Below are 243,793 nucleotides of genomic sequence, written 5' to 3'. Positions count from 1 at the left end.
GCACCACATTCCTTTGCAAATCACTTGTGATTTTGTGCGTTATGATTTGGGGTGTCTTTAACTTTTAATTGACACCCGCAGCAGATCAAATGAACTCAGTGCAATTGCTATGTGGTGAGATTCCTGTGCGTTTCCCGCATTGCATCAGTGTGAACCGAGCCGAAATGTGCTGATGCTATCTCACAGTGCTCTGGCAGTCTATTAAAAGATTATGTATGCGTTAGCAAAAAAACAGATATAAAGCAAAAAATTTAACAAATACAATTCAATGAAAGCTATTGTGGTTTTCTTTTTAAGAGATTATTCTTCACGAGGCCAGTGTGGGGTGTTGTGGGGTTCTTATGTAGTGTGTTTTTTTCTTATCATTTCATACATTTGAAGGGGTATCACCCATGTAAAACCATCTCATGATTATTTCTTCACCTGATATAAACATTCATTATGCAAAGTATGCAGAATTGGCATCCCCTAATATTTGACCAGCACTTTCACAGTTATCTCTGCATTACAGCAAAGAACAATGGATACAATGTTACTATACCCATACACTTTATACATTACATCAGATGAGACCTTTTCTTTTTTTTTTAAAACAGCTTTAGTTCTACTTTAGTCTGCCCAGATTTTTTCATATTTACATATCATGCCTTAATTACACTTTAATATGCATTTGAAGGCTGCAGTTCTGGATTGCTTGACCCTGTCTTAATGGAATGGACTGAGAAGTTTTAATACACTAAGTAGATTAGCGGCGTAAGGTCTGTCAGTCTCTGGCTATTTACAGATAGCACAATTCGGCTTTGTTCTACGATCAATCTTCCACGCTGTAAGTATTTTTCTCTTAAATTTCTCATCGGCAAACATGGTACTTTCTTATACAGTATAGCATTATATTTTAATTCTGATCATCTAGGTAATTAGTTCCCGGGAAAACTGAAAATGATACAAGACAGATTATAATAAAAACAGATGACTAAGCATAAGGTGACATTTTGTCTTCACTGCAGTAATTATTTATTTTATTACATTTACTTATATAGTGCTGTCAGTTTACGCAGTGCTTCACATATATATTGTATTGTACACTCACATAATTATTTATATTAAAGAAATAAAATAACTATCCACAAATTCTAAAGATTTAATAATTTATTGCTTATGTTAAATCCAAAATGGTGTGATTTATATTTCAAATGCAGATTCCCTATTATAAAATATAACAGTTAGTGAGATCTGTTTTATTTCAGTAATGCCCAAGTGGTGGTTGCAAATGGCTTGCTCCCATCTCCCATGCAGCTCTCAAGTACATATTTTTTGTACTTTAATTATTCTAAGGGGAAAAAGCTGAGAACATTGCTGTTTGGCTGTGGATACTTTACCCCTGCTACCATTCTACTCTTAGACATACTGTAGTTTTCAAGGTTTGCTAAACGCCCAACATTAATATTATGTTTACTGTTGTTTATATGCCTGAACCTAATTTTGGGCAAACTTTGTACTGACTCCTTTCGACCAAACAGGGCAAGTGCCTGCCTTCATTTAGGCTGCTGGGAAGGAGAGGTGGTTTATTGCTCTCAAGTGTACCTCAGTCACGTCCTCCTATGGCTTAGGTACATAGATGATGTTCTGGTACCCTGGGAAGGCACCCCAGCACCCTTCAAATAATTAATTGACCAACTCAATTCCAACCCCAGGAACTTTCAACTATGACCACCATCAGATTTTGTTTCTGGACCTTCTGATCTCGGTAGACAATGGGGGGCTTGTCACAAAGACATACAGAAAAGAAACGGCTGCAAATACCCTCTTAGAAGCTGACTGTCATCACCCTAAATCACCTATAAGAGGGATCCCCACCAGACAATTTCTCAAGATACGTAAAAACTGCACACTTGGCCTCCAACTATAAGACAGAGCTTGTACAGCTCTATCAAAGATTCAGAGATAGGAAAAATTTTCACACAAAAGCATCCCAAAGACCTAGATCTGACCTATTAAAAATGCAAGAGAACAGAGATTACTCACAAGCAGGGATGAGCTTTATGTTCGAGTCAAACTCATATTCGACTCGAACATTGGCTGTTCGCCGAACAGCGAACAAATTTACTGCAAATTTGAAAGCCGCGGAACACCCTTTAAAAGTCTATGGGAGAAATGAAAAGTGCTAATTGTAAAAGCTTATATGCATGGCATTGTCATAAAAAGGGTTTGAGGACCTGGGTCCTGCCCCAGGGGACATGTATCAATGCAAAAAAAAGTTTTAAAAGCGTCAGTTTTTTTGGGAGCAGTAATTTTAATAATGATTAAAGTGAAACAGTAAAAGTGTAATATTCCTTTAAATTTCGTACCTGGGGGGTGTCTATAGTATGCCTGTAAAGGGGTGCATGTTTCCCATGTTTAGAACAGTCTGCCAGCAAAATGTCATTTCTAAAGGGAAAAAAAGTAATTTAAAACTACTTGCGGCTATAATGAATTGTCGAATAATTGTTGTGGGCTGCTGGCGCTACCTCAGGCTGATGTTAAATCCGAACCTGCCTTGACCATTTATTATCCCTAAAGACTATATATATATTGAAACCGTGTTTAATATTGTATCCCAATTATTGTGATTATACCAAAAGGGTTTTTTCTTATATCCTTAATCCAACCAAATGTGACTATACAACACTTATGTTAATTACCATAGATAAGCTCACTGGGTTCATCACTTATTTCAACAAAGAGCTAGAACCAAAAAACCATAAACAGAAAACAAACAATCAAAAAACAACACGTAATATTCAAACTATTCTGTGATAATGAAAAAAATCCCCATATATGGGAAGTGTAACACCTATACCTCCACTACACGTGCACAATCCTTGTGCTAATTGTTATTTATACTGTAGAAACCCCCAAAACTTAATAGATAAATTTGTGTGTAACACCAAAATAAATCGCAAAAAATGCAACCTTATTCAAAAAGGGAAAAAATTATAAACAAAAATACAAAAAATGTGTAAAAATAAATGTGAATAGAAACATATAAATTCACATTTATTTTTACACATTTTTTGTTTATAATTTTTTCCCTTTTTGAATAAGGTTGCATTTTTTGCGATTTATTTTGGTGTTACACACAAATTTATCTATTAAGTTTTGGGGGTTTCTACAGTATAAATAACAATTAGCACAAGGATTGTGCACGTGTAGTGGAGGTATAGGTGTTACACTTCCCATATATGGGGATTTTTTTCATTATCACAGAATAGTTTGAATATTACGTGTTTTTTTTTGAATGTTTGTTTTCTGTTTATGGTTTTTTGGTTCTAGCTCTTTGTTGAAATAAGTGATGAACCCAGTGAGTTTATCTATGGTAATTAACATAAGTGTTGTATAGTCACATTTGGTTGGATTAAGGATATAAGAAAAAACCCTTTTGGTATAATCACAATAATTGGGATACAATATTAAACACGGTTTCAATATATATATAGTCTTTAGGGATAATAAATGGTCAAGGCAGGTTCGGATTTAACATCAGCCTGAGGTAGCGCCAGCAGCCCACAACAATTATTCAATTTTCAAACCCAGGTTGTTTAATGCAGCCTGTGTTTTTCAGGGAGGCAGCAACCTCATAAAAATAATTAAATTCCTATATTTTGCGAAATTAATAACAAACTATTAAGAGAAAAAGGGTCTGGGGGTACATAAATATTCATATATCACTGTTCGACTGTGGCCTATTCCATAAGCGCGGCCTTTTTTGTATAATTGTTCTATAATGAATTGTCGGTCCGCAATACACATAAAAGTTCATTGATAAAAGTGGCATGGGAGTTTCCCCACAGAGGAACCCCGAACCAAAAAAAAAAAAAAAAAAATGCGTGGGGGTCCCCCTAAATTCCATACCAGGCCCTTCAGATCTGATATGGATATTAAGGGGAACCCTGCGCCAAAATGTAAAAAAAAATGGCATGGGGTCCCCCTCAAAATCCATGCCAGACCCTTCAGGTCTGGTATGGATTTTAAGGGGAACCCCGCACTATTTTTTTTTTTTTAAATGGTGTGGGTCCCCCCAAAAATCCATACCAGACCCTTATCCGAGCACGCCCCCCCTCCTGAACCATACCAGGCCACATGCCCTTAACATTGGGAGGATGCTTTGAGGTAGCCCCTTAAAGCACCTTGTCCCCATGTTGATGGGGACAAGGGCCTCATCCCCACAACCCTTGCCCCATGGTTGTGGGGGTCTGCGGCCGGGGGGCTTATCAGAATCTGGAAGCCCCCTTTAATGAGGGGACCCCAGATCCCAGCCTCCCTCCGTGTGAATTGGTAATGGGGTACAAATGTATCCCTACCATTTCACAAAAAAAGTGACAAAAAGGTTAAAAAAGACAGTTTTTGACAAGTCCTTTATTAAATTCTTCTTTGCGCTTCTTCTTTCATCTTCTTTATTTTGGTCTTCCTTCAGTGTTGTTGTTCTTCTCCATCTTCTTCTTCTCCATCTTCTTCTTCATCATCTTCTTCTTCCTCCTCTCTTCTCCTCCTGCATCTTGCTCCGGCTTCTTCTCTGCGCTGTCCGCTCGATCCACTTCTGCGGGAGTCTGCAGCAGTGTGACGCTCCGCTTCTTCTGACAGTTCTTAAATAACGGAGGGCAGGGCCACCCTACTCTGACGCACGGGGACTTCTCTGTGGTGTTCCTTGTGATATCAGAGGGGGACGGGGTCACCTGTTTACGTAAATTCACACGGGGGATCGGGGGCTTCCCTTGTTAAAGGGGGCTTCCAGATTCCGATAAGCTCCCCACCCGCAGACCCCCACAACCACCAGGAAAGGGTTGTGGGGATGAGACCCTTCTCCCCATCAACATGGGGACAAGGTGCTTTGAGGGGCTACCTCAAAGCACCCTCCCAATGTTGGGGGCATGTGGCCTGATACGGTTCAGGAGGGGGGGCGCTCTCTTGTTCCCCCCTGCCAGGTTGTGTGCTCGGATAAGGGTCTGGTATTGCTTTTTGGGGGACCCCATGACAGTTTTTTTTTTGTTTTTTTAGCATGGGGTTCCCCTTAATATCCATACCAGACTTGAAGGGCCTGGTATGGAATTTAGGGGGACCCCCACGCATTTTTAAAAAAAAATTTGGTTTGGGGTTCCCCTGTGGGGAAATCCCCATGCCATTTTTATCAATGAACTTTTATGAGTATTGCGGACCGACAATTCATTGTAGCCACGAGTAGTTTTAAATGACTTTTTTTTTCCTTTAGAAATGTCATTTTGCTGTCAGATTGTTATAAACACAGGAAACATGCGTCCCCTTTACAGGCATACTATAGACACCCCCAGGTACAAAATTTAAAGGAATATTACACTTTTGTTTCACTTTAAGCATTATTAAAATCACTGCTCCCGAAAAAACGTCAGTTTTTAAAACTTTTTTTTTGCATTGATACATGTCCCCAGGGGCAGGACCCAGGTCCCCAAACACTTTTTATGACAATACCATGCATATAAGCCTTTAAAATGATCACTTTTGATTATTCATGTTAGTTTCCCATAGACTTTAACGGTGTGTGAGTGTTCGAACAAATTTTTTGCCTGTTTGCATGTGCTGGTGTAAACCGAACGGGGGGTGTTCGGCTCATCCCTTCTCCCAAGGGTCCCCAGATCGCCCCATACGGCACACAATGGGAAGATGTTAGCAATATACTAGCCAGGCATTGGCATTTGCTAACACGGATACCCCAGCTGACAAATATAGTGGGCCCTAGACCCCATCTGGTCACCAAAAGGCCTAAAAACCTTGCTGATGAACTTGTGAGATCAGATTTAATCAAAATTAGCCCACTGAACTGGCTAACTGATCTTCCCAAACTAAAAGGAATGTTTCCATGTGGAAAATGCCACATCTGCAAATTTTTGGACAAAACTGATATGTTCACAATTGCGGATGGATGGGAGACCTACCATATAAAGGACTTTATGAACTGTAAGCCCTTGTACACACGGTCGGAGAATCCGTCGGAATGTGTCCTAATCCGACTGTGTGTGGTATGCATCGGACTGATTCCGTCGGAATATCCGTCGGACCCAATTTTCCAACTTGTTGGAAATATTTCCCGACCAACTGGGCCGATCGGACATACTCCGATCATGTGTAGAGAATTTTGATCGGACCAAGTGCTACGCATGATCAGATCAAATTCCTACATCAAAGCTATTGGCTACTAGCCTGAATGTAGTCCCATCGTTACGAAATTACGTCATCACGTTCTGAAAGATCGTTCGACAACTTTGTCTGACCGTGTGTATGCAACAGTTTCGGACAAGATCCGACGGACAAAATCCGACAGATTTGGTTGTCGAAATCTCCAACCGTGTGTACAGGGGCTAACACCACTCGGGTCCTCTACATTGGTCATCATCAACCCTGTCCTCAGGGCCCACTAACAGGCCAGGTTTTCAAGATAACTGAAATACATCACAGGTGATATCATTTGCTGCTCAGTGATTGCAGTATTCTAGTCTGCATCTCCCCAAGGTAATACATAACACCTGGCCTGTTAGTGGGCTCTGAGGACAGGGTTGATGACCACTGCTCTACATCACTGAATGCCTGTGCCACAAATACTACATAGGCAAAACAAAACGCCCTTTAAAAATCCATATCGGGGAGCATCTATCAAGCTTTAGAGGTACTGATGAAGAAAAGACTCCCATTGCACAGCATTTTGCTAAATTTCATAAAGGCCAACCTAACGACCTTAAAGTGAAGGACTTCTTTGCCCTCAAATTATCGGACAGGAGGGGAGATTTCAACACCATCCTGCAACCGCAGAAAAGGAATGGATTCTCTGCCTAAAAACGATGGAGCCTAAAGGACTTAATAATTTATTGAATCTCCAAGTATTCCTAACAACATAGGAATACAATTACTCGTAACCATCAATCCTCCTAAACCAATTTCACTAATATGTATAAACATGCAACCGGCTGAACTAATGAAAAAATAATAAATATGTAAATATGCAATATGAAGTAAAATACTGTATACCCAATAATCATTTAAAGCATCAACCCTGGCCACTTTATCAAGTCAATTGCATATTAGGCACAAGATGGCGCCATATTGAACTGGATTACTACACACCCAAACTGACCCTGAGAAGGTTAGTTCTCATTAGGGAACAAACCAAAACCTTTAAAAGGCAGAGGACGTTTGGATAGAACGCCACCTTGAAGAAGTCCTCGCCACCTAGTGGACAAAACTAGTCAGTGCATTTGCTTCAGCACACCCCGGTTTACACCAGAACCTAGTGATCACCTGCAGCAGACCGCTTTTGATGGCACAAGCAATTCATCACCCATGAAAGCAAAGAGACTACAGTGGCCACCAGGATCTTTCCTGCATAGCAGTATCACCCCTGGATCCCAGCACTCTACCACCATCCTGATTTCCTAGCAGGCTCCCAACAGTGTGTTCATGGCTCACGGACTACCATTACTTCTCTGTGAGTCCTCCACCCCGTCTACTGGGAGGAACATTTGCTGACCACTCCAGAGGCTCAGTGTTGTCAGCAGCCCCACAATAGAAGAATCAACGGATAAGCCACAGCCACCTGGCATTCAGCATCATTTCTTAACTGTGAGTAACATTGTCAATTATATTTCCTGATCGGGACCGGAGCTGACTAGAAACACGACAAATGAGTGTGATCTACCTCACAGCTCCTTTTGCTTCCACCCACTATCTCCCAACATTTGGAGGCTCACAGTCACCCCCAGTGAACCGCTAGATCTCTCTTACTGTACTTACCCTGCTGTACATAGTTAACAACAAACTATCCACACGTTGCACTTTCTGTGCGATCCTCCTACAAGGGAACACATACTCCTTGGAACAATATGATAGCGCTGACTATTTAAAAGTTTCACCTTTTGGACATTACTCCCTTATCTGAAAGTGAGAAAATGACAGTGTAAATGAATGTTTGTTTCTGTATCTGCCTGTAGTCTATGCCATTAAGACTCCCTGGGGATCGCAGACTTATCAGTGAGGACAGATGTCCATAGTGTGTATGTACTAGCCAGAATCTAGGCTAACAACACTAAAGCCGCGTACACACGGGCGGACTGTCTGGCCAACTAAGTCCGTCAGACAATCCGACAGACAGTCCGTCCTACTTTTGAATGAACGGACTTGACCACACACGATGAACAGACAGTCCGATGAAAGCTTGCGCGATGACGTGTACAGCACGTACGACGGGACTAGAAATACGACGTCCAATACACTGCAATGCAACCTTCGGCCGTGTAAATCCTTTCTGAGCATGCGCCATACTTAGTCCGTCCAACTTGCCTACACACGAGCGGACTGTCCGCTGAAACCAAAGTTGGACGGACAATATTACGGAAATTCCGAAAGACTTAGTCCGCCAGACTGTCCGCTGAAAAAGTCCGCTGAAGCCCACACACGAGCGGACTGTCCGCTGAAATGTGTTTCAGCAGACTAAGTTGGACAGACAGTCCGCCCGTGTGTACGCGGCCTTAGGTTTCCTGTTGTCCCATTGCAACCTGGACCCCAACACTGACCAATGCTGCATGATAAGTATATTTGAGGGGTGGATATAAGATATCTATGTGAGAGCAGACATCCACAGTGTATCTGTACAGCCATATATACGCTACTAACACTGAGATTTCATGCTATCTCACTAGAACTGAACCCCCACACACTTATCTATATCTATTTACAGTATTGCCTGCACTTTACTATAATTCACGATTCATGATTGTGGTCTGCATGTGAACCCAGGTGTGTGCTTTTTACGGCAACGTTTTATTATATTTTAACCTGTATTGCGCAGTCCGCATTACTGTATCTGTCCAATTGTTGATATATAATAAAGTTCACAATTAAAGGTAAGACCGCTGTTCGCCTTATTCCCCTCCTCCCTTTTGAACTCCTCGGGTATCTTCCCCACTTTGTGTTTTCTTGCTTGGAGTTCAACTTTAAGACAGAAGACAGACAGATTGCAAATTAGGTATTTGCTTTCTAGTGGCTAATGTACCCAAATCTCTATATTTTATGCAATACAAAAATATGGAAGAACAAAGAGGTATAAAATATGAAAAGTTCATTAGAATTAATTTGAAGCAAACACGGAAATGACTCCTTTGGTTGATGAAGATAATTTGTACATTAAGCCTTTCCTTATTAAATATTAAGACTGATATGATGAATCTTTAATATTGAAATCAATTGGTCAACTTTTGCAGAGATGATGTTTTTAAGAATTCATATTCTTTCCACATGCCAGCCTATGTCCGTTACCCTGTATCTTTGCTGGTTTGTCAAGAGGTAATGAAGTGGAACAGGAAAGACGGGGTGCAGTTTTTGGGAGTGCCTTTGCCAGGATTAAGACATGGCAGCCATAAATCATGTTACTGTCTCTGGAGTACGGGCGGGTAGCAGACATAGATTGCAGGAATGTGAATTGCGTCAAACCCGTCATTGCATTCTAGAAATTGGCGACTTCACAGTTCCCTGGGGTAAGCAAAGTGAATGTTTGAGATGTCTGTCTGTATCAGTCTGGTCAAAGGCAACAACATTATTACAGTCAACAATTTTGGGAAAAACAGAGTTTTTATGGCCTTTGTTAAACTAGGTATGACTGAAATCTTGGTAAGTTTACATTTTTATAGTTGTGTTCTACCGAAATCTATAAAGATGCACATTAAAAAAGGATCTGAGGAAGACTGTTTTCTGTAATAGCGCTGTTTTGCATGCATCCCTGAGAAGAATATTCTCTTTATATCTCTGAATATCTTAAACTCACCATATACATAGTAATATGACTTTACAATTTCATTTAGATTTCTTTAAACTATGTAATATGATAACCTGTTTAAAACTCAATCATATTTTCCCCTAAATGATACAAGTTTAGTTAGGGAGGATCAAAAAGCAAAATTGTAAATAGTCTCACTGTTCTTCATACCACTGAACTCAGGCTTCTATTCTCAAACAGGGAGCAGCGCCCCCTAACTGCTTGGCCCAGGGATTTTCTTCTGGGGCTGGGGGAGCATTAAAGAAGAACTCTGACTGTACATGTAGTATTTTGTCCCATACTCCTACCTACTCTGTAATCTCTAAACCTCCCTCCCCTGCAGTAAAAGCAGGCTGACAACATAGCTAACAAGGAGATGGCTGTTTGAAGGCTCCAAGCACTTGGCCCCCTGAATCACCTGAAATACCTTGCTGATCCTGCCAGTTTCTACCTTCCCCTCTGTAAACTGACCACAGTATATCAGGGTTGCTGACACCGTGGTAAGTTTACGTGCCTCCCTCAGATGCCGCTATCTGCAGCCCTTGTTTGTCTCCCTCTGTCCTTCTCCTCCCTCCCCTCCCTGCCTGTCTGCTCCTGTGTCATTGCTCGCCCCCTCCCCTCCTGCTGTTTAAATAACTATTTAAGTGTTTGTGAACCCAAAAGTATAAATCACTGCCAGCCCCTCTATTATAGTTAGGCATACCACACTGTATAAGTCTTCTATCAAAACGAGGCATGTAAATATCATTTTAGAGCGATCTTTAGGCCGGTCACATTACTTGCGGGCGCTGTATACCTCTGATACATGGCTACTGCAGGTAGGGGCTGAGATCTCCCACTGACATCAACCGCTCAGCTCCTCCCGCAGTAGCCCTGTAGACCAGCCGAGAGTCACATGGCCAGCCTAAAGATCGCTCTAAAAAGGTATTTACATGCCTCATTTTAATAAAAGACAGTATTGTATGCCTAACTATAATAGAGGGGCTGGAAGTGACCATTTGTAAAATTTTTCTAATAATAGCACAGGGGGGCGGGGGGTGTGAGCTAACAGGCAGGGAGGAGGGGGTGAGGGGGAAGAGAGGAGAGCTGCGGATGAGGGAGGGATGTACGCTGACCAAGGTGGTTAGCAGCAGCCCTGATTATTGTGGTCAGCACAGAGATGGGGGTACAGAAAGTGACAGAATCAGCCAGGTTTTTTACAATTTAGAGAGGGGCAGATTACACAGCACAAGCACTGTGCGGTTTAATCTGCTTTAAGGGAACAGGATCTCTATTTTTTTTAGGTTAACAAACACTTTAATGTTTCATATAATCTTATTTGTTTTATATAAAACACAGACACATGAGCAAATATCATTAGCAAACAAAGAGAATTATAAAAACGTAATAGTGTGGATTAACAACCAATTTAAGACTACCCTAAGGGTTAAAGGGACAACATCAATATTAGGAAGCACTTCCTATCACATGCAGAGATATTTAATTATTATAAAACTTCTGAGCAATCCGGATGATGCTTTCCTGTTCTTTGTGAAAGTGGTAAGGGAGGTATCACTTTAGTACAATTAGGCAAATCCCAAATCATGAAACAGCAGCTGGTCCTAGCACTACAGATGATAGGCTGGTGTCTTTCCACCAGTCATTCTCATGGAGACATCTGCCTCTTTAATGGTAGCCAAGGGACACAAGATAGATCAAGTCAGGTTACACACAGGATTTCCTGCAAGCTGTGTTGATGAGCGCATCAATAATGATATCTCCCCCAGGGCAGCAAAAATTAGGTCAGGCCTCACCTGAACACCTGAATTGGTGTCATACCAGAGGCAGGGTCAGGTTGTTTATGGTCACTTTAAATGTTCCACAAACTTTTCAGGGCTTGAGATAAGTAACATAAGCATGTTATTTCACGGAGACGTTCCTATTTTATACTTTCCTTGAAATGCGGGTATGTTATTGAAGGACATTTTAAGCAGATACTGGTCAACCTATCTTCTCTTATTAAGGGCTGATAACAAGGTGTCGTTTGTCTACACCTGCCCATTATATCCAATATATATATATATATATATATATATATATATATATATATATAAAATATATATATATATACATATATATATATATATATATATATACACACACACACACACACACATTTCTAAATGGTAATTTTATATCTAAAGATAATCCCTATTTTAGCTACATGTGTTTTAATTTTCTGGTTCTAGAGAATTATAGAACAGATAGTATATCGTTAGCGTATAGAATGATATAACAGTAAATATTATCCAATGACATTTTTTTTTTTTAAATAAAAAATGAAACTGGAATGGTCATGTGGCACCTTATAAAGAGATTTTTCTTTTTTTTTGTGTTTTGTTTTTTACAGTCTACTCATATTGTTTACCATCAAAAATGTATAACAAAATCTAGTACTCTATATGCAGCTATAGGATTAGCCTACAGGGATTATGAACAAGCAGCTTATCTGGCCTGGAGCTTCTCCATTGTCTCCAAGCCATTAGCTGCTATGGAAATAAAAGGAGGAGGTGGGATCTTATTTTGTCTGTTTCTCTTCCAGATCTACTGAGGCCTGAGCAATGTGTGACCAGACCTTCCTTACTGTTCTCTTCGGCCCCTGTGCCAAATGCACCCGGGAAAGACCATTACGGACCATTTACATCAAAGCTGAACCCGTGACTGTCTGTTCACTATGTGTGGAATTGGTACGACAAATAAGTATAAGTCAAATAACATGCCAACCATTTATTGAACAACAGTAATGATGGCCATACATGTAATTATACACCTGTTTAGTATAATAATTATTCTTATGAAGAAATAACACCTTACATAAATCTCATCATTTTGATCAAACTATCGTTTCCATTTTAAAAGTTTCTTTCTATAGACAATTATAAGGAGTGAAGTATTTTCTTTATGTATTGAAGATATTTTTAAATGGTGTAATTTATGATTGATTATTATTACGTCACATGTGTAACTAGAGTAAAAGAGTGGAAACCTATAATGATATTTTAATAATAAAAAGTACAGTTGGGATGCTTTTTAAATTCCTAAAAATTGCAGTTGTAATGTACCACCAGTTGTGAACAAGTGTAATATGAAAAATAAAATAAGGACATAAACCATGGAAGCTCTGGCCAAAAAAGGCAAGCTGGGGACTAAAGACTAGTTGTCTGTTGGCTCCCTGTAGCTGATCTTTTCCCTATTATCAATTTAACATGCAGTGTTTTGTATCATATCTCTGTGCGGAGGCAGCCACCAAAGAAACATGGCTTTGCTTCCTCATTTGAGAACTGTTCCCTGATGACTTGTGGTCTAATGAATGTTGAAGGAATAATCAAAAAGCAGCAGGAGAGGTAGGTGAAGCACAGAATGAATAAGGTAGGGAGATCTTTGCAGCGCAAGTCCTCAGGCAGAGCCTCCTCTGCAGCAAGTAGAACGGTGAACAGCCTAGAATTGATATCGCCAAATCTCACTCCAAATCTCTCAAGATTAGCAGTAAAAAAGAACAGTGCCTTAAAGCGGAAGTAAACCCTGATGGGTTTTACTTCCTCTTTTGCTCGCTGCAAAGCCTGCAAATGAAAAGCATAATGGGCTAGTATGCATCGCATACTAGCCCATTATGTGCCACTTACCTGCAAAAGAATCCAGCGATGTCCCCTGTGTAGGCTGTGTCCATCTTCTGGCCCCTCTTCCTACTGGGCCACGGACTCTGGCTCTGATTTGCCGGAGCCGCGTGACGTCACTCCCGTGCATGCACACAGGAGCCGCGATTAAGGGCACAGACTAGGGAAGAAACAGCACTTAGTTTAGTTTTTTTCCCCGAGCATGCTCCATTGTAATTTTTGGCAGACTACAAAAACTACTACGGCGCACGTTTAGGAGATATTTGCACTACCTATAGGTAAGCCTTATTCTAGGCTTACCTATAGGTAGAAGTCCAAAAAGTGGGTTTACAACCACTTTAACAGATATATAGCAATCAGGCTGTAGACATAGGAGTGCCTAGTCACGGTTACATGCCAGGAAGTGTGAAATGGTGTTACTGGCGCAAAAAAAAAAAAAAAAATATATATATATATATATATATATAGATAGATACAAATAAATATTTAAATATTTTCAAAATAGATTTGCTGCAGCCAAATTACCCTATAACATGTATAGGAAGGAATAGATTCAAATGTGACTGCGCTAATTCTTATACGTGTTTATACGTGTTTATATATTATTACCACTAATATGGTGTTTTAACTTTTGTATGGCAACCTTATAACCTTATTATTTTTAAAATGCAACGTGACATAAATAAATGAAAAATAAAGTAAAATGCCAAACTTATGGAAAAAATAAAAGAAGGAATCACAGTTATAAACCATATAAGTATATCATAAGTCCCCAATGTTCATGCTATTTGATATATGTATTCAAAGTGCTCTTATTAGTGACCGGAAGTGACATTCGTAATTACCCAGAAGCCTCTATGTGTTTCGCATACACACATGCATCATCAGGAAGCTTTTACAAACATACTGTGCAATGATAAACATTTAATCCCTATGAGATATCAACATTGGGCATGGAGGATTAAGAAACACCTAGTGGCTAATTAACTGGAGGAACGCCAAGACAGTGGAGTGGTTATCCCTATATGAACCAAAGGCAATACTTTTTCTAGGCTCTGGTGAGTGACCATTTCAGAAGGTGGTGGTAGCAAAAGAAGTGGCGAAAAGTTGTGGTTATGCAGCACGGATGAAATTTGAAGCCCAAGAGCACTTTGAATACATATATCAAATAGGTTGAACATTGGGGACTTAAGATATACTTATATGTTTCATAACTGTGATTCCTTCTTTGATTTTATTTCATAAGTTTGGAATTTTACTTTATTTTTCATTTATTTATGTCACGTTGCACTTTAAACAAAATAAGGTTGCCATACAAACGTTAAAACACCGTATTAGTGGTAATAATATATAAGCACGTATATGGATTAGCACAGTCACACCATTTGAATACATGCCAGGAAGTGCACTGCAACCTTTCAGGACAAATCCAAAACAAAGGGGATTTTTTTTTTTTAGGTACTGCTTAAAGGGTTAGTTCACCCTATCAGAAAAAATATAAAGGTAGACTAACATCCTCTCCACCCTACCCTCTCCACAGTCCCCTCTGCAGTTACCTCTATGTGTTATGAGCTATCAGTGCCCATGCAGCTGGTACAGTGGTCCAGGGTTGTAATATGCCTGCTCTTCTCCCTCTTTTTTCTGCAGGGCTTCCGGGATGGATCATAGCAATGCTCTGTGCCAGCGCTGATCAATCAGAATCACTCTGATCCATCCCAGAAGACCTGCAGAAAGAAGATGGAGAACAGCATGGATTTCAAATCCCTGGACTGCAGCACCAGCTGAATGGGCACTGACAGCTCATCACCCACGGAAGTAACTACAAAGGGGACCTGGAGAAGGTGACGTGGGGAGGATGTATGGTGTTAGTTTAACTTTTCATTGACTTCAAATCCCTGGACTGCTGCACCAGCTACGTGGGCACTGACGGCTCTTCACCCATGGAGGTAAGTACAGCAGGGACCATGGGGTAGGGAGGGTTTGTTTATTGAGTCCAGATCCACTTAAGTGTAATGCACAATTTGATGCAATCCTTTAAAACAACAGAACGTTCCATCACGATAATCTTGTTCTTCAAGATAACTTGGCTGTAATGCTCTACTACATTATTTATATAAAAAGCACGGTGCGCTCCAGTTGTCAGCATTAATTTAATATCTGTGTAAGAAGAGTTAAGTCATTAGCACTGACCTAAATAATATTGGTGATGAAGCTCTATTTGTTCAGTAGCTATGCAAAATCTGCTGCTGCCTCACTTGCTGCTAAAATGTATTTTCTATTTTGGCTTTAAGGTACCTTATGTCAACCTAGGTGCTATGTACAGACTAAAATACAGGTAACATCCCTACATTTCACTGGGGTAACAGTTTGGAGCCCAGTCCATCAATATATAAACTCACTGATGTTATTAAATACCTAGGTAAATTGTTACAGCTAAAGTTTAGTTCAGGCACAGGGACAGCCACATACCTGAATTTGGCAGCCCTGCTGGGGCACAGTTAACAAAGCAAGAGTAGAGTAGAAAAAAAAAGTAAAAGCAGAGAATGTAAGTCCTGCTACAAACATCTGAATAAAAAATTACTTTAAAGTTACTTTTATAAAAAAAACTTAAACCACTTTCAGATTTAGCCTTTACATTATTAAACCTTTCTGTTATAGCAGTTCACTAAAAAAGTTAAAGATTTATTGCAATATTAAAAAAAATCAATGTACCAGATAGACTCTTCATGCTGGACCAGCATTTAGCCCACATTCACACTGAGGGCCATTTTGAAATCGTGCAAGTTCAGCTGAACTCACACGATTTCAAACCGAAGTTGATGGCAAAAAGATCTGATTTGGCATGCAATTTGACATGTCAGATCACATGCCATATCGGCCCAATGTGAACGTACCAATAAATGCACACAAAAGAAAAAACTAGCAGATGCGCTGATCTTCAGTTTAGTATAGCCCTTCAGCTGGCTATTGGTGGTAATTAGACAAGTCAAAGGGTGCTGCTGCTCTCTAGGGATCCTGTCAGGAACTTACCAGCAATAGACAGGTACAGCTGCGTGCACACAGGCGTCGGCGTGTGTCTTCTGCGCGTTCGCGTACGCGTTCGCGTGCGCGTTCGTTTACGCGTTAGTGTGCACGTTCGCGAGTGGCGTTCGTACGCGCGCTCGTCCACGTGGTCGTGCGTGGCGTGCGTGCGCTCCTTCCCGCCACTGAGCGTTTAAAGGACTCTCAAGTGCGCCGGTGCGGCGCTGTTTCGTCTCAGCTTCCGTGTGTCTGAATATCTGATCCTGAACCCGGTTACCTTGAATACCTGATCCTGAACCTGATTACCTGCTACCGTTATCGACCCGGCTTGCTTGACTTCTCTGCCTTCTCCAATCCCGACCCGGCCTGCCTGACCTCGAAACCTCTTCTGCTTGTGATTCCGTTGCCGACCTCTGCCTGCTTACCGACACCTCTTCTGCCTTCCGTTACCATCAGTCTGCTTACCTTCTGACCCGGACCGTCTGACTCTTCTCCAGCCTGCTGCCAGTTCCAACCTTCGGCCTCTGAAGCTACTGCCTGCATTTCTCAGCTCCAGCAACCCGCAGTCCACTCAGCCTTCAGAGGGATCTCCGCTCTTCTACCAGCTCCAGCGGCTCTATCCAGCAGGCCCTCCTACCCACTGTGCTCTCGAGACCGCTGTTCCCATTCCAGCGGCTCCTGAACCAGCGCTGTAAGAGAGGTCTCCTCCTACAAGTCGGGCTCCACATCTGGACTCTAACAGTACGAAACAGCCATGACTGAGCCCGCAGGAGAGACCTCTCCCATGAAGGAGATATGCACGCACCTGTCGGCCCTTACCCAAGCGGTAAAATCGCTTCAAGATAGCTACGCCAGGCTTGAAGGACAGGTCCAGGACCTTACAGATACTGGTCACATGGCCTCTGCTCCTGCCTCCTTATCGGCACAGCCCGTCGCCTCACCATCCGTTGTCATGCTTCCACCTGAACCAAGGGTACCCATTCCGGAAAGGTTTTCTGGGGATCGAACCAAATTTCGGGCTTTTCGGAGCGCTTGTCAACTCTATTTTGCCCTACAACCACGGACCTTCTCCCTGGAAGCCACGAAGGTAGGATTTGTAATCTCCCTCCTACAAGGAGAACCGCAGACCTGGGCCCACCGTTTACTTGAAGGAGATTCACTCGCAACCTTCTCTCTGCAATCCTTCTTTGAGGCCATGGCTCAGCTTTACGAGGACCCCCAAAAGACTGCCACGGCTGAATCTGCTCTGGTTGCGCTCCAGCAGGGCCGCAGACCGGCTGAGGATTATGTCTCGGACTTTCGACGCTGGAGCGCAGACACGGAATGGAATGATGCGGCTTTAAGGCATCAATTTCGCATGGGGTTATCCGAAGGACTTAAGGACGAACTGGCTCGAGTCGGTATACCAGAAACCCTGGAGGCCCTGATCTCCTTGGCAATCCAGATTGATCGCCGTCTCAGGGAGCGAAGATCAGAGCGCTCCGCTCAGCAAGTCCGTCCAGTCTGGATGACAGCGAGAGCCCCAATGCCTGCTTCTCGCTATGTATCTCCGTCCAGCTCTATTCCGCCCTGCACGGCTCCTGACACCTCCGAGCCCATGCAATTAGGACTACTGCGCCCCGCTTTGCTTCCAGAAGAGCGTGCACGTCGCCGGCAGCAGAATCTCTGCCTCTACTGCGGTGGTTCGGGTCACTATGTCTCTAATTGCCCTGTCAAGACAAGTAAGTGTCTACCTTCTGCTTCTACCAGTCTCTCTGCATTGACTGCCAATTCAACCCACCTTGCTGTTCCTCTCTCACTACAGCTCCAAGGAAGGACGGTGACAGTCAACGCTATCATTGACTCCGGGGCATGCCGCTGCTTCATAGACTCCACCTTTGCGGGCCGACAGGGCATCCCGTTACGAGGCAAGGCTCATGAACTCTCAGTTTTTCTGGCCGATGGGTCTAGCATCAGTTCTGGAAAGGTAACTCAAGAGACTCTCCCTCTACCTGTCATTATCTCCTCTCAACACAAGGAATTCCTGACGTTCGATGTCATCTCCTCTCCAATGTTCCCAATCATTCTGGGCATACCCTGGCTCCAGGCCCACAACCCCTACATCAATTGGGTTACCAGAGAAGTCACATTCCCATCTTCCTATTGCTTGAAACACTGCCTAACAGATTCCACCAAGCCTTCCGCCACCCTTTTATGTGTAGACTCTGATCAAGACCTACTGCAGACTGTGCCCAAGCACTACCATGACTTTATTGATGTGTTCAGTAAAAAGGGAGCAGACACTCTGCCTCCTCATCGTCCCTATGATTGTCCGATCGAACTACTCCCTGGGGCCGAGATTCCTTTCGGACGCATATTCCCTTTATCAGAAAAGGAGCAGGGGGCACTGAAGACCTACTTGGACGAGAACCTAGAGAAGGGGTTCATCCGTCCTTCAACTTCCCCAGCAGGAGCTGGAATCTTTTTTGTCACTAAAAAAGATCAGTCCCTCCGTCCATGTGTGGACTATAGAGACTTAAACAAGATTACGGTTAAGAACCGCTACCCCTTACCCTTGATACCCGAACTCTTTCAGAGACTGAGATCCGCCAAAATATTCACCAAGTTGGATCTAAGGGGGGCGTATAACCTAGTTCGCATCCAGGCCGGGCACGAATGGAAAACAGCCTTCCGGACCCGATTCGGTCATTATGAATATTTAGTGATGCCCTTTGGGCTCTGCAACGCCCCGGCCACATTTCAACACCTAATCAATGACGTGTTTAAGGATTTCCTCGACGTGTTCGTGATTGTCTACCTGGACGACATTTTAATATTTTCCAACTCTCTTGATCAGCATCGAGAACACGTCCGTAAAGTCCTAGACCGCCTTCGCCAGCACCGACTCTACGCAAAGGCTGAGAAATGCGAATTTGAGTTACAGAGCATCCGATTCCTGGGACTAGTGATCTCTCCAACGGGCATCAGGATGGATCCTCAAAAGGTGTCTGCTGTACTAGATTGGCCAGCGCCTCTGGATAAGAAGGGTGTACAACGCTTCATCGGTTTTGCGAACTTTTATAGAAAGTTCATAAGAGACTTTTCAGCTATAATTGCGCCCATCACGCAACTGACCAGACAAAACTTCCGCTTCTGCTGGACTCAGGAGGCCCAGAGTGCTTTCGAAAGACTTAAGAAACTCTTCACGTCCGCCCCAATTCTCAGCCATCCGGACCCGTCTCTACCCTTCATCCTCGAGGTAGACGCCTCTGAAGTGGCCGTAGGAGCGGTCATCTCCCAACGTCAAGGCAACAAGGACCTAATGCATCCCGTGGGGTTCTTCTCCAGGAAACTCTCTTCCGCGGAGAAGAATTACGACGTAGGCGACCGAGAGTTGCTCGCCATTAAGGCCGCCTTGGAGGAGTGGAGATACCTATTGGAGGGCGCTGCTCACCCGGTACAAATATACACAGACCACAAGAACCTAGAATATCTACGGTCTGCCAAGCGACTGAGACCCCGACAAGCCCGCTGGGCCCTGTTCTTTTCACGTTTCTCCTTTCACATCACGTACCGGCCCGGATCGAAGAACGTGAAACCGGATGCGCTGTCACGGATGTATGACAATCCTAAGGACTCATCTGTTCCTGACACCATTTTACCTGCCGGGAATTTTTTACTTTTACAGCCTGACCTCCTCTCTCTGATCAGAGAAGCATCCTCTGACTCCTCAAGACCCCCCGGAATCACCTTAATGTCCAGAGATGGCTTGTTCTGGAGGGGAAGTCAAATTTTTGTCCCCAAGAATGTCCGAGTTAAGGTGCTGTCCCTTCTTCATGACCACCCACTGGCAGGCCACTTTGGGGTCCGTAAGACCCTTGATCTGGTACAACGCACGTTCTGGTGGCCCAATTTGAAGGACTTTTGCGAAAAGTACATCAGCTCTTGCCCCGTCTGTATCCAGAACAAGACACCCAGGAACCGGGCTTGGGGACTGCTGAAACCCCTACCTGTACCCGACAGACCCTGGAGAATGATTAGTATGGACTTTATTGTCGAGCTTCCATGTTCTGAGGGATGTTCAACTATTTTTGTGGTTGTAGACCGGCTATCCAAAATGGCCCACTTCTCACCCTTAAAAGGCACCCCATCTGCCGTGGAGACTGCCCACGTGTTCATTAAGGAGATTGTGAGGCTACACGGGATTCCAGCGAATATAGTCTCCGACAGAGGAGTGCAGTTCACCTCACGCTTCTGGAGAGCCCTGTGCGAGATCCTGAAAATTGAGCTGGCACTGTCCTCGGCCTATCATCCCCAAACTAATGGACAGACAGAAAGGACCAACCAGACTCTTGAGCAGTACATTAGGTGCTTCACATCATTCGTACAGAATGATTGGGTGTCCCTGCTGCCTTTGGCAGAATTTGCCTACAATAATGCTTGTCATTCGGCCACCGGTCAGTCCCCTTTTTTCGCCAATTATGGCTTTCATTTAACCTTTTTGCCTGATTTTCTTCCAGAAACCTCAGTTCCAGCGGTCCAGAAGACAGTGGATTTCCTCAGCCACAATAACCGGGTGTTGCAGGAAGCAGTGGCCAAGGCCCAGGCAGACAGTAAGAGAGCCTTTGACCGGAGAAGAAGAGGGGAACTGATCCTACAACCTGGCGACCAGGTATGGCTTTCTACCAATAACATTAAAATGGCTTGTCCCTCCAGGAAACTTGCACCTAAATTTATGGGACCATTTCCGGTTAAGAGGAAAATTAATGAAGTTTCCTACGAGCTAACCCTGCCTGAGTCACTTAGGATTCATCCTGTGTTCCATGTGTCACTGCTGAGACCTGCCACCCCTGATCCCTTTCCTGATAGAGGAACTAGACCTCCAGAACCCATCTTAGTGGATGGAAACGAGAAGTACGAGGTGGAGGCCATCCTCGATTGCAGAAGAAGACAGGGACGCATCCAATTTCTGATCAAATGGAAGGGATTTGGGCCAGAGAACAATTCCTGGGAACCAAACAGCAATATCCATGCCAGGCGGTTAATTCACGCATACTTGTCTGCCCATCCAGAAAAGAGGAACCTGTTGGGCATCCGGAGGCTGCCCCTTGGGAGGGGGCAATGTCAGGAACTTACCAGCAATAGACAGGTACAGCTGCGTGCACACAGGCGTCGGCGTGTGTCTTCTGCGCGTTCGCGTACGCGTTCGCGTGCGCGTTCGTTTACGCGTTAGTGTGCACGTTCGCGAGTGGCGTTCGTACGCGCGCTCGTCCACGTGGTCGTGCGTGGCGTGCGTGCGCTCCTTCCCGCCACTGAGCGTTTAAAGGACTCTCAAGTGCGCCGGTGCGGCGCTGTTTCGTCTCAGCTTCCGTGTGTCTGAATATCTGATCCTGAACCCGGTTACCTTGAATACCTGATCCTGAACCTGATTACCTGCTACCGTTATCGACCCGGCTTGCTTGACTTCTCTGCCTTCTCCAATCCCGACCCGGCCTGCCTGACCTCGAAACCTCTTCTGCTTGTGATTCCGTTGCCGACCTCTGCCTGCTTACCGACACCTCTTCTGCCTTCCGTTACCATCAGTCTGCTTACCTTCTGACCCGGACCGTCTGACTCTTCTCCAGCCTGCTGCCAGTTCCAACCTTCGGCCTCTGAAGCTACTGCCTGCATTTCTCAGCTCCAGCAACCCGCAGTCCACTCAGCCTTCAGAGGGATCTCCGCTCTTCTACCAGCTCCAGCGGCTCTATCCAGCAGGCCCTCCTACCCACTGTGCTCTCGAGACCGCTGTTCCCATTCCAGCGGCTCCTGAACCAGCGCTGTAAGAGAGGTCTCCTCCTACAAGTCGGGCTCCACATCTGGACTCTAACAGATCCTCTGGGTGGGAGAAACACTTCTAGACAAAACGCAAAAGAAGAGAGCACAAAGCCGCCCTAGTGTAACTCGGTTTTAATATGGTAAAGTTAAAAACACTACAATGGTCAAACTCACATTGTGTGACGATAGATACAGCATAAGGATTCCACTGTGACCGAACTCCTAAAACCACCTCAAGATCCCGACAGGGGAAGGGGGAACTGTGGACGTTCAACCTAGCTACCCCAATCCTGGCTATCCAGCACCATGCTTGATGTGCAGATCCTAATGCGCATGCGCCCGGTCCAGCCGGCACAGTTCTCCGAGGACACACAAACCCACACGGGCAGGATACGGGGGGAACAGAGTGAAGACATCACACAGTTGCTATGACAGTATGCCTCCAAAATGCAATGTCATGGCAACTGTGTGATGTCCTCACTCTCTTCCCCCCCCCCCGTATCATGCTCGTGTGGGCTTGCGCGTCCTTGGAGAGCAGTGCCGGCTGGATCGGGGGCATGCGCAATAGGATCTGATCATCGAGTGTGGTGGTGGATAGCCTCGGATGTGCTGCCAGGATCCGGACAGCTAGGTTGAACATCCACGGCTCCCCCCACTCCTGTCGGCATCTTTAGGTCGTTTTAGGAGTGCAGCCACAGTGGAATACTTATGCTGTATCCAGGGGCGTTCCTAGGTGGTGGCTATTGGGGCTATAGCCCCAAATCTGGGGCCCATAGCCCCGAGTCCTTTGCTGCAGGGTCCCTGCCTAACCAGTGGGTTGCGGCTGTTGTGGCGGATGGACGGGCTGGCTGCATGAGAGAGGCGGAGGAGAGGAGAGAACCGAGTGGCCGGACGAGCAGAGAGGACATCTCTTTGCCTGCTCCACATCTGCGCTCTTCACAGCCGGGCCTCTCCAATTTGGGAGCGAGGTGCGGTGAGCCGCAGAGACATTATCTCTCACTGCCTGCCACACATCAGTGCTCTTTTACTCTCACAGCACGGTGGAATGGAGGTCACGTGCTTTCTGTCATCGTGGAGCTCCACTTTGCAGCCAGAGGTGCGGCGGGGAACAGTGAGATGACACCAACTCTCACTGCCAGCCCTGCATCACCACTCTCCTGCTCTCACAAAGTGGACCAGTGCTTTCAGCCTGCCACCAATGCAGCGTCAATGCACATTTGGTGGCACTGGCTGGCATGGCAAGTGACAATCTGCAAATGGTGGCAGGAGATATGGCAATCTGCAAATTGAGCCAGGATACGTGGCAAGTGACAATCTGCAAATGGTGGCAGGTGACGTGGCAAGTGACAATCTGCAAATGATGGCAAGAGATGGGGCAAGTGACAATCTGCAAATGACGGCAGGAGACGTGGCAATCTGCAAATGGTGGCAGATGACGTGGCAAGTGACAATCTGCAAATGGTGGCAGGTGACGTGGCAAGTGACAATCTGCAAATGATGGCAAGAGATGTGGCAAGTGACAATCTGCAAATGACGGCAGGAGACGTGGCAATCTGCAAATGGTGGCAGATGACGTGGCAAGTGACTATCTGCAAATGGTCGCATGCGACAGTGGCAAGTAACACGCTGCATCAGGTGACAGGAGATGTGGCAAGTGACACACCCAAGGCTCCTACTGATTCTACAGTATGGTGAGTTGAACCACTTCATTATATATTACAATGTAACAATAGAAATAATGCACTTCAATCACGCTGACACCATATCAACCATGGTGCCATGATGATTGAAGCGCCCATGAAAAATTGCTTACCACCAGTCTCCCCCACCCTCTCCCCCTCCTGCGGGCATGCAAAAATGTTGGTGACTGGTGACGGCTCTAGTCTAGCCCCAGATCTTTTGCAGACCTAGCAACGCCCCTGGCTGTATCTATCTTCACACAATGCGAGTTTGACCATTGTAGTGTTTTTAAGTCTACAATGTGAACGTGGGGCTGTTTCACAAATGATGTCAGTGCCTGGGGCTGCCATTCATTTTAAAATACTAAGGCAATTCACCTGTGCCACAATGCGCTTCATTGTGTTCCCAGTACTTACATGGGATACACTGATCATACAGTGTGTAAATAAGTGTGTAAATAGAATTGCTCATGAGTGCCCAGTCTAACACCACTATCTCAGACAAGGTCATTTAGTGATGAATTTCTTATCAAAATAATGTTATATTTTCTTCTTTTAGTAATATTCCAATGTTATTGTATTAATGAATGTTCATTGTCATTTGCACTGCGCTAACCCTTCCTGCTGAACTGCCTTCTATTTAGAGGAATACAAAAAGTGTAAATGGCTTTGTCCTAGTTGGTTAATATCCTGCTATGGGTCAAGGTTTATCACTGAAACTGAACGGGACTTCCAGTTAAGGGTAACTGACCTCTTCCTTTCAATTTTTGTATCAAAAGGAGAAACATGAAAAATAAATGATTCTCCTCATTCTACATTTGTGGCAGAGGTCAGTTGTTTTAACGCTGCATTGCAGGAAAGCATGTGACTGACATATGTGGACAATAGAGAAGTCAAGGACCCTCTACCTCAGGTCAGACAACATTTTTTAAAGTTCAGCAACACAGTTGAGTAGTGTCTGAGCTACTTTTTTCATTTGCACTAACAGTTATGGAGGAACACTTGTCTCTGTTCTAAAATGTAAAAAAAAATTGGTACTAGACCAGCCTGTAAGGTGGTAGGCAGGTAGGTCGTCACATTTTCCATTTATTTCCTTCTCGTTGGGTGCCAAGCAAGTGTCACTTGAGCGGCCTACCCCGGTTTTTCTGGGCTATGCTAAACACCAGTGGGGCTGGTGCTCAATATTTTGGGGGGAGGGCAAACAAACCTGGCCCCTTCACTCGCACTGCCTTACAACAGAGGGGAGGGGGTGAACGTGCTGTTCCTTAATCCATGTGGAGCAGACCAGCTGTCACAGGGTTAGGCAGGTAGATGTCAGGGGGATGATTGCCCTTACATTGTCTATGGTGCCCAGGAGAAGCCTCTCCAGCAGCCTGCACAGCACCACTCCATCCTTCAGGGATGCCTGCAGGAAGCCCTCTGGGTCTAAGATCGTCTTCATGGAGGACTCTAGCACTGCGAATTTAATGAGCCTTGCCATGATCTGTTCAGCTGAATTAATGGCTGATCAGAGCGAGGGGGACAGGGGCCCCCAAATCTAGCCCCTTCGCCCCTCTACCTATAAACAGGTGTAGCGCTGCCTGGGCTCTCTCTGTGGTTACATTGAGCTCTGGCTCTGCTGCTTGCCGCTGCCACTCCCTCTTTTCTCAGGTAGATGCTGTAGGAAGGAGGCAGAGTCGTTGCTTCTCCTCCTGGCTGAACAGGAAGGGGGTCCTCCTGAGACCCAATTGGCCGGGAGTCCTAAGTCTCCCTGGCCAATCGGGTCTCAGGACCCCCTTCCTGATTGCCTCTGAGGAGAAGCAGGAAGACATTAGCGAATATTAACCACTTAATAACCGGCCTATAGCCAAATGACGGCTACAGGGCGGTTTCTTAACTCTGGGAGGCCGTCATATGACGTCCTCCCAGAATTCCGTTCTCGCGCGCCCCCTGGGGCGCGCACTCGAGAGCATCCGTGACCGCCGGGTCCACAGGACCCGGCACATCACGGATCACGGTAAACGGCCGTTAATAGCAGCCGTTTACCACGTGATCGCTCCGTCAAATGACGGAGTGATCACTTGTAAACAAACCTGTTAATACATGTTATGACGCCGGTTCCTCCCTCCCCCTCTCTGTACCGATCGGAACAGCGGAGGGGGAAGAGATCAGTGTCAGCAGCGATGTGGGCTGCATCTGCAGTGCCCACATCGCTGCTCACCGAAAATTAACCCCTCGATTCCCTGCAAATACTCTGCAATACCCTGCAATACTCTGCAATACTCTGCAATACTCTGCATTACTCTGCATTACTCTGCATTACTCTGCAATACCCTGCATTACTCTGCAATACCCTGCAATACTCTGCATTACTCTGCAATACCCTGCATTACTCTGCAATACTCTGCATTACTCTGCAATACTCTGCATTACCCTGCATTACCCTGCAATACCCTGCATTACCCTGAAATACTCTGCATTACTCTGCATTACTCTGCAATACTCTGCAATACTCTGCATTACTCTGCAATACTTTGCAATACTCTGCAATACCCTGCATTACTCTGCATTACTCTGCAATACTTTGCAACACTCTGCAACACTCTGCAATACCCTGCAACGCTCTGCAACACCCGCCAATACCCTGCAACACTCTGCAATGCTCTGCAACACCCACCAATACCCTGCAACACTCTGCAATGCTCTGCAACACCCGCCAATACCGTGCAACACTCTGCAATGCTCTGCAACACCCTCCAATATCCTGCAATGCTCTGCAACGCAATACTCTGCAACGCCATACTCTGAGATACCCAGCCATAGTCGGTGATACCCTGCAATACCCAGCCATAGACACGGCCCCCCTCCCGCCTCCCTCCGGTGCTTCTACCGACTCGCCAATACGATCAAATCCAGAATCTTTTTTTTTTTTTTCAGGCTTCCCAGCTTATAGGTGAGATGCGGGGTCTTATTAACCCCATATCTCACTGTAAAGAGGACCTGTCATGCCATATTCCTATTACAAGGGATGTTTACATTCCTTGTAATAGGAATAAAAGTGATCAAAAAATTTATTTTTGGGGAAAAAAATGTCAAACTAAAATAAATAAAGTAAAATGAACAATAAAATATATATTTTTTTAAAGCGCCCCTGTCCCCATGTGCTCGCATGCAGAAGCAAACGCATACGTAAGTCCCGCCCACATATGAAAACGGTGTTCAAACCACACATGTGAGGTATCGCTGCGAACGTTGGAGCGAGAGCAATAATTCTAGCCCTAGACCTCCTCTGTAACTCAAAACATATAACCAGTAAAAAAAAAATGTAATCGTCGCCTATGGGGATTTTTAAGTAGCGACGTTTGGCGCCATTCCACGAGCCTGTGCAATTTTGAAGAGTGACATGTTGGGTATCGATTTACTCGGTGTAACTTCATCTTTCACATTATGCAAAAATTGGGCTAACTTTACTGTGTTTTTTTTTTTTTAAGCACAAAACTGTTTTTTTCCCAAAAAAAAGCATTCGAAAAATTGCTGCGCAAATACTGTGCGAGATAAAAAGTTGCAACGACCACCATTGTATTCTCCAGGGTGTTTGCTAAAAAAACATATATATAATGTTTTGGGGATTCTATGTCATTTTCTAGCAAATAAATGATGATTTTTACATGTAGGAGAGAAATGTCAGAATTGTCCTGGGTGCTCCAGAACACCTGATGGCACTCCATGCATGTTGGGCCTCTGTATGTGGCCACACTGTGTAAAAGTCTCACACATGTGGTATCACCGTACTCGGGAGTAATAGCAGAATGTGTTTTGGGGTGTAATTTGTGGTATGCATATGCTGTGTGAGAAATAAACTGATAATATGACAATTTTTTGAAAAATAAAAATAAAAAGTAAAAAAAATCTTGATTTTGCAAAGAATTGTGGGAAAAAATGACAACTTCAAAAAACTCATCATGCCTCTTACTAAATACCTTGGAATGTCTTCTTTCCAAAAAGGGGTCATTTGGGGGGTATTTGTACTTTTCTGGCATGTTAGGGTCTCAAGAATTTAAATAGGCCGTCAGTACTTCAGGTGTGATCAATTTTCAGATATTGGCACCATAGCTTGTGGACTCTATAACTTTCACAAAGACCAAATAATATCCACCAATTTGTACTTATTTTTACCAAAGATATGTAGTGGTATAAATTTTGGACAAAATTTATGAAGAAAAAATTACTAATCTGCTACATTTTATAACAGAAACGTAGAAAAATTCATTTTTTTACAGAATTTTCTGTATTTTTTCTTTTATAGCACAAAAAATAAAAAACCCAGCGGTGATTAAATACCACCAAAAGAAAGCTCCATTTGTGTGAAAAAAAGGACAAAAATTTCATATAGGTCCAGTGTTGCATGACTGAGTAATTGTCATTCAAAATGTGAGAGCACCGAAAGCTGAAAATTGGTCTGGTTATTAAGGGTGTTTAAGTGCCCAGTGGTCAAGTGGTTAATTTGCTAATGTTCACACTGGGTCCCATCCTGTTTTGACCCTTTTTTGAGGCCCCACTCTTTTTTGACCCTTTGTTGAAGCTAATTAGAGCCTCAGTCTCTAATCATGTGCTTCAAAAAAACGAAAACAATTGGAATCCATGCATCTGGTGCCCTGCATGTAGCTTAGGAGCTGGACAAATGGATTAGGGGGGTGGTGCCCCTGTGCCCTGAAAGGTGCTGCTGCCACTGCTAGACACAGGGTTATTTGCCTTGCACATGGGATACCTTGACCTTTGTGCTGTGTACTTTGTACATTTGACTGTAGTTTCGTTAACTCTTCTGTCCCATGTTGATGGACACAGTCACTGTTGCATTTAGAGGGACATGCAGAGCCAATGCCCTCTCCACCTGTGCAGCATATCACCTCCACCTCATTCCCAGTAACAGTATGGGGTCCCATACCGCAAGCAGTGATCTGGAGCTTTCCATTAGCCACCAGTAACTTTGATGGGAGTGTGTAGGGCACGTGCTCTCTGCACAGCTGGTTTTGCAATGTAGCATCAAGACCCACCTGCTAAGGGGTCACATATTTGTGAGCTGTTGGCACCAAGAGGTTAATTGAGATTCAGTGTATGCACAGACATGGCGTTTCTCTACTAGGTCTATGGGACCTGACAATGTTACCTGTGGCATGTGTGCACGTACCAGATCCCCCATGCATGCACAACCACACTGCTGGTCTCTGGTAGTTCCCTGAAAGAGACCCCATGGCAACACGCAAATGGCTCCAGGCTACATCACGCTTCCCAGGAGGCAATTTTCCAGATATCATGTATGCACACACACACTTGTAGGGTCCCTCCCAGAGAGATACAGCATATCTGTGCATGTAGGGGGCCATTTAAAAAAATAGGTTTTATTTTTCAATGTTTTTTTGTTAATGTGCAATGGGGTAGGTACGCTTTACATTTTTAAGACAAGCTTCCAGGGTATACAGTACACCCTTCTTCTAAAGTCCAAGCAGAATAGATACATGAGGCATTCAAATAATGTTTTACATTTTTCTAATGCGTTGTGTATCAGTACTGCTTGGGGGTTTATTCGTGGCACTAAAGTGACACTAAATTATACCCTTATTCTCTAAATATAATCCATACACACCCCCTACCTAATGCCCTGTAATCTATTTTTCATGACAATTGTTTTTTCCTGTGTTTTTCTGCCTCCTTGTAACGTTCTCCATCAGCTCCCAAACCTCTCCCTTTCCCACTCACAGTGGGACCATGGAGAACAAAAGTAGCCACCCTCTACAGGAAATCAGATCACAACAGCAGAAACAAATTCAAGATTTTTGAGATTCGGAGGAAGCTGAGAGCAATAGAAGGGGTTTTTCTGCATTAAGATTACATAATTATTATTATACAGGATTTATATAGCGCCAAAAATTTGCACAGTGCTTTACAACATGGAGGCAGACAGTACACTTACAGTATAAATCAATACAGGAGGGATCAGAAGGCCCTGCTCCTTAAGCCGCGTACACACGGGCGGACTGTATGGCCAACTTAGTCCGTCAGACAATCCGATGGACAGTCCGTCATACTTTCCACTGAACGGACTTGACCACACACGGATAGCCAAACAGTCCGCCGAAAGCTTGCGCGATGACGTGTACAGCACGTACGAAGGGACTAGAAATAGGAAGTCCAATACACAGCAATGCAACCTTCCGCTGTGTAAATCCTTTCTGAGCATGCGCCATTCTTAGTCCGTCGAACTAGCCTACTCACGAGCGGATTGTCTGCTGAAACCAAAGTCTGACGGACAATATTACGGAAATTCCGAAATACTTAGTCCGCCAGACTGCACACTGAAAAAGTCCGCTGAAGCCCACACACGAGCGGACTGTCCGCTGAAATGTGTTTCGACGGACTAAGTTGGCCAGACAGTCCGCCCGTGTGTACGCGGCTTTAGAGCTTACAATCATTTGAATACATCTTTCTTAAACCAGAGTTTAGTGTCACTTTAACCACTTGCCGACTGGCTCACACCGATATACGTCGGCAGAATGGCTCTCCTGCGCAAACTGACATGCCTGTGGACTCGATGTCTGCTGGTGACCCGCGATCATGGCAAGGAGAGGCAGAATGGGGAACTGCCTATGTAAACAAGGCATTTCCCCATTCTGCCTAGTGACATCACAGAGATCTACTGCTCCCAGTGATCAGGAACAGTGACCTCTGTCATGTTTCATTAAGCCCATCCCCCTATAGTTAGAACACACTGAGGGAACACACTTAACCCCTTGATTGCCCCCTAGTGTTAACCCCTTCCCTGCCAGTGTCATTTTTACATTGATCAGTGCATTTTTATAGCACTGATCAATGTAATAATGTCACTGGTCCCCAAAAAGTGTAATTTGGGGTCAGATTTGTTCCACCGAAATGTCGCAGTCCCGCTAAAAATCGCAGATTGCCAGTAAAATTGATAAAAAAAAATGGATCTTGTAGTTTGTAAACGCAATAACTTTTGTGCAAACCAATCTATATAAGCCTATTGCAATTTTTTTTACCAAAAATATGTAGAAGAATATATATTGGTCTAAACTGATGAATAACTTCGTTTTTTTATATATTTTTTTTGGATATGTATTATAGCAGAAAGTAGAAAAAATGTTCGCTCTTTTTTTGTATAGCGCAAAAAAATAAAACCGCTGAGGTGATCAAATACCAGAAAAGAAAGCTGTATTTGTGTGAAAAAAAGGATGGTGATTTTGTATGGGTACAGCATCGCATGACTGCGCAATTGTCAGTTAAAGCGGCGCAGTGCCATATCGCAAAAAATGCTCTGGTCATTAAGGGGGTGAAACCTTCCGGGGCGGAAGTGGTTAAAATTGTCCTGAGAATGTAAATGTTAGTTCAAATAAAAAAAATATCAGACTAAACTCAACTGTGTTATTGCAAGTGCATGAATCAACTAAGCAAGCATTAAAGTTCAGGTAATAGCAACAGAAGCAAGTTCAGCAGGAAGAGTCAGTATAGTGCAAATGACAGTGAAATATAAAGCGGTATAAGGGCCTGTTCACACCCATGCAGTCCATTGCATTTTTTTCTGCATCAAAATCTCATGGTCATTAGGTTACATGGGTTTCAATGGCAGTGCAATTCCAGTGCAGTCAACAAAAGTAGAACATGCAGCATTTTTCTGCAAGGAACTGCACGGAAACATGGCAGAGTGCATCAATATGCACTAGAAAGCATAAAAATGCACCAAATTGCATTACAGCAAAAAACAAAAAAAAAACAGGAAACTTTGGGGAAAAATGCAAGGGGGAAAATGCACTGGAGAGCCTTTAAAAACGTATAAAAATATGCATTAAAATAGCGTCAGAACACATAAAAACACGCACACATAAACGCATCCGGACTGTGTTTCTGTGGTGTGAACTTCAGATGGGTGCTGAGACACAACCTCCATGATGAGCCTGATTTTTCTGTGTCTGCATCCACCTTGGGGCTATGTTCAGGCAGCCCATAGATGTGAATCCATGTGCTGCGGCTGCAGAAGCAGGTGCACGGATCTGAATGCAGACACTGTGGGGTTGATTTACTAAAGGCAAATAGAATGTGCACTTTGCAAAGGGCAGTTGCTCCAGGGCTTTATAAATGAGCAGAAGCTCTGCTGACATCCATCATCCAATCAAGTGCAAGCAAAAATGCTATTTTTTTTATTTTTCTTGTACCTAATTGGGTATTCTTTGCAGAGTGAAGCTTTACCTTATTTACTAAGCTGTGGTGCAACTGCACTTGCAGAGTGCACAGTCTGTTTGCCTTTAGTAAATCAACTTCTGTGTGTTCAGATCCGTGCACCCATTTCTGTCAGCATGTCATATTTCGACACAGAACTGTGTCTGTGCTGCTGCATCCACTTGGGTTGCCTGGATGCAGCTCTGAGATGAAGGCAGACGCAGCAAAAAGGGGCTCAGCCTGAATCTGAATGAGCCCTACAACCCAAAAACAAAAATGTAATAAATCGCAGATTGCTGCACCTTAAAGCGGAGCTCCATTCAAAAGAGCAAACTCTGCTTGTCTGCCTCCCCCCCCCCCCCCCCCCCCATGCTGCCACATTTGGCACCTTGTGGGGGGCAGCAGGTATCTGGTTTTGACAGGTACCCGCTCCCACTTCCTCCAGAAGTTTGGCCCTTACTGCAGCCAGCTTATTGAGAAAGGACAGCTCGATTCGCAAGGCTTCACTGTGGGTTTCCCTTACCCAAGATAGCAGCGCCAGCACCCGCAAGCCAATTCAAGAATCGGCTCAGGTGAGGACACTGCTGTATTGGTGGACAGGTAAGTGCCCTTAGCTGCTGACCTAATTTTTGGGTTGGGGGGGGGGGGGGGGGGGGTTTGGAGCTTTGCTTTAAATGCATAAAAAAAAATTGATAAAATGACATCACACAAAAAACACATATTTCTGAAAAAAATATCAAACATAGAGATTTTCTTTGACCCCTTTCGCACTTTTCAGGCACTTTTGTGCTAAAAATAAGTGCCTGAAAAGCTTACGAAAACATAATTACATTAATATCAATGAATGCTTTTACACTGGGATGGTGCGCTGGCGGCCGGTGAAAAAAGTCATGCAAGCAGCATCTTTGGCGCATGTTTGGAGTACTTCAAAAAGCACCTCAAAAACACCCCTGTCCACTGAAATGACTAGGAAGCGCTTCAAAAGCACGCAAAAATCGCCACAACAGGGTTATTTTGAGTCACATGACCGTAAAGAAAGTGCCCCACTAACAGCGCAAAAGCGCTGCAAAAACGCCCGATGTTTTATGGGCAGTTTTCGAGCGCCTCAGTGTATAAGGGGTGTTTACCTCACATTTTTCCCTAGAATAGCATCAAAAAACAAAAACATCATAAAGAGAAACAAATTACTAAGAAAAAAGCACTAAGATACATTTTTACATTTAAAAATCAAAGTGAAAGAAGCGAAAAGTAACAATTATAAACATGCAGTGCTCTTTTGTTTCGAACCAAATAAAGCTATTCATATTGAAAAAAAAAAAAAAAACCCTGAGCCTCCAGCCAAGCAGAGCATCCTTGATAGTGCAGCCATCCCCATCACACACTGCTACCCCCTCCACCTCCCTCCTCTCCTGCAACCCTCTCTCTCTTATTTATCCCAAGATGGCAACCGAAGGCTTGCAGGAGAATGAAACCCTGGCCTCCCTGAAGAATGAAGCCGAGGGTCTGAAGGGGAAGCTGGAGGAAGAGAGAGCCAAGCTGCATGATGTTGAATGTACGTATGCTAATCTGTATTGAGTGTGACATCTGGAGTGTGACACAGCTGGGGAGTGATCAGAGCTGGGTGGTGTAAACAGACTCCTCCGCTCTGTGTGACACCATCTTCCCATCCCATGACACACTGGTGTCACACATCACATTGCAGGTCATCGCTGGTCACTGTTGTGTTAGCCAATTCCTGATCTATCACATATATATATATATATATATATATATATATCATAAAGTCACTTACTATCACGTTGTACTCCCATATCTGTTTGCCTGTCCCATGAATGCAACATTTCATTCAACCCCCCCCCCCCCCCCCCCTCCTTTATTATCTCCCTATCCCTTTTTATCTTGTACACATACAATGAGATTCATTTGCTAAAGCCAAATCGGCTGTGCACTTTGCAAAGTGCATTTGCTCCGGAGCTTAGTAAATGAGGGGAAGCTCTGCTGACTTTCATCTTCCGATCACGTGGAAGCAAAAATGCAGTTTTTCTTGTTTTCCTTGAATGTGATTGGGTATTCTTTGCAAAGTGAAGCTTTACCTCATTTACTAGTGAAGGTAAATTGGGTATCTGGCGCTCCAGGAGGCAATGCCCTTAGTTTGTAATAATCTACATTTGAGTAGTCAGTCTTTAGGTAAAACAAATTTGAACCAGGGTAAGGGGGTGATGTAAAAAGAGGCAGCCATCCTCCGAGTGTGTCCAGCAACTCTGCAAAACATATAAAAGAAACGGGGGGCGCCTCTAAGTGTAGTATTGAAACAATATTATTTATTGCACAAGATTAAAAACACTCACAAGATACAGGCATGCCCCACATTTAAGTACACAATGGGGTTTATTTACTAAAGCTGGACAGTGCAAAATCAGGCTCACTTCTGCATAGAAACCAATGAGCTTCTAACCCCAGCTTGTTCAATTAAGCTTTGGTAATAAACCCTGGAAGCTCATTGGTTTCTATGCAGAAGTGAGCCTGACTTTGCACTTTCCAGCGTTAGTAAATAAACCCCATTGTGTACATAAAAGTGGGGTATGCCTGTATAAGTGGGAGTCATGCTCATCATAAGTATGTAGCCCTGGCAGTTCTACTGCATCTCACAGGCTCCTTGTATGATCCGGGTAGCTGGGAGAGGTCGTGAGAGGAGCCTGAGGGACGCAGTAGAACTGCCAGGACTACATACTTATGATGAGCATGACTCCCACTTATATCTTGTGAGTGTTTTTAATATTGTGCAATAAGGCCCCTTTCACACTGGGGCGGTGCGGGCGTCAGCGGTAAAGCGCCGCTATTTTTAGCGGCGCTTTACCGTCGTTTTAGCGGCAGTCTGCGGGCGCTAGCGGGGTGGTTTTAACCTCCGCTAGCGGCCGAAAAAGGGTTAAAACCGCTTGCATAGCGCCGCTGCAGCGGCGCTATGCCGGCGGTATTGCCGCGCTGTCCCATTGATTTCAATGGGTAGGAGCGGTTTAGGAGCGGTGAATACACCGCTCCTTCACCGCTCCAAAGATGCGGCTAGCAGGACTTTTTTCACTGTCCTGCCAGCGCACCGCTCCAGTGTGAAAGCCCTCCGGCTTTCACACTGGAGTGAAAGGGGCCTGTTTTTTTCAGGCGCTACACAGGCGCTATTTTTAGCGCTGTAACGCCTGAATACCGCCCCAGTGTGAAAGCAGCCTAAATAATATTGTTTTAATACTACACTTAGAGGCGCCCCCCTCCCTTATTTCTTTTACCTCATTTACTAAGCTCTGGAGCAACTGCACTTGCAGAGGGAAACTGCACTTTGCCAAGCGCACAGTCTGTTTGCCTTTAGTGAATCAACCCAAATATTTCACGTTTACCTGGTAAATCAGCAACATGCCTTATGCACATGGGGCAATCTAGCTGCAGTGCGTTCCTCCCAGAGTCTCAGTGCGCCCAGGAGGGACAGGTGCAGCATCCAGCCCCGCTGCAGGCAGCCTGTCAATGTCTATGGCAGACTGGTGCTGGATGGGGCTGAACACTGAACCTGCGTTTAGGTCCCGGTGCAATGAGGGATGAATGCACGGAACTCAGTCAAGTGTATGGGAAAGCAAAGATTCCAAGACTCCTGATTCTTATTAGCTCATGCACTACCTAATAGGCCTCATGCATGCTGCTTGTATGGGCGTTTACATTTTTCTTTCTCTGACTTTAAATGCCCCTCCGTGTTAGTCTACAGATTTTATTTACTAAAGGCAAACCGACTCTGCAAGTGCAATTGCTCCACAGCTTAGTAAATGAGGTAAAGCTTCACTTTGTAAAGAGTACCCAATCACGTGCAAGGAAATTAAAAAAAAAATGCATTTTTGCTTGCACATGATTGAATGATGAAAAGTCAGCAGAGCTTCACCTCATTTACTAAGCTTTGGCGCAACTGCATTTTGCCTTTTGGAAATCAACCCCTATAGGTGTTTATAGGAGTTACAGAGGAACTGCAGTCTGCTCACATAATTTGTAATAAAAACTTCTTTGCCATTCTGAAGCTTCCCTCCAACCACTTTGCGTAATATTTTATATATACTGTGATTCTCTACTTGCCAAATATGCTGCAGAAATCTCCCTCCACTGAGTCTAGCTGCAGCCATGTTAACTGTGGGCAGCTGAAGCTGCTGCCTGTTTACTTCCTGGATTTACACAGACACGCAGAGGCTCAGCCTCCAGCTTTGCAGCTCTCATTGGTCCTCCTATGACTCATCTCCCCTCCCTTCCTGAAAAGCTCTCAGAAGAGTGAGAGAGAGATCTGTGCATGATGTCATAAGCCTAGGCATTTTACCAGATAAGAAGCAGGAAGTGGGCTGTATAAGGTATTTACTGGCAGAAAAAAAATGTTTTACTATCCAAAGTTAAAACAACAAGGGCAGAAGATTTCATAGATTGAACGTTGAAAAAATGACTGAAGTTCTGCTTTAAGAGGCAGACCCCCCCCACCAAAGTCACATTCAGGAGAGGATATTTTGAGTATAAAAAATGCCTGATGCACCTAAACGCATCTGAATGCGCCTAAGCACTAGGTGTGTTTAGTACTTGAGCGTTTTTTTTTTTATTTCAGTGGGCAGAATAAATTAGTATTCTAAATTAAATATCCAATTTAAAAAAAAAAATGTCCAAACACTTGACCTGCGTTTGCAAAGATGGAGCTTAGGAGTGTTGTTAAAGCTGCTTTCCAGCCACATGCACACAGGCAGAAAAAAATGCTGCTTTTAAAAGCGTCTGAGATTTTTTTTTTTAAATGTTATGCCCCTGAAAGCAGCTCTAGGTTATCTCAGCCTTTTTCAACCAGGGTGCCTTAAGGATTCTTCAGGGGGGTCTTGGCAAAATGCCTAAAAATGTATCAAAAACTCTTTGGTCACCAAATTTTCCATTGCTCGATTCTGGAAGCGCCCCTCAGTTCACATTACTATATTTAGGCGCAAAGTTTCTGGATACTGCTTAACCACTTCCGGACCGGCACGCGACGATATACATCACCACTTTGAAGACGGATATCGTTGTTATGGCAGCAACTAGCTACCATAACCCCGGTATCCTCTTCTTCAGTGAGCGCTCCGGTTTCAGATAAAAGTGGTCTCAGTGGCTGATTTGCCGCAAGATCACTTTATCAGGCAGAGGGAGAGGGAAGCCCCTCTCCTGCCGCTCTCCGGTGCCCTCCGTCGCTTACAGGAGCCTCCGGGAGCAGGCGAGACGGATCCTTCTCCCTGTTATGTATGGAGATGAGTGAGGGGAAGATGGCCCCTACCTGTCTCCATATCATTTCAGGGCAAAAGCAACGTCAAAACATCACTTCCACCCATAGCTCTTAAAGGGACTTTTTTTTTTTCATTGCATTTTACACCCCTTTCACACCAGGGCGTTTTGCAGTCGCTATAGCGCTAGAAATAGCGCCTGCAATCCGCCCAAAAAAAGCTGCACCATTGTGTGTAGTGCGAAAGTCCGAGGTGCGCTGGCAGGACCAGCAGCTTCTTTGGAGCGGTGTGTTTACCGATCCTCCACCGCTGCTCCCCATTGAAATCAATGGGGCAGTGCGTTAACAGCCGGTGGTTTTAACCCTTTCTTGGCTGCTAGCGGGGGTAAAAGCGTCCACTAGTGGCCGAAATGCGCCGCAAATCGGACGGTAAAAAGCCGCTAAAAATAGCGGCGTTTTACCGCCCACGCTATGGGCGGTGTGGTGTGAAAGGGGTCTTAGTGTAAATATGAACTCTGAGGTCTTTTTGACCCCAGATCTCATATTTAGGAGGTCCTGTCATGCTTTTTGTAATTATAAATAATAGGAATAAAAGTGACACTTTTTGTTTTAAAAGAACAGTGTAAAAATTAAAAGTAACATAAATAATAAAATATATATATATATTTTTAACGTGCCCCGTCCCGTCAAGCTTGCATGCAGAAGTGAACACATACGTGAGCAGCGCCCGCAAATAAAAACGGTGTTCAAACCACACATGTGAGGTTCCTGGATCCTTCGATGCAATCCAGAGTGTGACTCGGGGTTACCGCTTTTGGTACTGAGAATCCACCCCGAGCCGCACTCGGGAATACCATCAGGGAGGTTAATGACCAGGCCATTTTTTGCGATTCGGCACAGCGTCGCTTTAACTGACAGTTGCACAATCGTGCGACATTGTACACAAACAAAATTGTTGTCCTTTTTTTCCCCACAAATAGAGCTTTCTTTTGGTGGTATTTGATCACCTTTGCAGATATTGTTTTTTTGCGATTTTTAAAAAAAATCGCCAATTTAAAAAAAAAACGTGTTTTACTTTTTTCTATAATAAATATCCGGAAAAAAATGAATTTCTTCCTCAGTTTAGGCAAATATGTATTCTGCTGCATATTTTTGGTGATAAAAAATTGCAATAAGTGTATATTGATTGGTTTGCGCAAACGTTATAGTTTATCTACACACTATGGGATAGATTTATTGTATTTTTTTTTCTACTAGTAATGGCGGTGATCAGTGATATTTCGCAAGACTGCGACATTGCAGCGGACAGATAGGACACTTTTGACACTTTTTTGGGACCATTGTCATTTTTACAGAGATCTGAGCTAAAAAATAGCCACTAATTTACTGTATAAATGTCACTGGCAGGAAAGGGATAACACTGGTGCATGCGCAGTGGGTGCCCTGCTGTGGAATGCCCACAGTTAGAATGCCGGCGCCGCGGAGCGGAGGGAGGAATGAGCGGGGCTTTGTTCCCCCGCATCTCTGGACCCTGGGACAAGTAAGTGCCCGATTATTAAAAGTCAGCAGCTGCAGTATTTGTAGCTGCTGACTTTTAATTTTTTTTTTTAGGGGAACTCCTCTTTAACTGTGTTCCCTGGGAGGTGTTGCTAACTGTATGGGGGCTGGGCTGACTGGAGGAGGAGAGAGATTACTGTTCCTAATCACTAGGAACAGACTATCTCTCTCTCCTCCCCCGACAGAACAGGGAACTGTTTGTTTATACTAACACAGGGCTTGACAAATTTGCTTGGAATCTAGGAGCCAGCTAAAAAAAGTTAGGAGCCAGGTCCGTAACGGCGATCCGGACCTGTCCCTGGCCTGACATGGAGACGAGTGAGGGGAAGATAGCAGCGCCCCCCCCCCCCCCCCCGCCTGTCTCCAAGTCATTGCCCATAGCTCTTAGCCCTTGTACACACGGTTGGAGAGTCCGACAACCAAATCCGTCGGAGTAATTCCGACGGATTAATTCCGGAAGAGGTCCGGAAGTGATGTTGCATACACACGGTTGGACTAAGGTGTCGGAAAATCCAATTGTACATAACGTGATGACGTTATTTCGTTACGACGGGACTATGTTCAGGCTAGTAGCCAATAGCTTTGGTCTAGGAATTTTATCTGTGCATGCGTGGCACTTTGTCCGTCGGAGTAGGCTACACATGATCGGAGTATGTCCGATAGGAGCATTTTGTCGGAAAATTTTACTGGCAAGTTGGAAAACTTGGTCCGTCGGATATTCTGACGGAAACAGTCCGATGCAGACCACACACAGTCGGAATATCCGACAAAATGGTCCGATAGGACACATTCCGTCAGAATCTCCGACCGTGTGTACAAGGGCTTAGAGGGACATTTTATTTATTTAATTATTTCTTTTCAAATGACAATTTTTTTTTTAAATTGCATTTTAATGTAAATATGAGATGTGAGGTCTCTCTGACCCCAGATCTCATATTTAAGAGGACCTGTCATGCTTTTTTTCTATTACAAGGGATTTTTACATTCCTTGTAATAGGAATAAAAGTGACACAATTTTTTTTAAAAGAACAGTGAAAAAAATTAAAATAAAAGTTAAAATAAGAAAAAAAAAAATGTAAACGAGCCCTGTCCTGCCCGCATATGAAAGCAGTGTTCAAACCACACATGTGAGGTATTGCCGTGATCGGTAGAGCAAGAGCAATAATTCTAGCCCTAGAACTCCTCTGTAACTCAAACCGTGCAAGCTGTATAATTTTTTAAACTTCGCCTATGGAGATTTTAAAGGGTAAATGTCTGTCGCCATTCCATGAGCAGGCGCGATTTTGAAGCATGGCATGTTGGGTATCAATTTACTCGGCGTAACATTATCTTTCACAATATAAAAATTGGGCTAACTTTACTGTTGTCTTCTTTTTTATTAAATAAATTATTTTTCCCAAAAAAAGTGCGCTTGTAAGTCCACTGCGCAAATATGGTGTGACAGACCATATTGCAACGACCACCATTTTATTCTTTCGGGTGTTAGAATAAAAAATATATATAATGTTTAGGGGTTCTAAATAAAGGGAAGGAGAAAGGCAGGCAATGAAAAGAGGCAGGGGAAGCTCCATTAGCATTGCTGGTTGTCATACCAACGGCCACCACAAGAGGGCGCCAGATTCCAGAAGGAATCATAGGACCGCAGAAGGCCTCAAAGCCGTGGCCTCAATTACGGGCCACCGGCGGAACGGCCCAACGCGATCACGCCGGGGGGGGTCCACAGAGACAGGATACCCCCAGCTGTGCTGCCCCAAGCGCCAGGTCACTAATTCTAGTCGCAAATGCGACCTGGCACCAGGGTTTTGTTGAGCCCTGTACTAACAGATCCCCGTTCTGCTTGTTTCTGGAGCGATCATGGGTGGTCGGCGGACATCGAGTCTGCCGGGATCCCCCGCTTGCGAATGGGCACCCGACGTACAATTTAAGCTCCTGATGTACAATGATGGTGATTTGTGCAGGAAGGGCGATCCGTAACTATTAAAATGTGTGCACACCGTGCTCTAGTTTCTGTTTCACTCTGAAATAGAAATTGGAGCAGTTGGTGTAAATAGACCTAAAACAGGTCTGTTAAGGTGACACATGCCACTCCTGACAGTTTCCTGCACCCCTATAAAGGAAGTTTAGTTAAATCCCCAGAATGTATGTGAGATGACATCATGTGAAAAGAACAGCAGTCATGCATGGCCCCATACCTTCACAGCCCCAAGTCATGATAGGGTTCAGGCCTACAGAGGGCTTACTCAACACACTCCAAACACTGGTAGCAGATGCTGCAGATGGGTTGTGTGTCTTTGTTTGCCGTCTCTTGTGTTTGGGCATGTCTAATAATGTGTAAACCTGTACAGGATTAGAGAACCTCCTATAATTCCCATTGCTAACATTTCATAGTTATGTAACAGAGGGGTGAGCCAAGTGTTTCAAAAGCTGGGTGTGAAAGAGATAATTCTGGTATGTAGAAGGGTGAACTCATGAATCATAGTATGTCACATAGCTGTCCTCATACTGTATATACACATATATATATATATATACACACACACATATATTCTCTCTTTGCTTCCCTATGCCCACAAGCCTGCTCTTTCTGTTTAGATCTTATTGTATGTCTATGGGTCCTCCTGTCCATGACTCCAGTCTACCTCCTCTTGGGAGTAGTATTAAATTAGATGGTTTATGAAAACCTCTTCATTCCTATGTTCCTGTCCTGTGATGAGAAGTCAGTACTCATTTATTTCTCCTGCCTATTAAACACAAATGTTTGGCTAAAGCCTAGTACACACGGGCGGAATGTCAGCCGCCATCGGCCGGATCAATAGAAACTGTCCGGCATTTGGCTCGTGTGTACAGCAGCCGGTTTGACAGAAGCCGGTCTTTTTCAAAAGACTGCTGCGCAAATACGGTGTGACAGAAAGTATTGCAACGAGCGGCATTTTATTCTCTTGGGTGTTAGAAAAAAATGTATAATGTTTCGGGGAAAAAGTAATTTTCTAGCAAAGAGAAATGTTTTTAACTTGTAAACAACAAATCTCAAAAAGAGTCTTGGTCCTTAAGTGGTTAATATCATGAATTTAAATAAATATGAATTTATTGTCAGGCATTTTTGGCACTTTTAGCGCAAGAAAAGCTAAAAAAAAAATGAATCCCTTTAAATTCTATGCACATCTTCACACTGGTCTATTGTGCTTCCATTAAATATCCTGCTTGCTGCATTATTGGTCAGTTAACCTCCCTGGCGGTACGATTATTTCCGATTTTAGGTGCTAAAAGCGGTACAATTATTTTGCATGAAAATTTGGCGTTTTATATTGTAGTCCTGTAATTCTTAGGAATAACTCACGTAAATCTGTCCAAACCAGAGTCTAGCAGACATCCCGGGTATGATAAAGTTTGAAAAATGAATCATAAATTATAATATAATAAATAATTATAAATAATTGTACCAAATAATAATATAACAATAATAAAAATTATTCAATAATGTAATCAAATCAAAAACACTGAAATTTGCTCAGTTGCAGAATTGTCACTGTCATTACTGTTCAGTATTTGATGACGGATCTCCCCACAAATCGCTGTCGCTCAATTCTGCGAGTGATTACAATTTATTATCGCTGTTTTCTAGCTGGTCTAAAATCATTTTTGATGTAAAGTGACAGTTTTGGTTGATATGGACAATCTCCAGTTTCCAGGCATAAAGAACAGTTTTTATTATATAAAACTGCATGCAGGACACTGGGCAGACCACTAGGGACAAAGGGGATGTGAAATAATTTCATACAGCAATGTAATCTGTAAGATTACATTATACTGTATGTATAGTGTGTGTTTTACTTTTTGAATTTGGCGCCGATCTCCATCCCTGTGCGTCGCAATGCTCCCAAGGAACGGAGATCGGCTCCATGATAGATCGAGCGAGACGCGGCTCGCTCGTACAGCGGGGGGACATCGCTGGATCCAATGGAGAAGGTAAGTAAACATCCTCCTGGATCCAGTGATGCGGTCCTGAGTCTGGCTCGGGGTTACCGCTTTTGGTATAAAAATTCCACCCCGAGCCAGACTCGGGAATACCGTCAGGGGGGGTTAAATAAACCTCACCAAAAACTCACCTCCCTGTTGTAATGCAATGAAAACGCAGCAAGAACGCATCAATAACACACCTGTGTTACTTTTTTGATGTGGTTTTTGAGTCACCTGACCTATGAAAAACACACCATAAGTACAGTAAAATCATGGCAAAATCGCATGTGTAGAGTGTGGAGTTTATTTACTAAAGCTGGAAAGTGCAAAATCAAGCTCACTTCTGCATAGAGACCAATGAGCTTCTAACCCCAACTTGTTCAATTAAGCTTTAGTAATAAAACCTGGAAGCTGATTGGTTTCTATGTAGAAGTGAGCCTGATTTTGCACTTCCCAGCTTTAGTAAATAAACCTCATTGTGTACTTAAAAGTGGGGTATGCCTGTATAATGTGTTTGTTGATGGTATTGCCATATTTTTTGTGTTTATATATGGGTGAAGTCATTTTGGGAAATTTGGCATTCCTTGGTAACTTCACTGTGGCACACATGAACCCTAAGAAACTGATAGGTGACAGGTACACTTTAATTTTTGCTCATTTGTAAGCACCATTAGGTAAGCTGGAATTTGTGATATCATATGATTTACAGAACTTATGACGCTTTCCAAGAAGATGTAACATCCATCAGTAATTGTTGGAACATTGGCTATTTTTTTTTTGTCAAATAACTTTTTATTAGTATAAAGTGAAACATTACACGTCAGACACTTCAATACAGCATTGGGGGAGCGAAAGAAAGAGAAAAGAAAAATTACAGGGGATCATTGGCTATTTTTAATCCTAGTGCTGCTCGCATTAATAAATAGATAGAAAGGTATATTATATTTACATGTTTTAAACTTTATTTTTTCACATTTCTTCAGTGAATTCCTGGTTTCCAGGCCTAGGCAAATGATGTCATACATCCCAGGAGTCTTTGGAAGGGGAGGAGGGGTATTTTCTCAGCTAAGCAGACTCTCCTGCCTGCATGTCTGAGCTAAGTGCAGATAGATTCCAGGGAGTAAATACTACATGAATCATCTGCCCTAACTCAAGATGGCCGCGGCCAGAAATACTAGGGGGGTGTTTTTCAAAGTGATTGCTCAGCAAAATAAAGCATGAAGACATGGATGGATGGGAAAGTTTGGTTTGAATATTAAAAGTGAATAAAATAACGCTTTTGTTTTGTGGTGCTCAGATGAAGTGTAGCGTCACTTTAATGTAAATTTTCCCCAGAGCTTAGTAAATGAAGTGAACCTCTGCTGACTTCCATCATCCAATCACGTTTAAGCAAAAATGCAGTTTTTCCTTATTTACCTTGTACATGATTAGGTATTCTTTGCAAAGTGAAACTTCACCACATTCACTAAACTCTGGGCAAATTCCCTTGCACAGTGCAATGTTCTTTGCAACACAAACAGCCTAGTTGCCTTTAGTAAAGTAACCCGTATTTGCTTAAATATACAGGTGATACTCGAAAAATTCGAATATCGTGCAAAAGTTCATTTATTTCACTAATGCAACTTAAAAGGTGAAACCGATATAGGAGATAAATTCTTTACATGCAGAACAAGTTCAAGCCGTGATTTGTCATAATTGTGATGGCTGAAAATCCCAAATCCACAATCTCAGAAAATTAGAATGTTACATGCAATCAATAAAACAAAGATTGCACATAGAACAATGTCGAGCCTCTGAAAAGTATAAGCATGCATATGTACTCGGTACTTGGTTTGGGCCCCTTTTGCAGGAATTACTTCCTCAATGCGGCGTGGCATGGAAGCTATCAGCCTGTGGCACTGATGAGGTGTTATGGAAGACCAGGATGCTTCCGTAGTGGCCTTCAGCTCTTCTGCATTGTTCGGTCTCTTGTTGCTGGCCAATCAAGCACAGTAATCCCACGGTCATTAAACCAGGTTTTTGGTGCTTTTGGCAGTGTGGGCAGGTGCCAAGTCCTGCTGGACAAGTAGCCTCCCTGGCGGTATGATTCAGTCCGGTTTTAGGTGCTGAAAGCGGTACAATTATTTTGCATGGAAATTTGGCGTTTTATTTTGTAGTCCTGTAATTCTTAGGAATAACTCTCTTAAATCTCTTCAAACCAGAGTCTAGTAGACATCCCGGGTATGATAAAGTTTATAATATAATAAAGAATAATAAAAATTATTCAATAATGTAATCAAATCCTAAAACACTGAAAAAGGGACACTTTTTGGTTGCTATGGACAATCTCCAAATTCCAGGCAGAAAAAACAGTATTTATAATATAAAAGTGCATGCAGGGCACTGCACAGACCACTAGGGACAAAGGGGGTGTGTAATTTTTAATACAGCACTGTAATCTGTAAGATTACAGTGCTGTGTGTGTTTTGTGTCTTTTTACTTTTTTGAATTTGACACCGTTCTCCGCTTCCGTGCGCTGTAACGCCGCAGGGAACGGAGTTCGGCGGCATTCGGCACTGTGAATCGAGCGGAGGACGGCTCGATCACACAGCGCGGAGGACATCGCTGGATCCAGGGAACAAGGTAAGTAACTCCCTGTGTCCTCCCTGTATCCAGCGATGCGATCCCGAGTCTGGCTCTGGGTTACCGCTCCTATCAGCAAATTCCTAACTCGAGCCAGACTCAGGATTACCGCTAGGGAGGTTAAGTCAGCATCTACATAGAGCTCGTCAGCAGAAGGAAGCATGAAGTGCTCCAAAATCTCCTGATAGATGGCTGCATTGACCCTGGACTTAATGAAGCACAGTGGACCAACACCAGCAGATGACATGGCTCCCCAAATCAACACAGGCTGTGGAAACTTCACACTGGACTTCAAGCGTCTTGCAGTGTGTGCCTCTCCATTCTTCCTCCATACTCTGGGTCCTTGGTTTCCAAATGAGATGCAAAATTTGCTGTCATCAGAAGAGAGGACTTTGGACCACTGAGAAACAGACCAGGTCTGTTTTTCTTCAGCCCAGGTAAGACGCTTCTGACGTTTGTTGTTCAGGAGTGGCTTGACAAGAGGAATACGACATTTGAAGTCCATGTCCAGGATCTGTCTGTGTGGTGGCTCTTGATGCACCAACTCCAGCCTCAGTCCAGTCCTTGTGAAAGTCCCCAACACTTTTGAATGGCCTTTTCCTGACAATCCTCTCTAGTCATCCCTGCTGCTTGTGTGCCCTTTTCTTCCACACTTTTTCCCTTCCACATAACGTTCTATTAATGTGCTTTGATACAGAACTTTGGGAACATCCAACTTTTTTTGGTATTACCTTTTGAGGCTTTCCTTCCTTATGGAGGGTGTCAATGATGGTTTTCTGCACAACTGTCAGGTCAGCAGTTTTTCCCATGATTGTGATTCCTGCTGAACCAAACTGAGAGATAATTTAAAGTGTCAGGAACCCTTTGCAGGTGTTATGGCTTAATTAGCTGATTAGAGTGGGACACTTTGAGCCTAGAATATTGCACCTTTTCACAATATTCTAATTTTCTGAGATGGTGAATTTGGGCTTTTCATGACCTATAAGCCATAATCATCACAAGTATGACAACTTTAACTATCTTGTTTTGAATGTAATGAGTCTATCTCATATATTAGTTTCACCTTTTAAGTTAAGCATTATTGAAATAAATGAACTTTTGCACAATATGCTAATTTTTCGAGTATCTCCTGTAGGTTTTTTTTACTTTTTTTTCCCCTTGCACATAGTTGAATATTCTTTACAAAATGTAATTTCACCATATTCACTAAGCTCTAGGGGGGAATTCCCATGCTTAATTCAACTTCACTTTTAAAGGGAACAGCTAGTGCCGGATTACCAAATAGACAGAGCAAGCACCAGCCTATGGAACCCATGCCGTTTAACCTCTTCCTGATTGTGCTATAGCCGAATTAAGTCTATAGCGCGGTCACATATTGCCGGGAGGGACTCATATGATGTCCTCCCATGTTCGCGCTTCTCGCCCGCCCCTTGCGGCATGCATCCGCACTCATCTGTGATTGCTGTGTGCTTGGGATATGGTTGAACACAGATTGTGGTAAAGAGCCAATCACTGTGGCTCTTTACCACATGATGAACTGTTTCCAATCACAGCTGATCACAGTCTATACAGGATTTGCAGTTTATCGGCATTCCTCTCTTCATGCTGACTGCGCATGAGGAAAGGAGAACTGATAGCCGGAAAATCCACACAGGGGACATCTACACTGATCATCAGTGCCCTGATGATCAGTGCAGCCCCAACAGTGCCCACCAGTGCTGTCAGTCAGTGCTGCCAGTCAATGTCCATCAGTGCTGCCTGTCAGTGCCTATCAGTGATGCCTATCATTGTCGCCTTTAATTGCCGCCTATCAGTGCCCATCAGTGCCACATATCAGTGCCGCCTATCAGTATCCACTAGTGCCACCTATTAGTGCAGTCTCATCAGTGATGCCCATCAGTGCTGCCTGTCTGTGCCTATCAGTGATGCCTATCATTGTTGCCTATAACTTTTTATGCAGCCTATCTCTAATAAAGTATTGATATATTTTAATCGATGACGTGCGCTAAACCCATTTTTCAATGAAGCATGTCACCTGCTTCACTATAACAATACAAAGGTTGATCAGTAGTTGTGGGGATTGTAATGCTATGTGTGCTGCTGTTTGTTTTTATACTTCAGCATAAAACATAGCTTGCCTCAAAGTAATAAATTAGAGTTTCACAAGATTAATGTTCTTGTCTTGTTCTGTGCTTGGGTTCAGCTAGTTTGCCAGGCAGTAGTGACCGCTATTACCCCACCATCACAATAAACATATGACCTGCTATTTCACGTCTTGTGCAATGAATACATTCTTCCAGGAAGTCATGACCCGCTACCTTGTGGGCATTCTTCCCATTCAGGGTGACATAATTGTTTTGCACAAACTTAAATCCAATCAACTGACAATGGAAACATTTAACTTTTTTCTTTTTTTTTTTTTTTACTCCAAATGCAGTTCCAAGTAGCAACTGGCTCCACATTGGTGGAAGGGCCACAGATACAGTCTTATGCTGCGTACACACGAGCAGACTGTATGGCGTACTTAGTTCGTCATACAATCCGACGGACAGTCCGTCGTACTTTCCACTGAACGGACTTGACCACACACGGATACCCAAACAGTCCGTCGAAAGCTTGCGCGATGACGTGTACAGCACGTACGACGGGACTAGAAATAGGAAGTCCAATGCACAGCAAAGCACCCTTCCGCCGTGTAAATCCTTTCTGGGCATGCGCCATTCTTAGTCCGTCGAACTAGCCTACTGACGAGCGGATTGTCTGCTGAAACCAAAGTACGACGGACAGAATTTCGAAAAATCCGAAATTCTTAGTACGCCGGACTGCACGCTGAAAAAGTCAGCTGAAGCCCACACACGAGCGGACTGTCCGCTGAAATGTGTTTCGACGGACTAAGTACGCCATACAGTCCGCCCGTGTGTACGCGCCATTAGATACACTGAGAAAATCAATAGACCAAATCTTTGTTTGGTTGGTATCTATCCAAGTTTGCATTTATCAAAGCTTGAACTAAAAATCCCTCAGAACAATGTAATATAAAGACTGGTATTCAAAACACTTTTCATCACTACATTCAAGTAAAAAAGCTCCTCCAAGTAAAACTACATTAGCTGAGAAAATTGGGAGAATACTTTGCAAAGGTTTGGAAAACTTTTTTCCAGGTAATTCATGTTTGTCTCCTTATGCTTTCAATCTGTCCTCTGAGTGGGAGACCCAGCCTTCATTACAATCACCTGAGTAATCTTTAAGTTGTAATGAGAAAAACTGCATCCTCTGCGTCCCTTTTGGTGAGGATGAGCCTAAGGGTCCTTTCACACGGGGCGGATCAGTTCTGATCCGCCCCGTGGATGTCCGTTTGCTCAGCGGGGATCACTCCGCCGATCCCCGCTGAGCAGGGAGATGACAGGTCTGTCTCTGCACACTGCGCAGGGACGGACCTGTCCTAGCGCCGCTCTCCCCTATGGGAGATCGGATGACGACGGACCGCAGTGCCCGTCGTCATCCGATCCGATCCGCAGACGGATGGAAAAATAGCTTTTTCCTCCGTCACACTTTTTCGGATCGGAGCGGGTCGGATGTCAGCGGACATGTCACCGCTGACATCCGACGCTCCATAGAGCTCTATGGAGCACCCGTTCAGGTCCGCCTGAAAAACTGACAGGCGGGCCTGAACGGCACGTTGGTGTGAAAGAGGCCTTAGGCCCCTTTCACATGAAGGGTCTGATCAGGTTGATTGTCAGTTTTTCAGGCAGACCTGATCGGACCCTCCATTCACCCCTTTGGAACAGCGAGTGTACGCAAACTTACCTACCTCCAATCTGATCCGGTCAGCTACAAAAAAAAAGGTCTAGGCAGATCGGGTCAGAGGGCAGTTAGGTGTAAATGGACAGCAGAGTCCATTTACACTTGCTGGTCTGAAGAACAAAGTGGGCCAGCTTATGCAGAGAGCACACGGACCTCTCATCCATTCCCCTGCTGATCTAATCGGAGTCTGCCCCATGTGAAAGGGACCTAAAACTGGCCATATACCTGTAGAATATTGTTTGAATTAGAAAACTAAAATTCGACATTCAAGGTTCCTTGAAAAAGGGACAGGATTGTAAATAACGCTTGTCTAGGACATGGATGCAGGGGTCAGATATCAACAAGTTTACCATTGTAAGATAAAGGTCATGAGTCCGATTCCCCTGTGGTCTAAGTGCAATTTGGGGGTTTATGCTCATAAAAAAATCCCTAAATTCCTCAGTGCGTGTATATGCTGACCAGTGGCACCACATTTTACAAATTTTCTCCTCCATACCCCTTAATCCACCTGTCATGCTCTCCATTTCCTTAACCTCCCTGGCGGTACGATTATTTCGGATTTTAGGTGCTAAAAGCAGTACAATTATTTTGCATGAAAATTTGGTGTTTTATATTGTAGTCCTGTAATTCTTAAGCCGCGTACACACGGGCGGATTGTATGGCCTACTTAGTCCGTCATACAATCTGACGGACAGTCCGTCATACTTTCGAATGAACGGACTTGACCACACACGGATGCACAAACAGTCCGTCGAAAGCTTGCGCGATGACGTGTACAGCACGTACGACGGGACTAGAAATAGGAAGTCCAATACACAGCAATGCAACCTTCCGCCGTGTAAATCCTTTCTGAGCATGCGCCATTCTTAGTCCGTCAAACTAGCCTACTCACGAGCGGATTGTCCGCTGAAACCAAAGTATGACGGACAGTATTACGGAAATTCCAAAATACTTAGTACGCCAGACTGCACGCTGAAAAAGTCCGCTGAAGCCCACACACGAGCGGACTGTCCGCTGAAATGTGTTTAGACAGACTAAGTAGGCCATACAGTCCGCCCGTGTGTACGCGGCTTTAGGAATAACTCACTTAAATCTGTCCAAACCAGAGTCTAGCAGACATCCCGGGTATGATAAAGTTTGAAAAATTAAATCATAAATTATAATATAATAATAATAATATATAATAATAAATATAATAATAATATAATAAATAATTGTACCAAATAATAATATAACAATAATAAAAATTATTCAATAATGTAATCAAATCAAAAACACTGAAATTTGCTCAGTTGCAGAATTGTCACTGTCATTACTTTTCAATATTTGATGACGGATCTCCCCACAAATCGCTATCGATCAATTCTGCGAGTGATTCTAATTTATTATCGCTGTTTTCTAGCTGGTCTAAAATAATTTTTGATGTAAAGGGACAGTTTTGGTTGCTATGGACAATCTCCAGTTTCCAGGCATAAAGAACAGTTTTTATTATATAAAACTGCATGCAGGACACTGGGCAGACCACTAGGGACAAAGGGGATGTGAAATATTTACATACAGCAATGTAATCTGTAAGATTACATTATACTGTATGTATAGTGAGTGTTTCACTTTTTGAATTTGGCGCCGATCTCCATCCTCGTGCGTCGCAACGCTCGCAGGGAACGGAGATCAGCTCCGTGATAGATCTAGCGAGACATGGCTCGCTCGTACAGCGGGGGGACATCGCTGGATCCGAGGGAGAAGGTAAGTAAGCGTCCTCCTGGATCCAGCGATGCAGTCCCGAGTCTGGCTCGGGGTTACCGCTTTTGGTATAAAAATTCCACCCCGAGCCAGACTCGGGAATACCATCAGGGGGGTTAATGTCCTCGATTTTGCGAATCCAGAGTGATAGGGAGGGTTACGTAGAGGATTCAGGAACATGGGGCATGATTGGGGATACAGGAACATGGGGCATTAATCAGGTGTCTAATAATGGATTGTTTGTACAGAATTCTGCAGCCAGAATCCTGACTAGGCCCTATACAAGTGATCATATTACCCCTATTCTGGAGTCCTTGCACACTGGCTACCTGTCAGGTTTCGCATAGACTTTAAAATCCTCTTTCTCAACAATAAGGTTCTTCATGGCTTGGCACCCCATTATACTTTTATCAATTTACCCCCCCCCCCCCCCCTCGTAACCTCCGCTCCTCAAATTCTGGTCTTCTGTGTGTCCACTCTACTCACCTACACTCAATGGGAGACAGAGCCTTCTCCTGCTTTGCTCCAAAACTCTGCAATTCACTTCCAAAGAACATCAGAGTCGTCTTCTCTAAACTCTTTGAAATCAAACCTAAATACTTTTTTTCTTTAGATAGCCTTTCACTTAATTATTCCTTTTTACTTTTTTTTATCCTGTGTATTTTATCTGTTTTCTTTATAAAGCACTTTGAGAAGCTACCTTTAAAGGCACTAGATAAAATAAAGTTTATTATTATTATTGTTAGGGTGATAGTAGTGTGGTGTAAAAGAAAGAATCCCGTGGTGAAGGGGACGACTCGGTCGGTAAACTTCTGTATTATAGAATGAGCCTCGGTCCAGAATGGTTAGAGCCCTGGGCAAGACCAGAAAAAGTTTAACATGTCACCTTTACCTGCACTGTAGCGCCAACAAGTGTCGGGCACGGAAAGGTATATTTAATGAAGTAGAGCTGGGGTAAGATACCAACCGCTAACTATTTTATAGCATTTTCTTGATATTTAAGGCAAATAGAGGATTTGTAGGAGAGTGTGGGAATTTTTGAACGCTCTTCCAGCGTCAGTTTGAGTTGGAGGTCTTGTTCCCAATGAGTCAAAAATCTATTGGACACGAGAGAGGGTTCCATGAGCAAAAGTTTATAAGCGTGAGACAAAGCATGACTTGTGGGGCCCTCTTCACAGCATTTAAAATCAGACATTTTAATATGTATGTTCTAGGCACAAAAGAAATCTGTTTAACACATCTAAGGGTCCTTTCACACGGGGCGGATCAGAAGGATATCCGTTTGCTCAGCGGGGATCACTCCGTCGATCCCCGCTGAGCAGGGAGATGACAGGTGCACAGGGACAGACCTGTCACAGCGCCGCTCTCCCCTATGGGAGATCGGATGACGACAGACCGCAGTGCCCGTCGTCACCCGATCCAATCCGCAGACGGATGGAAAAATAGCTTTTTCCTCCATTACACTTTTTCGGATCGGAGCGGGTCGGATGTCAGCGGACATGTCACCGCTGATATCCGACTCTCCATAGAGCTCTATGGAGCATCCGTTCAGGTCCGCCTGAAAAACTGACAGGCGAGCCTGAACGGAACGTCAGTGTGAAAGGGGCCTAAGTTTCCAGGTTTGGACAACGTTTTAAGGGCTTTTAAACAAAATTAGCTGACTCATTGATGGCAAGATCGAGTGGCCTGATGTGGTCTTATATGAACATTGAAACCAAACTTTAACCTCCCTGGCGGCAATCCCGAGTGTGGCTCGGGGTTAATTTTCTGTACCAATAGCGGTAACCCTCAGCCACACCAGGGGCGGATCCAGGGGGGGGGGCAACGGGTCAATTGCCCCCTCCGAGAATACCGGCAAAGCCGGTTCCGCGGGTCCAATCGCGGCCGGTTCCGCGGGTCCAATCGCGGCCGGTTCCGCGGGTACCAGCGGGCCGGTTCCGCGGGTCCAATCGCGGCCGGTTCCGCGGGTACCAGCGGGCCGGTTCCGCGGGTCCAATCGCGGCCGGTTCCGCGGGTACCCGCGCTGAGTGGATGGGTGAGGGGGGGGGGGCAGCTGGGCAGCTTAGGAGGGCTGCTGGCCAATCAGGAAGCCAGCAGGCAGGGGAGCAGGGAGATGACATCATCTCTCACTGCCCTGCATCCCTCCAGTCCTGCCCTCACTGTGTAGGAAGCTGTGTGCAGCAGAGAGATTGCATCATCTCTCTGCTGCCTATCTTCACTCTGGGACCCAACAAAAGACCACCTTAGCAGAAAAGTGACACAGTAGGTGACAATCCGCAATGTGTGGCAGGCTTCGTGGCAAGTGGCAATCCGCAATGTGTGGCAGGCTTCGTGGCAAGTGGCAATCCGCAATGTGTGGCAGACTACGTGGCAAGTGGCAATCCACAATGTGTGGCAGACTACGTGGCAAGTGGCAATCCGCAATGTGTGGCAGGCAACGTGGCAAGTGGCAATGTGTGGCAGACTACGTGGCAAGTGGCAATCCACAATGTGTGGCAGACTACGTGGCAAGTGGCAATCCGCAATGTGTGGCAGACTACGTGGCAAGTGGCAATCCACAATGTGTGGCAGACTACGTGGCAAGTGGCAATCCACAATGTGTGGCAGACTACGTGGCAAGTGGCAATTCGCAATGTGTGGCAGGTGACGTGGCAAGTGACAATCCGCAATGTGTGGCAGGTGACGTGGCAAGTGACAATCCGCAATGTGTGGCAGGTGACATGGCAAGTGGCAATCCGCAATGTGTGGCAGGTGACGTGGCAAGTGACAATCCGCAATGTGTGGCAGGCTACGTGGCAAGTATCAATCCGCAATGTGTGGCAGGTGACGTGGCAAGTGACAATCCGCAAAGTGTGGCAGGTGACGTGGCAAGTGACAATCCGCAATGTGTGGCAGGCTACGTGGCAAGTGGCAATCTGCAATGTGTGGCAGGTGACGTGGCAAGTGGCAATCCGCAATGTGTGGCAGGCAACGTGGCAAGTGACAATCCGCAATGTGTGGCAGGTGACGTGGCAAGTGACAATCCCCAATGTGTGGCAGGTGACGTGGCAAGTGGCAATCCACAATGTGTGGCAGGCAATGTGGCAAGTGACAATCCGCAATGTGTGGCAGGTGACGTGGCAAGTGGCAATCCGCAATGTGTGGCAGGCTACGTGGCAATCCGCATCTGGTGGCAGGCGACGTGGCAAGTGAGAAACCGCAATGTGTGGCAGGTGACGTGGCAAGTGACAATCCGCAATGTGTGGCAGGCTACGTTGCAAGTGGCAATCCGCAATGTGTGGCAGGCTACGTGGCAAGTGACAATCCACAATGTGTGGCAGGTGACGTGGCAAGTGACAATCCACATTTGGTGGCAGGCGACATGGCAAGTGACATCCTCAGGGCTCCCACTGATTCTGCATTATGGTGAGATGAACCATTTAATTTTATATTACAATGTATTAATAGAAATAATGCGCTTCAATCATCCTAACACCATAACAACCATGGTGCCGTAATGATTGAAGCGCAAATACCAGCCATTTCCCATATAAATTGCCCCCAAAAAAACATATTTTATAGCAGTGCCCCTCCCGAGACTAGACTCTGGATCCGCCCCTGAGCCACACTCGGGATTGCATCACAGAATCCAGGTACAGTTGCTTACCTTGTCCCTAGGATTCTATGATGTCCTCCAGCTGTATCCTCCGCCGGATCCTCTGCCCAATGTATCACTGTTTCAGGCTCTGTTCCCTGTTAGCGTCGCAATGCATGGGGGCGGAGCCTGGCGGCAAATTCAAAAAAGTACCAAAAACTAAAACACACACAATACATTGTAATCTGTAGATTGCATTACTGTATCAAATCATTTTACCTCAGTTTTGCCCCTAGTGCTTTGTCCAGTGCCCTCCCTGAACTTTTATATTATATATACCATTCTTTCTGCCTGAAAACTTGAGAACATCCATGGCATCCAAAAAGCGTCCTTCTATGTCAAAAGTGGTTTTAGACCAGCTAGAAAACAGCGATAGTGAATTAGAATCACTCACAGAATTAAGCGATAGTGATTAGTGGGGAAATTCATCATCAGACTCTGAAAGTGACGACAGCGATAATTCTGAGACTGAGCTAACTGATGTGCGAACTTGGTGCTCTATTGACTGTGGTACGGATCACGCAGCACTGAGCTCAGTCGTAGAATTGTTGCTGTCGTCATTTTCAGTGTCTGATGAGGAATTTCCCCACAAATCGCTATGGCTCAATTCTGCAAGTGATTCTAATTCACTATCGCTCTTTTATAGCTGGTCTAAATCCGCTTTTGATGTAGAGGGACGCTTTCCATTGTCCTGATTGTGACATGGTTCAAAAATGTTCATACCCGGGATGTTTCCTAAACCAATATGCAGTGTCTAGTATTACAGTGTCTAGTAATATTGCACCCTTGTTTGGACAAATTTCAGTGTTTTTGATTTAATTACATTATTGATTAAAATGTATTATTATTTTTTATAATTATTTATAGTTATTTATTTATTATAATTTATGATTTTGTGTTTCAAATTTATCATACCTGGGATGTCTACTAGACTTTTGTTTGGACATATTTAACCAGTTGCCGACCAGCGCACTCCGATGTACGTTGGCAGAATGGCACGGGCAGGCATATTGGCATACAGGTACGTCCAATCTTTAATGCTGCCCTGCCATCGCGAGCGAGCTGCCGGCGGCATGCTCGCGTGCTGGTCGGGATCCTCATGAGTCCGGTCGTGGGGCATACCCGCAATCGTCTCACGGGGCGGCTGAACGGGGAGATGTCGTTGTAAACAGTATCTCCCTTTTCTGCCTAGCAACAAGTGACGCTGATCTCTGCTGCATGTGATTGGAGCAGAGATCAGTGTTCACTAAATGAAAGCCCAGCCCCCAACAGTTAGTAACACACCCCTAGGAACACTTAACCCCTACACTGCCACCCACTGGTTAACCCCTTCACTGCCAGTGTCATTTACACAGGAATCACTGCATTTGTATAGCAGTGATTGCTGTATAAATGACAATGGTCCCAAAAATGTGTCAAAAATGTCCGATGTGTCCGCCATAATGTCGCAGTCACAATAAAAATCGCTGTTCGCCGCCATTACTAGTAAAAAAAAAAATTATTAATAAAAATGCCATAAAACTATCCCCTATTTTGTAAACGCTATAACTTTTGCGCAAACCAATCAATAATTGCTTATTGCGTTTTTTTTTTTACCAAAAATATGTAGAAGAATACGTATCGGCCTAAACTGAGGGAAAAAAATGTTTTTTTTATATATTTTTGGGGGATATTTATTATAACAAAAAGTAGAAAATAATGTGTTTTTTTTCAAAATTGTCGCTCTATTTTTGTTTATAGCGCAAAAAAAAAAAACGCAGGGGTGATCAAATACCACCAAAAGAAAGCTCTATTTGTGGGAAAAAAAGGGCATCAATTTTGTTTGGGAAACACGTCGCACGACCGCACAATTGTCAGTTAAAACGACGCAGTGCCGAATCGCAAAAAGTGGTTTGATCTTTGGCCAGCAAAATGGTCCGGGGCTGAAGTGGTTAAAGCGGTTGTATACCCTCAAAAAAAAAAAAAACCCTGTAAGGCAGTGGTCATCAACCCTGTCCTCAGGGACCACTAACAGGCCAGGTTTTATGTATTACCTTGAGGAGATGCAGATTAGAATACTGCAATCACTGAGCAGAAAATTATGTCACCTGGGATGTATTTCTTGCAAACCTGGCCTGTTAGTGGGCCCTGAGGATAGGTTTGATGACCACTGCTGTAAGGCAAAGACATAATGAGTTAGTATGCACCACATACTAGCTCATTATGAAATACTTACCTTAGAACACCTGTATCGCAGGGCGGTCCACGCCAAGGGATCTGGCATTTTACCCTTGTCACGTCTTAAAGGTTTCCCGGCTTCAGCGCTGTGAGTGGCCAGGATGACGTGTGCGCGGGAGTCTTCTTCCCGGCAAGGTCCAGCAGCGTCTGCCGGACCTTCATGACGTCAGCCGGACTTTCATGACATCAGCAGCTGCATGCAAAGTGAATTTTTCCTAAAACGTACAGATTTAGGAGATATTCATTTTACCTACAGGTAAATGTTATTATAGGCTTCTTTGTAGGTAAAAATTTAAAAAGTGGGTATACAACCACTTTAAGGCCTCTTTCACACGAACGATCCGTTCAGGTCCACCTGTCAGTTTTTTAGGCGGACCTGAATGAATGCTCCATAGTGTCTATGGAGCGTCGGATGTCAGCATGACATGTCCGCTGATATCTGACCCACTCCGATCCGAAAAAGTGTGACGGAGGAAAAACCTACTTTTCCATCCGTCATCGGATCGGGTGACGATGGACTCTGCGGTCCGTCGTCATCCGATCTCCCATAGGGGAGAGCAGCGCTCTGACAGGTCTGTCCCTGTGCAGTGTGCAGAGACAGACCTGTCATCTGCTGGCTCAGCGGGGATCGATGGAACGTGTGAAAGAGCCCTAAGTGTGTGTTTTCCCAAGAATTACATGCCTGCAATATAAAAGGCCAAATTTCCATGCAAAACATGAATGTACCACTTTGACGTCTAAAAATCAAACATAATCATATCACCAGGGAGGTTAAGGGTGTATGTCCAACTGTAAAGTGTATGTGTTCAGAAACTCAACGACATTCAACTGGGCATGCGTGTAATTAGAATTGCAGCTCAGTGTAAACTCCGGGGAAAACAATTAGCAAATCACAAGAAGGAAATAAAAGCAGCGTACAGAATGTACGTAGGATTCCATGTTGCAAGAAAGCTTTAATCTTTTGACAGTTTTATAAAATCACGCCTACTACAGACTGAAATGGAAAAGTACTATTTATTAACAATATATAACAAAGTGGCTTGAAATTTATATGTTATATATAAAAAAATCAGTTTTTGGAATTTCCTTTCCAGACCCGCTCTTAAATGCAGTTTTTAAACCTCCCTATTCTGATTAGTTTTCTGTATTTCATTTGAACAGATGACATACACCAGCTGGTATTTGAACTATGCCTACAAACAAATCCCACAAAGCATCAGATTGATTATCTATCCATAATTACACAATTGTTTTCTATCATTATTAATAATACAATTTTGTTTTTAGTACATCAAGTTGCAGAACGTGTGGAGTCCCTGGGCCAGTTTGTCATGAAAACAAGGAGGACATTGAAGGGTCATGGCAATAAAGTTCTCTGCATGGATTGGTGTAAAGACAAGCGGAGGATTGTGAGCTCATCCCAGGTAAAGATACTTCAGCCTTATGTAATTAGGGTGTGACCAAAAACTTCAATGCTAACACTGTCAAAATGTGGTTTTTACCCACAGAGTAACATGATTCATGTATCATTTTTAGCAAATAGTAATGTGACGCAGATGTGGGATTGGCGGCATTCATAGATGTGGGTGTTTTAAGTATGTTTAGTTGCTGTGCAACAAAAGGCTTAAAAGCAGTATCTTTTATTGCTACAAAATATTATATTAATAACTAAGTTTAGTTAAAAAAAATCAGCACAAGGGACATTGCTTACCATCAGTGTGATGTGTTCCCTATGCTGCTGTCTCCTGGTTTAAGTGAAATATTCTTCCTCTGATTCCCGCCGCCGGCATAATCTTGTGGTGCATTGGGGATTAATAGACTTGAGGGAGCAGTGACAGTTACGGGAGCAGTGACAGGCCGTAGACTGTTGAAATCTTGGCCCGTTCAGCAGGAACCTGCTGAAATTTGAACCATTAATGGGGAGGCTGAATGTATCAGGTTTATTGGTCGATCAACTTGGGTAGCAGCTGCTATAGCCGCTAGAAATAATCACTGTCTTCTCCTGGCGGAGAGAAGACAGTTGCTTGGCAGGAGGGATTCCCCTGTCAACAATGTCTGTGTTAATGGGGGAATCGTACATATTTATTTTCTGGTTTCAGGAAAGAAATTTGCACCACTTATGGCCTGCCTTACTCATCAAGAAGAGTTCTCAACTATGCCCACCCTTTCCGTCCAGCCACTCCTCTTATTAAAGTTGTACTATCGCTACTATGATTGAAACACAATCTATGAATGAAGGGGGTGAACTCCATCCTCCATTCACAGATCACGTTTGATTCATAGATGCTGGGCGGAAAGGCATTGACTGTTGATAAGTGACTGTCCCTGCTCCATTAGTGCTATAAACCCTTTGCTGCACCAGAAGAATATAGTGACGGGTGTGGGGGCATCAGAGGAGGAGGATTCTACCTAATCCATGAGACAGCAGCACTAGGTATACATCATACTAATGGTTAATAATGCCTCTTGTGCTGATTTTTTTAAACTAATCTTTGGCTTTAAAGCATATCCAAACCCAAACAATAAAAATCGAATGTATTGCAGCTTACCAACCCTTAGATGCGGTGACTAAATAAACTTTTTGTTTTTAGTTTTATTTCTTTTTTCTTCATTCTTACCTGGTGAAATAGCCAGTAACACACTTCTTGTCTTAGGGGCCTTTCACACTGATGAGCTTTTGAAGCGCTCCCATCTTACAATAAAAGGTGGCTTTTTGGTGCGCTTTTGAGAAACTGCACCAAAGATGCAGTGCAGCATGCAGGACTTTTCAAAGCATGGCACACCAGCAGTGTGACAGTTACATGGGATTTAATGGGGAATAGCTTTCATGCCCTTTCGTTGCCCTGGAAAGTGCACCAGTGTGAAAGAGGCCTTAAACCAACCATATATGGATTGAAATTCATCCAGTTCAGCAGGAACGGCCAAACTTAGATTCATGTATGGTTGTTCTGGTTGATGAGAAGTCAGTCTATTGATTGATGTTTTATGAACTGGCTTGTTGGTATGTTTTCGCAAGATCAGCGCATGCAGCCAATCGTCTGCAGTGTTGATCGGTGTATTCTGAGGGCGGGGGGTCCCGCTGTGAGGATACAATGACACAGCAGGGAAGATTTCCCATCCACCTCAAATGTGTGGATGGGAAAATCAGTTAAATTTTTTTCATTCAGCCAGCTGGCTGAAGATAAAAACTGAGCTATGTATGGCAGGCTTTAAGCCTGGTACACTCTATTTGTTTTTTCCCTGGGTTGAACAAAAAAAACTGTCAGCTCCAGAGCCGCTGTACTAACGATCCGACCTTAGTACAGCAACCTCCCCCCACTGAGCTGTTGTGTTCTGGCAGGGGGGTGGCCCCCCACAGAACACTCCGATCAGCGTTCTTCTCCATTGGCTGTGAGCGCTAATTGGGAGCCGATTGACTGATGGTTTTCCAACATGCTCGTCCAACAGAAGCCAGCCAAATGGGCGGCTTCTGTCAGGCAGGGTGCCATACACACAGGCCAAATGTCGGCCATTTCTTTTTTAACCTGCCAATGTCAGCCAGCATTTGGCCCATGTGTATGGGGCTTACGGGTGTCTCCTCTATCAGTAGAGGAACAGCAAAGTCACCCATGGACAGCAGCGTTGTTTGCAGGTGGTTGTGTTAGATTAGATTAGTAGATTTAGATGTTTAGAAAACTGACAAAAAAAGCATTTTAAGAAATGACAAAAACATTTTTTTTTCTATTGAGGAAAAGGATTTAACCAAGTGAACAAAAGCTGACCATTGCATGCACCCCATCTGTGATAAACCACTCTTTTATCTGTGGGTAATATTTTAATTTGTGGGATGGCAAGTTAAAATTAAAGTAGACTGCTATTGTTAGGCCGCGTACACACGGGCGGACTGTTCGCCCAACTTAGTCCGCTGAACAGTGTTTCAGCGGACAATCCGCTCATGTGTGGGCTTCAGCGGACTGTTTCAGCGGACAGTCTGACGAACAAAGTCTTACGGAATTTCCGTAAGACAGTCCGTCCAAACTTGGTTTCAGCGGACAGTCCGCTCGTGTGTAGGCTAGTTCGACAGACTAAGTTTGGCGCATGCTCAGAAAGGATTTACACGGCGAAGGTTGCATTGCAGTGTATTGGACGTCGAATTTCTCGTCCCGTCGTACGTGCCGTTCACGTCATCGCGCACGCTTTCAGCGGACTGTCTGCTCATCGTGTGTAGTCAAGTCCGTTCATGCAAATTTTGAACGGACTGTTTGTCGGATTGTCTGACGAACTTAGTTGGGCGAACAGTCCGCCCGTGTGTACGCGGCCTTAAGGTTGCAATTCACTTGCCTTGTTCCCTTGGGCAGACCCCTAGTCAAAGAGAGTGACTAATGTGGTGGGCAACTCTGGGGTAACACACAGGCACAAGATAGATGGACATCAACTGCTTTTCAGATTTGATATATTTGTAAAAAGCAAAATACTTCCCTTGTATCATACGTGCTTAATCCGTCCGTATCCATGCAATATCCTCAAATACGGAAGAACTAGCTGGTCTACCTAATTCACAGCACTGGGATTCCTATAATCAGTGTCAGACAATCTAGGAATGCAGCAAAATAGTTAAAAATGACCCATTGCCATGATTATATATGACATGTCTGGTGCATAAAAAAGCTGAAGAAAATTATTGAAATGAGAATCATTCCAACTCAGACTTGAACCCCCAAAAAAAACAATTGATGCCCCATCTTTGTGATACAATAAACTAACTATCTTATGTTGTCTACACACAAACAAGTTTAAAGGTATTTTTCAGCTTTCAAACACAAAAGGAACTGATTGAATCAAGGTGACCTGCTGTCCAACACTTTATATATCTTCATGTTATCCTGGTCATAGACGTGGCAACTTTCAGACAATTTCAATGAACAGGAAATCAAACATACAATCTAAAGTGGTTGGCTGAAACCAAGCCATTTTCCCCCAATGAGTTTGATTAACCACATTAATTAAATCAATGGAGTTGGGCAATACATTGACAGTTTCCGGGCAGAAAATGTAATTAATAGCAATCAGCTTTTTCTAAACAAGGCAAATTCAATATTATATTGTTTCCTTGATCGAAGCCACTATTTCATGTCGTCTACTGCAGTGGTCATCAACCCTGTCCTCAGGGCCCACTAACAGGCCAGGTTTTATGTATTAGGCCCTTTTCACACATGCGGACCGTATGTCCGTATTTCATCCATCGGTTTGCGGATGAAATACGGACATACATGCATTCCTATGGGATAGTGGCCGCAGACACCCGATATAGTCTGTCTCCACAATGGTCCGATTCTGCAGACGGTCCATGTTCACCCGATCCCCCATAGAGGAGAGCAGAGATCTGACAGGGCAGGGACCGCCCTGTCATCCGCTGGCTCAGCGGGGATAAACGGAGCGATCCCCGCTGAGCAAGCGGATCATCACTGGGCGGATCATTACGAATCTGTCCCGTGTGAAAGGGGCCTTACCTTGGGGAGATGAAGACTAGAATACTGCAATCACTGAGCAGCAAATGATATCACCTGTGATGTATTTCAGTTATCTTGCAAACCTGGCCTGTTAGTGGGCCCTGAGGACAGGGTTGATGACCACTGGTCTACTGCTTTGCGATTTTGACGGAAAAAACATATTAAAAGTGCAATGGCTTGATCTAATTTCTACGTATTTGGCCAGCTTTAGTGTTGGGTTGCTTTTCTATGGTTGACAATTTTTTTTGCAAACAAATGCTGTATGAAAAATGTCTGACAGTTGCAATGTGTGTGGCCAACATAACAGAACATGCCCTGTCACTTTTTAAAACGTTCATGCCCACAATTCTATACAGTGGCTTTACAATAAAAAAATAAGCCATTTAATTACTAAGGATCTATGCACATTTCATCGGGCCACCGATTAGACCAAATCAACAGTGTAAATATAAAGATTTTTGTTTGTGTTTCTTTATTATACAGGATGGAAAAGTGATTGTCTGGGACGCTTTTACAACAAACAAGGTCAGTAGTCTGCTACCACTGCATGAAGACCTGTTACAACTGATATAAAATAACAGCATCATATAGCACCAAGGTTATGAAATGTATTTTATTCTGATGGCTGTATACTGGTATTACATGTAAAAGCAGCATTCCATATATATATAATCCCCCTTTACTTACAGTATTTGCATTTTTTCTCCACATGACAGGGTTGTGACAACCTTCGGTGCTCCTTATCCTCATGATCCTTACACACATCAACCTCTTCTTGCCTGGAGTACTCACACATAGGCCTATGTATGTCTTACACATAGTCCTGACAGAAGCTCCAGAAGTCAAGCCAGCCACCCGAGGGTCATGAGACACAGGAGTCCAGGCCACTTGACACACGATAAATGAGAGTATTATCTCTCACTGCCAGGCAGGGGACTTCTTTACTTCCATCACCACCCACTCCAGTGCAAATCAGACTTGCATGAGTAAAGTATACAACTTCATTCCCAAGCATTGGCTGCACTTAACCTTTACTCTTGATAGAACATTACACAGAGGCCTTCTTATTGCAAAGTAACTTCTTTACTCAATAGAAAGACAATAAACAGTCCATTTTAATAGAGATAACTTTCCAGATATTGGTTAGGTAGAAAACACCAGCCTCTTATATTTTTGTATCTTCATAAACAGTGGAAGAGCAATGTGGTACTCATAAGCTGATAACGGTCTATAACCTGATTCCCAAAAACTATGGGCAAAGTCCTGTACTGTCTCTTCCCTGTAGGGTAGGGATATGCAATTAGCGGACCTCCAGCTGTTGCAAAACTACAAGTCCCATCATGACTCTGCCTCTGTGTGTCATGCTTGTGGCTGTCAGGGTCTTGCTATGCCTTATGGGAATTGTAGTTCTGCAACAGCTGGAGGTCCGCTAATTGCATATCCCTGCTGTAGGGGATACAAACTAGGACTCCTCAGCTCTCATAAACTTAGTGGCACCTTAGTGGAACGCATTCATGTACCCAATATTGCCATCACATGCTTTAGTGGCATACAGTTATCGGACAATTTTTATAGAGAGTATGAATATTATTCTTTTTTTTTTTTTTTCGCTGTGTCTATATACTTATGCAAAGTTCTGCAATGGAGACTGCTGATAGAAGTTGTCACCCATGCTCTGCTAGATTATGATGTTGATTTACTAAAAGTAAATAGGCTGTTAAATGTACTTTGCCTAAGAGCAAAAGTGCAAGGAAAATAAAAAATAGTGCAAGAAAAATGGTAAAGAAAAGGAAAAAAAAGGCATTTTTGCTTGCACATGATTGGACAATGGAAAGCAGAACTTCATCTCATTTACTATGTTCCAGGAAAAGTCTCTTGCAAAGTGCAACTTCCCATGCAAAGTGAACAGCCTATTTGTCTTTAGTAAATCAACCCCAGTGCCATACAACTGACAGAACAGGTAGCTGGTTCCCAGGGATATTTAGTAGCAACCTTTCTATTTATCAGTGATAAGAACTACGGAACGAAGCAACATAATCAGACTATCATATAACATTGACAGCCAACAATGACTTTCCCACAGCACAAACTATATGTCACTTGTACACACCTATACAAACACTGGACAATCTGTCTGTATTTATCATATTAACCACATCAAAATCTCCAAAAAAACATCTAGAGCATGTAACACGAATAACATTCCCAATGACGTATTACAGATTTTAACAACACATTCAGCTAAAATATAAAAGATCAATACAGCAGGTTTTTATTTCATCTGTCACTGCTTCTCAAGTGGCCCTTTTCATCGTAATATTGTTGGTTTAATTATCTTTGTGAGTACAGAGCAAACAGGCAAAGCAGTACAACCCATCAATTCTGCTAACATTAGTATTTTATTATTATGTTTATACCGATTATTAGGGATGAGCTTCGTGTTCGAGTCGAACGTACGTTCGACTCGAACATTGGCTGTTCGTCCATTCGGCGAAATCCGAACTCTTGGTCCGTTCGCGTCAAAATTCGTATGGCGCGCACGGCCCACAATGCACTGCGATGGCGCAGTGCATTGCTGGCTCATGATTGGCCAAGCATGCACTGTGACCCCGCATGCTTGGCCAATCGCAGCGCCAGCAGCGAGGAGAGCCATGATTGGCCACAGGCATCCTGCCTGTGGCCAATCATAGCTCAGGCTGTGTAGTGCACGCCCCACACTATATAAGGCCGCCTTTGAGGCGGCCTCGTGTAGTGTGTTGGCATCTGAAGCAGTGGGTGTTCTGTGTACCTTCAACACAGTTACACACCAATCGTTTTTGGCTGATTTCCTATCTTGCTCTTGTGTAGTGGTTATTGTCTGTGCCCTGACCGCAGTATACACCACTACACTATATTCACCTCACCTATATAGCTAGCTAGTGATCTATCTTTAACCACTTAACAACCGCCCATTGCCGATTAACGGCTTCAGGGCGGTTGTTTAACTCTGATGAATCCCAGAATTCTGCTCTCGTGCGCCCCCTGGGGCGCGCACTCGAGAGCATCCGTGACCGCCTGTGGGGGTAATGGCAGGGTAATGGCAGGGTACTGCAGAGTAATGGGGGGTACTGCAGAGTAATGGCAGGGTACTCGAGAGCATCCGTGACCGCCTGTGGGGGTAATGGCAGAGTAATGGCAGGGTACTGCAGAGTAATGGGGGGTACTGCAGAGTAATGGCAGGGTACTGCAGAGTATGCACTGGTATTGCAGAGTATTGGCAGGGAATTGAGGGGTTAAATTCGGTGAGCAGCGATGTGGGCACTGCAGATGCAGCCCACATCGCTGCTGACACCGATCTCTTTCCCCTCCGCTGTACCGATCGGTACAGAGAGGGGAGGGAGGAACCGGCGTCATAACATCGTCGCGGCCGTTTACCACGTGATCGCTCCGTCAAATGACGGAGTGATCACTTGTAAACAAACCGGCGTCATGTTATGACGCCGGTTCCTCCCTCCCCTCTCTGTACCGATCGGTACAGCGGAGGGGAAAGAGATCGGTGTCAGCAGCGATGTGGGCTGCATCTGCAGTGCCCACATTGCTGCTCACCGAATTTAACCCCTCAATTCCCTGCCAATACTCTGCAATACCAGTGCATACTCTGCAGTACCCTGCCATTACTCTGCAGTACCCCCATTACTCTGCAGTACCCTGCCATTACTCTGCAGTACCCTGCCATTACTCTGCAGTACCCCCCATTACTCTGCAGTAACCCCGATTACTCTGCAGTACCCTGCCATTACTCTGCAGTACCCCCCAATACTCTGCAGTACCCCCCAATACTCTGCAGTACCCGCCATTACTCTGCAGTACCCCGCCATTACTCTGCAGTGCAGTACCCTGCCATTACTCTGCAGTACCCCGCCATTACTCTGCAGTGCAGTACCCTGCCATTACTCTGCAGTACCCTGCCATTACTCTGCAGTACCCTGCCTTTACTCTGCAGTACCCCCATTACTCTGCAGTAACCCCCATTACTCTGCAGTACCCTGCCATTACTCTGTAGTACTCCCCAATACTCTGCAGTACCCTGCTATTACTCTGTAGTACCCCGCCAATACTCTGCAATACCCTGCCATAAATTGCCATACCCAGCCATACTCGGAGATACCCAGCCATACTCGGTGATACCCTGAAATACCCAGCCATAGACGCCCCCCACCCCTCACTGCCCTCCGGTGCTTCTACCAACTCGCCAGTACGATCAAAGCCAGAATCTTTTTTTTATTTTTTATTTCAGGCTTCCCAGCCTAGAGGTGAGATGTGGGGTCATATTGACCCCCAGATTTCACTGTAAAGAGGACCTGTCACCCCATATTCCTATTACAAGGGATGTTTACATTCCTTGTAATAGGAATAAAAGTGATCAAAAATATATTTTTGGGGAAAAAAATGTCAAACTAAAATAAAAAAAGTAAAATGAACAATAAAAAAAAAAAAAAAAAATTTAAAGCGCCCATGTCCCCATGTGCTCGCATGCAGAAGCGAACGCATGCGTAAGCCCCGCCCACATATGAAAACGGTGTTCAAACCACACATGTGAGGTATCGCCGAGAACGTTAGAGCGAGAGCAATAATTCTAGTCCTAGACCTCCTCTGCAACTCAAAACATGTAACCAGTAAAAAAAAATTTATGAAGAAAAAATTACTAATCTGCTAAATTTTATAACAGAAACAAAGAAAATTCATTTTTTCGCTGAATTTCCGGTCTTTTTTCTTTTATAGCACAAAAAATTAAAAACTGAGAGGTGATTAAATACCACCAAAAGAAAGCTCTATTTGTGTGAAAAAAAGGACAAACATTTCATATAGGTCCAGTGTTGCATGACTGAGTAATTGTCATTCAAAATGTGAGAGCACCAAAAGCTGAAAATTGGTCTGGTTATTAAGTGTGTTTAAGTGCCCAGTGGTCAAGTGGTTAAAAATAGAGCTTGCAGTCAGTAGTGTTAGGAGATAGTGCGTGCTGTCTGCGTGCTCTGTACCCAGTACTTACCGCTATAATATAGGGCAGGCCCCTACTTTCAAACATCCAACTTACAAACATCTCCTACTTGCAAACGGAAGGAGACAGCAGCAAGTGAGATGAAAAAAGACGGACGACAAAACAAATTATACAGGGGTGATAACCCTTCCCTATGTTTTCCAAAAAGCTTAAAAATAGTTTTTTTGACTGGAGCTACACTTTAAAAATGTACCAGTTGAAAATTACAAACAGATTCAACTTAACACAACAAACCTACACAGTCCCTGTCTTGTTTGCACCGCCTGTATACTGCTGTTCTGAGTATATAGGGCCTGGGGGCCACACGCATTTCCTTTTTTTAATATGGGTACAGGGTTCCCCTTAATATGCGTACAAGACCCAAATAGGCTGGTAATGGGCAGGGAGGGCTACCCATGCCATTTTTCTCAATGATTTTCAACCATATTGCAGGAACCAGATATAACATTAAAACCGCAAGCAGTTTTAAATGGTGTTATTTCCGTTTAATGTCATTTGGTGCAGGGACTGTTCTAAACACGGGAAACACGTGGCACTTCACAGGCATACTACAGACACCCCCCAGGCACCATATTTAAAGGAATATTTCACTTTTTTTTTTTCACTTTAATCGTCATTAAAATCAGTGCTCCCGCCAAAACGTCCGTTTTTAAAACTTTTTTTTTGCATTGACCCATGTCCCCTGAGGCAGGAGGCAGGTCCCCAAACCCTTTTTAGGACAGTATCTTGCATATTAGCCGTTAAAATTAGCACTTTCCATTTCGAACGTTCGAGTCCCATAGACTTCAATGGGGTTCTAACGTTCGTAACGAACGTGGGGGGCGTTCGCAAGTTCTGGTGCGAACCGAACCGGGGGGTGTTCGGCTCATCCCTACCGATTATTAAAAGTGAAAGAAACATGCAACTGATTAACCTATAATCTGTTATTGAACACATAAGGGAGATTTACTAAAACTGGAGCACTCAGAATCTGGTTCAGCTGTGTATGGTAGCCAATTGGCTTCTAATTTCAGCTTGTTCATGTAAGCTTTGAAAATGAAACCTGGAAGCTGATTGGTTACTATGAAGAGCTGCACCAGATTCCGTACTCTCCTGTTTTAGTACATCTCTCCCTTACTGGCCAGAACCAGTTTACCTTAGGGCCCCCTCACACTGGTGCATTGCATTAATGCACAAATGTTGATGTGAGTTAGTTCTGTGCGTAAACTTGTGATAAGGCATCCCATTAATTTGAATGAGCTGGCAATGCACCAGAACACATAGAAAATCAAGCCTGTAGCATTTTTCTGATGCAGCGTACCACAATGTGCGATAATGCATTATGCCTTGTGGTGTGATGCAATGCAGATGCATTGGCAAGGTGCTTTGGGGTGACATTAAGAATGAATGGCACCACAGCGCACCAATGTGCATTGCTGTAATATTGTGATTCCAGCCTTAGCCCTGGATAGGAACATTTGTCTTAGCCCCTGTACACATGGTCGGACATTCTGCCAACCAAATCCATCGGATTTTGTCCGTCGGATTTTGCCTGTCGGATCTTGTCTGAAACTGTTGCATACATACGGTCGGACTAGGTTGTCGAAAAATCCGATCATTCAGAACGTGATGACGTAATTTCGTTACGATGGGACTAGTAACCAATAGCTTTGATGTAGGAATTTGAGCTGAGCATGCGTGGCACTTGGTCCGATCAAAATTCTCTACACATGATCGGAGTATGTCCGATCGAACCAGTTGGTCGGAAAATATTTCCAACATGTTGGAAAATTGGGTCCGACGGATATTCCGACAGAATCAGTCCGATGCATACCACACATAGTCGGATTATCCGACAACACGGTCCGATAGGACACATTCCGACGGATTCTCCGACCGTGTGTACAAGGGCTTAGTGGTAGGTGACTAGAGCTTCAAGGTCAGCAGATCAGACTTTGGTTTTTTTATTTTGGCATATAACCCGTACTTTCTGTGGACAGTGAGATCAGACACTTACATTTCTTAATAAATATAGTTATATTTATGAGACTATATAATGGAGAAAAGCTGGATGCACTAAGCACTGCACAGGCAGGTTCGGAGAAGGAATTGCAAAAGAGTACTAGCCGTAAATCCTCAACCCTAGCTAACATGGTATCAACTTACCTAGTAGCTGTTTCTGTTATCTTTTTACTCTAGTGAGATGGTATCTAAAAGAACTTCTCTAATCGTGTTACCTGTTTCTTGTACAGTATGATCATTTACTTTGGTAATGGACACTTTCTACCTTTGGATACCTTCAAACATGACACCCTCACTGATAATATATATACTTCTGTAAAATACAGAGATTAGGGAGGATGTAAGTTTTTTTTCATATTTCCTTTCCCGGCATTGATCTCTACATGTTCTCGGTTTCATATTGTCATCTATAGCATATCCCCAGCCAAAAATGTAGCATGTCCACATTATCTGACCCACATTTCCTCTATTAGATCTGCAGTTTCTGACGGTTCTTTCAAGCATTACATATATTAAACATTATGTGCAGTCCTTTGGTGAAGTCAAGGACTGCATTTGAGACCCCCTTTAGCTCATAAGTTGACAACCATTGCCCTAGATATAACCTTTTCATTTTAAAAAGGGAACTGAATTTTCTTCATCATAAATAAAAAAAATAGAACCAGACTTTTCCTGTTTCTAAGATAGTGCTGTAATAATGTGGTTTTTGGTTCCCTCTAGGAGCATGCAGTTACCATGCCCTGCACCTGGGTAATGGCCTGTGCCTATGCGCCATCTGGGTGTGCCATTGCATGTGGGTAAGTCTGTCATAACTGGTGATATTCTAAATAACATGTTTACATATTTTATTTCTTTGATGAAATGTGATGCTACAAATTATAGTATCAGCCTGACACATGGCTTTTTGAGGTTCAGGACATCTTGAAACCACCATGAAGACCTTGAGTTAGTATGATACTTTTAGGCTGGTTTCACACTATAGGAGGTCTTGGGGCACAGCATGGGATCTGAATTTTTGGCTGAATTCAGACCTAAAACTGAGCCAAATACAGTGGTGTGAAAAAGTGTTTGCCCCCTTCCTCATTTCCTGTTCCTTTGCATGTTTGCCACACTTAAGTGTTTCGGAACATCAAACCAATTTAAACAATAGTCAAGGACAACACAAGTAAACACAAAATGCAATTTGTAAATGAAGGTGTTTATTATTAAAGGTGAAAAAAAATCCAAACCATCATGGCCCTGTGTGAAAAAGTGATTGCCCCCTAAACCTAATAACTGGTTGGGCCACCCTTAGCAGCAACAACTGCAACCAAGCGTTTGCGATAACGTGCAATGAGGCTTTTACAGCGTCCTGGAGGAATTTTGGCCCACTCATCTTTGCAGAATTGTCCTAATTCAGTTACATTAGAGGGTTTTCGAGCATGAACTGCCTTTTTAAGGTCATACCACAACATCTCAATAGGATTCAGGTCAGGACTTTGGCTAGGCCACTCCAAAGTCTTCATTTTGTTTTTCTTCAGCCATTTGGTGGTGGACTTGCTGGTGTGTTTAGGATCATTGTCCTGCTGCAGAACCCAAGTTCGTTTCAGCTTGAGTACACGAACAGATGGTCGGACATTCTCCTTCAGGATCTCTTGGTAGACAGCAGAATTCATAGTTCCTTTTATCACGGCAAGTCTTCCAGGTCCTGAAGCAGCAAAACAGCCCCAGACCATCACACTACCACCGCCATATTTTACTGTTGGTATAATGTTCTTTTTATGAAATGCAGTGTTCCTTCTACGCCAGATATACTTGGACACACACCTTCCAAAGAGTTCCACTTTTGTCTCATCGGTCCACAGAATGTTGTCCCAAAAGTCTTGGGGTTCATCAAGATGTGTGGTGGAGAAATTGAGACGAGCTTTGATGTTCTTTTTGCTCAGCAGTGGTTTTCTCCTTGGAACTCTGCCATGCAGGCCATTTTTGCCCAGTCTTTTCCTGATGGTGGAGGCATGAACGCTGACCTTAACTGAGGCAAGTGAGGCCTGCAGTTCCTTGGACGTTGTTGTGGGGTCTTTTGTGACCTCTTGGATGAGTCGTCGCTGCGCTCTTGGGGTAATTTTGGGCGGCCGGCCACTCCTGGGAAGGTTCACCACTGTTCCATGTCTTCGCCATTTGTGGATAATGGCTCTCACTGTGGTTCGCTGGATTCCCAAAGCTTTGGAAATGGCTTTATAACCCTTTCCAGACTGATAGATCTCAATTACTTTCTTTCTCAATTGTTCCTGAATTTCTTTGGGTCTCGGCATGATGTGTAGCTTTTAAGGATCTTCTGGTGGACCTTACTGTGTCAAGCAGCTCCTATTTAAGTGATGCCTTGATTGTGAACAGGTGTGGCAATAATCAGGCCTGGGTGTGGCTATAGAAATTGAACTCAGGTGTGGACAACCACAGTTATAGTATGTTTTAACAAGGGGGGCAATCACTTTTTCACACAGGGCCATGATGGTTTGGATTTTTTTTCACCTTTAATAATAAACACCTTCATTTACAAATTGCATTTTGTGTTTACTTGTGTTGTCCTTGACTATTGTTTAAATTGGTTTGATGTTCCGAAACACTTAAGTGTGACAAACATGCAAAGGAACAGGAAATGAGGAAGGGGGCAAACACTTTTTCACACCACTGTACGCACAGGACTGCTGTGCACTCCGTGGCCGCCCTGGAGATGTGTGAACCGGCTCCATTGAGAGCTGGTCACAATCTCCTGTCATGTGAATTGGATGCCGCGAAACCTACAACCAATTGGCAATAGTGTGAACCCAGCCTTAACGTCTTCCCTCGATTTGCGTTCTTACCCAAAAAAGAACCACATTGAAATGCATAAAATTATTTGGATGTCTGGATCAACTTAGTGTAATTTTTATATTGACTTTTAGTCACCTTTTTATTTTTGTAATGATGCTGAAGACGTACCCTTGTAGTAAAACTTGCACTGTTCTATCATCCCTAGCCCTGCAGATGCAACTCTTCTCTCTATTTACATCCTTCATATAGAAATTTTCTTCAGCACTGACCATGCCTACGCAGTACACCTTCATAGACTTGCATAAGGTCATACTGTCTCTAATCTTGGAGTATAGCCCCATACTCTCTTTGATAAATGATCAATTTATTTTCTGATCGATCTCTTCTAATAGGAAAAATTGATCTATAGTCAACAATCCATCCAGCTGGAAGTGGATTTTGTTCGATAATTAAGATATGACCATAAATTATTGTGTTGATTGAATCCAACTGACTGTATTGATGTGGGAATTTAGCAATTTTCTTTCCTTCCACCCATGGTAGGAGGAAATAAAATTGCATAATTTATGGCTTGCTTTATACAGGTTATCTTTGAATTTGTTGTGTGGTCTCTCACTCTCTGTGCTTCTTCCTTATAGGGGTCTGGACAATAAGTGCTCTGTGTACCCTCTGACATTTGATAAGAATGAAAACATGGCTGCCAAAAAGAAGTCAGTGGCTATGCATACCAACTACCTGTCTGCTTGCAGCTTTACTAACTCGGATATGCAGGTAAATACAATGGTCAGCAAGTGAAGGATGAAATGTGATTGGTTATCAGTTCTCTTCCACCATCTTAGCAGCTTAAAGTGAGCATATCTCAACTAGATTTTTAGTGGGAAATGGTTAGCATGTCAGGTTTTTAATGCTGTCCGCACCCAACCAGAGAATCACCCTCTCAATGTCTTGGTGACCACCGTCACCAAAACAGAAATTGATGGGAAATACAATCCATTCTCTTCTATTGACTTCCCCTGACTTTGTATCCTTGTGATCACACAGAAAGTGAAAATAAATCTTTCTAAAAGAAACAAATGGCAAATTAAAATCTTAAAATGTTTCCAACCCTTTTCCCTCTCTGCCCAAAACAGAAAAAAATGAAATGAGTTTGGGGTTAGGAACAGGAAGATACAGATTGCAAAAAAAAATCCCCACTCAACTAAGAAAAACTCCATGCTAAAAAAAAATGGAAATATTTACCCAGTTTCTTGTTCTGGTGATGGGGGCCATGGAACAGAATTAATGAGAACTTTCTTCGGTGGTGACCTAGACAGCAATAAAAAATCTTACAGAAGTTCAAACCATCCCTTTATTCAAAATAAAAAGAAAATGTTCGGACTATAATTTGGTTTGAATAAGTATGATCTACTCTGATTTCAAGTGGATGGGTACAAATGTTTTTGTTGTTGTAAGGGCTCAATGTTTTTGGGGCATGTATAGCTAGGCAGTTAAGCACACCATAGAGATTCAGCTTGTATATGTACTTAGAATCCTGTCAATATTGTCATGCATAAGGCAGTGTTTCCCAACTCCAAGCCTGAAGGCGCCTTACAGGTCATGTTTTCAGGCTTTCCACTATTTTGCACAGGTGATTTGATGAGTTTCACTGCCTTAGTAATTACCACAGCCATTTCATCTGAGAGAAGTCCTGAAAACATGACCTTGAGGACTGGAGTTGAGAAACACTGGCATAAGGTACCACTTTCTAAACCAGGGGTCTCAAACTCGTGGCCCTCCAGCTGTTGTGAAACTACAAATCTCCCTTGATGCATTGCAAGGCTGACAGTTACAAGCATGACTTCCACAGGCAGAGGCATGATGGGACTTGTAGTTTTGCAACAGCTGGATGGTTTGAGACCCCTATTCTGGACTGTCAATTGTTGGAGCCCACTAGACTTTCTGGGCTTAGGACCTGCATCATATGTCAATATTGTTGTATTATCCCGGAAGTGTCTTTTTGTGAATCTATGTGAACATTGGCTAACAAGCCACTGATCACATGCAACGTGTGTAAATTCATTGGCTGCTGCTTCTTGAAGCACCTAGATCTGCAGATGTGACCTGGCTGCCAGATGGTGAAAATCACATCCACAAGGCTGCAGCCAGTGTCCCCCTCTAACCGCTTCCTGTGCTCACCATTCCCTTCCCCCGAGCAGTAAACTGTTGGCACCAGTGCCAGATTACCAAATAGACAGAGAAGACACAGGCCTAGGGACCCCACACGGTTTAGGGCCCCATGATAATGGATCAAAATTATATTGATTTGATGTTAAAAGAAAATTACAATGTAGCTTTTGTGACAGACCTATCCAGGACAGAGGCTTTTGCAGAGGACTGAATGCAAGCTTATGGGCCCTGGATTTTAAGGGAACAATGCTCTGCGAGGTGAATGAGAACTACAGTCTGATCTGTACTAATTGGACTCAATCTTGTATATATGTATATATTGTATATTGTCTAATTTTGTTGTGGACTCTTTGTTGTGATCATTTGGGGTGTGGCTGTATTCCAATGTTCTATTGTGTCTGTCTGCTCTGGATATTATGGGATGTTTATCTCTATGGAGGGAGGGGGGATTCCTCCAGCAGTCCCCCTGCTGATAAGACTGTTTACTGATGAGAAGTTGAACACACCTGACCTGTGTGTCTATTGTCATTGGACAGTTTAACCCGCCCTCTTTTCCAAGGGTGGGGGGAAAGAGTCTCTGAGATATTTTATCTGTTGTATCCATGTATGATAATAAATCAGTTTTGTTGTTTGCCACTCCAAGACTGGTGTTGTCTGGTGACTGGGTGGGCTAAAGGGTCTTGGATAGTGCTGGTTCTGGACAGAGGAAGCATTGACGACGGACAGAGACCTGTTTGAGGACAGGGGTCCATCACAGCTTTCTTTAATTGTTTACAAAAGAAATGAATCAACTCAAAGAAATGAAAACTTTACAATAAAGTCTCTATAGAGAAAATACTGTATTATTCTTCATGTTCACGGGACGTTGATCAACCTTTCCTGAACGATTCAACTTGACAGCTAGAAACCGTGTCTAAAAACGGCTGTTTAGCCACATTTACATGCCGGGTTTGGTCTCGTTTAGCCGCGCTTAGCCGCGTTTGCGTCTAGAAGCGTTTGAAAAAAAAAAACGTTTATTTATTTTAAATAGCCAAAAATAAAAAAGAAATGAGTTACCGCATTTAGCCATGTTTATCATTCCATATGCCTCTAAACACAGCTTCTGAACGCATTTATTTGGGTTCCAAAAAAAGCCTCTAAACGCAACTGCCTAGAAACCCTTATAAACGACCCTCTGTACATGTACTGATAAGATAACATAGAGGAACATTGACAAAAGTGCCCAACTGCTCCTAAACGTCCGTTTACCAGCAGCAGTGTACATGAGGCCGTAATGTAACGTACTCAATAACAATACGTATATAACATAGCATACTCAATAACAAAGAGAAGTACAGCCAAAGCTTTGCTGTGCGTCTCCTGTGGATCGCAGGAGTGCAGTTTGTTCTGCACTGCTGAGACCTGTTTTCAGCCTTCAGTGAGCCGAAACCTGCTGTTGGCTGACATCACAGAGCTGGTCCAGGCTGGGGAAAGATTATGACCGCATGGTTGGGATCCGCCCAGCAGGCTGGACCAGCATCCAGATCAGCCTTTCAGAGACCTGCTGAGAGCCTGAGCCAGCCGATCCCTCCCCTCCACAGCCCAGCAATCTAGTGAGCGCAGGGGGAGACAGATCAGAGAGAGCCTGATAGTCACCAGCTCTCTGCTCATGGAGCACTGAGAAACAGGTGATTGAGGTTTTGATCGCTTGGTTCTCAGTTTTATAGCCTGGTGGAGGACAGATGCAGCATTCACCTAGGAAAGTATGATTCTTAAAAAAGAAAAAAAATCCCAATCTTTTCTTTTAAACCCTTGCCCACCGCCCCACATACATATACTGCAGGGCAGTGGCTCCTGTGTGCAGAATCACGTACAGGTACGCGCCAAGGGCAACTCACTCCCGCTGTGATTGGACACAGTGGGAGCCAATCAGTGGGTCAGGCGGACCTGATGTCCGCCAGGACCTGCCGGTCATTCCCAACAGAGGCAGAATGACGGTCTGCCAATGTAAGCAAGGCAGATTGCCATTCTGTTAGTAGAGAAGACAGAGATCCTGTGTTTCTGCTAAGCAGGAACACAGACCTCTGTCTTCCCACAGTTAAAGCACCCCCCACAGTTAGAAATCACTCCCTAGGGACACATTGAACCCTTTGATGGCCTCTGATGTTAATCTCCTCCCTGTCAGTGTGATTAGTACAGTGATAGTGCATTTTTTTTAGCACTGATCGCTGTATTGGTGTCACTGGTCCCCATAAAATGTCACTTAGTATCAGATTTATCTCACTGTCGCAGTCCCGCTAAAAATCGCTGATCACCACCATCACAAGTAAAAATAAATATACATATATATATATATATATATATATATATATATATATATATATATATATATATATATATATATATACTCCATAAATCTATCCTATAGTTTGTAGATGCTATAACTTTTGCGCAAACGAATCAATGTACACTTATTGAGATTTTTTTTTACCAAAGACATGTAGCAGATTACATATTGGCCTAAAGTGATGACTACATTTTTTTTTTTTAAATGTTTTTATTGGATATGTTTTATAGCAGAAAGTAAAAAATATAGTTTATTTTCAAAATTGTCGGTCATTTTTTGTTTATAGTGCAAACAAATAAAAACGCAGAGTTGATCAAGGACCACCAAAAGAAAGCTCTATTTGTGGGAAAAAAAAAGGACATTGATTTTATTTGTGTACAGCATCGCATGAGTGTGCGCAACTGTCAGTTTAAAGTGGAAGTAAACTCCCCTATCGTTTTCAGCCAAGGAAGCTGCCATCTTTGCCTCTGTTTAATCTTAAACTGCTATGGTGCTGCACATGTGATTCATTATGACACCAGCCATTGGATGGTTTGATAGTTTGGCTGAGAGCACAGCCAATGTGCAGTTAGCATTCCCGGCATGCCTTTTTTTTTAACTGTTTAAATCAATGGGTTTACTTCCACTTTAACCCCCCTGGCGGTATTCCAGAGTCTGGCTTGGGGTGAAAATTTTGTACCATTAGCAGTAACCCCGAGCCAGACTCGGGACCGCAACGCTGGATCCAGGAGGACGCTTACTTACCTTGTCCCTCGGATCCAGCGATGTCCTCTCCGCTGTACGAGCGAGACGTCCTCCGCTCCATCTATCACGGAGCCGAGCTCTGTTCCCTGCGAGCGTTGCGACGCACGGGGACGGAGAACGTCGCCAAATTCAAAAAGTGAAACACACACATTACATACAGTATAATGTAATCTTACGGATTACATTGCTGTATGTAATAATTTCACATCCCCTTTGTCCCTAGTGGTCTGCCCAGTGTCCTGCATGCAGTTTTATATTATAAAAACTGTTCTTTATGCCTGGAAACTGGAGATTGTCCATAGCAACCAAAACTGTCCCTTTACATCAAAAATGATTTGAGACCAGCTAGAAAACAGCGATAATAAATTAGAATCACTCGCAGAATTGAGCGATAGCGATTTGTGGGGAGATCCGTCATCAAATACTGAACAGTAATGACAGTGACAATTCTGCAACTGAGCAAATTTCAGTGTTTTTGATTTGATTACATTATTGAATATTTTTTATTATTGTTATTTTATTATTTGGTATAACTATTTATAGTTATTTATTATATTATAATTTATGATTTCATTTTTCAAACTTTATCATATCAGGGATGTCTGCTAGACTCTGGTTTGGACAGATTTAAGTGAGTTATTCCTAAGAATTACAGAACTACAATATAAAACGCCATATTTTCATGCAAATTAATTGTACCGCTTTCAGCACCTAAAATCCTAAATAATCGTACCACCAGGGAGGTTAAGTAACACATTGCTCTATCACAAAAAATGGCCTAGTCATGATGGGGTAAACCTTCCGGAGCGAAAGTGGTTAAAGTACATAAACCTTACACATCAGGTTCACATTACAGCTTGCATCTTAAATGTTTATCTTTTTTCAGCTGTCACTTTGTATAAAAAATTTTGAAGCAACCTTCTTTTATGTAACGTACAGTAGTGAGGGTCATCTCTTTCTAGTGGCCGACATGCACACTACTTAGTTCAGTGTTATCCCACTAGAGCACACATGAGAAACCTCCACAAATCTGGCAGGGGGGCCCCCCAAGGTTGCAATTGTCTAGGGCAGGGGTCTTCAAACTATGGCCCTCCAGTTGTTCAGGAACTACAATTCCCATCAAGCCTAGTCATGTCTGTGAATGTCAGAGTTTTACAATGCCTCATGGGACATGTAGTTCCGCAACAGCTGGAGGGCCGTTGTTTGGAGATCCCTGGTCTAGGGCCTCCACAGAGTTTGTTCTGGCACTAGGTGGCACCTGTGCACATTCGATCCCAGTGGTACAAGCACTGGCTGCTATTGCTGTCTCTTTCAAGCTCAATAATTGCTGGAGTGATTAGTATGATTGCAGCATAATTATACTCAGCTTAGTGGATGTAATCTGGCAGCCAAAGGGCAGTCAAGTGAAGTGGCTGAGGAGGCACACAACTGTATTGTCTACATTTGCCTTTAATAAATCAACCTCAAGTAGGAAGTGGATTTACTAAAGGCAAATAGACTGTGCACTTTGCAAGTGTATTTGCTCTGGAGTAAATGAGGTGAAGCTTTACTTTGCAAAGAATACCCAATCACATGCAAGGAAAATAAAAAGAAACAGCATTTTTGCTTGCACATGATTGGATGATGGAAGTCAGCAGAGCTTCCCCTCATTCACTAAGCTCTTGCTCAGTTGTACTTGCAAAGTTCACAGTTTATTTGCCTTTAGCAAACCAACCCCAGTGTGTCTTGTGGATTTGCAGATCATTTGTTCATTGTTTTGAGTGAAGTAGTGGAGATCTGATTGCAGCAATGTTTTTATTTTTTTAAATCTCCATAAACCCGAGACAAGATCTCACATGGTACGGTTGTGCTGACCTGAACTTGACTTTTCCATTTCTACCGAGCATCAGAGATATCTGTACAATGACATGTTTGATCTCTAAAAACCATACCTAAAAATCAGCTACAGGACAGTATTTTAAACATTACAGGTCACTTAGGAAACACATACAACTTAATTCCTGAAAATGTGAGTCATAGAAACATGTTGAGTCTAGTTTTTAGAACTACTTATCAATGCATACTACTGTATCTGTGTTCACAAATTGTGCTCTGAATTCACAGTGACAGTGCATAGCTGTATAGAATTCTTCTCTAATGCCGCGTACACACGACCGGACTTTTCGATGGATTTGGTCCAGCGGACAATCTGACGTACTTTGCAGCTGAGGTCCGCCGGACTTTCAAACGAACGGACTTGGCCACACACAATCACTCCAAAAGTCAGACGGATTCGAACGTGATGACGTAGAATAAGGAAGTTCATAGCCATTAGCCAATAGCTGCCCGAGCGTCGGATTTAGTCCATCGGACTAGCACACAGGCGAACTGATTTTTTGACCGCTCTCGAGTCCGTCGGAAAGATTTGAAGCATGTTTTATTTCTAGGTCCGCCAGACTTTTGGGAAGAAAAAGTCCACACGCGATCGAATTGTTAGACGGATTCCAGTCTGCCAGACCAAGTCCGTTGAAAAGTCCGGTCGTGTGTACGCAGCATAAGGCTTATCACATCATAATATATTTTTTCATCATTTTCTTTACTTATCCAAAGATTATTGGGAAAATGGATATATTAATTTATGAATAGGATAGAAAACAGGAGCATGATGAGAGTCTACAACATTCCACAATGGGGCTTATTACTGCATAGAAGCAATGAGATAAAATTTAGGGCAGCCATTATCAGAATTGTTTAGAGTCCATTCACTGCTATAGCGTTGCAGTGACATGTGTTATGTGCTTAGTGCACTGTGGTGCCACTTATTGTGAAAGGCACCACCATAGCGCAGCACAATGCATGGTGCCCTGTGTGTTGCATTGTGCTGTGAAAAAAGATGCAAGCTGCAATTGTTTTTTGTGTGTGTTGAGGTGCACTACAACTCATTGATTTTGAGTTGGCTACCTAACGAAGCAAAGAGCAACGCGCCTCAACGCATGGAAATGCGTGCATTTCAATGCACTGTGTTCTGGTGTGAATGAGTCCTTAGTAAAGCAGGAAAACATTTACTGATGCAAACTGCATTATAATGAAATAACATAGCAGACAGAACCCACAGATGCCAATATGAATTTACTCTGTCAGTGAGATAAATTCTGATTGGTTGTTGGACTTCTTAATTACAACCAAAATCAAAAACTGAAAAATCAGCACAATCAGTGACATAAAAATTACAATCAGAAGCATGCGCCCCATGTGTTGATTTCTCTGCTGTTAGAAGTACTGTATTTATTGGCGTAAAACACACAGTTTTTCACCCTAAAAATTGGGTGCAAATATCATGTGCGTGTTATACGCCAATACTTCAATTTTAGCTGCCTCAGGGGGGACAGGGAGGGGGGCCGGACGAGCGCTGTCAGATTAAATACAGTGGGAATATCCTGTTTACTTGGCGGCCTCTGTAATAGGATGTCCCGTCTCCTGGGAAGCCATTGGACCACTGCTCTGTCTATCAAAGGAGATTCTCACTGTATGTAATCTGTCGGCACTCGTCCCGCCCCTTCCTGTCCCCTCTAGGCTGCAGATGGTCATCAATCAGGCTGCACTAATGGTGAGGCTGCTGCATTGATGGCAATGGTGAGGCTGCTGCATTGATGGCACTTGTGGGGCTGCATTGATGTAGACTGATGAGGCTGTATTGATGGCACTTGTGAGGCTACAGATGCACATTGATCAGGCTGCATTGATGGCACTGGTGAGGCTGCATTGATGGCTCTGGCGGGGCTGCAGATGGGCACCGACCCTTATTTTGCTTCAAAGTTCCTTATTTAAATTGTAATTTTTTTTCCCTGAAACTTCCCTCTTAAAATTAATTTCCGTGCTATATGCCTGTGCGTGTTATACGCCAATAAATAGGGTAATTGCTCTCTGTAATGGCCCCCCACCCACTGCTACTGTTAATACAACTAAAGGGCTGTCACAGGTAACAGGTTCTCCTCGAGAACCTTTCTGCCCAGCTTCACCATTCATATAAGCTGTATTACAATGTATATGAATGGCACATAATCCATAAATCATCCATCTATCCTTCATTCTTCTTTATTCTTAGATTGCTTTCCATTCACAGAAGCTGTAGTATGGCCTCTATGAAGGGAGGAGCTAGGCAGAAGGCACGGGCATAGTCAGGCTCTCAAAAGAGTCTGTAACAGCCTGTTTGTTGTATTCAACAGAAGTACAGCCAAAACTTGTTTGTCTGTACTTCTCCTGTGGATAACAGCAGTGCAGTCCATTCTGCACTCTTGTGACCCATTTTCAGCAGCCCGATGTTGGCTGACATCACAGAGCTGGTCCAATCTCTGGAAAGATCGCGACTATATGGTCGGGCTCTGCCCACATGCCTGGTCCGGCACCCGGCTTAGCCTCTCAGTGAGCCGCTGAGAGCCTGAGCTGGCTGCTCCAGCTCCCTCCACAGCCCAGTGCACCAGTGAGAACTGGGGGGGGGGGAGAAGACAGCAGTGATTGGTAGTCACCAGCTCTCTGCTCATGAAGCTCTGAGAACTGAGCGATCGTCGGTGTTTGATTGCTTGCTTCTCAGTGTTAGACAGCCAGATGCTGCATCCACCTAGGTGAGTATGATTCTAAAATAAACACAAATCTCATACTTCACTTTTAACCCCCACCGAAGATTACGGTGGCAGGAGTTAAGGGCAGGAAAATTTTCACTAACAAAAGAGGAATCAGCACCAGGGACATATCCTACTGACTGTAATTTATATCCCTTGTGCTGATGTTTCTGTATTTGAATTTGGCTGTACTTAGGTTTTAAAAATAAGATTTTTTTATTGAATAATGTATGATGTTCAAAGTAAAGTTTCATCTAGCAACTAATCCATCTGACCATTTGAGATCATTTGTAATTTGTGATTATAGATGACTGCACCAATATGAATTCAGTCTTTGAAGTCAGATGAATGCACATGAATTCAGATTCTGGTTGCTGCACTTATAAATAAGAATTCTTTTTTGAATAAGACCCGATGTTCAATGCAAAGTAACCTCTAGCAACAAATCCAGATGTCAGGTTACTGCCATCACATCATCTGAGATCATTTGTAGTTGGTTGCTATAAATCACTGCACTACCTTATTAAGTAGGCCTATTGTGTGTCCATCCTTTTCCATCACAGATAGAAACCTAGTATCTATCTGCTTTGTATGCACATCTGGGCATGTTTCTCTTTGCTACATTTCCTTTTTTTTGTTTCTTATAAACGAGTCCCTTTAATGTTATTAATTATTTGTCTTCTATCCTCCACTGTGAAGTTATAGGAGAATGCCGCCTTTAGTTAGAAATTTAATTTCAGAGCCGTAATGGGGATTTTGTGGCGTAATTCCATGTATTCATCACATCAGAAAAAAATGTAAACAGCCGAGTTCTTGATAGCTGTAATCTTGGAAATAATGATGCCCTTAATTATTTTTGGCTCTCCTTGTATTCTAGACATTAAAATAGAAATATCTGTACATTTTTATTTTTTACCATATACTAGGTCTAAGCCCTTGTACACATGGTCGGACATTCTGCCAACCAAATCCGTTGGATTTTGTCCGATGGATTGTGTCTGAAACTGTTGCATACACACGGTCGGACCAAGTTGTCGGAAAATCCGATCGTTCAGAGCGTGATGACGTTATTTCGTAAGGACGGGACTACGTTCACGCTAGTAGCCAATAGCTTTGGTGTAGGAATTTGATCTGAGCATGCGTGGCACTTTGTCCGATCGGAATTCTCTAAACATGATCGGAGTATGTCCGATCGGACCAGTTTGTCGGAAAATATTTCCAACATGTTGGAAAATTGGATCCGACGGATATTCTGACGGAAACAGTCCGATGCATGCCACACACAGTCGGATTATCCGACAAAACGGTCCGATAGGACACATTCCGACAGAATCTCAGACCGTGTGTACAAGGGCTAAGAGTCATTGGTATGTGATCTGTAATGAGGGAAAAGATGAAAGATTTATGCACAGAAAAGAAAGTACCAAATAACCATTACAGGGTTTGTCGCAATAAATTCGTATGTAGCTTGATGGAAGGAAAACCTTGGTAGTTAATAAGTGTTTGCTGCTTTGTGGACAAAATCAAAGTACTTCGCTTTTTTTTTTATTCTGTTTACTTTCTTGGCATACGCTGTTACAATGACATCAGTATTATTACATTTCCTATATGTCCTGTAGCTTTGGACACACTGACAAGACTGTCATGTGACCGCATCTGACTGTGTGGTTGTTCCACCACGGCACGGACACTGTCACTTAAGGTTAAGCAACATTGCCCTAAACAAAACAAATTACTAGGTCTTTCTGGTTTGGCTGCATAACTGAAATGAATGGAATAAATCCATTGATATAATTATACAGTAGTAGAGCATGTAAGATCTAATGGTGGCGATCCACATTTCAATTTTTCGATTGTATTAAAATATTGCATAGCCAACATAAGATTTCACTTATCTTTATTAGATATGGGGGAAATTTACCATTTACTGTAAACTATACAGATATTAGCATTCTCAGGTGTTCCATGCTGAAAAAAATGCACAAAGCTTTTCGTCATTTATATTTATAAGAGCACTGGGGAAACCCTGAGGTATGGGGAAATGTTCCTATTACTGTAAGTTATACAGATGTCAGGATTCTTGTAGGTGTCCCACAGCCAATGAAATGCATAAGACCTTGGGCCATGTACATTTTTAAGAGGAGGAACCCAGAGGTGAACCCAAAAGTAGTTGACTTCCGTATAACAAAAAACCCTAGTGTCCTTGGTAGAAACATGAACGTGAACCCATGATGAGACAAGTACAGGAACTACCATTGCTGAAGTGTTTTTATACTGTAGGTATAGGTTAGTGGCTGTCATCCTGACTTTGGCTTCTCTACCCAGCCAGTAAGTCACCTAATGAGCAGTGGCAGCTCCCATATTTGTCCCCTCATATGCCCCTTTATGGGCAGTAACTGTTGTGAATCACCTATGTACTTCATTAAGTGCTGTAGAATTGAATATGGATGAACTAAACTGTTTTAGTATCTTTAAAGAGGAATGTTATGAATAGTCTGTTTTTCTGGTTTTAAGGGAGTAAGGTGTAAAACTGTATATCAGACTGAGCTCCGTGACTGCAATGACTGAAACAGTGGGTGACTTATAGCTTTGTATGTTAGATGTTTTTTTCATACTGTACATCAGTGGTCTCCAAACTGCTTGCCTTTATCCAGCCCTTGGGGCACAATTCCTTCCACTGATACGAGACACTATTCTGCCTACTGATACCAACAATAAGGCACCGGTTCTAACATTGACACCAACAATGGGGCACTATTCCTTCCAATGATAGCAACCACCGGGCATTATTCCTCCCCCTAATACCAAATGTGGTGTTGTATAGTTGCACTAATGCTGGGAAAATTTCCCCTCCTACTGGCTACAGTCCAGCTCTCCAAAAGTCTAAAGGGCAATAAACTGGCCCTTTGTTTATAAAGTGTGATGACCCTGATTCTTTGCTATCCCCTCAGTCCCCCCTCAGCTCTGTTGGACATGGGGTCCTCTGTGGCTCCATGGACTCTTCCACATCGTCCTGTTTTTCTGCCTCAAGGGCCAATTTCCTACCCTGCTTCACACAGGTGTTGGATTAATGGCTTAGCTTATAAAGACCAGATCCCGAGGGACAGAGGTATCTTTGATTCCCACTATACTCAAAGCCTGGACTCTACTTCTGCAAGGTCTGCCATCACACATGGAAGGTATGCTTCGCTTGGTGCTAGGCTAGGGGCTTTCAACCCAGGAAATTCTGTGTGTGAGAAATCCTGGCTTTTTTACAAACAGACCTGCATCTGGCACTTAGCACTATCAAGAGGCAGGTCTTTGCATGTGTGCTCTTGCTACAGAAACTGCTAGCCTCCCACCCTTTGAGACTTTTTGTGGAGGATGTCTTTCATGCAGCTGCCCCTGTTTATTTCCCCCATTACTATGTGGTATATGAATTTAGTTCTTTTGGCTCTTCACAAAAATTACCTTTTCAACATTTAGGGTTATTCCACTCTCTCTCAGATTGTGTATTTGTTGTCATCAATGCCGGTCTCAGTCTATATCTATGGGCTCTATTTGTTTTAATTGTCAGGCTGCTTGCGTATTCCTACCTACCCTGAGCTCCCTAGAGAAGACCTCAGGTATCCCAGGGCCATTTATTCCGTTTGGAAGGGGCTCTTGCGTGTCTATTGGTTGGGAAGCAAGCAGCGTACTTGTTGCTGCCTGATATAAGTCATTTAGCTTTTTTTGCCACCCCTTGGTGGACAGGACACTGCTTTGGAATGTCCCAACCATCAAGATCTAAAGATCTAATGCTGTGCTTGTCAATGAATGTAAAAGCAAATAGTATTTTTGTACTAAACACAAAATCATTTTCTCTGTGTTCATTGAATGACACAGCACCAGCCCCTCCGCATTCTATGCATTAAGGCAAAAAACCTTCTGTGTGCAGCTCCTCCCCCAGCCCCACCTTTACCTGAGCTCAATCTCGATCCAGTGATGTGCATGAGAGCATCAGCTGTCCTGTGTCTCTTTTCCCTCAACTCACAAAGCAATGTGAGCCATTGGCTTCTGCTGCTGTCAGTCACAGCCTGTGAGCCAATGAGGGGAGATCAGGGGCACATTGCACAGTGTAGGTAAGTATAACATGTTTTTTATTTAAAAAACAAAACTTTAGAATCATTTTAACTTGTTCCTAACTGCACTGTGGCCGGAAAACGACTACAGCGCGGTCGTCCAGCGAGCGTCCATGGATGTCCTCCCAGAACCCTGTCTCCTGGGGTGAGCATCAGCATGCTTTTGACCACTGTGTCCTTTGGACACAGCTGATCACAGATCGTGGTAAAAGGCCAATCACAGCTGCCTTTTACCGTAGGCTTTTTTTTCTCACACACTGTCTGTGTGCGGAACGAACAGCTGATACCCGGCAAGGCTGTCAGTACTTTGTTTATTATGATAATCCCCATCAGTACTTATCAGTGCAGCTTATCAGTGTCCATCAGTGCCGCCTCATCGGTGCCTATCAGTGCAGCTCCCTCAGTGCCCATCAGTGCAGCCCCATCAGCGCACATTAGTGAAGAAGAAAAATTGCTTATTTACTGAATTTTATAACAGAAACTAAGTAAAATATTTGTTTTGGTCTTTTTTTCGTTTTGTTTAGTAAACAATAAAAAAAAATAGTGGTGATTAAATGCCAGCAAAAGAAAGCTCTATCTGTCTCAAAAAAATGATAAAAATGTCATATGGGTACACTTTGTCATTCAAAGTGCAAGAGCACTGAAAGCTGAAAATTGGCCTGGGCAGGAAGAGGGTTAAAGTGCCCAGTATTGAAGTGGTTAGGCTTCCACTGGCATATGGACGTTTTGGGCACAGGCAGGGTCCGCACCTAGGCTGTGTTTTTCCTTTTGTGCCTAGTGTCCTACTCAGGAAGGTGGTGCTATAACCCAGTGGTCGGGATCTAAAGATCTCCGCTGTGTCCTTCAGTGAATCTAGAGAAAGGGATTTTTGATGAATACAAAAATCCTATTTATTGGAAAAACTTTTACCAGAAAGTATGAATAGTTTTGTTTGGGTTGTATCTAATATCTAATTTGGCTGAGTGACCAACACATTGATTATAGTGTTTAGACCATTTAGCCAATCCAAACCTCAGAATGTACTGTTTATACATATATATTTAGTTTACAGGAAGAGATGCTGTTTTATATGATTAAAACTGACTATATGCCAATAACAATCCATCTACTTGGCCCAGCTGTTGGGTAGCTGATTTTTGACAGATTTGGCCAGGCATATTTTTAACAGTGTTTTAAAGATCTTACCATTTTGAGTAAGAACAGAAGTGGTTATAACTATATATAGATATATATTTATACAGTATAATGATAATGATGAAAAGCTGTTTTTGCTAGTATGGTACTGATTTCCAGTCATAGCCTTATCTCATTTTAAAAGAAAGCACAAGATCTAAATTGTCATAGTCAGTAATAGCATAGCTTATACATGATCCATCACATGAAACATTACAGTACCACACCATCCCATTTTTTTTTATCTTTGAAATAAAAGCAGTGATGATATGCAAATTCCAGTAATCCTTAGCAACCAATCTGTTTTCACCTATGTAGATTTATCTTAATGTGGGCTCTAAAAATAGTTGGTAACGTATCCTTTAATTATAGATGCATTTACACCAAAACAAAAAAAACGGAATGACTTTGAAGGATCACAACATACATTCATATAGAAATACAAAACTTTATTAATAACAAAATGTTGCTAAAAAATACAGTCATTGAACTCCATCACACAGCTATCCCTGTCCAGCCTTTGAGAACACTTTGTATATTATTCATATCTAGTCAGTGTGTCACCTTCAATATATCATATATACATTATTGTGACTACTGGTATGGAGGACAAAGGGGATTCTTCTTCCTCCACATGTTTCACGGATATATGCTTCCTAAGGAGTAGGAGAAAGACTGTTTTCAATAACTGCCATTTCCAATGACAATGGCAGCCACCATAGAGGTCCCTTGAGCAAGGGCAATCAAGAAGCCCCTTTGGGGTCATGGAGGCACCAGGAGGCCATGAATGAACCAAATCTAATGATAGCTTGTATTTTTACTTTCCCAAGATGTGTCCATAACCGTTAGGTATAACTATAGGGGATGATAGTATCACTGCCGTCCTATCATGAATCCACTGGGGGATCACAGTGTTAAAATAGTTTCTAATATCTCAGTAAGCATTGCACAATATTTCTCAAGAAGAACAGCAATGGATCCTAAAGCAAAGTGGGAGAGAAGGGGGAGAGAGAAACTATGTTTCCCCCCATCTTGGAGTAGAATGTGGCCTTTATGAATACAAGGTGTTCTCTGATTGGAAGAAGTAGAGAAGATGGTTTGAATGACGTCAATTCTCTACCTCAACCAATCACGGAACACCTTATATTCATTGAAAAAAAAGAAAAATGTTCTCTGAATGGCAGTAGGGCAGACTGAACAATCCCCTTTTTCAGAGCTCAGAGAGGAAGCCGCTGGCACAACACCCAGAGGAACTTAGCTTTTACTGTATGTATCAGACACTATTATAGTGATTTTCAGCAGCCCTCCAGATATCAGATATGGATGGTTATCAAGCCAAGCTGGACCAATGTAGGTTTGCAAAACAAAATCTATCCTTCATTTCTACTATAAAGAGACTCTGTCATTTAAAGCCACCAATAGCTGCTCACATGTATGGAACTATTACTATCAGTCAGCCCAATCAATAAGGCAAAGCACCCATTCTACTGAATAGTTTTGGAGCCTCTTTGGTTCCTCCTGCTCACCCCCAATTTATGTGTGCCTATTTGCTGCCTTCACGGCCAATAGGAATGTGCAGGAGGCACTTAGGTTTCAGAGCTTTCAGAAAGGGTTAGAGGTCTGCCTGGTGAAAAAAACTGGAAATTCAAGAAAGACTGAAAGCTACTGTAGGTATTTGTAGGTATCTCCGGGTACTTCAGCATCCTTATGCCGCGTACACACGGTCGGAGAATCCGTCGGAATGCGTCTTATCGGACCGCGTCGTCAGATAATCCGACTGTGTGTGGTATGCATCGGACTGATTCCATCTGAATCTCCGTCGTACCCAATTTTCCAACATGTTGGAAATATTTCCCGACCAACTGGGCCGGTCGGACCTAATCCGATCATGTGTAGCGAATATTGATCGGACCAAGTGCCACGCATGCTCAGATCAAATTCCTACATCAAAGCTATTGGCTACTAGCCTGAATGTACTCCCATCGTAACGAAATTACGTCACCGCGTTCTTGGCAACCGCTAAATCAGACAACTTGGCCCGACCGTGTGTATGCAACAGTTTCGGACACAATCCGTCGGACTAAATCCGACGGACAAAATCTGACTGATTTGGTTGGCAAAATCTCCGACCGTGTGTACGTGGGCTTTGAATCCCATTTAGCGTTATTTTGTGACTTAGTTATAAGGTAGGAGGGTTGGTCAAAGTTTCTAAGGGGCAAAGCAGACATACTGTAGTAAAGAAAACATAACATTCTACATTTCTTAACATATTGTGCTTGTCTGTATTCCAGATCCTGACAGCCAGTGGAGACGGTACATGTGCTCTCTGGGACGTGGAAAGTGGACAGCTGCTGCAGAGCTTTCATGGACATGGTGCTGATGTTTTGTGTCTGGATCTGGCACCTTCTGAAACAGGAAATACCTTTGTGTCTGGAGTAAGTGCTGGAAACCTTTCCAATCCCTAACATTTTACAGAAACAAATCACAAAATTCTGTGTAACCATTTCATTGTCAGAGCGCAGTGAAAGCAATGGTATGCGTTTAGCTGCGACTGCCTTTCTGACTGCATTTGAAACTTGGTAAAGGGCACAGAGAAAATTAAATGCCTTTAAGGCCATTCCTGATTGGCTCCCAAATCTTGCGTCAGTAGCCTTACGCTCATGCGTTCCCATGCAGCTCTCACTGGTTCCATCATGTCCTCTATGCCACTACTGTGCCCTTTCCTGTGGAGGTCAGCAGGAGGAACCAATGAGAGTTTTGGGGGATACAGGACATCAACGCTGTTGGTTTCCCAGCAGATTTCAGGGAATCATTTGCTTATCTAAATTCAAATTCTGAATGTTGGAAAATGTTCATTTGATCAGCGGCTGCCGCACTGATCAGTATATTCTGTGGAGGAGTCCCATTAGAATACAATAGCTCAGTTGGGAGGAATCCTTTATCCGCCTGGCTTGTGTGGATGGGGGAATCCGTTTTTATTTGGGGTTTTTTTGATCAGCCCCCCCGGCTGATAAAAGAAAAAACAATATGGGATTGAATCGCTCATGTAGCCCTGGGCTTAGGTAGAGCTGTGGTTTCAGGCTTTTCTGATGGATGTTTCATCAAAGAGTGTAACACAATGTTCTGATTGTGTGCCCAACTAACCACTTAGTGATTCGCACCATTGGTATCCACACATATGGATTCCGGGTAGACCTGCTTTTTGAACAAAATGTCATAAAACAAAATTTAATTAAAGCGGGAGTCCGCCGGGACTCCGCGTTTTTTTTTTTTTTTTAAAGCCAGCAGCTACAAATACTGCAGCTGCTGACTTTTAAAATAAGGACACTTACCTGTCCAGCGCGCCCGCGATGTCGGCACCCGAAGCCGATCTCTAGATCGCCTCTCGGGTCCTGCCGCCGCCATCTTGGGTATGGGAATCAGGAAATGGAGACTTTCGGCTTCATTTCCCGGTTCCCTACTGCGCATGCGCGAGTCGCGCTGCGCAATAAGGACGGTCCCCGCTGCCTCTGGGATCTGTGTGTTTCCCAGCAGGCAGCGAGGCACTTGCGGAAAGGGGCGTAATCTACGCCCCTTTCCGCAGAGAGCTATCCCGGAAGTGGGTGCAGATACCTGTACTGTACAGGTATCTGCACCCCCCTCCCCCCTGAAAGGGGCCAATTGTGGCGCCGGAGGGGGGGAGGATTCCGATGAGCGGAAGGTCCACTTTAGGGTGGACCTCCGCTTTAAGTTAAAATCTGTATTATATAACGCTACTTTTTAATTTTTAATTGTCAAATTTTAAAATAATTAAGTGAAACTGTGATCTATATTAACTTTTCAGAGTGAAAGCCTTGCTTAACTACTTCAGCCCCCCGGAAAGGTTTTACCCCCTTCTTGACCAGGCTATTTTTTTGTGATACGGCACTGCGTTGCTTTAACTGACAATTGCGAGGTTGTGCAACACTGTACCCAAATAAAATTGATGTCCTTTTTTTCCCCCCAAATAGAGCTTTCTTTTGGTGGTATTTGATCACCCCTGCGGTTTTTGTTTTTTGTGCTATAAAAAAAGCAACATTTATTATTTTTTGCTATAATAAATATCCCCAAAAATATATAAAAAAGGACATTTTTTCTTCAGTTTAGGTCGATATGTATTCTTCTACATATTTTTGGTAAAAAAAAAATCCAAAAGTTATAGCGTCTACAAAATAGGAGATAGTTAGTTTTATGGCATTTTTATTATTATTATTTTTTTTTAATTAGTAATTAGTAACATTATAGTGGACACATCGGACATACAGCGATCAGAGCTATAAAAATGCACTGATTACTGTGTACATGACACTGTCAGGGAAGGGGTTATATACTAGTGGCCAATCAAGGGGTTAAGTGTGTCCTAGGGAGTGATTCTAACTGTGGGGGGATGGGCTACTACTGACATGACAGCAGGGGCGGACTGACCATTCGGGCACTAGGGCACTGCCTGAGAGCCCCATGTCACTAAGGGGCCCCATCAGGGTTGACAGCCTCAATAAAACCAGGGACAGTATGTAAAAATCTGTGTTTTTTTTTTAAATCCCAAGATTATAGCTACCCCGCCTCTCCAGCGCCTTTTCATTGTGTGTGTATTCTGTGTGTATACTGTGTGTGTATATTGTATGTGTGTGTGTGTGTATACTATGTGGCCCCATAATCTCATATTGCCTGGGGGCCCCATAATCTCCTATTGCCCAGGGTCCCCATGAGTTGTCAGTCCGCCCCTGCATGACAGCGATCACTGCACTCGATGACAGGGAGCAGTGATCTCTGTCATGTCACTGGTCAGAACAGGGAAATTCCTTCTTTACATAGGCATCTCTCCGTTCTGCGTCTCCATGACACGATCGCCGGGACACCAGCAGACATCGAACCAGCGGTTTTTATTTTTTGCTCTATAAACAAAAAAAGACCAACAATTTTGTAAAAAAAAAAACAATATTTTTTTTTACTTTCTGCTATAAAGCATTCCCAATAAAAAAAAAATACAAAATAAAAATTCTTCATCACTTTAGGCCAATATGTATTCTGCTGCATATTTTTGGTGTATTGATTGGTGTGCTCAAAAGTTATAGCATCTACAAACTATGGGATAGATTTATGGACTTTTTTAAAAAAAATATATAATTTTTCACTAGTATGGCGGTGATCAGCGATTTTTAGTGGAACTGCGACATTGCGGCAGACAAATATGACACTAAGTGTAAAGTGTAAATGACACTGGCAGGAAAGGGGTTTACACCAGGGGCAATTAAGGGGTTACATGTGCTCCTGGGGAATGCTTTCTAACTGTGATGGGAGTGGAAGCACTGGAGGAAAAGAGAGATCTGTGTTTCAGCTTGGCTAAAACACAGGATCTCTCTTTTACTCCCTGACAGAACAGTGGTCTGCCTTGTTTACATAGGCAGACCGCCGTTCTGCCTCTCCTCCGAACGATCAGTGAGTACCGCTGGACCCGGTGATTGGCTCCAGCTGTGTTGACGGGGCGAACACACCTCAAACACCCTGCAAATTTGGGTGTTCGGTGAATGTTTAAGGTTCGGCGAAGGTTTAAAGACTATACATTTTCTTTAGGTTCAAGATATATCTCAATCTTCCTTATAAAGCCAGCCATACATGGTTTGAAATTCATATGGTTCAGCAGTGACTAGCCGAATTTCAATTCATATATGGGCACTGTGGTTGTACCGGAGTCAATCTACTGATCAACTTCTGTACAATTACCCTGTCAGATTTACCCCACTCAATCAGAGCCGCAGGCTCTAACTTGCAATGCTAATCTGAGTATTCTGATGGCGGGGAAGTCTCCTCACCTTCAATACAAAGACACAGCGGGGAGGATTCCCCCATCCACCTCAAATGTATGGATGGAGGAATCGGTCAGTTTTTTTCCCTTCTACGTGCTGGTTGAAGGAAAGAAAATGAAGTCATGTGTTGCCTAAGTCTACCCCTTCCTGTTCTTTTAGCATGTTATCAAGGCACTGCTAGCAACAAAATGTCACAAAGCTAATTTATCTAACAACTCTCTTAAGAAATGTTAATAAGATAAGAATCTACAAAGAGAGAACTGAAGGGTGAGACAACCCAGAGTCCTGGTGACAGGTCTGACATCACTTTCTATGTCTGGCTCTCCACAGTATTCTTGGTCTGGCTCCCACTAGAGCGATTTGAGATGTAATTTCAGTCACACAGAATCGCATGACATTGGATTCAATGGTGCCCGTTCACATCAAGCGACTCCATGCGGTGAGATTTTGGAAAGGTTCCTGCACTACTTTGGTGTGATAAAGGCCTCATGCACACTAAGCCTTATAAACACTGATTTTAGGGGTCTGACGTTTTTTTTCTGCCTCTAAACGCCCCTACAGGTTAACTTATGTATTCAGGCACACATAGGCGTTCAGAAGCAGAAAAAAAACACTGCCTGCATGTCCAAGAACAGTAGTGTTTGGCAGAAAAAAACGCTTGACACATGTAAACACATCTAAATGCACATTAACATTAGGCGTGTCAAGCGCTTGAGCATTAAAAGGGTGTTCCAGCGGGGATTTTTTTTTAAAGTCAGCAGCTAAAAAAAAGTAGCTGCTGACTTTTAATAAGGACACTTACCTTTCCAGGGCGCCCGCGATGTCGTCAGCCCGAGGCCGACCCGTCACTCGGCTCTTGGTTTCCGGCACCGCCATCCTCACTAAGGGAAACAGGCAGTGGAGCCTTGCGGCTTCACTGCCCGTTTCCTACTGCGCATACACGAGTCGCTTTGTGAATGGGACGCACTGTGTTAGGAAACACACAGTTCCCAGAACACAGCGCACCCCAATACCCAGAAAACAACGCGAGGAGGAGAGAAGACCGAAGATCATTGCAGAGTAGGAAAAGGCAGATTAGGAAGACAGGGGTCTCTGGTAAGGTAAAAATCTTTTTTTTTTCAAATGTTTTATTTTTTCTTTTTTTACGAATATTAATGCTGTTTATTTTTCAGGGTGGCCCTCCACTTTAATCTATTTCAATGGGCAGAATTATTATTATTATTCTGGCTAATGAGATGAATTAAGGCCCAAGTGCTTGATGTGGCTTAACACACCTAAATACGTTTAGACGTCACACATCACATGTCAAGGCACCTAGGAGGAAAGGTGTTTAGTAGAGCTGGGCAAATACCCTGTGTGCATGGGGTCTTAGCCCTTGTACACACGGTCGGACATTCCGACAACCAAATCCATCGGATTTTGTCCAACGGATTTTGTCCGAAACTGGTGTTGCATACACACGGTCGGACAAAGTTGTCGGAAAATCGTTCAGAACGTGATGATGTTATTTCGTTACAACGGGACTACGTTCAGGCTAGTAGCCAATAGCTTTGGTCTAGAAATTTGATCTGAGCATGCGTGGCACTTTGTCCGATCGGAATTCTTTACATACAATCGGACAAAGTCCGATCGGATCATGTTGTTGGAAAATCTTACAGCCCAGCTCTAAAACTTTGTCGGTCGGATATTCCGATGGAAACAGTCCGATGGAGCCCACACATGGTCAGATTATCCGACAACATGGTCCAATCGGACATTGTCTGATGTATGTACAAGGGCTTACTGTGAGATTTGGTTCACATCCATGTGGTTGCAGTTGATGCTGTTTTCTGTCTTGTTTTTTCGGGAATTTTGCATTTTAGAACACACAATTTTGATGCATTTTGCATGCAGTTTTCATGCGTTTTTTTTCTTAACCAACTGGTTGTTAAAGTGGTTGTAAACCCTTACAGACCACTATTTGCTACAGGTAAGCCTATAACAAGGCTTACCTGTAGCTAAGCAGGATATCTCCTAAACCTGTACGGTTTTGGAGATATCACCTGTATTTGCATGTGCCGATGTCATTGGCACATGTGCACTGAAGTAATGGCAGTACGTCCTGTTGCTTCAGTTAGATTGTGCCGTTACCGGCGGCTCCCCTGCTCGGGACGTAATCGCGGCTCCAGCCAATCACAGCGATACCTAGAAGTAACTCCAGGAGTGCCGGCGCTGGCTGGAGTGGTGAACAAGGACCGCTACGGGGGCTTTGATCTAAGGTAAGTAATACAGAATGAGCTAGTATGCTATGCATACTAGCTCATTATGCCTTTGTCTTGCAGGTTTTAGTTTTTTTCTAAGTGAGTTTACAACCACTTTAAGGAGCAGGTGCCTGCTGTGTCCTTAACAACCAATGAGTCATCAGCTGTTAGCGGGGGTCCCTGCTGACAGCTGAATATAAAAATAAGAATTGGCAGCAAAACACATGTAAAAATGCCATTGAAGTCTATTACATACAAACACAATTTGCTGCAAGAAAAATGTCCCTGACCCTTTCTAAGAATGCAGCAGCTGAAAAATGCATACAGTGGGTATATGTGAATGTGTAATGTAGTAAATGATGTTAAATGAAAAAAAAACATATTTTTCTACCTTCCTGTCTACCTTTAAACAATGATGTTGACCACAATATGTCGGGTCCTTTTTTTAAAGTATTATATGTGATTACCTTGTTAGAGAACTGTTAACATGCTTCTGTTTTTATTCATTTTATTTACCTTTTTAGGGATGTGACAAGAAGGCTATGGTATGGGACATGAGGACTGGCCAGTGCATTCAGTCATTTGAAACTCATGAATCTGATATCAACAGCGTCAGGTCAGTAGCGCAGTGTTGTAATACAGTGGTGGATCAACACACCACATACAGTATTTGGCCACACAGTTACTTCCTCCCGCTACGAAAAACTGTCCTACACGTAATAATAGGGGAATACACCATAATCAAAGGCAAAACTTTTTTTAATTTTGGAAAGAGTAAAGAAGGGTTATAACCACTGTCCTCTTTTGTCATCTGTGTCCCATTGTTGAGATTTTCCTTCACTTCCTGTTCTATAGTCAAAACAGGAAGTGAAAGGAAACCTCTTCAAAGTGAGGAAATCCATGGTTGTCACCAGAACTAGTCTCCATTTGAAGTCTTCCCTTCTATTTCAGTTCTGGTTATAACCCATACTTAGTTTTTTTAATTGGCGTTCACTCTCAATGATAAGTAATGAGTGGTAAACAGGACAAGTATGGAAGTTAAATGTCCCTAATGAGGGCACAGACAGCAATACAGTGTTCTAATCCCTATCCAAAAAAACAACGTTTTGCCTTTAGTTATTATTTATCTATCTACACTATGTTATCAAAAAGTATTGGGACACCTGCCTTTACACACACATGAACTTTAATGGCATACCAGACTTAGTCCGTAGGGTTCAATATTGAGTTGGCCCACCCTTTGCAGCTATCAGCTATATCAGCTTCAATCTTCTGGAAAGCTGTCCACAAGGTTTATGAGTGTGTCTATGGGAGTGTTTGACCATTCTTCCAGAAGAGCATTAAATTGTCCAAAATGTCTTGGTATGCTGAAGCCTTAAGAGTTCCCTTCACTGGAACTAAGGGGCCAAACCCAACCCCTTAAAAAAAAACCCCACACCATAACCCCCCCTCCACCAAATGATTTGGACCAGTGCACAAAGCAAGGTCCATAAAGACATGGATGAGTGAGTTTCCACGTCAGTGCCTGACCTCACAAATGCACTTCTGGAAGAATGGTCAAACATTCCCATAGATACACTCCTAAACCTTGTGGACAGCCTTCCCAGAAGAATTGAAGCTGTTATAGCTGCAAAGGGAGGGGGCAACTCAATATTGAACCCTACAGAATAAGAGTTAAATGTCATTAAAGTTCATGTGTGTATAAAGGCAGGCATCCCAATACTTTTAGTAATATAATCTATCTATCTATCTACAATTGTGTGAAAAAATAATTGCCCCCTAAACCTAATAACTGGTTGTGCCACTCTTGACGGCAACAACTTCAATTAAGCATTTGCAATAACTGACAATGAGTCTTTCACATTGCTGTGGAGCAATTTTGGCCCACTCTTATTTGCAGAATTGTTTTAATTCAGCCACATTGGAGGGTCTTCCAGCATGAATGGCCTGTGTAAGGTCATGATACAACATCTCAATTGGATTTAAGCCTGGGCTTTGACTAGGCCACGCCAAAACCTAAATGTTGCTTTGTTTGAACCATTTGGAGGTGGACTTGCTGTTATGTTTCGGATCATTGGCCTGCTGCATAACCCAAGTGCACTCAAGCTTATGGTCAATAACTGATGGCCGATCATTCTCCTTTAGGATTTTCTGGTAGAGCTCAGAATTGATGGTTCCATTATGACTGTTGGTATAATGTTCTTGTTATGAAATTCTGTAGTCGTTTTATGTCAAATGTAACGGGACGCACACCTTCCAAAAAGTAAAATTTTTGTCTCGTCAGTCCACAGAATATTTGCCTAAAAATCTTGGAGATAATCAAGATGTTTTTTAGTAAATGTGAGATGAGCCTTTGTGTTCTTTTTGGTCAGCAGTGGCTTTGGCCTTGGAACTCTCCCATGGATGTCATTTTTTTCCCAGTCTCTTTCTTATTATTGAATCATGAACACTGATCTTACCCGAGGCAAGTAAGGCCTGCAGTTCTTTAGATGTTGTTCTGGGTTCTTTTGTGACCTCCTGAATCAGTCGTCATCATTCTCTTGGAGTAATTTTTGTAGGCCGGCCACTTCTGGGAGGGTTCACCACTGTTCTAAGTTATCTCCATTTATGGCTCTCCCCATGGTTTACTTGAGTTCCAAAACCTTAGAAATGGCTTTGAAACCCTTCCTAGACCGATACATGTTCCATATTTTGTTTCTAATCTGTTCTTGAATTTTTTTAGATTGTGGCATGACGTGTGGCTTTTTGTAATTTGGTAACGTGCTTCACTTTGTCAGAAAGCTTTTATTTATGTGATTTCTTGATTCAACAAGTCTGGCAGTAATCAGGCCTGGGTGTGGCAAGTGAAATTTAACTCAGAAAATTGTGGTTAATCACAGTTCATTCATGATTCAGCATGGGAGGAGGCAATAACTTTTTCACACAATTCTATCTCTGTAGTCAGGATTTACCAATTTAATATGATTTCTTTTAAAAGTGGAACTCCAGACATTATTTAGTTTTGGATGAGTGGAGAGGGATTAGAAACTTTGTTGGATATTTATTTCTATCCTTGCCCCAGTGAAGAGATTTCCCCTTACTTACTGTCATGAAACCACACAGGAAGGAAGGTGACACTTCTCCACCCTATACAAAGACAGAAATAAAACGTGGAAAGACTTTACCACATGTTGTCCATCATCTCATTTGGAGCACACTAAAATGAATGAGACCCTTATCAAGCAATTGTTGACAACTGGTTAAGCCCAAACCCAGGCAAAAGTTTTTGGAAAAGAGAATATTTGTCAAGTTTTTACTACTGTTTGTCCTCATGTTAAGGAGTTTTAACCTTACTTCCTGTCTTGGTGACACATTCACTGTCAAGTTTGTATTGCTCACTGTGGTTTTCCTGTCCTGGTGACACCTACACCCTGTTGTTTCTTGTCCTAGTGTCTCCAGGACCGGAAACAAATGGAAATTTTTCTAATGAGAACCTAGATATCAATAAAACTGGCTATATGTCCCAAAGATCACAAGAAATACTGGAGTCCACAAAACAGACCATCTATGACCGGCTTTATTGGTTGTCCTCTTTACTAGCTTACCCTCCCCTCTCCCTCTCTCTGCAGGTATTACCCCAGTGGAGATGCCTTTGCCTCGGGCTCTGACGATGCCACGGTAATTTGCTCTCTTCTCTATGAAGTTGTGTGTGGATGGACAGTAGTGCCAGGACATGCTTTTCTTTTCTCACATTACTCATATATTTGCAGATTTCTCCTGCAATTGCCACCAGTTCTTAACCTCAGACAAATATTTATGGAAGATTATATGTGCATGTTTGTATATCTGCTGAGACTTTCCAGCTCTTTATAAATCATGACATTTCCATTTCCTGCACCGAGTGTACTCATACTTGACACAACACAAATGCTGCACACAGCTGCATGTCACTTTGTACATTCTCACCAAAATGATTTATCAACCAAATTCATAATCAAAAAAGCAAGAGCGCTAATACAGAGCTGTAAAAGTTATAAACTTATCTCTACAAAAAGTGTTCCCACAATCAGTGGTGTCTGGGGGTAACATCCGTCTCTACTAAGTGCCCAAGGAGTTCAAAACCTAGGATGCTCTATTAGGCCTCATTCACATGGTCATACTTAAAGAGGAGCTCCAGAACCCCCCCCCCCCCCCCAAAAAAAATACAAATACTAGCTGCTGACTTTTAGGGCTAGTTCACACCACATGCAGTCCAGTACATTTTTTTCTGCATCAAAAATGCATGGAAAGTAGGTTATATGGTTTTAAATGGCATAGTTCACACCGGTGCTTGCTGTTCCAGTGTGTTCCAGTTCCAGAAAAAAAAGTAGAACATACTGCATTTTTCCTGCAATGGAATGTTGTAAAACGCTTAAAAAAGGCATTGGAATGCACCGGAACGCACCAAAAATGCACTGGAACACACATGTCCTTATTTAAGGTTAAGAAAAAAGAAGGAAAAAATGCACTGTACTGCATCAAAAACGCACCAAAAAAAGCATCAAAAACACACAGAAAACACACAGAATCAAAAATGTGTCGAAAACATGCATGCAGAAAAGCATCTGGAACGCATCACAACTACATGGCATACCCCACTTTTAAGTACACAATGGGGTTTATTTAATAAAGCTGGAAAGTGCAAAATCAGGCTCACTTCTGCATAGAAACCAATGAGCTTCTAACCTAAGCTTGTTCAATTAAGCTTTGGTAATAAAACCTGGGAGCTCATTGGTTTCTATGCCGAAGTGAGCCTGATTTTGTACTTTCCAGCTTTAGTAAATAAACCCCATTGTGTACTTAAAAGCGGGATATGCCTGTACAATTCTATGGTGTGAACTGGCCCTTAATATTAGGGCACTTGCTTGTCTAGGAATCCAGCGGTGTCATCCAAGCCGATTTTTCAATCTGCTATCATGTGCCTGCGCTGCCATTTTTATTGAGGGAAACCAGAAGTAAAGCCTTGTGGATTCACAAAATGTTTCCTACTATGCATGCACAAAGCATGCTGCACTTTGTAAATGAGCCAGCTGCAGGGGAAGGAAGGGGTGGCCAAACTTCTAGCTCAGTTCACCACAACGAACTGAGCCAGAAGTGATCATGGGTACCTGTCAAAACCAGGTACCCGCTACCCAAAAAGGTGCCAAATGTGGTAGCGGAAAAGGGGAGTAGGCAGAAAAGTGGACATTCACCTTTTGGGTGGAGCTCTGTTTTAAAAGTACACCTGTGCAAGGGGCATGCTTGCCCGCAGGGGGTTACACAAGTGTTCTGTGCATCCCCGCACAGACAGTCCAATTTATGTCATTTGGGGCACAGCGGCTGCACGGACACAGCCTCTTCTTCCAATATGACAGCTGTGCAGGTGCAACAGCCCCTCTGTGTTCGGGGATGCACCTGCATGGCTATCGAGTGACATGAATGAGAATGCCTGCATGGGGATGAATGGAACACCTGTACATCCTGGTGAGGGCAAACAGGGCCTTCGCACAGGCGTATGCTTAAGTAAGCCCATGTAAACAAGGCGTTAGGCCTCATACACACTGGATATTTTTAACGCAGCTGTAAGGCTGGATTCACACCTATGCATTTTTAGTGCTTTTTGCATTTTGCAGATTTGCACTACAGAACATGTTCCATAGGAAACCATGTTAAAGTGCAAATCTGCAAAATGCAAAAAGTACTAAAATTGCATAGGTGTGAATCCAACGTTAGGGTTATTTGGTGTTTTTTCTGCCTATAAATGCCCTTACATGTTAACCTATGGGGTTGATTTACTAAAGCTAAATAGACTGTAGACTTTGCAAAGTGCAGTCGCGCCAGAGCTTAGTAAATGAGGTGAAGCTTTACTCATTTAATCACATGTAAGGAAAATAAAAAAAACTGCATTTTTGCTTGCACGTGATTGGGTGATGGACGTCAGCAGAGCTTCTACTTATTTACTGAGCTTTGGAGCAACTGCACTTTGCAAAGTTCACAGTCTATTTGCCTTTAGTAAATTAACCCCTGTGTCAATGCACTCCATGCACACAGAAGCAAAAAAAAAGTGTTTAGAAGCAAAAAGAACCATTGCCAGCACGTCCAGGAGCAGCTGGTTATGGCAGAAAAAACAATTGACTTGCGTAAACGCGTGTCAGTACTAGGTGCATCAAGCAATTCAGCGATAATTCATTTCAATGACCAGAATAAATGAAGATTCTGGCCATTGAAATTAATTAACGCCCAAGTGCTTGAAGCGCCTAAGTGTGTCTAGACACATTTACAAACATTAAGTGTTTTTTCTGCCAAAATGCTGTTGCCAGATGGAAAGACGTCTAGACGAGGTGGGCAAATGGCCAGCATGGATAAGGCCTAAGGCTCCTTGACAGTACTGATGTATTACCTCCAGATCTTGCTGGCAAAAAGTTCCTGAGCAAAAAAGGAGGCATGGTCTATACTAAGGAAGAGCTCAGGCGTGTTGGCAACCCGCACATGCAGAGACAGCCAGGAGGTCGGCACTGCACAGCGCTAATCGCAGGCAGTGAGACATTTCCCGATCCGCGGCTGTAGAGATGGAGAAATGTCTCACTGCCTGTGATTAGCGCCGTGCCGACTTCCTGGCGGGCTCTACACGTGCGGGTTGCCAACACGCCTGAGTTCATCCTTAGTCTATACAATATAGTGCTTGCATTTACACACATATCCATATATGGGAATAGAAAATCCAGATTGCAACTTCTAGTTCCAAAAATTTAAGGTGTAATTTACACATGCATACAGATAAAATATTGACTAGTACGGGTAAATGCACACGGATGTAGGAATGTTACTGATCATATATGCTTGGTTTTTAACAAATTTGAATGTGAAGATGTGTGTTTACAAGCATTATTACGTGTGTGTATTCAGTCCCAGAATGCACTTTTTGCATCTATGTATATATCAGTTAAAAGAATGTTGTCAGGTGAAGATTTTTGATTACAGACCTGAATGCAGAGCATGTTTACTCACTGTGTACATATCCTCCTTGAAAACAATATACCTGCAAAATACTTTGAATTGCAATTTTTTTATGGTCATATTCAATGTATCCTAAAGCCTAACACTAAGCACCAGTTTACTGACATTTACGCAGCTGTGTGCACAGGCTCATAGAAAACAACAGGCTGCACTAAGATCAGTAAAGAGGAAAAGTCTGAATGCCTTATGCCGCGTACACACGGGCGGACTGTATGGCGTACTTAGTCCATCGTACAATCCAACGGACAGTCCGTCATATTTTCGACTGAACGGACTTGACCACACACGGATACCCAAACAGTCCGTCGAAAGCTTGCGCGGTGACGTACAGCACGTACGACGGGACTAGAAATAGGAAGTCCAATACACAGCAAAGCACCCTTCCGCCGTGTAAATCCTTTCTGGGCATGCGCCATTCTTAGTCCGTCGAACTAGCCTACTGACGAGCGGATTGTCCGCTGAAACCAAAGTACGACGGACAGAATTTAGAAAAATCCGAAATACTTAGTACGCCAGACTGCACGCTGAAAAAGTCGGCTGAAGCCCACACACGAGCGGACTGTCCGCTGAAATGTGTTCCGACAGACTAAGTACGCCATACAGTCCGCCCGTGTGTACGCGGCATTAGGCCTTCTACACAAGTGCATACTACAACATATACATGTGTGAGGGCTGTGTTTACCTGGATGGGGATGACCGGGTATTCAATGCATTCCTGTACAGGCAGTCCCACTCTTGTCAGTTTGGATGCATTCATGCCAATTGTGACAGTGGCTGCGTGGCCACAGACACTGCTCCAAATCTTACAGCCATGCGGGTTCATGATCCCGAATGCAGACACTGTGGAGTTAATTTACTAAAGGCAAATAGACTGTGCACTTTGCAAAGTGCAGTTGCATTTGCTCTAGAACTTAGTAAATGAGCAGAAGCTCTGCTGACTTTCATCATTCAAACATGTGCAAGCAAGAATGCTGTTTTTTTTTTTTTTCCTTGCATGAGATTGGATATTCTTTGCAAAGTGAAGCTTTACCTCATTTACTAAGCCCTGGCGCAACTGCACATTGCAAAGTACACAGTCTATTTGCCTTTAGTGAATCAACCACTGTGTATTAGGGGCCTTTCTCATGCACCTGCACTGTTCTCAAATTAAGAGCAGCTGCTGTGTCTGTGGGACTGCCTGCAGGGGACATGGCATGTGGGTAAACATGGCATTCACATGGGTGTAAACAAGGCCTTAGATGCTGCGTTCTGAGCACCCATGTACAAAAACCCTTATGTTTGTGTCTAGTGAATGCACCATCTCATACCCCACGCTCCCACCTGGCAGTTATAAATGTTACTGAATTGTGGATTTTTTTTTTTTGAGGTTGAGAATTGAAAATGTTTAATACAATTTTAAGTGCACTTTAATATTCTAAAGGTAGGGGTCTCCAAACTTTCTGAACAAAGGGCCAGGTTATCGTTCTCCAGGCTTTAGGGGTGCTAGTGGGATTAGAAAATACCCTTCCATTAATGAGAGTAAGCAATACCCCATCATTGGTTTTAATAGGAGGAATACTGCCCCATTGTTGGTATCAGTGACAGGAATAGTGCCATATTGTGGGTGTCATTGGGAGGAATGGTCCCCCATCATAGGCATCAGTGAGAGTAATAGTGTCCAAAGGACTGGATAAAGGCAAGCAAATGGCCACATCTGTCCCAGAGCCACAGTGTGGAGACCACTGTTCTAAGGAAAACGCTTATTTTTTGGCTTTAAGAAGAATATAAATCTTTTTAATTAAGCATAATTACATAGTTAGTCAGGTTGAAAAAAGACACAAGTCCATTTAGTTCAACCAAGAAAAAAACAAACATTCAGTTCCATATACACAATCCCATACCCACAGATGATCCAAGAGGAAGGCAAAAAACCCCAGGAAAGCATGATCCAATTTGCTACAGCAGGGGCAAAAATTCCTTCCCGATCCCCCGACAGGCATTCGAATTTTCCCTGGATCAACTTTACCTATAAATGTTAGTACCCAGTTATATTATGTACATTCAGGAAAAAAATCAGGACTTTTTAAAAGTAATCTACAGAGCTGGCCAGGACCAGCTCTTGGGAAAATCTATTCCAAATTTTCACAGCTCTTACTGTGAAGAAACTTTTCCGTATTTGGAGATGAAATCTTTTTTCCTCTAAACGTAAAAAAAATGCCCCCTTGTCCTCTGTAATGACCTTAAAGTGAATAACTCCACACCAAGTTCACTATATGGACCCCTTATATATTTGTACATGTTGATCATATCCCCCCTTGATCTCCTCTGCTTAAGAGTGAATAAATTCAGTTCCTCTAATCTTTCCTCATAGCGGAGTTCCCCCATGCCTCTTATCAGCACTTTCTCCAGTTCCCCAAAATGCTTTTTGAGAACTGGTGCCTAAAACTGAACTGCATATTTCAGATGAGGTCTTACTAATGATTTGTACAGGTGCAAAATTATATCTCTCTCTCTGGAGTCCATACCACTCTTAACCTCCCTGACGGTAATCCCGAGTCTGGCTCTGGTTGGGATCTTACTAACAGGAGCGGTAACCCTGAGCCAGACTCGGGATCGCATCGCTGGATGCAGGGGAGGACACAGGGAGAGTTACTTACCTTGTCCCCTGGATCCAGTGATGTCCTCCACGCTGTGTGATCGAGCTGTCCTGCGCTCGATTCACAGTGTCGAATGCCGCCGAGCTCCGTTCCCTGTGACGTTTCGACGCACAGGAGCGGAGAACGGCGGCAAATTCAAAAAAGTAAAAAGACACAAAACACACACAGCATTGTAATCTTACAGATTACAGTGCTGTATTAAAAAATACACACCCCCTTTGTCCCTAGTGGTCTGTGCAGTGCCCTGCATGCACTTTTATATTATAAATACTGTTTTTTCTGCCTGAAATTTGGAGATTGTCCATAGCAACCAAAAAGTTTTCAGTGTTTTAGGATTTGATTACATTATTGAATAATTTTTATTATTATTTATTATATTATAAACTTTATCATACCCAGGATGCCTACTAGACTCTGGTTTGAACAGATTTAAGAGAGTTATTCCTAAGAATTACAGGACTACAATATAAAACGCCAAATTTCCATGCAAAATAATTGTACCACTTTCAGCACCTAAATCCAGACTGAATCATACCGCCAGGGAGGTTAATAAAGGACTTTGCTCATTTTGGAAACCACAGCTTGGCATTGCATTCTGTTATTAAGTACCCAGTTGTACTCCCCCTAGTATATATGAAGCATGCATATTCTTAGCTCCCAAGTGCATAACTTTACATTTATCTACATTAAACCTCATTTGCCACATAGTTGCCCAATTAACCACTTACAGACCGGACCATTTGATCACCTCTGCGGTTTTTCTTTTTTGCGCTATAAACAAAAATAGAGCGACAATTTTGAAAAAAACACATTTTTTTAAACTTTTTGTTATAATAAATATCCCCAAAAGTATATAAAAAAAAAATGTTTCCCTCAGTTTAGGCCGATACGTATTCTTCTACATATTTTTGGTAAAAAAAAATCGCAATAAGCGATTATTGATTGCTTTGCGCAAAGGTTATAGCGTTTACAAAATAGGGATAGTTTTATGGCATTTTTATTAATCATTTTTTATTACTTTTTTTTTTACTAGTAATGGCGGCAATCAGCGATTTTTATTGTGACTGCGACATTGTGGCGGACACATCGGACATTTTTGACACATTTTTGGGACCATTGTCATTTATACAGTAATCACTGCTATATAAATGCAGTGATTCCTGTGTAAATGACACTGGCAGTGAAAGGGTTAACCAGTGGGTGGCAGTGTAGGGGTTAAGTGTTCCTAGGGGTGTGTTACTAACTGTGGGGGGGTTGGGCTTTAATTCAGTGAACACTGATCTCTGCTCCAATCACATGGAGCAGAGATCAGCGTCACTAGTTGCTAGGCAGAATGGAGAAATGCTGTTTACAACGGCATTTCTTCATTCGGCCGCTCCGTGAGACGATCGTGGGTATGCCCGCGGTGATCGAGTCCGCGGGTCCCGCGACTGGACTCACGGGGGTCCCGACCAGCGCGGGAGCGCGCCGCCGGCGGCGCGATCCCGATGGCAGGGCGGCAAATTTAAAGGGACGTACAGTTACGCCCATTTGCCTGCCCGCGCCATTCTGCCGACGTACATCGGCGTGCGCTGGTTGGCAAGTGGTTAAACAATGCATTGAGGTCGCCTTCCACTGCATCGCTTGGTGTCATCTGCAAACACTGAAATGGTACTTTTAATCTCAAACCCTATTTTATTGATAAAGATAATAAACAGTAAGGGTCCCAGCACTGAACCTCGGGGTACACCACTGATAACCTTAGACCATTCAGAGTAAGAGTCATTAACCACTACTGTCTATCCATTCCTGTCTATCCATTTACAAGCCTGAAGACTTTACCTTACACATTAGCCATGGGTGGGGAACGCTTTGCAAAATCCAAGTATACCAAGCCCACAGCCACCCCTCTGTCCAAGGTTTTACTTACCTCCTCATAAAAGAAAATCAGTTTTGTTTGACCACTTCTGTCTTTCATGAATCCATGCTGTCTGTTGCTTAAAATATTTTTTTCCAGCAAGAGCTCATTTATGTGGTCTTTTATTAAACTCTCCAGTATCTTCCCCAACTATAGAAGTTAAACGAATAGGACTATAGTTACTTGGTAAAAGACTTTGATCCTGTTTTAAATATAGGCACCACATTGGCCCTTCACCAATCCAGTGGTACTATTTCAGTCATTAACGAGTCCCTGGCCATACGTCCATAGTCCAAGGGCGGATCCAGAGTCAAGTCTCGGGAGGGGCACTGCCAGAAACGAAGGTGTTGCTTACAGAACTCGAACGTATCGTACAGTCCTAAACTTGTTTAAAACAGTGATACTTTTATCATTCCAGATTAGATTATTACATTACAAACAGACAAGATAGGTTTAACCACATATAACTTAAATTCTTGCTCTTTTTCTGTTTATATCGCAAAAAATAAAAAAAAACGCAGAGATGATCAAATGCCAGCAAAGAAAGCTCTATTTGTGGGAAAAAAAGGATATCAATTTAATTTCGGTACAGCATTGATTGCACTGCACAACCGCGCAATTATCAGCCAAAGTAACGCAGCGCAGGATCACAAGAAATAATCATACATAATGGCACACATGTATTTTGCGATTTGCCACATAACATTCATTTATACTCACGTTTAGGCAATTCTTTTGGTAGTCTGGTGAGGGGATGGGTACCGTTCCCATGCAGGAGCAATGGAGTGGAGATGGATGGGATGGATGGATCCAGCAGTAATCTTCTCAATATCCTCTGTAGAATTCACTCTGTACTGCACTGCACAAACCGGTGGAGAAGATGGAGGAGGTGGGTGGAGCTAAAACTAACTCAGGGGTGGCAGAGCGGAGGCCTGTAGCGTGGACAAGATGGAGGGGGAGCTGGGGGGGTGGGACCACAACGTCAGGGGCGGACTCCAGAACTAAGATTGCTGCAACTTGCAAGTGCCACTCTGCAGAAAGGAAGACTTTGTTTTTTAGCTTAGTTTAGTTAAACAGCTCAAATGCAGTGACTGTGATTGATTATCACAGTCACTGGCATAACATTGCCTCAGTCAGTCTGCTCTTGCTCTGAGGCTGAGCTCTCCCTGGCTGCGCTGCTGCGGATGCCTGATCTGTTCTCCAGGCTCCAGCAGGCAGCTCTGCTCCGCTGTGTTTGTCTCCCTCCCCCAGGTGACCGGCGTGACCGTGACGTCACTCGTTGCTAGACGCCAAGCGGCCCAGGCGTTAGCAACGAGTGCAGGAGAGAGGCTCCACCCACCGCTGTTCCTCCTCCTCCTATCTGAATCTGTTACTGGCGCTGGCCAATGAGGATGCGAGGCTGCAGTGCTGGCTGGGTGTAACTAGTACAAGTCTCTCTCTCTCTGCGCCGCTGCCCGCTGATGATCTGATCGGGTTATGTGACAGAGAGAGACACAGGCAGCGGCACACAAACGAACAGAGCTGCAACGACTCAATCTCACTGCTACTATCTCGGGGGGGGGGGGGGGGCAATTGACCTGTTGCCCCCCCCCTGGATCCGCCCCTGGTCCATACTGTCAACTTGGGATGGTTCACACTTTTTTTCTTTTTTATAATTTTTTGGAAACATCACAGTGTTACATTTGATAAATTTCTATGTGCTACAGCTTGTGTACAGTGCGTAGAAGAGCAGGGATAAACAGAGATGCAGGATGCAAAAAAACATACATTTTTCAGGGTTCCCAACCTAGAGCACCTGAAGGCTGCGTTCAAGTGTGAACAGGGCACATAGAAAACAATTGTGTCACAAAGGTGTCTTTTGTGGAGACCTGTATTTTTCTAGTGGCAAAAAACACAGGTCTCCACACAAGTGTGAACAAGCTCTTAATGTAATCCATAATGCACTTAATCAAATACTATTACAATGTAATCTGTTTTTCTTTAAAGCCTAATATCTCTGCATAATATATTTTATATGTTTATGGGGACAGGGGTGTTTACTCATGGCATGCCGGTGCTTCTTGCTTACTAGTATTGCAGAGTGATGGTGCTTTACTGTTCCCTGATTTCAGCTCAAGCCTATCAGATTATTCTGATTGAAAACAGTCCATTCCTTATTATGCTGTAATGGATTTTATCTGATCAGTAGAGATATTGATCTGATAAGTAGTCTGCAGAACTGTCACCCCAGAAGTGATAAATTGTGGCACAGAGACTGATATTCAGGTAGAAATAAAAGAGAGAATCTAAAAATCTCTGTATGAAGCAGAGTCATGTAAATATAGAACAAGGAGCATCTAAAAATAGGGAGCCCTCAAAAACTGGAACATTTTCCTGCTGTTCAAGCAAAATAACCCTGGGAGAGAAGGGCCGTCATGTTGATGAATCCACGGGTCATAATTAGGTTCCTTTTTATTTGATGAACTTGTTCCAAAATGAACTTACTGCAGGCATACCAATTCCATATTTTATTTTTTTTATAATTTTATTAGGTTGAATTTCATATCCAATTAAGTATAGCACGTTATATGCATTCCCTTGTGAGCCAAGGAAGTAAGTGATTAGATCTTGTGAAAATAGGAACAGTCAGAAAGAAAACTGTCACTTTGTTATCTTCACATCCAGTGTCCTTATGTGCCCTTACTAATTCCCACCTAACATGAACACTGGCGGCCTGTATACTCCATTCTGTACGGTTATTGCAGAGTACAGAACAGGAAGGTGTCATTCTACTAAGGAGCTGTCATAGACGCCATAGATTATATCACATCATACGTCACATGGGTTGGTCTGCTGAAGAGCATTGTTTAGCAATAGAGTACTTTTAGATGTTGTAAATAAGAGCGTTCTAAAAATGTTTAGTAAGTGAAAAATAGTATTAACTATGACACAAGAGTGATTCTGCTGCTAGAAACAAATCGCCAGCAGCAGGATTGCTAAAGAGGCAGATTGTGTGTGCCTCAGGAATGTGTGGTTAGGTACTGGCTAGTATCAGAGCCAGATACACACAGGTTACATATGTTGCGATTGTTAGATCGAGAGCAATAATTCTAGCACTAGACCTACTTTGTAACCCTAAACATGTAACCTGTAAAATATTTGGAGATTTTTAAGTACTGACATTTGACACCATTCCACGAGGGTGCACAATTTTAAAGTGTGACATATTAGGTATCTATTTACTTGGCGTAACATCATCTTTCACATTATAGAAAAAAAAATCTGGCTAATTTTAGTGTTTTTTTTTATATTCATGAAACAGGTTTTTTCCACACAAAAAAACACATTTGAAAAATTTCTGCGCAAATACCGTGTAACATAAAAAGTTGCAATGGCCACCATTTTATTCCCTAGGGTGTCTTTAAAAAATATATATAATATATATATATATATATATATATATATATATATATATATATATATATAATGTTTGGGGGTTCTGAGTCATTTTCTAGCAAAAAAAAAAGATGATTTCTACATGTAGGAGAGAAGTGTCAGAATTGGCCTGGGTGGCAAGTGGTTAATTACCATAAGTAAGTAATATACAAATAATTATTATATATTATTTTTAAGGTAATTTACTAAATTTTCAAAAACTGTACTCAAGCAGATGGCTTAATGGACAAATTACTGAAGTTTGAAGTTATAACTTCAAACCAGTAATTTCACAGTAAATAGATAAATAATACATTATTATCTTTTAACATATAGCATAATAATATATGATTTAGCTTCATTAATCACTTAACAACCACCCCATAGCCGAATGGTGGCTACAGGACGGTTGCTTTACTCTGAGAGGCCGTCATATGACGTCCTCCCAGAATTCCGCTCTTGCGCACCCCCTGGGGCGCGCACTCGAGAGCATCCATGACCACCGCAGGACCCGGCGCATCACGGATCACGGTAATCGGCCGCTCATCGTAGCCGTTTACCACGTGATCGCTCCGTCAAATGATGGAGCGATCACTTGTAAACAAACTGGCGTCATGTTATGACGCCGGTTCCTCTCTCCCCTCTCTGTAGCGATCAGTACAGCAGAGGGGGGAGAGATTGGTGTCAGCAGCGCTGTGGGCTGCATCTGAAAATTAACCCCTCAATTCCCTGCCAATACTCTGCAATACTCACCAATATTCTGCAATACCCTGCCAATACTCTGCAATACTCTGCAATAGCCTGCAATACCCTGCCAATACTCTGCCATAAATTGCCATACCCAGCCATACTCAGTGATACCCTGCAGAATCCAGCCATACTCGGAGATACCCTGCAATACTCGGTGATGCCCTGCAATACCCAGCCATACTCGGTGATACCCTGCAATACCCAGCCATAGTCGGTGATACCCTGCACTACCCAGCCAGCCATCATATGATGTCCTTAACTTTGTGCGGGGATATCTGAATGATGGGTGTAACTACAGGCATCATTCAGATATCAGCTTTTTCAGCCAGCGATTCCCTATACCATAAGAACAATCATAGCGGCTGTTCCACTGCTTGATCATTCTTACAGGAGGCGAGAGGGGACCCCCCCTCCCGCCGGTGCTTCTACCGACTCGCCAATACGATCAAAGCCAGAATCTTTTTTTTTTTATTTCAGGCTTCCCAGCCTAGAGGTGAGATGTGGGGTCTTATTGACCCCATATCTCACTGTAAAGAGGACCTTTCATGCCATATTCCTATGACAAGGGATGTTTACATTCCTTGTAATAGGAATAAAAGTGATCAAAAAATGTATTTTTGGGGAAAAAAAATGTCAAACTAAAATAAATAAAGTAAAATGAACAATAAAAAAAAATTTAAATCGCCCCTGTCCCCATGTGCTCGCACACAGGAGCGAATGCATACGTAAGTCCCGCCCACATATGAAAATGGTGTTCAAACCACACATGTGAGGTATCGCTGCGAACCTTAGAGCGAGAGCAATAATTCTAGCCCTAGACCTCCTCTGTAACTCAAAACATGTAACCAGTAAAAAAATTTAAAGCGTCGCCTATGGGGATTTTTAAGTAGCGCCGTTTGGCGCCATTCCACGAGCATGTGCAATTTGGAAGAGTGACATGTTAGGTATCTATTTACTCAGCGTAACTTCATCTTTCACATTATGCAAAAACATTGGGCTAACTTTACTGTTTTGGGTTTTTAAAAATGTGTTCGAAAAATTGCTGTGCAAATACCGTGTGAGATAAAAAGTTGCAACGATGACCATTGTATTCTCTAGGGTCTTTGCTAAAGAAAAACATATATAATGTTTTGGGGTTCTATGTATTTTTCTAGCAAATAAATTATGATTTTTACATGTAGGAGAGAAATGTCAGAATTGTCCTGGGTGCTCCAGAACGCCTGATGGCGCTCCCTGCATGTTGGGCCTCTGTATGTGGCCACGCTGTGTAAAAGTCTCACACATGTGGTATCACCGTACTCGGGAGTAATAGCAGAATGTGTTTTGGGGTGTAATTTGTGGTATGCATATGCTGTGTGTGAGAAATAACCTGATAATATGACAATTTTGTGAAAAAAAGGAAAAAATTCTGGATTTTGCAAAGAATTGTGGGAAAAAATGACAACTTCAAAAAACTCATCATGCCTCTTACTAAATACCTTGGAATGTCTTCTTTCCAAAAAGGGGTCATTTGGGGGGTATTTGTACTTTTATAGCATGTTAGGGTCTCAAGAATTGAAATAGGCCGTCAGTCCTTCAGGTGTGATCAATTTTTAGATATTGGCACCATAGCTTGTGGACTCTATAACTTTCACAAAGACCAAATAATATCCACCAATTTGTACTTATTTTTACCAAAGATATGCAGTAGTTTACATTTTGGCCAAAATTTATGAAGAAAAATTACTAATCTGCTAAATTTTATAACAAAAACAAAGAAAAAATATTTTTTTTACTGAATTTTCGGTCTTTTTTCTTTTATAGCACAAAAAATAAAAAACCCAGCGGTGATTAAATACCACCAAAAGAAAGCTCTATTTGTGTGAAAAAAGGGACAAAAATTTCATATGGGTACAGTGTTGCATGACTGAGTAATTCAAAATGTGAGAGCACTGAAAGCTGAAAATAGGTCTGGTTATTAAGGGTTTTTAAGTGCCCAGTGGTCAAGTGGTTAAAATAGTACCTTTTGGCAGCAGCAGATTCTCACTCTCCCTCCTAACTGTGTGAGAAAAACAGTTAAGAGGGCTGGGCTGGAAGGGAGCATTTGTCTTTTAGACACATACCTCCTTCTATGACACTGCAGTGAGAGTACAGCCTCCACTACAGCATTTGTATTGGACAGCTTGTTCCAATGGTGCTTTACCATTGGTCAAGGCTCAAAGCTGTCCATTGAGCTCAGTGCCTCTGACAAGAAGTGAGAGACACTGTGAGTTTGACCCCTCAGTCTGCTACAAACAGAGTGGGCTCTGCCTCAACTGCCTCCCCTTACTGCATGTCCCTGGTGTGCCTATAGAATCCCTCCTTCTGTAGCTAGATGCAGCGAGATGTTGCGTTGTCAATGGATTGAATGTTGCTGAATCTCGACTGTTAGCTATGGGAGCACCATCTAACTGTGTCTCGATCGTTAGCTATGGGAGATTTGCTAAAACTAGAGCATGCAAAATCTGTTGCAGCTCTGCACAGAAACCAATCAACTTCCAGGTTTTATTGTCAAAGCTTAACCCCTTAAGGACCGCCGCATGGCAATGTACGTCGGCGCGGTGGCACCGACAGGCACAAGCACTCCTCGGGGCGGTCTTTTTGACCGGACTGCGAGGAGAAGAGAAAAAGTAAGTGCACCAACACTACACTGACATGTAGGTACACATAGGCACACCAACCCCCCCCGATCACCCCCCCAAACCCCACCCCCACCCCCCCCTCCCAGTCACAGTGTCACTGATTGCAGTTATCATTTATTTTCTGATCACTGCATTTAGTGTCAGATGTGACAGTAAAAACTGTCAGGGCAGTTATTGTTAAGTCCAGGGTAGCCCCCTATCCCCCCCCAATAAAGGTTTAACCCCCTGATTGCCCCTAGAGTTAACCCTTTCACACCCTTTTGCCAGTGTCACTAAGCAATCGTTTTTCTGATCGCTGCATTAGTGTCACTAGTGCCGCTAAGTAGCTAATTATTTTTTTATGTTCACCGCCAGGTTTTTATAGCGCTAGGTACCCCGATATACTACCCAATAATGGTTTTAACCCCCTGATTGCCCCTAGTTAACCCTTTCACCCCCTTTTGCCAGTGTCACTAAGCGATCATTTTTCTACACTATGGCATGTGTGAGCAATATATCATTTAGTGACAACTTTTTGTAAACTTTTTTTTTTTTTTTGTGTCATAATTCAATCACTTGGGACAAAAAAAAAATATTCAATGGACTCAACATGCCCCTCAGCAATTTCCTTGGGGTGTCTACTTTACAAAATTGGGTCATTTGGGGGGGGGGGGGTTTGTACTGCCCTGCCATTTTAGCACCTCAAGAAATGAGATAGGCAGTCATAAATTAAAAGCTGTGTAAATTCCAGAAAAAGTAGTTTGTAGACGCTATAACTTTTGCGCAAACCAATAAATATACGCTTATTGACATTTTTTTTACTAAAGACATGTGGCTGAATAAATTTTGCCCTAAATGTATGACTAAAATTGAGTTTATTTATCGAGTTTATTCGATTTTTCTTATAACAAAAAGTAGAAAATATATTTTTTTCTCAAAATTTTTGGTCTTTTCCCATTTATATCGCAAAAAGTAAAAATCGCAGAGGCAATCAAATACCATCAAAAGAAAGCTCTATTTGTGGGAAGAAAAGGACACAAATTTCGTTTGGATACAACATTGCATGACCGCGCAATTACCAGTTAAAGCAGTGCAGTGCGAAATTGTAAAAAGACCTCTGGTCCTTAGGCTGACAATTGGTCCGGGGCTGAAGTGGTTAATTGAACAAGCTGAAGTTAGAAGCTGATTGGCCACCATGCACAACTGCACCAGATTCTGAGTGCTCAAGTTTTAGTAACTCTTAACTCTCCCCCACTGCATCAACTACAAATGGAGGGATTTCCTTGGAACAAACAGGCAGCCTCTTAACCATCTTGTCACTGCTACTTTTGACAGATTGTCAGCCTGAGTTCACATTATTGCAAACACAGACATTGCATGTGATTCGCACCGCATTGCTGTGCAAATCACATGCGATGTCTGTGCAATGAAAATTTGCATTGGATTCACACGAAAAAGGTGCAGGAACCTTTTTTTCCCCCGCACTGGAATCGGAATGCATGAGTGTTCACATCCATGTGATCCGATTCTTGTCCAAATTCCCAGGTCACTGATCTGGGGGTGTCATTAATTTTGTACAGCCATACCCTGCTTTTAAGTACACAATGGGGTTTATTTACTAAAGCTAGAAAGTGCGAAATCAGGCTCACTTCTGAATAGAAACCAATGAGCTTCCAGGTTTTATTACCAAAGCTTAATTGAACAAGCTTGGGTTAGAAGCTCATTGGTTTCTATACAGAAGTGAGCCTGATTTTTCACTTGCCAGCTTTAGTAAATAAACCCCATTGTGTACTTAAATGTGGGGTATGCCTGTATTGCTCGTGCAGAGTGCAATTGCAGTTGTTCCACAGCTTAGTAAATTATGTAAAGATTCCCTTTGCAAAGAATACCCAATCATGTACAAGGAAATTAAAAAAAAATGCATTTTTGCTTGCACATGATTGAATGATGGAAGTCAGCAGAGCTTCTGCTAATTTACTAAGCTCTGGAGCAACTGCACTTTAGTGCACAGTTTATTTGCCTTTAATAAATCAACCCCGTTATCTTCTTCATGATATAACCGCCCTAAGGCCCCTTTCACACAAAGAATCCGGTCTGCCTGTCAGTTTTTCAGGCAAACCCAAGGCCCGGTTCACACATATGCATTTTTTAGTGCGTTTTCGTTTTGCAGAAACACACTACAGTTCATTTAACATGGTTTCCTATGGATGTAGTTCACATCTGCGCATTTTATGTAAAGGGCCAGGGACTTTTTTTCTGGTTTTAGACTTCAGTGGATCAAAAGCGTGTATTGAAAAACGCAAAATGAACCTGGAATATGCAAACTACAACCTGCATAAGTGCGAATCAGGCCTAAATTGACGGTCCATTCACCCCTATGGACCGGCAGGTGTAAAAATTGACTTGCGCCTGTTTACACCTGCCTACCTCTGGTCCGATCCACAAAAAAAAAAAAACTAGGGCTGTGGAAAAGAAAGATTAATTCCTCGATTAAAGTGGGATTCCGCTCTTTTTTTATTTTTTTCTTACCTGTCTCACTGGTGGGTGAGTGCTAGCTTCGATTGGCATCCACGTCCGGCGTTTATTTGACCCCCGGCGCGACGAATCTTTTCTTCAGGATGACTTATAAAAACCTACTCTGGCATTTTCCATTTTAACTATGGGCGTCTGAAGCCCACAGGCATTTACTTCCTGGTATATGATGACGTCTGGCTCCCAGCATGCTCCGCTCCATCTTGCACATGCTCAATGAGAGCAGTGACAAGGAAAGAAAAACTCCAGGAAGTTCCCGCCCCGTTGTCAAGGCAACGAAAACCACACAGCACAGAGAACAAAGAATGAATGAAAACTAACCCACAGAAGCAATCACTTGTTTGCTTGCTACCTCGTGTGTAATGGCAGATACAGCTGCCTGCCCACTTTAAAAATGGCAAATTCGTACACGCCCTCGTCACGTGACCGGCGTCCGAACGAAATCTCGCGAGATTTCGCAATTTCAATGTCCCCCATGGATTCTTGGGAAATTTCCCAGGGACCATTGCGAGGACGATAGCCACCCCTACTCCCACGGGAGGAGAACCTGGAAGTCAGCTGAAACATCAGAAATAAAAGGTAAGTAAATAATATTTTTTTTTTTCAGGGTTCATTTAGGTAAGTATGCTAACTGTTGATTTTAATAACATGAACTTTCATTTTTAGGTACCAAACCACTTTAATTGTAAATTTTTTTGATCGATCACATTTTTTTGATCGATCAAAATACTCACCTCTCCGCCAGCTTCCGGGTCTTCAAGGAGTTCCGTCAGACATCCAGTGATGTCACGGACATTGACTTCACCGGACTCCTCCCCCCTTCCCCAAGTGCCTTTCTGCTAATGAAGGGAAGGGGGGAGGAGTCCAGTGACGTTGAAGTTCTGATTGAATGAAACGCGTACAGGGGAGGAGCTACGCATGACGTCACCCACTGCTGCTCTACGGAACTAATATTGGCGTCCTTGCTGAGATCTAAGGAGATGTGAGAGAAGTTTATGGTCCGTGTTAATATCTTTTGATACCTGCTTGCATGACCACCTGTTTGCACAGGGGTCAATCTCATAAGGTGAGAGTGATTAGTTAGACCGAAGGTGGAGGGATTGTCACACTACTGTGTAAAAAAAAAAAATTACTTACATCAGTGCTACAGTTTGAATTTAAAACGTATTTATGTGAACTGTGAAGTTAAGTCATGGATTGTGGAAACGAACTAGTGTCGGGTGATTGTATATAGTATATACCACATTTACCACTGATTAATGCAGAGTTGCAATGCAAGGAGATCAGCTAAAAGTAGTTGGATCTGTGTGTGCGTTATAATGAATCAAAATTCGTCGATTAATCTATTTAAAAAAAAACGATTAATCGAACACGAAAATTTTAATCAGTAACAGCCCTAAAAAAAACATAAGGGGATCTGTCCTCCTCTATCTAGGCCAATAGGGCAGTCGGTTGTAATTGGACAGTGGATATGTCCTTCGCCAACTTTGCTCCAATCAGCAGAGGATCCGTGGAGATATCCCCTGCTGATCGGAGTCCGCCCCATGTGGAAGGGGCCTAAGGGTCAGCTCTTGTTAAACGGATTTTTCACTTTCAGTAACTTTTCATAAGGCCGCGTACACACGGGCGGACTGTATGGCCTACTTAGTCCGTCATACAATCCGACGGACAGTCCGTCAAACTTTCGAATGAACGGACTTGACCACACACGGATGCACAAACAGTCCGTCGAAAGCTTGCGCGATGACGTGTACAGCACGTACGACGGGACTAGAAATAGGAAGTCCAATACACAGCAATGCAACCTTCCGCCGTGTAAATCCTTTCTGAGCATGCGCCATTCTTAGTCCGTCCGACTAGCCTACTGACGAGCGGATTGTCCGCTGAAACCAAAGTATGACGGACAGAATTTCGAAAAATCCGAAATACTTAGTACGCCAGACTGCACGCTGAAAAAGTCCGCTGAAGCCCACACACGAGCGGACTGTCCGCTGAAATGTGTTTCGACGGACTAAGTAGGCCATACAGTCCGCCCTTGTGTACGCGGCCTTAGAAATACATTTTTTACCAAAGTTACTGAAAGTCTCATATCTGTGTCACCCACCTTCACTTGTCTTACAATAGGACAACAGGCATGGCTTTATTTGTAGGGAATTGAGTGAAACAGTGTAGAGAGTGTGTGCAGTCCAGAGTTGGGTCTCTAGAAGGACGGTGGGGGGGGGGGGGGGGGGGATGGCAGGCTAAAATTGATACTTCAACAAAAACTGATACTTTCCACAGTGGCAGTGTACAGTCCACAGAATACATTTTGCAGTGTACAATGAAGGGGAGGTCTATAACCAGCTATGGGCAGGCTGGGTAATGTGACTACAGCATAAGAATGATGGGAGTCTGTGACCATGACAGCATGGCGGATGGGATGTGCAAAATGGTCACAACATTCACTTACACTTCAAGAAATGTGTCATTACCATAATAAAAAAAACAGAACATTTATAATATGGTTTTGTATTTCCCAGTAAATCTTCTTCTTTTATGTATTTTGATTGCAGTGTCGTATGTATGATCTTCGGGCAGATAGAGAAGTAGCCATCTATTCTAAAGAAAGCATCATATTTGGAGCATCGAGTGTCGATTTCTCCTTGAGTGGTGAGAATGCAATTTCAATATTTGAATACATGGGGGTAAAAAACACTGGTAGAGCTAATTATCCTGTAAAAGTACATTTATATTTGTTCTGTGCAAATAGGGACAATATTGAATGTAATCAGGCCATCTCTTCTAGTCAAATATTCAATATTCTTATTAAAAAAAAAAGAAAACCCCACATTATGGCCACTGGGTCTGATGATCATAGGAAATAATTATTCCCTATGATCATGAACTTCCTCTAGTGGCCATAGCGCATTATTTTCCTGATTTACTCTACTCTGTATGAATAAATAGCATTCACCCTGGAAGGAAATACCCTAGTAACAATATAAATTTTGCCCTCATTTACACAATTTACACAATTACATTTTTTTCCTAAAAATATGTGTTTGATAAGCGTCTGTGCAAGTATGGTCTGAGCAAAAATTGCAGCAACTTGAGCCTTTTTTTAAGTCACGAGTTGCATAGGTGTGAATGAGCCCCATAGTCAATAATGGGATGGCTCTTGTGTATTGTTGCACAAAATACGAAATGTATAAAATCGCATACAGTGGATATAAAAAGTCTACACACCGCTGTTAAAATGTCAGGTTTCTGTGATCTAAAAAAATGAGACAAAGATCAATCATTTCAGAACTTTTTCTACCTTTGATGTGACCTATAAACTGTACAACTCAGTTGAAAAACAAACTGAAATCTTTTAGTGGGGGAAGTAAAAATAAAAAATAAAAAAATAATGCGGTTGCATAAGTGTGCACACCTTCGTATAACTGGGGATGTAGCTATGTTCAGAATTAGCAATCACATTCAAACTCGTGTTAAATAGGAGTCAGTACACACCTGCTATCATTTAAAGTGCCTCTGATTAACCCCCCAAAAAGTTCAGCTGTTCTAGTAGGTCTTTCCTGACATGTTCTTAGTCACATCCTACAGCAAAAGCCATGGTCCTCAGAGAGCTTCCAAAGCATCAGAGGGATCTCATTGTTAAAAGGTATCAGTCAGGAGAAGGGTACAAAATAATTTTCCAATTTTCCAATATACCATGGAACACAGGGAAGATAGTCATCGTCAAGTGGAGAAAATATGGCACAGCAGTGATATTACCAAGAACTGGACGTCCCTCCAAAATTGATAAAAATATGAGAAGAAAACTAATCAGGGAGGCTGCCAGGAGGCCTACAGCAACAATAAAGGAGCTGCAGGAATATCTGGCATGTATTGGCTGTGTGGTACTTGTGACAACAATATCCCATATTCCTAATATGTCTGACTATGGGGTAGAGTGGCAAAATGGAAGCCTTTTCTTACCAAGAAAAGCATCCAAGCCCGGTTAAATTTTGCAAAAACTCATCTGAAGTCTCCCAAAAGCATATGGGAAAATGTGTTTGGCCTGATAAAACCAAGATTGAACTTTTTGGCCATAATTCCAAAAGTTATGTTTGGTGCAAAAACAACACTGCACATCACCAAAAGAACACCATACCCACCGTGAAGCATGGTGGTGGCAGCATCGTGCTTTGGGGCTGTTTTTCTTCAGCTGGAACAGGAGCCTTAGTCAAGGTAGAGGGAATTATGAACAGTTCCAAATACCAGTCAATATTGGCACAAAACCTTCAGGCTTCTGCTAAAAAGCTGAACATGAACAGGAACTTCATCTTTCAGCATGACAACGACCCAAAGCATACATCCAAATCAACAAAGGAATGGCTTCACCAGAAGAAGATTAAAGTTTTGGAATGGTCCAGCCAGAGCCCAGACCTGAATCCCACTGACAATCTGTGGGGTGATCTGAAGAGGGCGGTGCACAGGAGATGCCTTTGCAGTCTGACGTATTTGGAGTGTGTTTGAAAAGAAGAGTGGGCAAATATTACCAAGTCAAGATGTGCCATGCTGATAGACTCCTACCCCAAAAGACTGAATGCTGAAATAAAGGAAAAGGTGCTTCAGCAAAGTATTAGTTTAAGAGTGTGCAAACTCATGCAGCCATGTTTTATTTTTACTTTCCTTCACCTAAAAAGATTTCAGTTTGTTTTTCAACTGAGTTGTACAGCTTATAGGTCACAAAGGTGGAAAAAAGTTCTGAAATTATTTATATTTGTCTCATTTTTTTACATTACAGAAACCTGACATTTTAACAGGAGTGTGTAGACTTTTTATATCCACTTAAGGGCCGGTTCACACAGCGAGGCGCGGCGAGGCGTCTCCGACTTGCCTCGCCGCGACCTGCGGGGACCTCAGCGGCGACTTGCAGAGGACTTCTGTATAGAAGTCAATGCAAGTCGCCCCCGAAGTCGCCCCGAAGTAGTACAGGAACCTTTTTTCTGAGTCGGAGCGACTCGAGTCGCTCCTCTCAGAACGGTTCCATTGTACAGAACGGGGGCGACTTGCGGGAGCGAGGCGAGGCGAGCCGTGTTGCCTCGCATCGCCTCGCTGTGTGAACCGGCCCTTAGGGATGAACAGGAAATAAGCTCCTCTTACTTGACTGTTTTGATGCACCAAAACTCTTGCACTTTGCTGCATAAAAATGCATGTCAAGTGAAATTCCTATTTCCTGTGTGGCTGGTTTATACCTATGCACTGCAGTTTAGTGACTCTAATAAGCCCCCCACCCAAAAAAGCGATTAACAAATATGATTATTGAAAATAATGAAATGTATTCTGGTTTTCTTTGTTACATGGAACAAAATAAGGTTTATGGGAAACAGGAGATTTTGCTGGAAGCTGACAACGGCAGTGAACCCGATTTTGTGAAGTCAGCTGTGCTGCTACGTGGTATATGGAGGTTCTCGCTTGGCTTTGTGCTGTGAGCTCATTGCTCAGAAAACTATCTTTAGCAATTGCATGCAGTCAGCATTCTGTTCCAGTCATGAAATCATCTGTCAACAGTTTCATCAAAACAGGGAACAGGCAGCTGAGGATCCAATGAATTGTATAGAAAACGAAGCTAAAATCCTTCACAATGATGTTAACACTGTGGGGTTGATATACTAAAGTCAAATAGACTGTGCACTTTGCAAAGTGTAGTTGCTCCAGAGCTTAGTAAATGAGCTGAAGCTCTGCTGACATCCATCATCCAATCATGTGCAAGTAAAATGTTTTTTCTTGCATGTAGTCTTTGCAAAGTGAATATTTACCTAATTTACTAAGCTCTGGAGCAACTGCACTTGCAGAGCGCAACTACACTTTGCAAAGTTCATAGTCTTTTTGACTTTAGTAAGTCAACCCCTGAGCCTGAGTCTAAGTGATGTGTGCTAGTACTGCATCACCATCCACTGAAATCTGTCTGAGCCAGTACACCTTTTTCCTGTTTGATTGCAATCAAGAAATTTTAAAGGAAATGGCAAGTTTTTCCATAACCATGTATCATGCAGTCCAAAGTCAATGAACCTGTGCTTTGCTATGCTTTGGGGGTTTATTTATATTAAAAAAAAAACACTGTGCAAACATGTCATGCATTTGCACAGCCTGCATTAACAATCACTGGAGTTTGCCATAAACGGTTATTTCCTTTGATCATCACCTCCATCTAGTGGCCATATGGTGGTATTTTCCTGGAGCTGACGATCATAGGAAATAACTGTTTGAGGCAAATAATTGTGACCATTCATGGAGGCTGTGTAAATGCTTGACTCATAGGAAATAAATATATTAGGCATACTACAGTGATTTTTTGTGACATTTCTTTTTCATAACTGGACTCCTTATAGTGAATTTCCACTTTTGTAGTCATATTCAAACTGGGAATTTAGCTAAAAATAAAATGGGTGAACAGGAGGGATTTTTGATGCAGAAGAGACATGCTTTGTCTCATCTGATGAAGCTGACTGCAGTCCTGTGACTGCACAGGTGTGACATCACTCACCTTTGGCCGGTGTTTGAGACTCAGCAGCCGGCTGCCTGGTGATGTGAGTGGCCGACAGGGAGCTGTGGGACGCCACATCGCTGGATCCAAGCTGAATATAACTCTGCTTTAAGAAAACCCCACTATATGTTGGTTATGTGTTCCCATTTACACAGCATAAAAAGATTTCTTACCTTTTAGATGTTTCAGTCAGTAAGTTCAAATAGAAAAGCTTAGGACAGGCTAAGTCTCCTCCCATTACCATGAGAAACTATGCAAGAAGCCAAGCTTCTAAATCTGTGAAGTGGTATTAAACATGTTGCTCCTTCATCCAGAGTGGGGGCACGCTAATCCATGCTGGGACAAGGTCACACAGCGCCCAGGGCAAACATGCCAAACTGACCCCCCCTCCCCTTCCCTTAGGGTTTGGGTTAGAAGTGATATTGCTGTCACTACTCTTGTTAGCCTTGTAACACAAGCAACTGGCAGAGGGCGCCCCCATCCCTGTAAATAACTGTTGTGCCCAGGGCAGCTTCCCCTCCTGCCCAGCCCTTGTCTCAGACCTGACTCTAATACAGGAGGTGTATTACTGGTCAGATCACCAGGGAAAAAAACAAAGAGGTCGGATCTGAGGATTAATAAACTGCAATTTATTCTATTTTTGGTTTAGAGTTTAATGTCCACCCCATTCTCAAAAAGTGAGGGATGTGGGTGGCACAGAGAGACCTGAAGCAGTTCAAGTGTTTGTAGCTGGATCCCGGCTAGTTTAGGGGGGTGCATCCCTCCTCTGTAGGTCATTTGTCAATGGGGGTTATTTACTAAAGGAAAATCCACTTTGCACTGCAAGGGCACTTGGAAGTGCACTAAATGTGCACTTGGAAGTAAAGTTGCTGTAGATCCAAGGGGGACATGCAAGGAAAATAAAAAACATAATTTTAGCTTGCACATGATTGGATGATAATATCAGCAGAGCTTCCACTTATTTCAGATCTACCCCTCAGATTTACAGCGATTGCACTTTCAAGTGCACTTTCAGTGCAAGGTGGATTTGCCTTTCATAAATAACCCCCATTATCTGTAGTCTGATCTCACTGCTATACAGGTGCAGCTGATATTAATCCTAAATTGTCAACATGTATAATATTTTACTTTTGGCCAGTTAAAAAGAAAAAAGAAAGCATTTGCGATTGTTGCTAAATTCATCACATTTTATTTCTAAGGTCGCTTACTGTTTGCTGGATACAACGACTACACAATCAATGTTTGGGATGTTCTGAAAGGCAGTAGGGTGTCCATCTTGTTTGGTCATGAGAACAGAGTCAGCACTCTCCGTGTGTCTCCTGATGGGACTGCATTCAGCTCAGGGTCATGGGATCACACTCTAAGGGTGAGTTTTATGTCCTGTAAGTCCTACAAAGAACTAAACCTGACCATATGTTGTGATGTTCAGCTGGTTCCTGATGAATCGGCTGAAATATGCTCAGTGGTAGCCCTGTCAGCTGCCTCCTGTCCGACATCCCTTGATTGTAAAATGAAGGAACCAGGCAGAACAGAGTCTCTGTCCATTCCAATGCAGGTACTGCTTAGGTGTTTTGATGACTGGTGGGGTCAGCTGTCAAAATACAGTCACTACAGCAAAGATTAGTACATCAGCACTGCGTAGTGTGGCTGGAGGAATCTGCAAAGCCCTATACACCCTATCAGATTTTCTGCTGATTTTTTCCTTCAGATTTACCAAAACCATATAATATGAGGTCAAACCGTAAGAGTTTCAATGTGTATGCAATCAGGCAGGACCTTGCACTACATGGTTTTGGTAAATCTGAAGACAAAAATCAGCAGAAAATCTGATAGTGTGTATGGGGCTTTAGACTTTAGGATGAATAGAAACAATCTATATATGTGTATGGCCATCTTTAGTTCTAGCTTATGCTAGGCATCAGGAAATAGTTTTTAGTTGATCAACATTTTGATTCCTCAGATGAATCATGGACCTAAATTTAAAATTTTAAGTTTGGCTAACATTGATAATGTAGCACACTTTAATGTGACTGTAATTCCCGATTGGAAAAAGCAGAACACTACCATCCATTTGGCAGTGCTTAGGTACTCTTTTCCTTTAGTCCAGCCTTTCTCAACCTTTTTACCCCAGGGGAACCCTCAAATTTTATTTTCAGATCTAGGGGAATCCCCAAAAGAACTAGTCTATCTGGGATCATTGGGAAAAACATCCCATATATTGGTTGTCAATGGAAAGAATGCCCCCTTTACAACGGACAGAATGCCACCCTTCTAGACATTTAAAAGATTACTGGAGTCATTCTGTTGGCTCTTTCAAGTGATATTGGCCTAGAGTATATTTAGGAACCATCACATAAAAGGTAAATAAGCCACAGCTCAAGGAACCCCTAGCAATATTTGGAGAAACCTAGGCTTTCACAGAGCCCTGCTTGAGAATAGTTGCTCTATTCACACAGAAGCCTATCAAGCATTTGGTGGGTATACTGATCCCACTCCTCTGATTACTGTACTACATTGATCAGAGAACTGAGTATAGAAAGAAGAATAAAAAGGAGCCATGCACAATGAATAAATAGTGGACATGGGCCTATAGGTAGTATAAGAATACTTATCAAAAGCACTATATCATTCACAAAAGACTTGTCTGATGCTGTTTAATGGGAGTCTATGTTTGCTTTAAACCAGGGGTCTCCAGACTTTTCAGAGAAAGGCCTGTTTACTGTCCTTTAGACTTTGGTGGGACAGACTGTGGCTAGTGGGAGTAGGAAATGCCAGAGCATCAGTGGAAGTAAATAGTGCCCCAGACTTGATGGTAATTGAGAGTAAAACAATTACATAATGCGTGTGGTTAGTAGGAGGAGGAATAGTGCCCCATCATTGGTATTAATGGGAGGAATAGTGCCCCATCCTTGTCGTGTCAATAGAAGAGTGGAGGTAATGGTTCCTCATCATTGGTGTGTTACACTTGCCCCTAACGCAAGTGGCACTATAGCTAGCATCTGTGTTCTTCACCTATAGCAACCCCCTTTCCCATAAAGAAAGCAAGCATACTGGTATTAAGTTGCCCATAGGACTTGTACACAATGCTACCATGCCGGAGCAGATGTGAACTGAGCACAGCAAACAGGTACTTGCGGTTGGTAGACAGGCAAAGTGGTTCAACGACTGGTCCAAGGCAGACAAGGTTCAGATTAGTGGGGGTCAAACCTGTAGTCAAAAGTCATGCAGAGTTCCGAGTATATTCGATATCTGATCTGTGGTCATTCACAAGAGAATCCAAACTAGCAGGCACAGGAATAGGGCAGACATGAGACTGCAGGCTTGGCTGGCTTAAATCAGGTTTAGACTTCACCTAGAGATTGGCTACATCAATCACCTTGCAGGTAGACAGACAGGGAGAATATATCATAGCCAAAACCAGGATGCTGGAATGAGATCAGCAGTTGTGATGGAGCAGGGGCGCTAAGCAATTCTGACATGGTGCCAGTGGGAGGAATAGTGCCCCATTGCTGGTGTCACTGGGGGGAATTTTGTGCCAGTGTTGGTATTAATGGGGGAAATTTTGCCCCAGTGTGTGTGTCAGTGGTAGGAATAGTGCCTCATTGTTGGTGTCAGTGGAAGGAATAGTGCCTCATATTAGTGTGAAGAATAGTCCAGCAAGGGCTGGATAAAAGCAAGCAAAGAGCCCATAGCCCACAGTATGGAGACCACTGCTTTAAACTCTACAATTTAAATAATGATTAAATAATGATTTCACCTAATGTATTTCTTATTTCTACAGATCTGGGCATAATGCACAATTGTGAAGAAATATCTGCGGTCCTGCAGCTTGGCAATTATATCACAGGTTTTACCTTGTGTTATACGATAAGAGTTGAAATGTAACATTAGATGCTGGTTGTTTCAGAACTATGTAGAAAACAGGATGGATGGCACAACAATAGAGCTAAATGAAGAAATCCTTATTTATTTATTGGTGGTCAAACCTGGAAAGTCCACCCAACGCTCATCACTTTCTATTAAAGTAGGCTTCTCTCTCGGGAGGGTCATTGTAGATAAGTGCTGGTAGCATTTCCATTAGTGGGTGATCTAGTAAGGCTTTACATTTTTTCTTAAATGTCATACATGCAAAGATGACCATACTGCTCTACAAAATGATTACTAAAGACATTGTCAAAGTATCTGCACTCAATATTGATGGCAATCATCCCTTGTTTACAAGCACAAGAAAGGGAATTTGTTAAACCTTTACTAGACCAGTGAACCTGTACTAGCTATAGTACTAACTGTTATAACTTCCCTCAAAAGTACACTACACTATAACCAAAATTGAAAATGAAACCTTGAAATGCATACCAAGAACGCTGCCTACCTGTTGAGTTTTCAGGCATTGCTGTGGTGCAAGTCATCTGGAGATCTGGGAACCCTGTTTATAATGCCATCTCTTACATGCAGAACACTTGGTGTATAAAATGTCAGTACTTAGATGTTTCCTAAGGCTAGGTTCACACTAATGTAGGTCAGGAACATGTGCATTTTCGACCCACACTGAGATGCCCAAAACAATAAAAAATAGTACCGCTCAAGTGCCCCCCAAATCTGTGTCAATCACATCAGATGATGGACTGATGCATATAGACAGGATCTAGTAGACAAAATGGTGCCCATCTGATGCCATTAATTCTTAATTATACCATTACACATCGCCACCCTTAGCATGGTTTTGCACTATATAGTGCCAACCATGTGGTTGGGTGCTATGTGATATAAAAAAAAATGGATCATGGACTTCTTTCTCTGCATTTCTCATTAAATGAATAAGCTGCTGTACCGGTGACGTGTGTGCGCAAATGCGCCACACTGCCATTAACCAAGGCTAAGCGGGCCATAGATAAATCGAAATTCAGCTGGTTCAATAAAAATCAGAAAAATTTTGATGGCCTGCTTGACAGAATTTGATTGTTAGAATGAAACTGAAAATGTTCATTCGATCAGCTGCTGCAGCCAATCAGCTGCAGCGCTGATCAGTTTATTCTGACAGCAGAGAAGTCCCCACATTGTGGATTGGGGAATCTGTGTGGTTCGGCCCACTGGCTGATTCATCTATGGCCAGTCTTATAATCCTCTACCAGACTCAGACTTGCCATTGAAGTCTGAATATATTTAGTAATATGGAAGAAAAGAGATAGGGGGCATTGAACAAAATTTTGTTTTAGCACAGCTGCAGACTTTTCACTTAGTTGCACTTTGCAAGGGAATTATCCCCAGAGCTTTGCCAATGAGAAGAAGCTCTGCTGATTTCCATCATCCAATCACATGCTGGTAAGGATGTGTTTGTGTTTTTTTATTTTCCTTGCACATGAGTATTCGTTGCAAAGTGAAATTTCACTGCATTCCCTTAGATCTGGGATAAATTCCCTTGCAAAGTGAAAAGCCTGTTTGCCTTAAATAAACCCCATTATCTCTACCAGGATCTGCCCAGTTCACTGTCACATACCTTTCTTAGTTCTTATAATGGTAACATTTCTGGGTATGAGAGCTGGAAAGGTTTTCAGAGGAAAGTGTGATCTCTCAGCAGATGTCAGCGGAGAATCACTTCAAACCTAAAGAGTTTTCCTGGCAGTCGCACAGAGAGTAGTATTACGGGTGACGGAGGAATAACATTACTCTGATATTAGCGGTCCAGGAAATCTCTTGGGCAATACCAAGGATCATATTTAAAGGCAGTTTTATACACTCATGAATTATTTCAATTTGTCTTTGGAAATACATTTAGAACTTTGGATTAGAATTGGTTACATTTTTTCAATTTAAATCTTGCACTCAGCAAATTCTACTACAGGTTCACTGATACCCATTAAATCAGATAGAGCATCGTTGCTTAATTAGAAATTGTAAATGTTCCAAATGATGCAATTCTGTCAATATAAGTGAAAACCTCTGAAATGAAAAATGAACAGAGCATATCCTTCTATAGTGTGTACTTGCCACAATCCAAAGCACCAAGTGTGATTTCTGTCTCTTTTATCTGCTAACTGCATGAGTCACTTCTGATATGTTATCCCACCACCACAAAATATTGTGAATGACCACGACCCCCCTCCAGCACAAAGAAGGTGATTTGCAGCCTCAGCTGTGTGTTTTTATAAAATAAATTGTGTACTGGTTGTGTGTCTATTCCCTCCACTCTGGTCTCAGATTACACTCAGCTTTGTGCTCTGTGTTGTGCAGTGTGTGACATCAGATCTCAGCCCCCTGCCTTCTGGAGTTGAGAAAACTCTTTTGATCTGTGTCTTAGAAGGATGTATAGGAGAGAGGACAGCAGATAAACAGGTACAACTTATGCAGGAGGCTTTGTTTCATCTCTGTGTATCCCCTGAGGCCAGTCACTTCGCTGGGTATATGTAAGGGCTTCCAATTACTTTAAATCAATCAAACATTATTTACACACTTGCAACTGGTCTAACTCTACTTTCTAATTGTGGCCTAAGGCAACTGGCATTATTTATCAATGTAGCAATATTTAGCTAGCATATAAAGTACGCTGTTCCTATCAATTCACATATATCTTTATGAAAACAGGTAATGGTACATTTTTAGGTGTATGGCACGTAGTGTTGCATGGGTCAATTTCAACTGTTAACTGTAACTTTAGTTTCTAGAGAATTCCTTTCCTGACATTAGATGCCCATTATTTACCTCTAATCACAGCAAGTTGACACAATATTCTTCTAATCCAATATAGTTCTTCTAGAACCTGCAGAGATAAATGCTGGGTTTGCAGGTCACTACATATTCACAGTGGAAGAATAAGAGTATCTGTGTGTATGAGATTCACCACTCGGCATGCATTGTACCTGAAAAGCCTAATGCTTGTGCAATTAAAGGATAACTGAGCTCAAGAAGAAAAATGTAATATATTACAGCTTATGGCCCTTCAATGTGGTGACTGCATTCGTTTTCTTTCCAAGCTACGAACATTTTCGGCAAATACAGAAAATACCTGTTGATCTTGCCAGAAATGCAGCATCCTTGTCACTTCCTGTGAGCTGCACGGAATAATATATGCCTTCCTTTATCTAGGGCCGTCTTTACCACAGGGCAAAAGGGGCTGCTGCCCGAGCCCAGTCGTTGTTGTGGGGCCCAAAACAGCTTCCTCCTGAGCCCTGCACTGCCCCCAAATAGTTAATAAGTCAAATCAGGAGGGCACAAGAGCATGTTTGCCCAGGGTACAATCAATATTAAATATGACCCTGCCTTTATCATCTGTAAACTACCAATTACCCTGCCCTCCATGTATTGGATATGAAGAGATACAGACGTGTTCATTGTTCATATCAGGAGAGCAGCCTAGGGTGACAACCATGGCTTCCTCCATAGTTACAGTGGAGGACTGACGTAGCCACCTAGGGACAGGAAGTGTATTATTTGCAGAATTACCAACTGAAAATATGTCAAAAGAAGCTTTAACCATTTGCCGACCATGCATTGTACTGTGTGGCCGGCTGCGCAGAATCACGTGTATATATACGTGATTCTGCATTTCCAGGTAGGGGGCACGCGTACACGCCTACCTGCTGGCTGGGCTGTATTTCGTCACAGCACATGCCGATCACCAGGTCCTGGCTAGTGATTGACTGCCGGCACTCGATAATCGGCCCCGAGCTTCACGGAACACAGCTGTGAGGCCGCGTACACACGCGCGGACTGTTCGCCCAACCTTGTTCGGCAAACAGTTTGTCAAACAGTCCGCTCAAAATTTGCATGAGCGGACTTGCCCACACACGAGCGGACTGTTTGACGAACAAGGTTGGGCAAACAGTTCGCTCAACTTTTGAAATGAACGGACTCGCCCACGTAAGGAGGAGGCAAATCCGCCCATTTCGAGCGCGTGTACAGGTAGGCGGGGCCCGCGAAGGAGACGTCGCGGGCTCCGCCGCCTGGAATGGGCTTAAAGGGGAACCCCAACGCCGAAAAAAATCGGCGTGGGGGTTCCCCCCAAGTCCACACCAGACCCTTGTCCGAGCACGCTACCCGGCCGGCCAGGAAAGGGGGGCGAGCGAGCGCGCCCCCCCTTCTGAGCCGTACCAGGCCGCGTGCCCTCAACATGGGGGGGTGCCTTGGGGAAGGGGGGGGCCGCGCGGCCCCCCCACCCCAAAGCACCTTGTCCCCATGTTGATGAGGACAAGGGCCTCTTCCCGACAACCCTGGCCGTTGGTTGTCGGGGTCTGCGGGCGGGGGGCTTATCGGAATCCGGGAGCCCCCTTTAAGAAGGGGGCCCCCGGATACCGGCCCCCCACCCTATGTGAATGAGTATGGGGTACAATGTACCCCTACCCATTCACCTGTGAAATAAAGTACAAATAAAAACACAACACAGGGGGAAAAAATATTTTATTGCACAGCCGGGGGTCTTCCGTCTTCGGGGGTCTTCTCGCCGGACTCCTCCGCTATGTGTGTGTAGCTCTTTTGCCAGCGGAGGAGTCCGGCTTTCTTCCTCCCCGCCGCCGGCCTCTTCTCCCGACTTCGGGGGTCTTGTCCCCCTCTTCGGTTCTTCTGCCGGGCCACCGCGCCTGGTCCGGTGGCCCGGTCTTCTGTCGCCGTCTTCCGTTCTTCTGTCGCCGCCTTCGGTTCTTCTGCCGGGCCACCGCGCCTTCTTGTAGCTCTTTTACAGGCGGTGGCCCGGTCTTCTGTCGCCGTCGCCGCCTTCCGTTCGTGTTCTTCTTCTTGTTCTTCTTGTTCTTCTCCAGGCGATGTTGACACGTCGCTCCCTCCGGCCGGAATGCCAGAGCCGCCCTGCGCTGTGACTTATATAGTGACAATGGGGCGGGGTCACATGGTATATGTCACATGGGTTGATGTCACATGGTGACCCCGCCCCCTTACGATGTCATAGTCCCCATGTGACATCAACCCATGTGACCAACCCATGTGACATATACCATGTGACCCCGCCCCATTGTCACTATATAAGTGACCGCACAGCGCGTCCCCGGCATTCCGGCCGGAGAGCTCGTCGAGTCAACATCTCCAGGAGAAGAACAAGAAGAACAAGAAGAACGGAAGGCGGCGGCGACGGCGGTGACAGAAGACCGGGCCACCGCCTGTAAAAGAGCTACAAGAAGGCGCGGTGGCCCGGCAGAAGAACCGAAGGCGGCGACAGAAGAACGGAAGACGGCGACAGAAGACCGGGCCACCGGACCAGGCGCGGTGGCCCGGCAGAAGAACCGAAGAGGGGGACAAGACCCCCGAAGTCGGGAGAAGAGGCCGGCGGCGGGGAGGAAGAAAGCCGGACTCCTCCGCTGGCAAAAGAGCTACACACACATAGCGGAGGAGTCCGGCGAGAAGACCCCCGAAGACGGAAGACCCCCGGCTGTGCAATAAAATATTTTTTCCCCCTGTGTTGTGTTTTTATTTGTACTTTATTTCACAGGTGAATGGGTAGGGGTACATTGTACCCCATACTCATTCACATAGGGTGGGGGGCCGGTATCCGGGGGCCCCCTTCTTAAAGGGGGCTCCCGGATTCCGATAAGCCCCCCGCCCGCAGACCCCGACAACCAACGGCCAGGGTTGTCGGGAAGAGGCCCTTGTCCTCATCAACATGGGGACAAGGTGCTTTGGGGTGGGGGGGCCGCGCGGCCCCCCCTTCCCCAAGGCACCCCCCCATGTTGAGGGCACGCGGCCTGGTACGGCTCAGGAGGGGGGGCGCGCTCGCTCGCCCCCCTTTCCTGGCCGGCCGGGTAGCGTGCTCGGACAAGGGTCTGGTGTGGACTTGGGGGGAACCCCCACGCCGATTTTTTTCGGCGTTGGGGTTCCCCTTTAAGCCCATTCCAGGCGGCGGAGCCCGCGACGTCTCCTTCGCGGGCCCCGCCTACCTGTACACGCGCTCGAAATGGGCGGACTTTCCGAGCGGGAACAGTCCGCTCATTTCGAAAGTACAGCGGACAAGCCCACACACGGGCGGACTGTTCGCTCAAACACAGTTTCAGCGGACAGTTTTTCGGAATTTCCGAAAGACTTTGTCCGTCCAACTGTCCGCTGAAACTGTCCGCTGAAAGCCCACACACGAGCGGACTGTCCGCCCAAACACTGTTCAGCGGACAAGGTTGGGCGAACAGTCCGCCCGTGTGTACGCGGCCTGAGTGTAAACAGCATAGAGCTGTGTTCAGTGACAGGGGGATCTAGTTGTTTTTTCATTCCATGCTGAGCAGAGAATCAAAACATAGATCCCCAGTAAAAGCAGCACACAGCATGCACATAAACACTTGCTAGGCACATATCTAAGCCCCTGTACACACGGTCGGAGATTCTGCCAACCAAATCCGTCAGATTTTGTCCGTCAGATTTAGTCTGACGGATTGTGTCTGAAACTGTTGCATACACACGGTCGGACTAAGTTGTCGAAAAATCCGATCTTTCAGAACGTGATGACGTAATTTCGTTACGATGGGACTACATTCAGGCTTGTAGCCAATAGCTTTGATGTAGGAATTTGATCTGAGCATGCGTGGCACTTGGTCCGATCAAAATTCTCTACACATGATCGGATTACGTCCGACCGGCCCAGTTGGTCGGGAAATATTTCCAACATGTTGGAAAATTGGGTCCGACGGAGATTCGGACGGAATCAGTCCGATGCATACCACACACAGTCGGATTATCTGACGACACGGTCCGATAAGACGCATTCCGATGGATTCTCTGACCGTGTGTACGCGACATAAGCCCTTGATTGCCCTAGATGTTAACCCCTTTCTGCCCAGTGTCATTAGTACAGTGACAGTGCACTACTGGATATGTACTGATATATACTGTAATTATTTATTTATTTTTATACTAGTAATGGCAGGGATCAGTGGCTTATCTGACATTGCAGGAACTAACTGTCACTGACATCACCCGTGACATTATCTCATAACCAGTGACATTATTTCAGTGATCAGTGCTAATAATATGCACTTTCATATTATTAGCACTGATCACTGCAATAATGTCTCCGGTGATGTCAGTGACAATTAGTTAGTTCCTGCAATGTCAGATAAGCCACTGATCACTGCCATTACTAGTATAAAAATAAATAATTACAGTATATATCAGTATATATACAGTAGTTTGCAGATGCTATAATTTTCATGCAAACCAATCAATATACACTTATTGGGATATTTCTTTACCAAAAGTATGTAGCAGAATACATTCTGGCCAAAATTTATTAGAGATTAGATTTTTTTTTTAATTATTATGGGATATGTTTTATAGCAGAAACTAAAATATATATTTTTTTTGTCAATCTTTTTTTGTTTATATAATAAAAACTAAAAATGCAGAAGTTATCAAATACCACCAAAAGAAAGCTTGGGTACAGCCTTACATGACCATGCAATTATCAGTTAAAATAGCACAGTGCCGCATAGCAAAAAATAGCCTGGTCAGGAAGGGGGTTAAACCTTCGGGACCTGAAGTGGTTAAAACAAAAAAATGAATGCAGCCACCAGAAAGTGGTTCTAAAGTCAGAAGGTTTTTATCTTAATACATTTTACGCATTAAGATAGAAAAAAAAAAACCTTCTTCATGCAGCAGCCCCCCTCAGCCCTCCTAATACATACCTGAGCTCCCTCTCGATCCAGCGATGTTGCACGAGAGCCACAAAGTCCGGGGACTCTCCCTCTTGATTGGCTGAGACAGAGGAGTGGGCGCCATTGGTTCCCGCTGCTATCAATGAAAGTCCGTGAGCCAATGAGGAAAGAGAAGGGGCCGGCTTGAGTGCCCCCATAGCAAGCTACTTGCTGTGGGGGCACTAGGCAGGAGGGAGGGACCAGGAGTGCCAAGGAGGGGCCTGAGAAGAGGAGAATGTGGGCTGCTCTGTGCAAAATCACTACACAGAGCAGGTAAGTATAATGTGTTTGTTATCTTTAAACAAAAAAAACAAAAAAAAGAAGACATTAGTATCAATTCAAGGACTAGTAAGCTGCAATAGATGACATTTTGGTTTTGAATTTAGATACACTTGTAATGGATTTGTAATATATGTGACACATGGTTAGACCAGCTTTACATCACTGGAAACACACATATGACACTATTAGAAATTCATATTATAAGTGGTTTGTAGTGTCCTCAGCACCAGTATCCTGTACTGGTTTGTGAATATTAGATCAGCTATATACTGACCTTGAAATACAAATAGGTACAGTATATACAAGGACATTGTGCTGCGAGTACAGCGTGTCCAGAAAACAATGCTTCTATCAGCACATTCTAAAAAAGAAGTAGAACAAGTCACTTTTATAGGACATTGATATCTGGGACAAGCAAGTAGACCATTCACTCCATGTGACTCTCCATAGACGCGTCCAGAGCTGGTAATATTGTGACTGATGATTTCACTGGGCAATATTTGAAAAATCGAGGAGATAGAAATGAAATACATGTTTATTACTACAAAAAATAAAAAAATAACAAAAATCAATAATTTGCTAAAAGAATGTGACTCTTCAAATGACAACAAATAGAATGCATCAGAATAAAAGCTCAAAAATCTGTGCAATTCCTCCACTATAAAATATATCTATGCTGTAATTGATGTAAACTTTTCACTTCACCCTGTCATGTAAGGATCCGAAATGCTGAGTCTTCCAAGACAGTTGATTACAAAACGCTTAGTTAAAGTGGTACTACACTGTATATGAGCACCCCAAGCTGAAACGCTATTCCATTCATTTTCAAAGTAAACTCCCCCACTCATCCATGTATCCATGCTTTGTTTTATTGAGAAATCACTTTGGAAAACATCCTCATTTCTAGCTGCAGCCATCTTGAGTAAGGGCAGATGATTCATATTGCATTTACTTCCTGGAATCCATGTGTCCTTAGTTCAGGCATACATGCAGAATGATGTCTTTGCTGAGAAAGACCCTCCTCCCCTCCCCCAGATGTCCATAAGGACTCCTAGGGTTTATGACAGTGATGGCAAACCTTGTGATGTTTTGTAACTACATTTCCCATGATGCTCAACTACACTGCAGAGTGCGTGAGCATCATGGGAAATGTAGTCTCAAAACATCTGGGGTGCTAAGGTTCGCCATCACTGGTTTATGACATCAGTTTGGCCTTGGCAGCAAACAGGAAGCAACTGAAAACATGTACAAAAAAGTATAAAGTGGTCGAAAAGGCAGAAGTTTTTATTTTTATTTTACTGCAATCTTTGCATTGGGGTAAAAAAAAAATAATAAAAATTCTGCATGCAGCTCCCCCTGCAGCCCACACTAAATACATACCTGAGCCCGATCTTGATCCAGCAATGTGCAGGAGAGGCTCGGCTCTCTAGCTCCTCATTGGCTCTTGCTGCTATCAATCAGAGGCGTTGACTAGGGAGAGGGGGTGGAGCAAGCACACATGAGTGCCCCCATAGCAAGCAGCTTGCTATGGGGGGGAAGGAGCCAGGAGCGCCGGTGGGGGACCTGAGAAAAGGAGGAGCAGGGCAGCTCGGTGTGAAACCACTGCACAGAGCAGGTAAGTATGACATGTTTGTTATTTTAATAAAAAATAAAAACTCGAACCTTTACAATCACTTTAAACCTAGTAAATATATTATACCTTCCTATCTATTTACTAATGCTAACAGCATAAGGATTAAAAATAGTTCCTGTTGACTGAGAGAGTGAAGTTCCGCTTTAACACAATATTTTGTTAGTCATATCATAGCACCGGTTGTCAAGACAAGAGGAATAATTTAATAGAAACATATAAGCTATACAAAAGAAAATAAAAACTGTAACTATATGTAAAAATATGCACATAAATACTGTATTCTCAGAAGCAGGAAAAACACGAATTACTCTTTCTGTATATGTGTGTCGGTTAGACATTTTAAAATCTCAAAATACTTGTCTTTCATATTTGATGATCATTAATGGAAATTTGATGATCATAAATGTTATCCTTCCATTATAATATGGCCCACTACCTAAACTGGACAGAACACCCAGTGTTATTTACTAAAACTGGAGAGTGCAAAATCTGGTGCAGCTGTGCTTAGAAACCAATCAGCTTCCAGATTTTATTGCCAAAGCCCAACCGCTTCAGCCCTGGAAGATTTTAGCCCCTTCCTGCACTTTTTGCGATTTGGCACTGCGTCACTTTAACTGACAATTGCGCTGTTGTGTGGCTTTGCATCCAAACAAAATTGACGTCCTTTTTTCCCACAAATAGAGCTTTCTTTTGGTGGCATTTAATCACCTCTGCGGTTTTTATTTTTCGCGATATAAACAAAAAAAGAGCGACAATTTTGAATAAAAAGCAACATTTTTTATTTTTTGCTATAATAAATATCCCCAAAAATATATAAAAAAAACGAATTTTCCTCAGTTTAGGCCAATATGTATTCTTCTACATATTTTTGGTAAAAAAAAAAAACGTTATAGCGTCTACAAAATAGGGGATAGTTTTATGGCATTTGAATTGTTAATTTTTTTTATTAGTAATGGCGGCGATCTGTGATTTTTATCGTGACTGTGACATTATAGTGGACACATCGGACATTTTTGACACTATTTTGGGACCATTGTCATTTATACAGCGATCAGTGCTATAAAAATGCACTGATTACTGTGTAAATGACACTGGCAGGGAAGGGGGTTAAACACTAGGGGGCGATCAAGGGGTTAAGTGTGTCCTGGGGAGTGACTCTAATGGTGGGGGGGTGGGCTACTACTCACATGACAGCGATCACTGCTCCTGATGACAGGGAGCAGTGATCTCTGTCATGTCACAAGGCAGAACAGGGAAATGCCTTGTTTACATCATCTCCCCGTTCTGCGGCTCCGTGACACGATCGCCGGGACATCAGCGGACTTGGGTCCTGAGGGCACGGTCACACTGTACGCGGTGGGCGCATGCCTGCTAGCCCCGTCAATTAAAGGGGACATACAGGTACGCCCATTTGCCCACCGCTGCCATTGTGCCGACGTATATCAGCGTGCAGCAGTCAGCAAGTGGTTAATTGAACAAGCTGAAGTTGAAGCTGATTAGTTACCATGCACAACTGCACCAGATTCTGAATACGCTGGTTTTAGTAAATCTCTCCCAGTGTTTGTCTTCTGATGTTACCAGAGAGATATCATAGGATGTTGCACAACTAAGAAATATTCAATAATCTAATTATAGAATGTAGAAGGCACCAAATATGGTATTGCACTAGGAACCGTTTGTCTAGTTAATTTATTATTATGAGTTAATGCACTGTTGTACAAATTATACTAATTTATGGTACCTTTAATTTTCTATATTTTGTTTGGAACGTATTGTGATTGATGCTAGATTCTGTATAGTTATGTCTATAAATACAAATAAATATTTTATAAACCACGTCTGAGCTTTATATGTATGTTGATTCTCTTAGCACCTGTTTCCTTTAAAGGGGAAAAAAGGAAAAAAAACACGTTCTTCAATTCATCCATGGTAAATTTAGAAGAATTAGCAATACTGAAGTTATACCCTGTTTCCCCGAAAATAAGACCTAGCGTGATTTTCGGTGATGGCTGCAATATAAGCCCTACCCCCCAAATAAGCCCTAGTTAAAGTCCTTGTAGGTCTTATTTTCAGGGCAGGGCATATTTTTGGGGAAACAGGGTCAGGCTTATATTGCAGCCATCACCGACAATCACTCTAGGTCTGATTTTCGGGGAAACAGGGTAGGTTGTAATTTTAGTTTACAACCTGCCTCTTTATTACAACGCCAAGGACCAGTTTACATCACAATTGCCGCGTTCCACATGCGCTTCTGCATGCACAGTTTTTGTGCGTTTTTCATGTGTTCCTGTAAATCTTTTTCTTTCTTTTTTTTTCCTTCATCTCAAGGCATTTTGGATGCGTTTTGCTACCTTCCAGGTGCATTCCATACAAAAATGCAACATGTTCTACTTTTATCGACTGTATTGGAACGCACTGCACTTGTGTGAACTAGGGCCATTGGAATCCATGTTAAACACTGTGCTTGTGTTTTTGACACAGAATAAAAATGCATTGGACTGCATCTGGTGTGAACAAGCCCTAATATTAACTTAATTATAGCATGGCCTAGTTAGAAATAAGATGTCATTTTATATATTGTATTAACTATTTGTATTTAATATTTTGCATTAAATCACTGGAGGTTGATTGGGGTTAAATTTGAAATCATTTAATTTAAAAAAATATATATATATTTTTCATTTTGTTTACAGCAGCTTTAGGCCCCTTTGACACATACGGACCACTGTCAGTTTTTTCAGGCGGATCTGAACGATCGCTCCATACAGCTCTATGGAGCATCAGATGTCAGCGGTGACATGTCCTCTGACATCCAATCCGCCCCGATCCGATTCGCTTTGCAAAATCGGTCAGAGAGTCCACTCTACCCTATGGGGGGATCAGATGATTACGGACTGCCTGTCCATTTTCATCCGATCCGCCAGATGGATGGAAAATAGGACATCCATCCGTCTGGCGGATCGGATCGAATGAAAACGGACAGGCAGTCCATAATCATCTGATCCCCCCCCCCTCCCATAAGGGAGAGCGGACTCTCTGACAGGTCCGTCCCTGCACAGAGTGCAGACACAGACTTGTTATCCATCGGCTCAGCGGGGATCAACGGAGCGATCCCTGCTGACCAAGCGGAGGAGTAAAAACGGACAGCCCCATGTGAAAGGGGCCTTAGGTCACAAAGAATCCTGTAAATTGGTAAAACTTCTGCAACAAAGTACAATTTTGCTAGATTGTTAACTTTCTTCTACCAATGATTAATGTAACAAACTTACAGAGATCACTGAACTGTTAGACTAGGTTCAGACCTCTGTGAGTGGGAAACGCATGTGACCATCCCACAGAGAAACACATTCTTTTAATTCTTAATGGCACTCCCACAGATCGTCAGCTTTGGCGCAATTTTGCGCACTCTAAACCACATGATGCTACAGCACCATACAATTATAGTGTGGTGTGATTTCAAAGGAGAGTCGGGACTTTGTTCCCTGCATTTGTCAAGGGTAGGGCAGCTCATTGAAATAAATGGGCTGCCCTACAAGCAATGTGCATGCACAAACGTATTTCCAACTACCAAACCGTGGATTTATTTCCGACGGATGTTGGCTGAAACTTGTCTTGCATACACACGGTCGCACAAATGTTTTTGGAAATTCTGATCAGCAAGAACGTGCTGAGGTACAACACGTACGATGGGACTAGAAAAAGGAAGTTCAATAGCCAGTGCGGCTCTTCTGCTTAAATCTGAGCATGCGTGGAATTTTTTGCGTCGGAATTGTGTACACATGACAAGAATTTCCGACAACAGATTTTGTTGTCGGAAAATTTGAAATCCAGCTTTCAAATTTTTGTTGTTGGAAATTTCGACAGAAAATGTCCGATGGAGCCTACACACGGGCTGAATTTCCGACAACAAGCTCCCATCGAACATTTGTTGTCGGAAATTCCGATCGTGTGTACGCGGCATAACAGTGATGACTGGCTTCTGATGGAATATCTTCAGCTTTCAAAAAGAGTCAGAACATACATAACACTGGTAAGGCACATTGTAAGATATACTGTACTAGGTAGGATTACTTTTAGCTCCTATGGTACTTCCTAATATGTACAGTCTTCAGTGGTTTTACCCCCTTCCTGACCAGAGCACTTTTTATAATTTGGCATTGCGTCGCTTTAACTGGTAATTGCGCGGTCATGCAACGCTGTACCCAAACAAAGTTTGCATCTTTTTTTTTCCTCCACATATAGAGCTTTCGTTTGGTGGTATTTGATCACCTCTGCAGTTTTTATTTTTTGCGCTATCCAAAAAAAAAAAAAAAAAGAGTGACAGTTTTGAAAAAAATATATATTTTTTTTACTTTTTGCTATAATAAATATCCCAAAAATGTTTTTAAAAAAACTAATTTCTTCATCAGTTTAGGCCAATATATATTCCTCTACATATTTTTGTTAAAAAAAATAAAAATAAAAAACGCAATAAGCGTATATTGCTTGGTTTGCGCAAAAGTTATAGCGTCTACAAACAATTTATGGCATTTTTATCGCATTTTTATTATTTTTTTTGCTAGTAATGTTGGTGATCTGCGACTTTTAGTAGTATTGCGAAGGACAGATCGGACACTTTGACACATTTTTGGGACCATTGAGATTTATACAGCAATCAGTACTATAAAAATGCACTGATACTGTATAAATGACACTGGTAGGGAAGGGGTTAACACTAGGGGGCGATCAAGGGGTTAAATGTGTGTTCCCTCAGTGTGTTCTAACTGTATGGGTATAGTACTGAGTAGGAGCAAACGACATGTCTCCTGTCCTCTGACAGCACAGGGATTTGTGTGTTTACACACACAAATCCCTGTGCTGGCACTCGTGCACGTGATCGCGTGTGGCCAGCGGCAATCGCTACTGCTGGCCATGTGCATCAGGTTCCCCACCATGCAGTGGGCTCGCTCGCGCCGATGGAGGAGCGGCTCTTAAAGGAACCCCGTCCCTGTACAGGGTTTCGCGCTGGGGAGCTATTCTGCCCCCGTATATAGACGTAGAAGTCTAGCCTAACACTAAAATCTCTACATCTACAGACATCCACGATCTAACACTAACCTACCTAAGAATAAATCAGTATACATACCGTTTTTGAAGCTGCTCCGGTCCATTCTCCAGCGATGAAAGCTCTGCAGAGGAAACAGCTGACAACAGCTGGGAAATGAATGGGAAGTGACATCACCCATAGACTTACTATGAGGCTTCTGTTGTCAGCTGCCTCCTCTGCACCCTCCTCCACAGCAATTTCTTCTTTACAGGACTAGATAGGTTAGTGTTAGATTGTGGATGTCTGTAGATGTAGCGATTTTAGAATTAGGCTTTCTCCTTTAAGATCCAGCAGGAATCACATTGTAAGTGTTGAAGCATCAGGACAGGCCTGGGACTGCACATGTGGAAATCTGTCAACCAGGATCCCTCATGCCCCATACACACGACTGGACTTTGACAGCAAAGTTTAGACGGAACAAATCCATTTGACAATTTGATTGTGTGTGGGCTTCATTGGACCTTTTCTGTCGAAAAATCTGACAGACTTTAGAAATAGAACATGTTTCAAATCTTTCCGCCGGAACCAGTTCCTATCAAGAAAGCCGTTCGTCTGTTTGCAGGTCTGACTGACCAACGACGACGCAAGGGCAGCTATTGGCTACTGGCCATTGAACTTCCTTTTTCTAGTCCAGTCATACGTCATCGCGTTAAATGATCTGACTTTGGTGTGATCGTGTATAGGCAGGTCCGTTTCAGCGGGAACTCTGACGAAAAATCCGTTAAAAAGCCCGTCCAAAAGTCCATCAGAATTCATTCCGATGGAATGTCCGGTCATGTGTACTCGGCATAAAAGAAATGTTAAAGCTGAACTTCGGCTACAAAAACTCTTATTTAAATTGATTCCCTAATAGCCACAGAGGATATAAATCCACTTTGTGTGCTCCAAATGCCTTTGCAAACCCAAGTATTACTTTATAAATGTAGCAGTGATGTCATCACTGTACTGTACATAGCATGTGCAGAGAGAAGTGGGAGGGGTCCAGCAGACTCCACCCACTACTGCCTGACTGCAGAAAACTACAGGAGGGGCGGAGACAAGACCGGTCATCCTGCACAAGGATAGAGATCAGCGGTGAGCCGTATTTATTACAGGAAGCTCCTGCACACTAAATGATTGCACAGATCTGGAAGAAATATACAGAGCACACTGAGATTCAAGGAATAATACCCATGGCATGGAGACAATATTTGCTTATCCTGAAGTTCAGAATTTACTGACTCTGGAAGCATTTTGCAAGAACTTAAATTGTTTTCAAACCCAAAAATACATATGGAATATATTGCAGCTTACCAGTTCTTGGATGTGGTGGCTGCTTTTCTTTTTCTAGGCTCTTTTTTTCCATATTTTCCCCCGGTAATTCTGGCAGTAACACACTTTCTGTCTTAAGCCTCTTATGCCATGTACACACAAGCAGACTTTGACGGACTTGGTCCAACGGACTTTGCAGCTGAGGTCCGCCGGAACTTACAAACTAACGGACTTGGCCACACACGATCACTCCAAAAGTCAGACGGATTCAAACGTGATGACGTAGAATAAGGAAGTAAATAGCCAGTAGCCAATAGCTGCCCTAGCGTCGGTTTTAGTCCATCGGACTAGCACACAGATGAACGGATTGTCCACTAAAAACCGAGTCCGACGGACAAATTTGAAGCCAGTCTTATTTCTAAGTCCGCCTGGCTTTTGGGAAGAAAAGGTCCGCTGGAGCCCACACACGATTGAATTGTCCAACGGACCAAGTCTGCCGGAAAGTCCGATTGCGTGTACACGGCATTACACGATACGATTGTTGGCCAACTGAGCGCCTGATTTTTGTCAAAAGGGCATGTGCCAGGATCTTGTCTTGCATACTAATGGCACACAATTGTTGCGCCACAAACATGAACATAGTGACGTACTACGAGGAATTTCAGCTCTTGAGCCCCTTCTGCCAATTTTGTGTTTGGTGAGCATTGATTCCAAACATGTGCGTTTTTACTTTCCACATTTTTGTTGACGGATTTGTGTACTGGAGAAAAACAAAACAAAAAAGGAAGGCGCACTGACCTAGTGCATTACCATAAATAGAGCTTTATTAAAAACAGAACATATAGCAAAATGGCTACTCACAAACGAGTATTGATAAAAGGCATAATCAATACAATTGGATCCATCGCACCGAATATCGACATGTCCAGATCTGATGTCAGATGAATTGACGAATACCCCAACATAAACGGCTGATGTGTTTCAGGGGAGAACCCCTTTCTTCAGAGCCAAGACAGGCAAAAAATCTTGTCTTTTTCTTGGATTTGTGTACTGACCATCTGAAAATCAGACATCAAACTGTTGTCCACCGAAAATTTACTAGCCTAGCATCCAACCCTTGATGGCTGAAAGTTGGACAACAATTGTCAAAAGGAGTGTACTAACAATAAGATTTTAGGACAACAGTCTGTCAACAGACAATCCCCTGCCAACAATCGTACCGTATGTATAAGGCTTTAGGGTGGAAATGCTCACTCTCCAGGGCTGCCCATTTAAGGGGTACAAGCAGTACTCATGTGCTAGGCTCAGGCCCTATCAGGTCAGCAAGACCAATGTTGGTTGGCTGCTACAGCCAGCTACTGAATACTAGTACGGGGGGGGGGGGGGGGTATTGCTACATCTGGACACTGACTCCCCCAATGCTGAGTGGGAGTATTTTACAGCCCGCCACTAACCACCAATGCCTGGGTTGGGGGGGGGGGGGGTATTTTCATGGCACAATCACCAGTGAATGATGGGGCCAAGACCACAGGTTGCGATTGACCATCTAGACAAATCCCAGGCCTTCTGGAACAATGTTCTGTAGAGTCATAAATCAAAGATAGAAAAGTTTGACCATAGTAACAGTAAACATCATTTGGCACAGACTAAAGTAGGCATTTCAGGAGAAGAACCTCATACCAACTGTGAAGAATGTTGGTGGGAATATGGTTTGGGGTCGCAGCTACCCTATGATAGAAGAAGCTGGTCACTGGAGATATCTACACATACTAGCACATTATGAAAGCTTACATTAAAACAAAGCCCTCCAAAGGCGCGCTGTCATCGCTGACAGGGCTTCCATCTCCCCCGGTCTTCCTTCTGGGTTCATAAGATCTGGAGGATTGAATGATCACGCCACAATGACATCACTCCTGTGCATGTGCACAGGAGTCACGCCTGGGGTACAGAGTTCTGGATTGATGGCACATTCATTGTGCGCTCAATTCAGAGCACAGTGCGCATGTGCTGGTTATGTCACTGACTGTAAAACATGCAAACCTCTCTTAAAAGGTGCACGTTTAGGAGATAATCATTTTATCCACAGGTAAGCTATATTATAAGCTTACCTGTAGCTAAAATTGATCAAGCGGAGTTTACTACCGCCTTATGGCTCAGTACATACTATGAACCATATGTGAATCACACCACATTCCTGTTCAATCACATGCGATTCAGTGCAGTGCAATTTGAGCCCATTTATTGTGAATGGGCTCAAATCAAACCGTATCGCACCAAAGATGTGCATGCAGCAATTTTGGAACCGCAACACAATGAGTGTTCTAGTAATTTTGCTCTTCCACAGCAATCTTTAGACATTAAAGTGCAATACTCTCATTACACCACTCCTCAAAGTGCAAAATACATCAAATAAAGTGAAATATATGACATAAATTACATTCACTTAAAAGTGCTTTAAATGTTCTTTATAATTAAAAATTGCCTTATGCAAGTAAAAGTGCAACCCAGTCCACAAGTAAATCTTCAGTGCGTCTCACCACCAGTCCTTGGTTCCACCCCCTACCCACCTCCTAGCACTGCCCCTTTTAGAGAAACCAAGTTTGTGGTATTAAGTAATCATTATGGAATTTGTTATTGATAACAAGAAAAGCAGTAAAATAGACCCCAACGCCAACAACAATAGACTCACCAGCAACAATCGATCTCCCCCCCCCCGCAACAATGGACCACCTACAACAAAATACCACCCAGCAACAATAGACCCTCTAGCAGCCAGCTATAATAGACTGCTCCCTCAACATTAGATCCCTCCCAGCGACAACTGACCCCCCAGCAACATAAGACCAACCGCAGCAATAATAGATCCCCCACCAGCAACTATAGACCTCCCACCAGCAATCAACCCTTCTGCAGAAATAGATCCCTCCAGCAACAATAGATCCATCAGCAGCCAGCATCAATAGACACTGTAGCACAACCAAGCACTCCTTGCCATTACATACAATCAGTGGTGGAGGTGCCGGAACTGCATTCCCCCGCGTTCCCGCTGAAAAAAAGCCCTGGTGCTTACATTAAAAAAAGTACTTGCACAAGGCATGTTTTAAAGGAGAAGTATGGTCAAAGTTTTTCTGGCTGTATTTCTCCTATGGATCACAGGAGTGCAGTTAGTTCAGAACTCCTGCGACCCATTACCAGCTGACAGTGGCTTAATGCCCACTATGGACTAACATCACAGAGCCAGTCCAGGCTCCAGGTCCCGACCATATCCGCCCAGAAGCTCAGCCCCTCAGCGCCCCTCCACAGCCCAGTGAGCACCGGAGGGGCAGAGTAGAGAGCCGCTGACTGACAGTCACCTGCTCTCTGCAGGCTGGGGACTTAAAGCTGAGCGATCAGTGGTGTTTGATTGCTCAGTTCTTTGTCTTAGAGGCAGCGGGGGACAGCTGCAGCTGGATCGGTGCTACAGCCATCTAGGCGAGTATGATATATTTTTTTTTTTTGTTTTTCATATTTACGAACTTCTTTTAATTATAAAGGATATTGAAAGAAGGACTTTTAATGAATGTCATGTATGTCATATATTGCACTTTCTTTTATGTAATTTGAAGTTATATAATATGGGTTGTGCACTTTAGTGTTTAAAGAGCGCTGTGAATCATAAGAGCAACATTTTGGAACCGCACTGCAACCAGATTGCATGCTCATTTTTGTATCACGCGATCCGGGGCTGGCAAACTCACTGCGTTTGTGACCTGCTTTTGGGGTGTTGTTAAAGCGGGAGTCCGCCGGGACTCCGCGTTTTTTTTTTTTTTTAAAAGCCAGCAGCTACAAATACTGCAGCTGCTGACTTTTAAAATAGTGACACTTACCTGTCCAGCGCACCCGCGATGTCGGCACCCGAAGCCGATCTCTAGATCGTCTCTCGGGTGCTGCCGCCGCCATCTTGGGTATGGGAATCAGGAAATGGAGCCTTTCGGCTTCATTTCCCGGTTCCCTACTGCGCATGCGCGAGTCGCGCTGCACAATAAGGAAGGTCCCCGCTGCCTCTGGGATCTGTGTGTTTCCCAGCAGGCAGCGGGGCACTTGCGGAAAGGGGCGGGCACTTGCGGAAAGGGGCGTAATCTACGCCCCTTTCCGCAGAGAGCTATCCCGGAAGTTGGTGCAGATACCTGTACTGTACAGGTATCTGCACCCCCCTCCCCCCTGAAAGGTGCCAATTGTGGCGCCGGAGGGGGGGAGGGTTCCGATGAGCGGAAGGTCCACTTTAGGGTGGACCTCCGCTTTAAGATTGCACTGACACCCACTGCAGATCCCAAGGACAGTGTGATTTGAATGCAGTGTGGTAAACACACACAGATTGCGGCATTTCTTGCATCACATTATTGTGAACCTAGCCTAAGTAATAAATAAATTAAATTACATGAACCCTTGAAAAACAAAACAAAAAAAAAACAAGCATTGTATTCTCAAGCTTCTTGGGGGGTTATTTAAACGTAGTCTAGAGTTAGGCTTTAATATACTGCCGTCTGTAAAGAAAAATAAATCAAGAACCACAACCAAAAACTGTTTCCTGGTTGGATATTTTGAACAAAAACTCATTGAATGTTTGTATTAAAATAGGAGGAAACTCCTGCTTTTGTACTGTTAAAGTGGTTGTAAAAAAAAATCTCCAGGCCGCTACAGGTTAATGCCATTATGTGCTAGTATATCACATACAGTTTTAATTACACAATGGGGTTTATTTACTAAAGCTGGAAAGTGCAAAATCAGGTTCACTTCTGCATAGAAACCAATGAGCTTCCAGGTTTTAGGCTGGATTCACACCTATGCAGTTTTAGTGCTTTTTGCAGATTTGCACTACAGTCCATCTAACATGGTTTCCTATGGAACACGTTCTGTAGTGCAAATCTGTAAAATGCAAAAAGCACTAAAAATGCATAGGTGTGTATCCAGCCTTATAACCAAAGCTTAATTTAAGAAGCTGGGGTTAGAAGCTCATTGGTTTCTATGCAGAATCGAGCATTATTTTCCAGCTTTAGTAAATAAACCCCATTGTGTACTTAAAAATGGGGTATGCCTGTACTATGGCAGACGTACCTTTAAAACGATGTCCTCCAGAGCTGTCACTGCTGTCTCCATCTTCACTTGGTCTTCCAGGTTTGAATGATCCTGCCGCTTGAATGGCCGAGCCGCAATGACATCACTCCCCTGCATGCATGCCAATGTCACAATCATGGCACTGCACTGTGCATTCCACAGCACACTTTGTGTTCCCCCGAGTGCAGAGCATCGCTGTGCATGAGCAGGTGATGTCATTGGCTATTGCAGATGTGAAAATCTCCTAAATAGTGTACATTTAGGAGATGTTCATTGTATCTACTGATAAGCATTAGGCTCTGTGCACACGGGGCGCTTGCCCAGCTCTCTTAAAAGCATTTCCTCTTGGTAGCAGCATTTTAGCAAAAAATAATATAAAAAAAATGCTTGACACGTGAAAATGCATCTAGATATGTCAAGCTCATGGGTGTTAATTAATTTCATTGGCCAGATTAATAATATATTCTGCCCTTCGAAGCACTTGACATTCCTTCTGTTAACGTGCGTTTAGACGCACTTACATGTTTACACAGGGCCATGAATGAATGAATGAATGAAATACTTGTATAGCGCACAATACAAACTGAATCGCCTCTAGGCGCTGTGGTGAGCTTTGATCATCTGCTAAAAGAGGAAGGTCTTGAGTTTTTTCCTAAAAGCCAGGTGATTTTCTTCCAGGCGGATGTTGATTGGTAGAGCATTCCATAGCCGAAGCCCTTGGACAGCGAATCTCCGATCACCCTTGGATTTATACCGGGCTTTGGGCACGAGGAGGAGGTTTTTGTTGGCTGATCGAAGACTGCGGTTTGGTGTGTAATGATTTATTTTCTCCATTAGGTATTGCGGAGCTTCTCTGTGCACGCATTTGTGGGTGAGGCACAGGGTCTTGAACGTGATCCGATTTTTTACGGTTAGCCAATGTAAGCTCCTCAGTGAAGGAGAAATGGATTCCCATGGTTTTTTTCCTGTTATCAGCCTTGCCGCCGTGTTTTGGATCAGTTGTAATCGCGCAAGTTGATATTGTGGTAATCCTATGTAAAGCGAGTTTGCGTAGTCCAGTCGTGAATTAATGATTGTTCCAACTACCACTGCTTTGTCATTCTTTGGGATAAAAGGGATGAGTCTGCGAAGCATGCGCAGCAGATGGTGAGATCGACTGACTACAGATCCTATTTGCGCATCCATTGACATTTGTGCGTCTAAAATAACCCCGAGACTCTTCGCTTTGGTCTTTGGGGAGATAGTCTGCCCAAAGACGGTTGGTGGAGACCAAGAGGTTTTGGTTGCGGGCTTATGATTTGGGTGTAAGATAAGAAGCTCTGTCTTTGATTCGTTCAGCTGGAGGGAGTTAGTGGTCATCCAGTCCTCTATTGATTTGAGGCAGTTTTCAAGTTGTTGTTGGTGATCTTTTTTTCCATTGATCCGGAAATAAAGTTGTGTGTCGTCAGCGTAAGAGTGGAAGCAGAGATCTGAGCATCTGATGATTTGGAGAAGTGGGCGAATGTAAATGTTGAAGAGAACGGGTGACAATGGAGAGCCTTGAGGGACTCCGCAGGTGACTGCCCGAGTTTCGGAGAGGAATTTTCCTAGTTTCACTGTCTGTGACCGATTTCCTAGGAAGGACGCGAACCATTGGAGATCTATGTCTTGGACTCCGGCTACTTCTGTGAGGTGGACGAGTAGAGTATTTTGATCTACTGTATCAAACGCTGCACTTAGGTCTAGCAGTACGAGGAGACACGGCTCTCCGTCATCTGCTGCTTTGAGGGCGTCGTCCCAGATCTTGAGGAGCGCTGTTTCTGTTCCATGACCCGGGCGGAAGCCTGATTGCAGCGGGTCCAGGAGTTTGTGAGTATCCAGGTGAAGTTGTAGCTGATGTACTATAGCTTTCTCCATGATCTTAGAAATGGTGTTGAGGCTTGTAATTGGCCTACGGTTGTTTGGATCCTGAGGGTCCAGGTTTGGTTTCTTGAGTAGAGGTTTGACGATGCCTTGTTTGAGGATGCTGGGAACAATCCCTTCGTGGAATGATCGGTTTATGAGGTGGGTTATGGTTGGAGCCACGATGTCGGAGCATTCTTTCAGTAGTTTTGTGGGGATGATGTCAATAGGTGAGGTACTGTAACGCAGTTTATTAATGATGTTTTTTGCGGTGTCTACGGTAATTGGGGATAGTGAAAATTTTGGCGGTTGCGGTATGTTGGTGCAGACATCCTCTTTATGTATTTGCTGGCTGAGGTTGGATGTTTTCTTCTGACAAATTGTTTCCCTGATGGTTTTGACTTTATCGATGAAAAAATCCGACAGTTTGTCACAGTAATCCTGGGATTCGCTTTCTGGGGGTTCTAGGCACACCGGATTCATTGATTGATTAACCAGTTTAAACAGTTCCCGTGGTTGGTTTGCGGCCGTTGAGATTGTATATGAGAAGTGGTCCTTTTTGGCTTTGAAGATTGCTTTCCGATAATTCTCTGTCAGACCTTTGTAGTTAAAGTGGTTTTCCTCTGTGGTATTTCTTCTCCATGTTCTTTCCGCTCTTCTGCGTTCTTGCTTTAGTACGGAGAGGGAGCTATTAAACCATCCAGCATTTTTCTTCCTGATGAGTGCCCTGCATTTTGGTGCTACCGAGTCTGCTGATTGCAGTAATGCCTTGTTCAGGGAGTTGAGTGTTCCCTCCGTAGAGTGGTTTAAGGTTATTGTAGATATCTTTTTGGACAGAGTGGTTTTGAAGGCTTCGGAGTACAGTTTTTTATGCGATCTGGTCCAGTGCGTTGTTACAGGTTTCCGTTTTGCGTTGGTGATGTTGGTAGCGATTTTGAATTTGATGGCGTGGTGATCCGTCCATGGCAGAGTTATGTTGTCGAGTATGTTGACGTCGATGTTCTGTTTGAAAATGAGGTCCAGGGTGTGTCCTGACCCATGCGTGGGAGTCTTTATCAGTTGCTGGAGACCCAGTTCTTCTAGTTGATTGATGCAGGCAGTCACGATGGGGTCTTTAGGCTCATTTGCCCAAAGGTTGAAATCTCCGAGTGCCAGGAAATTTTTGAATTTTAGGGTGTGCATTGCAAAGGATTCCGTGAGGGGTGAAAGAAGATTGGACTTTGGTCCCGGTGGTCTGTAGCACAGTAGAATATGAGTGGTGTCATGGGGTGTTGGTTGAAGATGTAGCGTCAGGGTTTCCATAAAAGGCACTGGGTTCTGAGATGATGGTTTAGTGAGATCCAGGTGACCTTTAAAGATCACTGCTAGGCCTCCTCCTTTTTTCCCTATCCGGTGTTCGGTTAGGATCCTGTAGTTTTCCGGCACCAATTCGGTGAGGATGGTGTTGCAGTCAGAGGTCAGCCAGCTTTCGGTGATGAAGAGGCAGTCTACATTGTTCTCGATGATGAAGTCGTGTACTTCCAGCCTATGTTCGACTGCAGACCTGGCGTTAATCAAGGCGCAATCTAATTGTAGTGGTCGAGTAGATGTCTTCCTGTGGTTGGGAGCTGCTTGTCGTCCGGTTTTTAATAGTTGTTCTCTTTGAAGTATTTTTTGTATGGAAGATGGCAATGTGGTGTTGATGTTCCTTAGTCTGTGCAGAACTTCAGCTGAGTATTTGAAGTAGCACATGGTTTGTGGATGCTGTTGATGGTACTATGGGCCTAAGATGATGATCCTGATCAGGGTATTGATCCTGAGGTGGGGCTAGGTATCAGACTTGCCGCCGTGCTTGAGGCTATTAGCGCGCAAGTTGATCAGGGGATGCCTATATGGATGCGGAAGGAGTTGTTGCATTCGGTTGCTGGCTGTTCCAGCTACCTTTACTTAAGGTGAAGGTCTCCGCTCAGAAAAGAAGTCTGGCTGTGATCTGGAATAGTCGTCCTAGGATAGCGTAAAAAATGGAAAGGAGGCCGGAGGTAGGGGTATGCTAACCTATGGTTGTTCTTGATTGTTCCAGAGGAAGGCGAAAAACCCCCTGACAGTAGCAGCCAAAGGCACCAGTGGGGCAAAAATTCCTTCCTGACCCCCGTAGGCGGTTGGACGGAGTCCCTGGAACAATCACCGGGGGGGGGGGGAGTGGAGGTGCGAGCTTACCTGGCTGCGGTGGTCCCCGTTAAACACTCTGGTTCCGGTGAATCTGGCTTGCTGTCAGCCTGACGTTTCTGGAAAGCTGTCTGGTTGCCCCTTGCAGTGGGATCTTTAAAATGGATGGGAGGATGGAGGTAGGATAGAGGTTAGAGAATCCTGTCTTAACTCCTGTTTTCAACTCCTGGTTATTAACTCTCCACGTTAGTTCAAAAAATCCACATGCAAGACACCATCAGGGAGCAAGCTTCTGGAGGAGTTTGTATAACTACCTTTTATACACCTGTGAACAATTAACCCCTCCCCTAAATTGGCAGGAAGAAAGGGGAAAAAAAATGCTGTTTAAAAAGTGTCAGAAAAAAGGTCTTTTAAAAACTGCTAGCAAATGTATCAAATAAAGGAGGGGAGAAAATAAAACACCCCCAAAAACAACACTTGCAAGCAGAAGCAGTCAAGCAGAAGCAGTCAAAGCACAACTCCTGGTTATTAACTCTCCACTTTAGTTCAAAAAATCCACTTGTGTTCACAAAATCCACATGCAAGACACCATCAGGGAGCAAGCCATCTTTAATATTGATTGGGCCCTGGGCAAAAATTTTCTTAGGGCCCCCTCCCCCCATGCAATTTCGCTCTCCACCTTCTCTGAAACATACAATAAATAGCAGCTAGACTTAAAATCAGTTTACTGTATCAGATCAGGCAGCGATTGCGAATGGTTGCCAGAGGTTATAGCATATCATTACTGCTTACTGACTGGTTGCTAGAGGTTACAGCACTCCTTAAGGCTCACTGATTAGTTGCTAGAGGTTACAGCACATGATTTCTGCTTGTTGATTGGCTGCTAGAGATTACTGTACAGTAATACTCCTCACTGGTTGCTGTAGATTACAGCACAACTTGTTCACACTGCAGGGGGGCATGATATACATATGAATGCTGCCTTATTTACATATCAATGCAGTTGGCCTCAGCTATTTACATATGCATGTCACTGCTATTTACATATCAATGCCGGTTATTTACATGTAAACACAAGGTCTGCAGGTGAGTCATCTGTACACAACAATAAGGCAGAGCTGGGCAGCATTAGTAGCAGCACTTCACACTGAGATATCAGGACACAGCACAGGACTAAAACCTCAAGGGAATGTAAACTGGGATACTTGGCAAGTATGCTGCAGCTGTTTTGGGCCCCACAACAATGACAGGGCCCAGGGCAGCTGCCCCTTTTGCCCTGCCTTAAAGACGGCCCTGTGTTTACACGCATCAAGGGTTTTTTATGCCATAATGCTGCTACTCCTGGATGCACCAGCAGTGGGTTTTTTCCTGCCTCAAAAAGCCTATGTGTGCCTGGACATACAGTATCTCATAAAAGTGAGTACACCCCTCACATCTTTGTAAATATTTTATTCTATCTTTTCATGTGACAACACTGAAGAAATTACACTTTGCTGCAATGTAAAGTAGTGAGTGTACAGCTTGTATAACAGTGTAGATTTGCTGTCCCCTCAAAATAACTCACACAATGTAAAGTTGGGGGTTGTTTAGCTCTTGTAGTAGATGCTTTTGCCAGTGATTCAAACCAGTCAGGAATTGTATTTTAGGGCATGGCAGGCGCCATTTTTATTAAAAAGGCAAATAAAAGTTCATAACATAAGGGTTTCCCATGCAGGGGTTCTTCTCCAGCAAATACACACAATGGAAAATGCTAGCCCACCTGCCTCTTGCAGCCCCTCTGACTCCTGGAGACCTCCTGTCTCTTGGTGTGGAGCCATCTCCAACTGGGAGCCCTGAGGTATTCCCATAAACTCATTATAAGGGCTGTGCTCACCTGAGCACACACCCTGCTGGTCATCTGCATAATTTGGACACAGGGTTGGAGATCCCGTCCTACCCAAGACACTGTGGAATCTCCAAACTACACTGCCCCATGGTGGAATACTAAAACAAGGAGAAAGCTGTGAAAGCAGTCTTCTCCAGTCCATACCTATGCTCTGCAGTCTTGCACCAAGCAAATGTGTCCCTCAAACTACCAATTTTACCGTGACAGCATCCCCTGCTGTCACAACAGCCATTAATGTCTAAACCGCTGGCAACAAAAGTGAGTACAGCCCTAAGTGAAAATGTCCAAATTGGGCCCAAATTGTCAATATTTTGTGTGGCCACCATTATTTTCCAGCACTGCATTAACCCTCTTGGGCATAGAGTTCACCAGAGCTTCACAGGTTGCCACTGGAGTCCTCTTCCACTCCTCCATGATGACATCACAGAGCTGGTGAATGTTAAAGACCTTGCACTCCTCCACCTTCCGTTTGAAGATGCCCCACAGATGCTCAATAGGGTTTAGGTCTGGAGACATGCTTGGCCAATCCATCACCTTTACCCTCAGCTTTTTTACCAAGGCAGTGGTCATCTTGGAGGTGTATTTGGGGTCGTTATGTTGGAATAGTGGCTTGTGGCCCAGTCTCCAAAGGGAGGGGATTATGCTCTGCTTCAGTATATCACAGTACATGTTGGCATTCACGGTCAGCAATCTGCGGGCTTTCTTGTGCATTGTCTTAAGAAAGGCTTACTTCTGGGCCGACAGCCATGCAGATTAATTTGATGCAGTGTACGGTGTATGGTCTGAGCACTGGCAGGCTGACCCCCCACCCCTTCAACCTCTGCATCAATGCTGGCAGCACTCGTACGTCTATTTCCCAAAGATAACCTCTGGATAGGACTCTGAGCATGTGCACTCAACTTCTTTGGTCAACCATGGTGAGGCCTGTTCTGAGTGGAACCTGTCCTGATAAACCGCTGTATGATCTTGGCCACAGTGCTGTAGGTCAGTTTCAGGGTCTTGGCAATCTTCTTATAGCCTAGGCCACCTTTATGTAGAGCAACAATTCTTTTTTTCAGATCCTCAGAGAGTTCTTTGCCATGAGGTGACATGTTGAACTTCCAGTGACCAGTATGAGAGAGTGAGAGTGATAACACCAAATTTAACACACCTGCTCCCCATTCACACCTGAGACCTTGTAACACTAACGAGTCGCATTGGATTGGATTGCTTTCATGGGCGTTCAGATTATTAACTGGCTAGGAAATCTCAAGTGTATTTATACCAGATCTTTATATCCATAACAATGTAAAGGAACTCCAAGTATCAGGAAATCATATAGCTAAGGAAAGAAAAATCCTCATAGTGTAAAACTGCATGGATTTATTAAAAAAAAGCTTATAAAAGTTACACTTTACAACAAGGCAGGAATTGCAAGCATGAAAAATTGTAGTATTTGGTGGCGATATCATTAGTCTATTCATTTGAGTGGTGTAACAAGGATTCTCCGATCTGACACATTTCCACAAAAATGTCATTTACTGGGAATGGAGGATACTAGGTAACACCAGCCGACTGTCTTAAGGACCGGTTCACACTGGTGTGATGTCAGAGATCGGATGTGATTCGCATCGCACTACAGTGAAAATCACATGCGATCTCTGCGTGATGCGATTTTAGCCATAAAGATCGTATGGCTGAATTTGCATCAGACTTGCACAGGACACTTTTTTTTTGTCCGCAGCAGATTTGGATCGCATGGGTGTTCACACCCATGCGATCCGATTCCTGTCCAAGTCTGCAGATCGCACTGCGATATGTGAACTGATTTGGGGGTGTCATTAACTTTTACCTGACACTCCCAGCAGTTTGCATAGGGCAGCGTGAACTGCTGCCGGGAAACATGCGATGCGGAAACCCGCAGTGGATTCACAGGGTTCCTGCATTGCAGCAGTGTGAACCGCCCCTTATAGAGGAAGTGACACAGGAAGTGCAACTGAAAACAGTGGGGATTATTTACGAAAGGCAAATCAACTTTGCACTACAAGTGCAAAGTGCACTTGAAATTGTACTGAAAGTGCACTTGGAAGTGCAGTCGCTGTAGATCTGAGGGGGACATGCAAGGAGAATAAAAAACAGCATTTTAGCTTGCACATGATTACATAATAAAATCAGCAGAGCTTCCCCTCATTTCAGATCTACTCCTTAGATTTACAGTGACTGCACTTCCAAGTGCACTTTCAGTGCAAAGTGGATTTGCCTTTTGTAAATAACCCCCATAGAGTCACGATGAATAGCAGTGTACTTGTCTATTTAGTTGTTCAAAAGGACAAAACTGTGAGAGATTGGTCATACATACGTCATAAATATTGTGCATCAAACAAAAACATATAGCATTTCTTTATTTTTTTTAACAAAACAAAGGCGCTTTATTGTTGCCATGTAGAATTATATGCAGTATTTCCATCAATGTAGTACAGAACATTTCATAAAAGACCTACATGTGTAATGTACAGGAACACATATATATCATTTCTAAAACATTTATTTATATAATATATCTACATTATACATATATATAAAATTATGTTATATATAAAATTATTTAAAAAAATCATATCTACATTATATATAAAATTATATCTTCTAATATATATATATATATATATATATATATATATATATATATATATATAATTTTATTAAAAAAAAATATATATATATATATATACATATATATATATATTTTGTATATGTACAATTTTTTCAATAAAGATATTTTGAGCAGCAATCCCATCTGAAATGTATGTATATATATATATATATATATATAGAGATATAATTTTATTAAAAAAAAATATATATACATATATATATATATATATATATATATTTTTTTTTTATACAATTATATGTACAATATATATATATATATATATATATATATACATTTCAGATGGGATTGCTGCTCAAAATATCTTTATTGAAAAAATTCATCGAAAAGACATCAACACGACTTCCCTAAAATCAGGCATACATGATATTAAAAGTTTTCAGGCTATTATAGATTGCGCCCTTCCTCAGAGAATCATGCCTATCTAACGATCGTAAATGTAGTAGTATATATATATAGTCTACTAATAATCAATTAAAGCGAACAACCAATTTATCTGGAATCAATCTTACAATCAATTAAAGATTCTTTTTGATTAATTTTTTCAATAAAGATATTTTTTGTAGCAATCCCATCTGAAATTTTTCTATATTGAAGCCCGTGGGAAGGTGTGATTAGTAAACAATCCACTGTGCCTGATGTGCACCTCAACCTTTGGACTTTATATATATATATATATATATATATATATATATATATATATATATATATTAGACAATTTCATATATATATATGTATCATGTAGATATCATTATATATATATATATATATATATGTATATATGAAAAATCATATCTGCTTTATACATATATATATATATATATGTGTGTGTGTGTAATTCTATCTACATGATGCATATATATGAAATGATATCTACACGTGTTCTTATTATAAGAACACATGATCGCCGATGACAGATCGGGCAGAGGCTGGGAATTGTACAGATGTATCCAGTGGTTCCCCCCGGTGTGATGACGTCAGAAAAGGGAACACTCTGTTCCTCTGAATAGTACAATAGTACATTCAGAAATACACCCCCCCCCCCCCCCCCCAGCTTCCCGTGACATCATGTACAAAGGAGGGGCGGGGCGGGCCGATCAATGACATGGAATCCCCGCCTTTCAGAATGTTCCATGACCAATTAGAATGGGGAGCGTTATCATACTTCCTAGCTGTACACCGTTTAATGAATGGAAGGGGCGGGGCCTTGTCCGGCCCAATCAGCGCTCTTAGCGTCCAAGTTGGGCTTTAAACAAAAGCTGGAAGTGTCAGGCGGTACGGTGACAGTCTGGGCAGTGCGGAGAGCAGAGAAGACGGTGACGGAGCGCTCGGAGATCGGTGGGCGTGGTGCGGTGCCGTTGTATGGAGTGATCCCCGCTCCCCCTCCTATTATGTCGGATCATCTGTTGGAGGAGAGCCGGGCTCTGTTGGAGGATTACCTCGAGCGGTTCCTCCGCAGGGACTGTCAGCCTCCGCCGACCCCCGTGGGGCAAACACTATGGAGGGTTACCGGGGAGATCCTCACCAAGAACCGGCACTTCTATGACTCGTGCGAGCTGTTGCCCGGAGATCCCCGGAGCACATTGGAGCAGGTGGCGGCTCGGCTCCCGGAGGACGGGGGGCTCAACTGGGGCCGGATCATCGGGCTCATCGCCTTCAGCGGGGTCCTACTACAGAGGGACAAGGCGGGGACCGCCCCCGAGGAGCTGGCCGGGGTGCTGAGCAGGTTCCTGGTGGTGGAGCACGGGGATTGGTTCCGGGAGCACGGAGCATGGGTAATCCATCCATCCTATAATCATGGGGGATCATACACCATACTATCTGATCGATGAGTTTGTTTTAGGGGAGTCTGAGGTTACATGCTTTTGGTAAATCTGTGCGATCTGCTTGTATCGTGGATGACCACAAACAATGCAATCCTTTAGATGTGCCATCATCTATGTAGTATTAGGGGCCACCAGACTGGATCCACATCGAATGAATGGTTTATGTTTGACCTTCTATTACATAGGTGGTGGGTAGAGCTGAAAGAGCTTGTACAATCAGATTGTATAGTGGATGGCCAATAAAAAAAAAACAAAAAAACACCCACAATACAATCCTTTAGATGTGCCGCTACCATATGTAGTATTTGGGTTCTCCAGGCTGGATTCAGATTGCATGAATTGTGTAGGTTTGTCCTCGTATTACAAAGTTGTTGGTAAATCTAATGGAGATTGGACAATCAGATTGCATTGTGTGTGGACAGTTTAAAACAAGCATGCACTATGCAATCTGTATAATCTCCATTAGATCTTCTACTATCAGCTATGTAATAGGAGGACACAGCTAAACCATCCATTCACTCTGTGTCTGTTCAGGCAGACCCTTGTCCTACATAGGTAATGGGTAGATCAGAAGGAGATTGTACAATCAGATTGCATAGTGTGTGGCCAGTTTAATCATCATGAGCATGCACTATACAATCTCTATAATCATCTTTTTAGATTGCTCATCAGCTATGTAATAGGAGGACACAGCTAAACCATCCATTCACTGTGTCTGTTCAGGCAGACCCTTGTACTATATATTAATGGATAAATTGGAAGGAGATTGTACAATCAGATTGTTTTCCTTAATGGTGGCCATACACATGGCTGCAAAACTGGACCATTGATGTTCAATCTGACAAGAGTCGAATGAGACAAAAGATAACATGTCTGGATGATGAGCGGCAGATAGTGGTGGTTTCCATAGACCCAAGCTGATTGGTTGTAGCAGAAAAAATTGATAGTGTGAAAAATGCCATCGGTCAACCCTGTACTACACACACGTGTGTGTGTGTGTTTTCTTTATTGACACAACCAATACATTTGGGTCACTTGACGATCTGTCTGTCGCTCATTATGTGGCCATGGCATTCATTTTGTATCACTTGATTGATATGCAATTCGTTTTTCAAACCAGATACTGATTGCTCAGGGCCACCATAATCAATAGTGTGAGCAATGTCATCCGCAGGTCAGGAGGGAGGATCCAGAGGCTGCTCAATGCACTGACAGCTCAGCTGATGAAGATGCGTGTGGGGTGCCCAGGGTGCCTGGCTGTGTGGGGGGTGCCTGGCTGTGTGGGGGGGTGCCTGGCTGTGTGGGGGGGTGCCTGGCTGTGTGGGGGGGTGCCTGGCTGTGTGGGGGGGTGCCTGGCTGTGTGGGGGGGTGCCTGGCTGTGTGGGGGTGCCTGGCTGTGTGGGGGTGCCTGGCTGTGTGGGGGTGCCTGGCTGTGTGGGGGGGTGCCTGGCTGTGTGGGGGTGCCCGGCTGCGATGACTAAGCACTCAATGGAGGTTTATTTCCTAAAACTGGATTGTGCAAAATCTGTTGCAGTTCTGCATAGAAACCAATCCGCTTCCAGGTTTTATTGTCAAAGCTTAATTGAACAAGCTGAAGCTAGAAGCTGATTGGCCACCATGCACAGCTGCTCTCCCCAGTACATTGCAGTGTGGTGAGCGGCTGACCTGTGGTCTGGCTGTGCTGAGTTCTGATGACTAAGCGCTCAGTCTGTTCCAGGCTCATCAATGGTGGTTCTGAGTCACAGGCAAAGTATTTCTGCTGGAAATGGCTCATCCTGCGTCCGATCTGTAAATGACATTTGTTTGGATCTTCGGTCACTGGGGGAGGGCTGATCTCCGGAAACTAACTTTGTATCGGATGTAATGATGTGCAGTAACCCTTCGCTGTCACCCAGATAGCAGACTTCACACCCAATCCCTGGCATTTCAGAGGATTGATCATGTGAATCTCATTTAAAAGGTTATTTCCAGCCTTAACGCTGCAGTCACACCTGAGCGTTTCAAAGTCGCATGTTTTTACAGCGATTTTGTTCAGGTCACCAATGTGAAAGACAAACACCTGTAATCTGTCCCAAAGAAGCTCGTGTTCGTGTGTTTTTTTTTTTTTTTGCTTGGGACGTTTTTCAGGCGTTTTTGCTTCAGGTGACAAAACGCTCAGATGTGAACAGGTGCCATTGAAATGAATGGGATTTTGCTTGTTGGGCGTTTTTTTTTTTTTCAGGTGTTTTTATGAGCTGAAAGGTCCGCTCAGGTGTGAATGCAGCCTGAATCTGCAGCTTTTATTCAAATGCCACCAGGTGATCCGCTGTAGTGTCACATTTTGCTGCCTATCACAGGATGCTGCGGAAGTGACGTTGCCGCCAGAAATTGCGTACTGCGCATGCGTGATGCGTTCCAAACACTCGCGCCGTGCGTTCCAACATAGTTTCGGCAATACGGTTCAGCGAAACCATCACATAATGTTACGGAAGTGATGTTACACACAACACAAACACTGGGCCGTTCGTTACAACACTAATACTTCCCTTGTTACCTAGTAGGTTTTGCATTGCTGGGACTTGTAGTGCCTATCCTGAGCTACATGCTTCAATGTTCAGTGTCCTCATCCCTATCCCCATGCTTCAATGTTCAGTGTCCTCATCCTTATCCCCGAGCTTCAATGTTCAGTGTCCTCATCCTTATCCCTGAGCTTCAATGTTCAGTGTCCTCATCCCTATCTGCGAGCTTCAATGTTCAGTGTCCTCATCCCTATCCCCATGCTTCAATGTTCAGTGTCCTCATCCCTATCCCCATGCTTCAATGTTCAGTGTCCTCATCCTTATCCCCGAGCTTCAATGTTCAGTGTCCTCATCCTTATCCCAGAGCTTCAATGTTCAGTGTCCTCATCCCTATCCCCATGCTTCAATGTTCAGTGTCCTCATCCCTATCCCCATGCTTCAATGTTCAGTGTCCTCATCCTTATCCCCGAGCTTCAATGTTCAGTGTCCTCATCCTTATCCCAGAGCTTCAATGTTCAGTGTCCTCATCCCTATCCCCATGCTTCAATGTTCAGTGTCCTCATCCTTATCTCTGTGCTTCAATGTTCAGTGTCCTCATCCTTATCCCCCTGCTTCGATGAGGACACTGAACATTGAAGCATGGGGATAAGGATGAGGACACTGAACATTGAAGCATGGGGATAGGGATGAGGACACTGAACATTGAAGCTCGGGGATAGGGATGAGGACACTGAACATTGAAGCTCGGGGATAAGGATGAGGACACTGAACATTGAAGCTCGCAGATAGGGATGAGGACACTGAACATTGAAGCATGTAGCTCAGGATAAGCACTACAAGTCCCAGCAATGCAAAACCTACTAGGTAACAAGGGAAGTATTAGTGTTGTAACGAACGGCCCAGTGTTTGTGTTGTGTGTAACATGACTTCCGTAACATTATGTGATGGTTTCGCTGAACTGTATTGCCGAAACTATGTTGGAACGCACGGCGCGAGTGTTTGGAACGCATCGCGCATGCGCAGTACGCAATTTCTGGCGGCAACGTCACTTCCGCAGCATCCTGTGATAGGCAGCAAAATGTGACACTACACCGCCAGGCATTTCATGTCACAGGGTGACCACGCTCCCTTTCTCTAAAGTCGTGTGTCTGTGTTGTCACCCATTCACATGTGCTGCCAGCAGAGATCATAAGCTGTGGCATGAATATGCCAAGTATGTTCTACTATAACCACTCGTGTTATATAGAGGTGACAACACTCTGTCCCCATCTCCCAATTGTATGTCTGTGGTGTCGCATGCACTTTTAGAGGGGCCTATGGGGTGCATTTACTAAAGGTGAATAGGCTGTTCACATTGCCAGGGAATTTACCCCCAGTGCTAGGGGTATGTGGTGAAACACTTTGCAAAGAACCCCCAATCACTTTCAAGGAATATAATACCGTAATTGTGCTTGCATATGTTAGCAGTTCTTCACTATGTGAAGGGAAAATTCCCTTACAAAGTGCAACTATCTCTACACACTAGCCTGGACATATTGCACATGCGAGATCGTCTGGGTCACAGACCTCTTTCATACTGCCCAAAACCACTCGGTGCACCATTCAGGCACATCAGCTTTCAGTCTTCAATAGAGTTTTACAGGCCAATGGCAGTAGGGCTTGTGCCCACCACCCATATGAAAACACACAGGGGTTAAGCACCGGGGGTAAAGGGTTGTGCCAAATAAGACTGCCAAGCATCCCCATCTCATTGGCATTAGCAATGGGGCCTTTTTCGTTGCAAAATTGTAATGTGATATTTTGGGGCTGCAATGGGCACCTTCCTTAAGGTATATAAAGACTGTTGACTTGAAGGTTTCATTGAGGCCTGAGCATTTGCTCATGCTGATGATTGTTGGCTATTCTGATATTGGCAAAATAAATGGGTCACATGCTTGCACATTCAAGGGCATATATACCACAATGCTTTGCAGCATGTAAATGGGGAATTTGTCATGCTGTTATACACCTTTTGTGTAAAGCCTTGGTGTAGGCTGCCATTTTAACTGGCAGATGCATATTGGTTCCAGGGCAGTAAAGTGACACTTATTCTACATTGCCACCACTACCCAAGGGGCATGGAAAGACCTTCCATTAGAGGCTTCTCACACAAGTATATTGCTTTGTGACAGATTTAGGATCTGCTTGTTCTCTGATCTGATTGGTTAAATAGCTAATGAGTTAAGTGTGTGTTTTTGTTTTTTATTGGGCAGAATGGAAAGGGTTAGACCCCTTGTTAGGTTTGTATAGCTGTACCCCGTTGGGGAGCTTTATATTATTATTATTATTATTATTATTATTATTATTATTATTATTATTATTATTTCATCCAATGGGAATTCCCTTCAGTTTGGGGAGATTTCTCCTTCATTCATTTTGGGCACAAACAGGAGGTGAAGGGAATTCCCACTGGAAGATTTTTCCCTTTTTTTTTTTTTTTTTTTTTTTTTTTTTTTTTTCATGACAACTCTTATTGGATTAAAAGATATATAATTGAAAATCTTCCAGTTGGAATTCCCTTTGTTTTGGGGAGATTTCCCTTCATCTCCTGTTTGTACCCAAAGGAAAGAGAGAAATCTCCCCAACAGGGCCCAGACAACAAAAATAACCTGAAAGGGTGTATACCCTTCTCTAATCCAATACAAAAAAGAGAAGATTTTGATTATACATGCTCCTTTTGCTGATCTTTGGAAAATGCTAGTTGCCTGGCAGTCATGTTGATGATCTGCCTTTCATGTGCATTCAGTCGAAGGCCCTGGAACTGGTACTTATGTAAAGATCTAAGGAGTTTCAAGTGTTTTTTTTTTTTTTTTTTTTTTTTGCCAGCTTTCATTTAATTTTGTGTTGGCGATTCCAAAATCTAGAAGCCTATACCATCCAGGGAACTGGCATTTTCAGAGGGATATCAGCAATGATGAAGATGGCTTACTTTACCGTTATCCCTAGAAGGACCCGTGTAGTAGTGATCGCTCGCAGGGGAAAGGTGTGGGCCTGGCTGTGTAGAACATCATGGCTGCCTGATATGTGTGGGGGATATAGATTAGATTGGGAGAGCCAGGTGGGCAAATGGAACGTAAATGATGGTATCCGGCAATCTGCAAGGAATATTCTATTCCTAGAAATATGCCGGCTCTATAGTAAATGGATTTTTATTTCCTGAAAAGCAACAGGTGTGTTTTCCTGTCATTTGTCAGTTCTCGTTGTTAGAAGGCTTCACAATGGAAATCAGATTTCCTTCCAGCAAGCACCTGGACTGTACACTGAGAAGGGACTTTCCTCACTTCTGCTATGAGAGCAATCTGACCCATATTCATTTCTCATTTCTTTTGAAATCAGAGCTATGCATATTTTTTATTTTATTTTTTTTATATATATACAGTATCGGTATGTTTGTCTTTTTTTTTTCTATTTGTACTTTTTCCCCCATCCCCCTGTAGCTTACTCTCTACAACTCAGAATTGATTTCTTATTGGGCCCATATGCATGTAGAAAATAGGGTGACGTGCCATGCATACATATACTGGTGGGTTAATTGGCTCCCTCCAATATCGGCCCCTTAGTGTGTGTGCTGCAAAAAGTTTGTGGCTGTGAGCTGCTCTAGGGAGCAGGGACCACTATGTGGCTGTATAAATGCTGGAAATCCAGTTAAAATGGTGTTCTGCCCAAAAAAAATATATAAAAGCCAGCAGCTGCACATACTGCAGCTGCTGCCTTTTTATAATAGGACACTTACCTGTCCTGGAGTCCAGCAATGTTGGCACTGCAGCTGATGTTTCCATCAGCTGTTGGGTGCTGCCGGAATTGCTGGTAAGGGTATCTGGCAGTGTAGCCTTACGTCTTCATGCCGGGAACCCTACTGCGCATGCGCAAGGCCAGTCTCTTCTCTCTCTCGATATCTCTCGATATCTCTCGATATCTCTCGATATCTCTCGATATCTCTCGATATCTCTCGATATCTCTATCTCTCGACAGGTAGAAGAGGAGAGAGCCACACGGTGATGACACAGCCCGGACTCCTGGAAGTGGGAACAGGATACCCTTCAGACCGGTATCCTATTTCTCCCCCCACCCCCAAAGATGGCAATTGTGTCACCGGAGGGGTGAGGAGACAAATGAGCAGAAGTTCCACTTTTGGGTGGAACTCCCACTTTCTACAAAGATTTTAGGTGCTTTTGTATCTTGCTGGAACTTGTACTTCTGCTACAGAAATTGATCTAATAGATGAGCCTTTGCAATTGATCATTATTTCAAAACGAAGTAGTCTTTTCTTGTTGCATGTAGGTACTGCTTTTTTGTTAAGGGGGTTCCCAGGTTGTTGAAGGATTTATGAATTCACATTTGTGCGTGTGTGGGAATCGCAGCAATGCCCATCAGAGAAAGTGCTCTGCTGAAATGCCCAGGGCTGCCATTTATACTGAATGGCACCCCCAGGCAAGTAAAATCACAGTGCGGCTGTAGGAACCACAGGAAAATTGCACGGTCAAAAAGACTATTTTCTTGCAGCTGCATTTTTGAATTTGAATTTGATTTTTTTTTTTTTTCTCTCGGAAATTAAAGTGGCATTTGAATGGGATGCCGTGCAGATAAAATGCATGGGTGTAAAGGAAGCCTGTCCTGAGAAGAATATGGAGGCTGTCATTGTTCACCTAACCTTCTGAAAAAAAAACTAGTGGTCTCTGTCATGCTGATCCTGTGGCTTTAAAGGACCCCTGTACCTCCACTTCCCAGTGCAGTTTACAAGGAGAAATGCTCATGTTCATCCTCAATCCAGCAATCTTAACTATAAGGATCTCCCTATAGGATTAAATGGAGCTGGAGAGGACCTAGCAAGGCCATGTGGCTCCAAGAACAGGGAAAAAACATTGATCACTGGATTGAGGATTAAAGGGAAGTATTTCTCCAGGTGGGTTGCACTTGTGGGATGGGGAGTACATGCCTTAAAGGATAGTTTGTCTTTACTATAAACAAGAACCGGTGTTCTATTGAGAAATGCCCTCTGTCAAAAAATGCCTGAGATTGGTCTGTGCATGCGCAGTATGCAACGTCACTCCAGCTGATAGCTTGATAAGCTAGCGTGACGGCAACACTGCATGTACAGGTCATCGGAGGCAGTATTCGATGAACTGCTAAGCACAGAGGGAGAATGTAATTGTCAGATTCTGCATGGCGGGTTTTGTGTGTTTTTAACCTGCCCTTAGACACATCCAAAACCCACCGTTTAACACTCTCAAGCCGCAATGCAACAGGCAGAAAACATGCTGTACAGTCAAAATCCACCCCGCAACAATGAGGCAGAATCTGACCAGTTCATTCTCTCTCTGCACTTAGCAGATCGTCAGATACTGTCTCTGATCTGCGTATGCGCCGTGTTGACATCACGCCAGCTGAGCAACATATCAGCTGGAGTGACGTTGCGTACTGCACATGCGCAGACCCATCGGAGGTGTTTTTCGACGGAGGGCATTTCTCAATGGAACACCAGAACAAAAAGTCCAAGTGCACACTGCTACGACTTATGCAACTTCAGACGTCAAAACACATTAATTTCAATGGGTGTTGCCTTAACCAATGCGACTCAAATTGCAGCAACAAAAATTAGGTTCCTGGACTACTTTACTGTTCTGCAACTTTGATGCAATTTTATATATGTACGCATCTAAATGTGGACATGTGTAACTTAGAGGAGGCATGGAAGAATTTTGTAGATATTGTGCACATATGGACATTTATATGGGTGTAGTTTATTACGTGTTTTTTTTTTTGTATTTTTTTTTTCTGCTTGTGAGATCCTGCATAGAGGATCAGTCCTTTCATTACAGCGGTGTACGAGACCCTTATGGAGATCAGGAGATCTGAGTTTTTCATTGTGGACGGTTTCTCTGTCATTGACTCTCTGTATTGATGGCGTTTTTAGAAGGTTGATGGAAGCCCCTGTGGGTCTCTGAGGACCGCAATATTGTAGTAGAAGGAACTATGGATTTACTTATGGTAGCGATATGTCACTGGAATTGTACGGTTATCTGAGCAAGAATGTTTATTCATATTTGTATCTTCTGGATTTGCTAGAATGTTCTTTTGAGTCTTCCTATACATATAGTTTTTAAAGTTCTGAGGCCTACTGGCCTAGTAAACGACAGAAAAGTCAGACAAAATATTCGTTGGCTCTTGTATGGTTGAAGAGTGAGTTTTCCTCTTGCCTGGTACAGGAAAGGTTAATGAGAATCACAAGGCAGAAAAGTTGTGTTTGCTCAAATTAATTGTAAAGAGCAGAGTTCCGGAAGGTGTTGAGGGTATAACTGTTTACACAGTCATCTGCCAAGCAGGATTCAAACATTGCCATCTGGAGGCTATTGCTTCCATACTTCATTCTGCTGAATAAAGATCCGGTAAACAGCTGCTCACCCTTGTCGCTGATCCTTCCATGGAACCTCGGTGCTTATCTGGAGAAGAGAAGCGTGGAAGGGATGTATTGAATATCTGTACGGTCATAAAAGGGCAAAGCTGGCTTCAGAGCGGAGGTCTCCATTAACCAAGCTGGGTTTAAAATGAATGGAACTTGATCTGGAACAAACGGATCGGTTTTTCACCTTTTTTTTTGTTTTTTTTTATAGTCTGTAATGTGAAGCCTTATAAAGGACAAGTTGCTGAAGTTAGTTTTCCGGTGAAATGGAAGGGATTTAAAATGTTAGTAGAGTGATGGAGGCTTTATGGGGGAGTCAGGAGCCCAAAGAGGCAAGTAGGTGGTCCACCCTGCAGGGCAGAACCATTTCCTGTCCCTGATATCTATCTATCTATCTCCTATACCCACACTTTCCTTCTAACTACCCAGTCTATATACATACAGTAGTGGGTTTATTAACCTAAAATTCCCCTTTTACCCTAAGTGATGAGGCATTATGTAACTCTAAGCGCCCACCATAGAAGGGGGCAGAATGCCAATGAAGATCACTCATGTCCAGCTGACTAACTCGCGTGTTAAGACTTTGGGGACACGCAGATTCTGCTATTCTTTGATTATTCTTTTATTTTATTTTTTATTTTTTTTTGTCTTCGTCTCATTTGTAATGGAAATGAACAATGCAACTACGGGTTTTTTTTATGTTTAGCTGATTAGTGGGCATGGAGGAGGGAGGGAGTGGGCTGTCATTTACCACTGTATGTATGACTCTATAGTCGCATGGGCTGCTCAGATCTGAAAGGGAAGAAATTCTCAGCATAGAAACTCACTGAACACTGAGAATATGCAGAGCTGACAACACTGCTCTGCAAAATCCCTAGCTGAATTGGGGATCCGCTTTCTGTAAAAATCCTGATCTAGTGACAGAGCGAGTATGATCAGCATGTAATACACCATTTATTGATTAGTGGTTTATTTATTTTTATGATGTGGGTTTAGTACTTTAAGTACACATGGGTTAAGACCTGTTGGATTTTTTGTCTGCGTCCTGAGCAGTGAGCTTTTATCCAGTGGCCATAGACTGTACCCCAGGAAGTGATATAAGGGAATACATTTATAAAATTGTATTTTTTTTTTTTTGGCTCCTGTAAAGCATTGCACCCACAATCACCAGATTGCTGCAATGTCTGTACAGCTGTCTGCCCGTACCTCTGAAATGGGCAGTTCTTTAAGTCCAGGAAGATCCATAAACCACGAGTGCTCACCAGCGCCCCCTCAGTCTATTGAAATCTAGAATCCGTCTCTGCGGTGGAAGGCTGTACTTGTAGAACTCTGCGTATGAATGATGTGGCTGTGTGTGCTGTTCTTGAATTGTGAAAGCGGGTGCAGGGAAAGGATCCCCTGCCTGCTGTCACAATAGGGGATCGGGACGGGTTGTGGGAAGGTGCTTTAGTAACCTGTTACACCCTGAATATGGGTCTAACATGTTTAAAGCTAAAGGAGAAGTTCACCGTTCGCTTTAAATAACACTTTCCCACGACAAACAAGGCCTTGTACATGTGGACACTGAGGCGTAATAATCTCTCTAGGGGAAAACTCAGTTTTTCTGCACCCAGGAAGCTGCAGGTAGCGCATACAGCTGGCCATAGAAGTGAATGGCTGTCCTTGTACTTATGTTGGTGCTTTTGTGCATTGCCCTTTACACACATGCATTGTATTCCCTGAATGTAAAGCCGAGTTTGGGGAATATGTCTTGCACATTCAATATCTGAGTAAAAGTGCATAGAGCCATTCACTTCTGTGGCTCCCTGGGTTTAGAAAATTAATATGACAGCTAATATTTGTGCCAACTGTATTGGTCAAAATATTGATCTTGTGTTTTTTCTTTCAGGAGGGATTCCACAAATTTTGTGGCAAGCATGAGACTGGGCAGGTACAAGATAACAGTAGATTTTCCAATGCCTTGATGGCAGCTGCTGGTTTTGGGATTGCTGGATTGGTCTTTCTATTGACTGTAAGATGAACTATGGAGGAAATGCCTGCCACCAATGATCTCCAATAACGTCAAGGACCATCACACAGGACTTTGTTCTCAGCTGTTGTTGCCAAAGATCTTGCGTCAAGACTTTCAAAAGGACTGATTTGGCCGACTGTGTAGCTTGGAACAATTGTGCACTGCCATTTTGCTGTAAAATGTTCTTGTGGGCTTTTGTTTTTTTAACGGGCGCACAAACTGCTTTTTATTTTAAACATTGTGATTGGTGAAATGACAAAACTAGACCAAAAAGGCAATTAAAATGCCTTTATATGATATCATGGAAAACGCACTAGATGTATGTATGTGTGGGTGTGTGTTGGTTTTAGTTTTTTCTAGGATATACTGGTAGCATTTAAATTTAAAGTGTAAACCATATTTGTGTAAGACTAACATTTTACGGTGGTCTTACATTTTTAGAAAGTTGCATTAGAATACTTGCGCCTTCTATTTTAGATGACTTTGATCTAAGATTCACGAACATACCATAGTACTTTGTTGGAAGGCAAAGAGCAGGTTAGTATAGATCTGACGCCGCCATTTTTACTTTGGCTTTCATAAGTTGAGCTGTCACTGGTGGAAAAGGATTCCTGATTGGCTGCTTTGTATTGCGCTTTTCTTAAAGAGAAAAAAAGCTGGTGCCTGCCTACTGCAGCACACCACCTAATGGTCCCATAATTCCTTTGGGACTTGAAGTCGCAGATAACAGTAAATATTTCCCAATCCAGGATAATGATGCTGAACATACAGCGATTCTAGTCTTGAGTATTGTACATTTTTTAAATTAGGTAGCACGTGTTATTTTTGAAACCTTCATGGCAAACTAGTGGAAGTTTTTGATAAACGTTTCACTGCTAATATATTAGTTTTAACCAATACTTGGCAAAATTTGTATTTATGCTATAATATATTCAGTTAGTCCAACCCATGGAGATCTGGTATCTCTGTGTAAGCATTTGTAACTTTTTTCCAAGGAAAAAACAATAATATATTATATTGTGCTTGATGTATGATCTGTATCATATTTTATTTTTGACACGTATCATGTTTTAATAAATATCAGCATTTTGAGATACCCCGGAGTCGTTGGCTTTTATATATAACCTTTTATTTTTTTTTTATTTTTTTTTTTTTTGTCTTCGTCCAAATTTCTCCACTTGTTAACACCATATAGATCAGACTGGCCATTGTAAAAATAGTTTTGCTTATTAAACTTATAAAGATTACATGGTATATCACAATCTGAATTGCCAGGGCTTAATTACATCTATTGGGAGTTTGTTAAGCATAACCACTTTTGAGCTTTGCTCTTCAATGCAAGTGGTATGTTGCATTGTATGCACACATCTAGAAACCAGTTCTGTTTTTTGTTTTTTTTCTTTCGGATTAAAAAAAAAGTTTAAGGCAACCCTGGACAAAGTGGTACAAACAATTTGCACAAAAGTCCATTTGTACAGAAATGAGAATATGGATATACAGTGGGGCAAAAAATTTAGTCAGCCGCCAATTGGGCAAGTTCTCCCACTTTAAAAGATGAAAGGCCTGTAATGGTCATCATAGGTATACCTCACCTATGTCTGGATTTTTTCCACATTTTGTCTCAATCTCATTATATATATATATATATATATATATATATATATAATTTTTTTTTTTTTTTTTAAAGAATTTATTTGCAATCTATGGTGGAAAACAAGTATTTTGTCAATATCAACAGTTCATCTCAATACTTTGTTATATATCCTTTGTTTGCAATGACAGAAGTCAAACGTTTTCTGTAAGTCTTCATAGGGTTGTCACACACTGTTGCTGGTATGTTGGCCCATTCCTCCATGCAGCTCTCCTCTAGAGCAGTGATGTTTTGGGGCTGTCACTGGGGAACACAGACTTTCAACTCCCTCCAAAGATTTTCTACGTGGTTGGGATCTGGAGACTGGCTAGGCCACTCCAGGACCTTGAAATTCTTCTTACAAAGCCACTCCTTTGTTGCCCGGGCGGTGTGTTTGGGATCATTATCATCCTGAAAGACCCAGCCACGTTTCATCTTCAATGCCCTTGAGGCTGGGAGGAGGTTTGCACTCAAAATCTCATGATACATGGCCTCATTCATTCATTCATTCTTTCATGTACACGGATCAGTCGTCCTGTTCCCTTTGCACAGAAAGAGGCCCAAAGCATGATGTTACCATCCCCATGCTTCACAGTAGGTATGGTGTTCTTTGATTGCAACTCTGCATTCTCTCTCCTCCAAACACGACGAGTTGTGTTTCTACTAAACAGTTCTACTTTGGTTCATCTGACCATATGACATTCTCCTCTTCTGGATCATCCAAATGCTCTCTAGCAAACCTCAAATGGGCTGGACATGTACTGTCTTAAGCAGGGGGACACGTCTGGCACTGCAGGATCTGAGTCCCTGATGGCTTAGTGTGTTACTGATGGTAGCCTTTGTTACGTTTGGTCCCAGCTCTCTGCAGGTCATTCACTAAGTCCCTGTGCGTGGTTTTGGGATTTTTTTTTTTTTCCTCGCCGTTCTTGTGATCATTTTGACTCCACAGAGTGAGAACTTGCATGGAGCCCTAGATCGAAGGAGATTATCAGTGGTCTTGTATGTCTTCCATTTTCTAATTATTGCTCCCACAGGTGATTTCTTCACACCAAGCTGCTTGCCTATTGCAGATTCAGTCTTCCCAGCCTGGTGCAGGTCTACAATTTGTTTCTGGTGTCCTTCTATAGCTCTTTGGTCTTCACCATAGTGGAGTTTGGAGTGTGACTGAGGTTGTGGACAGGTTTCTTTTATACTGCTAACAAGTTTAAACAGGTGCCATTAATACAGGTAATGAGTGGAGGAAAGAGGAGCCTCTTAAAGAAGAAGATAGAGAGAGAGACAGAAATCTTGCTTGTTTGTAGGTTACCAAATACTTATTTTCCACCATAATTTGCAAATAAATTCTTTCAAAAATCAGACTATGTGATTGTCTGGATTTGTTTCCACGTTTTTGTCTCTCGTTTTTGAAGTATACCTATGACAATTTACAGGCCTCTCATCTTAAGTGGGAGAACTTGCACAATTTATGGCTGACTAAATACTTTTTTGCCCCACTAAGTGCCATCTAACCAAACTACAGCAAACCAACACAATGAAGCCGTAATGGTACTCGCTCAGAAAAAGGTATCTCAGAGGCCAATCATAACTGAAACGTCAAGCTTTCATGGGCGGAGTCCTAGGGTATCAAGCTGCGGTCCCCACAGCTTTTCCAGGGCAGTCCCTATGTTGGTAAATGTGGTTTTCCAAAAGTAGTAGTTTGCCTACGGCAGTTACCCAAGACTTATGCCCAGCGGGATCGGGAAATTTCCAAAGTTGTACGATTTTAGCTTATGTGCTTGACAAAAGAAGCTATCCAATCAAACTCCTCCTGTACAACCGCCTCAGATGATAAAAGCAGTTGTAAAGTCTTGTGAAAAAAAAGTTTTCTCCTGCAAGGCAATATCATAATGTACTAGCATGCACCACATACTATCTCTCATTATGAGAAACTTGCCTTGAAAACAAAGCCCTCCAGTGGCGCACTGCCACCGCTGGTAGGTGCTTCCATCTTCACTCTTGCTCACGGGTTTGGGGACTCTGGCCGCCTGACTGGACAAGCCTAGATGATGTCACTCCAGCGCAGGAGACTGGTCACGGCAGACGTATGCTGTTCCTTCAGAGCATGCGTCTGTGACATCACCGTCTGCTGATCACCTGAATATCTCCTAAACAGTGCTCATCTAGGAGATATTAATTTTTACCTACAGGTGAGATTTTTTTTTATTTATAAGCTTACCTGTAGGTAAAAATCACTAATGAGAGTTTACTATCACTTTAAAAAAAACATTTTAGGATCCAACAGGATGTTTACCTTGAATATCACATTCAGGTTATCCTGTACTTTCCTCCAATAGGGATGTAGCTTGGGGAAGAGCCAAAGTAAATGAAGTCAATCCCGTGATCTTTTACATGTACAGTGTGGCTCGGCACTGTTACCCATTCTATAGAGCCTGAGGGGAGTATGAGATCTCAATAGAAAGTAGAGCTGGGAGAGCTTCTGGGTCACATTAAGTGAGCACGTTACCACAGCTTGAAATGCCTCCTCCCATTGGTCAGTGGGCCTACATCCCTCTCCCATTTTGTCACTGCCTTTCTAGGATGGCCTTTAAGGAATTATACTTTTTTTTTTTTATTCGCTACAAATAAATGATCATATAAATGCTATACATCTAGAAGTATAAAATAAAAACACTGCAATGTATGAACTATGCACTTAATAAATTGTGCACTTGACACCTACAATAAAAGTTCTACAGTGGACAAATTCAGAGCCTGTAGTTTTGTACATTATACCTATCCTAAAGACAAACCCCCATTTTCTTGCAGAATATCACTATACAAGTGGTGATGTGAGAGGCATCTTTGGCAAAGAAGAGATATCCTGTTAGTGTAAGGGAATGGCTTATTGTCTGTAAACACACCCAAAAAAAAAAAAAACTCCCTCAATTTCCAATGCATGTACAATAATGGCTGCCGATTGCTGGCATTTGGTACCTTTCAGGTGAATTAAGTGTGAGAATTCTGACCATATGACTTCTTTACATTCTTCCTGCTCACCTCCGCTATAAAGAGTTATTCTTATTTTTTTGTTTAAGAATTGATTCAATTGTCTACTACAAGTTTGAGTTTGTGTTTTGGAGCATTAATTCCTTATTCTGAATTGGAGGAAATTTTTTACAAAAAAATCCCTGTGAAGTTTCTATAGAGGATTCTCCTGAATGATGTAAGATTTCACGCAATGACATTTCAACGGTATGGTAGACAGCTATTTTTAAATGGTTTCAAATCCTTTTTTTTTTCATTTTTTTTTTTTGTGTAACATTTTTAAGCCTTCATAGACATGGATGAGTGAGTTTGGGGTGGAGGAACTTGACTGGCCTGCACAGAGTCCTGACCGAAACCCAACAGAACACCTTTGGGATGCATTAGTGCAGAGACTGCAAGCTAGGCCTTCTTGTCCACATCCGTGCCTGACCTCACAAATACGCTTCTGGAAGAATGGTCAAACATTCCCATAGACACGCTCCTAAACCTTGTGGACAGCCTTCCCAGAAGAGCTGAAGCTGTTTTAGCTTCAAAGGTTGGGCCAAGTCAATATTGAACCCTTTGGACCAAGACTGGGGTGCCATTAAAGTTCATGTGCGTGTAAAGGCAGGTGTCCCAATACCTTTGGTCATATAGTGTATGTGAAAGAGCGCCGCTGCTTTTATTTGGGAACATTAAACATTCCATTTTCACATGACATTTGCGCAGCCATTTTTAAAATGCAGATTTACAGGAGAAAATGCACTTTATCTCAAGAAATTCTATTTTGTTAATACTTAAATACATTTGAAAAAGACATCACATACAAAATGGCATGGGAAGTGCACATTACAGCTGCAGAAAGAGCAGTATCAGTTTCAAGTATCCAAGATCCATTCAGGATCACCTGAGATTATCAAACCATGGTGGGTAGTGGAAAAAACTCTACTAAATGGGAGGAGGGTCCCACATCTTCTAGCACCCCATTTGGGATCTGCTTGTCCACTAGGAGTGGAATTTTAATGGCACTACCAAAACACAAATGTATCATACAAAGAAAAATGTATTTATTGTACATAGTAGAAAAATACATAAAAAATACATTATATACAAAAAATGCAGATGCATGGTGATACAAACACAAAGAATGGACCTAGACAAAGTGCATCAGCCTGAACCCAACGACGTTTCAGTGATGCAACAGATTCTCCTTCATCGGGTTAGTTGCAGGGAAGAACTATCTATAAAATGCAAATACAGAGTCATTAACCAAAGAGGAGACTATTGTGTTGTGTTGTATGTACATAAACCATAATTTGGTGGTCATTAAAGTATTACATCATAATTTGTACTTACATTTTGCTAAGTGACTGGGATCATGTATCTCGGCATCCAGAAAATGTTAAAAACAACAATAGGATTCGAGTAGCATGGGATTGTCCACAGGTCACATCGGCCAATTACATAGATCACCAAAAAAATGGAAAAAAACACAGCAATGGGAATTGCTGTGTTTTTTTCCAATTTTTTGTGAGGAAGATGTTTAGTGCTTGAGACTTGGTGTAGTTTACCTGAAAGGCCTGAGATCTTGGCAAATTTATCCAAGGTGTGGCATACATTAAGGAGGGAGGTTATAGGGGAAGTGAGGAATAGGCGAATGTCATCCGCAAAGAGGCCACATTTATGGGTTTGAGGGCCACAGGATACTCCCTGTATATTTGGATTTTGTCGGATTGGGATGGCAATTGTCTCAATAGCTATCGCAAAAATAAGCAGAGATAGTGGGCAGCCTTGTCTAGTACCTTTTGCTATGGATATTGGCTTGGAGTAGTAACCTTGGAGCCAAATATAAGCTTTGGGACTAGGGGCTAGAGCATGCATCAGGCCCAAAAAGCGATTCCCAAATCCCCAATGTTCGAGAATTGCAAAAGATGTAGGGCCAGGAGACCAAGTCAAAGGCCTTGTGTAGGTCCAGCGAGAGGAGCATGCCTGATTGTTTGGGTCCCCCCACCCTATTTGTTTGAAGGATGGACACTATATCGATAGCCCCTTTGATTTGATCAAGGCCTTGTCTTCCCGGGGTGAACCCAACTTGATCCTTATGTACATATGCATTAATGAAGGAAGCTAAACGTATTTTAGTGAGGATTTTTAAGTCACTATTGATAAGGGAGATAGGGCGGCAAGCTTTGACCATGAGAGCTAAGTTGAGCTGCAGCCTGGCTTTGTCGGGTTGGGTCACTGTAGTGTGGGATGGGTGAAAATGGCTGAAAATAACAAAATGGTTAGGTGATGCTCAATAGGAGGAGGAGGAATAGAAAAAAGGGGAGACGAGCGACAGCAAAAGAGGGTATTTTCTCCCACGGTGGGTACCTGGACCCGGGGGTGTGGGGGGAGGATCCCAGGGATCATCTCATACAGAGGAGTGAGAATGATAAGAGAAACAAAAATCTCCACGCCAAAAGAGACTTGGAGGTCCTATCCCCCGGAAACTGGTAGGAGTCTAAGGGATAGGAAGAGGCACATGTGAGCCACCCCAGACCAGAGTGCCCTTAAAAAAAACAAAACATAATATTATACCTATTGGGTCAACCTTTTAGAAAAACTGCAAACAAAGATAAATATCTTTTATAGCCGTATTGTTGGTTCCACTGACCCTATGATCCCTTCTCATTAGAACCCCCGCACCCCACTGGGAGAGAAGAGGAGGGAGAGTGGGCCCCATGGGTCACTATTCTCAACCAAGATTGTTCCAGAGCGAGTGTCATTAGGCAGTTCTTTACAGCCTGTCCCTCCCCACCTAAGTGGAGAGTAGGCCTCTGGAATTCCCGCTTCTGGAGGTAAATAGAAGAATGTGAACTAAAACAGAACTGTTAATGGAACACAGGATGAACACCAGGACAACAATTCCTGGACTTGGGGAGGAAGTCAATCTTGGCAGAAAGCAGAATAGTTAAATGTGTTGGCATACAACTGTCCGTGACTTAAACACTGCAAAAGGGGGGCATTCATGGAGGGCCATTGTGGGAGGATCTGCGGGCCTTAGGCTTATTCCAAAGGCGATTCAAAGGGCTTGCTGGTGGCGGTCTTTTGTTGGATCCTGTGGAGGAGGACGAGGTTTCCATGTCCATCTACTGAAATATTATCTACAGACTGAGGAGGAGCTTTTCACCCATGGCGTAATTGGAGAAAGCTTGGTTCTGGCCCTTATATGAGAATTTCACTGCGAACGCAAAAGCCTATCTATAGTTGATGTCTCTCTGGGTAAGGGCACTTAGCAGTGGTTTCAGGGTTCTTCTGCACTATATAGTGGAAGGGGAGAGGTACGCAAAAATTTGCACTGGGTGACCTTGGCATGTGACCTGTGGCAAGGCTTGTGATTGTTTTATTACTGCTTCTTTAATTGCATAGAAGTGAGGCTTGGCTATGATGTTTCTGGGGGAGCCATCCTTCCTGGGTTGCCCCAGGGCTCTATGTGCTCTTTCCAGCTGCAGGCAGTGTTGCGAGATGTTCGGGATCAGTGTCTTCATTAGATCTTGTGTAGCCACCATGACATCCAGGATAGTTTCTGGCAGACCTCTGATGCTGAAGTTATACCTCCTGGACCTGTTCTCTTAGTCGCCAATGCGCAAAAAAGCAGTGTCCAATTGGTCCTTGAGGGTTTGAATGAGGTCAGAGTTTTGATGAGAGACTGCAGCAGTCTGAGCTTACTTTAAATTGCTTCCATCCTGGAACCAATATTTTGGAGATCCGCTTTTATGTCTCCAGTGATTTTCGCAGCTGTGGAGGCCAAACCCTTATCCAGGAGAGCGGATAGTTTAAGGTAAAGGTCCTCTACGTTAAAGGGGTTATCTTGGGCTGGGGCGCCATGATTGGGAAAGTCTGTGTAGGCGGGCATTGCAGGCTCTGTAGTGGAGAAAGCCTGGTCCCTGAAAGAGTGGCTGAGCAGCGACTCTGTGGATGCTGATGAGGGCATCATATCCTGCTGCCCATATCCATGAGACCCAGGGGGGAAGTGAAGGAGAGCTGGGTTGATCACTTGCCTGTGTTCCAGTGTGCTCTCTAGTGTGAGAAACACGAGGTTGTGTGACTGCGTCTGCCGCGGCTGCCATCTTTGTACACCCGGGCCTGGTGGAGGCTGTGAATGCCGGCTCCAGATTACGCCTGGCGGCTGCTTTATGCGTGCAGGAGTGTTCTTCAGTGGTGTGGGGGGGGACAAATTCCGCAATTTGGCCAGCTGTGGGAGGCGGGAGAAGGTGCTGTGGATGCCGCTGGTCTGGCGTGGTGCGGCACCCTGAGCTCAGGCAGCCATCACGGAGCTCTCGCACATGCGCACTAGAAAATGCACTTTAATTTATGCACCATGCAGAACTTAGTTGGCATTACAACCTCCTTATATAAAAAATGACTCCAATATTTAGATTTACTTACATAATTAGGAAAAGAAAGACAAGTAAAAAAAAATAATATATAATAATGGTATAGTGACCTGCGCTTCCTTACAAGGCTGTAGATTCAAAACTAGTCTCTCTAACCAATCTGTCATTTTTTAATAGAACATTTGCTAATGCTTCTTGCATGTTTAGCTTGGCTCCTCCTTTTTAGAAACCATAACTTTCTGTTTAAACATCTGTTACTAATGGCTGAAAGCATCAGACATGTAATATAATTACTGTGTTTATTTACATGCCTTAGGAGCTGTAAATAATTCATGTGCAGTACATGATTGCAAGAACTTTCTGCCATGAACATGTGTAAAAACTGTTTCGTAAAACCTGTGCCTGCACATTCAAAACAGTATATGCTCATACCACTTTGATTTATCATCATGTATGATGAAAGAAGAATTAAAGTCTGAGCCACTGGATATCCAGCAAGGAAATATAAATAATGCATCAACTCGCACTGAACTATTTTTTAAGGCAGGGAAAAAAAAGATTAGAAGAAAAGAGCATACATTACATCTGGGCTTGAATCATAATTCGTGTATTCTTTACAGACCTTGTACATTTGATTCTAAATCGGCAAGATGCTTGTCAAAGGGTAGACCTTTATGGAGCCATTTTTAGATGATAATTTCTCCATAATGTCTCATTTGACGGTTGCATTGGGGATAGCCCTAATCATACAACTGGAATGGTACCCTTCTCTTTCTTGGCAATAACGGACACACATAAAGTGGCTGTGCAGAAATGTTGGGCCTCCAGCTGAATATATCTCAATGGAAAGAAACGACATGTAAATTGATGTGTTACAATATGACAATACGGAAATTGGTTGCATCATCATGGAGGTGTAATTGTTATTAGGCTATATAGGGTTAGATGGAACTGAATGTGGTTCATAGGTAGTATCTGTGGCACTGACCCCCGAAGGAGCTGCTGGTTTTATTGGGCTTACCGTTACTTTCTTGATTGCTTCTCTGTCTAGGGGTTCCCGTGGTAGATGGCCCAAAGAAATGTGGAAACTGACGCTTAATATACTTTTGGGTTGTTTATTTGAAACCGAAACAGAGTCTTTCAGTTTAGGGTAGAGGGTTAGGAGTAAGTTCAGGTACTTTAGACTGCAAAAAATGGAAAGTCTCTTATAGGAAAAATCCAGAGAATAGAAACCGTTTCACAACTGGATTTTACAGCCCCCGGATAGACCTCCTCTCACTAGGCCTAGCAGCCGGTAGGGTGTTAAGCAAAGTCTCTGCCACAGATTTGAGTGTAGAATATTTGAGAAAAAATCTCTGCCACAGACTTGAGCGTACTGAGGGACAGACAAATTTGAAAAGCTATCATACAGTACTAGTATCTCTCAGCCGTTCCGGCGATACTGTATGAGTGTAGATACATGTAGTGTCCTTCAACTAAGCCTCCAGGCTCCTTCAGAGAAGTCAGCCTTGCGCACGGCATTCGGCCTACTCCTGAAGAGTCCTCCCCTAGGGTTTCTCCAGTTGCTGGGCCTCTCCCTTGGATGAGACAGCAGCGGACCACCTTTGGATCAGTAGGCCCCGAAATCCATTCAGGCCTGTCCCTGCAGTTGCGTTGCCTCGGGCCAGCCAGGCCGAGACTCGAAATGCATGGTTCCGCACCCCAGGCCAGGGGGGCCATGGGGCTGGTCAGGAGGACCACCCGAACTGACCAGCAGAACAATCTCCAGCAACGGAACAGAACAGCACCCCGAAGCACGTGATGTCAGTACCTTAAATACCACCTCCCAGAATGCACAGCAGGAGAACACTCCCACTGGGCTGGTTTCCGAAAGAACAGTGGCATTCAATACACCCAGCTAGACTATGTTCTCACTCTTGCTGGCAGTGACAATGACACCTGCAGTCAAGGAGAACCCAGTGCAACCCAGCTAAACTGGTACTGAAACCAGAAATTTAGAAAATTAGCCCCAAAATCCAACTGTGGTTTCAGGAAAATTAACTTTGAAAAAAGCATAGCGCCTGATAGTCAGGAGCCAGTGCTACATATCTAACCCCCAAATTGTAACAACCATTCCTAAACATCAGGGGGCCAAAACTAATATTAATACCGTAGTACAGGAGTCTCCAAACTGTGGCTCTTTGCTTGCCTTTATCTAGCCTTTGGGGCACTATTCATCCCACTGATATGAGACACTATTCTGTCCCTTGACACCAACAATGTAGCATATTTCCTGCCACTGAGATCAACAGTGGGGCACCATTCCCCCAACTGACACTAACAATGGGGCACTCACTATTCCTCACCCTAATACCAAGGATAAGCCACTGATGCCAGAAAAAATGTAAATTCCCACTGGTCACAGTCTGTCAGCGGTGACATGTCCGCTGACATCCAACCCGCTCTGATCTGAAAAAGTGTGATGGAGGAAAAACCTACTTTTCCATCCGCCTGAGGATCGGATCGTGTGACGACAGACTCTGTGGACAGTCGTCATCCGATCTCCCATAGGGGAAAGCAGCGCTCTGACAGGTCGTCCCTGCACAGTGTGCAGAGACGGACCTGTCATCTTCCTGCTCAGCGGGGATCAACGGAGCGATCCCCGCTGAGCAAGCGGATGTTCACGGGACGGATCATCACGGATCCATCCCGTGTTAAAGGACCCTAAGGGTAAAACAAATCTTAATACCCAAGTCCAATTTTGAAACTTCGACATGTGTTAGTAAAACCCTACATATCATCACAACTACTTTGTGCATCCAGGTGGATTATACCATGTTTTTTTTCAGGACAAATTGGGCTTTCATTTGGTGGTAAATGGTAATGGATATCTCCTGATTTTTCTTATTGTCTAAGGAAAACTGGCCCAAAATAGTAAAAAAAAAAAAAATTGTTGTTTAAATTTAACTGTATATTTCTTGCTACTACCATAACCTACCACCAAAGAACAACTCAAAATAAATTCTTCTGCTCCAGACAATCGCAGTGATAACACATATGTGTATGTTAGTTGTTGTTTGTACCCGTAGTACAGCCCAGAAACAATAGTGTGCATTTTGCTTTTTTTTATCCTACCTAAAATTCATAAACACTGATACTAATTAAAAAAAAAAAAACATCTGCCCAAAAAATACTGACCTTTGGCCCTGACCTTGACCCAAACACTAACCCTGAGGCTTATTTTTTTTTCTATTTCTGCAAGGACAAAGAAAGATGCAATGGGGGTTATGTATTAAAGGAAAATCGACTTTGCACTGCAAGTGCACTTGGAAGTAAAGTCGCTGTAGATATGGTACACATCCACTTTGCTGTTTTCAGCCACTGTGTTTTTGGAAAGGGTCAGGGACTTTTTTTTTAGGGCTCATGTACACTACAGCTTCTAAACTTGAGTTTAGGAGCTTTTGGTATTTTTTTGCCAAAGCTCCTAAACTCAACTCCATAAAAGCCAACAGGGATTATTTACGAAAGGCAAATCCACTTTGCACTACAAGTGCAAAGTTCAGTTGAAATTGCACTGAAAGTACACTTGGAAGTGCAGTTGCTGTAAATCAGAGGGGTAGATGTGAAACGAGGGGAAGCTCTGCTGATTTAATTATCCAATCATGTGCTAGCTAAAATGCTGTTTTTTATTTTCCTTGCATGTCCCCCTCGGCTCTACAGTGACTGCACTTCCAAGTGCTCTTTGCACTTGTAGTGCAAAGTGGATTTGCCTTTAGTAAATAACCCCCTATGTGTCCAGTTACACATAGGCTATTGCAAGAGTTTAGAAGCTGCTGCTGCTGTTAGGGAAACCAACTGAAACCTGACACTAGCGTCTTTGTTGTGATCTTTGAGAATTAATAAATTCACATTAAAAGTAGCTAAAGAGGCAAGTGGAGGCTTGTTTTACTGCTTGCTAAGAATATGTAAATGATTTAATTCAAGTGGCGGCTGGTGAGGTTTTAGGATGGGAGCGCCAGACCCCTTCCTTTTTGACCCTCCCACTTCTCACAAGCCCCACCCCTTACAGAATCCACCCACTTGCATACCTTCCAACTTTCTGAAAGGGGAATGAGGGACACCTATTAGCAAAAGTATGTAGGCATAGGACACACTCCCTGCCATGCCCCCTTTAAGGAGAATTGTACAAAAAAATTGGTTAAAAAAATTGGTTAAACCCATAAGTGCTTTTTACCACTCCTATTCCTTTATATTGTTTTTTAGCATTTACAAATGCAGCAATTTAGAGATTGAATGAAAGGTTTAGCACTGGGAAACACTTTTTGAGAGATAAATAGTACATTCTATATACAACTATATAGATCAGACCAAAAAATCTGCGCTGTACTGTATTTATTTAATTTTTTTTTTTTGCTTTGGTACAAGTCCCCCATGGAAGTGCTACCCATTCCTTTTTTTACCTTGACAAAGCCAGATAAAATAGCAAAATTTGACTCCAATGGAATTTAATACTGTTCATCACTATGTTCGAGGTTTGCAGACTTCCAGCTGGGTTAATTGAACCTCCTGCAAACTGATCTTTGCCTGGCTTGCTTACTCAAAGCTGGGGCCTATGAACGCTTTGGATATTTTTAGTTGATCATCGCGGCATGAAAACTTCAATGTGAACTGCCTGTTACATCATTTCATTGTGGAAGTCAATGGGAAATAACCTGATTACATTTTCAGCGTGTTTTGGAGACGATCTTTTCAGGCATAAAAAATCTCTTATATACAATGTTAGCCTTACTTTGCTTGAAGAGGTCATCAATTCTGAAGGACTTAGCGCAGGATGAGATGCAAACAGGATCACAAGAAAGAGGGAAGCTAAAGAAAGAAAAGTTTATAAAGATTAATGAGCTACATAAGGGAAGTGGGTAACTAACTATTATGTTGCCCAGAATGTTCTAGCTGTGCAGTGATTTAGGCTGTAGCCATAGTGTTCAGCAACTAATTACAGTAAAACCTTGGTTTGAGAGTAACTTGGTTTGAGAGCGTTTTGCAAGACAAGCACATTTTTTAAATGCATTTTGGCGTGATATACAAGCGATGTCTTGATATAAGAGTAGCATCATGTCACAACTGAGTATAAAAGAGAAGAGAGGTGCCTCTAAGTGTAGCAATATGGTTACATTTAGTGAAGGTACAACATTTAGCAGCATACTGCTACACTTAGTGCCGGTTCAATTGTAGAAATCAATGTAAGTGAATGAGAGCTGTCTTAATGCACACTACTGAAGTCGCTCCGACTTCAGAAAAGGTTCCTGTACTACTTCAATCCGACTTGTAGGCGACTGGTACCCATTGATTTCAATGGAGGTCGCCTCCAAGTCGGATCTCCGTCTATACGGAGGCGACTCTCAGAGAATTATCAGCTCTCAAAAGGAGTTCCCCCCTGAGAGCTCATTCTCTGATTGGCCACGGAAAGTCGCCTGGCCTGGGGAGACTTAGGGCCGGTGCACACAGCGATGCGCGGCGAGGCGTCTCCGACTTGCCTCGCCGCGACTTGCACGGACCTCAGCGGCGACTTGCAGAGGACTTCTGTATAGAAGTCAATGCAAGTCGCCCCCGAAGTCGCCCCAAAGTAGTACAGGAACCTTTTTTCTGAGTCGGAGCGACTCGAGTCGCTCCTCTCAGAACGGTTCCATTGTACAGAATGGGGGCGACTTGCGGGAGCGAGGCGAGGCGAGCCGTGTCGCCTCGCGCCGCAGTGTGAACCGGCCCTTAAAGTAGTGTTGTAAGTCGTGTCCAAGTTACGTCCAAGTCGCGTCCAAGTCGCGTCCAAGTCGCATCCAAGTCACGTCCAAGTTGCCTCCAAAAGTCGTGTTGCCCCTGTGTGAACCGAGCCATAGAGGCACCTCTCTTCTCTTTTATACTCTGTAGCTCCTGCTGGATTTTGCTTCTAATCCCCTTGTGGAAGCTGCTGTTTGTGGATGGACATTTTATGGTTACATAACCTATCACATTACTATAATCTTTTTATATTGACTATAAACTGAAGGACCTATGAATAAATGGTTACGGAACTAATCATCTAAGTTTCCATTATTTCTTATGGGGAAATTCACTTTGATATACAAGTGCTTTGGATTACAGGCATGTTACCGGAACTAATTATGCTCGCAATCCAAAGTTTTACTGTACCGGTAAATGAATATACATAGAATCACTATACAACAATTGTTATTCTATATCACCTAAGAACTTTTCTTTGACATTAAAGTGAGGAAGGTGGGGGCTTATGAATGACCCTGTATATTATCTAGTCCTGTAATAGCTGGAGTGAAATGGGCATGATGAAAAGTGGTCTTTTAATTCAGTTTTTTCTAGTTATAGTCTCTATATGTAAAGCTTTTCCAAATTGATTAGAAACCAATATTGCTGGTAATGGTGCAGCCCATAAATAATAAAAAAAACAAGAGGGCTATGATTGACTGTAATGTTACTGACTTTACCTCACTTTGGATTCTCTTTTAATTAAAAATGGTATAATAAGGGAGGCTAACATTCAAGAAAATAAAAAAAGGCCTTCTAGTTTCCCCACAGGGGTGCAATATGTTTTTGTCTTCAGTACACCCCAACCAGTACTGCACTTGCTGGCCTTGGGTCTCTGTCAATGCTTAGCTATGGAGACAGTTCTAGTAAATGCTGGTGACAGGTGATAGGAACTTTTTTTTACAAATATTTTATACAAATGAACAATACAGCTGGTAAAATAAGTAACTGCATAAAACTAAACTAAATAACTAAAACTAAATAAATCTGCAATTATTTCAACAACCCCATAGAATGTTATGGTTGGGTTAACATGATACTTGCCTCCCCTCTGAAACGGTCCACAGTGGATTTCTATTCAGAGGTGTTTGAAAGGCCTTGAGAAGGTGTTATGTCACCTCCTCTCCATCAGTTTTAAACCTGAGAACCCCATACCATTCTATGGGGTTATTGAAATAATTGCAGTTTTATTTGGTAATCCACAAAAGGTTATTATTATTATATTAGTGTTATTATCTCTACAGCTTTGAGAATGACACAAATACATTTTCACAAAGTTTGTTGCCTCAGTTTTTCTGATGTCAATTTGCATATACTCCAGAATGTTATGAAGAGTGATCGGATGAATTGCAATATATTGGAAAGTCACTCTTTGCCGTGAAAATGAACTTAATCCCATAAAAAAAACATTTCCACTGCATTTGTGAAGAAGGCTTCAGGCTGCCCAAAAAAGTCCAGCAAACGCTAGGACCGTCTCCTACAGTTGATTCAGTTGCGGGATCAGGGCACCACCAGTGCAGAGCTTGCTCAGGAATGGCGGGAGGTGCGAGCGCTTTTGCATGCACAGCGAGGCGGTGACTTTTGGAGGATGGCCTGGTGTTTCTGATTGTTTGGGGCATCCGGAAAAACCTTGTCTAGAGAAGAAAAGGTGAGCGCTACCATCAGTCCTGTGTCATGCCAACGGTAAAGCATCCTGAGACCATTTATGTGTGGGGTTGCTTCTCAGCCAAGGGAATGGGCCAGAGCCGGACTAGAAATAAAAACCAGCCCTGGAAAAAAGGGAAAACCGTGTATTTTAAAGAACATTTGAAGAGTGTATTATACAGTTGCAAAAAAAAAGCATGTGAACCCTTTTGGAATGTTAGGGATTCCTGCACAAATTGGTCATAAAATGTGATCTTATCTTAATATAAGTCACAACAATAGACAATCGCAGTCAATAACACACAAAGAATTAAATGTTACCATGTTTTTATTGAACACACCATGTAAACATTCACAGTGCAGGTGGAAAAAGTATGTGAAGCCTTGGATTTAATAACTGGTTGAACCTCCTTTGGCAGCAATAACTTCAACCAAATGTTTACAGTAGTTTCAGATCAGACGTGCACAACGGTCAGGAGTAATTCTTGACCATTCCTCTTTACATAACCATTTCAGTTCAGCAATCTTGGGAAGTCTGGTGTGAATCGCTTTCTTGAGGTCATGCCACAGCACCTTAATCGGGTTGAGGTCAGGACTCTGACTGGGCCACTCCAGAAGGCATATTTTCTTCTATTTAAGCCATTCTGTTGTTGATTTACTTCTATGCTTTGGGTCATTGTCTTGTTGCAACACCTATCTTCTGTTGAGCTTGATAAACTTGGGAATTAAATTTTCCTTCAAAGCAGCCCCAAATCATGATGCCCCCACCACCATACTTCACAGCTGGGATGAGGTTTTGATGTTGGTGTGCTGTGCCTCTTTTTCTCCACACTTAGTGTTGTGTGTTTCTTCCAAACAACTGAACTTTGGTTTCATCTGTCCGCAGAATATTTTGCCAGTACTGCTGTGGAACATCCAGGTGCTCTTGTGCAAACTGTAAACGTGCAGCAATGTTTTTTTTGGACAGCAGTGGCTTCCTCTGTGGTGTCCTCCCATGAAATCCATTCTTGTTTAGTGTTTTACATATCGTAGATTCGCCAACAGGGATGTTAGCATATGCCAGAGACTTTTGTAAGTCTTTAGCTGACACTCTAGGATTCTTCTTCACCTCATTGAGCAGTCTGCGCTGTGCTCTTGCAGTCATCTTTACAGGACGCCCACTCCTAGGGAGAGTAGCAGCAGTGCTGAACTTTCTCCATTTATAGACAATTTGTCTTACTGTGGACTGATGAACAGCGAGGCTTTTGGAGATACTTTTATAACCCTTTCCAGCTTTATACAAGTCAACAATTCTTAATCGTAGGTCTTCTAAGAGCTCTTTTGTGCGAGGCATCATTCACATCAGGCAATGCTTTATGTGAAAAGCAAACCCAGAACTGGTGTGTGTTTTTATAGGGCAAGGCAGCTGTAACCAACACCTCCAATCTCATCTCATTGATTGGACACCAGTTGGCTGACACCTTACTCCAATTAGCTCTTGGAGATCTCATTAGTCTAGGGGTTCACATACTTTTTTCCACCTACACTGTGAATGTCTACATGGTGTGTTCAATAAAAACATGGTAACATTTAATTCTTTGTGTGTTATTAGTTTAAGCAGACTGTCAATGTCTATTGTTGATCAGATCACATTTTATGACCAATTTGTGCAGAAATCCATATCATTCCAAAAGGGTTCATATACTTTTTTTTTTGCAACTGTATATAGATAAGACAGACATGAAAGTACATAGGGCTTTATATATATATATATATATATATATATATATAAAAGCAAATTCCAGTTAAAAGTGGTCAATCATCAAGGGGGGACACCAGGCACTCAAAATGTGGGCGGCGGGGACTCTGTTGGGGCTTACTGATATAAGGGGGAAATCTTTATATTCCGATCAATGCCCCCTTACATTATTGTATTCACGCCCCCTTTACATCAGTGACCCCCCTCAGACTGGCCTGGTGGTGCTGTCACTGACCTCCTTTCAGGTGCACAATGCAGGGCTCAGTCAGTTGGCTCCAGTTTTATCCTATAGTCTCCTCACCACAGTCTACACACGTCTGACTTCTCCCATGACCCCCATCCCGGCAGTGCTCCCATTCTTGACTCCTCTCCAGACTCCCTCAGAGACTGCAGACATGACAGAGGAGATGTCAGAGGTTGCAGCATTGATACAAGAGATGGTTAGAGACTGAGGACATCATACCAAAGAAAATGCAGACCAGGGCCGGACTGGCCTACTGGGATACCAGGACATTTCCCGGTAGGCTGCCTGCCCTGGGGCCACTTTGAGCTATGCTGTGGCTGCAGCATAGCTGAAAGCAGAGTCACGCTGTGTCACAGAGCTTAGTGTGACTGCGAAATGTTAGGCCGCGCTGTTACAAAAGTCCCGCCCTCCTCCTAGACCAGCTCGTCTGATAGACACAGTGTTCTGTCTATCACACAAGCTGGTCTAGGAGGAGGGCGGGACTTTTGTAACAGCGCGGCATAACATTTCCAACTGAGCTCCGTGACACAGCGGGAGATGCACGCTTTCAGTAATCCACTGGCACAGGCACTGACTGGTGAGGCGGCAATGATGGCCATGGTAAGGCAGCAGTGATGGGCACAGTATAGCTGCAATGATGGGCACGGTAAGGTGGCAATGATAGGCACGGTGAGGTGGCAGTGATGGGCACTGTGAGGCGGTAATGCTGGGCACGGTGAGGCGGCGATGCAGGGCATGGTGAGGCAGAAATGCTGGGCATGGTGAGGTGGCAATGATGGGCATAGTGAGGCGGCGGTGCTGGGCATGGTGAGGTGGCAGTGATGGGCACGATGAGGTGGCAATGATGGGTGTGGTGAGGTGGCAATGATGGACATGGTGAGATGACAATGATGGGCAACAGTGAGGTGGCATTGATGAGCACGGTAAGGAGGCAATGATGGGCACAGTAAGGCAGAAATGATGGGCATGGTGAAGCAGCAATGCTGGGCACAGTGAGGCGGCAACAACGGACATGGTAAGGTTGGCAATGTTGGGCACAGTGAGGCAGCAATGATGGGCATGGTAAGGCGGCAATGATGGACACGGTAAGGAGGCAATGATGGGCACAGTAAGGCGGAAATGATGGGCATGGTGAGACGGCAATGATGGGCATGGTGAGGTGGCAATGATGGGCACAGTAAGGCTGCAATGATGGGCATGGTAAGGCAGCAATGATGGGCACGGTGAGGCAGCAATGATGGGCACGGTGAGGCAGCAATGATGGGCATGGTGAGGGGCAATGATGAGCACAGTGAGTCTGCAATGATGGGCACAGTGAGCCTGCAATGATGGGCACAGTGAGGCTGCATTGATATGCACAGTTAAGCTGCATTTGATGGGCACTGGTGAGGCTGCATTTTATGGGCACTGGTGAGGCTGCATTGATCACTTGTATCATGTCTACATTCTCTGATCATCTTTAGTGTTATGTCCTCAGTCTCTAATCATCTCCTGTACCATGCGCACAGCCTCTGACCATCTCCTGTACTATGCCTGTAGCCTCTAACCATCTCTGGTATCATGACCGCAACCTCTGACCATCTCTTGTCTTATATCATGTCTGCAGTCTCTGAGAGAGTCTGGAGAGGAGTCAAGAGTGGGAGTGCCGCCGGGATGGGGATCATGGGAGAAGCCAGACATGTGTGGACCTTGGAGAAGAGACTATAGGAAAACCAGAGCCACCAAGCTGGAGCTGACTGGCTGAGACCTGCATGGTGCACCTGAGAGGAAGTCAGTGACAGCACCGCCAGGCCAGTCTGAGGGGGGTCACTGATGTAAGGGGGAGTAAATACAATAATGTAAGGGGGTACTCATATAAAGGTTTCCCCCTTATATCAGTAACCCTTTACCCTAGTGTATTCTTTCTGCGAAAGGTGGTCTCTGGTCACCAGAGTCCCCCCACATTCCCGGTTGACCCCTTTGATGATTGCTCCACTTTACTACTTTTAACTGAAATTTGCTGATATATATTCCTAGCCTTATGTACTTTCATATCTGTCTTATCTATATATAATACGCTCTTCAAATGTGCTTTAAAATGCATGCAAAAAGAAACAATTCTGATACAAAAGACAGCGTGACTCACCAATGCAAAACCAAAGCAGAAGCCAGCAGAGGCGCAAGAGACATCCTGGACTGGATGTCTCTCCCGGGGCGGGCACGGGAGGCAATAAGCTGAGGACAAACTAAAGGGTAGTAAAAAATCAAGTAATTAAAAATTGGTTAAAAAAAAAAAGGGAGGGGGGAGTATGTTGAATAATAATGGTGACAATGCAGAATCAAGCAAAAAAAGAAAAAGGGGGGATTAGAAAATTTATGAGATGAAATAAATAAGAAGGAAATATACAGGAAATATACCCACTCTATTTGATCTAGAGTTATATAAAACACCCGGGAATGTGTTCAGTGGTTATATGCATGAAGTGGATTTAAGCCTGCAGTAGAATAAAATCTAATAGTAGCAATATGGTGATCTCACTGGGGGCCCTAAGGACAATGGGAAGGATATAAGATAAATAAGTGACAAGGAAGGTGAGTCGCGCTGTCTTTTGTGTAAAGCAGTCAAATCGATATTCCTATCGCATACGTTCCCTGTATCAATGGCTCATAAAGCAGTGGGTGCTGCAGCGATTACCAGTTGGGTCCACGCAGGACCCCTTCGTATCACATGCCTGACGAAGGGGTCCTACGCGGCTCCGAAACGTTGCACTTTTCCTTTGTGATGTGATTCTCTTCATTAAACCTTTGGGACGAAAATTTGTCGATCCATGGTGTGCTGGTGAATATGTACACTTTTGTGTAAAGCAAACTCCACTAATTTATGTATATGGTAACTTTATTATAACGTTGCTGTATGAACTTGCATATTGTGTTTGTAACTTTGAGATTGTATTTATTACTATCATTTCTAGATGCTATGACACTTCCTGAAGAAGCGACTTGATCGCAAAACTAGTTGGGGATATCGTCTGCATCTGCATCAACCTTCTTTTTCCCTCCTCATTAGATGAGGGGTAGTCTAGTGTAATGTTTTCTCTGTATGCAATCATGTCATAGCAAGTCTTTGTCTGTTTTGTTATTAGTGTACTTTTTATATACTGTTGTAATAAAAATATTGAATTTTAATCATTCTGAATCATGTTTAACTACTGGGTATCAAGATTGTCCTTTAATCACCACTGATGCTACATGGCAATTTCTGTGGCGTAATCCATGTTAATTCGCCCTTTTCTCCATTAAACTCCAAGCATTGATTATGCAAGAATGGGCTGCCATCAGTCAGGATGTGGCCCAGAAATTGATGGACAGCATGCCAGGGTGAACTGCAGATGTCTTGAAAAAGAAGGGTCAACACTGCAAATATTGACTGTTTGCATAAACTTAATGTAATTATCAAAAAGAGCCTTTGACACTTATGAAATGCTTGTAATTGTACTCCAGCATACCATAGTAACGTGACAAAAAGAAGTATCTCAACTTTTGGCCATGGCTGTAAATCCTCTGTTGTCTATATTCTTACATCTTAAATAAGCAATCTTAGTCCTTGTACACACGGTCGGAGTTTCCGACGGAATGTGTCCTATCGGACCGTTTTGTCAGATATTCCGACTGTGTGTGGTCTCAATTGGACTGTTTCCGTCGGAATATCCGACGGACCAACTTTTCCAACTTGCCGGTAAAATTTTCCGACAAAATGATCCGATCGGACATACTCCTGCAGACCTTATTGGCAGGACGCCGGCTGGACGGATCTCTCATTCTCTCCCACAACTCCATATGGTGAAGTGGTGTTCTGGGTAAAACAACTATAAAAGTCCCAGTTTATATGAAAAAAATCTTCTTCCCCCCATAGGGGACTGCAGACCTGTTTTCACACCACTCCTGCAGGATCTCTACAACACTTTATTGAATAGAGATAGACTGGGGCATATACCTCGAGCATTGGCGGAGTCAAATATACCCATATGGTCCTGTACAATTGTTTGTTCTTTTATCAAATGGTGCCCAGCGGCTATTGTCATATATGTTAACAGTTTTATTCTACAGAAACTTTGTATCCACACACCCCTGAAGAAGGACACGCTTTTCTAAGCTCGGAAACGCGTAGGGTGTTTCTGTTCAAATGAATGATACGACATAGCATCAATACTGGTTGTATATATACCTGTTGGTGTACTTTTTAATGTATACTGTATATTCAATTACCTTTTGTTGGTTTAATGTAATAAAATAATTTGTATACTATTATAATTCGTACGTGCCTTAAAAGTCCACCCCCAGGGGACCCCCTCTCTTTTTTTGTTACTCCGATCATGTGTAGCCTACTCCGACGGACAAAGTGCCACGCATGCTCAGATCAAATTCCTAGACCAAAGCTATTGGCTACTAGCCTGAACGTAGTCCCGTCGTAACGAAATAACGTCATCACGTTATGTACAATCAGATTTTCCGACAACTTAGTCCGACCGTGTGTATGCAACATCACTTCTGGACCTCTTCCGGAATTAATCCGTCGGAATTACTCCGACGGATTTGATTGTCGGAATCTCCGACCGTGTGTACAAGGGCTAAGACTTCTGAAATGTAACATGTTGTCCACCTGCCTATTACCGACATAAAAGAAAATATATTTTAATTACATTGACTTTGTTCTTTTTTACAGTTTACAGATCATTGCCCTTTTTAATAAAGGAAACAATTATGTGAATCAATTAAAACAAAGAGTCTTTCATTTTACTGGCCAAATTGTAAAATGTAGTTGGCCATTGGCCACTATGGGTGACTGCACACCATTGCTTAATACTTTTCAGCTCACATATACTGTATATGTAGCTCAAGAAAGGAAGCAAACAATCTGAAATACGTGTTTTTTTATTTTAAGCAAGTTGTACACATATCTAAAATTTGCATTTAGGCATGAATGTATTTAAGTTTATTGAAAGGAGCATTGCTGATCTATTTCTGGATCCTAGAAATGACGGTGATTCTAGGAAGCATCTCCCTGGGGCTGTAAGATGCAGATGCTGTTTACTTCGCATGGTGCCTCGCTGCAAAGTAATTGTTGATGTGCTGAGCACAGGCTGGTACCGGCACGCACATAACTGCTTCTCCTACTAATATGTCACATAGAGCACAAAAAGTAATACAACTTAATAGGTATAGGATCCCGAAAATGCACAATTTATTTTATCTAAGAGGAAACTATGAAAAGTAATGTTGTTGTGAAGGGTGAAGTTGAAAATAGCATGCAGTCAGATTTCAGTTCACCTATATTCATAAAAAGATGAATTGTAACAATAAGTTATGGAATGCTGCATACTATTCTTTGCACAAATAGTTAGGCTCGGTTCACACAGGACGCGGCACGACTTGCAGCGCCGCGACCTGCCGCGACCTCAGCGGCGACTTGCAAAATGACTTCTGTATAGAAGTCAATGCAAGTCGCCCGAGGTCGCCGCAAAAGTAGTACAGGAACCTTTTTTCTAAGTCGGAGCGACTCGAGTCTTAGATCTGTATGTACAGTATATTAAAAATCTTGGATACAAAAATGTTATCCTTTTTTTATTTTATTTTAAGTATTAACAGTGGACAGTGCAGTCTCTAATCAGTCTGATAGTTCTGAGAAGGGAAGGGGAGCAGGAGGGAGGAGCAGGGACTGCTTTGCCATCCTAGGCAATAGGGTTGCACATTTCTATTGATGCACACAGTGTAGCAAGACACAACTCTAGTTCCTTAAGCTGGTACCATGACCACTGCCCTAGGTTTCCGGTTTCACAGTGGATCCTTTCTCTTGCAGCATCCTGTGGATCCACACTTGCATGCAGGAACTATGGTTTTGTCTCCCTACACTGTGTTCTTCAGTAGAAATCTCTAAATCCATATCTTCTGTTCCCCATTATTGGGAACAAAGCCTTTCAGCCAAAAATTCAAGACCATCTTTTGTCCTAATCCACAAAGCAGGCAAAATCAGAGTTTACCACTTTTATCCATGCCCATAAATGGGTCAATAAGTATCAAGATTTTGTATAGAAAGGCCTCATTCCCTGGTATCAAACACCCAAGCTACTGCATCGTTTTTATCCCAACACTCATTCTTTTAGCTGGAGATGTGGAGACCCCTATGGAGACATTCACCACATCTTCTGGTTCTGCCACAGACTTGATCATTTCTGGGACCACGTTTTTACAACCATCCAAAAATGAAAATAAATCGTAAATCACAAGCCTTTACCAATTACACCACGACTCCATGTCATTTAACCAGTAAAAAGGATTGATCCTAAACCACATGATGAATGCAGCTAGAGTATGCATTCCAGCTCTCTGGCAAACCCCTTCCTCAGCGACAGTAAAACAATGGTTTAAATTTGATGATCCACCACCAGGCTCCACCTCTACTAGTTACACCACCTCTCATGTGGCTTCATAAGCGAGAGAGTTGCACTGTGTGCAAGGCGTGTTTTGACCCCTTGTAAGGTCTATCAAGGAGTTGATCGAGCATTGCATGTGGTGGCGGGAGCACTATGGATATGGAGGTTGTTTGAATATGATCTTGGTTCATTATATATGCAGCGCTGTCTCATTTATATACTTTATGAGTTGTGGTTTTGCTACTCCCCAAACACCTATCTGAACAAGGACATGCAGCCATTGTACATACACTATATCATCAAAAGCATTGGGACACCTGTATTTACATGCACATGAACTTTAATGGCATCCCAGTCTTCATCCGTAGGGTTCAATATTGAGTTGGCCCACCCTTAGCAGCTGTAACAGCTTCAACTCTTCTGGGAAGGCTGTCCACAAGGTTTAGGAGTGTGTCTATGGGAATGTTTGACCATTCTTCCAGAAACGCATTTGGTGTTCTGTCGGGTTGAAGTCAGGACTCTGTGCAGGCCAGTCAAGTTCCTACACCCCAAACTTGCTCATCCATGTCTTTATGGACCTTGCTTTGTACACTGGTCCAAATCATTTAGTGGAGGGGGGATTATGGTGCGGGGTTGTTTTTCAGGGGTTGGGTTAGGCCCCTTAGTTCCAGTGAAGGGAACACTTAAGGTGTCAGCACAATAAGACATTTTGGACAATTTCATGCTCCCAACTTTGTGGAAACAGTTTGGGGATGGCCTCTTCCTGTTCCAACATGACTGTGCACCAGTGAACAAAGCAAGGTCCATAAAGACTTGGATGAGGGAGTTCGGGATGGAGGAAGAACATACAACATCAGTGCCTGGCCTCACAAATGCACTTCTGGAAGAGTGCTCAAACATTCCCAAATGGTGGGTCAACTCACTCTTGAATTCTACGGACTAAGACTGGGGTGCCATTAATGTTCATGTATGTGTAAAGGCAGGCATCACAATACTTTTGAAAATATAGTGTATGTTGTGGCAACTGCAAAAATTAATTCCCTGTTGTGTTCGGCAACCTGTTCCACTGCTCAACGTCACTTGTTTAAGTTAATGAGGTCACTGTGCAACTGCCCTGCAACTGTATGCAATGAATGCAATTGTGTTGTGGTGGTACGAATTTTGGTTATTAAAACAGGCGGTGAGGAGGAGACAAATGGATCGAATCGGGTACAATCAGCCTGGCTATGCATGGTTCGAATCCCAGCGTGTCCCTGCTGAATTGCCTGTGGTTTGATCTGTCTATGGCCGGCTTAAAGCTACTGCCTCATTAGATCTCATTAATGATACCTACATCCCAACTTTTTGAGCTGTGAATGAGGGACACCTATCACCAAAAGTATGCAGGCATGGCACACACCCCTTGCCACACCCCCTTAAAGGAGAATTGTACAAAAAACAAGATTGGTTAAACCCACAAACACTTTTTTTTACCACTACTATTCCTTTATATTGACTTTTGGAATTTACAAACGCAGCAATTTAGAAATCAGATGAAAGATTTAGCACTGGGAAACACTTTTTGAAAGATAAAAAGTGCATTTCATATACATCTATATGGATCAGACCAAAATGAGGGACAAATGAGGAGGACGGAGGGACAGAGGGACATTGCCTCAAATCAGGGACAGTCCCTGGAAATCAGGGACAGTTGGGAGCTATGAATGATACACCCTGCTGACATGTTCTACAATACAGGCAAGCCTTTTTTCTATAAAGTAAATAGGGAAGCAATAAAATGAGCCTACTTCTGGTGATAAGATTAGAAATATCCTTCCCCAGTATGTACACAGAAGCCCTGTTTGCACATAATATAGCAGGCTGTCCCTATACAGCCCTGAGAAATGAGTGGCTATGTGTTCACATGAGCTAAAGATCTATGGCTTAAAGCCAAAATCCAATTCTGAATTTTATGCATAGCATAGCTCCCAACTGTCCCTGATTTTGAGGGACGGTCCCTGATTTGGGGCAATGTCCCTCTGTCCCTCATTCCTCCTCATTTGTCCCTCATTTTGGTCTGATCCATATAGATTTATACAAAAATCCACTTTTTACCTATGAAAAAATGTTTTCCAGCACTAAACCTGATCTGATTTCTAAATGGCTGCATTTGTAAATTCCAAAAGCCAATATAAAGGAATAGTAGTGGTAAAAAAAAGCACTTTTGGGTTGAACCAATCTTTTATTTTTTGTACAATTCTCCTTTAAGGGGGCGTGGTAAGGGGTGTGTCCTATGCTTGCATAATTTTGCTGATAGGTGTCCCTCATTCCCATCTTTAAAAGTTGGGAGGTATGGCATAGTTACATTGATCCAACTTAGATTAATGTGAGTATATACAGTATATCCCCCATGGGATCTCTAATAGCCTCCGCTGCTTTGGTGATTATAGTAAACAGGGCAAATAGAAAAGGTGAATCTCCCTGTGCCCCCGTGCAGACAGCAATAAAAACCCGACAGGCATTCTAATCCCTCTCCATTCTATCCAAAACTGAAAAAAGATTTGCCTTTAGTTATCCTTATGCTTTTTATATAATTCCTATGGTTCACAAGCTTACTATTATGCCACGTACACACGATCGGATTTTCCGATGAGAAATGTTTGATGGGAGCCTGTTGTTGGAAATTCCGACTGTGTGTAGGCTCCATCGGACATTTTCCATTTCTGACACACAAAATTTGAGATCTGGATCTCAAATTTACCGATAACAAAATCCGTTGTCGGAAATTTCGAGTGTGTGTACACAATTCCGACGCACCAAGTTCCACGCATGCTCGGAATCAAGCAGAAGAGTCGCACTGGCTTTTGAACTTCAATTTTCTCAGCTCATCGCACGTGTTGTACGTCACTCGTTCTTGACACTCGGAATTTCCGACAACATTGTGTGACCGTGTGTATGCAAGACAAGTTTGAGCCAACATCTGTTGGAAAAAATCCCATGGATTTTGATGTGGGAATGTGCGATCGCGTGTACGCGGCATTAGTGTGTTAATAGACAACCTTTCCCCAGTCTGATTTCCGTGAAACTTGTGACAGTCCGGTGAGGGTCGGATCGAGGGCTTTTTAGGGGAATTTTCTTTCACAGCGCACATTCTCTTCACTCTTCATAAACAAACATCAGAACACAGGCTGTAAATCATAAACACAATCTTCACATAAATCTGAATAATCCAGGCTGTTATTAGATGTCTCATGTTACCCTAATTATTGGGGCAGTCAGGGGTAGATTTTTGTTGCTGCCCTTTTTAGAACCCTACAAGAAACTCTGCTTCTTGGTCGCGTTTTTGCGATGGCGTTTTTACGATGGCTTTTTTGTGTGTTTTGGTGCACTTTTGATGCGTTCCAGTCTAGTCTTTTCTTCATCTCAATAGAACACAATTGATGAAATGTGCGTTCCAGTGTGGGTTTTTTTAATGCGTTTTGCTGTGTTCCAGATGTGTTTCATACAGAAAAATGCAGCATGTTCTACTTTTGTTGACTGCACTGGAATGCACTGCACTGGAGTGAACTAGGGCCACTAGAATCCAGGTTAAACACTGTCCATGCGTTTTTGATGCAGAATAAAATCGCACTGGACTGTATCTGGTGTGAACCAGCCCTGATTGTAGTCTCTTGTCATTCCCATAATGATTTTTCAGTAGCAGTAGGATAGAAACAATGGGGGTTATTTACAAAAGGCAAATCCACTTTGTACTACAAAGTACTGCAAACTACAAGTGAAAAGTGCACTTGGAAGTAAAGTCACTGAAGATCCAAGGGGGACATGCAAGGAAAATAAAAAACAGCATTTTAGCTTGCACGTGATTGGATAATAAAATCAGCAGAGCTTCCCCTCATTTCACATATACCCCTCAGATTTACAGCGACTGCACTTCCAAGTGCACTTTCAGTGCAATTTCAAGTGCACTTGTAGTGCAAAGTGTATTTGCCTTTCGTAAATAACCCCCAATGTTTCTCTTAATAATTCCAAAGGAGGTTATCTAACTAAATGAAGATTTTAAAATCATACAAGCCTAATATGATAAGTGAAATAAATATATATTTTTTTGTATTTCCTGTATTTATATTGCACCAGAATTAGTGCTTGTGCATTGTTGTGAATGCTGCATTTTGCATTTAAATGCAAAACTGCTTAAAGTGAATGTAAACCCTTAAATATATCCAGTGAAGTGAACAGCCTCAGATGATACACAGGGATGAAACAAATCTCTCTACATAAGTTTTACATGTATATCTGCTGTCTTCAGCTTACTACATTCTTTAGAAAGTGCACATTGTGTTACAAAGGCTTTCTTCCTGTTTCGGCAGTGAGTGTAGTCTGGGCATACACTGTGTGACAGCTGAATGGAGAAAAGACCCCCCCCCCCCCCCCCCTCCACATAGACAGAGGAATGAAGAAGCTTGCAGAGCTGTACTGTGAATAGACAAGCTCTCTGCTTATCTATCTCTATGTTACCTCCCCGACACAAGCTTCCAGCTGCTTTTATCCCCTGTGTCGGAGAACTTGTCTGAAAAGTTGTATAGTGTGTATAGTGTCTTAGTCTTTGCAGCATCATCAATGTCCAGGTGGGTGGTCCATCTTCTATCTGAACACTCCTAAAGAATATGTTCTTTGGTTCCTGCTACAACATACAAAGGAACATTACCTTGCTCAGTTAGAAGAGGACTATGCACTAACAAAGCATTTGTGTAATTACTGGCATGTTAAATACTTGGCACAAAAACTTGTTAGACCATGTGGCAGAGAAAATGAAAACAGCATCACGTGTCACAGACATTAATGCACGTGTAATATGACATATTCACTCTTCAATTGGTGGATGTACAGCTCTGTTTACATTTCAGTACTTGTGTCATAGCTCCCAAATGTCCCTGAATTCGAGGAACTGTCCCTGATTTGGAGGAATGTCCCTCTGTCCCTCTTTCCACCTTATTTGTCCCTCATTTCGGTCTGATCTATATAGATGTATATAAAATGCACTTTTTATCTTTCAAAAAGTGTTTCCCAGTGCTAAACCTTTCATCTGATTTCTAAATTGCTGCATTTGTAAATTTCAAAAGCCAATATAAAGGTATAGTAAAAATAGTATTAGTAAATAAAAAGCACTTGTGGGTTTAACTAATCATTGTGTTTGTAAATTTCTTCTTTACCCTGGTGCACACTAGTGCGATGCGGGAACCAGTGCGATTCCAGCGCCGGTTCCCGCATCACTCCTTTCCCGCGGGCAGTTCACATTGCCTTGTGCGAACTGCTGAGGGAGTCATTAACAAAGTGACACCTCCAGTTTAGTTCACAGATTGCAGTGCGAACTGTAAACTCGCTCAGGAATCGGAGAACACCCATGCAATCCGATTCTAGTGCAGGGAAGAACAAGTCCCTGCACTATTTTGTGTGCAAATCCAATGCAAGTTCAGCCATACAACTGTATGGCTGAACTCGCATTGCTCAGAGATCGCATGCGATCGGCACCTGCAGCGCGGGTGCGAATCACATGCAATCTCTGAGATCGCGCTAGTGTGAACCCAGGCTTAAGGGGCGCGGTAGGGGGTGTGTCCTTTGCCTGCATACTTTTGCTAATGTGTCCCTCGTTCCCATCTTAAAAAGTTGTGAGGTATGCATGTATCTATATTGTTGAGGGAAGCCGCTGCCCTCATTAGGAATGTTCTGGATTGTTAATAATTGTCTCAGCTTTAGTTGTTGTCCATACACATGAACAGTGTGGAGAGGTGGATTTGTCATGCATTTCAACTGCTGACCAAAGCCATGTGAGAGAGAGAATCACAGAGCAGCAAATGTATGACTGGGAGGATTTAGTGAACAAGCTGAAGGAAATGATTAATGTTATTTTATAAGTCTGCATACAATAATGCCTCACATGTCTCATTATAGACCAATGGTAGAAATGTCACCTTTATCATTCCATGGGCTCCAAGCAAGTGACTTTGCCTAGGCTGAGATGAGGCGATCAGTCTGCTGCAGGCAGAAGGGAGCGTTCCTCAGTCTCCTCTCCCCTGTTCATCAGACTCCAACATTCTACCTTTGTAGCAAGGAACAAAGTGAAAGGTTCTATCAGGGGCTGATCTACTTAAAGTGGTAGTATACTCTGTTCTACCACTTGTACCTTACAGACAAGCCTATAGTAAGGCTTACCTGTAGGTAAGGTGAATATCTCTTAAACTTGCACAGTTTAGGATATATTCAGAGTCCATATCTCCTAACTGTCCCTGATTTTGAGGGACTGTCCCTGATTTGGAGCAATGTCCCTCTGCCCCTCATTCCCCCTCATTTGTTCCTCATTTTGGTCTGATTTATATAGTTGTATATAAAATGCACTTTTTATCTTTCAAAAAATGTTTCCCAGTGATAAATCTTTCATCTAAATTCTAAATTGCTTAATTTGTAAATGTTAAAAGCCAATATAAAGGAAAAGGAGTGGCAAAAAAAAAGTCCTTGTGGATTTAATTAACCTTTCTTTTAGTTAATTCTCCTTTAAGGGTGTGTGTCAGGGGCGTGTCCTATGCCTACATACATTTGCAAGTAGGTGTCCCACATTCCCATCTCAAAATGTTGGGAGGTATGAGAGTGCATGCAGCCGGTGACGTTACTGGTTCATACGCTCTGAAGGTCTGGCACACAGAGCCCATGCCAGAAGCAGAGGCTCCTGCGTGCATGCGTGCGAGTGACATCATCATGCACCCGGCCACTCATGTAGCTGGAGGATACGAACACAGAAGGAAGATGTCAGCCCTCTCAGCGATGACAGAGTGGCACTGGAGGGCTTCATTCTAAGGTATATCTCTCATAATGTGCAAGTATGCGATGCATACAAGCACATTATGACATTGCCTTTACAGGGGATTTTTTTTCTCCATTAATTGTGGTTTACTACCGCTTTAACCACTTAAGCTCCAGAAGGTTTTAAAAAAACTCAGAGGGCGTGGCCAGGATTTGAAGCGGACAGGACATGTTACACAGAGACTCCTGTTATCTCTTGCTCTTATCCTCTTAATAGGGAGCTACTTGCTGTCATCCTGCTCAGCAAACCACGTATCCCGGGCTGGGGATCTCCCACCTGCATTGCCCATACCAGTGCGGAAGTCCCCTGGGAAGAAGAAAGTTGCTGGCGTACACAGGAGTTCCCCGGCGGTCATTTTGTCTCCATGTGTACAGGTCAGATTTTCTGTGGCTATACAGACTAAGGAATGATGCGAGCAGATCATGGCGACTGCACCTGGAGATAGCCTGGGGACATCTTCTCCTGCTGCCATATTGGAGGATCCTGCAACAGCAGCCATCCCTATGGTAAGTAGGACCTCTCTCATGACACGCATGGACACCCTTGCTCTGGAGTGTGGTGTAATTAGGAAGCTTTTTACCCCTCTCATGACCATGTCATTTTTTGCTATCTAGCACCGCACTACTTTAAATGGTAATTGTACGGTCATGCAGCGCTATACTTTCACATAAATAGAGCTTTTACTTTCTGCTATAAAATATATCCAATAAAAAATAATGCTGGCAAATCTGCAGCAACTGCATGATGCTATTATGTCAATATGGACTAACATGGGAAAACCCTGTACTAGCAATGTGTACCTAATAAATTGGCTGGTGAGTGCATGCCAATTTTGTTCAAGCTAATCAAACTTTAAAAGAGTATTTTCCTTTGGACTCCCTGTAAGATTACAAAAAGTAAAACATTCAATATATAATTCCTGATCAAAAATTCCTTGACTTTAGAACGTGAACGTCAGATATGCAAACCAAGCTGTTATCTTGGCACCTTTGGGATCTCAATTTGGGGGTGTCTAGGAGTAGACTTGGAAATCTTGGTTGGAATAAATATTAACCAAACAGAACCATACAGAACTTAGGGACAATAACGGAGTTTTTAGTTGATGGAGATCAAGCCTGGGTTCAGTCCTCTTCATCTTTATCAACCTTTTCTATTGCCAACATGTTCATGAGGCCCATTATGGTGATACCAAAAAAAGAAATACTTCATATGTACTAAAACCATAAATAGCTGTTGTAGTGACGGATCATCTACTTACGCTCAATGCACTATGAGTTTTAATCACAAATTTAAACCAGGAATTTAGTACGGCTTTAAAAAAAGTTATTTCACTACATACTGTAAATGTATTGATAGCAACCATTACTCATCCTACCATTTAAATGAAGTTTACTGAATATGTTTGCCAGGGCATAGTAATAGAAGAACTCAGTGTTGGGCTATATAGAAACCCATTGAGGGAAATAAATTCTACACACGATCGTAATATCCGTTGAAATGATTCCATCTGACCTTTTCTGCCAGAAAGTCTGGTCGTGTGAACACGGCATTAGAGGTGATTTATTCTTCCAAAGCAAATACACTTTTGCATACTGGTACTGACTAGTATTCCAGTGTTTCTCTTCTCCCTCAGTTTTTCTCCCATCACTTAGCTAATGTGACCCCACCGCTGATGGAGACAGGCAGGAGAGGTTCAAACAAGGATGCTATGCAGGCAACTGACATCCTCCATATCAGCTGCAGCCATTTGTAATTAGGATGCCGGCAGCTGGAATGTTGTAATGGTGTACAATGAAAACCTGTGGCTTTGTGTAACTAAAAGGCAGCCTTCATGCACAGGCTGACTTGTATACAATTTTTGGGCAATTCTTAGGCATTTTGCCAAGGCACCCCTGAAGAAACCTCAAGGCACCCTGGTTGAAAAGGGCTGATACTAAAAATAACAACTAAACAACAAAAGGAGAGGTGTGGCCTCAATTGATGGACTAACCCGGTGCCCAAAGACAAGGATTTCCCACATAAAATGTTTTGTTAAACAATTAAAAAGTGAATTTTAATACAATCAGCCCAATAAAAGCCAAGAAGTAGCCGCAACCGTCTTCCCCATCGCACACTATTTGGAATTCATATACTATGTTAGTAATTTTTTCCATTCCAGGAAAAATGGTGCGGCCAATTTTCAGCCTGATACTGTAGCTGTTATTATGATATTCAGTTTGTTTTTGTATTGGTCTGTCTGGTGTTTAATGGGCTGATTGTGATACAATTCACTTTTTAATTTTTTAACAAAAGATTTTATGTGTGAAATCCTTGTCTTTGGGTACTGGGATAGTCCATTGATTGAGGCCACACTTCTCTTTTTGTTGTTTAGTTATTATTAAAAAGACAGAAAATGAAAAAATGGCTCTTCTTTCCTGATGTGACTATTATAAACACATTTACACAAAAAAAAAATACGTGATAACAGCAACCTACCATAATATAATACTATGCAATATAATAGCATAAAAAAGGAGTTTATTAATGGTGGCCCAAAATCAAATGCATGTCTGGGAAACCATATGACAGAATGCGTGCTGCACACCTGACCAATGCAATGTTAGCTTTGTTTTTCTTCCCATAGTGACAACCAACAGAAGCCAGCGCTGGCAAGACTTGTTTTTCCCAGCAATGTCACAAGAAGTCTTGTGATGTGATCATGCTCAACAAAGATCATTCTGTCCTCCTTTTGTTTGTTGATCTTACAAGGAATTGTCTAGCTATGTTTCAATAAAGGAGTCTACCTATCTGCAATATTGTTTATGGAAGATTCATGCTGCATCAAAGCTATTTTTTAATAAAGAACTTTTCTAAGTATCAAAATTTTAGAAGAATGGCCCCAGTATGTATTTCTTCAAGACAGCCAATCAGATTGCAATGTTCACTCTCCAACTGTTACTTTCTTAAAATGTGAATCTCATGCTGTGCAAACACGGTTGGACTTTCCAGCAGAAAAAGTCAGATGGAATAATTTCATCGGATATTCCGATCGTGTGTGGGCTTCAGCGCACTTTTTATTTATTTTTTTAAATTCTGACGGACCTAGAAATAGAACATGTTTTAAATCTTTCCGACTGGATCAATTGCTATTGGGAAAACCGACGGACCAAAAACGACGAAAGGGCAGCTATTGGCTACTGGCTATTGAACTTCCTTTTTCTAGTCCCGTTATACGTGTTGTTCATCACCACGGTCTGGCTCAAACCCCCCCGCCTATCCCCACATAGTATTTCATGTGTCCAGCATCCTGAAAGGGGCCCGGGCACATGAATATGGAGGGCGGCGGAGACGTTAGGGGAGCGGCACCTGTGCACCTACAATGCACGGGCCGTCACTGATCTTGAGAGTTGATAAAACAAGAGTGGTCTGGCCAATGTGAACAGGTCTGATGGAGCAAAAGATTCCCTCTGCTGTCTGACTCTAATGCCCCGTACACACGAGAGGAATTAAGTCTGACAGACCTCCAAAGGAGTTCCGCCGGAGTTCCGCTGGAGTTCCGACGGAGTTCTGGCGGACTTTTCGACCGAACGGACTTGACCACACACCATCACACCAAACTCCGACGGAGTCGAACGTGATGACGTACGACTGGATTCGACGTAGGAAGTTCATAGACAGTAGCCAATAGCTGCCCTAGCGTCGGTTTTAGTCCGTCGGAGTAGCACACACACGAGCGGATTTTTCAAAGGGGACCGGGTCCGGCGGAGTTCCGTCGGGAAAATTTAAAGCATGCTTCATTTCTAAAGTCCGTCAGACTTTAGCTTCGCTAAAGTCCGTTGCAGCCCACACACGATCGGATAGTCCGCCGGACTCAGTCCGTCGGAGTTTGGATGTCGAAAAGTCCGCTCGTGTGTACGGGGCATTAAAGCTCTAGAAAATTGCTGGCCAGAGCTTCTGCTGATTGCACAGCCAGAGGAAGCCAAGCTGGTTCACAGAAAGTGGAATCCACTAAGTTACAGGGTCTCTGTTGATGATCCAGAGAAAAAGTGGCAGCTGTTTTTTTTTAAATAAAAAACACAGTAATACAGTATTAGTGGATGTACATAATGAACACAGTCATCTGGGATCAGGGAGGAATTTCAGCCTAGTCAGAAGTCAATTTTACTGGCCTGGTATGAAAAAACAGGTGTAGAGCTATTGCCACTTATGTTTTCAGGACGTATAGCAGAAGCCTTTATCCACTAGAGCTGCCCCACCTGCGGAGTCATGGTTCCACGGAGCTGGTGTGCAATGACTTCTTATGCTTGGAGCCCAATACAAGTGGACTAGGGAACATCTTGGTGTTGCCCATTGTGAGTCCTCACTTCATCTGATATGCAGAAGCTTTCCTGACAAAAGATCAAAACTGCTACTGTAGCCAAGGTCCTACTGGAAAAGTTCTCTATTTATTATAGGCTACCTCAGAAGATTAACTCAGACCAAGACAGAGCTTTGGAGAATCACACTTAAAGAGCTAATAAGTAATAAATATAAAAAGCAAAGAAACATTTTATCCTGTTGATTGCAAATATCTTCCTCTGAAGGTTGAGTGCTCCACTATGGAGTTTAAGGGCCCCACCACGAGCAGACATTGTGTAGATTTAGTAATTGGTAATTAGTGGCCTGATGCGCAAATCAATCAATCCTATATAAATGAAGTGGCAGCCAACTTAAAATAAAGTGTGTCCCCACAGTACTGAATTAAAGTAGATTTATATGCGGCGCTCGCTCAAAAAAATAAATAAAATAAAAATGACAAATATAAAGTGCAAGTTACATGTTCAATAAAAACAAATCCAAAAGTGTAACTTCAGTAATCCAATAGTCCACAAAAACAGTAATATATAAATAAAGTGCAAAAAAGGTGTGCAAAAAAGAGCAATGTGCAAAATATCTTCAAAGTCCAATGACGGATGTTCCAAAATAAAGTGCAATATTTCACAGGCAATAAAGGTGAACTTCATTTAGTATGTTAAAAACATCTCCTCCACCAACATCCGTGATCCACCACAAATGTGCCCCAGCCTCCCACCTCAAGGTCCCACCTCTAGGTCTTATGGCGCTACTGGTCACTGCAGACCATTAAGAAATCCTCTTTGTAATATCCCATATAGTTGCAGTATAAATGGCAAGGGATCAAGGTAAACTGATGTTCCTTCTGAATAGATATACTCTCCTCAGACTCCTCCAATTTCCTCCATTAAAAAGGGAAACAAAATCTCCATAGTGTAGTAATTCAAGATAAAACACATTTATTCAATAGTGGTAACCCACATAAAAATTCACAGTAGTTAGCATTGATCTATTCATGACCTTCTGGTCTTGGCCACGACTGGAAGTAAAACATCACCCGGTTCCTTCCCGACACGTTGCGTCACAGATCATGTGACTTTCTCCAAAGAAAAAAAATCATAAATTACAAATTAAACCTGAACTAGTGGATCTTATTGTTTACTTTTTTGCAACCTTCTGTAGCTGCTTAAAGAGGATCTTCAGTCATTTAAAAAAATGTAAAGTTAGCAGGTGCAACTACTGCAGATACGATTCTGACTTTTAATAAACATACACTTACCAGTCCAGGGATCCAGCGCTGTCCTTACCTAGGCTGGCTCTTCGCTGATCTTTAGGTCTTCACCATGTTGAGTGTGGGAATCTGACAGTGATCTCCAGTGGCTTCACAACTGGCTCCCCACTGCACATGTGCGAGCCGTGCTAAACTCTATGAATGGTCTTCCTAGTGGTGGGGGTTGGGGGTGCAACTTGGGGGGAAGTGGGAGTGGGTACCTGTCAAGACTATGTACCCTCTCCCTAAAAATAAATAGTTTTCATTAGTGGCAGTAGAGGGGAGGAGGAGGAGAAACAGAAGGACTTACAATTGTAAGTGACGTTCTACTTTAATCCAACCTACCTTTACAGTATTAACAAACAAACAGTGGTTTTAATAAAGCTTTTCTCAATTTTATTTTAACAAGAATTGCTTACCATTGGGGGCCATGAATGCTTAAAAAGCCCTCATGCATAAATAACAACAGCAATTGCCATTTAAATCTTATCTTAGTGGCCTGCTTTGGAATAATTATTGTTTTACAGTTAAACTCTGTTAGGATTTATTACTGTCTTTGGTGAGATTTTTATTTTATTCTTTTCCTTGTGATAATGTTGTCACAGTGGCAGGGAGCTGGGGAAATTCCCAGTGGGGACTAAGACAGCAATAAATTACTAGGCTTCCCCTACTGTAATAATATATACTGATTTTATTGTTATTGTGTGCAAATTAGTAAGACAAAAAATGTCATGTAAAACATTGAACCCCTAACAGTGTGTAAACCTCAGTATTATGGGCTCTACAGTGACATCCAAATGTATGGCGTCATCATCAGTAGATCTCCAGTATTGCAAAGTTTTACCAGCACACGCTCATGAGCAAGAGGGAAAATTTTATTGTCACAAAACTTTAATGCACTATTGGTTTGTGACAAAAAAAGTTTGCAATCAGCTCATGATGCTAAACTGGTAACTGCTTGGACCCTGCAACTAGTTGGATAAATTTCCTTTGCTGTTGTGGTGGTGGCAATATCCCTTCCGTACTTTATCTAAAACTTAAAAAAAATAAATAAATCAAGTAAAGCCCCATAAACACTATCAGATTTTCTGCTGATTTTTGTCTTCAGATTTACCAAAACCATGTAGTGCAAGGGCCTGCCTGATTGCATACAAATTGAAACTCCTAAGGTTTGACCTCATATTATATGGTTTTGGTAAATCTGAAGAAAAAATCAGCCGAAAATCTGATAATGTGTATGGGGCTTTACTAGGATTTTTGATAGGTGGCACGGAGAAATGTTTTCTGCAGAAAAGGTAAGCATTTCAGCTTTTCTGATACACTTTATTTATGCAATATAGCAATGCTATTAAAGTAGCCTCATGATCACAATGAAAAACTCTCTCATTGGCTTAAAGCATTAAATTATTCTTCAATTTTTTTATTTAACACAAGGAGACCAGTATACAGGGTTCAAAACAAACAACAGTATAGATAACAATACAATGGTAATTAAACAAATGGCTATACATCTATATCGTCTCAGGCGGGATTCTCGTCTCCAAGACTTTACCATGAGGTGGGCCTAGAGCGTAAGGTCACCTGAACACAAATTACTTCCACGGCTGACACTATCCTCTAGCTCGTCTAGACGAGGAGAGCGGTGGCGTGTCTGACCCTGTAGGTGTGGTCTTGTCTCTTTTTTTCGCTAAGGTGTTCTCTAAGGTTAGGAACTCCTTACAGGTTGGTGGGCCGGGATGGGTCCGGGAGGGAGGGGTGTGACAGGGTAATATGGGTTGGATCATGAGAAGGGGAAGATAAAGAGGGGGGGGGGTTGGGAGGGGGGTCCAGGAGGGGAATACTGAGTAATTATCATGAGAGGGTTGTCAGTCAACCCTCCTGAGAGTACGGCCTTCATTAGAGTATCTGAAGGCATTCCATGCCTGCCACGTTTTAGAGTATATTTCCTGCCGGTGTTGGCTGGTTAGGATCAAGTCCTCCAGTCGGCTAATATCATCTACTTTATGAAGCCATTGGGCGGTAGTTGGTGGGTTCGGGGATTTCCAGTTAAGAGGTATGCATGTCTTAGCTGCATCCAGAAGGTGTCGTATCACAGATCTTCCGCATTAAATTATTCTAGTATGAGTAATATCATGGATCATATGTATTAAAGATTTTAAACAAATTACATGTCCTGAATTTGATGCCAATATTGTAGTATAATACAGCAAATTTTGTGGAGCATTTCTTTGGTATTTATTCAGCATATAAATAAAATCAGAGTGCCTCATCAAGCTCTTAGGTCTCATTTGAAATGTGCTGTTCTAGACCTGTGTTATAAAGAGTGTGCTCAACTATCAAATGGATAATTTTCTTTTTTGAAAATAGGGCTGTATATATATATATATATATATATATATATATATATATATATATATGGTATCTCACAAAAGTGACAACACTCAAGAAATGACACTTTGCTACAATGTAAAGTAGTGAGTGTACAGCTTGTATAACAGTGTAAATTTGCTGTCCCCTCAAAATAACTCAACACACAGCCATTAATGTCTAAACCGCTGGCAACAAAAGTGAGTACACCCCTAAGAGGAAATGTCCAAACATTATTTTCCAGCATTGCCTTAACCCTCTTGGGCATGGAGTTCACCAGAGCTTCACAGGTTGTCACTGTAGTCCTCTTCCACTCCTCCGTGATAACATCACAGAGCTGGTGGATGTTAGAGTCCTTGTGCTCCTCCACCTTCCATTTCAGGATGCCCCACAGATGCTCAATAGGGTTTAGGTCTGGAGACATGCTTGGTCAGTCCATCACCTTTACCCTTCTTTAGCAAGGCAGTAGTCATCTTGGAGGTGTGTCTGAGGTCGTTATCATGTTGGAATACTGCCCTGTGGCACAGTCTCCGAAGGGAGGGGATCATGCTCTGCTTCAATATGTCACAGTACATATTGACATTCATGGTTCCCTCAATGAACCATAGCTCCCCAGTGTCGGCACCACTCATGCAGCCCCAGACCATGACACTCCCACCTCCATGCTTGACTATAGGCAAGACAAACTTGTCTTTGTACTCCTCACATGATTGCTGCCACACTTGCTTGACACCATCTGGACCACATAAGTTTGTCTTGGTTTAATCAGACCACAGGACATGGTTCTAGTAATCCATGCCCTTAGTCTGCTTCTCTTCAGCAAACTGTTTGTGGGTCTCTTGTGCATCACCTTTAAAAGAGGTTTCTTTCTGGGATGACAGCCATGCAGACCAATTTGATGCAGTGTGCGACGTTTGGTCTGAGTACTGACAGGCTGACCCCCACCCCTTTAACCTCTGAAGCAATGCTGGCAGCACTCATAGACAACCTCTGGATATGACTCTAAACACGTGAACTCAACGTCTTTGGTCGACCATGGCAAGGCCTGTTCTGAGTGGAACCTGTCCTGTTAAACAGCATTATGATCTTGGCCACCATGCTGCAGCTCAGTTTCAGTGTCTTGCCGATCTTCTTATAGCCTAGGCCATTTTTATGTAGAGCAACAATTCTTTTTTTTCAGATCTTCAGAGAGTTCCTTGCCATGAGGTGCCATGTTGAACTTCCAGTGACCAGTATGAGAAAGCGAGAGCGATAACAAAACATTTAACACACCTGCTCCCCATTCACACCAAAAACCTTGTAACACTAATGAGTCACATGACACAGGGTAGGGAAAATGGCTAATTGGGCCCAATTTTGACATTTTCTCTTAGGCCGCGTACACACGCGGGGACTGTTCGCCCAACTTTGTCCGTCAAACAGTTTCGGCAAACAGTCTGCTCAAAATTAGCATGGACGGACATGGCCACACACGACGCACGAACAGTTTGCTGAAACCGTGCGCGATGACGTGAACGGCACGTACGACGGGACGAAAAATACGACGTCCTATACACTGCATTATAACTTTCGGCGTGTAAAGCCTTTCTGAGCATGCGCGGAACTTAGTTTGTCGAACAAGCCTACACACGAGGGAACTGTTCGCTGAAACAAGGTTTCAGCGGACAGTTTTTCGGAAATTCCGAAAAACCTTGTTCAGCGGACTGTTCGCTGAAACTGTCCGCTGAAAGCCCACACACGAGCGGACTGTTTGCCGAAACACTGTTCAGCGGACAAAGTTGGGCGAACAGTCCCCGCGTGTGTACCCGGCCTTAGAGTGTAATCACTTTTGTTGCCAGTGGTTTACACATTAATGGCTGTGTGCCTAGTTATTTTGAGGGAGCAAATTTACACTGTTATACAAGCTGTACACTCACTAATTTACATTGTAGCAAAGTGAAATTTCTTCAGTGTTGTCACATGAAAAGATATAATAAAATATTTACAAAAATGTAAGGGGTGTACTCAGTGTCTGAGGATGTCTATGCGTTCCAGACTTCAGGCTTTAATTGACTGCAAAGGATTTGCAACCAAGTATTAAAAAGTGAAAGTTTGATGGATGATTGTTAATCTGTCCCATTACTTTTGGTCCCTTAAAAAGTGGGAGGCACATATACAAACTGTTGTAATTCCTACACCGTTCACCTGATTTGGATGTAAATACCCTCAAATTAAAGATGAAAGTTAAAGAACATCTTGTTCGTTTCATTTTAAATCCATTGTGGTGGTGTATAGAGACAAAAAGATTAGAATTGTGTCAATGTCCCAATATTTATGGACCTGACTGTACATTGTGCCAAACTAGCCCTAATCTAAGTTTGCAAATATATCACACCTGGAGTTCAGCTTTAAAATACAGAAAAACCCTATACTCTCAGTCATGATTCAGTCATGAGGTAACATATTAAGTTTTCATTATGCATTATTAGCTAGGTGACTCATTTGTTCTGCCAGCGATCTCATTTTGAACTTATTAAACCTATTACTAACTTAATTATATGTTCCATGTCTGGGCATAGATGGGTATAGATGAATCACCAGCTCTGTGTTCACGTCAAACAAAGCCCCTTTTGGTATTTTGAATATAATATGCGTACAATTATAACTATACATTTATAGTTATTTATAGTAAAATGCAAGGTTCTCTGTTCTACCGATGAGTAGAAGCAAATAAGGGTAGTGTAGATATTATGCCTTGTGAATCCCCAAACAGAGGTTTTCCTCCTATAATGTTGGATCAGTCAACTACCACAGCAACTTTATATGTACCCCCCCCAGCGATCCCCTGATGCTCACTCTTCTGTACCCATGAATGGAAAATACTCATTGCTTCTCAGTATGGAGGAGTATGTAACCTATTTCCATGATGCAGTGTTCAAGTTAATATGGGATTACGATTTAGTAAAAATTAACTATAGAAAAAAATAAAAGAGTGGCTGGACCAAGAGGCTGGAGAGACAGTGAGACTAAAAGCTCCCATTCCAGCACCACAGAAGCAATCCCATTGACAACCACAAGAACCAGGATCACAAGGGAGCATGGCTAGACTGGAATAATGAGCAGCTGACACTAAAAGCAACCCAAGATGAAGCACCCCAGTTCTTCATCACCACAAAAATCCCTATATGGATTTTGTCTTCGGAAATTGTGGTGACTATGATTCTTCTACTAAGCCTGCCCTGCTCCCACACCCACCTCCCTCTCCCATTTCTTCCTCCTATTTCCCCTGTTCAGTGTTGCATTTAAGCTATGACAATTTCTCTTGCTTAAACCTAGACCATCAGTGGTATTCTGAAATTCAATTCATACATATGTTATTTGGATTTCGTTGTGAGAGCCAGTAATACCTACTGTACTGTGTATGCCTCAGTCTGTTAATAATTTGCTACCAGTTCTTTGTTATCCTTGGAGCTCTTCCTGGCCAAACTACATCACAATCATTGTATTGCAGACATATGCATAGGTAAAATTATCCAAAAAAAGAATGCCTTTACAGGTGATGTTTTACCATGTACCATGTACGTAACCCAGAGATAACTGCCCCAATACTCATGCTTGAATTCCCAATATTCAGCCACCTCTAGAATCTTTAAATAAATTCAGCAAAAAAATTTACCCAGAGGCAGTGGAAACCTGTTGGCACTTTGGAGAGACTGGGGGTACCATGTTGATTATCTTCTGGAATTCTAACAAACTGGGTGGGTATTGGTGTCAGGTTGGACAGACTATTTGGCAGCTTACAGATTTTGACCTGGGCTCAGATCCTACCAGATACTTTTTGCACCACTCTGATCTCCCAAGACACAGATATAAAAATTCTATGCTCATTCACTTAGTAAATGCAGCTAAGGCCTGTATCCCAGCATTATGGAAGCAGGAATCACCCCCTACTCACTCATTATAACTGTCCTAAGTAGTTGACATCTACTCCATGGAATCTATCACTGCTGCCCTGAAGGGAATCGAGGAGAAGTTGAGACAGAAATGGTTTCACTGGTTTCTATACATGTGTTCCCGAAAGTACACTTCTACCCTCACTCCGGAGTGTTAAGGTCCCCATTTCCCCTCCTCTCTGCCAATTTGTTTATTTTCTCTCTCTCCATTTTCTTTTTCTTATCCCCTACACTTTCTTAATTTCTTTATGTTATTTTTAGTAGTTATTGTCAGGTTTCGCAACCTCAACCTCAGGTGTACCACAAGATGTGTAAGGCATTATTTAATCTCTGATACTTTTCAGGTCTTTGGCATCAATGTGAATTATATAACTGTTTGTTATTTTACTTTTTTACCTCATTTTGGCTATTGTGGGCTGCCTTTCTATGGCCTTATGTACAGTACAGCAGCCATTTACTCCCGCCTGTATGCCAAATTTATAAATAAAGAATAAAAAATAAATACATTCATCAAAATCCAAACTTTCTACCAAAATTACATTTTTGGGCCACCCCCAAGGTTTCCAATTTACCAATGCAGTTTCTGCTTACCTGCCAAGAATAAACATTCAATTTTTAAGCATCAACCTAGCAATTCAGTAGATAGACCTTTTTAGACACAACTTCCAGGCTACACGTTGTAAGCTATGTGTGTAGATGGGACAGCCCTAAATGCTCCTGGTCCTGCTTTTGCGGATATTCCAAAATGAATATACTACGTCAAATCTTGTTTATGTCTCAAACATTTACGGTCACATAAAAAGCCCAAAATCCAAATTCTAAGTTCTAACTAGTACTAAAACTAACAGAGACATGGACTTTCCAGGTATTAAAAAATACTATGAAGCCTCATTACTCAAAAAGACTTTGGAATAAACTTGTTAGAAATCTCAGAAACAATCTGTGAATGTGAAGGAAGTTCTTGCAGGCCAAAAAGTTAGCACGATGCTCTGGAGACATAAGTCGCTTTGAAATCTGGCCAACATCAACTCCCACAACTACCACTACACTTAGAATTTGGAATCTAGTATGGACACGCCATAACTGGCAGCAAAATGCCTCGCACATATCAATACTAAAAAACTACAAAATCCTTCCAGGTCTAGATGATAAAGCTTTTCAGCACTGTTCTACAGAGAGCCCTCTGCAACTATATCATGTTACCAAATACAACAAGGCACTTGATCTTTTGGAATTTAGAAATAGATGGTTTTGGAGGCATTGTTATACATTTGGGAGCCACAATTAGGGAAAATGAATTTCTCCATGAATGGGGTTATATACCCCTAAACTATTGGAGATGGTTAAATTATGTAATTTTGTTAAGAGCCATACAAAACGACTAGAAAACATCCATCCAAAAGAAAAAGTATTCTTACTTACCTGAATCACTCAACTTACACTCTTTAAAGGACTGTTTTTATCTAATGGATGAAGATAATTGGCTATTGCTAAAACACCTCCCTGATTTGAATCATAAAGCATTATGGAAATCTATGGTCACAGCATACACTTTCATTTTATAACAGCAGCTTTAAAGCAACAATTATTTTTGACAATCCAATATAACTTTACTTAAAAAATATTATTATTAGTGTTGTGCTGGCCATCTCTTTCCACAGCTTCCTGGATCCTCTGCATGCTTTGCAGCTTCTCCTCTGCTGTTTACTTTCATTTTCTAGAGACTACATATCCCATGGTACCTTGCTGCTTGCAAGCAGTGATTTCCATACTAACTCTGACTCCCGAAACTCCTCCTCCTAGGACATCTGTAGTTCAGAAGGCGAGCTCTGTGAAATGTGTATCACAACAGTACCTGTTTTAGGGCCTCAAGGAACAGGGCCAGGACTAGCCATTCTGATGTGAAGGTACAGTAAACCATGACAGGAGGGCAGAGAATGGGAGGTCAACAGTGGAGCATACAAGAGGTCAGCAGGGCAGAAGACCTATAAGGCCCCTTTCACACATGCGGACCATATGTCCGTATTTCATCCACATGTCTGCAGATGAAATACGGACATACATGCATCCCTATGGGATAGCAGGTGTCTGTGGATGAACATCTGCTGACACCCAATATCGTCCATCTCCGCATTCTGGAGGAAAATCCTATTTTTCTATCCGTCTGCAGAGCGGATCGGATGAACACCGACAGACGGTCAGTGTTCATCCTATCCCCCATAGAGGAGAGCAGAGATCTAACAGGGCGGTCCCTGCACAGTGTGCCGGGACCGCCCTGTCATCCGCCTCCGCGGGGCTAAACGGATCCGTCCCGTGTGAAAGGGGCCTAATATGTTCTTAATGGAAAACTTAACTAAATACTAATTATTGTGCCACAACTGACAGTCTCACAGACACAAATAAACCTCAGGACAAAACATATATACAGCATCTCACAAAAGTGAGTACACCCCTCACATTTTTGTAAATATTTTATTATATCTTTTCATGTGACAACACTAAAGAAATTACATTTTGCTACAATGTAAAGTAGTGAGTGTACAGCTTATATAATTCCCCATACACACGGTCAGACATTCCGATGGATTTTGGCCCAAACTTGTCTTACATACACACGGTCGCACAAAGTTATTTGAAAATCTGATCGTTCAGAACGCAGTGACGTAGAACGCGTACAGCGGGACTATAAAGAGGGCAGTAGCCAATAGCTTTCATCTCATAATATATTCTGAGCATGCATGGCACTTTGTCCGTCGGAATTGTCTACACATGATCGGAATTTAAACGATCGGATTTTAGATCCTGCTCTCAAACATTATGTGTCGGAAATTCCGACGGAAAAAGTCAGATGTAGCCCAAACGCGATCAGATTTTCCGACAACAAGATCCGATCGCCCATTTTCCATCGGAAAGTGTGTACAGGGCATAACAGTGTAATTTTGCTGTCCCCATAAAATAGCTCAACACACAGCCAATAATGTCTAAAACGCTGGCAACAAAAGTGAGTATACCCCTAAGTGAAAATGTCCAAATTGGGCCCAATTAGCCATTTTCCCTCCCCGGTGTCATGTGACTTGTTAGTGTTACAAGGTCTCAGGTGTGAATGGGGACAAGGTGTGTTAAATTTGTTGTTATCGCTCTCGCTTTCTCATACTGGTCACTGGAAGTTCAACATGGCACCTCATGGCAAGGAACTCTCTGAAGATCTGAAAAAAAGAATTGTTGCTGTACATAAAAATGGTTCAGATGGTGTCAAGCGTGTGTGGTGGCAACCAGGTGAGGAGTACAAAGACAAGTGTGTCTTGCCTACAGTCAAGCATGGTGGTGGGAGTGCCATGGTCTGGAGCTGCATGAGTGCTGCTGGCACTGGGGAGCTACAGTTCATTGAGGGAACCATGAATGCCAACATGTACTGTGACATACTGAAGCAGAGCATGATCCCCTCCCTTTAGAGACTGGGCCGCAGGGCAGTATTCCAACATGATAACGACCCCAAACACACCTCCAAGATGACCACTGCTAAATAAACTGTGAGTAAAGGTGATGGACTGGCCAAGCATGTCTCCAGACCTAAACTCTATTGAGCATCTGTAGGGCATCCTCAAACAGAAGGGGATGGAGCGCAAAGTCTCTAACATCCACCAGCTCTGTGATGTCGTCCTGGAGGAGTGGAAGAGACTCCAGTGGCAACCTGTTAAGCTCTGGTGAACTCCATGCCCAAGAGGGTTAAGGCAGTGGCAGAAAATAATGGTGGCCACACAAAATATTGACACTTTGGGCCCAATTTGAACACTTTTACTTAGGGGTGTACTCATTTTTTTTGCCAGCGGTTTAGACATTAATTGCTGTGTGTTGAGTTATTTTTAGGGGACAGAAAATTTACACTGTTATACAAGCTGTACACTCACTACTTTACATTGTAGCAAAGTGTCATTTCTTCAGTGTTGTCACATGAAAAGATAGAATAAAATATTTACAGAAATGTGAGGGGTGTACTCACTTTTGTGAGATACTGTGTATATATATATATATATATATATATATATATATATATATATATATATATATATATATATATATTTATATATATATTTATATGTATTTTTGTTTTATAATTAAAAGTTTCCATTACATATGTTTCTATGCACACACAAAAAAAAGGGATATTTTTGTCTTAGGTACCGGATGAATTTCTATCCATGTATGGGCAGGCTGGTTGTACAGAAGTCCACCTTCCAATCAACTTCTGTACAACCTGCCTTTAGGAAAATTTCCACTTGCTCAGCACTGGTGGCTGTGGCAGACAACAGTGATCAGTGTATTCTGACTGCAGTCTCCCCATCGTCATAACACAATACCTCAGCAGGATTGACACCGTGAGTGTGTGGATGTGGGAATTGGATCTTTTTTTCCTATTCAACCTCCTGGTTGAAAAATTACTAATTTCATTACTGCCTAAGGGCTCTTTCACACGGGACGGATCCATGCTGATCTGCCCCATGGACATCCGCTTGCTCAGCGGAATTCGCTCCGTCGATCCCCGCTGAGCAGGAAGATGACAGGTCCGTCTCTGCACACTGTTCAGGGACGGACCTGTCAGAGCGTCGCTCTCCCCTATGGGGGGTTGGATGAGGACGGACCGCAGAGTCCGTCATCACCCAAATCGATCCGCAGATGGATGGAAAAGTAGGATTTTCCTCCGTCACACTTTTTCGGATTGGAGCAGGTCAGATGTCAGCGGACATGTCACCACTGACATCCAACGCTCCATAGAGGTCTATGGAGCATCCTTTCAGGGCTGCCTAAAAAACTGACAGGCGGACCTGAACGGATCGTTCGTCTGAAAGAGGCCTTACTTAGCCCACTTTAAAGAAAAACGTCATTAAAACCAGCAACTGTTAAGACAATGAATACCTTGGTCAGGTCTATGTCCAGCATAATATATACAATACAGGGTTCAGGAACAAGTAAAAAATAAAACAACATATTGAGTGCAGCAGTCAGGATGAGGGCCACTTTCACATCAGAATCCCCTCTTACATCAAAGTCCCCCAGCATTCGCCTATACATCAGAGTTCCCCCCTTACATCAGTGTCCTCAGAGTTTTACCACCATTCAACAGAATCTGCAGAGTCCCTCCTTACAGCAGTGTCACACCTTACAACAGAATCCAGCAGAGTGCCCCTTACATCAGAATCTAGCAGAGTGCCCCCTTACATCAGAATCCAGCAGAGTGCCCCCATACATCAGAATCCAGCAGAGTTCCCCCTTACATCAGAGCCTGGCAGAGTGCCCCCTTACATTATAATCCAGCAGAGTGTCCCCTTGCTTTTATAATCTGGCAGAGTGCCCCCTTACATTAGAATCCAGCAGAATGCCCCTTTACATCTGAATCCGGCAGAGTGCCCCCTTACATCAGAATCCAGGATTGTGCCTCCTTAAATCAGAATGCAGCACTGATCGAAATATGATGTAGAAATGAACAGTGTGCATGATTTTACATTTTGACCAAAGATATGCTTTAAGGGATCATTACACATCTAACACCGAATGTATATGCAGTAGTTTAGGTGATAAACTAACAATTACAGAGGGGTACTTTTAGATACATAATTAGTGATGGACGAACGTTTCGCCCGGCGGTCGTTTCGCGGCGAATTTCCGACATTCGCGGTCCGCACGTTCGAACGCCTTTTTCCGTCGTTCGCCGCGGCGGACTTACGTGTTTAATGTATACAAGAACTTTAACCTTTGGTGACACGTTTATCATGTGATACAGGACAGCCAATTGAGACATGACAGCACATGGACACTTGTACATTCCCCCTAACCTATAAATACACCCGATCCGGTGGCCATTTTACATTCTTTCTTCTGTTACGATAGGGACAGGTTCCTGTGTGGAGTAGGTAGAGATAAACCACTAGCTATTTGGTACACAAAAGTTCTTTTCAGGACTGGTATAGGTGTTAGGTGTTGATAGGTTTGCTGTGCTGCTGATTCTTGCAGCAGCCTGAGTGTCTTTTGTTAGTTTAGAGAAAGGGAAAGGACGGTGTATGCTACAGGGACAGCCAGATTAGTCTTTCATCATCATCATCATCATCATCATCATTAGCTGTTACTATCAAGGTCCACAAAAGAGCTGTTCCAGTAACCACTAATCGTTCTCTTTTTTTGCCAATTTGTATAGGGACAGGAAGGAAGCAGTGTTGTCAGGCAGTGAGGGTAATTTTAAAGACTTGCTGTTATTATTAGTTCCACAAAGGTTCTTTTCAGGACTGGTATCAGTGGTACAGTAATAGGCTTGTACATGTATAATATTCTTTCTTCCAAATATAGAAAGGATATTATACTTGACTGCTGCCCTTCTGCTGCAGTCTGCTAAACATTCACAACTCACTTGTTCCACAAAAGTTCTTATAAGGACTGGTAACTTGGTATAGGGTGCTACGGTACATAGGCTTGAGTGCGGTACAGTCTGCTGTTCTGTAAGGACCGCTATCGGTCCACAATAGATAGGGTTGACGTGCACCACTGCTGACCGCTGCCCTATACTGCAGCAGTCCTTCAGCGGTATAGGGACTGACGTACAGTCTGCTAATCACTAACACACAACCTGCTTGTTCCACAAAAGTTCTTATAAGGACTGGTAACTTGGTATAGGGTGCTACGGTACATAGGCTTGAGTGCGGTACAGTCTGCTGTTCTGTAAGGACCGCTATCGGTCCACAATAGATAGGGTTGACGTGCACCACTGCTGACCGCTGCCCTATACTGCAGCAGTCCTTCAGCGGTATAGGGACTGACGTACAGTCTGCTAAACACTAATACACAACCTGCTTGGTCCACAAAAGTTCTTATAAGGACTGGTAACTTGGTATAGGGTGCTACGGTACATAGGCTTGAGTGCGGTACAGTCTGCTGTTCTGTAAGGACCGCTATCGGTCCACAATAGATAGGGTTGACGTGCACCACTGCTGACCGCTGCCCTATACTGCAGCAGTCCTTCAGCGGTATAGGGACTGACGTACAGTCTGCTAAACACTAACACACAACCTGCTTGGTCCACAAAAGTTCTTATAAGGACTGGTAACTTGGTATAGGGTGCTACGGTACATAGGCTTGAGTGCGGTACAGTCTGCTGTTCTGTAAGGACCGCTATCGGTCCACAATAGATAGGGTTGACGTGCACCACTGCTGACCGCTCACCTATACTGCAGCAGTCCTTCAGCGGTATAGGGACTGACGTACAGTCTGCTAATCACTAACACACAACCTGCTTGTTCCACAAAAGTTCTTATAAGGACTGGTAACTTGGTATAGGGTGCTACGGTACATAGGCTTGAGTGCGGTACAGTCTGCTGTTCTGTAAGGACCGCTATCGGTCCACAATAGATAGGGTTGACGTGCACCACTGCTGACCGCTGCCCTATACTGCAGCAGTCCTTCAGCGGTATAGGGACTGACGTACAGTCTGCTAAACACTAACACACAACCTGCTTGGTCCACAAAAGTTCTTATAAGGACTGGTAACTTGGTATAGGGTGCTACGGTACATAGGCTTGAGTGCGGTACAGTCTGCTGTTCTGTAAGGACCGCTATCGGTCCACAATAGATAGGGTTGACGTGCACCACTGCTGACCGCTGCCCTATACTGCAGCAGTCCTTCAGCGGTATAGGGACTGACGTACAGTCTGCTAAACACTAATACACAACCTGCTTGGTCCACAAAAGTTCTTATAAGGACTGGTAACTTGGTATAGGGTGCTACGGTACATAGGCTTGAGTGCGGTACAGTCTGCTGTTCTGTAAGGACCGCTATCGGTCCACAATAGATAGGGTTGACGTGCACCACTGCTGACCGCTGCCCTATACTGCAGCAGTCCTTCAGCGGTATAGGGACTGACGTACAGTCTGCTAAACACTAATACACAACCTGCTTGGTCCACAAAAGTTCTTATAAGGACTGGTAACTTGGTATAGGGTGCTACGGTACATAGGCTTGAGTGCGGTACAGTCTGCTGTTCTGTAAGGACCGCTATCGGTCCACAATAGATAGGGTTGACGTGCACCACTGCTGACCGCTGCCCTATACTGCAGCAGTCCTTCAGCGGTATAGGGACTGACGTACAGTCTGCTAAACACTAACACACAACCTGCTTGGTCCACAAAAGTTCTTATAAGGACTGGTAACTTGGTATAGGGTGCTACGGTACATAGGCTTGAGTGCGGTACAGTCTGCTGTTCTGTAAGGACCGCTATCGGTCCACAATAGATAGGGTTGACGTGCACCACTGCTGACCGCTCACCTATACTGCAGCAGTCCTTCAGCGGTATAGGGACTGACGTACAGTCTGCTAATCACTAACACACAACCTGCTTGTTCCACAAAAGTTCTTATAAGGACTGGTAACTTGGTATAGGGTGCTACGGTACATAGGCTTGAGTGCGGTACAGTCTGCTGTTCTGTAAGGACCGCTATCGGTCCACAATAGATAGGGTTGACGTGCACCACTGCTGACCGCTGCCCTATACTGCAGCAGTCCTTCAGCGGTATAGGGACTGACGTACAGTCTGCTAAACACTAATACACAACCTGCTTGGTCCACAAAAGTTCTTATAAGGACTGGTAACTTGGTATAGGGTGCTACGGTACATAGGCTTGAGTGCGGTACAGTCTGCTGTTCTGTAAGGACCGCTATCGGTCCACAATAGATAGGGTTGACGTGCACCACTGCTGACCGCTGCCCTATACTGCAGCAGTCCTTCAGCGGTATAGGGACTGACGTACAGTCTGCTAAACACTAATACACAACCTGCTTGGTCCACAAAAGTTCTTATAAGGACTGGTAACTTGGTATAGGGTGCTACGGTACATAGGCTTGAGTGCGGTACAGTCTGCTGTTCTGTAAGGACCGCTATCGGTCCACAATAGATAGGGTTGACGTGCACCACTGCTGACCGCTCACCTATACTGCAGCAGTCCTTCAGCGGTATAGGGACTGACGTACAGTCTGCTAATCACTAACACACAACCTGCTTGTTCCACAAAAGTTCTTATAAGGACTGGTAACTTGGTATAGGGTGCTACGGTACATAGGCTTGAGTGCGGTACAGTCTGCTGTTCTGTAAGGACCGCTATCGGTCCACAATAGATAGGGTTGACGTGCACCACTGCTGACCGCTGCCCTATACTGCAGCAGTCCTTCAGCGGTATAGGGACTGACGTACAGTCTGCTAAACACTAATACACAACCTGCTTGGTCCACAAAAGTTCTTATAAGGACTGGTAACTTGGTATAGGGTGCTACGGTACATAGGCTTGAGTGCGGTACAGTCTGCTGTTCTGTAAGGACCGCTATCGGTCCACAATAGATAGGGTTGACGTGCACCACTGCTGACCGCTGCCCTATACTGCAGCAGTCCTTCATCGGTATAGGGACTAAGAGTTTTGTCACAGGGTCATTTAAAAAATGACAGGCAGAGGAAGAGGCAGGCCCTTCCGCAGGGGTGGTAGGGGTAGGGCAGGAGCAACAGGCTTGAGCCAAAGTGGGAAGTTGCAGAAGGTGCGTTCAATTACTTTAAAGGATGCACCAGACTTGGTTGAGTGGCTCGCTCAGCCTTACTCTTCTGCACCCTCCTCATCCTCTCGATCTGCACCCTCTTCTTCACTCTCTGCTATGTGCACCCCCAAAGACACTACCACCAACAACACGACCACCACCACCACCACCACATACCTTCCGCTTGAGTCACTGGAATTATTTTCCGATCCATATCAAGAGGACATTTCTGATGCGCAGCCACTCTTGGTATTGGATCAGGAAGAGGAGGTAGCAACAAGCGCTACTCAGCAGTCTGACGCCAGTACCCAGATCAGCCCAAGGAGGAGGTTGGTCCCCGGTGTTGCTGCCTACTCCGAGATCTCTACTTATAGCGGTGGGGAAGGTGACGTTGATGATGACGTGTCTAGTGATGTCACGTGGGTGCCCACAAGAGAGGAAGAGGAGGGGAGTTCAGAGGGAGATATGGACCAGCAGATAGGGAGGAGAAGCAGCAATGACTTACATTGCACAGCAGGGACAAAGCAGACTGCAAATGTATCAGGAGCGAGTCATCGACCATGTACGGTCACATCTGGCGCTCCCAGGACACCGGCACATGGCTCCGCAGTGTGGGCTTTTTTTAACGTGTCCGCTGCTGACAATAGCGTTGCCATCTGCAATCTTTGCAGTCAACGCGTTAGTCGCGGTAAGCCCAATACTCACCTAGGGACGACCGCCTTAAGAAGGCACATGAGCAGCCATCACCGAGCCCAGTGGGAGCAACGGAACACACAAAGCCACACTGCAGGCTCTCACCGTCCAGCCTCGTCTTCTACTTCTCCTTCTCCTCTCTCCTCACAATTGTCCTCCACTCCACCTTCCATCACGCCAAGCTCACATTTTTCTGCAAAAAGGCAGGCTTCCGTGGGCCTAATGTTTGAGCGTAAAAAAATGATGACGCCGGATAACCCTCTTGCCCAACGGTTGGCGGCTGGCTTGTCAGAACTCATAGCCCGCCAACTACTGCCATATAAACTGGTGGACTCGGAGGCCTTTCGCAAATTTGTGGCCATTGGAACACCACAATGGAAGGTCCCAGGAAGGAAGTATTTCTCAGAGAAGGGCATCCCAGAGCTATATGGCCATGTTCAGCGGCAAGTGAATGTATCTCTGGCACACAGTGTCGGTGCCAAGATACATCTGACCACAGACACGTGGTCTAGCAAACACGGGCAGGGAAGGTATATCAGTTTTACTGCCCACTGGGTGAACCTTCTGACGGCCGTCAAGCATGTAACCCGTGGCACCCGTGTAGATTTGGTTTTACCGCCACGGATTGCATGCAGGCCTGACTCTTCTTCTCCTCCTCCTACTCCATCCTCCTCCCTCTCCTCCTCAGCTGCCTCCTCCTTTTCCGCTGCTAGCGTCTCTTCCACTGCACCGCCCAAGCTCCCCAGAACCTATTCCACATGCCAGGTGAGACGTTGCCATGCCGTGCTGCGTCTGTTGTGCCTGGAAGCAAAGAGCCACACTGGCCCGGCACTCCTTTCAGCTTTGCGTTCACAGGCAGATGAGTGGCTAACACCGCTCAATTTGACAGTTGGTAAAGTGGTGTGTGACAACGGTGCCAATCTGCTTAGCGCATTGAAACAGGGCAAAATCACGCACGTGCCGTGCATGGCACACGTCTTAAACTTGGTCGTGCAGCGATTCCTTGTCAAATACCCTGGGGTCCAGGACATCTTGCGGCAGGCAAGGAAAATCTCGGCCCATTTCAGAAGATCTTACACGGCCATGGCTCGCCTTGCTGACATTCAGCGGCGACACCATCTGCCGGTCAGACGTCTTATTTGCGATTGCCCGACGCGATGGAACTCAACCTTCTATATGCTTGATAGGCTGCTCCAGCAGAAACGTGCAGTTAACGTCTACCTGTATGAACTCTGCGAAAGAAACGGTTCTGGGGAGCTGGGTTTTTTTTCACCGCGCCAGTGGCTGCTCATGCGCGACACATGCAGACTTCTGCGGCCATTTGAGGAGATCACCAAACTGGTCAGTCGCAGCCATGGCGCCATCAGTGACATGGTACCTTATGCCTTCTTTCTGGAGCGTGCATTGCGTCGTGTCATTGATCAGGCTGTGGAGGAGCAGGAGCGGGAAGATGAGGAAGTCGCAATGCTGGATGAATTCCCAGGGGGGGCTACTCTATCTGAGACAAGTCAACAACAGGAGTCTGATGAGGAGTCAGAGGAGGATGGTGCCGGGGCGGATGAGCAGGAGCAAGAAGAGCATGCTTTAAACCTTTCTGGGATCCCTGTTGTGTGAGGATGGGGAGAGGAGAATGAAGAGGACGACATTATCCTGGATGATGAGCAGGAGCCAGGCCACCACACCGCTTCCACTTTAGTGCAAATGGGGGCCTTCATGCTCCAGTGTTTTAATAGGGACCCCCGTATAAAAAGCATGAGGGTCAAGGACCAGTACTGGGTGGCAACGTACTTAGACCCCCGGTACAAACACAAAATGGCGGAAATGTTACCGCCGTCGCAGAGGGCTGTCAGAATGCAGCACTTCCAGGCCTTGCTTCGAGAAATGCTGCATTCTGCTTTTGCGTGCGCTGGCAGAGGAGCAATTCCCACTCCCAGAGAAGGATTTGCGGGTACCAATCCAACAGCGCCTGCAAGAAGAGGCCGGTTTGAAGATGTGTTGGTGACTTCGGATATGAGGTCATTCTTTCAGCCGACCCATCGACAGGTGTCATCCGGATCCAGCATCAGGGAACGCCTAGACCGTCAGGTGTCCGACTACATTGGGTTAACGGCCGATGTGGACGCTCTGAGGAGTGATGAACCCCTAGACTACTGGGTGGGCAGGCTTGACCTCTGGCCAGAGCTTGCCCAATTTGCAATCGAACTGTTGGCTTGCCCCTCATCCAGTGTCCTGTCCGAAAGGACGTTCAGCGCAGCAGGGGGGATTGTGACCGATAAGCGTACTCGCCTAGCTCACCACAGTGTTAACTACCTCACATTTCTAAAAATGAATGAGGCATGGATCTCGGAGGAATTCAACACATGTGACCAGTAGACCATGTATATGTCTATAAACTATTTTTTTAATCAAGCACACAGACCTTCTTAATTCATTTGGCTCACTTCCTTGACCCAAAAAAGCACACCGTACTATATGCCCCTACCCTCCTCTTTGAAGAGGTTGAGCGGTGTCATATTTCTACTGGGGCTGCTTATGATATCCCTGTGCTGTGCTGACTTCCTCCTGGGGGTTCTTATTATGAAGGGATCACACTATCCCTGTGCTGTGCTGACTTCCTCCTGGGGGTTCTTATTATGAGGGGATCACACCATCCCTGTGCTGTGCTGACTTCCTCCTGGGGCTGCTTACGGTGCTGCTGTCAGTGCTGTATGTCACGGTGCTGCTGTCAGCGCTGTATGTCACGGTGCTGCTGTCAGCGCTGTATGTCACGGTGCTGCTGTCAGCGCTGTATGTCACGGTGCTGCTGTCAGCGCTGTATGTCACGGTGCTGCTGTCAGCGCTGTATGTCACGGTGCTGCTGTCAGCGCTGTATGTCACGGTGCTGCTGTCAGCGCTGTATGTCACGGTGCTGCTGTCAGCGCTGTATGTCACGGTGCTGCTGTCAGCGCTGTATGTCACGGTGCTGCTGTCAGTGCTCTGTATTACGGTGCTGCTGTCAGATGCCTCTATCACGGTGCATGTGTCATTCCGGTATGTCACGCTGCTGGTGATCATCTCCTGCACCCTCTTCTTTGCCTACCCTGGTCCCTGACCTTCCCTCTCCTCCATTGCCTTCATTAGCTCCATAGTCCTGAATTGTTAGAACAATTTCCCAAATAAAATAAAAATGCTTGTAGTTATCGATCCCAAATTCACCTCATACATGTATTATGTCATTGTCCAGATGGTGGGACTACGTTTTACCCCCTAATAATTACCACGTGGCCGCAAATTCGACATGAAGGTTTGCAAAGTTCGCCTCCCATTGAAGTCAATGGGGCCCGCGGCGAACGTTCGGTTTCGCGAACGTTTGGGTCCGTTCGCATTTCGCGTTCGCGAAACGTCCCGTCGGAAGTTCGTCCATCACTATACATAATATATTGTGTTCATTAATAGAAGGTATATAATATACTCTGTTCAGTATTAAAAGTACTATAATATACTGTTTTTAAAAGAAACCAGACAATTAATACAAACTACAACCAAGTTTAGTTATCAAAGTAAACATAAAATGTGTGCTTCCTGATTTAAACGTGAGAAATGAAATGTCTAATATTTATTCTTCATCATAATGTTCGCTTTGTTTACTTCTTTGCACACAGGCTTTCTCTTCTAATGATGTAATTTCCGGGGGTGCAAAGTCTAGAACTGTCTAGATAATTTTTTTCTTTGATGTCAGACCAAATCAATTAGTTTAGTAATAAAACAATGAAGATAACAAACAGGATGTAAGTAAATCACCATCCATGTCAGCTCTGCCAAAAGTAATTTTTATAGTTTATTATTATTGCAAAATGGAATCTTTTTCCTTTCATCTCACATGACACAATAAAGTGTGGAAGTGCATAAATGTTGTCATTGGAAATTTGCTTTCACTGTTCCACTTACATTAGAATGTTGAACCTTTTCCCAGTTCATTTCAGTAGATTACTTTACAGAAATTCCTACAATGGTCTCCGTATTATGTATACCCCTCACCTAGTGTATATATTATTGACCAGTTCAAGAAGTGGGACACTCTGAGGATAAGTGCATAGAAAGTGTAAACATTTTACAAATTTTGGCTATTTTTTATTTTTTTTTATAAATTAAGAATATATTTGTAGTGGATGTTTACAACATTTGTTACCCCAACACTTCCTATTCCTGATATGTGCCTGCCGTACCATGTACTTGCAAGTATGCCGTTCTCTTTGTATTGCAGCCCTTGTGCGAAATCCCTGGTTTTCCTACCAGTCTCCTTGTTTTCCTATTAAAAACTGACCACACTAAGCAGGAGGGTACACCGTGATTAGTTCTTTAGCTGTGCTGGTAACTCAGTGTACTCTTCTCCAATGATCAGACTTGTCCTGACATGCCCCCCCCCCCTCCCCTGCACAGCCCTTCACTGGGAAGCTCAGTGTGCTGCTGCTTCTCCTCCCCCTAGCATGGTCTAGCGAAGCGGGCATATGAAGCCCCACTCCTCTCCACATTCTAACTGTGGGCGCCTGGCTGTGGCTTCACAGCCGGGCACGCACTGCACATGCGTGAGCCATGCTGCATGCTTTGAATGGCCGGGCAATCTTCTGGGACCTGTGACTTGTCCCAGAAGATCACAGGGAGGGAGGGGGAGAGGTGATCTTTCTTCCGGCGCCGCGACGCCAGGGGAGAAAGTGGGAGCTGGGTGCCTGTCCCCCCAAAAAAACGACATGCCAAATGTAGCATGGAAGTTCAATTTTTGGACAGAGCTCCGCTTTAAAGGTATTTGAAACATAACAGATTTTCTGGCTTGATCACCAGGTGGAAAGAAAGGAAAAGCCTAAAAAAGGAAAACAATGCAACCACCTCTTTTAAGTTTTAGTAAGCTGCAATATATATATGTACAGTATTCTTAACCACTTAAGGACCGAGCCTCTTTCTGGGATTTGTTGTTTACAAGTTAAAAACATTTTTTTTGCTAGAAAATTACATAGACCCCCCAAACATTATATATTTTTTTGCTAACGCCTTAGAGAATAAAATAGCAGTCGTTGCAATACTTTCTGTCACATCGTATTTGCGCAGGAGTCTTTTTTTGGAAAAAATACACTTTTTTTAATTAAAAAATGAGACAACAGTAAAGTTAGCCCAATTTTTTTTATACTGTGAAAGATGATGTTACGCCAAGTAATTTGATACCCAACATGTCATGCTTCAAAATTGCGCCTGCTCGTGAGATGGCGACAAACTTTTACCTTTAAAAATCTCCATATGCGATGTTTAAAAAAATTCTACAGGTTGCATGTTTTGGGTTACAGAGGAGGTCTGAGGTTAGAATTAGTGCCCCGGCTCTAATGATCGCGGTGAATGAACAAAAAATGACCCTTTAAGAGCTATGGGTGAAAGTGGCGTTTTGACGTCGCCTCCACCCTGCAATGATATGGAGATGGGTGGGGGCTCCATACCAAGCAGGAGAGCGGACCCAATCGCCTCCGCTGCTACCGACGACACCAGTGAGCGGCAGAGGGAAAAGAGCATGGCGACAGGGGGGTCCCCTCTCCCGCTGCTGATAAAAGTGATCTTGCGGCAAATCCGCTGCAGAGACCACTTTTGTCTTAAAGCGGAGCACTCGCTAAAGAAGAGGATACTGGGGTTATGGCAGCTAGCTGCTGCCATAACAATGATATTCCTCTTCAAAGTAGAGACATAAAACTGCAATGGGCGGTCTGTAAGTTAATTAGAAAGTCCCTTCTATTGCTCTTGTGAAAAAGAAATTCTGATATACAAGATTGTGTGCCACAAAATCAAGATATGGAAAATGCTGATACAAAGATCCTATACTCAACGATCTTTGTATCATCAATTCACATATCTTGATTTTCCAATGTTCATGACTTTGTTTAATATTCAATGTATTTTTCTATAAATTATTAAAATTATTATTATTCATTTTTATTGTCTGTTGGTAGTGTCTAAAAAATCCCACCCCCCCGGGGTTTCCTTCTTTCTCTTCTTCAGAGCACAAAATGTCCTGTTTTTTCGTTGCTGTGATCTGACTTCCTGTTAGAAGGTGGCTACACTTGTTCTCTATGATTCCAGCGTATGCAGGAATGTTGCCACACTCTCTTGCTTGCTCCTTGGACAGACTAGGGACCCTTGTCCCCAGACACTTACATGTTGCCCCTGGGTCCACTATGCTCTGCAGTCTGCACTGTTCCCTTAACTTCTGGGTTGCAGTAGAGACAGTGAAGGTTGGGGAGGTTGGGGACTCCAGCACAGTGGCGGCTGGTATTTTTTTGAGGGGGGCAGTAAACAATTAGCCCCCCCTGGTGTTTGCCGGTCGGTCCAGCACTTACCCCATCATGAGGGGTGACAGGCAGCATGCTGCAGTGGCTCAGCTCCGAGTCCTCTTCTCCGTGGCGGCTTCCAGCTCCTCCCCTCGTCCTCCTAGGCTTCCAATAGGATCGCCTGTCCTTTCAGCCAATCGGGTGACCACTTCCAGCTCCTCCCCTCCTCCTCCTAGGCATCCAATAGGATCGCTTGTCCTTTCAGCCAATCGGGTGACCACTGTCAAAACCCACTTCCTGATTGGCCGGGAGGAGGATCAGTTTTTAAACAGCGAATTTTCATTCACTGTTGTGACACACCTAAGTGGGCTGAGAGCGCATTGTCTGCAACCCAAGCCCACCCTATATTGAAGCCTATTAGAGCTTCTGGCTCTAAATGGTGCTTCAAAAAAACAGCCCCTTCCCATTGGAATTCATGCGCCGGACGCATGGACAGGGGGGTTGGCGCCCATGTGCCCTTGATGGACGGGCCATCAATTCTCCTGCAGCTGTCTGGAAGGATTGGCGGGGTTCACCAAGCGTGTGTGTTTGAATGGGTACAGTGCCCATGTACAGAGGTGCCTCCTTTGCAGTAGACTAGGCAAAGGAGACACACACACAGGGAGGTGGGTGCAGCCATCTGGTAAACAGTTTGGCAACCAAAAGAGGTACATTGTTAAGGAAGCAGACTATGCATGATATGTAAGTCTGGACATCCTGAATTAAATGATCACACATTTCTGTTAAATAGATGGATACTTATTTGTTTTTATTACTTTGTGTTTTTATACACTTTGAGATCATAACACCCATAAAATAACAAACACATAAACCACAACTTAACAGATACATACTGCCAGCGTTCACAATTACTACGCAAAAAAAAAAACATGCGTACGGGTTCGGGGAAAGCAATGAGGTGCATGCTGATTTCCAGTAAACATTACAATACATTATTTTCTGTAAAATTATACTCTAAATGTCTGTTTACTTGCATATACAGTTGTGCTCATAAGTTTACATACCCTGGCAGAATTTATGATTTGTTGGCCTTTTTTCAGAGATATGAAATATGAAATAAGAACACAAAAACTTTTCTTTCACTCATGGTTGGTGTTTGGCTGAAGCCATTTATTATCAATCAAATCTGTTTACTCTTTTTAAATCATAATCACAAAAGAAACTACCCAAATGACTCTGATCAAAACTTTAAAAAACAAAAACTTTGCACTCGCTTTAACCCCAGGATGGGGCGGGAGTATATTAGTGGTAAAGTGGCACTAGTTTTAGAGGTGCTTTACTGTCGTTTTAGCAGTGCTTTTCACTAGCGGGGAGCTTTTAACCCCCACTAGTGGCCGAAGAAAGGGTTAAAAGCGCCCTTGTTGCTTTTGGCAGTGCTGCCCATTCATTTCAATGGGCAGGGCGTTATGGTAATGGTGTATACACCGCTCCCGCACCACCCAAAAAATGCTGCTTGCAGGCCTTTTTTTTTGCAATCGCACCGCCTCAGTGTGAAAGCATTCGGGCTTTTTTTTTGCATTAAACGCCTGAAAAGCTCCCCAGAGTGAGAGGTCTTAGTTCTGCTTAAATAAAATTACCACTTGGGTAAGATTTTTTTTCTTCAAAGCAGCAATGAATTGGGGGCAGGGAAATGTGGGAAGGAGATTGTTAATATCCTGGGGTTAAAGCGATTGCAAAATTGTTGTTTTTTAATAACAAACGTAATACTACCTGCTTGGTACAGTGGTTTTCTGCACATAGTGGCCCTGATCCTCCTCTTCTCAGGTCCTCCGCTAGCAGTCACGGCTCCTCCTCTTCTCTGTGTGCCACCATGAGATGCCACTATCTATGATGGCACATGTGTGGGCTTAATCCCAAGCCAGGCTGTGTGCATCTATTGACACAGTGTGGCTTGGTCCTGCCCTCTGCTCCCTTCTCACTGGATTTGATTGACAGCCTATGACTCCTGTTGCTGCTGCCTTCATGACCAGTGAGGAGAGAGAGAACAGTATCGCTGTTCTCAGCACATCACTGGATTGTTTGGAATCAGGCTCAGGTAAGTATTTAGGGGGCCTAGGGGAAGTAACTGAACATAGAGGGTTTTTTTCCCTTAATGCAGAGAATGCATTAAGAGCTGGTTACATAGTTACATAGTTAGTCAGGTTGAGTCCATCCAATTCAACCACAAAAAAATAATAATAATAATAGAAAAAAAAAACAAACAAAAAAAAATAAAGTAAGAAAAAAAAAAATCTCACACCACAATTTCTGATCCGGAAGCGTTTCTGCATGTGTGTTTTTGATTCTTTCCAATTCATTTTTTATGTTTTTTTCCCCCATTTTTATCAATCTCAATTGATAACATGTGCATTCCGATGTGTTTTTTTAATGCATTTTTGTGAATTTTATATTTTGCTGCATTCCAGATGTGTTCCATATAGAACATATGCAGCATGTTCTGTGCTTGTTGACTGCACTTGGTGTGAACTAGGGCTATCGAAAATACATGGAAAACACTGCATGCATTTTTGAGCCAGATTAAAAATGCATTGGACTGCATCTGGTGTGAACCAGCCCGAAAGGTAAAAAAACCCTTTAAAGTGGTTGTAAACCCTTACATATACCCTGTGAAGTGACTGGACTCAGGTGGTATGCAGGAATGAAACAAATTCTCCTACATACGTTATACCTGTTTATCTCCAGTCTTCTCTTCTCTACATCTGTTCAAAGTCCAGAACTAATAAAGCTTTTCTGAGCTGTCAGAAAAAAGGGGGCAGAGAGTTTATGTTACACTCCGTAGAGCTCAGTCTCAGTCTGAGAGCTGATTGGAGGGATGGGACACACACCCCTTCACACAGCACATAGGAACAGAGCTGAAGCTGTCAATCAGCTGAAGCCCCTCCCACGTCACAATTTTTCTCTTAGTGGCGGTTCACACAGGAGCTACTTGTCAGGCGACTTAGCCGCCTGACAAGTCGCACTCCGTTCTGTACTATGGAACCGTTCTAATAGGAGCGACTCAAGTCGCTCCGACTTAGAAAAAGGTTCCTGTAGTATTTTTGGGGGCGACTTGCATTGACTTCTATACAGAAGTCGTTTTGCAAGTCGCTGCTGAAGTCGTGTGCAGGTCGTGTCTGTGAGTCGCGCTGCAAGTCGTGTCGCCCCTGTGTGAACCGGCACTTAGTGTCAGGAAAACGTATCAGAAATTATTCATGCTGATAGCAGAGGAACAAGTCAGCAGAGAGAAATTACACTTAGTGCTCCTAATTGAGACAAGTACACACTATAGAGGGATATGCTTTGTTCATATTTCATATCTGAGATTTGCAACCACTTTAAGACTTATCAAGCATTTTAAGGGCTCAAGCCTGATAGCAACCAATCAGATCCCTACTTTCATTACTTCAGCTTTCACTTTATTTACCATCTCCACTTTTATGCTTACTCTCTTCCATTTTTTTTTTTAAATCAATCATTAAAGTGAGAATATTTAGCCAAATATATGTAAGAAATGCAATCAGTTAAAATATTGCTTGTCCCCCTCCTTTTGCGTTGATTACTGATTTGTGGTCCCTCTCTCTTTTTTTTATACCTCCCTAATGTTGTGTGTCTTGTTGTTCTAATGTCCTGTCCATTATACAACTGTTATGCACTGACACACAGTGTTTTTGTATGGCAGGGTATGTATTGCTGAGTATTGGCAGGGTATTGCAGAGTATTGATAGGGTATTGCAGAGTATTGGCAGGGTCTTGCAGAGTATTGATAGGGTATTGCAGAGTATTGGCAGAGTATTGCAGAGTATTGGTGGGGTATTGCAGAGTATTGGCGGGGTATTGCAGAGTATTGGCGGGGTATGAATTGCAGAGTATTGGTGGGGTATGTATTGCAGAGTATTGGCGGGGTATGTATTGCAGAGTATTGGCAGGGTATTGCAGAGTATTGGCAGGGTATTGCAGAGTATTGGCACAGTAATGCAGAGTATTGATAGGGTATTGCAGAGTATTGGCAGGGTATGTATTGCAGAGTATTGGCAGGGTATTGCAGAGTATTGGCAGGGTATTGCAGAGTATTGATAGGGTATTGCAGAGTATTGATAGGGTATTGCAGAGTATTGGCAGGGTAATGCAGAGTATTAGCAGGGTATTGCAGAGTATTGATAGGGTATTGCAGAGTATTGGCAGAGTATTGCAGAGTATTGATAGGGTATGCAGAGTATTGGCAGGGTATTGCAGAGTGAAACTTACACACTAGTTACTAACCTGGTATCCTCTTCCTTTCTGTTCTCGGGAGAGAAGTAAACCGGAAGCAATGCAGCGGCTGTGGCCCCAGGAGGCCAGGACTGTCTAGCACTGGGTAGAGGGGAAGGAGGGGACAGTCCGGATCCAAGCAGGCGCGCAGCGTGTGTCACACTGCTCACTGACTCGTGCCAGTGCGTGCCCACGTGTACGGCCGACGTCATGTGACCGGTTGCTAGACGCAGAGCGGCCCCTGCCTAGCAACCAGTCACTCGGGCGGCCGAGGAGCGGCAGCGGACTAAGCGCTGCATAGCCTCAGCCCTCAGGCGGCTAATGGGAACGGCGTTCCCGCTGTGGAAATAGTACGGAAACGCCGTTCCCATGCGTTCCCGCAGGACTCGAGCCCTGCTTATTTCCAACATTCAAACTTCTATGCTAACATACTATTTTAATTTTTTTTGTTCTTTGCATAAGATTGGGTACCCTTTGCATTTCACTAAAGTCGCTAAGCTAAGGGAAAATTATATTGGCCTTTAATAAATAAAAACCATTACCTGCATCCAGACTGCTGGCCCTGCCCTTCTTGTTAAACCTTAGGATTAGACCTACTTCTACTAACTAGTAATATTGATTACTTTTCCTTGCCAGAAGTATTTGCAACAAGATGGAATATCTACCTAGTTTAGTTTAGTGATTTAACAGTGTTTTCCATTGAATACCAAAAATATCATAGAAAGCACTATCATAGAAAGCACTATAACCAACATGATGGCCACAATAAAATGCAAAGCAGTAATATTTCTAATAAGATTTAATTTAACAGCAATTTTTAAATTATGCCAGGTAATTAAATACTGTATATACTTGCCCTCAAAATTTCCATTCGTCTTCTTGCATTTGGTGAGCGGAAATAATCTGAGGGTGAGTTTGGAGCCGCATTGGAGCAGGGGTGGGAGGGGCGGGTGCCACCAGTAGACGGGGTTAAACGGGAGTCAATTCTCCTCCCAGCCTCTGCCCCCTTCCTTTGCTAAAAGATTTAACACTTGACACATGGATCAGGAGCTGCCAAAGTTTACTTTTCCTAATAACAAGCTGGCGATTGGTTGTTCGGATTGCCAAGCAACCAATCACCAGCTTGTTAATAGGAAAAGTTCACCTTGCCAGCTCCCTCTCCGCTGGCCAGTGCTGTGCTCTGCTGTAAGTCTCTCTGCATCTTAAATCAGTGAAAGTGTCATTAATTTGGTTTAAAAAATGTTTTTTATGCAGTATTAAATATAACATTAAATATTTACTAATATTTAATGCTAATGATAGTGATAATAATATAAGCACTAATTATATGTACAGTACTTATAGTAGCCAATCATACTTTATCCTTACTTTATTTATCACAGTCAAATGAATGAAATATGTAATATTGTTAAATTTGTTGTTAATATTTATTTTTGTAACTTATTTCAGCATAAAACATTTAACCGTGTCATTTTCATGAGCTAATTTAAGTGGGTGTGTTTGAGGGTGGGCAGGGTAGGTGTTGGGTGGGGCAGATGGTGGTGAGTAACTCTTAAAGGGGTTGTAAGCCCTTAAGGTTTCTCACCTTAATGCATTCTATGCATTAAGGTGAAAAACCTCCTGTCATGCAGCAGCCCCCCAGAGCCCCCCTTTTACTTACCTGACCCCGGTCTTTCCAGCGACGGGAACAAGCACACCAGCTCCAGCCGGTGTCTCGGGTCCTGACTGGATAGATTGATAGCAGGGTACCGGGGCGGGGGCCAGGTCCTGCTGTCTGCGTCAATAGATGGAGCATGGTAGCACGCCCACATGAGTACCCCGTAGGAGAGCAGCTCTCCAACGGGGCACTCAAGAAGAGGAGGAGCCAGGAGTGTCGCTGAGGGACCCCAGAAGAGGAGGATTGGGGCCTCTCTGTGCAAAACCAACTGCACAGAGGAGGTAAGTATGACATGTTTGTTATTTATTTAATGTTTTTAAACAGTTTTATTTTTTTAAACAAACTTTAGCTATCCTTTAAGGCCTGTTTAGTAACGCAGAACTTTAAATTTTGAGCCCTGGTATATACCATATGGAATTCTAAGTTTATCCAGATGTGATTACTTTAGGATGGTTAGCATTACCCTCATGTATCCTTATGGTCCTCATGTACTTTATTGGGTTTGTCCCTTTGAAAGTAACCTCCCGCGCTTACTGGGTTGCAGTTAATATGTGCTTCTGTCCTGGGTTGTAACATTTTTTGTGTCCATAACCCCCCCAGCATACAGTTTTTGTTTGTCCTCTTACATCCCTGTTATCCTGTTTTCTGGTAATTATTTTTTGCCAATAATCTTGCTTGCTTTTCTTTTTTGTTCATGTAGTCCTTGGCATCCAGGTTTTTTCATTGTGCCTTCATGCTTCATTTGTGTTATAGTAGTTTTAATCATTACCACTATGTGTATTTACTGTAAAGGTGTGGGATGTGTTGTCTGGGGATATGCTGCACCCCCTGTATATTAATAATTTTATATGCATGCCTCCACGTGATTCTTGTCATACAAACTGTTATTATGTGGTGTGATTCATTATGGATTTAAAAGTGCACATACCGGTAATGCCATCATAGAATGCCTGATGTCTGAAAATCCTTTGAGTAGTTTACAATTGTCTTTTGTAACATGGTTATGTCTGCTTGACAATTAAGATAACTTTGATATACAATGACAATTGTTATTCCACGTGGTGGTTATGAATTTTTAACGTGACTTATAAGAATAAATGAAAATACCTTATGAGACTGTTGAGATGCATTTATAATTGTGTTGTTTTCTGACACTTCTGACGCTTATTTGAATATGAGACCAAGGAAGCTGTAATGAGGCATGGGTGAACTGTCTTAAAATTTGTTATAATATCCATATATCATCAAAATATCTTTATATAAGTGATGTCTACCCAGATACATTACTCAAATACTTTTCCCTGATACAATATCTAAAAAAAAAAAGTTCCTGTTTATAGGAAAATTAAAAGTCAGCAGCTACAAATACTGCAGCTGCTAACTTTTAATAATTGGGCACTAACCTGTCCCAGGGTCCAGCGGTCCGGGGGATCGAAGCCCCACTCGTCCCCCCCTCCGCTCGGCAGTGCTGCCATTTTAACTGTGAGCGCCCGGCTATGACTTCACAGCCGGGCACCCACTGCGCATTCGCGAGCCACGCCGTGACTGGCCTCGCAATCATCTGGGACCTGTCACGTGTCCCAGATGATTGCCTAGAGGGAGGGGGGAGAGGTTATCTTCCTTCTGGCACCGAGGGAAGTGACGTCAGGAGCCGAGGTGAGTAAGGAGGCAGATTACAAGGGTTCCATAACCACAGGCATTAAGAGGTGAGTAGTAACAAAAATAACTGCACCACACAACTAAAAATAAAAAATCAATAATAACAATATTTAAAGCCCAGTACAGGTATCTGCACCCACTTCCGGCGTAGATTCTGCAGAAGGTACGCCCCTTTCCGCAGAATCTACGCCCCTTTCCGAAAGTCCCCCGCTGCCTGCTGGGAAACACACGGATCCCAGAGACAGCGGGGACCATCCTTATTGCGCAGCGCGACTCGCGCATGCGCAGTAGGGAACCGGGAAATGAAATGAAATCCACTTCCTGATTCCCGTACCCAAGATGGCGGCGGCAACACCTGAGAGACGATCGAGAGATCGGCTTCGGGTGCCGACATCGCTGGCGCGCTGGGCGGGTAAGTGTCACTATTTTAAAAGTCAGCAGCTGCAGTATTTGTAGCTGCTGGCTTTTAAAAAAAAACAAAAAACGGCGGACTCCTGGCGGACTCCCGATTTAACTAAATCTCAGGAATAAGCATTCTTACTGTTTCATTATAGAGTTAAAACCATAGGGCAGTTTGGAATAGACGTGTTCAACACTGTTCTCATATGTCTACGCTTTATTCACTTTCCATCAATGTTCATGTATCTTGTTTGTTTGTGAACTCAATAAAACTTTCTGAAACAAAAACTAAATAATTAAATATCTTTATATATTTTCAAGAAGGAGGAGGAGGAGAAGAACGCTGAAACAGAGCTACACATACTATACCTGTTACCAGAATGACTAACCAGGTGAGGGGATGATTCCCAAGCTTTATTTGCAGTTCTTCATTACAATGTATGTGATATCACTTGCAAAACTGCACATAAAGCCCAGGGCCTTGTCCTATTACTCCAACATGGACTGCCCATGGCTCTTCCAGCCTACCCTTCATTCCATGTTACGAAAATAGTGGCAGTTACTGCAGAGATGTGGACGCCATATGCTGAGATTTTACATGCATTGTGGTGGTGAATGTAGAAGCACTATATACTAGTTGAGAAATAAAAATTAACATTAAAAATGTCTGTTCCCTAGCAGTTGGTTTACCTTATTTGTCTCAGGATGCAGTATTCATGATCCACAGTTACTGATCTTTCATTATTTTTTGATCTTGGTGAGAATTCTGTACATGCATGACTTACCCTAAGTCATTCATTTAACTGAATACTGGAATGGTGGTTGAGTTGGTTTGGGAACTGTACTGGATATCATATGATCCCATGACCATAGTTACATCTATGCTCAGTGTCAGATTTTCTATTAAACCTGCCAGAGAATAATCTGGTGGACTGTGACCTTGCATGAACCACTAACTCAAGTAAATTACAGAAAATGTCATTACATTCTAATATGTGACCAAATACATCTGTAATGAGGTTTTGAATGTTGCCTCTCATAACCTGATATACTGGTGCCCCACCAGGCTTCAATTGAAATTTCGGAGGCATTGTTCATTAAAAAAAAGAAATGTTTTATTGGTTAATTTGTAATAAGTATCAGTAAACACGTATATTTTATACCAGATAAAACTCTATGAGAAAACTTTGTAAATCCGAAAGTGAAATTATTGAGGCAGACGCACTCAACAAAGACAACACGAGATCACAACAATGAACAGAACAAGACACAATGAGACAACAAAATTACCAATAACAGACCACCAAATAAAACGAATTAAACTATACTCTAATAAACCATTCATACAATTATAATACAACATAGAATTTAAAAATTCAGAAAATCAAACTACCAAAATGCAATTAATACACCACTTTCTCTAGAATTAGCTTAAATAATTCTTAACATATATTTTTTGCATTTACATTATACATTACATCATACTATGATGGTGACTTGCATGTGGATTTTGTGAACACAAGTGGATTTTTTGAACTAAAGTGGAGAGTTAATAACCAGGAGTTGAAAACAGGAGTTAAGACAGGAGTCTCTAACCTCTATCCTACCTCCATCCTCCCCTCCGTTTTAAAGATCCCACTGCAAGGGGCAACCAGACAGCTCTCCGGAAACGTCAGGCTGACAGCAAGCCAGATTCACCGGAACCAGAGTGTTTAACGGGGACCACCGCAGCCAGGTAAGCTTGCACCTCCACTCCCCCCTCCCCCCCAGTGATTGTTCCAGGGACTCCGTCCGACCGCCTACGGGGGTCAGGAAGGAATTTTTGCCCCACTGGTGCTTTTGGTTGCTACTGTCAGGGGGTTTTTCGCCTTCTTCTGGAACAATCAGGAACAACCGTAGGTTAGCATACCCCTACCTCCGGCCTCCATTCCATTTTTCACGCTATCCTTGGATGACTATTCCAGATCACAGCCAGACTTCTTTTCTGAGCGGAGACCTTCACCTTAAGTAAAGGTAGCCGGAACAGCCAGCAACCAAATACAACAACTCCTTCCGCATCCATATAGGCATCCCCTGATCAACCTGCACGCTAATAGCCTCAAGCACGGCGGCAAGTCTGATACCTAGCCCCTCCTCAGGATCAATACCCTGATCAGGATCATCATCTTAGGCCCATAGTACCATCAACAGCATACACAAACCATGTGCTACTTCAAATACTCAGCTGAAGTTCTGCACAGACTAGGGAACATCAACACCACATTGCCATCTTCCATACAAAAAATACTTCAAAGAGAACAACTATTAAAAACTCTATCACTACAATTAGATTGCGCCTTGATTAACGGCAGGTCTGCAGTCAAACATAGACTGGAAGTACACAACTTCATCATCGAGAACAATGTAGACTGCCTCTTCATCACCGAAAGCTGGTTAACCTCTGACTGCAACACCATCCTCACCGAATTGGTGCCGGAAAACTACAGGATCCTAACCGAACACCGGATAGGGAAAAAAGGAGGAGGCCTAGCAGTGATCTTTAAAGGTCACCTGGATCTCACTAAACCATCATCTCAGAACCCAGTGCCTTTTATGGAAACCCTGACGCTACATCTTCAACCAACACCCCATGACACCACTCATATTCTACTGTGCTACAGACCACCGGGACCAAAGTCCAATCTTCTTTCACCCCTCACGGAATCCTTTGCAATGCACACCCTAAAATTCAAAAATGTCCTGGCACTCAGAGATTTCAACCTTTGGGCAAATGAGCCTAAAAACCCCATTGCGACTGCCTGCATCAATCAACTAGAAGAACTGGGTCTCCAGCAACTGATAAAGACTCCCACGCACGGGTCAGGACACACCCTGGACCTCATTTTCAAACAGAACATTGACGTCAACATACTCGACAACATAACTCTGCCATGAACGGATCACCACGCCATCAAATTCAAAATAGCTACCAACATCACCATCGAAAAACGGAAACCTGTAACAACAACGCACTGGACCAGATCGCATAAAAAACTGTCCTCCGAATCCTTCAAATCCACTCTGTCCAACAAGATAAATACTATATCCTTAAACCACTCTACGGAGGAAACACTCAACTCCCTGAACAGGGCATTGCTGCATTCAGCAGACTCGGTAGCACCAAAACGCAGGGCTCTCATCAGGAAGAAAAACCTTGGATGGTTTAATAGCTCCCTCGCCGTACTAAAGCAAGAACGCAGAAGAGCGGAAAGAACATGGAGAAGAAATACCACAAAGGACCACTTCTCATATACAATCTCAATGGCCGCAAACCAACCACGGGAACTGTTTAAACTGGTTAATCAATCAATGAATCCGGTGTGCCTAGAACCCCCAGAAAACTAATCCCAGGATTACTGTGACAAACTGTCAGATTTTTTCATCGATAAAGTCAAAACCATCAGGGATACAATTTGTCAGAAGAAAACATCCAACCTCAGCCAGCAAATACATAAAGAGGATGTCTGCACCAACATACCGCAACCGCAACCGCCGAAATTTTCACTATCCCCAATTACCATAGACACCGCAAAAAACATCATTAATAAACTGCGTGACAGTACCTCACCTATTGACATCATCCCCACAAAACTACTGAAAGAATGCTCCGACATCGTGACTCCAACCATAACCCACCTCATAAACCGATCATTCCACGAAGGGATTGTTCCCAGCATCCTCAAACAAGGCATTGTCAAACCTCTACTCAAGAAACCAAACCTGGACCCTCAGGATCCAAACAACCGTAGGCCAATTACAAGCCTCAACACCATTTCTAAGATCATGGAGAAAGCTGTAGTACATCAGCTACAACTTCACCTGGATACTCACAAACTCCTGGACCCACTGCAATCAGGCTTCCGCCCGGGTCATGGAACAGAAACAGCTCTCCTCAAGATTTGGGATGATGCCCTCGAAGCAGCAGATGACGGAGAGCCATGTCTCCTCGTACTGCTAGACCTAAGTGCAGCGTTTGATACAGTAGATCACAATACTCTACTCGTCCGACTCACAGAAGTAGCCGGAGTCCAAGACATAGATCTCCAATGGTTTGCGTCCTTCCTAGGAAATCGGTCACAGACAGTGAAACTAGGAAAATTCCTCTCCGAAACTCGGGCAGTCACCTGCGGAGTCCCTCAAGGCTCTCCTTTATCACCCGTTCTCTTCAACATTTACATTCGCCCACTTCTCCAAATCATCAGATGCTCAGATCTCTGCTTCCACTCTTACGCTGACGACACGCAACTTTATTTCCGGATCAATGGAAAAAAAGATCACCAACAACAACTTGAAAACTGCCTCAAATCAATAGAGGACTGGATGACCACTAACTCCCTCCAGCTGAACGAATCAAAGACAGAGCTTCTTATCTTACACCCAAATCATAAGCCTGCAACCAAAACCTCCTGGTCTCCACCAACCGTCTTTGGGCAGACTATCTCCCCAAAGACCAAAGCGAAGAGTCTCTGGGTTATTTTAGACGCACAAATGTCAATGGATGCGCAAATAGGATCTGTAGTCAGTGGATCTCACCATCTGCTACGCATGCTTCGCAGACTCATCCCTTTTATCCCAAAGAATGACAAAGCAGTGGTAGTTGGAACAATCATTAATTCACGACTGGACTACGCAAACTCGCTTTACATAGGATTACCACAATATCAACTTGCGCGATTACAACTGATCCAAAACACGGCGGCAAGGCTGATAACAGGAAAAAAACCATGGGATTCCATCTCTCCTTCGCTGAGGAGCTTACATTGGCTAACCATAAAAAATCGGATCACGTTCAAGACCCTTTGCCTCACCCACAAATGCGTGCATAGAGAAGCTCCGCAATACCTAATGGAGAAAATAAATCATTACACAGCAAACTGCAGTCTTCGATCAGCCAACAAAAACCCCCTCCTCGTGCCCCAAGCCCGGTATAAATCCAAGGAGGATCGGAGATTCGCTGTCCAAGGGCCTCGGCTATGGAATGCTCTACCAATCAACATCCGCCTGGAAGAAAATCACCTGGCTTTTAGGAAAAAACTCAAGACCTTCCTCTTTTAGCAGATGATCAAAGCTCGCCACAGGGCCTAGAGGTGATTCAGTTCGCATTGTGCGCTATACAAGTATTTCATTCATTCATTCACTATACATTGAAATGTTCAGTTGGTTCCTCACTCTTATATATTTCCTTCCAGAAATAATATAACTCAAGAAGTATAATAGACTCATGAGCAAAAAAGAAAGTTGCTTGTCCGTCTACCACCACTGCTGGGTGTCCACCTTAAAACAGTAGAAAACCACTTTTGTGCAAGTTTTCTGCTATCAACTGTTTGAACCATGAAGCTTTTACAACATAGCTATAGCTGGATATTCATGAAATAAGCCATAAATACTTGAGCATTTGAAATGAAACTTTAAAAACAGTTAGAAAATAACTTGTTATTACTGCATACATTTTAAAAAATTATTATTTTTATTATCCTCTAAAGTCTTTACCCTTTCAAGAACTTGATTTCATGTGTTTAGTTCCTGTAACATCTAAGAAAACCACTCAAGGTCTTATCAGTGGCAGATGACTTCCAAGAATAACTGTATCTACACGTGACATTACAATACACAGATAAGAAAATATCAGCTGTGTCACACTTTCACATCATCATCAACTATAATGTACACAGACACACCAGCCAGAGAAAATGCAATAAGATATTTCATACACACCCGTGACAAATAACTAGCAGGAATGAAAGGTTTTTTTTTGTTTTCAAGAGAACTGGTCATACAATTTTAAACTGCATTTGACTGCATTTGATTATTTTTAGATAAATATTGATGTTAGTAATATACATTTTGGTTACCCCATTCCCCCAAATTTAATCTACTGCGATTCCTTTTCCCTGTAGAACTCTATTTTGATCTACTAACCAAAAGTGGTGTTTTCTAAAGTTTAAATTAGGACAAGTCCAGAGGCGTAACTATAATTTTCAGAGCCCGGTGCAAGAAAGCATGAAGGGTCCCCACCAGGGGTGTTGCTAGGTCTACAAAAGATCTGGAGCCCATAGCAGCGAATTAAAGAAAGTCATACGCATGGGTGAGCATACACATGTATATAATATACGTGTGTGTGTGTGTGTGTGTGTGTGTGTGTGTGTGTATATATATATATATATATATATATATATATATAAATATAAATATACATATATATATATATATATATATATATATATATATATATATATATATATTATCGTTACATATCTGAGTGCGGAATCCCATCCCCCCTTACATCAGGGTCCCCAGAGTTCCCCAGTTCCCCCACTTACATCAGGGTCCCCAGAAAGCCTCCACTTACATCTGGGTCCCCAGAGAGCCCCTTCCTTACATCAGGGTCCCCAGAGAGCCTCCTCCTTACATCAGGGTCCCCAGAGAGCCTCCCCCTTACATCAGGGTCCCCAGAGAGCCCTCCCTTATATCAGGGTGCCCAGGGAGTCTCCCTTACATCAGGGTCTCCAGAGTTCACCTCC

The 243,793-nt window shown here is 43.2% G+C and overlaps 2 protein-coding genes across 2 annotated transcripts; both read left to right on the top strand.

The window, feature by feature from the left end:
- Positions 1-592: 592 nt before the first annotated feature.
- GNB5 (G protein subunit beta 5) lies at positions 593-138,202 on the top strand. Its single transcript, XM_077474246.1, has 14 exons — positions 593-826; positions 12,393-12,537; positions 33,606-33,717; positions 58,235-58,371; positions 62,920-62,961; positions 70,196-70,272; positions 72,904-73,036; positions 89,664-89,807; positions 95,962-96,053; positions 99,046-99,094; positions 118,872-118,968; positions 124,033-124,199; positions 126,615-130,520; positions 132,980-138,202. The coding sequence occupies exons 2-13, from the start codon at positions 12,412-12,414 to the stop codon at positions 126,624-126,626; spliced, it is 1,188 nt and encodes a 395-aa protein (XP_077330372.1). The 5' UTR covers positions 593-826; positions 12,393-12,411; the 3' UTR covers positions 126,627-130,520; positions 132,980-138,202.
- Positions 138,203-157,625: 19,423 nt separating this feature from the next.
- On the top strand, positions 157,626-170,231 carry BCL2L10 (BCL2 like 10). Its single transcript, XM_077472732.1, has 2 exons — positions 157,626-158,136; positions 169,013-170,231. The coding sequence occupies exons 1-2, from the start codon at positions 157,753-157,755 to the stop codon at positions 169,142-169,144; spliced, it is 516 nt and encodes a 171-aa protein (XP_077328858.1). The 5' UTR covers positions 157,626-157,752; the 3' UTR covers positions 169,145-170,231.
- Positions 170,232-243,793: the final 73,562 nt, after the last annotated feature.

This window comes from Lithobates pipiens, unplaced genomic scaffold (assembly GCF_037356315.1).
Source record: "Lithobates pipiens isolate NorthernLeopardFrog02 unplaced genomic scaffold, aLitPip1_a1.2 Scaffold_8, whole genome shotgun sequence".
In the NCBI taxonomy this organism is placed as follows: Eukaryota; Metazoa; Chordata; class Amphibia; order Anura; family Ranidae; genus Lithobates; species Lithobates pipiens.
The sequence above is the reverse complement of the archived record's forward strand: the minus strand, read 5'-3'. Positions and strand labels throughout refer to the sequence as shown.

Bases quoted from the DNA above. Each gene is read 5' to 3' on its own strand.
- BCL2L10 (XM_077472732.1), top strand. From the start codon at position 157,753: ATGTCGGATCATCTGTTGGAGGAGAGCCGGGCTCTGTTGGAGGATTAC. The intron at 158,137-169,012 runs GTAATCCATCCA...TTTTTCTTTCAG, and splicing joins TCCGGGAGCACGGAGCATGG to GAGGGATTCCACAAATTTTG.
- GNB5 (XM_077474246.1), top strand. From the start codon at position 12,412: ATGTGTGACCAGACCTTCCTTACTGTTCTCTTCGGCCCCTGTGCCAAA. The intron at 89,808-95,961 runs GTAAGTGCTGGA...TTACCTTTTTAG, and splicing joins GAAATACCTTTGTGTCTGGA to GGATGTGACAAGAAGGCTAT. The intron at 96,054-99,045 runs GTCAGTAGCGCA...CTCTCTCTGCAG, and splicing joins TCTGATATCAACAGCGTCAG to GTATTACCCCAGTGGAGATG.